General features: G+C 43.8%; 1 protein-coding gene across 2 annotated transcripts; it reads right to left on the bottom strand.

Annotated features, from left to right (window-relative positions):
* Positions 1-97,865: 97,865 nt before the first annotated feature.
* Positions 97,866-247,457, bottom strand: Fer1l6 (fer-1 like family member 6). Of its 2 annotated transcripts, XM_076911385.1 has the most exons (42): positions 247,322-247,457; positions 213,424-213,462; positions 210,427-210,512; positions 204,068-204,182; positions 202,514-202,568; positions 202,283-202,414; positions 199,058-199,120; positions 194,752-194,830; positions 194,278-194,434; positions 193,322-193,508; positions 192,176-192,368; positions 188,547-188,899; positions 183,264-183,372; positions 181,067-181,250; positions 177,139-177,259; positions 175,473-175,573; positions 173,078-173,168; positions 170,629-170,748; positions 169,064-169,216; positions 161,495-161,672; positions 156,878-157,002; positions 151,451-151,585; positions 149,659-149,808; positions 139,979-140,089; positions 139,553-139,714; positions 137,985-138,165; positions 136,029-136,255; positions 134,225-134,350; positions 132,451-132,487; positions 130,977-131,101; positions 129,245-129,376; positions 128,249-128,374; positions 125,218-125,345; positions 121,337-121,507; positions 119,439-119,599; positions 117,708-117,850; positions 116,196-116,284; positions 115,727-115,825; positions 112,606-112,847; positions 111,076-111,239; positions 101,089-101,189; positions 97,866-99,191 (listed from the first exon to the last, which is right to left on the bottom strand). In XM_076911385.1, exons 1-42 carry the CDS (start codon positions 247,342-247,344, stop codon positions 99,005-99,007), a joined length of 5,661 nt encoding a protein of 1,886 aa, XP_076767500.1. In that variant the 5' UTR covers positions 247,345-247,457; the 3' UTR covers positions 97,866-99,004. The 2 variants fall into 2 exon arrangements, with proteins under 2 accessions (XP_076767500.1, XP_076767501.1); XM_076911386.1 differs by lacking the exon at positions 213,424-213,462 and having other exon boundaries at positions 247,322-247,426.
* Between the last annotated feature and the right edge of the window lie 30,424 nt (positions 247,458-277,881).

Below are 277,881 nucleotides of genomic sequence, written 5' to 3'. Positions count from 1 at the left end.
GTCATGGGGGGGGGGGGGGGCTGTTTTGATTTGTTTTCCTTTCCCCTGTCACAGAGTGGACAGCCTGACCCAGGACAGAGACTTTGGAGGAAACTTTTAAACAAACATGCTTGGGTCTCCTGTGAGAAGGCCAAATCCCAGCTCTAGAGTCAACGTTTTTAATAAAGTAGAATGGCCTGTGACAAGTTTTAATATTATCCATACCCAAAAGATGTTTGGATCTCTGGAAAACCGAGTCTAGTGGTCAGAGGGAGAGACTAGAGTGAGCGGCAAGCGAAGAAGGATTAGAGATAAGAGACTGTTGAGTGTGGAAAGCTGATTTGGGACCCACATAGGCGGGGACTGACTCCTGCAGGTAGCAGACTTGACACAGACTAGAGAGGAGGGAACCTCAACTGAGAAAATGCCCCCATAAAACCCAGCTGTATGCGAGCCTGTAGGGCATTTTCTTATTTAGTATTTGATGACGGAGGGCCTGGCCCATTGTGGTTGGTGCCACCCCCTGGGCTGTGGTCCTGGATTCTATAAGAAAGGAGGCTGAGCAAGCCAGTAAGTAGCACCTCCCCATGGCCTCTGGATTTGCTCTTACCTCCAGGTTCCGTCTGAGTTCCTGTTAGACGTCCACGCACAGCTTACAACAGACCACTCCAGACCAAACCTTTGCGGGGTGGGGAGGGGAGTTTATTCAGGAGATAGAGCAAAGGTTGGGGGAAGAAGATGGATGAAGATGGAAGAAGATGAACAAAGACGAAAGAAGAGAGAGAGGTCAGGGGGTTCTGCCTGTTTTATATGGGCGATGACTAGTCTCTCCCAGGTAAAGGTGAGGTAGCCAGGTGGATTCTGGGAATGTATGGCAGTTGCCTTGGCAACAATATGGGGGTCGCCTAGATGTGATGTCACTGCGTTCGGAGCCTGATACCAACAGTTCCTGTGTTGACTTCCTCCAATGACGGATAAAGGTGTGGAAAAGTGTAAGCTGAAAACATTCTTTCCTTCTTGAGTTGTTTTTGGGCATGGTGCTTCATCACAGCAATAGAAATCCTTACATATATACACACACACACTGTTGCTGTCTTCAGACGCACCAGAAGAGGGCATCAGATCCCATTACAGATGGTTGTGAGCCACCATTTGGTTGCTGGGAATTGAACTCAGGGCCTCTGGAAGAGCAGTTGATGCTTTTAACTGCTGAGCCACCTCTCCAGCCCTTGTTTTCATTTTTGAGGTTTTTTTTTTTTTTTTTTTTTTTTTTTTTTTTTTTTTTTTTTTTTTTTTTGGTTTTTTGAGACAGGGTTTCTCTGTGTAGCTCTGGCTGTCCTGGAACTCACTCTGAAGACCAGGCTGGCCTCGAACTCAGAAATCTGCCTGCCTCTGCCTCCCAAGTGCTGGGACTAAAGGCGTGTGCCACCACTGCCCGGCTCCTTGTTTTCATTTTTAATGCTCATAGAAGGGCCAGATTATGACGCCATGGCTGGGCTTAGAACAGCCCACTCTCTGTCCTATTTCACCAACTCACATTCTCCTCACTTGGGGGAAATGCTGAAGACAATTGAAGACTCTTCTCAGTCTATTTTAAAGATTTGCAAAACCCCCACAAACCCTTAGAGACCCCTGTTACCACTGAAGACCCTTTCTCTAGAAAATGGGCAACAGACTGTAGCTGGGAAGCAGGACCATGTTTGAAAGCCCCGCTGAGTTTGTGAAATATCCAGCTTCCCACCAGTTTTTGTGATGTTGGAAGTAAAAACCCCAGACAGACAGGGGCAGAAGCAGTGAGGCCGGGAATGGGCAGTTAAGATGGCAGATTGCTGTGGCAGAGGGAGAGCCCTGGACACAGCAGGAACTGACTTCCTTCTTAGCTTTCCTGTGACTTACCGGACTGTAGGGCAAGCGCTCGACCTGCACAACTCTGAATTTCTGTATTAAATTACACTAGGAGTACTGACTCTGTGACCGTGGGAACGGGATGCAAATGGCCGTGGAGGCATGTACTGCGAATTAGTTACTTTTCTTGTCATTGTGACCATATACCCGTCAGGGCAACATGAAAGAGAAAGGGTTTTGGGGTCATGCTTTGAGGGAAGTCATAGCCACAGGAGCTGGGAGGAGTGGAGGGTCAGGGCTGGGATTCCTTATCTCTACAGAATGAAAAGTGGGCTGGGCTATAAACTGCAAGGCTTGCCTGTAGTGTTTAGAGTCCTCCAGCAAGGCTGGACTTCCTGAAGCTTCCATAACCTTCCGGAACAGTGATGCTAGCTGGGGACCAAACGGTCAAATGTGACTCTATGGGTGGGGGTTCATGAGTGGGCTGGTCCAAAGCTGAGACGCACCTTTCTTCCATCCAGCCCCTCTGTGGCATTTAAACAGAATTTTAAATCTGATATGGTAACAGACAGTGTCTTGTTCACTGTCCTTAGTGGAACTGTGCTACCGGTTACAGTCACTGAGGATGCCTGGGGTGAATCCAGATCTCACTGGTTTCACCCGTTACATTCCACAGTGATACGAAGGGTGGCTAGGCTGTCGCACAGACCAACATTTACTTATGGTTAGATATTTATTACACGATACCTTAATCAAACAAGTCACTTGAATGAAGCCTAAAAATTGACTAAAAAAAAAAATGTACAGGGCATACAGTAATGTCTAGGGGAAAGAATATGATAAAGATCTCACCAGTGGTGTCAAATGTAAGTGGCTTGGCATACACTCTGAGAAGATAAGCCCATGACATCTGAAGAAAAACTGGTGGGCTTGAGGTGTTGCAGAATAAACAATATTGCCTGTCACCCACCCCCGCAGGGTGAATGATCTGGCCACTCAAATACATCATTTCTTCAGCAAAGTGTGAATATCAATCTATAACTGGGGAGTCCTGTTAATAGACTCGTGTGAATTCAGGTCAGGTGTGCAACCAAATGAGTCATACACACACAAAAAAAAATTCTGCTTTTCAGTTGTTTGTACATTTTGGAACATAGAAACAGGCATTTATAACAGTGTAATAAACTAGGCCAAGAGGAAATAGAATATTCCAGAACCTTAGACCTGAGTCATACTTTATAGATTAAAAAAAAAAAAAAAACCAAAAACCAAAAAAAAAACCTAAAATTTTTTTTGCCACTGCCTTACTTTTGAGGTGGCTGTACCCCATCCTACAGATGAGAAATCTGAGGAACAGTGAGGCTCAGGGACTTTGCCAATGCCAACCACATGCTCGTACCAAAGCTGTGGTTAGATTCTAGGCTCTCTTGCTTCTGGGCTCTTGGTCTTCTCATCCATAACCCACACACCACACACTAAGCCCCTGAGAACCAAGGCGGGAGCAGAGGAATTCTCAAGCCATGTTCTCCAAGGTGGCCTCCAGGGAAGTGTCCGCCAGCTCTCTGATTTCCACTATGTTTAGAGGGGGAAGGTGAGAGTGGAGAACATGGCCATGACCTTGCAATGTTGGGCTAGAGGTGTAACCAAGGTACTAGAATTAGCCTCTCAGGCATTGCATAAAATTCACCTCAAATGTTTACTGGGTTCCAGTAATAGTTCAGAGGAGCTATTACCCCTTCTAACAGTAGGCATCACCGGGCACCTACTATGCTAGGAACCTTCATGATTCCTTAGGGAGTTCTTACCATTTTTCTCCCCTATGGAGGAATGTCACATTTCTGATGAGTGACAAGCTGGGAATGGGTCAGTTCTGATTGTGTCTTAGCGCCACATGTCAGCTAGCATCCTGATGGATGTGATGCCAGAGTCCTTGTGTTTCATACTGCCCTTGGGATGAACACCTTTCCTACCAACTCCATGCATAGACACACATAGTCTTTGCATATGATATGACTCATGTCCCAGAGTTCCAAGTGCAAGCTGTTTCAGCTGTAAGGCCCCCATGAAGGGAGGACCTCACCCAAGCCTCGGGAATTCGTGGCTACCCATTAACTCACAAGACACCAAACTTGATGCAATCAGCAAGAGGTATATTTTAATCAGTATACTGAGGTTAAGACCCATGACCCACGCAGGGGCAGTGGGGTCTGACCCCTGGGCTTTGGAGACAGACTTTAAAGCCAAAACCCACAACTCAGGGGGGGAAACCACAACCCAGGGGGAGTAAAGGAGGGCTATTGGAGAGCACCTGTAGAATAATGATTCAGTTTGTGACAGGGTACAAGGAATAGGCTATTCTCTAAGAGCCTATACATAATCAGCCATCTATCTTGTGGTCAGCCAAGTTCCTGAAACACAGAGCTCACGACCAAGCTGACCTGCACTCTTGGTTCTGCCCAGCCTGCTAGGAGATTTTGAAAATTTTTAACCCTTTCACAGCCACCTTCATTTTGGTGCTGCAGTCCCCAGAAGGAAGTCCATGAGGGAGCTCATAACATGAAGGAAAGCACAGTAGACGCATGAGTTGAAATGCAAAAGAAAGGTGGGCTTGGGAGACCGTTGGTGAAGACTCAGACATGAAGAGCCTCACTGTTCTCCCTGAGAAGATTAGATTTTGTTCCCTAGGCAACAGAGAATCAAACAATGCTTTTGCATAAGATCACATCATGGATGTATTTCCCTGTGTGTTGTCTCATTTGGCTTGGAAATCAGGAACTACTTCCTGAAGCAGGAAGTAGTTAACCCAGGACAGAAGATGGATAGGATGTCATCATTAGAGACTGCTGACTTTCAGGGCAGGACAACTGTGTCAGCCAGGGACCAGCATACATGTGTCCAGAATTCAGTTCTGTGAACCTTACAATGATCCCCTGCTGGATGCACTGTACTCAACCTTAGCTTGTTTCCTTCACTGCTGACAGAAGACCTTCAAAGAAAGCCATAAAGCCCCTAAAGCATGAAGGTGGGCTTCATGGTGCTGATTGGATTCCGAAGCCCGTGCTTCTATCCCACAAGTCAACTCTCCTTATGAGTTCAGTCTCGGTAGAGGCTGAAATAGAAAGTCAGAGTTAGAGGTGTGTGTGTGTGTGTGTGTGTGTGTGTGTAGGCCTGAGGTCAACCTTGGATGGTTTTAGATATCTATCTTGAGTTTCTTTTGAGACAGTCTCTCACTTGCCTGAAATTCACTGATTTGGGTAGGTTGACTGGCCTGTGAGCCAGGGAATACTTCTGTCTGCCTCCCAGTGCTGGATTACAAGACCATGCCACCATGCCCTGGTTTTACATGAGTCTCAGGGATTGAACTCATGCTGGCACAGCCAGCCTTTACCTCCTGTGTTAGCACCCTGGCCCCAGAATTGCATTTTCAAGAGCCTTGACAGCTCAGCAGTGGTTTTGAAGTTGCTTTCCAGAGCCATTGCTTCCAGTCAGGGCCCAGTGTAGCCCTAAGGAGAGCTGTAGCAATGGACAGGAGATGATTGGGGAGAGGCTGGGATCGGTCTCATGGGCTGGCACAAATCTCAGAATTTCTTTCTTGAGCCATTGCTCCTTTCTGTCTGTGCTTCTCTGGTTTGGTTTTTCTGAGTCAGTGGCCTCCAGGAGAGATCAGAAGTCATGAGAAAGAATTCAGGGAACAGATCCCACCTCAGCTAAGGCTGTTCACAGTGTATCTTTGAGGACTGGGAGAAACTATGGACAGTTGGATGAGATGTGGAGCTGAAGATGTGGACCCTGCTTGGCTGGCCCGTGGGATAACCATCCCCCACTTGCTCCCCATCATCTCTCTGCACTGCTCAGTGTGTCTTCCTGAAGTCCAGGGCCTGCCGTTGGTCTTCTCTGGGCCCAGAGGAAGGGCTGCAGGACAGGAGGATGTTACAGAGCTTGGAGCATCTTGCACAACCCTTACTGCAAAGGCCCCTTCCTGTAGGTACTGGCAGTGTGGTGAGTGGTTACTGAACCGTTTGAATCTTGTTAGCGACTGAGTAACCATGTGGCCTTCAGCCAACCATCACTCAACTCTGTTGGCTTCAGACTTCATGCTGGAAAACAGGGATACTAGGGGTTACCTTCCTGTGTGATTTTAAGAATCAAATGGTCTTACACAGACTGTGAGTGTCAAACAGCTTCTCTCAGTTGCCCCTAAAAAGTACATAAGGCAACTGTCCATAAGGAGTACAGTACAGTTCGAGGAGCAAGAGGCGTTAGCTACCTCACTTTTGATCTCTGAACACATGTGAGGCAAATATGCCTGAAAGTATATTCCTTTGAAGTGTTCTTTGTCTCTGAAAGTCAATGTCTGGGTTCTGCTTTAACACCCCCTCTTCTGTCTCCACACAGTGAACATAAGGCCTTTTCATTGTTCACAGGTAAAGGAGGAAAGGCTGTCCGGCCATGCTCGGCATCTCACAGCATACTTTATCTCAAAGTTGTCAGATCCTCCCCATTTTCACACCTCTGAGGTAGAGGTTTTGTTAGAAAGCAATCTGTGAAGGGCTTTGACATTAGACAGGAGAGCAAACTCTTGCCCCCATCAGAGGGTCACTGGGCAATCCAGCAGTATGGCAGTATTGCTGCCTCTGGGGATTTATCTCTGTGACTGGCCTGCCACTGTCTGTGTCCATATACATTTCCCTCTCTCGTGATTGCCATCCTAGATAGGAAGTGTAAGGTCAGGGTAAGGTTTGGATTCCAGCAGTCCTCACCAAATATTTCCTATGATGGTGTGGTAGCCTGCACAGGGCTGCTAGAGGTAGGGGTGGGGGGCGGGGAGAATGTTGTGAGCAATGTCTTGGGCTCTCAGCATCTCTTAGAAGCAGGAGAGTGAGCTTTATAGTTCTCTGGGACTCAAAAGAAAAAAGCTTTTTCTAGGAAGCTCAATCAGGAGAATCCATACTCCTGTTAGAAGTATGCCCATCCCATCTGTGGATGAGAATCCAGATGGCCACCATTGAGTTACTTTCCTCTGAAACATCCCCATGGAGGGAGGGAGGGAAGGAAGGAAGGAGGGAGAAAAAAGGACGCCCATAAGACTCTGGAAGTAAACAAAACTTATTAGCCTGGAGAAGCTCAGAAAGCTACCAGACTCACACGGCTCCTCCCCAAGGCTGTATGAGTCGTGAGTGGTTCTGGGAAGAGAAGACTTCTTTGCCTCTTCCTGCAAGCTGGGCAGAGAGCTTCAGGCATGTAGCATTGTGTATTTTTACCTGTGCTGGGGTGAGCTTTGGTAACACCAGTATCTTTGTGTAACCCACTTTTTTCCCCCTCAGTGACCCCAAGAAACTCATTGGTTCACCAAGCTTGACCTGGGTGGAATTGTCTCTGGGTATCCTGTCTGGGATATAGACACATTTTCCATGTCTTGTTCATGCCGTAAAAAGTCACATAAAGCTGGAGACTCTGAGAAATGATTCCAGGCAATCAGGCTATAATCCCTGAGGACAAGCAGGAAATGGTGGAATCATTGGAAACTTACTCACTGACAGTTTGTGGTGTTGCTATGGAAACCAAAGGCAAGAGGCGGGCTGCAGAAAAGTAAAAGAAAGCTCAGTGTCCCACTTCTGTTCCCACTGTTGTGATAAAATCCCCCGAGAGCACTGAAAGCTTGGGGGGGGGGAAGGTTGCAGTGTATTGTTGTGGAAACCTCAAGGGAGGAACTTCAAGCTTCTAGTCATGTCACATCCACAACCAAGAGCAGAGAAAAAGGAAGGCTTGTGTGTTCCAACTGCTTGCCTGTTTACACTCAGCTCTGTCTCTCCACTCTTAGTCCAGGGCCTCTGCCTAGGGAATGATGCCGACCATGGTTGGCTGGCTCTTCCCACATCAATTAATTAAGATAATCTTCCAAAGACATGTCTGCTGGACAACCCAATGTAGATAATTCCTCACGGAGACTCCCTAGGTGAATCTAGCTTGTGCTGACTTAATAATTAAAGCTAGCTATCATACCTGGAAGAGTGAGGAAGAGGTGGAGCCTTCTGTAACCATGGAAGCCTATCTGTTACACTAGGTATCACCACCCCTTCTACTGGCTTCAGATAGCCTCTCCTTTTATATAGCATTCTACAGACACTCAGCTGGGCAACCTACTTATCTAACCAGCTTTGGACTGCAGTACTGATGTCCAGGCACTTGGTGTTTAGGGAAAGACTAAAGTTCACTTCAGTAGGTGGCTAGCTCTTATTGGTTGTTGAACTTTTCATCTTAAGTTAATGATCAATCCTTCTTATAGGAATGGGTTAGAGTCCAGAGGCCATCACTGAGATTCTATATGCCTTGGAGCAAAGAAATGGACCAAAAACACATGGATAGTGGAAGAAGAAAACTTGTTAAGAAAGAGACAGGTACTCTTGAGCTTGGACATGAGGTAGAGAGCTGGACGAAGACGGAGGAAGGGAGGGAGAAAGGAAGTGGAAAACTTAAGATAATTAGGAGGTTAAAAAAAAATCAGATCTATAAAGACAAAAAGTCGAAACAACACACACACACACACACACACACACACACACACACACACACACACACACACACACAGAATCTGTTTTGTGTTGGCCAACTGCTCTTTGGCATGGGCTCACCCTGGAGAGTGGTTGATACACCCAGTGACACTTCATTGGAGAAAACCCATGTTAACTGTGAATAGCTTCTTAGTTAGGGGTGAGACGGTGTCCATTTCCCCAAGGAGGAGTTGGGAGAGGGAAAAAGAATATAATCAGAATATACTGTATACAGTTTTTTAAATCAAAAAGACAATCACAAGGGAACATTCAGACATTGGACTGAAAGAAGGATGATCAAATCTTGTGGAAAAAAGTTCTCTTTCCATCTCAGAGACAAATGTGTGTCGAGCAGGTCATTGTTATTTGACTTTGCAATCCCATGCACCCAAAGTGGCTCTGCTATCAGCGGAGGAGCTGCAATATTTATATATTATCCAGCAATGTCTTTTTCTCTTCTTGTTTAATTTTGCTTTCTTTTCCCCCGCTGTACAGAAAAAGACCCCATCTAGAAATGTCAAGGAATCGATCACACATCTAAGGGGCATTTTCCTTGCTTGGCACGAAGCCAAAGGAAGGAGCTGACTTGCACAAGACCTGGTTCCTGCGGGAGCCACTTGTTACAAATGTGCACTGTGCACTGTGCAACCCAGGAGTGCTCTATTCTTGTTGCAGCCTATGCAGTGGTCTCCCTCTCCCCAGGCTGTTCACGCAACACATGATGTATGGGAGCCCTTGGCACACAGAGAAAGCTAACAGCATTGTTTAGATAATGGAAGAAGAAAACTTGTTAAGAAAGAGACAGGTACTCCTGAGCTTGGACATGAGGTAGAGAGCTGGGCGAAGACGGAGGAAGGGAGGGAGAAAGGAAGTGGAAAACTTAAGATAATTAGGAGGTTAAAAAAAATCAGATCTATAAAGACAAAAAGTCGAAACAACACACACACACACACACACACACAGAATCTGTTTTGTGTTGGCCAACTGCTCTTTGGCATGGGCTCCCAGTGCTTCAGATGAGAAACATTTTACTGAGCAGAGGAGATCGTAGGCCCAGAGCTGAATTTCTTTTGTGGGTTTTCTGGTGCACATTCACAAGAGGAGAGGCCCAGGGAAGGGCCTGGACATGAACGTGTGGGATGGAAAGAAGCTGGGATGAAGCCTGCTCCTTCCTCATGTCAGGGGCCTGCGGTCTTTCTGGCAGAGGATGGGGATGATGGGAAGACGTGAGCTCTCACTGCTCTGCGTCTTCGCTTCCTACTATGTCTGATGTCACCCCGGATGGATGAGTGCGGCTACTGTGAGTCTCTGGGTCCCTAATCCCTGTTAATTATTTTTAGCACTCCCTTTCACTCAAAGAACCTCCAAGTTTTGATGATAAATTATATTTTGCCCTACAGACTAAAAATAGGAACAAAACAGATGGTGATATAGACAATCAATAAAACAACCCAAACATTATCTTCTAAAAATAACAGTGTATAAATGTGCACTTCTGACATCTCAGGCATCAAAGTACTGCCGTTGTCTTGGTTGAGTGGCACTTAGAAGGATGGGCTTTTGGGTGGCCATGATGGAAAATGGTGTACCAGTGATTCCGTTGTTATGGTAATCTAAAGTTGTCAGCTTGGATGTTGAATGACAAGGAGTTGCTAGCCATTCAGAGACCTGGGGTGGTGGTCCAGGTAATGGGAACAGTGTTAGCATTCTGTCTAAGCTCCGCCCCACCGTTACCTGGCAACAGCCAGGTAGACCTGACCTCACTATAAAAGAGGCTGCTTGACCCCCTCCTTGCTCTCTTGCTCCTCTCTTGCTCTTTCTCTGCTTCCCTTCCCCCCTCCCTCTCCACATGCTCATGGTTGGCCTCTACCCCTCTACTCTCCTTCTCCTCCTTCTCCTCCTCCTCCCTTCCTCCTCCTCCTCCTCCTCTTCCTCCTTCCCCTCCTCCTCCTCCTCCTCCTCCTCCTCCTCCTCCTCCTCCTCCTCCTCCTCCTCCTCCTCTTCTTCTTCTTCTTCTTCTTCTTCTTCTTCTTCTTCTTCTTCTTCTTCTTCTTCTTCTTCTCCTCTTCCTTCCCCTCCTCCTCCTCTTCTTTCTCTCTCTCTCTCTCTCTCTCTCTCTCTCTCTCTCTCTCTCTCTCCCTTTTTCTGTCTCTACTACCCTCTTAACTCTCCTCCCCATGCCCTATTAACTCTATTCTTTACTACACCATCTCATGTGGCTGGTCCATTAGGGGAAGGGATGCCTCAACATGGCCCCCCCCAGGCACCCCCTTCCCCCATACCTCACCACACCTCCAAAAAACACCTCCAATCTGTTGTATCTGAGTGAGGAATGATGGTCACTATGGCTAGTGAGTCCTTGGAGGATGGATGGAAATGAAATCTATGACACAGGCAGGTGGGTTGTACTAGTCAGGGTCTCAGCAGGAACAGAACTGATAGAATGTATGAATATGTAAGTCTGTGTGCCATGGCGCATAGCTGGAGGTCAGAGGGCAATTCTCAGGAGCTGGTTCTTTCCTGCTACTTTGTGGGACCCAGGAATCGAACTCAGGTTGTCAAGTCTGTGCAAATGCCTCTTCCAGGGCTATCTCACCAGCCCCGGTGATGGTTTGGATGCAGGAGGATAGGTCCAAGTTCACTCGGCTAGTAAGTAGCCAGACTGGGCCTTGACTCCACACCTCACATTCTCATTTCTTCTCCAAACATCAAGTGTCGCCATCATGGGTTGGAAACCTTACTGGGTCACAGTTGTTGCCGGTTTGATCCATCTCTCGTGACCAGGCAAATGGCAATGACTTGACACCATTGGCTTCTAAAAATGGCAGTAGTTCCCAAACCTTAATGTTTAAAACACTGGCTGGGCTAGTATTCCTGCCAGCAGCTTGGCTACACGTTTAACTGGTTTCTTGTGGTTTTCACTGTGCTGGGGACAAGGCTGTCACTTGCCTGTGGTTTTGTGAGTAGGATCACAAACCTTTTTTTTTTTTTTTTTCCATCACCTGACACTCTTCTAAGACATAGACACCCCTTTCAACACCTGGTTAGGGACAGCCAGCAGGAGTTGGCCTCTTGGAGCCGTTTGTGTGCATCCATGTTCTTTACTGTTTAGGTTGCTAGGAAACTAAACAGAGAGACAAGGCTTTCTGAGGTCACAGGAGGCCCTGTTTGTGGTACAGTGAAAACGTGCTTTAGCGCAGTGCGTCTTAATCTTCCTAATGCTGTGACCTTTTAATATATAAGTTCCTCACGCTGCACTGACCCCAACCATAAAATCATTCTGTGGCTACTTCATAACTGTAGTTTTGCTACTGTTATAAAATTGTATTGTAAACATCTGTTATGCAGCTCCTTGAGACCCACAGGTTGAAAACCGCTGCTTCCAAGTGGGATTGACTCTCTGCAGAGCAGAAGCCACATGACATCTCCAAGGAGCATATGTAAAGAGTATACCTGCTCAGTGAATGGCGGTGTTAGTAGCCGTGTGTGTGTGTGTGTGTGTGTGTGTGTGTGTATGTGTGTGTGTGTGTGTCTGTCTGTCTGTCTGTCTCTCTGTCTGCCTGTCTGCCTGTCTATGTGCCAGAGATGTTAGTGGGTAGGGATCCTAACAACTTCCTTGAATCTTGTCTCTGAGGACTTCCTCTTTCCACCGTGCCTGTGTTTTATGAAACTGAAGCTATGCTTTGAAGGTGTTTTCAGACTCTGTCTTGGACCAGCAGCCAGTTCATCATTGGTCAGCTTTGTGGAACTGCAGTATCTCAAACACCCATGCTTCAATATCTGGACAGGGAGCCTGGCAAGGTGTTTCAACAACACCCCAGGGTTTTCTGAGATGCAAGTTAATTTGAGACCTAAAGGGAAATTCTGGTCTCTCGAATCCTGTTTTGCTAATCAAGTGGCTTCCTGCAGCTCCTGTCTCCTTGGGCTTCAGCTTTATGTGATAAGCCGGTGTACCCCAAAAGCCCAGCCTATGTCAGGGAGGCTGAATTGATGATGTGCCTCTTCTAGTAAAACCCCCAGTTCTATGGCCTATGATTTGTTAGCAAGCCGTGACAACTAAGATGGGTGTTCAAGGAGAAGTGTCCCTAAGTTAGCGTAAGATGACGTGACCTTTCCATCCACTGTGACATCTGAATCACAGTGTTTTATTGTGATTCAGAGTCTTCTCAGAAAAGAGGAATCTGGAGCCTATCTTTCCTGTAGCTCAGGGCACTGACTGAACTGTGCCCATGGCTACTTTGCACATGTACAAGAAGGATAATAGAAGGATCCCTCCCTCCACAAAACGTTCTGAGATCAAAAGTGAGATGCCTACCCTGCTGGTTCCTACCCCAGGGACTAGCAAATATGGCTAATTGTCCAGGACCCAAGATGCTGCTTCCAGAGGCGGCGCCTTCCCTGCTACCCACAGGCACCGTCCTTTGCCCTTGGAGACATATTTAAAAGCCAGTTTATAAGTAAAATGGGTTTATATGATTTCTTGATGACACACCCTAATTCTTAATCCAAGCCAGAGGAAAAGAATTGACTCACCCTTCCCCAGCTGACCATCAGAGACTGTGTACCCTTGGAATGCTGGCATTCGAGAAATGACACTGGAGGAGTTGAGGTCGAGACCCAGTTGGTAGAATGCTTGTGTAGCATGCATGAAGCCCTGGGCTTGATTCCCAGCATGGCATAGATTGAACATAGTGTCACATGCCTATAATCCTGGTAGTTGGGAGATGGAGACAGGAGGATCAGAAGTTCAAGGTCATCATCAGATACAAAGCAAGTTGGAGGTGAGGCTGGTGTTCTAAGAGTTTTTAGAAAGGCAGAGGGAATGGGGAGAAGCCTGCAGAGCCTTGTTTGTCATGTTTGGGCTTGCTAGAGTCCCTTCAAGGAGGAGAAAGAGGAAGAGGAGGAGGAGGGAAGAGAAGATGAGAGAAGAGACCATCATAGGGTGACTCTGGCTGCAGTGTGAGCCAAGCATAGGTAAGATGGAGAGAGACTGGCCATTAGGCTGAGGCTGGAAGGGAAGCTCAGACCAACAGTCAGTTTCTGAGGGTTATTACTTAGCCTGTGCTTCAGTGTTGGCATCTGTGATGGGAATATCAGCTTCTCATGATAACTCCGGAATCAAAGTCTACAAACTACCCTGTACACGACAGAGATGCTGTTAAAAGACAGAGATGTTGTTAAAATGGCACAGACCCAAACCAAGTGAAAATCTTTGAACCCTAGTGTTTGGTACCTCCACCCCCTCCCCACTCCAATTCATTCAAAGAGCTAGCAAATGTCTTTACCATACAATGCTAAATTCTGCACCAAAGGTCTTGTTTCTTACAAGTGAATGTTCACAGTTACCAGCTTTTGTTGTGCAAACCTTGTTTCTTAATTTAAAACTATTGGTTAAATAAAAAATGGTTACAGCCAGTTACTGGAGGGATTAGAGCTATGTGGGTTTTGAGTTACCTGGTTGGGGGGTTTGCAGAGAGAGGAGGAGGGAGATGTAGAGAGAGGAGGAAGCCACCTGAGAGGAGATGGACCATGACGACATGGCCGGGAGAAGTAGCAAGTATTTAGGGGGGTACACTCCTGGGGAAGTAGTCAGGCCAGAAGTTAGAAAAATAAATTAGGGATTACCCCCCAGTTAGCCCCTAGTAGTTGTCAAAGCCAAATAAAATAACAATAGTCCGAGTCTCTTTTATTCGAAAGCTAGCTGAGGATAAGTTTAAATTGTATCAACTATGCTGTCGGGCCCTGGAAGGATGTCTTGGTTCTTGGGTGGGCATGGGCCTGGAACCCTGGGAGAAATGGCAGGCGTTCGGCCACGCCCCCAGAATCCAGGCTCTTAAGGTCCACATCCCATGTAGGACACAGGTAGAGGGCGTGACTAACAGGCTTCCGCCTCGAGATTTCCATATTCATGAGTTATCTAAAGTGTGTGTGTGTGTGTGGGGGGGGGATAGCTCAATTAAGTTATTCCTCCCCAGTCCCTCCTCCTTTCCCCTCCCTATTTAAGCCAGCTCCCCTGGCTTTTACAGGCCACACCATCCAGACCCATCCACATTCGTCATGAACAATAAAACTTTGAACTCTTGGACTCCATGTGTCTTCTGGGGCCTGCCACCAGCTTTCCAGCCTTTGGAACTGGACTTTCTCTTATCTATTGGGGCCCGCAGTCCTGTGGCCAGCGTGGAGGACTTCCCGACCCAGCCACTGGTCTGCCGCTGTGGCTGTGTGTACGTGGGACCCGCCGGTCGTGTGGAAGCCCGGCAGAGCGTGTTCCCACACTATGCCATTGAATATTAGCTCAGCTGTGGCCACCTTCTAGCTCCAAGTGTGAGGAGAGCAAGGGTGAGCGCAACCCTCTGCAGATACCCACACACTTGCACTGGAGTTGACAGAGGCAGGCAGGTGAGGTGGCTGCTGCAGGGTTAGACCTTTAGAGGGGCAAACGCCCTCTAGGGAGCAAATCTTCCTAAGTCATTCTCTGCCAATCAGCTTAGGTCTCCAAACTAGCAAGGAGGAAGAGGGAGGTGGCTGCCTGTAAACCCAGTGAGTGCATGGATGCCAGTCTCTCTTCTCAATTGATCTGACATTCACTGTAGTATCTACCTTTGCTGGAGGGCTGCGTGTGCTGGAGTCAGAAATATGAGCTAGCATCTCCTTTAAACTGTCACAAGACCTGACATTTCTGTTGACATCTGGCAGGTGTTTCCTCTCACCAGCCTGATGAATCATGCCCAGAAGCAATGGATCATGTAGAAAAACAAACATACAAACAGAGCAGAAGGAAAGAAAGGGCTCCTGTTTTATCTCCTGTATGTCCCCTAGGGTGCCTTGTCCTTAATTTGAACAAAGATCCCATGAGGTTGACAAGACTTTGTGAACTCGCTTCTCAAGAGGCAGAAACTGTGCACAGATGCTAGTTGGCTCTCTAGGACAGAACTGGAGGCAAGTTCTGGGAAGCCAGGAGCCTGGTTGGTGACCTTAGGGGTGGCCGGCGCGATGCTGTCTGTGTTTTCTGTGTCATCTGCTCACTGTTCAGATGTGTCCTGTGCTGAAGAGCTGGGACAGATTTTTAAGGAGGAACATGACTCTAGGTTGTTAAGGAAGAAGAGGAGAAAGGTGGATATTGAGAAGCCACTTTGTCCACAGAGAGCCTGCTGTGGCTTTACTTTGGAGGAAGGGCAGATTTTCTATTGCCTTTGCTAGAAGATTCTTTCTGTTCTCTCACAGACAAACCCTGAGCCCAGTCAGAAGAGAGTGGAGAACCAGCTCTTTGGTGTTCTGGATCCAGCACCATAACCTGAAGTAGGGATGGCTCTTGCCAAACTGTTCCTCTTCTATACTTCTCAGAGACCACTTTCCCTGAGCTTGTGGAAGGAGAGGAAAAAGGGAGATGGCTTCTACTTTGATCTCCCCTCTGGAGGCATAAAGGACACAGAAGTCACTCCAGTCAGAAGATTCCTAAAAAGTCTGTAGGCCTGGGTTTGAGGCCTTGCTCTGCCTGTTTTTCATCTTAAACTAACCTCCAGATGCCACACTTTGATGTCCCCATCACTCTTAACTGAACATTGTCAGCCTGACTGGTCCCTGATGTGAGACTTCAGGAGGGGAATGGAGACCAAGAGAGCACGATGCCAGTCAGGGATGCCTCACTCGGCCATCTTGGCTCTCGTCCCATGAACAGCCAGAGTGAAACTCAGCTGTGTATTCCCATAACGACAGGGCCAACATTGAAACTCTTTATTGGGGTTCAGGCTGTTGTATCTGAGAGTTCAAAGCTGGACAAGGCATCTTTCCGTGATTTAGACGACATTCATGGAGTGACAATCCTGATCTCCCCACGTCTCCCCCATGCTAACCTCTACCCTGCACCTGGTGCTAACCCTGCAGAATGGTCACCCAGGGCTTCCAGGTGACACATAGTGGTTGGGGAGTTTCCTTGATCCCTGTATTGTACATGATGAGATTCCTCAGAGACTCATCACTAAATCTCCCTGCATCTAACATGCAGTAGGAGAAGGCCTTAAGCTGTTTAAGCCATGACTTGATGGACTGTTCAGTGTGTGACTAATCCCAGGACTGACACGTGATTTTTCTTCCTCTTTCTTAAAATGACTCATCTGGACCAAGAGAACAAGACATTTTAAGTCTGAAAGAGTTGAAAGTTCTCATTTTACCCTGGAGAGGCAAAGTGGGGAGAGGTTTTCTACCCCAATGCGGGATTTGACAGGAATCTGTGCAGTCTGGCATGCCCTGGGATGTCCCTTAAATTATACTGTTGAGACCTGCCATGGTCATAGTAGGAGAAAGGAATTAGGGACTGTCACAAAACCTGTAGCTTGCAACACTGAATTCAAGCTACAGACTTTACAAAAAGATTTGTTTTACATTTGATTATTTTGACATGTGCATATTTATGTGTTGTATGTATACATGAGGGTAGGTACCTACAAAGGTCAGAAGTGCCTAATCCCTGTGGAGCTGGAGTTACAGGCAGTTGTGAGCTGCCAGATGTGGGTGCTTGGAATAGGACTCATCTTCTATGGGAGGGTATCAAGAGCTCTTCACCACCGAGCCAGCTTTCCAGCCCTCCACCTGTCTGTATGACAGGAGTACCGATATGGATGGTTCCTGAGGTGCTTTTGGTTCAAGTTAGTTTAGTTAAATTTAAATTCTTTATGAGGAGACATTTAAACTTTACCATAACGTTTCTGAACCACTTAGGTATCATATCTAATAAGATAAATATATGAATCTTAAGGAACTTTAAAAAAGCACCCCAATCTATCTTTCGTTTTATATCATAATCCAGTACAGCACCATTTTGACATAATTGTATAAATGTTACTGAGAAACGGTGTGCTAGCGCTATCTGCATGGTGTTCTGACCTTTTCATACTGGCAGTGAGTTGGAAGAAGAAATTCATATTCAAGAGAAAAACAGTGCCTGGGAAACTTATTAAGTGCCACGTCGTGGCAAGAATCAAGTGTCACGAGACCCCTAGGGGACTGAGCAGAAGCTTTTGACTTTTGAGGATGGGGAAGCTGACTCAGGACTGGGCTCTTGAGGACGGGGGCATTTCTATTCTATTAAGAGGAATTACATTGTGTTATGTGCTTGCACGAAAATGGCCTTATGTTACCCAGACTGGGGAGGGGGAAAAAAGAGGTGGGAGAGAAGGAGAGGGAAAAGGAGGGGAAGAGAGGACGTGAGGGGGTAATTCAGGCAGGGGGTCATATGAGGAAAGGTTAGAGGCCTGGAGACCCTGGCTTTTGTAAGCAACATATCCTAGTGAAGTTTAAGCAAAGCAAGGACCAAGGCTGATCAGAGTATTGACTGGTCAGAATGTTGTCCAGGAGGTAACCTTGCATTAGAATAAGAAGGGCCTTGCAGGTAAGTAGATACAGACTATGATAGGGGAGCTATTAATTTAATCTCTATTCAACATTGGTTAACTATTTCAAGAGGTATTGATTTGAATGAAAGCAGAGGCAGAAGGAACGGAGAGGAAGACAAGTTGGCCCAAGGAGTTACACAGCAGGACCAAGCGTAAAAAGTATTCATCATGGCCAAAGGCTTCAGCATCTACCTAGGCAGTCCATAGATATGTGACTGTCATACCTGACATAGCAAGTCCTGACAGTGGGAAAAGCAGTGTAAACAATTTTATCTACAGCCATGGAAAGCAAGGCTGACTATGGTTGGTTGGCTTATCCTAGGTCATCAAAGAATGAGTCCCTTGGCCGAGTGTTTTGTCTATCAGTGGAGAGCAGGCAAGGGCATCTGCACCACTGCTGGCCTTGTCCCACGCCATCTCCATCTGTGGCTGAATGATGGTGTCCCCAGGAGCCCTCACATGCTTTCTGCCATCTTCCCATCTCTACTCATCAGAGCTCATCAGAGCCTTGAATACTGCCAGGATGAGTTTTTCCAAAGTCACTCTGAGCTACTGTTCTTTAAACTCTGCCATGAGTTGCTGTTGTTCTTACAACAGAGGCAAATTTTCTCAGTGTCTCTCAAGACTCTGCTGGTAGCTGTGGTTCTGGATGCTGACCACGTGCTAGGCAACTGTGAGGCACTCCCAAGAACTGCTCTACTGACCATTTTCTTAAGAGCAAAGGTGGGAATGGAAAGTCCATCTGGATTTGACATCTCAGTCAATCATAGCAGTGATGATACAACACTCTGGGACATTGGGGACATCTATCTACACTCTTTGTATCCTCTTTGTTGTTAGTAAAATCCACTTTTATAATATTAATACCATGGATCATTGTATTAGTTAAATTACAGTGTAGGTATAAAATACCTAGAGAAGTGCTTGGTATACCAAAGTTGTTCTGTAAATGACAGCTCTGCATCCTCGATTCTTTTAATGGACAACTTGACACATCCTGGAACTATCTGAGAGGAAATTCTTGATTGAGGACTTGCCTAGATCAGATTGTTTTGTGGGCATGTCTATGGATAGTTATCATGTTTATTAATCAATGCAGTAAGACCAAGCCCACTGTGGGCAGTACCCTAGGCCTAGGCAGGTGGTCCTGAGTTATATAGGAAATCTGGCTAAGCATGAGCCTGTGACTGAATCAGCCAACAGTATTCCTCCATGGGTTCCTGCCTTAAGTTCCTATCCCAGTTTCCCTCAATGATAGATTCTGACCTGAAGTATAAGCCAAATAAACCCTTCCTTCCCTGTGGGGAGCCGACAGAAGGCGGTTATCATCCTTGCAGCCATCTTCAGCCATATACCGTCACCAGAGATTTGATTGCATTAGCCTACAACAGCTGAGCACACTCTGATAACATCTTGCTTTAGATACCCAGGATTTTCCCTCTGGTGTGTGAGACTTAAAGGTGTGTGACTTAAGGGCGTGACTTAGAGATCAGATTTAGAGACAAGACCTAAGGGCATGATTAAAGGTGTGACTTGAAGGCGTGGCTTAGAAGTGAGACATATAAAAGGTGAGAGGCAGACAGAAGAGTTCAGTACAACTCGGAAGAGAACAGAGAATCAGACACTTAGGAGAGTACAACTTGGAGTAGGAATTAGGCATTGAGGAAGAAGACACTTGGACTAGAGAACTTGGAAAAAGGATTATTAGATATTAGGCACTTGGAGGAAGAACTTAGATTTAGACATTAGGCACTTAGCACTTGGAAGAAGTAACATGGAACTTGGAGGCACTAGGGACTAGGAACTAGGGACTAGGAACTCAAGACTTGGGACTTGGAGAGGAGAAGAAGAGAGACTGAAGAATAAACAGGATTGAATCACACTCTGTCTGATCTCCATTCTTCGTGTCTGTCCTCACTCTCTCTTGCTGAACCCCGACCTGTGGACTGGAGCAGCTTGGGGCAGTGCAGGCTCTAACAATTTAGCCCCCAAGGCTTTTGGCAGTGCGGGTCCCAACATTGACAGAGCAGTCCAAGACATTTTGGTCCCCAAACGTGGGGTAGTCCAGTTCTCAACATTTCTGGCCCCCAAGTATGGGGCAGCTCAGGCCGAAACATTTTTGTCGCCCAACATGGGGCAGAGCAGCTCTCAACATTTGACGCCCAAGCGTAGGGCAGCTCGGGCTGCAACACTTCCCCTTGTTACTCTTGGTCAGAGTGCTTCATTACAGCAGCAGAAAGCCAACTACAGCACCATGGCTACTTATAATCCACTCTACCAAAGCTCCCAGATCTGGAGGTAGTATGTGAGACTCTGGTCCCCAACCAGCCTTCCTGGCTGATGCCTGGCATGCAGATGGGAGCAGATCAAGCAGATCTGAGGCTGGGAACCATTCAGAGTCCCACCTGGAGCTTGAACCTCACGCAGTGCACATACAGATGCCAATCAGCCTGGGCATTTCACCTCACTTGCTCTCTGGGTCCCATAGAACCAGTGTCCATGGGAACCAGAGATAGAGATGACAGAGGCAGCCAGAAACAGGTCCCCTGCTGCATGCTTGGGAAACCTAGAAAGGGCTGTTAAATCAGGGGACAAGGTAGGCATGCGTGTGAAGGCATGTCTGGGGAGTTACATGCCTTTATTAAGAAGCCCTTGATTTCACAGCATCCCAGTGGAAAAGGTACATGCAGCTGTGTGGGCTCAGGGCTGCCTTCTGTATCCGTTTCATTCTCTGGGAGGAGAGAGTTAAGTGAGGTCATGTAGGCACAAACCGGAGTCTGGCACTTTCTAATGATTTTCGTAAGTAGCAGACGCTGTTACTATTAGTCCTGGGTGATATTTTCATGGGAAGTGACTTCACTGGGTTCATAATAAGGATTCTGGAATGGGGAGATGAGGATTACATGCTGCCTCTGCCCTTCAATCTCTGCGTCCCTTTCTCCAAGAAGCTCTGGTGAGGCCTCAGTGAGTGACCAGATGCAAAGTGTGTGGAGCAGAGACAACTGCCATTGCTCCCCTGGGGCTGATTTACAGCCATGAGGTCACCCCTTGGACATTAGACACAGACAGCCTGGCAGTTACTAACACTTAATCTTAGGGTAATTACCCTTAAGTGTCTTAATCTCACAGCTATAAAATGGAAGTGATACTAACACCCAATTCACAAATTCTTGGAAGTGAATATGACAAATGTCATACAATATTGGGTAATAATTTTGTTATTGCTGTTATTTACTGTTGGTCGATAATTCCAGAGCAGATGTGTGGGCCTGCCTTGGGTATAATCCTGACCTCAGTCGAATGGGTTTCCCAACCTGTAGATCTGCTTTCCAAGGGCCATGGGGCCCCTTCCCATCTCAGACAGTGCTCACTGAGGGACATGTTTATCAGTGATAGCTTAGGAACCTGCAGGCCTTCACTGTGGGCCAAGCAGTTGGAGCTCTGAGCTAATGGATAGACATGCCTGAGAGTAAGTTCAGGAGCGCATCTCGTGTTGGAAACTTTCTCTTTCCTTCGTCAGTGCTTTTGCTTCAGAGTTCACTGTAGATGGAGCTGACAGGAGGTAGAGTGAAGGATCTCATCACAGGGCTCAAGCACTGGCCTGGGCTCTCAGCTGAGTGTTTCCTAGGATGAATCTCGGCCAGAGATCAGCCTGAAGCCCAGGCAAGTTCTTCCTAGAGTTCAGGCCCTCTGTGTTTTCCAGTTGCCGCTAGACATAAGGGACAGTGTCAAATTCACTATGGTGGTAGATCACTTGACCCATCTAGTATGTGTGACAGGCAGGTCTGATTCACCAGAGGTGAACACCATTTCCATCCCCATTGTGCCAGTAAGGCATAGTGAACATGACTTTGCTCCCAATCCATTTGCTTCTTTGCGTTGTTGTTGGATCTTCAGATGCAGCTCCCAAGACTGTCGTGCAGCAGTCTTCATTGTGACAGGTACACTCATGATAGAAGGCTTTTTAGCAACCCTTCTGTGGTCCTAAGGCTTCCTTTCATCAGCAATCATCACTCAATGATGAGAGAAAGTTCTTGGTCTCTTCCTCCTACCTGTCTCCTAAAGGAAGAAAGGATGCCATAAGAGCTGAGGTTTCTTTCCCCCAGGCTCAGTTATTCTGGGAATTACCCATAAGTCAACATGGGCAGCAAAAGTCTTAACAGCTCCCAAGGAGCCAGGGAGTCCAAAGGAGCTACCTTAGTTAGAAGTTAATGCTGTCTGGCCCATCATTTACTTGGAGCCAGCAGAGTCTCTAAATGTGTCTGCAATGAACCTACACACATTTGTTTAAAGTGTCCTCCAGGTTATTTCAATAACCAGATTTTGGATCTTTCATTTGGATTATAACGACATGACCCATGAAGAGGAAATGCATTTTGAGTCCATTAATCAATTTGAGTCCATTCTGCCAACACTATTAGTCACTGTCTCTTGTCAGTCAGGGTCCTGGAATCTCTTATTATTTTGATGAATGTTTAAGAAATTAGATGTTAGCAATGCAGGATAGAGATTTTTTTTTTTAAATCAGACAAAGGCTAGTGCCACCACTCAGAGTATAGTGCAAGCCAGCAGCTGCCACTATTTCTAGGCCCGACAAGCAACAGGAAAGAACACTCCCTTGAACTGTAGAATAAGGTGTTAGAAGAGGCTTTTATGCAGCCTCCATGGGGACTCCATCATCCCACCTCCACCCACGGGGGAGACCTGGGAGCACCACCTATGCCTCACTGCTGAAGCCCAACCGGAAGCTGGAGGACAAGGGGGTACTAGGAGTGGACAACAGAGGGCATCCTGGAAGGGCCCAGGGCAGGGTGGGATGTTGTGGGGGACAGGAGAAGATCACTAGGATATCTGTGGGGTGCTTCACTCTGGTGTTGGACATTGGACCTAATGGGTATCAAAAACTGTATCTACTCCAGGGAAAACTCTGCCTGCAGCAAACTTGCCAAAGGATCCCCTGCACAGCCTTCTTCCATGGCTCTTGGGATGCTGTTGGCAATAGCTTTGGAATGGCACCTTCTTCCTTGCAGTAAGTTCATGGTTACACAGCCTTCTTTCTGTGGATTGAGGCTTTTCACCAAAAAAATATTTGGGACAAGGCTGGATAGCTCTTTGTTTTTCAATTGCACACTTAGAATCTGGTGATCTTGTTCCAAGGTAGTTGTCCCATCTTCGGTTCCAGTGTTCATGACTCTCCCAGTGCCAATTTCAAGGATCCACAGCTAAGTTATCTATGTTAAACTTCAACATCATTTCATTTCCCATGCAAGAAAGTCCTGGAGATGTGTAGGCCATTGAATTCAATGAGAAAGTACATCAGAGATGGAATTGTATAAGAAAATCAGTTCTACCATTGTTCTCCAAAGGACTTTGTCATCATGTTGAGGCTGTATGGATGGTCTCCTGACTTTTTTCTAGTAGAGAATTGTGGGAACCAAGATGCCCCCTCTTCCTTTCTTGCAGAGTTTGCCTGTGGAATGGCTTTGAAGCAGTTGGGTTCTCCATTAATATAAAGACAGAACATTTACTTCAGGTCCTATCTTGTATCAAATGCTTCACTCACACAAAAGCCCGTCTGCTTTCCCACATTTTATTACTTCGGTATTTGTCACCTTTTCCATCCTCTAGGAGGATGGGTTTTTTAAAGTCTGTTCTGCTCATTGCCATGATGCCAACAGCTGGAACACTGCAGGCACATCATAGCCACCCAGAGAGCACTGAAGAACTTTGAGAGTCATCTCAGCCACTCCCCATAGGGACTCAGGAGATGGAGATGAGCTTTTGACTCACAAATCAGGGAACTAAGACTCAGAGTGTAGATACTTTTGAAGATAGTTTAATTTGTGGGCCACCATCTGAGGTTCAGAGGAAGTGGTTCTGAAGAGAATCATTTTGCTGGGAACATTTTTTTTATTATTATGCTTTTTGAAATTTCATTCAAGTATATTGCATGTTTCATATATTCCCTCATGTGCCCTAGCCTCTCTCCTCTTCCCCCAGTTCCCTTTGTCTCCTGTTCAGGGCCCCTCTCTGGAGAAGTCTCATTCCCCTTCCCTCAGCAGTTTGTTGCTTGAAGCGTTTCATCTATGTCAGAATGTCAACTGTCATTGAAATTGTTCAGGTCTTATTTAGGAAGACATTTTAGTCTACATTTCAGTCCATTCCTTTTTTGGACACCCAGATTGGTTCCACAGCAGCTAGTGTGAATGGTGCCACAGTAAACAATGATGTGCAAATATCTCTGTGGTGTGTTGGCTTGGAAAAATACCTAGCAGTAGTATGACTGGTACCATACAGCTGGTAGTAGGTTTGTTCTGCCTGGTTTTGTGTGTCAACTTGACACAAGCTAGAGTCATCAGAGAGGGAGGAGCCTCAGTTGAGGAAAGCCCCCCCACCCCCATCCCATGAGGTCCAGCTGTGAGGCATTTTCTCAATTCTAGAGGGCCCAGCCCATGGTGGGTGGTGCCATCCCTGGGCTGGTGGTCCTGGGTTCTATAAGAAAGCAAGCTAACCAAGCCATGTAAAGCAAGCCAGTAAGTAGCAACTACTCCCTGGCCTCTGTATCTCCTCTGGTCTCTAGGATTTTGCCCTCTTTGAGTTTCTGTCCTGATTTCCTTCTGTGATGAACAGCAATGTGGAAGTGTAAGGCAAATAAACCCTTTCCTCCCCAACTTGCTTTTTTTGGCTATGGTGTTTCTCGAAGCAATAGAACTTCTAAGACAATGGTACATCAATTTTGAGTGTCATGAGACACCAGGAACATTTCTTGAGCTTGGTTATGTTTACAGAAGACATTTCCATGACTTCCCACCATGAGCCTGATCCCTCTGACTATTTGTTCTTCCTATTCCACTAGCATTGTGTGAAGGAGAAGTTTTACCCATGAAGTGATTAAGGAGGAAGCACCAGTCAGCCGGGTGTGGTAGTTTGAATATGCTTGGTCCACGGGAAGTGGCACTATTAGGAGGTGTGACCTTGCTGGAGAGGGAGATGTGGTCTTGTTGGAAGAACTGCACCACGGTGGGGGTGGGCTTCAAGGTATGATGCTCAAGCTTCACCCAGTGCAGAGAGAGTCTCTTCCTGGCTGCCTTCAGATCAAGATGTAGAACTCTCAGGTCCTTTTCTAGCACCAAATCTGCCTGGATGCTACCATGCTTCCCACCATGATGATAATGGGCTGAACCTCTGAAACTGAAAGCCAGCCCCAATGAAATGTTGTCATCTATAAGAGTTGCTTTGGTCATAGTGTCTGTTCACAGCAATGAAACCCTAACAAAGACACTAGGTCTATGTAAATATTATCTAGCTCCCTCCTTATGCAATCATAATCTGCTTCTTATCATATGCAAGAGCTGAACACAGGCCAAGGACAGTGACATCTCATAAGGCTACAAGGCCAAGCTAAAGTTGTCCATTGGGTTTCTGTCAATCTCTTTCTGAGCCCATGCATATGTTCAGCTCTCTAACAAAGAACCTTTGCTCCCTCTGCATCTCTAGTACCTACCAGAGCATCCGCTCTATAGGAGATGCCTGATAGGTGTCAGTCAAATTGATGCATTCCATGAACTTCTCAGTACTTCAGGGTACATTGTGAGTCCTAAAGGCTCTCGGATTCAACTTTAGGCCTTTTTCTTGAGAGTTCATTATGCCTTGTGAGCAGGTAGGAGGTGGGATGAGGGTTATGTTGGGATCTATTGACAACTAGGCACAGATGATGATTAATTTGGCAATTACTTATTTTGGTCTTAGGAAGCATTTTTGTTGCTTTTTAGTCCTTGATTGATGGGGTGGCTTTCAACAGCATGTGGGTACATTTTATGCTTCACTGGTGAGTCCCACAAAGGCCCACTACATCAATTAAATTGAGAGGTGTGAGAAGAACCAGAGAGATAATCTGTCATTTGTGTGGTAGACAAAGCCATCTGAGTCACAGAGCTGCAGGGCAGACAGATTTCTATCCCACAGTTTCTTAGACTGAGTGCTGAGTGAAGACCTGGTACATGATATGTGGATCTTATGTAGATGCCTTTTATAGAAATCCTAGAGAAACAGGGACCTCTGTGTTCCTAACTTAAATCCCAAGGATGAAGTATAAAGTGTGGAGTGTAAAAGAATGTGGAGAAAATACTCTGTCAACCAAGAAGGAGACATGGTATAGGGGGTCACAAAATATTTTTCTGAAAGATAACATTTTGAGTCTGGACGGCTGGAGATACTGGATGTTTCAGAGGTGGTGATAAAAAACATCTGGTTGTCAAGCATCCCCTGAGCAGCTAAGAGGAGCAGAAATTGTGTCCAAGAACAATAGGCTTCTCCTGGCTAAGCATAAGAGAATCTGGGTCAGAAATCTGCAGTGGGCAGTGAGGTCTTTGGGATAGATCCTGGAAGCCCACTTTTTTTTGAGAGCCTGGGTATAGGAGCAGAGATTCTTAGCTTTGTAGTCTGACCTTAGGAATCTGACCTTAGACTCATTCGTTGACTGACCCTGGGTAGCCGTCATAGTGGGCGCCAGAACATGTCCAACTCACTCACTCTCTGACCCTGTTAGAGAGACTCAAATAGCTCACCTAAAGCACTTGTTACAGTCTGTGGAAAGCAGTCAGTACGTGAGAGTACATAACAGCTATGGTGTTACTCTTGCTATTGCTGGACAATGGAGTTTCTGGTAGATTATTTTGATGTGTAGGAAAGGAAGGCAGATGGCAGCAGAATCTGCTTTGGAAATACCTAGGTCATGACTTCTCTGAGCATATTTTGTTAGTGATGCGCCGTTGATATGGCCAGATACTTTTTTGGTGCTTACAGGCTACAACATCATTTATCTAGAGTTATAGCAAACAGTATTGTGTGTCTTGTGTATTAGAGTAGAGGTCAGTTGATTTGTTACAGTCAGAGGATTTAGGTAGGAAGAGATGCTCAACTCTAATCATACTTTACCTTTATTTTCTTGAGTCAGGCTCTCATGTCTCCCATGGCCTCAAACTCTCCATGAAGCTAAGGGTGACCTTGAACATCTGATCCTCCTGACTCCACCTCTAGAGTCATGGGACTACCGACATACACTACCATGCTTGGTTTATTTGGTGCTGAGGATTGTATCCAGGGCTTTGTGCATGCTAGGCAAATACTCTAGCAGCTGAGCTATCCTCCCAGTCCCTAAACATGTTTGCAAAAGATGTAATGGGGTTGTGGTTGTAGCTCAGAGGTATAATACTTGCTTGGCATGAGCAAGACCCTAAGTTTGATCATCAGGCCCTAAATCAGAAAGCTTTATCTAGCAATGCCTGTGTCTTAAATATCAAATTAGGAAGTGCAATCCACAGGTCAGTGGTTGGTGATCTCCTCTACCAGCCATCTCAGTTGGGGCCACTGACATGAAAGTAAACACAAATATGGCAACTTCAGCAAAGAAATTATAAACACACACACACACACACACACACACACACACACACACACACACACATATTTCTGAATGTAGGGAACTAACTAAACAGTTGTAGACCAACAGTTCTAGTACTGTTGTTGTTGTCATTGTCCTAGTGCTAGAACCAAATACTTCTAATACTGTTTCTTGTGACAGCACTCTTATCTATCTATCTATCTATCTATCTATCTATCTATCTGTCTATCTGTCTATTTATCTATTTTTAAAGTCACGAGTGACTTTTTCATGGTAAAATTGGTAAATTTAAAACTGGAATAATGCCACAGACAACAACAAGCATGCTTGTTTACAAAGCAAGACCTCCCCCCACCACCCCTGACGTTTTGTTATGTTTAAAGTCACTATGATCCAATTCTGTGAACTTTGAATTGAAGATACCTGGGATTGAATGGTGTAGACAGCTGACAAGCCGTGGATAACCAACTGGTGTGCTCCTTTCTGGAGAAGAATATTTTTTTCTAATTTCAGCATCCCTTAGTCTTTTATAGTTCGTCATGTAAGATTGACACCTCATGAGCTGCCCTCTACCTCTGACCATGTTAACATGTCTATTGTTGTTATCCTTGTTTAGCCTGTGTTAAGCCTGTCTTCTTGGTAAGGCTCGATGGATGTTTCCCCTTGGCATCCCCAGGAGACACAATCTCCCTGAGTTTGGCTCTTACATTCTTTCCACCCACTCTCCCTCAATGATGCTCAAACACGAATGTCAATGTATCCTTTGGGACTGGGCTCCCCAACTCTGCATTTTTCTTGCCTATGATTTTCTATAATGGTTTCTGTCTGTTGCAGAGGGAAGTTTCCTTACTGAGGGGTGAGAACTAGAATTATCTGTGGATAAGGAGAAATATTTAGAATATGGTTAGGGATTGTGCTGGTTTAGCAAAGAGTGGTATAGGTCATTGAAGGGAGAAGGGAAGGGAGAAATGTGTAATCAATATCCCCTCAAATTAAAAAACAAAACCAAAGAATAACAACAGCAGCAACAACAAAAAGCTGTGAACACCTAGATATACTAATTCACCAAGGGACAGACTTGTGGTCATTGTCCTGTGTGCTTCCTCTCAGTCTGACACAACGTGCACAGCAGTGCACATGGCAGCGTCTCATTTGACACTCAACAGTAGCTGGCAGAGTGAAAATCATTATTCTCCGTGGATAGACAAGGTCACAGAGCTAGAGAACCAAGCCAGCCACTTTCCCAAGGTCACAGAGGTGATGAAGTCGGGTGGTGAAGTCGGGGCTGGGAAGCAGGTGTCAGCTTCCGACTCCCCCTTTCATTCTGGCCCTCTGACACCACACTCATTAAGTTGACAAGGAATGTCTTTTATTTCCCTAATGCAGATGCATTGTGCCCTGGTATAGAAAGCCCACTTCCTCTGAGACAGTCATTGATCACTCTCTGTGTATGGGGAGGGAGGGTGAGGTGCAAATGCCTTCTCTCCTGCTATATGCAGTGCTGGAAGACTGTCTCAGAGCACTTGCCTCCCTGTATGTCCATTGTTTGCCCTAAAGTCAGGGTATGCTTTAACACAACTGTGTACAAGGCATTCCTCCTTCATACAGCCCTGAGAGCGGGCTTGATTCCTTCCTCCCCTAACGGAGTTGGAAGGACAGTCTGGCTCAGCACCGTGGAAAGGCTGACTCACCCAAAGCTGAACAACCTAGTTCTTCATCTCGAAGAGCAAGACAGGCAGGGGCTGGACTCACAAACCCCAAGTGCCAGTAAGAATACAATCGGCCACCATACCGTGCAGTGACAGTGTCTTGTGCTTTCTAGTGAGTGCTCTCACACAGGTGGTCTGGCACTGTCTTCATCCTCATGACAGTATTAGGCGACCTTTCCTGGAGAGACTATTTCTGTTTATCCCAGATAGAAAGGGCAACAGTGAACCAAAGGGGTTATTTCATGCCAGTCCAGTGGGTTTACTGGGGCTCCTTAGATGCATGGGTGACTTGAGCAGCTGTATCCCCAAACAGCCTACCACTGTATGGGGTGACCACTCACAAAAGCTGCATCCCTGGAATCCCTGCAACTTTTGAACAGCCAATCACTCTACCAGAGTCTTGTCTCCCCTAGCAATTGCTTCTGTACCTCAGTATAAAACATGATTCTTACATGTTTTACAACTTTCTGTTGAGCTTCTGCGAGTCCCCCTCTGTTCCGCGCCCCTTCCGAGTCCCCTTCGCCCATGAAAGAGACACGTGAGGCAGTGTTTGGGTAGTTACTACAACGAGGCTTTATTCTTATATTATCAGAAGCGGAAGACACCAAGCCCGGAAAAGGCACTGCTTATATGCACCCTAGAGTGGCGTGTTCACTTCTGATTGGCTGTTCACTCATCACCCCATATTATGCCCCGGGATGGGCAGTGGCTTGGCGTGCTTTTGCCTCTTGCACCTGCGCAGTTTAGTTGTTTACTTGTGGGAGCACCGGATGCCAGCGCCATCTTGTAATGGCGAATGTTGTCACCGCTCGCCGAGGCTCCTAACACCCCTCCTCCCCTTGGAGGGAATGTTTAAATTCTGAGGGAACCCACACACGACATGGCTCTATTATGCAAGTACTCAGCCTGGTTTTGTGGAAGATGGAATGGAGCAGAGTGTCTCTGTCATTTATCCAAAGTCACAAAGATGGCAAGTATCCAAGCTCTTAACTGAATGTGGTCAGTCTGGCTCTAGTGGTCAACAGAGTCACTAGGACCCAGAACATGAGCCTCGTGGTATTGGGTGGAACCACAGCGATACTTCAGGCACATGACTTTGGTAGCTAAACACATAAACACTAGTTTAGCTGTGTCTATGCAACTTGGGAACTGACTGGAGACTTCCAGGAAGGGAAAAGGCCTCGTGAGAGTGGCCATTCTTCCTTGGAATGTGGGCTTGAGATGAGCTGGTGTGGGGAAGAAGGAAAGCTGTCTCCTCTCTGGTGGAGAAATGAAGACGCCATGCTCCTGCTGCACTCAGATTTCCAGGTGTCAAAATGGCCAAGTGGCCACACTGACAGCTTTTCATCAAAGGCTGAGAACACTGAGACACGAGGCGGAGGAAATTTGATTTTTTTGTGTAGATCTGAAGCCTCATCTCTCAGGCTCACTGGTGTCTCTGACTTCATGGTCTGACTTAAAGGACATCACAGAGATAAGGGGAAACCACCAGCTCTAGTGTGAACTCTTCTCTTCACACGTAAATCAGGATCCTTGATATTAAATCCATTTGGTTTCCCGAGTTGGCACCCTTTGCTGGTCAGTGTAAGTATTCTGACGAGCAGGTGGAGGGGAGGGTTCTGCTAAATTAGCACCTTGTGGCTCTTTGGCTGAGGAGCCTCCAAATCTACCAGACTTGCTCAACACATCCTCAGCCAAACACGAAACTTGGAGCTTTTCTAGACTATTCCCAACCTTGTAATATATGGGCAACTAACGATAGGCTGAATGTAATGAATGGTTCTGGTTTTTAAAACAAGAGCGAACAAACTCACAGGCCGCACTTAAATATTATAATCTAATGGCTTCTCCTGTATTTTCAAATTATGCAAGGATCCTCTTTATCTGTTTCTAAAAGGACTGGTTTGGGAAAATCAAGGCATCAGTACAGGATGGAAACAGAGTGAGTGTGAAAGCACAGGGAGGGCAGGACCCAAGTGACCAGGCATCAACTGTTAGGTTGAACTTAAACCTCTGTGGCCCTTTCATCTTTTTTTTTTTTTTTTTTTTTTTCCTCCTGAGCTCACAGCATACAGTGCAGCAGGCATGCGCTGAGAGTTTGGAGAAGAAACAGGTTCCTGATGAGAGGAGCTGAGACTTGCCAGGTGTGTCCTGTATAAATGATTCCTGCAGCTCCCTCTGGGGTGGCTTCAGGCCAAGCATTGGCCACGCCCACTCTAGAGAAGCGATAGCAAAGGATGCCTCCTTAGGAGAGGCAGACACTTAAATTAGCAAGACCCATAGATGCTAAGGAGGCCATTTCCCTATAAAGCATTCCTCAAGCATAGGCCAAAGACCAGTCTTGGGCTTCGCTCCTTGAGTTTTAGTTCCACTACTTATCCGTCACGTGATGTCGGATGTCTCTGAGGCTTGACTTTTCCTCACCTGTAAAGCTGAAACAATAATACTTAGGAAGTCTGCGAGGAGCTGGTCATGTGACACATGCCTTGTGCTACGGGAAACCGTTAGGGTTTTTTTTTTTTTTCTTTATTGTTCAGATTGTAGTAGACTGTTCAGATGTAGTCACAGAGCTGCTCTTATACGTGGGCTGCCTTGAGCTGGGGGAACCTTCACTCTCTTATCTATTCGGTAAATATTTATCACATGCAAATGTCAGGAGGGATAGATAAGCTGGGAAAGGCCTTTGCTTCACAGGGTTCCTATTCATCTAGGGGAAGGCGAACTTTAAAACAATGAATAGACAATTTCAGAGCGTGAGGAGGATTATGAGAGAGTTAAACCTGGGAGGGCAAGAACCAGGCAGACAGTGGCTCTTTCAGTTGCGTGGCAGGCAGTAAAACCAGCTAAGACGCCAAGTTTTCTTAATCAGAATTTTTCCTGTGAGATTCTGGAGATCGTGTTTGTGAAGATTTAGTATCTCCCAGCAGAGGTTGGAATGACCATAGAAGCTGCTCTCCCAGGGGAGTTTTCTAACATAATACTGTCTTGATAGCTATAGGACTTAGGGGTAGTGGAGCTAATGGAGCGTACACACAAGGACCGATCCAGCTTAGGCCACATTGATTTCTTTCTCCATATTCACTGACATCATCTCTTTTTGAATTGCAGTGAGCACCGAACTTGACAAGCTGGGACCGGTTCTTGAGTCATTACTTTTGCCCCTTTGGGGTTTGTGAGTGCTCGGCTCTGAACCAAATTCCAGGCTATCCCTGAGTATGATAGGCGGAAGGGGCAAGCCGAGAGACTTTAGAGATCCTCCTTAATTCTGAAAAGATTAGGCATGTCAGATATTTGTAATGGGATTTGTTGGAGGCTTTGAACATGTTTGGCCCGTGGGAAGGGGGCACTGTTCGGAGGTGTGGCCTTGTTGGAGTAGGTGTGGCTTTGTTGAAGGAAGTGCATCACTTTGGGGGCTGGCTTTGAGGTCCTATGCTCAAGCTCCGCCCAGTACGGAAGAGACCCTTCTCCTCCTGGCTGCCTTCAGACCAAGATATAGAACTCTTGGCTCCTCTAGCACCATGTCTGCCTGCAGGCTTCCATGCTTCCCGCTATGATGATAATGGACAGAAACTCTACGACTGTAAGCCAGCACCAATTGAATGTTTTCTTTATAAAACGTTCCTTGCTCACGGTGTGCTTCTTCACACCAATGGACACCGTAACACAGAGGGGCTGTAACTCAGTAGCAGAACACTTGATTGACATATATAAGGATCTCCCAGTACCAGAAACAAAACAAAGCAATATATCAAATGAAAACAACCAAAACCCCTGAGATGGGAGCACAAACCTACTGCTCACTGCTTTCCTGGGTACGTACACACATCTGTCTAACAGTTCTCAGCTTGGCCAACGCTTAAGAGCCTTTCCATCTTCTATCTATGGGCGTCCTCAGGTCTGTCTGCTCATCTTTCCATCAGAACTCAGCTCAGGCAGTGTCACCCAGCCCTGTACGGACAGAGCAGGTTAAGTAGCCTTACCTACTATGCCTGTCCTCTGTGTGCTATGGGACTTCACGCCTGGCCACAGCCCAGACCCAAAGGGATCTTTAGATGTTTTATTTTTCTGTTTAGTTGATTTGTCTTCATTCAAGAGTGATCAAGTGCTGGGACCGTCTTAAACAGTAGGGAGGGGGAGGAAAGTTAAAGGCACAGTTGCTTCTCACCCGGATGAGGCCGTCACTGCCTGTCTTCCCTGCAGTATTTCTGCCATTGCTTCCTGAATGAAAGCTTATCAAAAGAGTAACCCCAGTACATAGGTAGGTGTCCTAAGTGTGTGACAGATGTTAACTCTTTGATTATAAAATAACAGGATGAGGAAGATACCTCTGTTCATTATCAGTAAGATTTTACAGGAGAGCCAGCTGATGTCCAGAAGCTAAACAATTTGCCCCAGATCACACAAGCAACAGCTGGCAAAGCTGGAATTTAAACCCAGGCTGTCCGGCCCTGAAGTCTGTGCTCTTAATTTTCAGCTTAGTGTTTCTCACTGTTCCGAAGTGGAAATAGGCAGTGAGGGTTATTATTGATTGAATCCCGACTGGGCTGCAAACACTGCTGGCTCATTACAATTAAGGGCGAGAATGGGACGTTCTCCTAGTTTTATAATTATTGCGAAACTATGACTCAGAGAGATTGTCTCAGTTTTCTAATTATCGCAAACCTACAAATCAGAGATAAAGTGTCTTGACTGCAGGCTTAGATAGTCAGGGGCAGAGGCGAGAGTTAGCTCAGATGTCTGGTTGTAAAGTCAATATATGTCCCCTCCTCTGCACCAAAAGATGGTTGATAAAACCACTCGAGAATTAGACTCTAAGTCACCCTTGGAGAGGCAGTAAGGGTGTTTTAAAAGACAAAATTGTGGTTCCAGTAGTTCTGTAGGGTTAGAGAAGCCACTTTCCCCCATGGCCAGTGGGTTCTTCCATTGCATTAGGCCATGTGACGAACAGACAGCTGCGCCTCCCCGACTCTCCCCCTCCCTGTCTGTAAAGCCAGGACACAAATCATGATTTTAGCCTTGTGAAGCTACTGTAAACACCTGGTGCTATCTTCCCGGGAAGGGTTTGAAGAATAAAATTCTGTGAAGGGAATCTGTTAAAGCATGGTTGCTGAAGATCAAACCCTGGGGGACCAAGGATAAAAATCTGGCAGAACCTCATGCTGCAGAAGCCGAGAGTGATTTCTCTGTGGGGGTGTCCTTGACACTCTGCTTCAAAGTCATGGCTTCCAGGTTTGTTTCTTCCCCTTCACTGGCTCTTCTTTTCTGGAGACCATCTGCCCATGTATCCATCCATCCGTCCATCCATCCGTCCATCCATCCATCCACCCATCCACCAATCTAGTTTTTCATTGTGTGTCAAACATGTACATTATCCTAGTTTCTGGGGCTAATATCCCCAAATAATAGTTCCTAATGGGAAAGACACACACACACACACACACACACACACACACACACACACACACACGTATTTAGTATATTATTAAGTGCTTAAAAACTACTAGAGAAAATACTTTATATACATCTTATTATTTAATTTTTACATAAACAAAGGAATACAGGGATTATCCTCCCATTTTATAGAGGACAAAACACATTTGGGAGAGTTAATAATGTGATTAAAACCAAGTGATTGGGAAGCAAGCAGGGCCCAAGATCTATTCCCAGTTAGGACTTGAAGCCCAAAATTTCTTGCTATAATTGTACTAAACCACACAGATATAATCACTTCAAACTTTTACCTTTTTTTCCCCCTGCTAAGTGGTGTGCCTGTAATAAGAAAGCTATGGGCATTAGGGGGGTTGTCAAATGACGCCTGAGATTGTTTAAGGATGGTGCTTAGGGACTTGATAAGAACTGAGATGAAACAATTGGCCTGAAACAAAAATCCATCCCACAGCAATGGACAAATGGGGTTTGGAAAGTAGCATTAGAAGCTGCTAACATATTGATGGCTTAAAAATCCGATCTTTTAAAAGAACCCAGAATCTTCCTTCTGCTTGACTCCGCTGATCTGTTCCCCACTGGATGATCCATTCTCTACAGAGCCTTGTGCAATGGCTGGGGGTGGAGTCTCTGCAGGCCTGTTCCTGTGCTGGTGCTGGTCCGAAGCTGCCTTAGGGAAGCAAGGCTAGTTGCTAAGAGGACAGGGTGGGTGTGCATAGATGAGCAAGGATGATTTAGAACCTGCAAGGATGGATTAGATCCATGTGGGGCAATTGGAGCTTTCATCTCCCTCTCTCATTACCTCCAGCTTTAATGATGTGAGTGACCTCAATATAAAGCTTTGCTATACGGCTGTGCATGTGTTTGTCCCAGGACTCAGACATATGGAAGGTGGGGCTTAGTGGGAAGTCTTTACATCATTGAAGGGATGACCTTGCTACTTAGAAATTTATTACTTCAATTCAGTGTGTGTGTGTGTGTGTGTGTGTGTGTGTGTGTGTGTGTATTCATTTCTTTGAACCTCAAAGGGGGGTACCAAAAATTCAAAGCACATTTAATCAATGGACAGGAGGCCAGAAGGTGTTCCAGACCTTGACTGTGGGGCATGCTAATGACACCATCTGTTCCTGAGATCCCTGGCCTTCCTTCTCAGGTTGCCTTCTTATTCCAACCAGGGGAGGCTCTGAAGAGCCTGGTCATCATCATCACTGTGATCCTTGCAGCAGGCAGCTGGCAACAAAACCAGCCCGTGGAGATGGAGGCCTGGAGTAGGAAGGAGTGGGTTGTGCTCCTCCCCCTGCTCCTCCTCCTCACTGGCTGCTTCCCGGTGGACTCCAGGAGAACAGCTAAGCCTGATGCATCCACCAGCACACATGGAGCCCTTCCTGTCACCCTGCCTTCCCTACCATGGTGGACTGGTATGAAACTATATGCCATATGAAACTATAAGCCAGAACAGACCCTATATTGTTTCAGGTATTTTGGCCATAGCAGCATAAGAGTAACTGATACTCCTGTTGTGTGTGTGTGTGTGTCTCCTTGTGTGTGTGTTGCTATTGTCACTGAAAATAGGTATCTTAGGGTTTCTGTGGCTGTGAAAAGACATCATGACCATGGCAACTCTTACAAAAGAAAGCATTTAAATGGGGTTGGCTTATAGTTCAGAGGTTTAGTCCGTTATTGTCATGAAGAGAAGCATGGTAGCAGACCGAGAGAGTTCTACATCTGGATTGGCAGGAAGAGAATGAGACAACGGGCCTGGCCTGTGCATCTGAAACTTCTGAAACCTCAAAGTCCCGCCCCAACTCCCTCACTTCCTCTAGCAAAGCCACACCCACTCCAGAAAGGTCACGCCTCCAATAATGCCGCTCCCTATATGAGTCGATGGGACCATTTTCATTCAAACCACCGCAGTAAGCCGTGATGTACACAGAGACAGGGACAGGGGCTGAAGTGAATGATAGTGATGTCTAGGAATGTCACATGCCTTCAGTCAGCCTGGTGACACGATGTGTCAGGCCAGTCTAGTGGGTCACGGAAGTAATTTAAGAATTTTGATGCCACAGTCTTACAGGTTTCCACACACGGCTTCCTCCACAGTGGCCACCGCTACTCAATTATGTAAGAAAGGGCTAAGTGCTGAATGGATTTCCTCAGATTCCTGGCCAGGGATGCCACACCTCCACCCCAGAGGATGTTTTCCTGCGTGTCAGTCCTACACACAATCCCTGTGGCTTGTTGGTGGACCCAGGCTCTAGAAAGGGAAATCTTTGTTCTCCTGCCCCTGCCTGTCATCAGCAGACCCCGAGTACCTCGCCCTTCGTCTGCATTTCTGCTGCTCCCTGCAATGATAGCCAACCTGTCTCACCCTTCTGAGCTTCAGGTTTCCTAAATTGAGACTCATGCACCCTGATCACAGTGAGGATGGAAAGCCATATTTTAGGAAACCCATAAAATAACAGTTACTATCATTGGTTTAGATACTCTGAGTGTAACGTACATACTTGGTATGGTCTCATTCTATATGCTGTCCAAAGCAAACCCGTGGGAGAGGTGCTAAGGCCACCACTACCATACAGGGAAGAAACTGAGGCTTAGAAACTTGAAACAACTTTTCTAATGCCACCAAAAAGCAAATGAGCCATATTCTTAGTTATCACATTTGTTGACTTCCTAACTGTTATTGTGTGATTTTCATCTTCCTTAAAAACAAAAACAAAACAAACAAAAAAAAACAGACGATTTTGGAAATAGCTTTATATTGATAATTGTTATTTTATTCCCAATTCTGTATAAAATAAGCCCAGCTTAAAGTTAAAGCAAGAAATCTCACTAAGGGATGAACTGAGGGGATATTAAAATTTGTGCAGAGACTGGCTACATGGCTTTCTTTGGGGGAACTTTCTGTACCTTTTGTACAGGCTTGATTCACTCCTCAAGGTCACAGGGAGACCATCTTGGTGGCTCTTGAGGCTCAGGCAGCTGACTCGGTTGGCTGTGTTTATCTACTTTCACTGTGGTGAAATTGTCTCAATTTCAACCTTATATCAAACCTGGATCAGCCTGTTCCCTAGATTCGTCTCAGACACTCTTTAGGTCTTTTCAAAACATCACTGAGTTCTCTGCCACAACTCTGCCAGCCCCATTGGAACACTTTAGATTAATACACTAGGAACTTTGAGTCCTGAAGCAAATCTCATCCCTTCCTTCCTCCCCCAGCTCTCTGAATCTCGATGATTCTTAAGAACCACTAATCAGCGTCGAGGATTGTAGGATAAAGGCTTCTACAGGCCCGAGGAGCTCAGTGCAAGAGAAAATGATTATTTATCAAGTCACTCTGTTCCCTAAACACCCTTTGAAATTTTGTTTTTTACAAACTTCCATAATTAGCTTTTCAAAGAAATCAGTCATCTTGAAATGAAAAAGTAATAGAGTTCTCTTCTTGAAGGGTTATAAATAGTCACCGAATGGCTGCCCCAGACTATCAATGCCTATGTGCCGAGTGGAAGGTGGCGGGAAGGATTAATTGAGGGCAGAGATGAACAACCCCACCGAAAGGATTCTGCCAAGAAATGACTTGTATGTGCCTGGGGGTGCTGTGGGACCCTGGGTGCGGGGGCTCTACTCCTCTGTTTTTCCAAGTCAAGGTTAGCATCAGATGTGGGGCGAGTGTCTGGAGAATGCATATTAATTCCCAAGTGTCATCTCCAATCCACATCAGTTCTTCAAGGGAATCATAGTAGGTACATGGTAACTGTGGTAACCAGAAGTTGAGGCTAGTCTTGCTTCTTTTGAGAGACTAGTTATGGTTGTTGGTTTAAAGTCATCCAGGTTTTTGTTTAATTTTGTTTCATAGCAGTAGGATTTATTTTCTTCCTACTTAATTTTATTTTTCCACATTAATGTCAGCACACTGATAAGAAGAAGCCAACATGAGTGGAAACAGGGTCACCTTAGCAAGTATCAAGGCAGTCTTGCTAACCTGCCTGGTAGCTGGTGTCCTCACCACAGAGATAATTCTTGTTTTGCTTCATAAAGTCCATAATAGTTGGGTATGGTGGTGCATGCCTTAGTTAATCCCAGAACCTGGGAGGCAGAGGCAGGTGGATCTCTGAGTCAAAGGCTAGCCTGGACTACAGAGTGAGTTCCAGGACAGCCAGGGCTATACAGAGAAACTGTCTTCAAAAACCAACTCCCATCCCCCAAACAAACAGATGAACAAAATATGAATTTCTCCTAATGAGGGAAGCATATTTTTTGCTTTCTTCCATGTTTCTCTGAAATATGCAGTAAGGATCTCCTCAAAAATACAATTTTTACCTTTAAAGGAAAAAAATATGGAAGTATGGATTTTGTTAAAACCTGACCTTTGACCTCTTTGTGGCCTATCAAAATAGGATGAAATGGAGAGAATCTGGCCATAAAATACTTCCTCTGCTGCACTGTAAACACAGCAGCTGTGGAGTGCAGCCACTGTGGTGTGGCTTCCGTCATGGCTGCACCGGCTAGCTGTGGTGTGGCTTCTGTCGTGGCTGCACCGGCTAGCTGTGGTGTGGCTTCTGTCGTGGCTGCACTGGCTAGCTGTGGTGTGGCTTCCGTCGTGGCTGCACTGGCTAGTGCTCTCAAGGCAGAGCATTTCTACTTTAAGAAAATGACTGACACACTGTGGTTACCCAGACTCCAGTATTTGTCAGACAGCCTCTCAGACATGAAGGGAAGCTGTTACTTCAAGGAAACTTACTGACAGTGTTTGTTGTAATGACAAAACCTTCAATTTCAAGTGAAAATTACAACTTGGAACTCTTATCTGTCACTGAGCCTAGACAGCCTCCAGACAGGAACATCTTCCTGAGATTAGGGGGAGTATTTACAAATGGGATATTTTTTGCCCTCTAAAAGAATTTTCTTTATCGTTCAATAATTGAACTTAATTCCTATATTAAATACTAGATGTTTCAAGCTAGTGTATATTAATCACATAAAGGAGTTTAATTGTTTTTTTAGTTAGGGTTTTACTGCTGTGAATAGGCACCGTGACCAAGGCAATTCTTAAAAGGACAGCATTTAATTGGGGCTGGCTTACAGGTTCAGAGGTTCAGTCCATTGTCATGAAGGCAGAGGCATGGCAGGCACAGTGCAGGAGGAGCTGAGAGTTCTACCTCTTGTTCCAAAGGCAAACAGGAAAAGACTGGCTTCTAGGGAGCTAGGAAGAGGGTTTTAAAGCCTATGCCCACAATGACACCCCTAATCCAACAAGGCCACACCCACTCCGACAAGGCCACACCCACTCCAACAAGGCCACACCCACTCCGACAAGGCCACACCTCCTCATAGTGCCGCTCCCTGGGCCAAGCATATTCAAACCATCACAGTTGTGACTCCCTATTCATTCCTATAACAGACTCTTCACACCCACCCTTCTAATTAAGCCTTCTTGCCTCGCTGCCCCATTCTCTTCCCTCTTCACATCCCTAATAGCCCCCTTTTAAAATTCATAGCCAGAATCCCCTCATCTCAACCTCCACACAGGAGGAAAGCATGAGATTGCTTCTCTTTCTGGGACTGCCTTATCTCACGATGTCCCCAGTTCCAGCCATTTTCCTTCAAAGGAAAAAAATTTCATTTTTCTTTATAGATGAGTAAAACTAAGTTTGCTTATTTTCTGTCAGTCTATTGGTCTGTCTACACATATATGTATGGCACACACACAAATTCTCTCTGCCACCTCTCTCTCTCTCTCTCTCTCTCTCTCTCTCTCTCTCTCTCACACACACACACACACAGCCACCTCTCTCTCTTCTCTCTCTCTCTCTCTCTCTCTCTCTCTCTCTCTCTCTCTCTCACACACACACACACACACACACACACACACACACACACACACACACACAGAGCACATCGTCTTTAACCATTTATCCATTGATGAGAACCCGGTCTGAATCTATAACTATCGTCATTAGGCTTGTATGCAGAGAGTGTGGACATGGAGCTATCTCTCCATTTAGCTGACTTTGATGATTTAGGGTATGTATCTGAAAGTGGCGTCTATGACTGGGTCATATAGAAGCTCTAAATCAGACGCGTCTCTGTTATTGTGTGGTGAACTGTTGCTAGCATAGGGAGGACCTGTAGAACTGAATGGATGAATATTTTCTGAATGATCACTAATATGATGGCACAAAAATCTGTGAGTAAAGGATTTGTCTGAAATGGGAGATGAATTAGTGGACCACAACGTAACAGAGATCAAAAAGTTTATTCTCTGCGTGTAAACAGTTTTAGATCCCATGCTAATGTTTAAGAACCTACTATGTGCCCAGTTAGATGCAGTATCAAAGAAGAGCTACACTTCACTGGAGAAGTCATTAATACCCACACTTTCTAAGCTGTGGATCTGAGCGAGAAAGGCTTTTCCTCATGAACCACCCAGATGAGCGTGCAAACCACCCTGTAAGTGCAGAAGCACACACTAGCAGCTGGCTATCTTCTGTTGACCCCAACATTTCAGAAACTTGCCAAAAGCATAAAGTAATGTTATTTTTCTCACCTAGATGTCTTGTACTGGGAAGTACATGTGTATTTTCAGAACAGGTTACTTACATGAATAGATAACAGTAGTTTCCATTGTTGCTTTAGATGAATTCGATTAATAATTTGAAGTTTTTGTTTTAATTTCTGATATGGGTAAATATCAATCAATACATATAACATGTTTTATATATATATATATTACAATATATATATTTAGTTTTTATTTCTGATATGGGTAAATATGTATATATAATATTATATATGCAACTTATATATATGATATACAGTATTGTATATATACAATATATTGTGTGTCTACAATACATATACATTGTCAAAAACATTGTAAGACCTTCACTAACTTTTAACAGTGTAAAGAAATCCTGAGGCCAAAATTTTGTGAACCACAGGTCAAGAAAATTAAACCATCCCTGGGTGGGCCTGCAAAAGCAATATTGTAGTGAGTCCTTGAGGGGACACAAGCTAGTGTCCTTTGCTATATTTTCAAAAAATTGGTACATTTTTAATGATTTTATTTTTAAATTATTGTTGTTGTTATTTTGGCATTTTTAGTCAGAGTCTATGTAGTCCTGGCTATCCTGGAGTTCACTATATAGCTCAGGCTGGCCTCTCACACACACAAAGATCTGCCTGCCTCTGCCTCCTGAGTGCTGGGATCAAAGGCATGCGCCACCACACCTGGAAATGCATTTACTTTTATTAAATATTATGGTTGGGTATTAGTTATCCACTAAATGAGTTGTGTATTTCTAAAATTGGGTCTTCATGAACTACAAGTAACTTAGACCCAATTGTTTGAGAAATGTGTTTGGATAGGTTTGTCTATAGGACTAGGAACTCAAAATGCTGAGCAAACAGGATTGCTTGAGCCCAGCGGAGGAGCTTAAGGGGATTTTTATATCTTGAAGCAAGAGAGGAAGCAAGTTAAAAAAATAAATAAAGACAGAAAACCAGAACTTAATATATCTGTTCATATTGAGCCTGTACCCTCTTAGATTTTGGGGAAACTGGGCCCAGGGTTAAATCTCAGATAGGCACTTGCTGTCTGTCTGATCACAGGAAAGTTAAGTAACCTCTCCAACTCCGTAGCATTTACCTCTCAAAGGTAGAGTTGGGATTAAGGAGTGAATGGATACAATGCCTGCTTCAGAACAGCAGGGGCCATTAATAAAATTGTCATTGCTGTATAAACACAGCCTAAGCCTTATATTAGCTTCCTACTGCTGCTAGAACATGGAAGCACAACGTGGGTAGCCCCAGAACATCAGAATTCTCCCTCCCTCCCTCCCTCCCTCCCTCCCTCCCTCCCTCCCTCCCTCCCTCCCTCCCTTTCTCCCTCCTTCCCTCCTTCCTTCCCTCCCTCCCTCCCTCCCTCCCTCTCTCACTTGTTTCTATAGTGTTGGAGGGCTTGAGATGTGTGTACTGTTATCATCGATGTGTTGTTAGGACTGGGTCCTTCTTTGGCTTCAGGGCGGATTCTGTCTCTTGCCTCTTCCTCCACAATTCACACTTGTGCTCCCTGCTGGCATTCCTTGGTTATTGCCACATCTTCTAATCCCTGTTTCAGCCATTGCACTGACTCCTCTGCTGGTCAATCTCTTTCCTCCCCCGCCCCTCCTCCCCTTCCCTCTCCTCCCCCTTCTTCCCCTCCACCTAATGAGAACACCATGATTATATTCTTCCAGTCATGTGGATAATTTGGAACAATCTGGTCATCTCAAGTCCTTGAATTTCTCACATCTGCAAAGTCTTTGTACGTCCTTTGGTTCCAGGGTATAGGGCATGGATGTCCTTGGGAGAGTTATTAAGTATACTCTCATTTAATCTTCCCATAAACAGAGAACAGAGACGGTGTCAAGGTTGGTCAAGTGTGGGGAAAGACAGGCTCTCCTCTCTACTCCCACCAGCTCATGGTTTGGAGCTGCTAGAGACCTCTGATCTGGACGGGGTCTTTTTTTCCAGCTTCCTGTGGAATTTTCACAAAGCAACCATTGTACACAAGTACAGTGTTCTCTGTTGACCTCATGCTCCATACAATATTCATAAATTATATAGTAGGGCTTCTTGGCCTCCTAGCGATCAGGAATTGAAAATAATGATTCTATTTCTACAGTTTTTGAAGTCATCAAAACCCTTAAAGGCAAGACTAGATATTAATAATGGTTTAGTTCACAAACAGTCCATAACATATGGCCAAATGGTCCAAGGTTAGCCTCTCTGTTGCGCTCCCGTAACTACATATGACAGCTCCAGATGAGCGAACATTTGATACTCTACTCTCCTGAGAGTTCCTTTGTTCCAAGTGCCTCCTTCTTGCCACTATGGTCTAGTCAGTTCCATCATGCCAACTCTCAGGCTCACTCTCAGTCTGGGTATGCAACATGATTCCCAAAAGATGGTGATCTTGGGGACTCTGCTGAGCTCTGGCAGGATGAACCATAAATGGCCCTTGGAAGAGAAAAGTCAAAGAGAGTTTTATAAGTATAGTGAAATGCTGTCAGGATTCAAGATTCATGAATAAGAATAAACAAAATCCCTGTGTTAGGTTAGGTAGGGTTGTCTAGCAGAATGGAAAAAACAGAATGTGTAGATACACTGTGGTGGTTTGAATATGCTTGGCCCAGGGAGTGACACTATTGGAAGGTATGGCCTTGTTGGAGTAGATGTGGCCCTGTTGGAGTAGGTGTGTCATTGTGGGTGTGGGCTTTAATACGCTTGTCCTAGCTGCCTGGAAGCCAGTCTTCTAGCAGCCTTCAGAAAAAGATGTAGAACTTTCAGCTCCACCTGCACCATGCCTGCCTAGATGCTGGCATGCTCCCACCTTGATGATAATGGACTGAACCTCTGAAATTGTAAGCCAGCACCAACTAAATGTTGTCCTTATAAGAATTCCCTTGTCAAGGTATCAGTTCATTGCAGTAAAACCCTAACACATATAAATGCATATACACATGACATATACATGTACATCTAAGGTAGATACATCATATTGAGATGGGGTCTTTCCCCTTACATAACAGGGGCTGGGCAGTCCAGTAATAGCTGCCTGGAAGCTGGAGAGGCTGAGCACTGAGTAGCTTGCTTAGTCCGTGAAGCTGGATGCTTCAGCAGTATCAATCTGGCACTGAAGGCCTGAAACATCCTTGGAGAATTGCTGGTATTTCTCTCATGCTAGAATGCCAGAGAAGCTGGTCCCTGATGTCCCTGAAGATGGCAACAGCAGCTAGAATGTATTCCCTAAAGAAGTAGAGGTGGGGAACAGGCAAACTGCTCCTTTCTTAGACTGCTTTATGTCTGGGCCACCATTGGAAAGTGCCACCCATCCTGGCTCTGAGGTAGTGTCTTAGGGTTTTACTTCTGTGAACAGACACCATGACAAAGACAACATTTAATTAGGGATGGCTTACAGGTTCAGAGTTTCAGTTCATTATCATCAAGGCAGGACTATGGCAGCATCCAGGCAGGCAGGTATCATTGAGGATGAGCTGAGGGTTCTACATCTTCATCTGAAGGCTGCTAGCAAAATACTGGCTCCCAGGCAGCTAGGACCAGGATATTAAAGCCCACACTCACAAGGCCACACCTCCCAACAGTGCCACTCCGTGGGCCAAGCATATACAAACCATCACAGGTAGGGTCCTTCCCTTTAGTTAAAGGCTTTCACAGACATGTCCAGAGGTGTGTTTCTGACTTGATTTTAGACCTTATCAAGGTGACAGTCAAGATTAACTATCACAGTCCCATTCTCCACACTAAACTTCTCAAGGAAGAGTGTCTTCTATAGTGGGTATAATGGTGGCATCTAAAATCATAGCCCATGGCCCCATCCTCAGAACCAGAAAATATTACCTTAATGGCAATGGAGCAGATATAACCTTATATAGTGATGTGATTGAATTAAGGATCTTGGGAGACTGGTGATTATACAGGTGCCTACAAAGTGCATTTAAATGAGACAGGGGGATTTAAGATAGAAGAAGAGAGGGCAGAGAGACACGGAAGATACAGAAGTGAAGTCAGGAGTAATAATGATACAATCTAAGAGATGCCGAGAAAGGCTAACAGTTAGCAAACAGAGTGATTCCTCTGGGAGCTTTTGGAAGGAGAGAGGCCATTCTGATATTTGACTTTAGAATTCTGGCCCCTAGGCTGTCCAAGAAAAAAATATCACAGTGAGAAGCCATCCAGTCTGTAATAATGTTACAGTATACTCAGGGAATAAATTTGCCTTTGATGGGCTGAGCCAGGCATAACAGCTCCTTGTTAGTAATAACATAATAACTGCCACAATAAAAGCTAGTACTTATCGAACAAGCATTCTTTGCCAAGCCAAGCACCACATGAGGGATGCTAATGCATTATCTTAATCAACTGCATGGAAACTTCATTAGACAGGCATCACTGTAGGGGACAGAGCTGAGACTCGAGCCTGGGCTATGTAGCTAGTGATGGGAGGAACTGAGATGAGAAATACCCAGGGTTCCGATCTTCCTCTTGTGAGTAATCTCCAACACGACTCCAGGGGCAGCCTATTCCACTGGGAGGAATAGCCAGGGAGAAGTGGGCCAGGGCAGCACCTGGCAGAGAGAGCCCAGCATCTTGGAGGGCACATTGGTAGCTCCATGAGAAGGTGCTGGCTTAGATGCAATTGCCATGTTCTTTCTGCAGGTTCAGTTTCCCTTGAATCGCATGCATCTGCTAAGGTCTACAAACCAAACGCTGGTAGCTAAGACGAGGCCAAAGGAGGAGGGGCCAAGTAGAAGTCGATTCCACACCAAGCTCACTTAGGGACAACTGGAAGCCTCATGAGATTTCAGAGCTCTGCTTTCATGACACCAGTTGCACCAGGCCTGGGCTTCAGGGGAGCCTATGCATTTGCAAGTAACTTCTAGGAATGAGGAACTTGCATTAGATGCAGAAAAAAACAGGTTAACAGACAACCTCTAATTCTTATTCTGAGTATTGAAAGACCAGTCAAAGATAGCCATTGTTTCCTCTAGACCACAGCTAAGGGTACTGACAAGGGACAAAATGGCAAAAGCGTAGGGCTAAACGTTTGCTGGGTATTTTATGCATGCTGGGTGTTTCACACAAGTCATTTAACTCAGACTTCAGAATAACTGAGATGAAATTTCGCTTTTCTGTCTTTTCTATGGAGATCATAAAAGTCATTCAGTCCTTTTTTTCCTACCAAATAGGGCTGGCAAAACGGCAGAACTGAGATGATTTTTCTAAACCATCCACAATAAACTAATATTGTAATTAAAAAATATATGACCCTCACTTGAATAAAAAGGATGTGTTGGAAATACCTGAGTGAAACACAACTTGTACAATTGGGCATAAAAACCTAAGACATATTTTTCTGTGCTCTTTTAAGTACATAACAGAGCTCCGAGCCTAAGTTAATACTTAGCTGGAGTTGATCCTCCAGCTATTGGAGGATCAACTGGCAGAGGCCGTGGAAAATGACAGACTTTTCTGTCTCCTTAGGGAGAAGGAAACCCTAGTCAAGCAGATGAGTTTTTTAGTGAGTTTGCTGGTAAAACTACACACTTGTGGCAGAAAAGTCATGGAGATTCAGAGGTCCACAGTGGATGTGAAGGCATTAGTGGAGGGAGTAACAGGGTGGCTATCTAGAGGCTTACAGATGCTCTTTTGCATAACCTCCCCAACTGTGGCTTTTAGCACAGTCAAGTTCCCAGTGGGGTTTTTTTTTTTTTTTTTTTTGAGATCTATTTTATTGAAAACCAATATTTGGTTTATTATGAAATTCCTAAAAGCCAACAGGCACAAGCATTTGTATTTTTTAATCTTATTAAGGCATGCAGTCTTTTTTTTTTTGAAGTTTTCTTTTTTTCTTTTCTTTTTTTTAATTGGGTATTATATTTACATTTCAGATTTTATCCCCTTACCCCACTTCCCTCCACCACCCAGAAACCTCCTATCCCATCCACTCTCCTCATGCTTCTATAAGACTGTGCTCCCACCTACCCCCCCACTCCCACCTCACCACCCTCACACCCCCCCCTCCATTCGTCCTTCATGGGACCAAGAATCTCCTCTCCCACCTATGCCTGACAAGGCCATCCTCCCCTATATATACAGCTGGAGTCATAGGTCCCTCCCTATGTGCTCCCAGGCTGGTGGTTTAGACCTTGGGGTGCTCTGGTTGGTTGGTATTGTTGCTCTCCTCATGGGGTCACAAACCCTTTCTGCTCCTTCAGTCTTCTCTCTAACCTCTCCATTGGGAAACCCATGATCAGATCAGTGGTTAGCTGTGAGTATCTGCCTCCGAATGTGCCAGTCTCTGACAGACCTCTAAAGAGACAGCTATATCAGGTTCTTGTCAGCATGCACTTCCAGCCATCCACATCAGTGTCTAGCTTATGTGACTGTACATGGGATGGATACCCAGGTGGAATGGTCTCCAGATGGCCCTTCCTTCAGTTTCTGTCCCACGTTTTGTTTCCATATTTGCTCCCTTGAGTATTTTTGTTACTCCTTCTAAGTTGGACTGAGGCATCCACACTTGGTCTTCCTTCTTTATGAGCTTCATGTGGTCTGTGAGTTGAGTCTTCACTATTCCAAGCTTTTGGGCTAACATCCGCTTATCAGTGAGTAAATACCATGTGTGTTCTTTTGTGGTTGGGTTAACTCACTCAGGATGATAATTTCTAGTTCCATCCATTTACCTAAGAATTTCTCAAATTCATTATTTTTAATAGCTGAGTAATACTCCATTCTGTAAATGTATCACATTTTTTGTATCCATTCCTCTGTTGAGGGATATCTGGGTTCTTTCCAGCTTCTGGCTATTATAAATAAGGCTGCTATGAACATAGTGGAGCATATGTCCTTGTTATATGTTGGAGCATCTTCTGGGTATATGCCCAGGAGTGGTATAGCCGGATCCTCAGGTAATGCTATGTCCAGTTTTCTGAGGAATCACCAGACTGATTTCCAGAGTGGTTGTACCAGCTTGCAACCCCACCAACAATGGAGGAGTGTTCCTCTTTCTCCACATCCTCACCAGCATCTACTATCACCTGAGTTTTTGATCTTAGCCATTCTGACTGGTGTGAAGTGGAATCTCAGTGTTGTTTTCATTTGCATTTCCCTGATGACTAGGGATGTTGAACACTTCTTTAGGTGCTTCTTGGCCATTCGAGTTTCCTCCATTGAGAATTCTTTGTTTAGCTCTGTACCCCATTCTTAATATTGTTATTTGGTTGCCTGGAATATAATTTCTTGAGTTCTTTGTATATCTTGGATATTACCTCTATCAGATGTAGGGTTGGTAAAGATCTTTTCCCAATCTGTTGGTTGCCATTTTGTCTTATTGACAATGTCCTTTGCCTTACAGAAGCTTTGCAATTTAATGAGGTCCCATTTGTCAATTCTTGATCTTAGAGAATAAGCCATTGGTGTTCTGTTCAGGAACTTTCCCCCCTGTGCCTAGGTATTCGAGGGTCTTCCCCACCTTCTCTTCTAATAGTTTCAGTGTATCTGGTTTTATGTGAAGGTCTTTTATTCACTTGGACTTGAGCTTTGTACAAGGAGATAAGAATGGATTGATTTGCATTCTTCTACATGTTGACCTCCAGTTGAACCAGCACCATTTGTTGAAAATGCCGTCCTTTTTCCACTGGATGGTTTTAGCTCCTTTGTTAAAGATCAAGTGATTATAGGTGTGTGGGTTCATTTCTGGATCTTCAATTCTATTCCATTGATCTTCCTGCCTGTCTCTGTACCAATACCATGCAGTTTTTTATTACTATTGCCCTGTAGTACAGTTTGAGGTCAGGGATGGTGATTCCCCCAGAAGTTCTTTTATTGTTGAGAATAGTTCTCAATATTCTGGGTTTTTTGTTATTCCAAATGAATTTGCAAATTGCTCTTTCTATCTCCATGAAGAATTGATTTGGAATTTTGATGGGTATTGCATTGAATCTGTATATTGCTTTTGGCAAGATGGCCATTTTTACTAAATTAATCCTGCCAATCCAGGAGCATGGGATCTTTCCATCTTCTGAGAGCTTCTTCAATTTCTTTCTTCAGAGACTTGAAGTTCTTGTCATACAGATCTTTTACTTGCTTGGTTAGATTCACTCCAAGGTATTTTATATTGTTTGTAACTGTTGTGAAGGGTGTCCTTTCCCTAATTTCTTTCTCAGCCTGTTTATCCTTTGAGTAGAGGAAGGCTACTGATTTATTTGAGTTGATTTTATATCCAGCCACTTTACTGAAGTTGTTTATCAGGTTTAGGAATTCTCTGGTGGAAATTTTAGGGTCACTTAAGTATACTATCATATCATCTGCAAATAGTGAAATTTTGACTTCTTCCTTTCCTATTTGTATCCCTTTAACTTCCTTTTGTTGTCTAATTGCTCTAGCTAGGATTTCTAGTACTATATTGAATAGGTAGGGTGAGAGTGGGTAGCCTTGTCTAGTCCCTGATCTTAGTGGGATTGCTTCAAGTTTCTCTCCATTTAGTTTGATGTTGGCTACTGGCTTGCTGTATATTGCTTTTACTATGTTTAGGTATGGGCCTTGAATTCCTGATCTTTCCAAGACTTTTAACATGAAGGGATGTTGAATTTTGTCAAATGCTTTCTCAGCATCTAGTGAGATGATCATGTGTTTTTTTTTCTTTGCATTTGTTTATAGAATGGATTACATTGATGGATTTCCGAATATTGAACCATCCCTGCATTCCTGGGATAAAGCCTACTTGATCATGATGGATGATTGTTTTGATATATTCTTGGATTCGGCTTTTGAGAGAATTTTATTGAGTATTTTTGCATCAATATTCATAAGAGAGATTGGTCTGTAGTTCTCTTTCTTTGTTGGGTCTCTGTGAGGTTTAGGTATGAGCATAATTGCAGCTTCATAGAACGAATTGGGTAGTGTTCCTTCTGTTTCTATTCTGTGGAATAGTTTGAAGAGAATTGGTATTAGGTCTTCCTGGAAGGTCTGATAGAATTCTGCACTAAAACCATCTGGTCCCAGACTTTTTTTGGTGGGGAGACTTTTAATGACTGCTTCTATTTCTTTAGGGGTTATGCATCTGTTTGGTTGGTTTATCTGCTCCTGTTTTAATTTTGATACTTGGTATCTGTCTAGAAAATTGTCCATTTCATTCAGATTTTCCAATTTTGTTGAGTATAGGCCTTTGTAGTAGGATCTGACGATTTTTTTTTTTTTTAATTTCCTCAGTTTCTGTTGTTATGTCTCCCTTTTCAGTTCTGATTTTATTAACTTGAGTACTGTCTCTGTGCCCTTTGGTTAGTCTGGCTAAGGGTTTGTCTATCTTGTTGATTTTCTCAAAGAACCAGCTCCTGGTTTTGTTGATATTTTATATAGTTCTTTCTGTTTCACCTTGGTTGATTTCAGCCCTGAGTTTGATTATTTCCTGCCATCTACTCCTCTTGGGTATATTAGCTTCTTTTTGTTCTAATGCTTTCAGGTGTGCTGTCAAGTTGTTAGTGTATGCTCTTTCCAGTTTCTTTTTGTGGGTACTAAGAGCTATGAGTTTTCCTCTTAGTACTGCTTTCATGGAGTCCCACAAGTTTTGATATGATATGTCCTGATTTTCATTAAATTCTAAAACATCTTTAATTTCTTTCTTGACCAAGTCATCATTGAGTAGAGCATTGTTCAGTTTCCACATGTATGTGGGCTTTCCGTTTTTTTTTTTTGTTTTTGTTTTTTTTTTTTTGTTTTTTGTTTTTTGTCCATATTAAAGACGAGTCTTAGTCCGTGGTGGTCTGATAGGGTACAAGGGATTATTTCAATCTTTTTGTATCTGTTGAGGCCTGTTTTGTGACCAATTATATGGTCTATTTTGGAAAAGGTACCATGAGGTACTGAGAAAAAGGTATATTCTTTTGTTTTAGGATGAAATGTTCTATAGATGTCAGCTAAGTCCATTTGGTTCATAACTTCTGTTAGTTTCATTGTGTCTCAGTTTAGTTTCTGTTTCCATGATCTGTCCATTGCTGAGAGTGGGGTGTTGAAATCCCCCACTATTATTGTGTGAGGTGCAATGTATGCTTTAAGCTTTAGTAAAGTTTCTTTTATGTATGTGGGTGCCCTTGCATTTGGGGCATAGATGTTCAGAATTGAGAGTTCCTCTTGGTACATTTTTCCTTTAATGAATATGAAGTGTCCTTCCTTATCTTTTTTGATTACTTTTGGTTGAAAATTGATTTTTATTTGATATTAGAATAGCTACTCCAGCTTTTTTCTTGGGACCATTTGCTTGGAATATTGTTTTCCATCCTTTTACTCTGAGGTAGTGTCTGTCTTTTTCACAGAGGTGCGTATGCTCCTGTATGCAGCAAAATGCTGGGTCATGTTTATGTATCCAGTCTGATAGTCTATATCTTTTTATTGGAGAATTGAGTACATTGATATTAAGAGATATTAAGGAAAAATGAATGTTGCTTCCTGTTATTTTTGTTATTGGCGGTGGAGTTATGTTTGTGTAGCTATCTTCTTTTAGGGTTGTTGGAAGATTACTTTCTTGCTTTTTCTAGGTTGTAGTTTCCCTCCTTGTGTTGGAGTTTTCCACCAATTATCCTTTGAAGTGCTGGATTTGTGGTACCCAGTGTGGTTTATAGCTTGAGGCCTATTCACTAGTAGATGTTTCTTTGAAGTCTAGAAAGAATTGAAGATGGAAATCAAAAATAAATATTTGTGACCAACTATAGCAAGACACAATGACTGTGACAACTTTCATAAATTCTATGAAATATCAGTTACCGCACACTGGAAATTAAAGTGTGCATGACAGTTTGAGAGGATCACATATTAGCATTAGAATAAGCTTTGTAATCTGAAAATCTGGTTATCCATACAGTCTAAATCCTTTAAACCTGTGCTCTGGATACGCATTGTAATTAGTGATGCGGGTTCCATTTAGATCTCAGGGCCCCTGGAGTCACCTTTCCTGCACATGTGAACTGTGTACTGTTGTGCTTTTGTTTATTTTCTACATTTCTGGGGGGAATAAATTGTCCTTTGTCGTCAAGTCAGGTAGGTCCCGGATGATCTAGTCCTGACATCTCTGTCCCTCCAGTGTTCTCTTCCCATTTTTCTTATACAACTCTGTCTTGCCTGGAATGTTTGCGATGCCAACGTGCCTCTTGTCTTTGCCCAGTGCACTCTTTGTCAGCCCTGAAGCCCCAGCTCGAGTGTCGCTTCGGTTGAAGGCTTCCTAGGGCCTTATTCTGTTCTCATGACACTTTACACACAGGGCTTTGGTGATAGCACCGTGTATACAGCCCCATCCCATTTACCCAACCTGAAAGTACCATGCTTTAAGACACAGATTGGCTTCAAGGCTTCTCCAAGCTGCCTGGCCCCATTTCCTTTGTGGCATTTTGTTGTTGTTATACATTTTTTTCTTACACATTGGCCATATACAGTGCATTTCTAACATGACATGAAGACCCCCATACTCGGGAGACCCTTCCTCAAGCCTTCGGAATCGCGACCACCCAAAAATCACAAGAAACCATACCTGGATGCAATCAGCAGAGGTTTATTAGGGGAGGAGCCGGCGGTCAAAAATGACAAGCTCTTTAGCTCCAAGAGCAGGGTTTTTGGCCACGTGTGGTAGGTTAAAGGGTCTTTTATAGCATGGGGTGGGGGGAGGAAGGCATTTTCGCGCGCTTACACATGATTGGTTGTTTTACAAATTTTGAACATTGCACTGGGAAGACCAAGGGAGGGGTAACCAAGAACAGTGGAACATTTCAGAGAATCTAGCCCAAATGATCTAGAGTTACTTTTTCCGGCTATAGGGCTATGGCCCCACCTAGGTGATAGCATCTTTATCTGTAGTCAGGAATGCCTTCCTGCCTTGGGTGAGGCTTGGGGAATGTAATCCAGCAAGTGTCCTTCACCTGGAATGTGAAGGCCTGAAATCTTATTTTCAGTTCCAAGTTCTGTAAGGCGGAAAAATCTACACATATTTCATAAAATGGCCTTTATAATTTTTCACTCTACAGACATTACTGAACTCCTACTAAGTCTGGGTGTGTAGCTCAGACGATAGAGTGCTTGCCTAGCTTGCATGAAGCCTTGGGTTTGATCCCCAGCACCATACTAAAACCAAGTAGTTTCATGCCTGTAACTACAGCACTTAGGAGGGGGAAGCAGAAAGATCAGAAGTGCATGGTCATCTTTGGCTACATATTAAGTTCAATACTAGCTCCTGTGCTAGGTTCTGGAGAAAAGGCCAAGATCCAAAAAGACAAATGAGTTTACGTTTTAAAGAAAGAGATAAAACCTAACCAACCAATAAAGGAACTCGACACAGGCAGTGGCGAGCACTGGGAAGGAACGAGATCACAGATGCAGGATGAAGCCTGCAAGGCATTGGAGGGAGGTGGTTAAGTGAAGGGATCAAGGATGCCACAGAGACAATGCTGTGCTCGACCGGTGAGAAGCCAGATGCCGTAACAACAGGGACACTTGTGTTCTAGGTAGAGGAAGGGCAAGAAAGCAGAGGCTCAGGCAGGAGCACAGAGCATGTTTCAGAGGTGGTAGCAAGGCTGATGAGTGGGGGAGCTGTGTAAGTAAGAGTAATTGGAGATGAAGCCAAAGAGGGAGACCTGAGGCCAGCAAGGATTTCACAGGCCATTGCAGCATGAGCTTGTTTCATTATTATTGTTGCTGTACTTACTCACTTTACATTCTGCTCACTGCCCCCATCCAGTCACTCCCTCCTATACCTTTCTCCCATTCTCCAGCCTGGGTATTCCCCCACTCTGGCACTTCAAGTCTCTGTGGGGCTAGGTGCATCCTCTCCCACTGAGGCCAGACAAGGCAACCCAGCTAGACAAACATACACGTACAGGCAACAGCTTTTGGGATACCTCCCTGACCCCAATTCCACTTGTTCAGGACCCTTGGAACCCACAGGAAGACCAAGCTGCACATCTGCTACATATGTGCAGGGAGGCCTGGAGGTCCAGGTTAGTTGGTTCTGTTGGTCTTCCTGTGGAGTTCTTTAATGAACAGGTGATGACTTAAAAGTCATATTGATCCTATAACATGCAATAACACATATAGCACATGTTGGGATGTCAGGGTTCTTCTCAACTCTGAATCTGAGTATCTTCTTTAGTGGGGACATTTCCACTAGGAAACAGAGTAGTCTGTTTCTTGGCCAGCAAGAATGGAGATTCAGCATTGGAAACTGTATCTCCAGGTGTATCTTCCAGGCAAATTGTGATTCAACACAGTAAATGTTGGACATTCTTGGTAGAAGCTGGTCCTGATTCTAAATGCAAGATAGATACCCCCATGTCCTGTTCCAGATTCTGTCTAGTTGTGTAGAATTTCCTTTCAGTAGAAACATCCCATCCTGAAGGGAAGGTTAAGACACAGTTTAGTTAAGTCTCAGGAAGCACCTGGAACTTAACAGCCCACAAGGCCCCTCCCTCCTCAAAGTTACATAAGCAGTAAGGACGTGAGGAGAAAGAGACCCTCTTATCTGCTGGTCTGCCTGCAAGTCATGCACAGAGCTCCAGGGTTGCACCTTTGGTGAGTCATCCCCCAGGCTGCGGTGGGATTTTTTCAGTAATGCGATTGAGTCATCCACGGTCCTGTAAGTAACCCTTTACCCACAGTCCTGTCGGCAACCTCAGTAAGTGCGTCTGTTTCGAATTGAAATCTGGTAGCATTGCTGTTTTGCCTTGTCTGCTGTGAGTAGATATTATTCATATCTCCTGAGGAAAAACGGACGCACTATATCCTTATATCCTGCTGGCTGCTGAGCCAGCACGCAGCCCTTTGCAGCTCTATGGACTCGGACCAAACGGAGCCCCACAGAAGACAAAGCAGCAGGTCTCTGCGTAGAGAGGCTGTGTACCTAGGGACTCACTTCTCTGCTCCTGTTTTCTTCCAGCATTCCAGAACTTCTTGGAGTTTGTAGAAGTCTAGATTTGAATGAGCAAGACTCCAGAGCCAACGGTGAACTTTCAGGGCCCACACTCTGCACATCTGTGCTGAATTCGTTCACTAATGGGCAGGCCCATAGCAGGAGAATCTGAGGGCCGCTCACCCTCTGTCTTCCTGGGCTTCATTTGCCCACAGCTTTAGGAGCTTCGAAAACTGTCAGCTGCTCCAGGATGTGTGGCTTGTGGGGGAGGGGGTTTGGGGGGAGAGGCTCAGCTGATGATACTCAGAACGGACAGCATGACAGCATCTCCCGAAATGATGTTTATAAGAGCTTCCCTCATCAGAATTCATTAGCATCGCATTCACTACGGAGGCCGTGTGGGATGCTGGTGCCTGCTGATCACCTCCCATATACTGCACACCTGTTAGTGGCTAGGTCTGGACGAGGGGGGGGACAGAGAGAAGTGAGATTCAGTAAGGGCCTGGGAAAGGGTCAATTATTCAACTGGCAACTCATTAGCTGAGACTGATCTAGAGAAAATCAGTGTAATACTGGCCGTAGAGAGTGGAACCTTGAATAATTAGCGTGAGTAAAAGACTGTCAGACTTTCTGTGTCATGTAGTACAATGTGACAGGTATCAGCTTTGGAGACAAGGAGAGTGGCTATATCATCAATTGATGTGTTTCTCTTAAAAAAGACGGCATAACTTCTCTATGCCTCAGTTTCCCTATCTGTGACATAATCATATGTTATCACCAGAACCTTCTAGTGAAAATAAATAAGATGAAACATCCAATAACCTGATATATAATGGGTGCCTAAAGTATGAGAAAATATTAATATAGATCTTAGTGTTTACATTTTTCCTATAATTTTTTTCCTCTTTTGATAAAAGTGTTGTTTTGTGGACTTAGATTCCCTAGGAAGCAAGAAATTCTGGTGTATCTGTGCTTAACTATGGTAGAGAAACACAGTGTGCACTATGTGGGAAATGTGTGCACTAGGTTGGAAGTGGCTAACTAGCTAAGTTACCTAGCTTAGGGAAGAACACGAAGATACCACCAAAGTAAGAGATAAAAGGAAAGCAGCTTATTTGGATGTGGAGAAGCAGGCTGCATGCAGGAGAAGCAGGCTGCATGCAGGAGAAGCAGGCTGCATGCAAGAAAATATCAGGCTGCATGCAGGAGAATCAGGCTGTAACAGAATCAGCCTACAACAGGAGAATCAGGCTGCATGCAGGAGAATCAGAATGCACACAGGAGATCCTGGCTTCATATCTGTTTTATCACAGTTGGAGGGATCTTTAGAAAGCAGCTAATTTAGTCTCTGGTTAGCATGGTTGAGGCTGCTGAAAGTGCTGTATGTTTAGTAACTATCCCAGGATTTCCCTACAGAAGCAGAGCAGAAGCTATGTTTGAGTCCAGGGATTCTGTGCCATTCCATTTTCTATTGCATGTTTCCTGGGACAGCGATGGCAAGTAAACGAGTCAGAAACGCCAGGTTTAGGAAACAAGTTAAATCTCTGAGCTTGTATATTTTGCTTAAGTTTGGGAAAGCACTGAATATACTCTTTAAGCACGATTGTGTAGCAACCAAATCCCACCTGCTAGGAACCAAAGCAGAAAGCAAGAAGTGTGGTCGATAGTCCTGATTCCCTGTGCCATGAACTGATCCTTGCTGGGAAGTAAGGTGGCTGGCTGAAACCTGTCTCAAAAATGGTCCATGGGAAACAAAGTTGAGACGGGAGAAATCTCATAGGCAACTGAGAGAAAGATTGAAATAACAGACATACAGATGTTGGAGTCATTAGTGCTTCAAAGGGAGATAGATGTTCCTAAACATTCTCCAGTCCATACAAAGAGAGCCCCCTTCACTAAGTCTTGGATAACATGGTAGAGAAGAATCAGGACCTTTGAAAACCACTTGAACAACATTTGTTATCTTCAAAGAGGTCTCCTCTTGAAGTCTTTGAGGACTTGGGTGGCCTGGATCCTGAGCTCTACTTAGCTGCTGGAGGGAATGGATATGGCAACCGTCGTATGCACTTTTGTAATCATGGTGGCCTCAAGAACTTGTCTTTGATGCTGACTCAATGGTCACAGTCAACAAATGGGAAGGTGACTAGGGCATGAGTCTGATGTTTGTTTGCTTGTTTGTTTTAGTTTTGAGTGAAGGTCTCTTTATGCAGTGTGGGCTGTCTTGGAACTGGCTATATAGACCAGGCTGGCCTCAATCTCACAGAGATCTGCCTGCTCTGCCTCCCAAGGGCTAGGGTTAGAGGCATGTGCCATCACACCTGGCTTCTAGGAAACGATTTGGTTTGTGAACCGAAAATAAAAGCCTCCTTTCCAAGGAGACAGCACATACCACATAAGAGAACAAACAGCTCTCAGAGCTTGACAACCTACAGCTCTTTGGATAAAGAGGAGGTTCGGAGTAGGAGGAAGAGCCTGTGAATACCTGAGTTTCCCTATCTGAAAAGGCCCTGCAGCCATTTACAGGGTTAAAAGGTATTCTGAGAGGAAAAATTTTATTCCAGGTGTTAGGGCTTTGACACTGGCTTTGAGGTTTCTAGCGATTCCCACTGACAGAACATGCTACTGTGGGTTAATCAATTCAATTTCTACTGACAGTTGGCTCACCGGGGCTCACACTAACCCTCTGTTATTTCCTTCGTACTGTAGCATATAATAGAATAAATGGGCTGAGCCCCCAGGAGAACCTTATTTGAGGACTTGTAACACAAGGATGTTATATTGAAGCTCCCAGACCTGCCCTTTCCCCTACCCCCCATATCTCTCCACCTCATGCTTCCGGAAGAGTCAATTGAAAACAAACACTTTTCTGAGATGACTGTAAGGATTTTTGGCATCATCAGAGCCTGTGAAATACACAAGGATGGTTATCCTTCTTCACCATCTTGGCTCAGACTATCACAAACTTAATCAGGAAGATATTCCTATTGCACCTGTTTGTGTTGGACTCAAAAGATTCAAAACCAGGGGACGTGCTCCCCCAAAGACACTCATGGATGGGATTTGCTGCAATAACATGAGGTTTATTGGTAAACTGATAAATTGATAAAAACCAGTGCACTGGGGTTCCCTTGCATGCAGGCAAGAAGAACCCCAAGTTATAGCTGAGGGCAGCTTATATACTATTTTTACAGAATTTATGAGGGCAGTTATACAATTACTTCTTAAACATTAACCATAAAGGCCAAACTCCAACAGCCGTTCCCAGGCTCGGTTTCCATTCCCAGGCCCGGTTGCTAAGTAACTCAAATTTGCACCTTATCTTTTTACAACAAAGAAGGTCAGCTTAATTAAGAAGCTTCTGTTTACCCAGGTTTTGCTGTGTTAAGGGGTCATAAACTCCCCTATCTTGGGTCTTTCTTCCTGGAATGTTTGCTTGAAGTCTTTGGAATGTGCTTCTCCCCAGATGTGTCCCTGGGGGAAGTTAGTGTTTGAGTTTAAAACCGAAATAGGAGCTTTTTTTTTTAAAATTAATTTTAAGTTTTTACATTTGAGGTGTTATTTACTTACTGAAATGGATCAATCAGCAGGAATTCTGGTCCCTGTTGGCAGCGGGGGAGGGGGGAGGCAGCTACTTATCAGGAAAATGTGTGTTTATCAACTCCATTGAAAAGACTAATCATGAAGCAGTTTGCTTTGACCTACGTGACAGAACAGACAGTCTACCTTCACTGCTTAATTCCAAGGGCATGCTCAGTGCTCTCCCTTGGTCATCTCATCTCACCATTGGAAAGGATTGTATTTTAGTTTGTCACATTGATGGCGTGTTGGATAGTCTGGAGAGCGGAGGAACCTATCTACTTACACCTTGATAAAAAGTCCTGACACCTAAGGCAAGTTCTTGAGTGTCAGTGAGATATTCCTCCCCAAATGATATCTTAGTGTACAATAAAGTGCTTAAGCAGCAAGGAACTGCATGATCCGATCTTAAGCCTCTGCTAAGGCCCAGGGACAAACCAAGGGCTATTGTTTGCCTTAGACACATGGCTTGAGCTGAGGTCTGTGTGTCCCTGGTATGGTGGTCCTATGAGGCTTCATATAATTTCCCAGGGCCTTCCAGCATTAGTTTAATACACAGTAATATGTGGCAACTGCTTAGAAGAGCTGACAACCAGAGCTGTTGAAGCTGTACTGGGCCACCCAGGGGACTTCTTTTCTATTTAAATACAATCTAATCTGGGTGGAGTTTCAAATCACCAGATCAGTAAATTTGGGAAACTCAAACACAATAATCCAAAGACATGTTCTCTATCAGTATTAATTTGCCTTCAGGGTTGATAAGTTATTTTCTACCAATGAAATAAGTCAATTCAAGCCAGATTATAGTATATAAAAGCAGGATTATTGAGAAGCAACTCTCAGGTGAGTTTGTGTTTCCTAGGAATGAGAACAGGGAAGTTGCCATGGGAAGGGAGACAGAGAGGAGGGGAAAGGGAAAAGAGAGAAAGAGCATTCACATAAAGGGAGTGAGAAAATGGGGAGAGAGAAAGAGACTCTAAAATGTCTGGATTATATGGGAAAGAGCCTCTGGGCCCAGTCCCTGGACTGGAGAGTTCAGGGTAGAGAGTAGGGTATGTCAGGTAAAGACTGAGGGATGTTGGGAGAACCTGGAGACCAGGTCCACTTTGGTATGTTAAATATGTACCTTTAGCTGTTTGTCCTGGGTCTGAATCCCAGCAAGTATGCCTGGCAAAGTCAAGTTAATCTGGTGCATTGATTAGGAGCTCATGTTTGCAGCCAGGGAGATTGGAGTTCAAATCAGAATAGCCCACTGTATTAGCTCCCTAGTGCCACCACAACAAGCTCTCAACAAACTTGGCTTAAGATGATACACATTAATTTTTGTACAGTTCTATAGCTCAACAGTGTATCATTGATCTTATTGGGCTAAAATCCAAGTGTTGGCAGGACAGTGTTCCTCATGGAGACTCCAGGGGAACTTCTTTTCTTGGCCTCACCAGCTTCTAGAGGCTGCTCCCTGCATAAACTGATGACATGACCGGTCTGTGGTGTGGTTAAGAGGAAGGTTTTATTGTAGCTATAAGGAAGAGAACAGCCAGGGGCATCTGGAAGAGTCCAGAGCACAGAGAGAGTAGTAGACTGACCATAGCCACCAGAGACCTGACCAGGAGAGAAGCAAGAGCAGGGTTGTATTGGGGGAGAGACAAAGACAGAGAGGACAAAGAGAGCGTAAGGAAAATGGCAGGGTTATAGGAAGACATGAGTTGCTGCAGGGAGGGAAGCCCATGTGTAACAGGTACCTGTGATACTGAGGGAGCCTGGAGCATGTGCTTGGAATGTTAATAGGGGCCAGGGAAAGCCCTTTCTCCCTTCAGCAAGTGATTAAGAAAGTAGATCCTTTGGTAGAGGAGAACCAGCTTCAGGAGTTCCTTAGGAAGGCTGGCTTTTGACTAATAGTCAGAATTTGGGGAAATGGAGTTTCCACTGGATTTGATACCCACTCCCTGTAATCACAGCCTCCCCCCGCCCCAACTGTCAAAGACAGCATTGTCACATCTATTTGAGGATTCTTTCACATCTACATCTCCTTCATCCATGTGTAAGAACACTGTTGCTTGCCCTGGAAGCACCATGATTATCTAGAACATTCTCCTGATTGCATGGTCAGATGATTGGCACATTTATTCCTATCTGCAATCTCCCCCTTGCCTTGGAATCAATTTTAGGGTTGTAGAGTCTAAGGTCATCAGAGGGAGGCATTATCTTCCTTACCACACACACACTAAATAGGTGTATTACTTTAAGGAAGCCACTAAACGCCTTAATCCTAAAACTTTTCTCTTGTAAAGTAGGAATAATAGAGGACGATTCATGAAGTGAGAGAAGAATTACTTGAACCAAATGCACCTCCCAAACGTAGCCCAGCACCTAACACATATTAAGCCATCCCTGTGTGTTCCTTCTTCACTCTCATAATAAGCAAGTACAGATGCAGGACTCTCACGCCCATGCCATAGACCGTGATGACCTTAGATGATGCTTCCAGGCATCTCAGCTAGCCACAGAGGCAGAAAAAGCCTCTGTTTCCCTTACCTCCTGCTTGCCTTGAGCCTGGCTGATGCATGCCCTCCCCGAGATGGATGCTGCACTCACCACTGTCAAGGATCTGGGTGTTTGGCAGTGATCGTCTTGGGAAAGAAGTGGACTTGGTGTCATCAGGACACATGACTCAGTGGATATGAGCCTGGCAAGTAGTTCCTGCATCTAGGAATGGCCACAAAGAAACCAGTCAGGGCCAGTTCTGGCTCGAGACACAAACACGCATACTGTGACCTATACTGCTTCAGGTACCCTCCTTTTTTGCAGTTACTTGCTGCTTCTGACTTTAGGAAGTAGCTAGTGGAGACATCCCACAGTCTCCTGGGGCAACCCAGAAACGGAAGGTAAATCCCTGTGTCATGAACTGACAGCTCCTCTTGGTCTGATATCCTGGCTTCTGTGCCCTGAAAGCTACCTTTAGGCCATACTTTTTCCATGGACTTCTCAGCTCGCAGAATGGCCTTATGGGAGGGCAATGGACCACTTTGGGTTTCACTTCCTCCTCTTGATGGCCAACTCCTTTGCTCTTATGTTCAGACTCAGCACAGAGCAGTCCCTGGCCACACTCGTAGGCAGGGTCTCCCTTTCTCCTAGGCTTCACTCCCTGTCACTCCCACTTACTTGGACCTTTGTTGTGTTTTTTTTATGCTGTGTCTATCTTTAGTTTCTGATTTCTCTTAATCCTTGGGCTGAAGTGAGTTGAAAAGAGCAGGAGAAAGAAGTTGATAGATACCTGTTTCAACAGAACTCCTGAGGGTGAGTCTTTCCACCCACCAAGAAAGCACTGCAAAGTCAGGTTGGCATCTTGGTATCTTACAGTGTCTTATGAGAGCCTCTGGCATTCTATGGATGGGGACAGTCATCCTGATATTGCCACCAGAGCTGCCCCATCCAAAATACCGATAGCATTCATTGAAGGACACTGTTCTAACTGGATTATCAGTCTTTGCAAAGTTAAAGGTACCTGTTTGATGATCCTTCGGTAACAAAAGAATATGTAGATCATCTTTTATGTGTTTTTGCTGTTTTTTGTATACACACACAGAGAGAGAGAGAGAGAGAGAGAGAGAGAGAGAGAGAGAGAGAGAGAGAGAGGCGTGTATATGAAGAGGTGATTACCTTTCATCAAAATGTCTACCTTTATTGAGCCTTATTTAATTCTGTAAAGTAGGCTTGATATCCCTACCCCTCTCCAAATTCATCAAGGGATGAATTTGTTGTTTCAGTTATCTGGTAAGTGCTGTGGCCTCTTGACATTCTGGGGTAACTTGACACTAGTCTCAAGTAGACACCTTGAAAAATAGATCTGTCTCCCATGTTGGCTACTGGCAGGACAAAGTGGCCTTTGCTTACTATGTGGAGCTCCAGGCACCACTGAGGTCGGGGCCACCAGCAGCTTGGCCATTGGCAGGTGCTTGGCTCCCTCTGGGTGACAGGCTCCCTCCAACAGCATCAGATTTCAGCCTTGTTCTGATTTCCCAGGCCTTTGTGACCTCTGGTCTCAGGTTGATCACAGGCTTGCTTGTCATTTCTGGGGAGACTGACTGTCTTGCTTGCACATCCCTCCCAATCCACCCACCCCTTTGGCCTGTGAGCTAATCTGCTTTCAAGGACTGTGGTGTTTTTCCACAAACCTCTTCTGTTCCTTATTGTCCATATTAATGTATTCAGGCAGCTGAAGGAGAGCTGTGGGAGGTGCCAGTCATGTCTGGGTGAGGAAGATTTCCATCAGTATGAAGCAGACAAGCGCTGTGGAAGTAAATACCCTCTACCCTGAGACTGGTCCCTTGGGGTCCTGGACATAGCCTGTGATCAATCAGGACATAGGGGCTGTACATCCAGCAGGATTCAGTTCTGTACAATCACAGATGAGCTGGAGATTAAGGCCAAAAACAAAAAACAACAAACAAACAAACAGACAAACAAACCAAACCAGAGCCAGAGTCCACAAGCAATAAATAGCACAGGACACAAACAAGTTTGAGTTCGTGTCGATTGCAATTGGTTAGGGCAGCTGCATGAAGTTCTGGGTTCAGAATGCACTGAAGCCAGAGAAAGTAGAGCAGGCCTGCTCTTGTAATTGTGCGTTATGCTGGCAGAGTGGCTTTTGGTGGTGTCACGGCTACTCACTTTTACTTACAATCTGAGAAATTAAGTCCTGGTAAAGCGAAAAGGCCTTCGCCAGGGTCGAATAACCGGTTGGTAGTAAATGTAAGACCAGAACTCAGATTACTCAACATCATGACTTGAATACATTTTTCATCCTCTTAGGAAGAGAAGCTACGGAAACCCGGTGAGCTCAGATCTTCAGTCCATTATCCAACTGTTCTGAGTCCTGGGGCATCACTTGGAATTTCTGTGATTCAGTTTCCTTAGGTGCAAAATGGAGTAGAAACATTCACGACATTGTTGGTAGGTTGCATGTGGTCACAGTACAGTACGAGGCTCAGGGCTGCCCACGCACATGCTCAGTGTCTTTCTTTTTTCCACAGTAAATGCTATGGATTATTCGAATGGCCATTTTTTGGAAGCACTTTGAACATCACAGTGATGATTTGACTATGCAGATCTAATTTCTTTCCCTGGGAGCTAAGATGAACTTCAAGGTTTCCCCAGCTCTAAAATTGTGTTTGTTTGCATGGCTAGGGATAAAGCCCAGGTCCTTTGAATGCTATTAAAAAATACTCAGTCCCAGACCAGAGCTCAAACACTTCTATAATTACAATTGACTTTCAGAATCTTTCTTTAGTTGCTTCCGTGAGCTGGTACTTTGGAAATTAGCCCTAGGACTTTTGGAGCCTGACCAAGGTCATTCCAGGTATAATACAGTCTGATCTCCACATAGTAACTCATAGCATAAGAAATTAGTGCACTGCTGTTGTGTGGTGGGATGGGTTCCTTTAACCTTTCAAGGACAGGGGCTGAACCTGAGTCACCATGGTGTCACAGCACCCTGCACAGAGTCTAACACTCGAAGATGGTGATTTCTATCTGCTTGAGGGAAGACAAAGGGTTTATCCACAGCTCAGAGAATTGAATTTTGTGGGGTTGGCTTGTGAGTCTGAGACTCTGGCCCGGTCTGTCACTTTTTCTTGTGACCACTTGCCTTCCAGGCATTAAATGGGGAAAGCAGTGAAATGACCTCTATCCTTGAGGCAGTAACTAAATGGACAAGCAGGAAAGGGCGCCATCTATCTGATGGGGGTGGACTGAGTTGTAACACACCAGCATAGTCATGTCTCCTCTGAGAGCCATACCAGGCACAGGTTAACTAGAACATTCTGCCCCTAGGAGGGAGGGAGGAAAGGAACGAGGGAGGGAGAGTACGAGGGAGGGAGGGAGGAAAGAGAGGGGTAGGCAGGACCCAGGAGCTTGACACAAGTGAGGTTTATAAATAGGAACATAGAAACTTGGGGGAGAGGCCAAGTATAGCAAAGGAGAATGGGCAAGTCTCAGAGAGACCATTCTGAGATGCAAATAGCTAAGCAGACAGAAGCCAGATTTCTTGGAGGGCCACTATGTAACAGTTCCCCTGATTAGGCTGGAAAACCAAATGGAAACTGCAGAGAGAAGCATCAACAGAGGGAAAACAAGCTTACACTGGTTCATTCTGTATCCAGCTAGCATGCTAACTCTGTGCTTCGTGGGCACCTGACTCTGGACTAAGTGTAGAGGACACGACCATAATTGAGACTCTGTCTCTATAACTAGGAAGGGACACACATGGCTTACAGTATTATGTGCCTCATCACAAGCTGTTTTGTATTGTCTCATGCTTTTTTCCATGAGTGGACACTATTTCTTTACCTTGACCACTTTCTCTCTTTTTTTTTGGATATTTTATTTATTTACAATACAGATATCATCCCCTTTCCCCATTTCCCCTCCCTAGAACCCCCTATCCTGTGCCCCCTCTTCCTTTATGCTTTTATGCCATTTGATTATGTGCATGTATTAAAGTCAGTTCTAGGTTGAGGGTCTAGCGATACAATAGATGCAAATAGTCGAGGAATAAGCAATACAATAAACACAAATAGTCAAAGAAAAAGCAAGGCATTAAACTCAGTTACGTGAACACTCCCATGATCACTGTTTCTAAGGGCTTATCAGGATGACCCAAGTATCTGAGCCTACTTCCCTATCCTAGTCCAAGGTCATTTTCATGTCTGAAGCCTACTTCCTTGTTCTAGCCTAAAATTTAGATTCCTGTCTGAAATTACTTCTTTGTTCTGACCTAATATTTAGATTCCTGCCTGAGATTACTTCTTTGTTCTAGTCTAACGGCAGATTCCTGCTTGAAGCCTACTTCCTTGTCCTTGGCCAATGTCATATTCCTGTATACCTTGACCACTTTCATTCTTCCTTGAGAACATATCCTTTTATCAGGTGTATTGGTTTCCATCCCAATACCACTCTGGAGGTGAAATGCCTGTCTCCATTTCCCCTACCCTGAGTCCAGTGACAGAAGGCCATCTGCAAAGTCATAGCCGTCAGAGTGCACCTCTGGTGTTCCTCCACAGGAGCTCATGAAAGAAAGGCCATTTCGGAATGTGAAGCTCTGCTGGACTGAGGTCAAGCATCGCCCAGATGAGTTTGTTGACTCAGAAATACAGGTTGTAGCGGGGCATAATAGTGGCAGCTAGGGAGAAGCAGAAAGCACACATACATATGCACAGGCACACACACACACACACACACACACACACACACACACACACAGAGGCAAACACATATGTGCACATACACAGGCACACACACATGTTGAGAGCTGAGTCCCCATTGTCCCCCTCTGTGCTCCTTTTCTTTTCTCTCCTCTCCTCTCCTCTCCTCTCCTCTCCTCTCCTCTCCTCTCCTCTCCTCTCCTCTCCTCTCTTCTTTTCTGTTTCTGGACTCCTATGCTCTCCTTTCTCAGAATATGAAAGAAATGAAATTTGCAATGAATTCCTTCTATCGGTATGGACCAACAGTGTTCTAGGTACCTTGCTTATAACTTAATTCTCAAAACAGCCCATGCAGTGGGGGCAGGAAGCAACACTTCTACATAGAAAGTGAGTGATGTCACATAAGCTGCTTAAGGTCACCGAGTTAATAAATGACAAGAATCAAGACAGAGGCCATCCCAGGCTTCAAGTTGAGCCTTGGATAGACACAAAGAAATATTTTTCCCTTAGAAATTCTAATTTATTCAGCTTAAAAGCTTAGTTGAATCAAAAAATGAGAGTAAGCTGTGAGATTGCTTTTCCTGAATTCTAAACATAACTTAAACATATTTATTTTTTAACAAAATAAAATATAGTAAGATAAAACAAAAACCATTATATTGAAGTTGGACAAGGCAAGCCAGCAGAAAAATAAAAGAACAAGAGAGCTCGGGCTTAGCTCATCCACTTCTCCACTTCTTACTCCGACCTGCCCTCCTTTCTTACCCATCAACTTGTACCTCAGGTCGTACCCTCCTCTCCCTCCTTTCTTATGGCTGTTGCCCTAGCTTGAAAATATTCCTTTGTGCTAAACCTTTGCTCTACAATCTGTCCTGCCTGCAAAGAGAAGAGAAGGCACAAGAGAAGGCACAAGAATCAGAGACCCACTGGCTTACGCCCTTAGGCATCTCGTAACCGTACTTAAGTGATGGCTACAGTATCTACGAAGAGGACCTGGTGCAGACCCATGTGCCTGTTGCTTCAGTGCCTGTGAGTCCATGTGAACGTTGCTCAGCTGTTTTAGAGGACCTTGTCTCCTGGTGTCCTTCCTCCCCTCAGTCTTCTCCATTCCTTCTGCCTTCATCTCTTTTCCAAGTGATTCCCTGAGCTCTGAGGGGAGGGATTTGATGGAGACGTCTTGTTTAGAGCCTTGTGTGCCAAGGTGTTTCTCTGTATAATACTTGGCTGTGGGTCTCAGTATTTGTCCCCATGTGCTGAGCAGGAAGCCTCTCTGATGCTGGCTGAATGAGACACCAGTTATGAGTATAGCAGAATGTCATCAGGAGTCATTGTTTTTGTCTTATGTTTTGTTTGTTTGCTGTGTTTTGTTTGGGTTTTAAGACCAGTGGTAGCTGGTTTTACCCTATGTTCTCTATTGTCTGGTTCATGGTCACCTAAGCAGTATCAAATTTAGGCTCCACCCCATGGAGTAGCCTTAAGTCAGATTAGACATCAGTTCTCTGCTCCCACAGCTTTGTGCTGCTGTTGTCCGAGCATGTTTTGCAGGCAGGACAGATTGTAGAGCAAAGGTTTAGCACATAAGGAAGGAGGGAGAGGAGGGTGCGACCTGAGGTGCAAGCTGACAGGTAAGAAAGGAGGGCAGGTCGGAGTAAGAAGTGGAGAAGTGGATGAGCTAAGCCCCGACCCCAGGCTTGTTATCACCCTCAACCCAAGGTCCCTGATTCCGTTCCTAACTCTTTGCAACCCAATGCTCAAGAGTTTGGGAACACCCAGTTACAGCTTCATCACGGGCCTGTGGACCCCCTACACTTTGTTCCCAACTTCTCTGTACAGTTTTCCGGTGGCGACTGTCCTTAGCTTGGTGGCTATTGTCTGGAAGTGCAGAGAGGCCTTCAGAGGGAGACTTAGGCTGTGGCTCTGTAGGCAAAGGCCTTCTCCATGCTCCCCATGGTGGTTCTTGATGAAAGACATAGTCCATGTTTATCCATACCATTTATTGACTGGAAATGCATGCAAACCAACTCCTCAGGGTGGACCAGAGGTTAAATACCTTTTGCAAGAAGGGATGTCTAGGAAGGGAAGCTTATTGGCTAAACCCTTGGGGCCTCTATATACTTCATGAGATGTAGAACTTTGTTCTAGGCTACGGGACCAACATGGGAAGCATGGACGTGTATTCCAGGCCAGCAATCTAGTAGAGAGCAGGAGGTACCTACCATCTCAGGTGGGTACCTGGGTACCAGAGTCTCAGAACCACTCTACCTTACCAAGTTTCCTGGCCTGGTCCACTGTCCCACAGCTACTCCTTCTCTTTTTATAAGAGATGTGTCATTGGAGTGACTGTCTCTAATGTTATTTGTAGTGAAAATTTTGAGTGGAGTGGGGTATAGGCATCATCAAATACAATATAAGCCAGAGAGGTAGTGAGCAGTAGGGGCTAGGAAGACAAGGGATTATTGAACCAATTAATTGAGACCTTCTTGGTTTTGCTAAAAATAGGGGGAAAGGTCAGGAGGATGCTGAGACTCAACGACTGGCAATGAAGTGAGGGAGAGGAGACCATAAATGACAGAGGGACTGGACAGACATGTCAGAGTTGTGCCTCACAGGACTCTAGGGACAGATGCTGTGGGGAAAAAGGATCAAAGGTGGCTTTTTGGCTGGGAACAGTGAGGACAGGAACCCCACAGCTGGGCTGACTTAGTGGGACAAAGAGCCACGCATGCCAGGTGCTGGGGCCTTTGGGCAGAGGAAGAAGAAAACAAAATGGACTCATATTTAGCTTTCTGTTTAGGAGATGGTCTTCCTTGGTGCAGTCTTTCTGATTTATTTAGAAATACAAACACATGCCCACACACACATACACACAGACATACACACACATCCACACAGACACATTCACAGACACACACACACACACACACACACACACATCCACATCCACATATACACAGGCACATACACACACACAGACACACACACACACACACACACACACACACACACACACAACATACCCACACATGCACAGACACACACAGATATACACACACAGAGACACAGACACACAGAGACACAGACACACACACACACACACACACAATACATACCCACACATGCACAGACACACACAGATATACACACACACAGACACACAGAGACACAGACACATACACACACACACACACACACACACACACACACACACACACACACACACGTACACAGGATCCTCAGCAAACAGCTCTAGCTAATTAGAACCTAAAAACATCACTCCATTTTTATAATAATTAGAGTTCTTTTCAGTGGCTGCAAGCTTCTGACACTGGCTTTCTATCTGAGGTAGGTAAAGCGCCTTTTGAACAGATCCAATTAGTATAGCCGTGCACAAATCTGACAGGCATCCTGAAGATCCAGTCAGAGTGACTGAAGAAAGGAGGGATGGGAGGATATGACAGAGAGCAAGGCACAAACCCTGTGAACGGAGTGGTTTCTGCTGAGAAATGTTGCTGTTTGCTGACCTTGGCTTCCCAAACCAGTTTATTGGGAAGATGATATTTTCTGGGGGCAACATTTCATTGCTTAGAAACAGAAAGAGACGCTTACCTGTCATTCTTAGGTACTCTAGAAATGGAGAGGAAAGTCCGATAAGGCAGTAGGGGAGAAAGCGGCCAGCAGAGGAGAGGAATCACCCATAGTGCATCTTCAGGAGACTCAAGCCCCTGCCTCACATGTCCAGACCTGCATGTTTATTTCTGATCTGGGAAGAGACACAATAAGGTCAGTGGTAGGTTCTGCTCTAAAGCTACCATGTGGGAAAATCACAAGTCCAAATGTTGAGGGATGAGACAGCTACTCAGGTATCCTCCAGAAAAGAGCCATGTATGTCAGGAATTTGTACTGAGTGACCGTCATAGTCACTCTGGGGTCTTCGCTGTTTGGGAAGAGAGGCTATCACCCTGTGGAACCTGAGTTTTGCTGGAAGAACCATGTGCACAGGCTCCCCTGTGAACATAGCCCGGGGGGGGGGGGTAGGAACGGAGCAGTCAGCCAAATTCTGAGGCCTTTTAGTTAGGCTATAAAAACTTGAAGTTAATAAAAACTCCTTTCTGGCCTGTTTTTCTGTGACATTAGCTCACGTTTGTAGAAAGTGCTTAGAATAGAACCGGAGGCATATGGAGCATTACGTAAATGTTACTTTCTCACTGTTCTTGTTTTATTATTATTCTTTTTGTCCTCGCCCTGGGAGGCAGATAAGGCAGGCAGTGGCCAAAGTTAGTCATTTTACGTATAATGGAAAGAAACTCAGAGCGATTAACGTGCTTAATTCATGCGGGAAAATAAACAGCAGAGGCAGGGTAGCCAGATTTTGTAACACCTGTTCTCATGGATGACTTCATTTGGCACCTGATAGCCCTCTTGGTCACACAGATACAGGACAGTGTTCATGAGCAAGGCTCTGTGTGTGACTGGAGGGATTGGTGAGCATGGTCTCAAGGTAATTTTAGCTGTTGTTGGTTTGCTTTCAAAACAGGGTTTCTCTGTGAAGCCCTGCCTGTCCTAGAACTTGCTCTGTAGACCAGGCTAGCCTTGAACTCACAGAGCTCCGTCTGCCTCTGCCTCCCGTGTGCTGGGATCAAAGGTGTGCACCACCACCACCAGGTTGCCTTGAAGCTTTGATCCTCTGCCCACACTGCCAGAGCTCTAGGATTCTCAGGTGTGCACCAGCATCCCTGGTCTATGCACTGCCCCAAGGCTTTGTGTATGTGTGTGCTAGGAAAGCACTCTAACAGACCCAGAAGTGGGTCTGAAACCACAACAAATATTTGCTCACCTTATAACTTGGAGCTGGTTTTGATAGAGACACTTTGTTATAGATTACAAGAACACATTTCATTCCATGGGAAGAAGTTTGCACATACACACTAGCAATGATTTGTTTGTCTTGAGCTATATTAAACTAAACGTTATCCAGAAAGCAAAACTTGGTGGCCTTGGAGTTCTCTTCCTGCTACAATTAATAATAATAATAATAATAATAATAATAATAATAATAATAATAATAATAATACAATAACAGCAATAATAAGGGAAAAGGAATCTCAGAGATAAAACCCACCAGGTTAGAGTATGAAATACACATCTTTTCTATTAAAGGTCATTAACCTCCAAAAGTCAATACTCAATAAGCCTCTTCTATCTCAAAACACATGTCTGTTTGCTCATCTCCTAGGCACTTCTGAGACTTGACTATTACACCCTGCCCTTTTATGCCAATTATGAGTTAGTATCAGATTGTAAAGTTGGGCTTCACACTGAGAGACAGTAACTACCTGGGTTAGAAAGTTAATGCTCAACTAACTGCATGTAGCTCAAGTTGGGTAGCAGCACACCCATTTTGCAAAAAAAAAAAAAAAAAAAAAAAAAAAAAGAAAGAAGAAATTGTCTTTCCAGGTTGATTTTGCTTTTTCTGTGCATTCCTTTGTATGGTACCAAGAACATTCTCTTCAACTAGAGGGGTTAAACTGATCATGGTATTGGTATATTGTGTTTGTGCCCAGGGGACAATTTTGTCCACTATCCATTCTTTTATCATAAGAATAGAATACACATTTTGTGTAACCAAAGGCTTGTTCTTGGGAATCATTTTGCTTTACAGTCTTTGCCCCTCCAAACTTTTGTAGCAAATGTTCTTTTAGTCAAAGAGACAGGAGATATAACTGTCTCCTGAGAGGCTCTGCCAGAGCCTGACAAATAACAGAGGTAGATGCTCGCAGCCAACCATTGGTCTGAGCACGGGGTCCCCAATGGAGGAGTTAGAGAAAGGACTGAAGGGGTTTGCAAACCCATAGGAGGAACAACAGTATCAATCAACCAGACCCCCAGAGCTCCCAGGGACTAAACCACTAACCAAAGAGTACACATGGAGGGACCCATGGTTCCAGCTGCATATGTAGCAGAGGATGGCCTTGTGAGGCATCAATGGGAGGAGAGGCTATTGGTCCTGGGAAGGCTTGATGCTCCAGTATAGAGGAATGTCAGGGCAGGAAGGCAGGAGTGGGTAGGTAGGTGGGGGAACGCCCTCATAGAAGCAGGGGGAGGGCAGATGGGATAGGGAGTTTCCAGAGGGGAAACCTGGAATGTAAATTAAGAAAATATCCAATAAAAGAAAAAAAAAGATAAAAAAATTTTTTTTGGTAGGATAGACTGAAAAATAGAATTGCTGGGTCAAAAATTATATAATTGTCCTCCCTCCCCCAAGCTAGATGGGATTTGTAGACAAACCATTCCTTTGTTTACCTCTTAGTGAACTCTTGTACAGATTTCTTGGCATCAAGGACTTTTTTTAAGGCTTATTTTATGTGTATGAAAGTGTTTGCCTGCAAGTCTGTATCTATGTCCCAATGCCTGTAAGTCTGTATCTATGTGTTGATGTCTGTAGGGGCCAGAAGATCCAAAAGGGCTTTGGATCTCATGGAACTAGAGCTGCAGAAGGTTTTAAATTGCCACATGGACGCCAGTAACTAAAGACAGGTCCTCAGTAGGTGTTCTTAATCTCCAGCCATCTCCCCTCCCCCATCATTTTCATCTATTCATACATAGTATGTTATTTCTAAAAGGTTTTAAGATTAAGTTGTAGCAATCATGCTCTCTTACTCCAAACATTTCAGCATATACTTCCTAAGACAGACATTGCTTTAACAGAATCACAGCATGTTATTAATCTCTGAAAGTTAAAATAAAATTACTTATATATTTTTATATTTATCTATCTTCTATTGATTAGCTATCTTTTTTATCATCTACCATATGTGTTATATCTACCATCTATCATAGATATTGTATCTATCATCTATCATATTTATTGTATGTATCATCTATCATTTATCATAACTGTCATCTACATATCTATCATTGATCCTAGCATACTTGTTATATCTATCATCTATCATAGATATCATATCTATCATCTATCATATTTATTGTTTCTATCATCTATTCTATCATATTTTCACTAATTATATCACCTCTTAAGAGACATTGTAAATCTTGACCCATGTGTTGAGCTCAGCTGTCTCATGCCTTTGGGTTCCCTGAGTTTTGGATAGCTCTGGTTCTTTGCTGTTTGTGACACCAATTTTTCTGAAGAGTATGGGTCATTTAGCATAATGTCTCATTGTGAAATGGCTTTGGCTGGCATTTCCCCATGATTAGATCCAGGTTATAGATTTCTGGCAGAAATACAACAGGAGTACATTGTGTTCTTTTTGGTGAATGATCTTATGAGGTACATTATGTCTCTTGTGTTTCTATGATGTTAACCTTGGTCAAGGTAGACCACTCTTCCCATTAGGAGGCATAGCTTCATAATTAATGGTTATGTTTAGTGGCAACTCTGAGACTATGAGACATTCTTACTCTTCATTTTTTATTTCTTAGTTTTTGCTCACCAGGTTAAACATTCAAATCAATAGATGCTTAGGCCAATTGTGAGAGTTGCTGATGGTAGTGTTATATTTCAATCATTCATTAATTGACTTTGTAATTTAAGAAAGATGTTTTTTTTCTGCCCAACTTATTTGTTTGTATCAGCATATTTGATCTGTGGCTGTCACTCTGTGTTGTGATGCTCAGATTGTCCCAGATTTGGCCTGCGGAAACAGGCTGGCTTCCATGTCCCTTATTCTCTGAAGACTTCCTTCTTTTCTGGATCATTGGGTTATTCTGACTTGACAGCACATCTGCATCATAACAGGGGTACCAGGGAAGCCACAGCTCTCCAAAGTCTCTTTCTGCCCTTTGTATTTTTTCCTGATTCCCTCAAATCTTTACCACAGGGCAGGGTGTTTTACAACATTTGAACGAAGTGTCCAAAATGAGACTTAAGCCTTCTAATTATCTGGCTAGTGGGCCTTCTTCACCCAGCCCTTTGGATCATCCATGCCCCTTGTGACACTTTGAATGTAATTGACCCTTATAGGCACACAGGAAGTGGCACTATTAGGAGATGTGGCCTTGTTGGAGTAGGTGTGCCTTTGCTAAAGGAAGTGTGTCACTGTGGGATGAGCTTTGAGGTCTCATATGTTTAAACTACGCACTGTGAGGGACACAGTCTCCTGCTGCTGCTTTCAGACCAAAATGTAGAACTCTCAACTTCTTCTCCAGAACCTTGTCTGCCTGCACACTGCCATGTTATCTGCCATGACCATAATGGACTAAACCTTTGAAAGCCAGCCCCAATGAAATGTTTTCCTTTATAAGAGTTGCCGTAGTTATAGTGTCTTTTCACACAGCAATAAAACCCCTTACTAAAATACCCCTCTGATCCACAGAGCAGGGAACTTCTCTATGTCTCACACCATCTGCTGGACTTTCAAAAGCCTACACCTTTACTCTGAATCTGTTTCCTGTGAGAGTATCACACTCCCCAGACAAATAGGTATGGGGACAGGGACTAAGACAGTTGACTAAGCAGCCAACCTACACAAAGATAGCCCCCACAACAAAGAACATTCGGCTCTAAAAGCCAATACTGTCAGTGTTGAGAGCTTCTTTCTACTGATTTTTGTTCCAAATCTATGTTTTCCCATTAAAATGTGTAGTGGGAGAAGTGAGGAGCTGGTGTGAATCACCTCTGCAGAAGTCTCTAGGCCCATACACTTGGGAGTAACTAGTCAAGGACATTTTTTTTTTTTTGGACTTGATAATCTCCCATGGCTGTCTCTCATTGGCTACCCTTAAGTAGGTGCTCAAGAGCAGACAGCTAGCTGATGCAGTCCTTAGGGGTCAGCTTCCTGGGACACAGAGTGAACAGTAGAAGCCGGGGCAGCAAACTGGGAGGAGGACATGCATTATTCTGTACTCTCTTCTGTCTTCAGCATCAAGGACGGTCCTGTTGATGAACTGACTGTCTCATTCATTTCTTCATTAGTTACTTGGCTTGACAGTTAGAAGCCTTCTCAGAAGCCGTCTCTCTATCCCCAGCCGGAGATTTCCTCTCTTTATTCCTCACCCCCTTTTAGTATCTCTGGGAGTTAGTGCTCATGCATCTGTCTTCTTCACGAAGGTCCTGAGCTCCTGCTGAGCAGGGCTGACCATTATTGAGCAGATATCCCTATGGTTTGGTACAGGAGGCTGACCAGCAGTCCACAGAATGTGCTCTGAAAGCAAATGTCTGTGGAGCTATGTCACTGGATCGAGCTGCTGAAGACCTTGCTTGAGAAGGTGCAGTTGTCAGTTAATGGCAAGAGATTGGGCCATGTATGTTCTTGGCTCAGAGAGCACAAGCATTCGGGTCTTCTGAGAGACTTCCTGGGGGTTATGAGATTGACTGTGGCTGACCTTGTTAAATCTTGACTGGGGGTCTGGGACTTCCTTTTGAGAGTCAGCAGGCTGCCATCACAGTTCCGGTATGTGTACATGAAAGATGTACCACCCTTTAACTGAGTCAATGGCCTTTGGAGCTAAGCCACCAGATCTCCAGTCCAGGCTCTGACACTGTTAGCCATGTGATCTGTGGCAAGGGAGGAATGATCCTCCTTTAACCAATCTACAAAATGAGACTACAAAGCAATCTGGTGGGACTGTTGTAAATGCTTTCTGAACTCTTCCTTCATAACCTGGACAGCATTCCCACCACCATTCCCCCCAACACACACACACACACACACACACACACACACACACACACACACACATACCATTAGGTTAGGAGTGGGATAAGAAAGAGAGAGAAAGGGAAGGGAAAGGAGAGGGGGAGGAGAAAGGAGAGTAGGAGAAAGAAAAGGGAGAAGAAGAGAAAAAGAAGAGGAATAATAATAATAATTTGGAAGTCTGTGTGTTCTATTCCATTCCCACTGCTATGACCTTGGTACAGCCTATCATTCTTGCATACCTTTTAAGAAACCATGACTGCTCTCCTTCTAATTCACCTCCCATGACACCCAGGGTGACCCTTTAAAAATGCAAATGGAATCATCTTTCTCCTTTAAGCAGGATATCTCTAGAGAGTAAAGCTTCAACTCTTGGTCTGCCTTGGTCTCTAGGTCCTGAGTGATCTGATCCTGAATGCTTGGTATCTGTGAGGGTCACCTCCTTTCCCTTCCATCTGCTGGGCTTCCCATACACCGCCACATGCAATTCCTCAAACCTATTCATTTTCCTTTTGTCCCCACTGCTGGACTACCTCCTTCTGATTTTTGCATAAGGCTAACTCCAGAACGTTTCTTGGGAGGATGCCATTTCCTCCAGGAAGTTCAGCAATCCTGTGAGAGGTTCCCACATCCTTGCTTTTTAAAAAATTTCCTTAAATTCTATTATGGAGCACCTTATATTTTATCTGCTTCCTCCTTCCTGTCCTCTGACCTCATAGTACCTGGTAGAATGAAGACTCTCAATGCTTAATGATTATCCAATGGATTTATATATTTGGAAATGCTCAAATAACAAGATGCCCACACAATTAGAATTGTTACACAATATCTAACCTTTGATAGAGGTTGCTACCCAGGACTGCTTTCCACCCATGTGTCTTCCTCCATGGTTGATAGCCTTCTCCTTCTTCTCCTCCCCTTCCTCTTTGTCTCCTCCCACCCCCTTCCTCTCTTCTTCTCCCAGCTCCACCTCCTCTTCTACTGCCTAATCACTGAGCTCCACTGTGAATACAATGTAGCAGAATAAATATCCTGCTACAATAACCCCTGTCCTTATCATAAACCCCTTGTGCCACATGAAGGGCTGTGTTCAGACTGAGATCAGTCCATCTTGTCTGGGTGGGGACATGGAGAATAGTGGACTGTCACTGTCATGTGACCTGGTGACTTGGCCTCAGAGACTCTTGCACTTTCCAACCTTAGGTAGTGAAGAGGAGAAACGATGGGTGAGAAGAGAAGAAACCAGAGGGAAATTACAGGAATGCTAACTACCAGTGCTTCTTGTATTCCATCCTCAGGAGTCCACTGCTGCATCTAGTGAAGTTGTCCTGGTCCAGTCAGCCTTAGGCCACCAGCTACTGTCCCGTAGCAGACAGAATTGGGTTTACCAAAGAGAGATAAGGTAGCAGGGAGTTGGGGGAGGGGTTCGGAGCTTAGTTGGTATTTAAATGAAGCAGAGTTTTGATGAACTTTAAGCAGACTGTGTACAGTGAGATCTGCATCGGCGCTGGACAGCAAATAGATGCAGACAGCAGTTTCCTTGGAAACCACAGATTGAGGGAGATGAGGAATGTTGTGTCTAGGAGTCCTTTGTTTGGAGCTCTCACCAGGCCGTCTATAAAGACTGTCTTTTTGAAATCAACGTGACTTAGTGCTCCAGGGTGTGAGAGAGAGATTTCGATCTTTCTGGTCTAATTTCAGACCATCTTTCTTGATAAGTCCCTCAGTAAGTGGGAAAGCAGCAGTCATAATGAAGGCTTGGGTGGCATCGTGACTCGGCCCAGTAGCCTGCTGTGGAAGTCACTACAGTACTCTGTGTCCGTTATCTGTCTTTTCTATTTGTCTGTCTGGCATGATGAAAGGCCAGGAAAAGTTTTACTTTCTCATTTAAGACTAAGTTTAATTTTCTTGGGGTTCACCAGTGTTCCCCCTTTCTTTGATTTCTATAATAAGCTCCCTCAAAATGGATGCCTCAAAAAGGGAAAATGTAGTTTCATAGTTCTAGAAGCCAGGGTCCAGAAGCCTGCGACAGGCCTAGGTCTGCTTCTCTTCTAGATTTTGCTTACTGCCTATTACCCATGGCTCTTGGTGTTTCTTGGCTTGTAGACACATAACTCAAGTTGGCCATTATCATCACTGCCACCACCACCACCACCACTACCACCATCATCATCATAATTTTCTTTTTTGACATAATGCCTCATACAGTTCAGGCTGGCCTGGAACTCACTGTGTAACCAGGACTGGCTTGACTTTCAGACCTTTCTGGTTCTACCTCCTGCTCAGTGTGATTCTAGGCATTTGTTTATCATGCTGGTTTACGATATGGCGGGGATTGAATGCAGAGCTTAGTGCATGCTAGGCTAGCACCCTACCACTGAGCTCCGTCTGCAGCCCCTTGGCCTCCATCTTGACCAGTTCCTTCTGTGCTTGTCCCTTTACATGAAGGTCTTCTGGTAAGGGCATGGTTCTATTGGATTAATGACGCACACTCTTCTAGCAGGGTCTCAGATCAGTTTAGCCAGTTATGCCTCTAACAATCGTGTTGCCAAGTAAGAGTAAGAAACTTAGGGGAGATTAGGACCTCAACCTGCCTCTCATGGGGGACATGGTTCAACTCCTAACAATAAAGAACAGAATAAATCTGTTCCTAAGCTCCAGCCTTACGAGGAGCAGATGTCCATGCTATCCAGATTTGGAGGGGCACTTGTTTGGGAGTGTCTCAGAAGAGCATTGGGATCTACGTTTCTGTTTCAACACTGTCCTCCCGTGACTTTGCACAGAACTCAGACTCACTACACACGGTAAATCCCGGATCTGCCACATCATGTTCAAACTTCCACATCTGGCTTTATTTGATGCTGCGATGATTAGAACCCCAAACAGCAGCTGCTCCCTAAAGAGTGCGTCCGAAGTAGCAGCAGCTCTTCCGATGGAAGGGGTCAGGTTGTGGGGATGGGTTTGCAGAGGCCAATGAATTGAAGGTTCAGCACTGGCTGATGTGGAAGCAAGAGGAAAGCACTGGATCTATCCAGACCAGCTGTGGTAGTAAGCCCCGTGCTCAGTGTGGGCCACACACAACCCCTGAGGGCTTTGCCTTCCTCACTCATGAAGTAGAGTTAATATTACCTATACCAGTGACTGGTGTGGGAATAAAGGGCAAAGCTGGGCCTAAGGCATTGAAGAAAGCAGCTGGCATGGATCAATGCAAAATGAACAGCAAAGACACGGGCCCAACCTCAGAGGAGGAAGTAACGAAGGGAAGACAGCTCCTCTGTCATTTCTTTTATTTCAACATGGAGTCTCCACTTCATGGGGGTATGCACAGAAGTAGGTCTCTAGTGGGTCTTGATCAAGTGGAGGAGACAGTGAGGCAGGTTTCAAGGTACTGCCAATCTCAACTAGATCAGGAGCCAGTCTCAGTGTAGACCCAGGTACTAAGTAAGGCAGTCCAGACCCTTGGCTTGCTTTAGGTGGGCTATGTCCAACACATGATGTCACACCCCCAGTCTCCTTCTTTATTAGCATTTGGTTGAAAAAAAAAAAGTGAACATGAGTCCATAGTGGCCAAGTTCTAAACGTTACCCCTCCCCCAGCCACCACTGAGAACAGGACACCTTCTGTTCTAGAGAACTTAGTAGTTTATCAGGTATTGGGTGAAATACCCTCCACCAACAATCCCATCTCGATTTCAAGGCAAACCCTTGGGGGTCAAGCAGACTTTGACACAAGCAAGCGCCAAATGCTAGGCTGCTTGGTGAAGTCACTTGTGTGCTTAACCCTCCCTCCCTTTGTAGACATGAGAATTGATGGTATCCAGCACAGTACCTCGCTCACCGATGACACTAGCTTTCTGTGAAACCAAGTATTTGCAGGGCCAGCAGCAAAGGGACCTTCAGCTGTTTCTCTTTTGGGGAGACAGTGTGACCCTAGCTTTGGGAAAGACATTCCCAGTACCATAGGACTGCACACACAGTCATTTCTTAACACTGTTCCTCCATCCTTTTACATGATGTAGTGACCTGGGATAATGAAGACAAAAGATGCCTCTTGAAAGCAACTCTGGGCACCAGCTTTTGGCTCATCCTGATCTCGGGCTTTGGGAACAATCTAATCCCTGAAAACATTTGCTTCCTTTTTCTTTCCAACTCCCACATGCTCTCCAGAGCAGGGCCTAGGAGCAGAATAAGAGGTGAGGGAGAAGGAGTCTCAAGCTGTGATAAATGCGATGGGAAGACTCGCCCTGATCTTACTTTTGCTTTCATTGCAGAATTTCTTTTTGGATAATTACAGTTTGTCTTCCGCCTTCCCTCCACCCCATGCCATAGTCTAAGCTCCAGAGTAGCAATTTGTTTGGCTTGCTGCTGAATCCCTGGCACCCAGCACAGTGTCTGGCACTCAAGAGCACATGTTGATTAAATAGAATCGATTGAATGACTATGATCGGCCACTGTGATTGTTTTAAATTCTGACAGTATGGAGGCTTAAAATCCAACCTTCTATATTGCCTCCTGGAAATTCTATTCAGTATGTCTGGCTTAGGGCCCAAGAAAAGACTTCTAAAAAAAATCTTCATATATCTGGAAGGATCCATAAAAAATAAATCACTTTGGTTGCATGTGGGGAGGGGCAGTGGGCAATTAGAGGCCACAGATGACTCGGAGATTTAACAGAGTACCACTCTACGTGGCTTTTACTGTGAGTGGGGCATTGCATGCTCATGAAGAAAGTACAACTTAAATTAAATATTAAAAAAAAAATTAAAGCCCAGTGATTTTTGACTGTGAGCCAGGATTGAAATTGCCTCTGGAGACCAGTTATTTCAAAAGAGTACAAGTCCCGGGCAACTTCCTGGTTTCACAGTGATCCTTCTGGATGGTTTCTTGTTTAGCCGATGAGGGAGGGAGGTCTTTGGGATTCTGAGACACACAAATATGGGGTTTTCTGCTCTCTTTAGCCAACAAGAACTTGGTTTGGCTGGGACACTGAAGAGCAGTGGATTCCTCCAACACCAGCATACTGGGATAGAATTGTTCCTGGTGGTGATTTTCCCTCCATGTTGTTATGCTCTGGACTGTGTGGACAGAAACAGCCACATGCTAGTTTATCTTTTACAAGTCCATATTCATTTACTTCATGTTAGAAGGCTGACCAAGGGGGCCTGGCACAGCTAAAGGTGTTCAGGCTAGCTCTTGATTCTGGTTTCAGACATTTCATCCTTGCTTCCACCACCACCACCCCCCCTTATTATATGGAAATTGAAAGCTACCAAGCCCCCTTTTGTCCTTTAAAGCCCTGGGAAAAGAGTCTGACTGCTTTTTAGAGCTCCGGCAAGGCTCAGAGATTCCACAGTCCTTGTGATGACCAGGGTGAGGGCAGAGTGGATTGCATGTTGGATTCGATGTGTATCTTAGTATTGGGGTCAGATCCTGGCATTACTACCTGCTGTGTGACTGGAACAAATCCTTCCTAAAGCCTCAGCTTCTTAAGCAGAAGAATGGTAATTGTAACAGTATATATAACTCAGAAATCTCAAGTTTGATAAGCATGTGCTCTGTTTTTAAGGCTGGCTTCAACTGGGTAATATTTATAACAACAATCCACGGTTTGAAGGTCCTCACCAAAACCTGAGGCTGGTGAGATGGCTTAATGGGAAAAGGTGCTTGCTGCTGAGCCTGACAATCTGAATTCAATCCCTGGGATTACGTGGTAGAAGGAAAGACTTACACAAGCTGTCCTTTGATTTCCACCCATGTGATGAGACAGATGCATGCTCTCTCTCTCTCTCTCTCTCTCTCTCTCTCTCTGACACATAAATAAATAAAAAACTATAATCCTCACTGTGGGTATAGAGAGTGCAAAAGCTTAATCCAACCACAGCATTTGGATGTAGGGACCTCTGAGGAGGGACCTAAGGTTAAGAAAAGAAGAGACTTGAACCAGGCCATTCTGTCTTGGCATGTGATGCCCTCTGCCACCTTGAGTCCCACAAAGAGTTTTCTCTAATATCTGATCTTGAATTTCTCATCCTTCAGAATCATGAGCCAAATAAACACCTATCCTTTATAAATTGATAAATATGTTACTCGATTATAGTAGTGGCAAACGCAGTAAGACACCATATCAGAACTCTTGGCAAAAGCTGTTAGATTTTCTGAAGCCCCTTGAAGAAGAGGGCAGATGGGTGATAGGATTGAACTAGACAGAACGAGGAAGTCTTTACACCCCCCTGTAAGTATACCTCCCTTCTAAAAATCCCTCTCATCCCGGGATATCTCCTCCAGCTTTCCTTCTGGGTACCTGCCTCTGGTCTCTTTTCACTTCTGTATCACTTCCTTTCATGGTTGGGTTCTAGCCACAAAAGTGCTGTCTGAGAACCAGACACTGACCTAAACCCCAAAGTTTAAAGCTCTCCCTGGAAACTTCTGGTTTGGAGAGCATGATGAAGATGATCTCTTCTGCAGAAACGACCATGCCAAGGTTGTGGTCATGTGATCACATCTTCCTGGGTGTCCCTGGAGGCATGTAATGGTAGAGCTCTAATCTCATTGATCTGGCACTCGTCTCTCAGAGCACAAAGGCTTGGTGGTGCTTTAGTGAAGCCCTCTGTGTGTGGCGACCTGTTAGGGGTCTCCTTTCCTCTACTGGACTTACAGTTAGAGGCAAGACAGAACTCCTCCAGAGGAGTCCCCTGATGAACATTGCTGGCAATCCGAGCTCCTGGACAAAACAGGAGGTCAACAGAGGATAGTCTCTGGGCGTCAGAACGAGGAGATACTCCTGGAGCTCACTGAGGGGATGGAAGGCTAAAACTAACAATACTATGGGCATCTCAGACAAATAACTCAAAGGAGCCACCCAGGCTCTTAAGTGTGGGTGTGCAGAAGTCATCAGCTCTGCAGGGCTCCGTGAAGTCCCAAAGCCACTGCTGGCTTAGAGAGGTGTTATTTTCCATGGGAGTCAGCCAAATTACAGTGGGGTTGACAGAAGTTGTTCCATGACGTTGCCAGGGACAAAACAAAACATTCAGCTCTCTGTGCAGGGAAACCTCACCACCCACAACGTCACTGAGGGGCAGGACACATGCACACCACATATACAAGGCATATATGCAAACACAGTCTGGGTAATTAGTAGTCTCGGCTTTCCTGGAAGGCACATGCTTTTCGATCTAGTGGGTTGACAGGAAATACTCTAAATCATTCTTTGCCAAGTTGAGGGGTGGCAGAACAGAATTAGCCAGCTAATTCTGTATTTTTACCAAAGAACTAGCATGAACTGATTCTTCAGTGGGGATTTCCAATCCAACTTTCGATTTGTGTTTTTTAGACTGTTCACACAGATCTGCAGAACAACTGTGTTCATTTTGGGGAAAGTAAAGTAAGCTTAAGCCCGCAATGGAATCTCTTGCTTTAATTTTAACACTGGAACATCACCAAAGCTGTTGGATGTACCAAGCCTGGGATATTTTTGAAGAGTATTTAGTCTTAGATAGAGCATGTGCTCTTACTTGTGGGCATCAGTAAAAATGTTGAATAATTAACCAGAATTTGGTTTTGAAAAATGTAGATGGGTTGACCACAGAGCAGCTGCAGGAAAGGATTCAGGGTCTTTTTTGAACAGGGTCTGCTGGGACTTCCCTTGCCAGGTGGAAAAAGAGAGGAGAGTCGGGTGTTCCTGAGGCACTGCTGTGTTGACTATGAGACTATTGGAAGGGACCTGCACAGGCATGACTCATGACCATAATGAAGAAGAACGTTCCCTGTGTGTTGATTTCCTTACCTGGTTTGAAATCTAGATACTGGAGACAAAACTAATTACAGAGAACTGGTATGGTCCCTTCTAGCCTCTTTCCCAGTGTGGAGGGTGGTGAGGAAGTCCCGCCATGCTTGGAGTGTCTTTTATGCAGCCCTACTCACTGACCAGGTCCACGGAATGCAGGCAATGGCTAAGCAAGCCTTGGCCTTCTCTTTACCTCCACCCAACTCTTCTGCTGCCACTTGGGTCCAGCTGACCTAACGCAGAAGTTGCAGATCAGAAGGAAGTGTACAGTGAAGACCCAAAGGCAGGAAGACCAGCATCTCTAGTGTCCCTTCACCGAACCACAAGAACTCAGAGGGAATGACTTGAAATTAAGTCAAGTTCTGAGTCTCATTTTTGGCTTGGTTTAGGTTTCAGTGTATGTTAGATTTGACACATAACAGGTATATATATTTATGGGATGCGGCATGATTTTTGAATATAATGTGCACTGTGATGCTCAAAGCAAGGCAATTAGCACGTTGATCAGCTTTGATGTGTTATGATTTGGATGTAAAACTCTCCCACAGGCTAACCTGTTTGAACATTTGGTCCTCAGTTGGTGGAGCTAATTTGAGAGGCTGTAGAACTTTTGGGGTGTAGGGCTTATCCACAGAAGAGGAAGAAGTGGAAAGGTGAACATAAGAAGTCGGAAGAGATCTCATTTCTCTGAGCCCCAGAAACGCCTCAGACAAGAACAGCAGGAGACGCAGCGACGTGTAATCCAGACAGCTTCCCTTTCCTCCACACTCCAAACTGAAAATGTTATTGTACTAAAAATGCAAATGGAGCTAAAATTAGCGTAATTTCGCTCCCCCAAGGGCACCTACCCCATTTCCTGAAGCAAACACATTTACATGATTTTATGCTAAGAAGAAATAATTACTCAACTTCAAAAAAAGAGAGCCTCTGAAGCACGTGGTTCTGCCGCTTTCCATTGCTGATGTGAGCTCAGTAGCAGTCCAGCGGGTCTGCTTTGTGAATTTTGCTCCGGTTTCACTGTGCTAGGCATGGAAATAATGTTAGCAAAGGAAAAGGCAGATGCAGTGGTGTGGGCCAGGCCAGCGGAGCTGGAGAAAGGCAGAGGGGTTCCTCTTACAGATGAACACACCTTGCTGCTTCCTTATCCAGTTGATATCCGAGTTAGACCACCTCAAGACAGTACAAAATAATATTTCAAAATATTAAAACTGTACAGGCAGAACTCACACATTCTAAGGCATCGTGACCTACAGGAAGATGGCTCCGGCCTCTACCCTTTCACTACATGGAAGTGGGTGGAGTATCATGGTGTGCTTTGCAACGTCGTCACTGTCATTATTCTGTTCTTTCATTCTGTGTGCAGCTGGCCTGTGTTGGGACTGTGTGACCTTGGGGACATAGTTATGGCAATGTTGTGGTGGTTCTAGCCAAACTGACCAAGGACTGGCTTCCTCATTTTAAGTTGAGATCTCTGGGTTTGATGTCTGTTTGACCTCCGTATGTTACTAGGTCACCATGTCACCATGACCTGTCTTGTTCCTTAAACTTCATGGAGACTGGGGCTGGTTGTCCCTGTGACTGTCTATGTGTGAGTAATGTGCTTTCTAGTTTTTCCTTCCTGGAAAAGGTATGTCCAGTTTTGCAAGAGCCGAGTGCTTCCCTGTTGCATTTTCTGGAGCTAAAGCAAGTTCTCTTGGGGAACTGGATGGGGATGATCCTCTAGGAATTATGACTATATCCACGTCCCCTCTCCAGCTCAGTAGTACAGTTTTTCCAGACCTGAGTCAGGCTGAGATCACTGGCCTAACCTTTGGTGCTTTGGATTTGAAAAAGTAGAGCAAGGCTCACATGCAAGTGTGTTGACTATGAAGGACGATGAAATGGTACTGAGTCTCCTTCAGCCTCAGACACAAGATGAATGTTCTGTAAAATATCCCCCTGCTCTCCCTGTCCTCCTCCATCTCTCTCCTCCTCTCGTCTGTCTTCTTCCCCTCCTTTCTCCCCTCATCTTCTTCCTCTTCTCCTCCCCTTCTTCTTCTCCAGCTTTCTCTTCCTTGTCTTTATTCTCCCTCTCCTCTTCTTCCTTCCTGTCTCCCATCTGCTTCATCCTGCTCTTCTTAGTCTCATGTAGTCCAGGTTAGCCTGGAGCTTGCTTGGTAGACAAGGATAACCTTGAACTCCTTGACCTTCCTGCTTCTACCTTCCAAATTCTATCATTACATCAGGCCAAACAAACACAGGTTTCTTGTTGTTGACATTATTTATACGATTTCAATACTGAGGTCAGAGACATTCAAAATCTATCCCAAGACCAAGAGAGCTAGGACTCAGACCTTGATTAATCAGTGTGCAATGTCCCTGATCTTTACACACACACTCCCATCCCCAGGCTTGTTTGATGATGACGTAATGACAACGTTCATGATAGGAAACTGAAACCAAGAGTCAAGCTCACTGGCATGGTGTTCAGTGAAAAGCACAGAAGAGAAAGTGGTGCACCCATCAAGTTTTAAAGTCAATATAGAATTTAACTATGGTGGTAGACGTTAGATTAGTCATCCTTGACACAGGGTACAGGGAGATGGGAAGGGGCATAAAGGCAAGTTTGTGGGGGGTGCTGGTAATATTCAGAACCTTGTCTTTATCGTTAGTTACATGGGCATATTTGGATGATAAAAATCCAGCAAGCTGTGCTTGAGAATTGTGCACATTGGCCAGGTCCAGTGAGACAGGAACGTAATCACAACTCCTGAGTGGTTGAAGCAGGAAGTGTGTAAGCTCAATGCACAAACAGCTCAGCAAGACTGTCTCAAAACAAAAAGTGAAAGGAGGCTACGGATACAGTTTAGTGTGGCACTTGCCTAATGTATGTGATGCCCTGGGTTCAGTCCCTACTTAAACAGCAGCAAAAAAAGATGTGTGCACATGATTGCTGTTGTATTATACATCAATTTAATCAGTCAAGTAAGAAACAAAAATAAATCACGGAACTGAATTTAGAGAAAATGCCAACACATCCTCTCCCTTCATAGTTAAGTTACTGTTTTAATATGTGAAAACTGTTATATAGTTGCAGGATACATGCCGATTTTCATCTCACTGTCTTCATTCAATGGCAATCAGTTTTTTAGTATTAATATAATCATCAACTAGATGACTCTATATCCCATCTCATATTTTCCATGACTCGGTTTGTTTTCTTAGCTCATAGATCAGGCAAAAGCCCCTCTAAGAACTCTGAGTACTGTGGGAATCATCACTAATGTTACTGTTAATCTTTGATGCTTTGTACACATTAATTTTATTGGTGTATAAGACACATGGAGAGAGATGTGGTTTGAATGAGAAATGTTTCCCATGGGTTCATACATTTTATTTAAGACTTGTTCCCTGGTGGAACTATTTGGGAAGGTTTTGGCATCTTTAGATAGTGGAGCCTTGCTGGAGGAACTGTGTCATGGGGGGCAAGGGGATAGGGTAAGGTTTTATAGCCTGGCCCCACTCCCCCATTTCTTATTTTTTTCTGTCTGTCTGTCTGTCTGTCTGTCTGTCTCTCTCTCTTTTTCTATGTCTGTCTCTGTGTATCTCTCTGTCTCTGTCTTTCTCTGTCTCTCTATCTCTCTGTGTCTCTCTATGTCCATCTCTCTGTCTCACTCTGTTTCTGTCTCTCTCTGTGTTTATGTCTCTCTCTGTGCCTTTGTCTGTCTGTCTTTCTATCTGTCTGTTTGTGTATGTATGTCTCTGTGTGTTTTTGTCTTTCTGTGTGTTTCTGTGTCTCTGTCTCTGTGTGTATTTCTTTGTCTCTGTCTTTCTGTGTGTCTCTGTGTCTGTTCTCTCTCTCTCTCTCTCTCTCTCTCTCTCTCTCTCTCTCTCTCTCTCTCTCTTTCCTTCCTGACAAGCCTCATGCTCCTGCTGACATGCCTTCCCATCATGTTAGACCGTATGTTCTCTAGAGCTGTAAGCCAAAATAAACCCTTTTCTCCTCTGACTTGCCTTTTTTTCAGGGAATTCTATCATGGCCACAGAAATGTACCCAATCCACAAGCCATGAAACACACATCATGTGTGAGGGTTTGATAAACTTTCAGCAATCATACTGTGTAGCCATCTCCAGGTCAAGGAGGAGGCTATGAACTATCCCCAATAACTGCTCTTCATACCCCTTATCATGCATCACCCCCTCTCCCCACAGTCAACCATCAGAGATGTGTTCAACGCAGAAGAAGTCCCCTGGAGCCACGTGTTCCATCTGAGATCATGTGGTTTTATCATTGGGGCAATTCTTCCCTGGGGGATACAGTTATGAGCAATGTTAGTGTTTCTCTCGAATTCTTGAGGGACACAACTGAAAGGCCACTTTTCTTGAAGTCACAATCCTTTCTTAGGACAAACCCAGGCCCATCCAGCTGTGTACGGACCATGGCAGCTCTTTCCTTAGAGATCAGATATACGGTGACAGTGAAACTACCAGTTCACAGTGGGCTGGTGATGATGAATTTAATTTGTTTGGCAGACAGACCATATTTGAGTCCTCTGTTTTTCTTCTTGATGTCTTTGATCAGTTGTGTTTTCAAAAAAGCTGTGTAGTTAGTGGATAATTAATTTGTATTTATATTATCATTTAATTTTCCTTAAGATATCTGTAGATTATGTACTTATGGACCCTCTTTGTCCCTAATATTAGAGATGTTATTTTCTATGTATTTTTAATTTTTTGCCCTGTAAGCTTTTCTAGTTTTTCTTTTTCAGTACTAAGAGTTGAATCTCTGTCCTTGTGCATGCCAGTCAAGTACCCAGTCACTGGGTTATGTCTAGGCACTTTTTTTTGAGATGTGGTCTTGCTTAGTTGTCCACTCCAGGTAGGTCTTGACTTACAATCTTAAGAAACTTTATCACCAGGCCCAGTAAGAACCTTGCTTTACTTCTTCCCCTTGGACACTGGCTTTAATTATTTTCTTCTTGCGACATTTCAAGTTTTAAGCACACCCGTTATTTTCTGTCTTTTTAGTCACTTAACTAAAATAGTTTCTAATCCACCTATTAACAAATGAGTTTAAAAGAATGTTATTTCTTTGTGGGGGTCTTTCCAAAACTAAGCTAAAGGCAGACAAACTGGATCAAACTGGGACATATCTTTTCCATTTTGTTGAGGTTTTTCTTTTGATCTCCAGCAGCATGGTTGGTCCAGCACAGTCCAGTCAACAACTGCTGAAAATAAAACTCACCAGTGTCATAGATAAAGACATATCCACATGTGGCATGTCCCCAGGTCCATCTTGAAGTCCAGCCTGTGTAACTCAACTGCTACACATCATGGCTGAGGTTCTGGCTTGCCCAAAGACTCAACCTCTTTTGTTGGCCTGAAACTCAGAACTCTTTTCTCCTTTATGTGTTTGGGGAACATTACAAGAATGAACCCTGAAAACATGGAAGCGGGATTGTTGAGACAGTCTCATGTCACCCAGATTGCCCTTAAAATCCTGATCTCTCTGCCTCTTATGCCCACATGCTGGGATGACAGATCAGTGCCAGCATGTCCAGCTCAGGTTTAAAAAATTGTTTTCTGATGATTTTCCAACTCTACAAGATAAATCTGCACCATCAGTCATTATGTAATTAAACTTCTGAGTCCATCAACAGTTTTTATGATCAAGGAATTCACCTTGTTTGGTTTAATCACAGCATGTAATCAACACCAAACTTAATTTTGCTCTGCCCCTCTCTCTCTTTAGTATCATTTGTTTGTACTTTAATTTAGCCTAGCACAATATAGATTTATGCAAGCCTCTAGTGACATTTTGAGGATACGACTTGAATCATCACCTGTTACCCAGGCTCCTCAGCCTGTCTGATTTATGTTGTTGTTTTCTCAGGGCCAAAAGGGAGATGTATGAATGAGTTATGAATGAGTTATTCATTTATCTTTAATCTAGTTGGCTTTGGAAACATGTGGAAATATACAAGCAAATTTAGTTTTATGAATCTGCATCCAACTGTGTATCACTTTGTGGACTGAAATCCGAGTTCATTTTTAGTCGAAAGAAGAGAGAATGTAATTCAAGAAGTATCCAAATGGAAACTAAACCTAGAAAGAAGGGGGATAGAAAGCAAGATGCCAGTGGAGGTGGGGGGTTAGAGACTCTGGGAAACCAAATTTGTAAGGAAAAGGGTTAGGGTTTAGCAGACTTGAGCTGAACCTCGGGATTTTGCTCAGCTAGGAGCTTATGGGCAGGTTTGCTCTGTCAGTCAGAGGTGCAACAAGAAGATAACAGGAAAGAGAATGGGTATGAGCAAGGCCATGCCTGAAGGAAGTAAGAGATCTCTTTTCCTGATGAGTCAAGACGTGGCTAAGTGGCAGCTGTCCCATGCCCCCTTTACAGGGACTCTCAGGCCACTGCACACCTCCAGTCTTCTGTTTCTGTATTTCTAAAACAAAGAAATGAAAACCAACCATCTAAGCCCACAAAATTTCAAGATTTAGGAAGGGATTTTTAAGGTTTAACCCAGTGTTTAGACTTTTAAAACCATTTGATGTTGGTGCAGGCTGGTTCGCTGTATGGGTGTATGTACGTTTGTTTAGGGAAAAGGGTCTTTCCTGCTGATACATTCTACAATATTCCAAGGTTGAAGAAATTTATCAGGAGATAAAAGTGAATAATTTAGTCATAGTAACAAGTGTGTTTATGTTAATTTGACAGCATCTTATTGGGTCCTTCTGTTTCACAAATGTATAGGAGAATAAGTAGTAGTTTTTGCCTGGGCAAGTCAATCAGTTGTCAGCTTGAGCAGAGGTGAGTCTCTTGGAATGGGTTGAATTGATTCAACATGGGATTCTGGTTGTAGTTCTGGCAGTACCTGATACAACACTAACCCTCAGCTTTCTCAACCCCCAAATGGTATTAGAAAACATGCCTTCTTACTACCTGAAATTCTTCCTTCAAGTGAAACATGGCTAAGTTGGATCTGAGAGAGCAACCCATGAATGAATCTTAGTCTGCTCCTATGGAACATAAAGATTAGTTGGAAGTTGTGACTGTTAATGTTATAGGCCAATGTGACTGAACTGAGAAACACCCGGGAGATTAGTAAAACCCATCCTTGGATGTATATGTGAGGGCAGTTTCAGAGACAATTCGATCATGAGGCTCTGACACAATGAATGGTTCATCCACTGAGGAGTCAATGTTTGAGAGACTGTTGATGGACCTGTTAAGGTGAGACCAATGGAGAAAGCATGTCACTAGTGGTATGTCCTTGGTGGGTGTAATTGCTTGTTCTCCTCATGCTTCTGCTTCACTGGCCACTCTGAGGCAAGCTTCTCTACTTGGGAAGGCCCTCCATTCCACGATGAGTGGAAATCTCTGAAACCTTCTTTCTTCTCTTAATTCATTTCAGTCTAGATTTGACAATAACAGGGAGAAAACATGATCATCTATGGAGGTTGATTTTCCTATAGTAAATATACAACAGTGGAATTTAAAAGTAATCAACACTCTCTTAGTGTTTCTATTGCTATGATTAAACACCATGACCAAAATTAAGTTGAGGAGGAAAGGGTTTATTTTGTTTACACTTCCATATCACGGTTCATCTTTGAAAGGCATTGAGGCAGGAACCTGGATACAAGTACTGGTTCATAAGCCATGGACAAGTGCTATTTATTGGCTTGTTTCTCAAGGCTTGCTCAGCCTGCTTCTTATAACACCCAGGAGCAAAAGTCCAAGGGTGGTATGGCCCACCGTGAGGTGTGTTCTCTCATATCAATCCTCAATAAAGAAAATATAACACAGGTTTGCTCACAGGCCAAACTAGTGGGGCTCTTTCCCAAAGACTCTAGCTTGGACAAATTGATGTTAAAATAGTCAGCACAGATATGTACCATTATTCAGCTTAGATGGGAGTCTGAATCCATGGCTTTACTTTCTCCTCATCTTCTTTACAGATGCATGAACCCAGGGTATAAGGAAGCATCTAGACAGCCCAGGTGTACACAGCACTTCATGAATATTGAACAACTGTGGAAAATGTAACTGTGGGATTTCTGTAAAGGAGAGCTTTGTGCATTCTGTGAATTGCCCTCCGGGAGATGCTTATGCAGACATCCTGGAGGCAGCTGCTTAGAAATGAAAAGAACTCAGCACATCCACTCTGACTTCTGATTCAAGATAATGGGTTGAGTGTGGGATAAATGACCCAATTTCAAAATGCATGAGATGATAGATGAGTTGCTCATATATATCAGCATTCTGAAATAAGACAGGGCATTTCTATAGCCCAAATTGAAAAAATAAAACTCAAAATGAATGATGATCCTTTAGCATTATGAAGGAGTTGGAGACATATGGATGGGTTCTCTTAATACCCTATTCGAGACAAAAGGATGAGAAAAATGCATTGATTGTGGAGCAAAAACAGGGATGACAAAGAAGGGATGAACAGTGAGGTCATTCTCCCAGTGAGCAAAGCACTTGCAAGGCTGAATGCTAGCAGAGGGGTGTCCTCCATGGTTAAAAATGAGGAGCTGAAGAGGTAGGGAAGATGAAAGATGAAGGACACGCATCAGAGAGCAAGGACCAGAGGATACAATGCACTGCTAAGACTTCAGTGGGGTAAAGTTGGGGGACAGAAAGGGGGCATTTGAAGATTTGTTTCCTGAAAAATTCCTGGGACTTTAATAGTACATAAACATTCAGAATCCCTCCACCCCTCAAATATACCAGAATTAAAACCATACCAGATTAAATGAAACCTAGACATTCCTGACACTGCTACAGAGGAGTTAGTCAATGAATATCGTGGTGGTTAATCTTCATTGATCACTCATTGCACTTAAAATCACCTAGGAGATACACCTCTGCACATGTCTGTGAGGGAATTTAAACTAATATGGGGGAATGTAACCTGTATGTGGGCAGCACCATTCTGTGAGTTGAGGGCCTGGATTGAATACAAATGGAGAAAGTGACTGTTGCATCAGCATTTGTCTCAGCTTTCTGACTGTGGTTGCAGTGTGAGCAACTGCCTCATGTTCCTGCCACTATGACTTCCCAGTATGATGGATTACACACTTGAATCATGAGCCAAACAAAACAAAACAAACAAAAACCTTTAAGTTTTATTTATCTCCTAGTCCATGTTCTGTTGTTGTGAAGAGACACCGTGACCATGGCAACTCTTATTAAAGAAAACATTTATCAGGGCTGATTTACAGGTTCAGAGGTTTAGTCCATTAATGTAAAGGGAAACATGGTGACATGCAGGCAGAGATGGTGCTGGAGAGGTAGCTGAGAGTTCTACATCTGGATCCACAGGCAGCAGGAAGAGAGAGTGATACTGGGGCTGGCTTGAGCTTCTAAAAACTCCAAGCCCACCCCTAGTGACACACTTCCTCCAATAAGCCACAGCTACTCCAACAAGGCCACACCTCCAATAATGTCACTTTCTCTGAGTCTATGCGGGCCATTTTCATTCAAATCACTATACTTTTAAAGGTACTTTGTCAACACAATGAGAAAAAAACTAATATAGATAGTGAAACCTAGCAAAATCCACAGAGAACGATCAGACTGCCTCTGGTAGGTAGCGTCGGTGGCATCAACTTTTTAAGAAAAGAATTTGATGTGTAGCACCTGGGGATGATGGAGGGCTGCCTCAAGGTGCCGTGGACATGTACTTTTGACCCTGGAATTTCAGATCTAGCTAAGTCTCATGAAGCCTTTTAGGTGAACCTGGGCCACTGAGTTTGGAGAACCCTGTGCTACATCATTCCTTGGCTGGGAATCTCAGAGACACATCTCTATTCTGAAGCATACATTCTCTCTCTCACCCATACAGGCCCACAAGAAAATGCCTTTTGGATGAATGCTTGCTTTATAGTTGAATTGGTCTTTCTGTAGGCAACAAAGAGAAAACGATCAGCCCTTCAGTAATTACTGTTGAGTCTTTAGCTGGTAACCCATGGTGTGTAGAGCACCACTACGCTTACTGTGTTTTGTTTTGTGGTATGGAGAGTGAGCCTGTGGTCACACACACCAGGCAAATGCTCCATAGCTGCTTGCTCACTGTGTTTGACTGCGTTCTATGAATGCATATGGGAAGTCAGAGGGAAAATACCACTGGCTTTAGCCTGAACCTGAGTCTTTGAAACATTTAGAACTGTACATCCAGGAAATGGCCACATAGTGAGGGGGCTGTCATAATTGTCTACTTAGTAAGAGCATATGTTTCAGAGCTGTCTAGTTAGCTGCTGAAGGCCAAACTGCTTATGAGTGTCTGTGCCCAAGTTCCCACATTATTCTCTCAGTTTGAAAAGTCCATTTTCTTTCCACTCAAAGATTTATGCTTGGTGGTGCTTCAGAAAAATAGAGTGTTTTTCTCAATTGCCCGTCACAACACAGTGATGCAGCAATTCTTGTTCTTGATTGTAAAGGGCCCACTGCTGTGATGGAAGGGCGTTGACAGCACCTGGAGTGGCTGATGCTGGAGCTGGGAGGCAGAGAGGCAGGAGGAAGGGCAGAGTCCCATCTGTTCAGCTTTGGAGAATTCAAATCGGGCAGGGAGGTGAAGACAGTTCCCTTCCTGGTTTTTTGTTTGTTTGTTTGTTTGTTTTTGTTGTTGTTGTTTTGTTTTTGAGCTAATCATCACTTGAGTCTCAACCAAGAGGTAACATCTTGTTCCAGAAAGAAAAATGTGGCAGCAGCAAGCTCCACGTCCTGCTTAATTTTTTTCAGCAACTTGACACAAGCAAGAGTCATTTGGGAAAATGTTACCATCAGACTGGGCTGTGGGCAACCCTGTGGGGCATTGTTTTTTAAATTAATGACTGATGTAGGAGGGCCCAGACCACTGTAGTTGGTGTCACCCCAGGAAGATGTTCTTGAGTATTTAAGAAAGCAAGCTGAACTTTATGAGTTTCTCTGTTAGAACATAGGTCTAGCCTTTCCTTGGTCACAGTGTCCAAGGAGATTCCACACCTAAATCCATCCTCCAATGTCATATTTGTGATACTAGCGGTTTCCCTCCAAGGCCTGGCTTCATGACAGGACCTAGTGGACATATGTAACCTTCCTTACCTCTTCACAGTATTTCTTACCCAATAGGTATTGGTTCCCTATGGTTAGAGGGAGAGACCAGGGCATAGAGAGCAGAAGGGACCAGTAGAAATAGGAGTTAGTGTTCCAAGCCTTCTTTGCCATGGGCTCTGGGAAGAATGGACCAACCCTTCTGGAATCAGGCTTGTTATTCAACCCTGAAGTCCTGGCCCAACATAACTTCTTATGTGCAGGTTGCTGCCTTGGGTTACATAGGAGTCAACAAGATAACACTAGATTGGGCATTCTCCCTCAGAGCACTTGAGCCTTAGAGATATACTCACCTCCAGTTAATTGCCCACCTCTGCTGCTGCTACCAGTGATGATGCCAGGTTCCTAAGGGAAGGACCTCAGTAGCTCCAATCTGTTTTCCACATGGGCTGCAAAGCTCATCATGCTTCTCTGTCTACTGCCCTTCCAATACAGACTAACGCCCTTAAAGATGTGGCTCCAGCTTAATGCTGCAGCCCCACCTTAGACCCTCTGTCCCTCACTGTCATCTCCATCTCCTTTAGACATCTCCATGGCCTCGATCACTCATTCCACAGGACCTTTGCATGTGCCATCTTCTGTCTGGAGTCTTCTATTTTTTTTCTCTCACATCCTCCCTTGGCCCACCCATTGCTTCTCTGAGTGTCTACCTGGTATCTGAGCTGGGTGGATGTCCCCCCCGTGAGGCTCTCTGCCTTTGTTCCCAACACTTTGCCTTTGTTTACTACATCCACCTGTAGCTGGGGGTGTGTGATTGTTTGCTTTATGTCTTTCTTCCATGCTCCATGTGTTTGCCCAGGGACTCTGTGTGTTTTAGTGTTCTCCATACAGCAGACATGAGGTCTAGATTTAATAATTGTCTGGTGCGACTGAAGGAATAGGGTCAAATGGCCCTCAGTGTGAGGTGGAGCTTATTATGTCTATTTGTGTGTCCTGTATTACTGGAGTTGTTGGGGTCAAAGCCTGGGCCCTGGCAGCTCTAACCAGCTAGAGTTGGTCACCCATTCTCAATACATCAATTAAGGAGACAAGTAATAGGGGAAAGCAGGGAAAGGAGCATCATGCAACATGACCATATTAAGCCAAGGAACAAATAAAAATGCCTAGTACCTCCCAGGTCCATCTTCACTGGTTAAACTTTAAACACAGAGCAAGAGGCATACATCATGACTAAGCTGTCCTAGGCAAGTGTGGTCCTGCCTTCTATCACTGCCCAGCATCTCTCCTTCAAGGTGATCTGACAAGCTGTCAGACCTGTGATAGCTCTTGCTGATTGATAAGCAAGCTCTCACTCTGCCTGGCACCAGGCTTCAGTTTTCCCCTTGCCCCGGGTGGAGAATCCTGGAGAAATTCCAGCTCTTCGGGGATCATTGTTTTGATAATCTGAGAGCACAGGTATCTCTCTTTAAAATATCCTTTCTCTGGGCTGGGGAATTGGATCCTCAGCGCCAATGTAAAAGCAAGGTATGGTAGTGCATATATTTAGTCTTTGGGGGAACGGAGACAGGGAGATCTCCACAGCTCATTCACTGGTTAGCCATCCTAACCAAATTGGTGAACCTTTGGGTTCAGAAAGAGATGGTGTGTCAAAAGATAAAGATGGAAATTGATAAAGTAAGGCATCTCATCTGTGTGTGGGTGCATACACATGTGTGCACACATGCAATTATGTGCACCTATATGTACATGACCACACACACACAAACACGTACAGACTCATACACACACTTTACATACCAATTTTAAAAGGTAAACAAAATGTTTTCTCTTTAGCCAGGGTGTCTACAACAGGAGGGAAGAACAGGCTACCAAATGATTTCAGGGTGTGATGTCACATTAAATATCCAGTCTTGTATCGAGTTTGTGTTTTTCTCTGGGACTGAGTTTTCCAGCACTGTTTGGGGCCAGGGAGAATTTAAATGTTGTTTAAAGAGATAAAATACATTCTTTTTTTGTTTTGTTTTTTTGTTTTTTCAAGACAGGGTTTCTCTGTATAACCCTGGCTGTCCTGAAATTCACCTGCCTCTGCCTCCCAAGTGCTGGGATTAAAGGTGTGCACCACCACTGCCCAGTGATAAAATAGATTCTGAAATGGATTTAAGCTATAAGAAAAAAAAAAAAAGTTGGGGGCTCATGACAACTTGGGAAATGGGTATTCTTTTTTTAAAAAAAAAAAAAACTGTGATTATCTTTAGGATCAGGGCTGCATAATTAGACAGAGTATTATTTTGTTTAATTTTTCTTTGTAGGACAGGCCATATGTGATATCCTATGTATAGAACACCAGCCATGGCTGATGCCAAAATTATCCTTGCTTACCAACTCCACTTCACACATTTCTAATCTGTTCCTAAGGTTTCTGCTGCCAGGCTTTTTGGCATCTGGACATCTTTTGATACAGAGGAGAAGTTGGTGGACTCTATTTGACTTGGAAGTATTTCCAGATAATCTCCTTGCTTGCTTTTATTAGGTGTTTCAACAATTTGTATTGTTCTGTCAAGAGTTTACCTTTCAGAATTCACTAGAAAGCACCTGCCCTTACATCCCCATTTATTTAAAAACAGCACTCCTCTTTCCAACAACACCAGAAATATATGCATTTGTGAAGCACATTCACTGTTCAGTGCCTTTCTTGGAAGAACCATTATTTGAAGATAGAAAAATAATTTAAGGTGAGCTTTTAGAATATAAGTCCTGTGCTAGTCTGGCCATGCAGATGTTAGCCCTGCTGCATCTCCACTTGTCCAGATTACAAGAGACAAATATTTTTAAATGAACAGAGGTAAGTTTATGTTTATTAATTTTTTACATTAAAATACACCATGCTTATTAAGGAGGTTTTGGGAGAAATAGAAAAATAAGAAGGCAAAGGAAAATTATACTGCTTGGATAATCACTGTTCATGTTGGTATATTTCTCTAGACATTTTCCCCATCATTGTGTATATATTTTTACAGTATGCTGTACATAGTTTTCTAATCCATATACAAATACCTATAATAGATTTAGTACATATGCCTTGTGATATCAAACATTCTGACCTCCTCATTAAAGATGGGTGATGCACATTACCGCACAGTGCGGATGATGTCACTTATGTAGCTGTTCTCACTAGGAAACAGTGCCCAGGTAGCAAGCTTCTATTTCTCAGCACTTTAGAAAAAGGTGATGGTCTAGTTGCCAGAGATGGAGCATCCAGAGCCAGAACTGACTCAACAGTGCTTAAGTCTAAAATCACAGGGTCTGTAAATCTATGGTGGAATGCTTACTCAGTGGGTACTAGGCTCTGGGTTCAGATACGAGAACTACAAGATTGTGTTTGAGTTTTTGATGGACCAGGAACATTCTGGAATGATTTTCTATGTAGACGCCAGCACTTTTGCCTCTAGAAAGGTTACAGCTATGCAATGGTATTAAAATATATATAGGAAGCCAAGCATGGTAGAGTATGGCTATAATCCTAATACTTAGGAAACAGAGGCAGAGAGGATCAGGAATCACAGTTATTCTTGACTATATAGGAAGTTTAAGATTCATGTAGACTACACCAGACCCCATCTTAAAAAAAAAAAAAAACAGGAAAAATAGAAGTCATAGTCTTGATGCTTCTAGTATCAGGAAAGGAACCCAACTTAGTAGTTTTCCCAGTACCACCCTAAATGACCCTTTATGACAGAAGAAGAAAGGTTTATGAGGCCAAACATCCTGCAAGGGGATTGAAGACAATCATCCCAATTCTTTGGTTTCCTTACTGTGTCTGAGAAAAGAGCCCCCCCCCCCCCCCCCCCCAGTTCAACCCCTACCATAGATAGGACAGAATATAGGGACTGTGCTGCAGAGCCCAGAAGTTCCCCTTCAAGGCACCAATGCCATCTTTCAGGTGAATACGCTATTGTTTCTCAGACTGGGTTTTACATTCTGTACTTGAGACTCACCTGCTGGTCCGGTAAGGGATGAGCAGAGGCAGCGCTGGCCATTCATATCACAGTCATGTGACTAGCGGGGACATGACACTTGGTGGGAGGCTGTGGACCTAGCAAATGAGAATTCCCACTGGGTGGCAGGGAGCCTGCTCTGACTTCCCCCCCACACATAATTATAGTTCATATGTCTTATGACAAATCGCAAACCTCCATTTGGAAACTTCCGCAGAGCAAATGAAAGTGGACTTCTCATAGCTCACTGCTGCTACGACACACGTGCGCTTGACTTTGAGGGTAACCTGGCGGCATTCTGTCTCTATAAGGCAGTGGTTCTCAACCTTCCTAATGCTGCAATCATCAACCATAAAATTATTTTTGTTGCTACTTCCTAACTGTAATTTTGCTATTGTTATGGAATTAGAACCACTGCTATAGGGGAATTCCAACAACAAAGTATTTTAGATAACTTATACACATCTTTGTTAAGCCAGTTTGATAGACTGAATGCCACTGTGTCCTATAACCCTGAAGACTAAACCAAGTGATTTTGGGGACATGTTAAATAGCTAGTAATTCACCAGATGCTTTCAGTCCATTTACTTAAGTACATTTTGTTTGAAATGCAGTACTTCTAATAAAATCTCAGACCCAGAGTTTAATCTTTTTAAAAATAGAATCTATTACATGAAGAAAAGGCTCACGGAGGTCAATTTGAGGTCACTGTTCATTAGCCTGGACGGAAAGGGTCATTCAGGTTACTTGTGGGCAAAAATAAGACTTGGGATTTAGGGGTTTGAAAGATGGTAGCAGGCACTGGGGCAGCGAAAGACTGCCAGAGTCCAGTCTTCCTAGAGAAGACCTGATTTGTCCAAAGGCACAGGGAAGGCTATTAGGTCCCATGAGTCTATCCCTTTAGCGTTCAGCACAGTACCTCCCATAGCACATGGTCTTAGAGGTTCTTGTACAGAACAGAGGAGAGTACTCATGAAAAGGGGTCTGTGTCCTTCACTGCCCCTACGAGCCGCCCACGACGATCCTCCGGCTGATGGCGCCTGGCAGGGTATAGATGAAGAGGACCAGGAAGATGATGAGGATGACCAGGATGAAGGCGATGATGATGTACTTCTTGTAGTTCTTCCAGATGAGGTGGTACAGGCACTTGAAGGGGCTCACGAACCACGAGAAGGAGGTGTCTGGGCGGCTAGAGAGGGAATCAGGGAAGAGTGTCATGTTTAACACCCGGGAGTCTCAAACTCCCAGGAAACACTTCTGACGCTGTCTTTCTGGGGACCCACAGGAGGAGTCTGAGAGTAGTGGGTGGTGGGGGAAAGACCATTCTGCTGAAAGCAACAGAAATAGGACCTTTACCAAGTGGTCTGTAATGATTCTTGCATGGTGTTAGATGTTGGTCTGATTAGAGCCCTGTTAGACCCCACCTTGAAGCCCACACCCATACCCCCCCATCTGTCCTGTGAGCAGATCAAGCCCACTTTCTGAATAAAATTTACCTGACCACTTCAGTCCATCAGGAGTGCTTGCCCTAAATTCCTGCCTCACCCTGATTGACCCTCTTTCTGAGCACAGCGTATTTGTCTTTTTCTTCCTCTAAATTTTATGAGTCTCTGTGCTACTTCTCCTGAGTAAGTGCAACGCTGCTGGGGGCAGAGCTCAGCCCCCGCGTTTCTTTTGTGCCCTCCAAAGTATTTATTTTTTAATTGAAAATGTTTTTCTGTACAATATATGGTGATCACAGTTTCCCCTCCCCCAACTCCTCCCACATCCTCTCCATCTCCCCACCCACCCAACTCCACGTCCTGTCTTTCTCTATTTAGAAAACAAACAGGAAAAAAAAAGAGAGAGAGAACTAAACAACCCAGAATCAAAACCAACCAACCAACAAAGAAGTAAGGCACAGAAAGACAGACACACAAAAATCTATAAAAACACTAAATTAGAAGCTGTAATATACAAGCAAAAGTCCAGTAAGACAAAAAAAAAAAAAAAAAAAAAAAAAAAAAAAAAGCCCAAGTACAGCAATATGAGACAAAAAGTCTACACAAATCCCACTGAGCTCATTTTGTGGTGCTTGTCTGTAGCTGGGCACGCGCCTGCCCTCAAGTGTGGTTTATCTACCCAGTGAGACGCCATTGGAGAAAATGACTTTTTCTTTTGCAAGCAGCTGTCAATTGTTGACAGTTTCTGGGTCAGGCTTGGGAGCCTGTGTCTGCTTTCTTCTGTCAGCATTGGAACCTGAGCAGATCCTCTGTGTGTGTGTCTCTGTGAGCAAAGTGTTTTTAGATGGATGTTTTAATAAACAACTTTGAGTTACCGGGTAAGAGCTGTTATCTTCCTAACATCATGAGAGGTGGCAGATGGGTCTAGAGACAACATCTCACACTCTGAGTCTGGAGAGATAGGCCAAACGTGACTCCGAAAGGCATTTTATACACGTATTTCATGAACATTCAGTTTTTAATGGCTATGTAACCAAGAATCAGGTGCAATAAAGTACCATTATTTTTCTAATAATTCTGATTCTGGCCATTTTTTTAAAAGAGTAATGACACATGAAAAAAATGTTCTCATTGTATCAAAGAAAAAAAACCCTCCAAATCAAAGCAAAACAGAAAATGGCAAAATTGATTATCTGATTATGAGTGCTGACCAAGTTGATGATGGGCATCAAGCCCATGGAATACTGTGCTCTCCTCAAAAATCTTAATTAGAACAACTAAAAAACATTGAAGCAAAACTTTTCAATAAAGCATGAAAATGTGAAGTCAATCAATTATACATACATACATACATATGCAATTCACATGCACATAACATGAGTGTAAGACAGGTGAAGTGCCCTAACAATACTGGTGAAGCATGGTACAGACAGGACCTGCTCCATCTGCAAATAGTCTGTGATCTGTGAGGCCCTTTTCAATGATAGAAACAACACTCTATACAGGTTGGACGGCATTATCGCCTGACTCCGGAGTCTTGCGTTCTCTGTGCAGGAACAGGAAAGCCAGGGCCTCAGGGATTCCTGGGGCTGCTGAGACCCTGCCCATGCCCCATGTTTCTAACTACAGCCCAGCCATACTCACTTGGGCTTGGCCAAGGGCTCGGGCTCCTTCCGGGCCTTCCCAACAGGGTTTTTCTCCGCTTCTTCTGCTGTGACCAGATGGAATTCAGCTTCAACCTTGCCCTGCATAAGACAGAAACTGCAGTTTCTGGGGCAAAACCAGCATTCTCAAAGTGTCATCATATTACCAGGAAGTATTTTGACTAGTCTGCTGCTTGATTTTGAGAGCTGTTTTCTGGTCCTGGAAGAAACCATCTTGTGAGGAATCATAAAAGCCCCGGGGTGGGTCTGGAGAGAGAACTCAGTGGGAAGAGTGCTTGTTAAGAAAGCATGAAGACTCAAGTTCAGACCCTCATCACCCACATAAATGACAGAGGTGTTGGCGTATGACTGTAACCCTAGAAGTCAGGAGGCAGAGACGAGCAGATGCCAGGGGCCCTCTGGCGAGCCCATCTAGATGAAATGGTGAGTTTCTGGCTGAGTGAAGAAACCTTGTCTCGATGATGATGATGATGATGGTAATAATGTGGCAAGGGCTTAGTGAAGATATCACAACATCACCTTGTTCTCTACACAGTTATGCTGGGCGCATGCACTTATGTATACCTGTGCACACACTGGCATTAACCATCCATCACCACCACAGAGGCCCATAACGATGCTACTGATGAGTTTTATGTATGGAAAGTGTTCCACGTGTACAGATACACATAGATATACAGACACAGATATCCCACACGGACCACTGCCATCATTAATATAAGAGTAAATAAGACTAATGATAGAAACTGAGTACTCACTGGAAAGGGAGCTAACGAGTCATGTGGCAGGCTTCTTTCTATCAGCTACTTTCTTTTCCTTCAATCTTTGGGAAGGAATTAGTGGATGTGACCTTAAATCTTCAGAGTAGCTTCTCAGCCACCTCTCTCTCTCTCTCTCTCTCTCTCTCTCTCTCTCTCTCTCTCTCTCTCTCTCTGTGTGTGTGTGTGTATGTGTGTGTGTGTTCACCAATCATATCAGAACTAGCCTTTCTTTTGAGAACTACCTTCCACTCCTCTATGGCAAACAGCCCTTCTGATTCGGAAGTTGTTTCAAGTGATTCTTTCAAGCATTGTGCCAAAGTTATTGGAAATGCTATAAATCCTGAACTGGAAACTACAGTGCAGAAATCAAGCCATTCTTCCTTGTTTAATTATTCATTTACCGCATGACAGGCCCTCTGTAAGCTACTGCCAATCCAGGCTCTGGGGACTTGAATCAGCTGGAACACCTGTTCTTTAAGGAATAGATTTTCTCTTCTCCTGCCTCCTTGAATTTTGTGCACTGAGATCCAAGGTGATGTGACAGGGAGAGGACAGTATAGATCACAGGAGATGAAAGCATCATAGAAGCATTTTAACAAATGCAATCAATGTCGTAGTGGCTCTCTTTGAGTCACATTATTACAGATAATATGAGTAGTTGGTTTATCTTATTTCACTCAACCATGTCCCATGATTTAAAATTGACCCTTGAATACATGAATATGTGTGCAGTCTCTCATTCCCAATAATAAATTATGGCAGTCAACATGCTCAGAGAATATTAAAAAACTGGGAAATTAGTAATATATAGTTTCTGTAGTTTACAGTCATGCTTCCATATAATTATCAGAATATAATAATAATAATAATAATGAAATTCAAATTGCAGTTGTACATCTTGTCTCTGGCTCTATTCCTATTATCTCTTGGTCTATCTCAAAAACAAGCAACATAGCTAATTTTTTTGTAGGTAGAGATCTGAAGCTAAAGTTTAAATCATACTTCTAAGGATAAACAGATTTAATAAGTCATCCAACTAGAATCTGACTCCTGGTCTATAAGGCACAAATTTTCCTGATATTTCCTAATAACAAACTGCCTGACAACTTATTCATTAATTTATTGAACACTAGATTAGAAGGTTTAAATGCCATTCTCAGATGATCCCATGACATCTTCATTACCACCTCCTAAAGACACTTGTCTCCCTGGTTCCTCATCAGTCGGATGTTCTAGAATGATCTGGCCATAAATCTAGGATGTGGTAAAGGTAGAGTTAAGACTCCAGGGAGCTCCTTAAGACTTGACAGCAGAAGGAATCTAAGAAACCGGCTTAAAATCCATGGTCAGGACAGCATTCTCATTACACAAGCAAATCTTTCTTCTAGGGCCCTTTCAGGGCTGGCTCAACCTCTGCTGAGCAGTGTTTTGTATACTCAGAACTTCATCCAGTTGCTCCAATTTGATAGAGAGTCAGTTTGAGAGGTGCTAACAAATTACCAAGTTCTGTAATTCTTGGAACAGGGTACGAATCAACTCAGGGAGAGAGTAAAAGAGCATAGCAGCCTCTTTATAGTCTACTGCTCAACAACAACAACAACAACAACAACAACAACAACAACAACAACAGCTCAGCTACAGAGCTCTGCGGCCTGAATCGTGTTTCATACACCTATGATCCATCCAAAGTACCCAGGAAAGTAGATAGCATTTCAGTGTCCCCGTTGCAGCCAAAGAAACCTAAGCACGGAGATATTTGCTAACCTTTGTTACAAAAGTATGCTGTGAGTCCTGAGGTTCTTATATCAAGTCTCATTATTTTGCCACTTTTTGTGTTCGAGTGAGCCCTTGCTGAGGAGGACAGAGCACTTGGGCTGACTTTGACATGGCTCTCTGAATGGGTAGAGATGTGAGGTCGGCTTATATCCAAGTTATTAATTCAGATCTCGGGGCTGTCAATCATGCTCTGGTTCAAAAACCTGGTCCAACCCAAAGCATCATTATATGTCCCAGGATTCAGAAATGTTATTTACATTTGTTCCCTTCTCTACTTATCGAAAGATAGTATGTGTGGCAGGTGCACACTCGTGTGTGTCAGGCAGAGGACAACTTGCAGTAGTCTGTTCTCTTCTCTAACCCATAGGGCAACTGTACCCAGTTCCTCAGGCTTGGCAGAAAGCACCCTTACCCACCGAGCTGCCTTTAAAAACAAGGAATGACTGTGATTTTTTTCCTGAAAGGTTTTAAAGGGATTTCACGGTCGTTGCTATAATTCTGGCATTAGTATTTGCATTTGACCCCAATTTATAGGCTGGAAATGGATAGCTTGAGGAACACATAGAATAGCAGAGCTCACCATGGACAATAGCTGAATGAATATAATCTGGTGACCTGGGTTGAAACAGTGTGACTTTGAGTGAGTTGCCTGTCCTGTTTAAGACTCAAAGAAGGCTGAGCACATAAATTCTGACCTTGGCATAGAAGGAATTAGTTATTATTATGAAGAGCCTGGCTTATTCTGGTCTCAGAAAGGCAACGGGAGGAGGTGTGACTGTCACATTCTGATAAACACCGCCCCTCGCCACCTATCTCTGCATCTAGAGGGCTTCATTTCTTACTCTATCATCAATATTCAGCCTCACGCGAAGCAGAGGTCTTAAGCTAATAATATCCTGCAAATGTAATTTAAAATCAGGCCTAGAAGAAAAAAAAATGGGCAGTTTGAGAGACAACCCATTAACCTCATGACATCTGTGGATGGGGAAAAAAGACAAGGAAGGGCCTCTGAAGAGACTGCATGTGCGCTGTACCACGGTTACATCTTATGAGCTTCAAATTTCAACACACCGGGAGTGAGTGGCTAGCAGGTAAACAGAGAAGAGACCGCGTTCAGAATGGACACAGAGGTTCGTTTTTGTGTTTTACCAGTAATTATTATTGCTCATTAAAATGCAACCCCACCGCTACTAAAAGTGATTTGCAAACATTCATGGTAGACTGTGCATTGAGAAAACACTTTAAGGGAAAAATATATGTTGAGAGTTATGGTTTGGATTTGAAATGTCCCTACAGGCTCATGTTTTGAGTACTTGGTCCCTAACTGGTTATGTCATTTTATGAGGACCGTGGAGCCCTCAGGAGGTGAGATCTGGATGAGTGAAAATCGGTCCCTGGAGAAGGTGATCTGGTTCCGTCGGCCTCAGTCTCTGTTTTCTGGTCCACCATAAGAGGAAAGACCTTTGCCACCATACCTTCCGGGCTATGAACACAGAGATACCGAGACCTCACTGAGCCTGTAGCTCTTAGCCACGAGGATGGGGAGAGCTTCTCACGCAACCTTAATTACAGCTGCCTCCTTTTAAATTTAGGGCACGGCGGCCCTAGGACCTAACCTTGGAGAGATGTTAATTTGTGGGATTTGCCTGTAGAAGTAACTCTCTGACCTCCACATCTTACACGAGTGACTTATTTAAAGATGGCTTTTAAGATGACTAGCTGGTAAAGAAGCATAAAATGCAGGGTGCAGTGTGTGCACATGCCCTTCAGCTCTGTCAAGGGCACCCACCCTGAGTGATCCCTGCTTCCAGCTTGCAGTGACTCCAAGGACAGCAATACAGCACACCAGGAGCTGTGTGAATCCAAGTGTCTAAATTATACAGTTTGGCCTACTGGTGAGCAGCTTTAAAAATAAGTCTGGCAGGTGGTGGAGACTGGAAACAAATCCTCTCTCCCCTGCCAGTGACTGGGGCACAAAAACAATGAACATTTCCAACACTTCGTGGATTGTATATATACATTCTTGAGAAGACGTGCCTTTGGGGAGCCCCCACTCTGTGGCTCAGGCTAGCCTGCAACTTATAATGTAGCCTATGTTAGTTTCTGATGTGAAGCAGTCCTCCTGCCTCAGCTTCTCAAGTGCTAGGAGAACAGGTTGAGCCATCATCCCCAACACTGAATTTCAAAGCATGAGAGGACCTGTGCAGAGTTAGACTTTGAACCTGTGCTACAAAAACACTTCCGGGGCACATAGGTCAGCCCTTGTACCTTAGAGACTCAAGAGACAGAAGGTGACCCTACAGTGGCCCAAGCTTTTCTTTACTCTTGGATGATTCACCTTCCTGTCACATTAGGAGAAAAGTGCTGGTGGCTTGGTTTCCTGGGTATGGATGTTGGTCTGTTACAGAGCAGAGAGGACAAGGGGAAGCTGGGTTCAACTTCCTTCTCCAACCACAGCAGGACTTTCAGGATCTGACGAGGATACAGTGTGAGTTGAGAATAAAGTCAGTTCACATCTTTCCTTTAAAATGCATAAGGGAAAATAGAGGTTTAAAAAGACTTACTTATTTCTCTTGATAACATGGGAAGAAGACTAGGCACAGTACACAATATGCCTGGAGGGTCACAAGTTCAAGGCCAGCCTGGTCCACATAGAAAGACCCTGTCTACAACAAACAAAGCATGTAATCTTGTAAATAGAATTCTCCCTCTCTTTCTTTCTCTTAGAGCCTTTCCTTCAGAAGAACTATAAGTACTTTCTCTTCTCTTTGAAACACCTATATAAACGCCTTTGAAAACTAAGTAGGCTTTATTCTTTAAAATGTTCAGGCCTGTCTTTGTCAAGGGCTTAGGAGCCACTTTTCTGCAAAGCAAACAACAGGAAAGTTAGCAACCTAGCCTGGGTTTGTAATGCAATGTGCAAGTCCAGCTATCCAGGAGGCTGAGGCTGTGGAGGACAAGGAGGCCAGCATGGAACAATGTGGGCAGACTGAAGACCTTGCGTATGTATAAATACGTGAGAGAAAGAGGCCAGGGGTGGGAGGGAATCTAAATAAATCTACTGCTACTTCTGAGGGGGAGGGGCCTAACACTGGCATTCACCTCATTCCAAGTCACAAAATATCTCTTGTCATAAAGATTGAATAAGTATCCCCTAAGCCCCAACCTCGCCCTTTACAGTAAACTCATTCTCTAACTCAATTGGTCACTACAATAACTTCGACTAGTTATCTTTTACCTGGAAATGAGTAATGGAGTGGGTTGTAACTGTTTTGTCTCGGTAATGACAGGGTGGGAGAAGGAGTTGTTTCTGTCTTTGTGACCTCTTACTGTATGTTACATCCTGGGTTAACTATTGCTTAGCAACCGTGTTGACTAGTTTTATGACACAACCTAGAGGCATTTTGGAAGAGGGAACATGAAGAGAAAATACCCCCACCAGATTGGCCAGTAGGCAAGCCAAAGATTTATTTTCTTGGTTATTGATCTGGGAAGGTCCAGGTCTCTGTGGGCGGTGATGCTCCATGGGCTGGTGGTCCTTGGTGCTATAAGAAAGCAGGCTGAGCCAGCCAGTAAACAGCAGTCCATCATGTCTTCTGTTCCAGTTCCTGCCTTCAGGTTCCTGCACTGAGTTCCTGCCTTGGCTTCCCTCAGTGAGGGATTTATACTCTGTAAGGTGAAATGAATCTTTTCCACCCAAAATCGCTTTGGGTCATGATGTTTTGGCTTTTTGTTTTGTTTTTTACAGCAATAGAAACCCTAAGACAGCAATCAATCTCTATTTCCTTTGTGGATAGGTTTTCTGGTTGAGGAATAGATTTTGTTTTATAGGTATCAGCTTAGCCCTCAATGGAGAAGATGGCTAACAAGCTCAGGACCAGGCTGAGTAGAACCAGGCTGAATGTCCCTCTATTTGCATGGGCTTCTCCCAGAAAGAGAAAGAGTGTACAGTGGCTAAGACCAAGGAACTTAGAGTGGACTGTCTGGGTTTAAACCATGTCCTTTCTTGATCAGCCATGTTAGAGCTATGTGATGACCTGTGATATGTATGTGTGTGTGTGTATATATATATATATGTGTGTGTGTGTGTGTGTGTGTGTGTGTGTGTGTGTCTGTGTGTGTGTGGTCATATGTATGTATGTGTATATATGTATATATGGTCATATGTATGTATGTGTATATATGTATATATGGTCGTATGGATGTATGTATGTATAATAGTGCTTTAGAAAATGAGTGAATTCATAACCACTAAGTCTTTTGAGCTTTGGGAACCACTGGGGCCCACACACACAAGTGACACTACACAGAGAGTAAAGATTCAGTGCTCCATCACTTGTCAGTCCCATCTCTTGGGCACAACAGAGAGTCAAAGCCAGGCAGAGTATGAGAAAGTGAACCTGGCCAAAGAGAAGCTTGGGTTCTTTGTGGGTAAAGCATGCTGGCATGGGAAAAGAAGAAGCAGGCGAGCTGTGTGGTTACTTGGAGAGCTGGTACCGTCGACCAAACATGACTGTTTGAGGCTGCCCTTTGCAGAGGCTGAGTGCTGCAGAGGTCAGAGAGAGAAATGGGGACCCAGGCTCCCACAGTCACATGGGATCCTCCAGTGTTGATTTGCATCCTCAGCTCTTCACAACCTGTGCCTAGCACAGTCAGCTGTGACTCCCAACACTTGTCCTCACCACATGCCTGTGGCAGATCACACTCCACGGTGGCAGCTGGCAGCTGCTTTTCTAGTTTTCCTTCCCAGGAGACAGGAAGCTCCTTAGGACTCAGTCTGCTTTCTCCTCAGCAGTTAAAGATACCTCCAGGAAAGCCTTGTCCCGATGACAATGACAATCCCTATAACAGTCACAATAACATGAATGTCTGATAGCACCCCTAGATGACCTATACTCAAAAGAAGAAACCTCACAGTAAACAGAAACCAGCAGCATTTAATTAACAGCTCCTAAACTTAATAAATAGCATTGATGACAGATTGCCAAAGTCCATTATCTTTGGTCAGTTCATCAGAAGTATCATTTATAGACGGTTTAAAGCATGATGAGAAAGGCTGTATTCTTCTTCTTGATCTCTGTCTTCCTGACCCATTAGGGGTAGACATCATTGTTTACAGACTCAGATTTTCAGCTCTTTGGGGTGGCAGAAGGAGGCGGAAGTGGGGGACGATGAGACACTCATTACCATGCCACGTCACACCAATGTTGACATTTGTTGAATACTTACAATGTTCCAGACACAGATCCTGTGCCCTTTTGATGTCACGACAGCCACAGGAGGTATTCACGTTCACTTCCTCTGTTTTTGCAGTTAAGGCCTCAGAGACTGGGTCATGAAGCTGCCTGCGATTGCATAGTGGGTTAATAAAGCCAGGCTCTGCACAAGAGTTGGCTTTGAACCCACTCTTTGAACTTCCTTGTAGCCAACTAGCAGCTGAGTCTCTTCCCTCCAGTCTCCGTCAACCACCAAGCTATTTTCCTGGATTGCTTCTCTCTATGTTTTGTGTAAGTAGAGTCAGATATCAGGTGGTCTCTGTTCCTGGCTTCTTTCCCTTGGCATAACGTTTTCAAGGTCTGTCTGTTCTCAGAACTCCACTCCTTTCCATTGCTGGATAATAATCTTCACTTGTGCATGTGTGTTGTTATTTATTTATTTGCTCATCAGCTGATGGAGTGGAGGGTGTTTCCACTTTTAGGCCATTATGAGAACACTGTCGTGATCTTTCACAATTCCATTTCTCAGAGTTTTCTGGGACCCTCCATGCTGCTAAATCTAATAGACATGCCCACATAATGTATCAGGCACAGGTTCCATGGGTCAGGCCCCGCTGCCATTCTTCTAAAGCATGGTGTGTCCTGATGTAAGAATGACCTCACCTGGGATCTTATTGTTTGAACTGTAGGCTCCTGGGTTTCCCCATAAACTGAATACAGATCTTCCATTTAGCAGCTTCCGAGGGAATTCTTACATACATTGTACATTGAACCTCATTGATGGGGATTAGAGACACTCAATGGTGTATCCCAAGTTCCCTGTGCAAGGTCCTGACTTGAGAGCATGTATTTAGATTCAGAAAGCAATTTTCTTGTTATGGGATTGTGCTGGTTTGAATGAGAAATGTTCCTCATAGGCTCTGGCATTTGAGAACTTTGGGTCTGCTGGTGATCACTGTTTAGGGAGGTGGTTCAGCCTTGCTGGAGGAAGTAGGTCCGTGGGGATGAGCATTGAGAGTATATAGCCTTGCCTTACTTCGAGTTCACTCTTACATGTTTTTGGTTGAAGATGTGATCTCTCAGCTTCACTGCTCCAGCTGCCATGCCTACCCCACCACGGTGGACACCTCTCCCTCTGGAACCATAAACCAAAAGACACTCTTTCTTCCACAAGTTGCTTTTGGTCATGGAATTTTAACACAGCAGCAGAACAGTAACTGATACAATGGGAATCCCACTGGCCCTTTAAGCATTCCCTCTCTTGGTTTCTGTGTTAGCCTGTTTCCTTTCACGTTCTCCATCTTTGCCTGCTCCTTCCTAACTTCTTTGTCTGGGACTGAGTCTCTCCAGCCATAGTCTTACCTCCTATGTCCCAGCCCAGAACCAGCATAGAATTAGAGTGCAGTTAGCCCTCAGTAAGACCTCTGGGGACCTGGAAGAATATGAATGGCTGGTACCTCAGGTTTCTCACCAATATTATCAGGTCATAGGGAACTAAACTAAGAATGAAAGAAAGAAGAAAACTTTCCAGCTTCCATGGGTTTCCTTCCCTCACACCCACTGAATCCAGAGCAGAGAAAGGGAAAGAGTCCTGCTGTCTGCCACAGTACCTTTGTACAACCTACTCGGCCACTTATACAATCCCTCCATCCGCACAGAAGTGCAATGGGGTGGGGAGTTCAAAGAATGTTTAAAAGAAACATCCTGCCCAGTATCTTTGAATGATCAGGAACTCCAGCAATACATGGACCAAATATAAACCAAACTTGCAATGCAGAAGAAAGAGAAAATGTCTCTACCAGCTACTACCCTCTTCAGGAAGTTGCAAAAGGATAGGCTGACTTTAAAATTGGGTCCTGTGTTTGGAGGTTAAAGAAGGAGGGTATTATACTCAGACTGTGCATTAGCCACGATTTTATGCATAATTTTAAGAGATGTTTAAAACATTAATGCCAGGGGCATGAGTTCAGATGAAATGAGGGAAAATCACCTCATCAGAGAGAGCTTATAAATCAAGTAGGCTGAAATATGAAAGGATTATTAATGCATTCTTAAAGCTTTCGGACGTCTAGCTTCTTGGCAGGAACTTTGCTTTGAGGGCTCTAAGAAGTCACCTTAAAGCACTGAACCTGAAGCTTACAAAATGACTCACTTAGAGAGTGCAATGTCCCCGATGGTCCCCCAGCTCACCACCTACAGCTGTCACCCACCTACCGTGAGCTCTTTGCTCTTCGCAAAAGGCCACCAGCCACGCACACGCTTTTGCTGGAATATGGAAATCTTGTTCTCCTCGCTTGCATTTTCAAACTTAGACAGATCGCAGGCTTTCGCGGACTTGGCTGCCCGAGGGAAACTGTTCAGGTTCATTTCCAGGGAGCCTGTGAAGAGACGCCCCATGAGACAGTTATGGAGGGCTTTCTGGTCTCCGTGGATCGGCACAGACTCATACATGCACGTGCCAGCCCCTCGCTGAGAGTCACATCGTGTGTGTGATGTGCCTGCTACATGAGTGGATGTAAATGGGATGGGGCCGTGCATTGCCATAAAGGGTCAGTAACACGGTGGCGGGTGGAAGGTGGGCAGAGTGCTCTTTGAAGCCTCAGGCTTCAGTTTGGGATACTATTACTACCCGGCATCGTGTCAGCTCTCTGTACCGTTCCCTGCGTCTGGATGATGGGCCTCAGGTTTGTTGTCCTTCAGTACTGATCTCCCCATGGGAGTGCCCCATTCATCATCCTGCATCCAGGGTCAACGTCCCGGTCGCATCTATTCTTAGAACAGAAGTGAGCCTCCCAGTTCATTTGCAATGTCGCTTCAGGTTAAGATACTGTCATAAAGGCATCGTGTACCTCACATCGACAACTTTCCTATTATAAAGTAACATTTGCTAAAGGTAATAATGGCCATCATATATATATATATATTCATATATATATATATATGATATATTCTTATATATATATATTCTTACCAAACTGATGATGGCTTTGTGTAGTAGCACATAACCCTAGCCTGCCTGCTCCTCCTGACTTTAAGATATACAGTTATGTAAGATATAAATATATTTATGTCTTTTTATTTATGTATATATTTATATAAATTTACATACAATATAAATATATATCTTAAAGAAACGATATTTTCATCCCACATTCCTTTGTACTTCGTGTGTCCTCCCCGACTTTCCAAACCACTGACCTTTCAGTATTTTCATGGCTGTGGGGCTGCTGTTTACTGAGTGTTCTCTCTCTGTGAGGAGCTGTGGTCTGTTCTTTTCCCTATCATTTTACTCTCCACATCTGTATATGGGCCTGCATGTATGTATGTGTACCAAGTCATGCAGGTGCTCGGGGGCGGGGGGGGGGGCATCAGATCCCCTGGAACTGGAGTCTCAGGTGGTTGTGAGCCTCCTGGATGTGGGTGCTGGGAACCAATCCCAGAGTCCTCTTCAAGTGCAGCCTGTGACCATAAGTGCTGAGCGGCCTCTTCAGCCCCTCTGGTTGGCATAACACATTAGTAATGAACTCAAAGATTAGCTGGTTTTATTTATTTTAGATAGAAGGAAGATCAACTTGCCTGAATGTATTGGGGGCCCGCTGTGTGCACAGACTACAATTTATTTCATCAGTTCCCTAGTAATAGCACTAAAATTATTGTCCTCATAACAAAATCACATTCGGCTCTCTCAAAGCTAGGGCGACATCCTTAACATTAGTGTGTGCTCGAGAAGGCCACCAGGCTTACCCAGGAAGTCGTCTGAGGACAGTCTTTCAAAATCCCAGACCTGCAGCACTAGCACGGCCGGAGTCTTACATTCCATCTTCTCCAGAGAAAAGATGTTCTCCCGTTTGGTGATGACCATTTGCTTTTCAGCCGGCAGATACTGGAACGGAAACAGGAAGCGCCAGTTGAAGTTGCCTTCTCCAGTCAGGGAGTTGTAATGCACGTCTGTCTCCTGCCTGTCATCCTCCAAGCCCTTGATCCACCTGCATAAAAATTAAGGAGATCCAAACACTCAGAGCGTGTCATTCAGTCATCCACAGAATCCAGAGTGACTCAACCAGCTTCAGTGTGTCTGAGCCACAGCTTCAGGTTATGTGTAGCTTGGGTTCAGGTGGAAATTTCCATTTTAATATGAAGGAGAAAAGCTGGCATCCAAAAGAAGACTCATCCTAGAGCAGGGTGCATAAATGTCAAGTGTCATTGGCTGTTCATAGATGAGAAGCTCTGTGCAATTAAGATAGAAAATAGGAAACAAACATGTAGTTTGATGTGGGAAGTGGCTCCACTCTCACCATTACAAAGTGGCACTTGGCATAGGCATTGCTTGAGAGAAAAGACAACTCCATATATGGAGTTGTATGTGCTGAGAGGTGTGATTACCCGATCACCCCACCTCGCATCATTGAGAGTGGCCAATTAGCAGTGACTTCGTGGCACCTGGTGATAGAATCAAGGCAATGCTTATAAGGGGCTGCGGGAGCTGGGGAGGAGAGACAAGAAAAGGAGACAAGAAAAGGAGATAAGAGAAGGAGGAGAGAGAGAAGAAGAAGTGTGCTGTACAGGGATAGCTGAATAAACCGCTTGAAGAAGAACACGGTTGCCGTTGCCTTATTCCGCTGGTCGGACGTGGGTAGCGACAGTTCGAGCCTCTGTCATGCTGGGATCCCTCTTTGTAATAAGGAAGATGTCATCTCCACACCAGATGTTAGAAGAAAATTACATCGAAGCCTCTAAAATTGGGTGTCTGACCTGCTGTTGGGTCTGGGGATGACTTCTCTGATTCTGGGTCCTGACAGTGTAGCAGATTTGGGTCATTTGGGGAACAGGGGGCAGAGGCAGCAAGGGTGTAGGTGGGCTGCCCATAGCCACTGAGCTTCTAAGTTCTGGCTCCACCTACTCACCGTATAACTGCAGATTAGTTGTCTAACCTCTTTGTGCCTAACATCTATCTGTAAAAATTGAAACTGGTTTTGGCCCCTGGTTCATAGGACTGTTCTAAGGATCGACATGCCACATCTGTTAAAAACCTTGGGAACTCCAGATGATCTATGACATCCTTTCTTCTCAGTATTTTCCACCGTTTTTCCTCCATGCTAAGAATAATGTATATTTTCAAGTTATATTTCCCCTAGTAGTTGATTTAGAAAACAAAGACTTTTTATTCCAACTAATGGAGAATTCAATCAACTTTCTTTAAAAAAAAGATTTAATTTTATTATCTTGTATGTGTGTGTGTGTGTGTGTGTGTGTGTGTGTGTGTGTGAGAGAGAGAGAGAGAGAGAGAGAGAGAGAGAGAGAGAGAAAGAGAGAGAGAGAGAGAGAGAGAGAGAGAGAGAGAGAGAGAGAAAGAGTATGCACAAATGTGTGACAGTGTGCAAGGAGGCCAGAGGTGTTGAATTCTCTGGAGCTGAAGTTTAACAGGCATCTCTGGGCTGCCAGTTTGAGGGCACAGGGTACTGAACTCAGGTCCTCTGGAAGAGCAGTATGTGCTCTTAACTGCTGAGCCATTTCTTCAGACCCCAAACCACCTGTTTTCTGAAAGCGTCCATTTCTCATTGGTAGGGAAGACAAAAACCCTTCCCTTCAGAGAGGAGTGCCACATGTATTTCATGGCACATTTTGCAGAACACAGTGACAGAGAGGAGTTGACACTCTTATTTCGTTAACAAAAAAAAAAAAAAAGAAAGAAAGAAAGAAAAAAGAAAATGCCCTGGACTGTTAACAGCCAGATGGAAGAACCATGAACTTCCAGACCCATGAGAAGTGAGAGAAGTGAGCAGCCAGGGTAGAGGGTAGGAGGAAAACAGGAAGAACACGCTGCTGCCAAGGTTAAGAGAGACTGGCTGCAAAAGGAGAGAGCGGCTTTGCTGAGTGGTCCTTAGAACAAGAGAAGAGAAAGATTAATTAGAAGAACGAATCCAAGCTGAGCCATTGGGATTAGCAACAGTAGACCTGTGTTTGTGCCGGTCCTGGGGAGCAAGGGAGTCCCAGGCAAAGGGTGAGAGGTGCAAATATGGGTGTCTCTGTATATACACATCTTAATGGCCAGGACTGGGAAGTTTCTGAACTCTTCCAGAAGCCTTCCATATTGTGAGCTATGATAAAATACCATTTTGCAGAACACCTTAATCTTTCCTGAACGTGACTGGAAAGCAGTTTCAGATGATTTTAATTCTGTTCTCCAAGTATTATCCTGCTACTTCGATTAATCCTGCTTTGTCATAATTCATTCCTCTATTCTCATTCTGGAGTGGGGAAAAATGAGAATTTTGAACCACTGAGCATGCTTTGACGGCTGAGTTGCTTTATGTTCAGGAAAGAGCAAAGGGTTATCACTAAAGGTTGTGATAAGTTTATATCTGATTTTCTATGTCCTCACTGACTCCTTGGCTGGGGGCTAAGTGAAAGCAGGATGAGATTTAAGAGATATAGTGAATGCTTCAACTCCAGGGTCCTCGGCTGAAATCTCAGTAGCAAACGGGGAGGCCTAAATTCTAGCCTTTGCCTTAGCCTTATAAACTGCTAAACACATGCTTCTTCCCTCTATAACACGCATGTTGCTCTGCTTGCTTCCCATAGAGGGGCAGATACACTCTGAGGGACACTTAAAAGCTTAGTTATCCTACATTCAACCGAAAGATGCTTACGTAAGATTTACACACTGGAAACGTTTTTGAAAAATAATTCTTAGTGAAATAAATGAACAAGACAAATATTTTACACAGAAAGTGCCCTGATCTAACAAAGCAGGACACTTCCTTCCGTGGAATGTGGGTGGCAGCTTCCACGGAGCATAGATTGGCTAGAATCTAAAAGAGAAGGCGATGGATAAAGGAAGAACGGAACTTGTGGGGAACCTTACCCTTTGACATAAATATCGCTGGATTTTTGACCCGTGAAGATATTTTCATCTTCTAAAATAACGTCTTCAGTGTTCCAGATGGTCACCCTCAGCTCATATCTGGAGTGAAGGAGCACAATGTTAGTCGGATGACCTTGAAATGGGGTCAAAAGCATTGCATTTTGTCTGTAAGCCTGACTCTGTCAACTTCAATAGCATCAGCACGCAAGGTTGGTCTGTCAGAACTAAATGGCCCAACAGGAGGTCTCAGACTCACCAGGGTATGAGTGAGTCAGAACAGATCCTTCTTCGACGGCCCAGCATTCTCCATACGAGGAGTTTGAAACTCAGAAGCCACCATGCAACCACCTTTGTCACCACACCTTATGCATCACTGCCACTGGCCAGAGGACCATCTCCCATCACAATGCTGTAATCCTTTACTCTGCTATCATGGTCTCTTCCCCTCAGCACTGGCAAATTTACTTACCCTTTGGGTTTCCTTGGTGAAATGTCAACAGGAGGTCCAAGCTGAGGAGTGTCTTTGGGAAACATATCTACCCACATCTGTAGACGACCCTGGTTGACAAAAGAAAGTTTCCCTTAACATTGAGAGATGGCAGGACATGGTAATGAACCATTCATTATTTTAAAATATCCCCTTATTAAAAATGGATGTTTGATATGATTTGGTGTCTTTATACACATGTAGCCCATTTGTTAACAAAGGCAGCGTCTTCTCTGACTCCTCTTCCTTTCCTTCCTCCCTCAAGCTAGACTCTAGCAGCCTAGACTGGCCTTGTACACATTATGTACATGTAGCTAGTCTTGAACTCCTGATACAGCTGCTTCTACCTCCCAAATTCTGGAATTACAGAAATGTATCACCATGCCTTAGATAACACATTTTATTAGGAGTTTATGGCTGCATAAATTAAGAGCTGGGAAAGGGCACGGAAACCTTTATTGGGCCTCTCCTATGTAGTAGACATGTCACTATGCAGTCAATACATACAGTCTCGAGAATTTTTACCTCTCAGTTAAGCTTCAAAGTTTTTCAAATGTCAAGGTTCTTACAAAGGATTTTGTTAATTCAAATTGTTAAAATGGAAATACAAAATCAACAGTGGCTTCAGAGCATATTTTTTCGACTCTGACATTACTGACATTATTGCTAGGCAACTAACTCTTTCTTTGGAGTGGAGGCTATCCTGTGTACTGTAGAATGTTTACTTCAGCAGCATCTGCACACTGGATACTTATAGCACCTCACCTACTTCTAAGAACTGAAACTATTTCCAGACAGTGCTGTGCGTTCCCTGGGAAGAAGCTCAAAACCATCCTTGGATAGAATCACTACTGTAAGGCACATAGCATCAGCTTTTAGGGACAAGGATACTTTTCTTGTGGATGAACACTCCACTTTAGGCCAGACCTGTCCTGCCCATTTCTGCATCCACCTTGGCAGGCATGAAGGTGTTTTAAAGAGTCACTTGTGTCTCTATCTTTAGCTATAAAACTAGTGGCCCAATGGTTCCTAAGAAAGTGGAATTTACTCTGGAATTTCATGTGCGAGGTGGAAAAGGATGAGATCTGGCACTAGCAAGATGGGTAGCTCATCTTGCAGAAAGAGACACCATATAGTCTGACAATTTGCCAGATCGCCTTGAAGGAGAGACTGGAGCAAGGGGATTGATGGACCAGTGATGGGTGGGAACATCTCTTGAACAGTACTGTCTAGTTAAGTATGTAGACCTCTTGAACTCTATTAAACTTAAATGTCATGCCAGGGTCTTTAAAATAGACTTGGGGGTTCAATAGACCTCTTAGGGTTTAATGGGACTCTTTATCATCTTCTCAGTATGGACAGTTAATAACTCTTCCTTTGCTTTTCACTGTGACTTTATCCATTTGATTTGCCCCCTGAGGATGAGTCACCAACCCTAACTCTTTAAGGCTGGCAAGGTCCAGGCTCTGACCTTAACAATGCTGGTCACACTACCTGCTCCATTCCTGGCTTATCCTTGTGGTACAGTGGCCTTGTTTCTATGTGCTCAGGAACCAGCTTACACCCGACCTCAGGGATGTCCTCCCAGGAGTGTAACACCTTGAGGGCCAAGTGTTCATAAGACTCTACCATCTCCTCTGCAGAGTAAAGACAAGGGAAGAGGTTTGTTAGAAGCACAGAGTGGGGGCTGTTGATGCTGTCTTAAGTACTTCCCTTAAGCATGCATCCTAAAGACACTAGGACATAAAAGAAATTAAAAAAAAAAAAAAAAAAAAAAAAAAAAAACAGAAAGAACCAGAGGTGGCATCATATGAAAGAGAAAGAGGCTGAATGTGGAGACAGAGACCTGAAAGAAGTCAATTGATAAGAAGACAGAGATGTCTATCATGTCCTGGAGTGGGGTTTTACACACACACACACACACACACACACACACACACACACACACACGAGCACTCAACCAGATTCCTGGAGATCCCACAGCAGATGATGCTGTCACTAAAGAGGGTATGTTTGTTTACACCATGGTGTGAGGACCTAGAAATCAGGGTGGCCTTCAGTAAAATGGTGGCATGAGATGTGTTTATAGATGTCTTCTCTTTGCCTGGGAATCTCCCAGCTGTAAACACCTGTACTTCATTCCACCAAAGGTGGTGACTCATGGTTTAAAAGATAAAAACAACAATAAAAAAACAAGAATAAAAAATACAGGTGGAAGGAATATCACAAAGCAAGTCAAAACTATTGAAAGAATAAAATTGTCTTGACAAAGCTTATAGTGATGATAGGTATAAGATATAAGATAATCAAACCTGACTTTATAGAAAGAGATCACAGAAGCAACCACCTGGTGGCAATAATTATATCAGTAAATGCTAATAGAGTTAAACAATCAATGAATAAACATTTGTTTATTCAGGAACTGACATTATGAACATAACTTCAGATCTTTAGAGTGCAAAATTGCTAACTTTTTAATCATTAGTCAAATGTATAGTTTTGACCAAATACTTATATCACCATAAGAGTATATTGTAGAAGAGGAAACTTTTTTAAAGGAAGTCCGTATCAATATATCACCAAAAGGCTGTCTAAACAGCAATGACTACATATAGGAACCCTCGGTATGTTCTTGGGTCCGAAATCAAGAAGTAAAAAGAAATAAAAATGGCGGAAGTCAATAGTGTTGAAACAGCCTTGATAACACCTCCGTTTGACTGTAGCAAAAGCACAGAAGCGTTAGTGAGAAGCAGTAACTGCGCATGCTCAGATATGGTGGTGCCAGAATTGCTCTGCGTCATTAAACATGCCTTTTGTCCCCAACTCCCAAATTCGTGGAACTGTCTTTGGGATCTACAGGGTGTGTCCTGTGATACTCATGAAAAAATATCCCTCTTTTGGTGCCACAATAAGACAGTTTGGTCCAGCACTTGCGGGGTAGTGGGTTGTACTTCCTGTTTAACACTAAATGACATTCACTGAGAGCTCTTGCTTGCTTTGAACGTTTGCAAGTCCTTAACAACACACACAAAGACGGAAAGAAAATAGGCCAGGATACAGCGTAGTTCCCTGCCCCTTGTGACTGTGAGTGCTTGTCATTAGCCTACTTGATTTTCTGTCTTTCCCTTTTGTAATTAGATGACCCACTGTCCCCAAGCCTTGATCACTGGAACCATCCGTTTTAAAAGAACAGCGATATTGGCAGAGCCATGTGCTGGGACTTACCAGAGTCTTCTTCGGTGAAGACTGTTTTCCCAGAAAAGACCTTATTTCCGATCTGTATATTCCCAGGGCGAAAGTGTGGTCCATCCAGCTTGTTGTCTTTGCAGAGCTTGGTTAGGATTTCTGTGGGTTTGGATGTGTCCCTCCAGGCATTGTACCCTTCTCTGAGAAGAGGAGGAAGGACAGAGGAAGTGAGCCTAGTTGCACTTGAGGTCCCCAATAAAAGCTCTTATCAAGTGTGGTTTGTGTAGTTTCCCTGGTTCTACACCTGGGCTACTGTGTTTGGCTTTGCTTCCTTTTCTCCTCTTTCTAGTCAAACACCTTTGCATAAGCACAGCTTGTGTGTAAGACAGGGCTTGCAGGCAGCTTGACATAAAGATAGTTTGCTGAAATTTTTGATTCTTTTGAAAGTGACTCACTCTTCTTAAAAAAAGAACATTGTAGTGAAATTTATAAATAAAATTTATCATTTTTGAAGTTGACTGGTTTGGTGGTATTGTATATGGTCCTAATAACATGCGGTCACCCTTTCTGCCTAGTTATAAAAAGTTGCTGTCCCCCTGAAAGAAGACCCTGTATCCAAACTGCACTTACTCTCTGTTCCCACTGCAGCACCATGAGCAAGCTCCAGTCTGCTGCTAGGGGTCTGGGCAAGTTTAGCCAGTGTTTGGTCATTCCTGTGCTACTTATGAGGAAAGCTTGACTTAGCATCTCAACGTCTCTCTTCCCTTCCCCTACCTTTCACCCACACAATCATGTCTTAGGCAGATGGTTCTGACATGTTTTTCTAATAAGTGACTTTCCTGCATCTCCCCAACCCTTTCATCCCCTAAGAAATAGCTATTCTGGAGGAAGCCCATCAGTGGACACAGAGCCAGGCCCTGGTTCCCTCCCACAACCTGCTTCCTTGTCTCCCACAATAGGAATTGTACCATCACATGCCCGACACTTCAGGAAGGCAATTGGCTCTACCACTTTATAGCACATTCATGTGATCAAATACTATGTAGACCCAGTACATTAAAGACTGCAAGCAATATTCAATGACAACTATAAAATACTTCAGCTGCAGAGTAAGAACAATAAATAAATTGCAAAGCATGTAATCCAAGTTCAGAAGAAAATAGTATAGAGAAAAAAAAACACCAAAAGGAAAACTAAAAGCAAAAATGTACATAAATATTTAATTTTTATCAATAACATGCAAAATAGTGAATTGTGAAAATTGTTTACTTTATAGTGATAAATTAGGTAAATTATTTTCCATTTAGGAAAAATAGTTTTTGAATTACACAATGGAGTTCCAATGAATGTCTACAATTCCCTGGTTGTAATTTTTAAGATTTTGTTAAAAAAATATAATCAGATACAGCATACTTAAAAAGAAAATCAAGCTGATAGCCTGCACTTTAAAATAAAGTTGATTTGCAAATCTTTGTGAAGAATGAGACTTAAATCCACTCTTCCTTCACTTATAAAGCTAGTTAGTTCTAGAGGAACTGATAAGATATTGCAGGCAAAGCTCTTAAAACAGCCGGTCCTAGGCACCTACAGCTGGGTGTTTACACAATTCTGAGACACCCACGATGTTTGCAATGTTTGCATTGTGTTAACCATTCCTCAGCTACCACCATCCCCCTGGGAATCCTGACCACCAGACACAGGTAAATGCACACACACACCACAGCCTGACTTTTAACCCCTGAAGAACTGGCCCTGAGTTTCAAATCAAAGCTGCTTCCCCAGCCTCATTGGCTCTCAGGAGCATGGAATAGTCAGTCTCCCCAGACCAGCTCTGCTGATACCGTTGGCCAGCCTAGAGATAAACGCATGCGCAGTACAGATCCCCACAAGGCTGTGATCCTGAGACACTAGCAGTGTCTCCACAGGAGAAAACTTACATCTCATACTGGCTCTGCAAGCCGCAGATGGCTCTGTGTTTGCTGTAGAAACGGTTCTCCAGGTCAATCTTGGTTTCCCCAATGAGGTCATCTGACCCAATCATGTCATGGTCATAAATCAGGACGGAAAGCAGGGACTCCTTTGGGAAAGTGGCCTGGATCTCAAATGACCTGCATCCAAGCAGAGGGCTGGGATTTAGCAAGGTCTGGCAGCACGGAACTTCACCAGCTTCCTTTTGGTTAGCGCTTCGTGGTCCACTTTGTAGATGTACTGACTGGATCGACAATTCAGTTAGCGCTGACAGGTATCTGTATAGTTTATTATCCAAGTATAATCATTGACTTCTATTTATCAGCTTTCAATAGACAATGATTCACCCTTTCATGTCATGTCTTAGAGTTGTTGGTCTCATTTCCAGTCTGATTTCCGACCTGAATTTCATTTGTTAACATTACGGATCTTACGTCATCTCTTCCACCCTCCATGTATGAAAATGAGAACAAACAGGACTTTATTTTTATAACATGGTGGGGCAGTTGATCACATAAAACACACATCTCTCTTCCAGGTTTTCAGCTCAAACACAGTGAAAATACTACCATTCATTTCTGTTACTGCTTTGTCAAGGAACACCACTGGAGTTTTCAAAGAGAACACCTCACTGATGGAACCAAAGTATTGCAGGGCTGAAATGCTGTCTCCACAAGGCAGAGGCCCTTGAGAACAGAATCATTCTTATTTCCACACCGCTGGAGCTTGCACTTTGCTGTCAGAGAATATATATATAATTTCTTTGAACTACAAAGCATATCAGAAATCTATATCCAATACCTCTATTTTATGGATAAGGGAACCAAAATCCTGAGAATGTAAGTGAAGGATCATGAATCAAGCCTTTCTGGAGCACTTGATGGTATTCTAAGACTAGTATGGCCATAATTAACCCTCCCCAGTGAGAAAAAAGGTCAGTTTATAGCACCAGTGATTATAGTTAATAGAGCAGGCTCTAAAAGGTCCCATGTGGAGCTGCACAGGGGAAAAATCCATGTGCCCTTCATCTGTTAAGCATGGTGATGCCTTTCTTAGCTTCATTATTTGGAGTCTAGGTTTTAATGGGGTTCTGGGGGTTCATTGGAAGGAAGCACCCAACATGCATCACTGGACTTTGCTATCACCATGTTAGCCACCCAGGACAGACTTGATAATGGCTTCATTGTCTCTGGTAACAATGACAGAGGACATGATGGCTCTGGCCCTTCTCATCAAACTGTCCTCAAATTAATGCTGTCTGAATTTTAACTGGAGCTGTCAAAGAGTTTGCAAAAGCCTGGTACCAAGATTGGATTCTTGGTTGCTCTGGAAACTCCTAGACTTACATCAGGTCATATGTCAGTAACAATACCATTAGAATGCTACTGTCATCCATTGCTTGAGGAAAGATCATTAAATGAGCAAAACTTAAAATAGTAGAGGTGTTTGGAGGCTCAGAGGTTCAAAGCCAAGATGCCTCCTTTGTTCATCCATTCATTTCCTAACTTATTCTTCTGACATGTGTCGCACAGCAACTTTGTGACAGGTAGAATCATTTCCAGTGGGTAAGGATACAAGAAATTGGCAGAAGATGGCAGGAGCCAAGATCAAGTCATGGGCAGAGTGTTGTGAGCTGGGGAAAGGAGCATAATGAAAAGTCTCATCACCCCAGGGAATAGATTGCAGATAGCTCTCCTGGCTCTAGACCTGTGGAGCTCAGACTTGCCCTTCTCCTGTCTTCATAGAACTTGCCACAGTGTCATAATCCCTGATTCATTTTTTTTCTCAGTAGTCATAAGATCCCTAAAAAGCACTGGCTAGTGGAGCACCTGACATAAGACAGATTCTCAGTAACCAAAGTGGGCAAATGCCATGATGAGGGCCCAGCCAGGACCCACATCTGCAGAGGTGAGCAAGCCAGAGTCAGTGAGCTGTTTTAGTCACCTAAGATCAGCCTTTCAGGATTCCATTGTTTGAGAGCTGTAAAGAACTGCCAAAGACTATGGCCATACTCAACGCTATAACGGTGCACAGTGGTAGAGCCCCATCAGATCTCATCATCAAATGGAGAAAGTATTGTCTGTGCACCTATTCATTTACTCACTCATTCTGTCCGCAATAAAATACTTATTCAGCACTTATTAAGTGCCAGGCTCTGTCCGCGGTGCTGAGGAAGTGGTGTTGGCTACATGAGTTCATGTACAGACAGATGTTACCTTCTAGCAGAGGGAAGAGGATAGCCAGTGAACACACAAACAAGCGAACCCATGCCAGAGTTGATGAAGGAGGACAAGAGACAGCACACGGAGCCAGAGTATTAGTGGAAGTGGCTGTTACATCTAAAAGCTTTGCAAAGCTGTAGGCGATTCCATCCCACTAGCCTCCCACTTTTCAGGGCCATAGAATAAGGCTGAGAAAACAAGTCTACTTCACAGCTGGGAAACTGTAACAACAAAATGGAAGCAGTGGCTCCTTAAGTGGCAGAGAGCAGTAAATGTCACCTCTGGATCAGAGAAACAGGTACGCTTCTCTGGAACTGCCACTTTAACTGGTCTCATTAATCTAGGCTAGTTTATGACCTCATTTCCTCAGCAGCAATAAAAATCTAAGAAACTGATGTTCATCAAAGGCCATAGGATCCAAAGCCAATACAAATGGATAAATGAATTTATGTGAATCTGGTGTCGATCTCTCTCCAAGCTCTTAGTTTCTCAAGAAGAAGAAAATTACCAGTACTTAAGATGTTGCTAAGGTAACCAAGGAGGAGGAAAGGTAGCACATGGGTGTTGGACACTGTGCTATAGATATTTCACACGTTTTTTCAATGGAGTCTAGAGTCAGGTGTCACTACTGCTTTATAGATGATGAAGCTCCAAGCAGAGAGGCGAAGTCAACTGCGTAAAGATACAGAGTCTGTACATGACAACAAAACCCAGGCTCCTTCAGTCCCAACATAGCCAGAGCACAAACTCAAGCAGGAGTCATGTCTGGTATGCCATGAGAAGGTCAACGTGGTGTGGCTAGAACGATGGTTCTGGCTAAGAGCACTGGAGTTTGGTTCCCAGCACCCAGATAGTAGTTCATGACCACACATAACTCCAGTTCCAAGAGATTCGATGTCATGCACACTGTACACATGTGGTACACATGTACAGGCAGGCAAAACATATACACACATGAATAAAATGAATAAATCTTTTTTTAGAGATGCTGCTATCTGCCAGAAAATTCATGAGCCTAATTCTACTGCATACACACACACACGCACACGCACACGCACAAAGACACACACACACACACACACACACACACACACACACACACACACACACACACAGTGTATTTTAACATTTTGCAGGAAAACAAAACACCACTGGAGGCTCACAGTTCAACATTTGGACCTCAGAACCACTCCAATTAGGTGACAAAATGATAGTGTGGTAAAAACTTTCTCTAGTAGACGACCAAAAATCAAACATCTGGCCCAGTGCCCGCTACTTCTGAGTTGTGCAAATTCAAATATACTTCTTAACTTTTTTGGATCTTAGATGTCTTGATTGGAAGAAGAAAGCTTTCATACAGTAGTAGAAGGTGGTATCCCTGACCCTTCAAGGTACTTTTAAGTTTAAAACTTATGTGTTACAAAACTACATGTCTGAAGATCACAATGTCAAATCCTAGATGGGAAAACCATCTACATTTTTGCATGGATAAATATTTGGTTGAGTGTTATCAAGGATATAATTCAGTGTTTAATCTTCAGCTACTGTTTTATCTAAGACACCCCTCCACACACGCAGCAGCAGACAATGCAGAAAGGACAATACAACCCAACCGGGATGGCACTGACCTTCCAAACACTGGATTCAGTTGTTTGGGGATGTACTTGTCCCGGTCTTTGATTTCTGTTTTGCCAAGCCTGAGCACAATGTAGGGGTCTGATTTGCCATCTGGATCAGCTGGGCTAAGATTAAATGCCTGGGGAAGAAAAAGAAAATGGTGCTGATGCAGCAGGCTCAATCCTGGCTGCACATGGGGACACTTGGGTTCTATCTTGAGAGGTTCTGGTGTTCTAGCTCCTGAGCTTTGGGATGTTTAAAGGCTCCCTAGATTTTACAGTGCCACTAAAGTTGAGAACCACTGTTTTAGCATCCTAATTTTGCTCTTAAGAAGAACAATTATTGATATCCACCTTTCTCTTCTGTCATCTACCCAGAGGCAACCACTTCTTGGCACATGGCAGCAAGGAACATGCTGGAGGAGATACAGCTCACGTTCTAATTTTTAGTTGAAGCATCTTGGCCAAGTCTTGTTGTTACTGGATCTGTCCGTATAACCATGGAGTGGACCTAAAGACGCAGTCCAGCACCAGTGTGTTTCTGAAGCCATTTCCCCATGAATCTTGCCTTTAACCTTAGCTCCCTGAGTGATGATGTGTTTCTGATCATGAAGCTTGATTCCAGACTGGCTGGACCGTAGACTGTCCAAAGTGAACCTGGTATACTGAAAGACCATGGTAGGAGGCCAATAAAGACATGGCATCAAACAGACCGAGAAACTTGGTAGTGAAGAAAGCTGAGAAGCAGCCCAATTCTTAATACTGTCTCCCTCAGACCAAACAGAATAAGTAGATCCATAAGAATAAGAATGTTCTCTAGAAATTGCTTAATAGACAACTTGTAGACAGACTACATGCCAAAGCACAGTCCAAATAAGTGGATCCTTGTTTTTCCTTGTCAAATCACCCACATCTAAATCTCTATACCTCAGTAAACTCTAATACAACCTGTGTACTTTGCTGCTCTTTTGTTTACTTTTTTATATTTCCTAGTTCTTATACCATTTGGATCTAGCACATGAAAATGTTCTGCTCATTACTTTCTTTGAAGGCTATTGTAATGAACAGTGTCTTCTTAATATTTCTTGTGTGAACAAGTGATGTTACAGCCACTCAAGAAAGCGTCATATGGCCACTAAAAGAAATAAAGCAATGTGCTGATCTGGAAAACTGTCTATACTACCTTCTTAAGGAAGAGGAACACAGTAAAGAACTGACTTCTTTCTGTATACATTTTTTTTTACAATCTTTTAGTGCTTATTACATTATTTTTAAAATCAGTGTATTATATAACTAATTGTGTGTTAATAAATGATAGACAAGCACACACAGTCACCACTACTAACAAGGTCTATGCCAAACACCAGCTCTCCATCCTGCAGCGACTTCCTTGCCAATGAAACACGAGACTGTCACCCTCTCACTCTGTTCATTCAAGGACGCTGTGCCCTCAAACTGCAGCCCAAAGCAGCCCTCTCCCATGCTGCCTAGCCCTGCTCCAGGCAGGAACCTTGCCCACGGTTGCCCTGACCTTTGTGTACAGAGCTCTAGACAGCAACACTGCAGTAGGGGTTGTGGTTCAGAGCCCTGTAATTCAGTGAGAGAAAACCATGGAGGGTGGGACGCAGAGATGGTGCTGAGGACTTAACAGTTCAATACATCTGTTTGTTTCTAGAATTCTCTGAGCTCTTAGTGTGCATTTGAGCTTTGAGAACCTCCAGAGTTGGAGAAAAATCAATTATTAGACATAATATTTCTCGATTTACATGAACATGCACTCTGGTTTTTTTTTTTTTTTTTGAAGAATGCATATTAATTATCTCTCAGGACACCAGGATCTTCCTGAATAACGGTTTTGAAAAGGCTATTGTGGAGCACCCTGGAGGTGAGCATTTATCATAGGCTACCCAGCATTCTCTGAACTGCCACCCTTCCCAGCTTTTTTTGAGGACAAAGACTCCATCACAACACCCCTGCCACATGGCGTTGTGACGGCACTGAGGAGAGAAAGGACACCCAAGAAGTGTACGATGAAAGGACAATTTGTTTTCTCTTCTCATTAATTTTTTAATTCTCGGGACAGGGTCTTACTGTATGCTTGGCTGGCCTGGAATTCCTCCTGAGTGTGGGGACAAAAGGCCTATGTCACCACACCTGGCAATTAGTTCTTCTTTTGTGCTTTGTTAATGCTCCTTACAAGGGACATAAGCAGCTCGCAGCAAGGTAGCATAAGACAAAGATAGTCACAAAACCCAAATCCAAGCGATGAGTTAAAGACAAATTCATGACCCATAAGGATTTGGACAATTGACTGTCATGTTTGGTTTTCTACTTTCACAATGAGTCAAAAAAATGTAATTAAAGTTTTGTGGGTTTTTTCTTGTTGACTTATTATCAAAAAGAGAAGCCTAGAGAAGATAATGTTTGAGTTGTTTTTCTTTTCTTTTCTTTTCGTTTTGTTTTTGTTTTGTTTTTTTAATGGACTCGACATGAAACTTCTGACTACAGCAGTGCAGCAGTAAAGCCATTGGGGGAATTTCACTGAGAAGCTGCCCTGTTGGGTCCTGGGTGCCTTTCTTGACTCCTCCAACTGTCTTCCCTGTGAGCATTCCACTTCTTCCTTTGCTTCCCTTTCCCACTAGCAGGTAACCTAACTGAGCCAGTAAGGCTTAGCGGACTGATCTGGGTGCCTCCTAAATACATGTGTTGAAATTTAATGGTATTGGACCTATGGCTGGCTATAGGCAAGTGACTAAAACTAATAATGTCACAAGAGTGGAGCTGTAGAGTTCAGAAGTTGCTCTTTCTCCCTCCACATTTACCAACCCCCCCCGCCCCCCGCCAGAGGAACAGCCATGTGAGGGCAGACAAACAAGCCAACAGGATAGGTTCCACCAGATACCAACACTGCCAGAACCTCAACCATGGACTTACAGCCCCTACACTGTGATAAAGACATTTCAGTTATTTAAATCCACTTATGGTATTTTGTTTCAGTACCATGGATAGGCTAATACACCTACGTAGACCAAAGATGGCTTACCGCAACAATATACACACGGATCAGTACTTGAATGGGGTGATTGGGTGGAATTCCTTGCTGGATTCTCAGCTGGCCACTGTCCTCTGAGGTAGAATCCTCTGGGCTTTTGTAGATGCAGAAGGAGCCCTGGTACCATAGAACACAAGCCAGAAAACAGAATTGTCATCTGACCTATAAGAAACCATAGTGAGCCCAGTGGTAGAAAAATGAACACAGCCCATGTGTCTGAAGGACATGGACTAGTGTTACCCTTTGTCAGGGTTGCGTCTTTGGGTAATATATATAAGCTGCTTGCCTGAGCACTTATTCACGGCACACTAGTGGATGGGGCCATCACATGAGGAGTATGGCAATGGGATCTGACTGTTGTTTACACATGGGATGCTGTGCCCAGGCTTCCCTGCTTTCCCAGTCTGCCCTGAGTACAGTTTCCTCTTTCCAGGTACAGTAACTGAAGCATTGGGAGGTGAAGTATGTTGTTTGAGGTCATTCAACTGGCTACTGTAATAAACAAGATTTCAATCCAGGTTGGCAAACTTGGTTACTTAGTATATTTCAGCACACTGAACAGCACCTTCAATACCCAGCATGCAGTAGTGAACACAGATATCAGTGACTGCTTTGTTTTACTGAAACCCCAAGTCTGCCCCCCCAAAAAAGGGTTTGGGTTGATTTATCTTAGTTTGTCACTGGCAAGTCTGCATGGATTACATATTTAATGTGTTATGAATGGGACAGCAAGGCAGAGGACAGTGGTCCTTGTGGGAAGTGACAATGTCTTCATATATTACACAGAGTGAGTTTAACCCATTGGCCACAAATCAAAAGTATGTTCAAAGACTGTGGCTGGGCCTTGTAGATTTTCAGAGAAGGTTCAGGGTAGGCATTGAGGGTCGTCTCCACCACACACACAACCCACATCACAATCGTGTTATTAGAATTGAGTCATGGCTGACATTTATGGACACAGAGAATGGAATTCACGTGGGAACTTGCCTTGAACTTTCCTATGACACGGTCTCCATCCAGACCGTGGTCATCTTCTGTAGACTTGCCTCTGAAGAGTTCAAAGGTCTTCACCCAGTCTTCAAAATTGTTGAATTCACTCTCAAGATCACCATCATATATCTTTAGAGAAAAGAAAGATTATATGAAGGTGAGGGAGAGTTAATTACTCCCATCACCTTTGAATTCATTCTCACTCAAAGTTTGAAAACAGACACAAATATAGACAAATTCTTCACCAGAATATAATAGGAATAACATGGGGTTCGATTCCCAGTAGGATCCCTGTTCTCAACAGAAAACTCACAAGGACAGCCTTTATTGTCTACATTTTTATCAGCAATCTGTTCTTCTGAGGTTTGCCAGAATCATCCATTTCTCTCTGTTTCCTGTTAGCATGAAGTGAATAACTCTTCTCTACCACATGCTCCTGACACCATGATGCTTTATCCAAGCACATGGGCTGGGCAATCATGGTCTGAACCCCCTGAAACCATGAGCCAAAAGAAGCCCTTCACACAAGATGTTCTCTTAGGAATCAGATCAGAGGTATGCACAAAAAACCAGTATGGAGAGTTAGTGTTAGTTTAATGAGAAAGACCCAGGATGCTCAAATCTGGCATTCAAATATGCCTCAGGGAAACGGTAAGAGGCTGCCATTGATTTATCCTTAATAAGATAGGGGGACTGTTGGGCTAAACACTCCTAAAGCTAACTATTATAATTTTATAAAGTCTTCTGCATAAAAATTGAATTCCAAGAAGTATAGCCATCTGAAAACATTTTAAAGAGTTATTTATTTTGACATGTGTGAATGTTCTGTGCACTGTATGTATGTATGTATGTATGTGCACTATATGTATACCTAATTCATGTGGAGGCCAGAAGAAGGTGTCAGAACCCTAGAATTGAAATGACAGATGGTTGTGAGCTGCCAAGTAGGTTTTGGAAATCCAACCCAGATCCCATACATGAGCAGCAAGTGCTCTTCACCACCAAACTAGCTTTCCAGACCACAAAACATTTTCAAATATATAAGCATAAACACAACAACCATTTTTATGCTTAATTGATGTTATTAGCCATTAAATATAGACAGTAGTACTTTGGGGAAATTGAATTCACTAATATTCATTAATTCATAACACATTTAAAATGACAGTGTTTACTTTTATTATAATGCATGCAGATATAAGTTTTCCAAGTGGGAAATGATATATAGACTTTAGAAATGCAAAGTAGAATTAAATTTGAGATTTAGAAATATAATTAAAATACTTATTCAAATATCCTCTCAAAATTATTCACCTTGATCATCTACATATGTAATCACATCCATACATATGCCTCAAGCTAATACCCTCTCACTGTGAAGATTGGTCTGCTGGAGCTGACTTCAGTTAAAGCTCCTGCTATTTTGAGTGTGTACACACCACGTGATGATATCAAGCTCCTAGAGGAGTTGAACACTCTAAATTGCCTCCCAGGTTGAAGCTAAGCAATGGATGTTATACCCTTTCTGAATGTATGGGGTTTTGGAGAAGGAAAATGGATAAGCTTTATTGTCTTGGCACTTGTTAAACTTTATTTTCCCTATGAGTGACTATAATGAAGACAGAATGAATAAGTTCAAAGAAAGGACTTGTGACAGTTGATCCCAGCACTAAGAGAAGCCTGCTGCTGGGTGCTACACCCCATCCCTGGATGCCTTGCACCCACAGACCTTCAAGACAGCCAGGTTTGGGATGGCATCATTTCCATCATCTTTTGGTTTCTTCTTGAGCACTTTGTCTCTCTTCTTTTTGGGGCCATCACCCATATCCAGCACTACCTCGTCTGGCTTTGCCTCTGCGGATATTCAACAGAAATTGTTCTGGAGTTGTTAGCTGCAGGGTTACTACATACAGTCCTGGAGTTTGTATCATATGTAAACACAACGTTTATGGCTGCCCCAGGGCCAGGCAAAGTGTTAGCTGGGCCAGGCCTGTACATGAATACATTAAGCCTGGCACTGAGAGGTACCTTATTTGTTCTTCAACCCAGCTAGCAGAAGACCCAGAATTTGAATGATTCTAAGCTTTTTGTAAATGTCCCCAGGGTTTCAAGAGTCATCTAGTTCCAATATGAGGCTCAAATATGTAAAGGGTCTCATACAAGGTCACGCTAATAACATTATTGAGTACATTTTTTTAGTAGCAATCCGTGAAGGAAAATTACTAGAGACAAGATTTTGAGCTCCACTAACTTCTAGCTGCACGACCTTAAATGGGTAACTAGACGTCATTGTATCTCTGTCTTATCATGGGTATGATGAAGATGCTATGGGGCTGGCTGGTCATAGGAGGAATGTGAAAGGAAACATGTAAATCAGGTTCTCATGAGTGTATGCATGTATGTGTTCATGTGTGTGTGTGTTGTGATGTGTAGCTACATGGTTTGTGTGTGTGTGCGTTGTGTGCAGCTGCATTGCTTGTGTGTGATGTGTGTGTGTGATGTGTGTGTACGTGTGTGTATGTGTGTGTGGTGTGTGTGTGTATGTGTGTGTGGTGTGATGTGCAGCTGCATTGTCTCTGTGTGTGTTATGTGCACTGCATTGCCTCTCTCTCTGTGTGTGTGTGTGTGTGTGTGTGTGTGTGTGATGTGATGCAGCCACATTGCCTCTGTGTGTGTGTTGGTATGGTGTGTGTGTGCATGTGCGTGTCCATGTGGCTGCTTGGTTTGACTGCTGTAGTTAGGCCATGACTTGAACTGAGCTTTCAGACACTTTCTACACTTATTTTGTTGAGCTTCTGCCAAATCAGATCTAATCAATCCTTGTAAAGTGAGTTTTGGATCCTGGGTCCAGATCTATACAGTCAGCACCGTTAACATTTCTCTTGTTGGTTTGGCCTTCCAGCTTGACTCTATTTTTTTACCCCTGCTGCTTCCTCTTGAAAGCTCTGGACAGGACATGAGCCAGTCAATTCCAGAAACTAATTTGAATTACAGACCAGTTCAGCTCTAATACCTATAAGACTCTCTTTTCTGGTATCATGGGATGTCAGGTAGGTTCTATCCTCCAGCCCTCTGCAAGACTTTTGGAATGTGTTACCATCTTCTTTATGTGGATGATGGAGCTGAGATGTAATATAACTCCCATAGCTTCTTACAATGATGGCCCTATTCTACATCCAAGAACCCCCCAAATAGCCACTTACCTGCGGCCCTTTTCTCCTTATGGTTGTTCTCCTTTTCCTTAAAAAGAGAGGAAATAAGATTACGGACACTGCTATGTCTGCTTTACTAAGTCAGAGTGCTAACCGCTCTAGTTTGGTTACCCCAGCTCTCTGCAACCTCAGGAATGCCATTTTGAGAATAATAAAATAGTCTCCAAGGAGTCTCTAGAATGAAGTCTCACTGTGAAGACATGGCTCCTAGCTGCAGTGGGGATGCCCTAACCCTAGAGAATAGGCACCTGTACGGCCAACAAAAGTGTCACCAATATGAAGATTATTGATTGTTCTCTGTGGACAGGTTCTTCATAGCCATAGGGAAGACAATTTTTTTTATACTTCTCTGCAGCACCCCACAGCCTTCCCATGAGCTTTATCTGCCGACATGTTGGGCCCTTGGGTGGGTACCACGGGTTGGGCAGGGTGGTAGAGAAACAGCAAAAGGTTAACTATTCATAGGAAGTGTAAACATCCATCCCAACAAAGGAAGAGCAGTAGAAGAGAGACTAGTGTTTGTTTAGTTAGCTCAGTGTATACCGGTGCTTTTGAGAAGTCCTGGATGAAAACATAGTCTTTCTAATCTACAGAGTCCTCACAGTCTCAGCTATTATAGCATGTGCCTAATTCTTCCTTTCTTTTTAACTTGGGGTTGATAAATTGCAATCAAATTGATCATTGAACAGTTACCAAAATTTACAGGCCCACTCCCCATGGCTCTCTGGTGCTATGACCTCATCCTTGTATTAGCCCATGTACATAGGCCCCGTGGTTGCTCTCTTAACCCACCAATTGTTATTATTTGCTACGCCAAGCTCTTTTTATGCAAATCATTTCCCCTACACATGTAGAACTCTGCTGAAGCCCCGAGGCCCTGTGGTATCTCCTGTTCCTGCTGCCCACGGTTGAACTCCACGTCTTCTCCTTGCTGACCTCCCTCGGGCTCCCAGGGGTCAAATCCTGTATATACTGATTATACTGAATAGCCTTCCAGGGTTTCCAAGAGAGCTTATGTTCTACACCAGTTCCAGCTAGAGAGTCGGGAGCTTGTAATCAGGATCCTTGGTCTTCTAGGCTTTTCTTTACTGCATTAACAGAACCATGTTGTTTAATCATTAATCTTTAAAAAATAAACAGTTCTTTGATAATTTCATACAGTGAGTTTCGATTCACCCCTCACCCAACTCTGTCCACACCTACTCCTTCTTTTCTTCCCACCCAGCTCTGTGTCTTTTTCCCATCAAGGTCAATGGGGTGATGCTCATATGTTCTTGGATGCTCAGCTGTAAAGGGAACAGTTAGTTATATGGCTCTCCTCTATCTAAAGCTAAGGGATCGCTGTGGAAGAGAGGGTAGGAAGAATGTAAAAGCCAGAGGTGGTAGATGAGGAACACAAGGGAAATACATCATCTGGACACAACAGGACAGCTGGACATATGGACTCACAGAAGCTGTGACGGGATGCATAAGACCCAAGCAAGCCCAAGCTAGACCACATCCCAGCATGGAGAGAGGAGTTGGGCCTGAAGTTCTGCTTCTAACTCAGGAGCAATCATTAAGCTGTTAAGAGGGGAAGGATCAGGTTTCTCTACAACTTCAGTCCCTGGAAAGTAGACCACGTAACTATGAACTGCCAGACAGGATTGAGTTTAAGCCCCAGGCTTTTCATGTTGGACTTTAAATGGAGGTGTGTGGCCTTGAGAAAGGGAGATGCCCTGTTCTCTTTGAGTTCTTTGACTATCACAAGCAGGGTAGACTCTACCTTCTGTGCTTTCTTTACAGAGGCGTAATACTTAGACCACCAGTCGATGACATTTTCAGCAGATTCATCTGCTATAGTCCTCTTTCTTCTTTTGGTGGATCTCCGGGAAGGCTTCCTGGGATCTTGCTAAGGAACGAGAGATAGGTTACTAGTTGGGCCTCGTGGTCATGCAGAAGCCATCTGGTTAACCAAAGAAGAATCTAGGTAGGTGCCCAGTGAGAGGTGGACAGAGGTTGGTTTTGTAATAGCAGTTCTCCATGTTGCTTCAATAAACGAGCATTTAATTATGTTTTCAACCATTCATTGATTGACTCAACAGTTATAAAGATGTGGTACACTGTGCTTGACTTTAGGGATGAAGTGAGGCTTCACCACAAAACCAGAAACCTCCGAGTTCAGTGGAGGAGAGAGACATGCAACAAATGGGTACCAGAACCTGTGCTACAATGCCATATAATGGGGCATTGGCTGTCTTGGGTTAATAATCCCTGAGCAATTAATATAAAATATGTGATTCTCAGTTTTCTCAACTAAGGTTGATGATGCTAGACTTCCTCACTGTGGGAAGCTCTAGTGACATGAAGTAGGAACTCCCCAGTTGGCTTTATTTCTGATCTAAGAAGTCCAAGTTACATCTAAAACATAAGCGGTGGGTGGTAGGAGTGGTTTAATTATATGTAATAACTATAAATACATATTTCAGAAAGGAGGCATTTGGAGAAGACAGTTGTCATATTGGCAGTTGTTTATGGAAGACCCACCATGCACCCATCATCCCTCCTCTGCCCAGAATCTCTAGTGGACCTACTGTGTGCCAAATACTCTATCAAGGACAGGACAAGGACAGGACATACAAAGACACAATGTCAACAAATCATATCCAACCTGGATTAACAGGTTTATAAAACTAGCAAACTCTGAGACTGAGGATGTACGTAAGGGTCTGGTGCCAAGCTGGGGCAATGAGAACCTGTTGAGGGGATGCAGAGGAAGGATGTGACGGGTACAGCCTGAGAAAATGTTCATCATCACATCACACTCACTTTTGCATTTCAATTTTTACTGTCTTCTGGGCAAGACACTTCTTAGGATTTTTTTCAGAGACAGGCTCACTCTATGTAGCCCAGGATGGCTTTGAACTTGTGGTCCTCTTGCCTCAGCCTTCTGGGTGTTGGGATTACAAGTCTGTCCCATTACAGTCCACAAGGGAAAATTTAAAACGATCTTGTGGTTCGCAACTAAATTTGTGACTTGAGAAGGCTGACACCATTTTTGTTCTGTGGCCTTTGGTCCTCTCCGTCCTCAGAGACTCCCACATTCTAACCAGGACCAACCCTGCTCAGTTTTGAGGTCATCAGGGGTGTCACGTGCTATGACAGCAGACACCTTCCAGAGGCCCCCTTAACTGAGGATGAAGAATCTTTCTCCTCTTTAGAATTCAAACGACACATCTTGATCATGTCTGACCTTGTACAAAGGAGGCTCTAAATGTTTGAGCAGTAGTCCTGGATGAAGAAACTCTTGCCTTTCCAAACTAATGAATTTGAGAGAGTTTCTGTTCCATTAAATATTACTGTCACATCTGACTAACACTTTAATTTCATACACAGTGACTTTCCAATCCTCCAACAGTACTTTGAGGTGGGCATCAATATCTTCATTGTAAATGAGGAACCTGATACCCAGAAATATGAAATTGCGGACTCAAGGTCACAAAGCTAGTAGCTGCAGGATTATTGTCTACATTTTCCAATGCAGACTCCACTGAGCCTGGTAAATAAGACTCAGGATTGCCCTGACTGACCTTGACATGTCCATCTTTTGGTGGTCCCTGTGCTGCAGGTTTCTGTTCAGGTTCCAGCATCGGAGAGGAGTCAGGAATGTCAACCACGGTGGCTGTCTGGGCCTGAGCAGAGTCAGGTACCATGGTGGGAGGCGGTTCAACATCCACATAGACATGATCTGTTGGGAGATCCTGGGAGGAGTGGAGGAGTTCTGAAGACTCAGTTGCTGCTAGTGAATCTGAAATGGCTGAATGAAAACTCATTTGGTCAGACAGGGAACACCGCCATCATAACTGGATTCAAATATGGCAAGTTCTTGACACTTCTGAACCTCATTTCCCTTATTTCTAGGATGACAGTAAAACTACCCATTTTCCTAGGGGGGACAAAATTAGACTATGATGTATGTCATCTGATGTACAATAGGCAATCAATGAGTGGTGTGATTTATCCCTTAGAGAAATTCTGGACATTGGGATCATGAAAGTCAAGGTTTAGGGTATAGGTCCTCTACATTTGTTGTCTCTGTCAATGTATAAATATGCAGAGATTTTGAGGTTTCAGAGGTCAATAAACCCCCAAGTGGAGGAAGAACACTGGACACATGATCACACATGCTTAGTGGAGAGCAGAGTTTTATCATTGGACTTTGCGAGATTCTAACTGGGTCACTGATGTCATTAAGGGTCATAACACTTGTCAAGAGTTGTCAAATGTCCTCTGCATTTCATGTCATACAAGTCAGCAATGATGGCCATTTCTTAGTCTGGAGTCTCCATGGCTGCCAAGGCCTCATTCCCCTGGATATGCCTTTCAACAGCCAAGTTAATCCAACAAACTCTTATAGGGATCTACTCAGTGCTAAACACAGAAACCCAAGCTAAAGTAGACACCCATAGATTAGCAAGACTCCAATAGCCAAACAAGCAAAACTCAACCCTCCAAAATTGAATAGTAGGAGGTGAAGAGGAGGGGGCTAGAGAGCATGCTGCAAAAGGAGATGTAGGGGGCTCAGATGCAGTAATGGAGACCTTAGAGTAAATCAGTACAGTCTTTCAGAGCAACCTCTGTCTGTATTCAAAACAATTGTCTGTATACATTCCGTGAGACCGGTGCTTTCACTCCTGGGTAACTAGGCTGGAGAAATTCCCTCAGAGCATCTTCCCTTGGGAAACATACACAGGCACTTTTATCACAAAGCTTTTGGTGAAAGTAGAGATTTCTAAGCAAACCAGGAGTCCAGTCCAACTGGGGAAAAAAAGGAAATACAGTAGATGCAATGGATAGTCATAATAAACTAAGGAACACATGTCAATATGGATGAATACTAGAATGTAGCACTGAATGAAGAGAACCAAAAACATTGCAACACTCTATCATGTGTGCAGACCAAATGTGCTTAAATTCACAAGAGGGGCTGGAAAGATGGCAATGAGTGCATACTGCTTTTGCAGAAGACCTAAGTGAGGTCCCCAACACCCACATCAAGTGACTCACAATCACCTGTAACTTCAGCTCTGGGGTGTCTGCTGTCTTTTTCTGACCTCCCTGGAGGGTGTGTGTGTGTGTGTGTGTGTGTGTGTGTGTGTGTGTGTGTATGAGTGTGTATGAGTGTGTGTGCATGCAGCATGATGCTGCAGCGTTGAGATGAGAAGTGGGATTAACTATGAACCCTTGAGAACCAAAAATGGAACAAATTAAAATTACACCTAGCATTAAGCCAAGAAAAATGGCTGAGACTGGAGGCTGAGGAGAAGAGTTTAAGGAATATTCAAAGATGTTTCAACAGAGGACTTAACTCTGATATGAATCTTAAGTAATTTGGCAACTATGGCAGAGAGAGCAGAGATGTAAATTCATCAGAGAGGCCCAGCCAGCCTCTTGGACAGTCTTTGAGGCAGATGCCACCATCCACACTCACAGGCACTATGACTCCACAGTCATTTTTGCTCTTCAATTAAGGATGTACTTCCTACCTGGCCTGGCCCCAGCTCCGTCCGTCTGTGAAGTCAAGGCAAGGGGCTCTCTGGATTTACACAGAAACTGCTTCAAACAGTTGATGGTGTAGGTGCCCACGAGGGTGCTCCTCCCAAAAGCCCTCCAGTCCACCACACAGATGCTCAGGGGCGGGTGCAGGAGCTCATTCTCAGGCAACTCCTGCAGGGGAGGTGGAAGAAAAATGGCTCTACCTAAGGTGGCTCTGCTCTGGCCCTGCAGACCACAGGCAGGTACGGCTGGGTGTCTGCCTCCCTTTTCCTGGCCTTGACATTCTAGTCTTCAGAGTCGCTCTGCAGCTTGCCCACACACTGGGGATAGTCTCCCTAAGCCAGAAAAATAAGCACTGAAACTGTGGGGACTATTTTCTAATACTAATTCACTCCAGGTACAAACTTCAAAATTATTTAAATTGCAAAATCTCCCCCACTCCTGTATTTCTGTAGCTGTTTCCAATCCTCTTATTGTGTCATTACTGACCACAAGAACCCTCATTCCAAATGGCAGCTTAACACAGTCCCCATATGTGAAACAGATGAAGCTCAAGCCACGAGACGTGGAGCTAATGGGACAGTGCTATACACATTTGTCTCCCTCAGTGCCCCACGAGGATCCAGGAAGTCCTCCGTGGAAGGTTGCAGATACTGCATGGGCTTTAGTGTCCTGTCTGATCATTTAGAACACATATCTGTGGAGTTAACTGGGTTGTCAGAGAAAACCTCATCTCCATAGTTAGTTCCAAACCACACTAAAACTGTGTGAGTTGCAATATTGTTGAAATCTTGAAATAAATAAGAGCAGAGCTGTTGAGAGATCTAACTTTTACGCATGAGAGCAACTGACGTTAGAAACACAAAGAACCTTATTTAAATGTGGCCACCAAAGTATGTCTCTACAGAGAATCGTGTAGCCGGCAGTCCTCAGAAGCAACTAGGGGGCTTGTGAAGCGGGGATGGCTGAGCCCCATTCTAAACATTTCTATATTTGGTAGACAGGCTAGACCTGATGTTTGATATCTTCTTCTTTTGGTGTGTGTGGGGATGGGTACTGGGCATTGAGTCCAGTTAGGTAAGCACTCTGTCACTGGGCTACACTCCTAGCCCTATCTTTAGTTTTTATTTTTAAGATAAGGCCTCACTAAGTGGCCCAGGTTAGTCTGGAACTCTCACTGTGGCCTGGTGAGGCCTTGAACTTGTGATCCTCCTGCCTCAGTTTTCTGAGTAGCTAGGATAACAGGCCCTACCCATGATGCCTAGCTGAGAATGTGCTGCAGGCGAGGCTGGTGTGGATCAATCCCTCAAAGAACCCTGTCTAGGATAAAGTTTTCTAGCTTTCTTTGATTTATTATAAGATCTAGACCTAGACATTTGAACAACCGATAACTACTTTTTTTCTCATTTTGAAATCCTAGCTTTCCATAATTAGGCTACCCATAAAGACAGTATACACTTGAAATCTTGAGGCATCCCCTCTCCAGGCCAAGTGGGTGAAGGAAAGGAGCCCAGCTGTGGAAAGGGAGATGGGCAGCTGAGGGAGGGGAAACCCATACCACTTCAAAGGCCTCTGCCTGCACGCTGAAGTTGGGGTTGTTCTTGTAACTCTGGATCACGCAAGACTTCACGCCTCGGCCTCCACACTCAATGAGGACCTGTGGCCGGTCCACAGAGAGGAGCTGTACCTTCTTCATTTCTCGGACGCCCCAGAAAAGGACCTGAGGAGAGGGTGGACAGAGCCAGAGAGGAGCCTGGTGTATGACCAATGGAAAAGCCAAATGTGACTCCTGGGAGTGACTGTATGGTCTTCCAGTTGCAACTGTCCAGCTGGTGTTAGGCCCTGCCCTGTCCAGTTCAGCTGGTGGGGTCTTTCTGGGGCCAACTGCTCATCCTGCCACACCCATTCAATAATGTAGGTGGGACCACCCCTTCCCCATGAGTCCTATGGGGCAAGCCTCCCTCCACCACTTTCTGAACCATACCTCAACTCGGTATTTACTCAGCACTGGCCGGATGTTGGGGGGAACAGGATAGATCTGTGTGATGTCCGGTGGGCCAGTAGGAGGGAGGCCCTGCAGCCCAGAAGAAGGGACCTGTCACACAAAACAGCCCTTAGTGAGCAGACTTGAGAGAAGTGAGAAAGAGTAGCCAGGCTCTGCAGCACTTCCTCGGCAAGACATCTTTATTTCATCAGCCTCGAGTACAGGAAGGACCTTGCAGCATATCACCTTCTGTAATTCATTAATGATTGACAAGCAGGTAGTGAGCACTTGGGGTGGGCCACGAGGATGCTAAGACATAGCTTTCGGTGAACGTACAGCAGATAGTGGGGAGTGAACCCTCCCACAAGTGTATAGATGTTCACAGTCTCATAAAAATAACATAAAAAATATGTATCAGTGGATGGAAAGGGGCCGTGATCACATCCTAAGCTTTTGATGGCTTTGCCACCCACTGCCCTGAGAGAGTCCAGAGCTCCTGAACGACCATAGTGCACAGCTACGGAACAAGGTTGTATTTGATGAAATAGAGACTTACTGTGGATTGGTGAAGCAGAAAATAAAATCCTTGAGCGTGGAACTTAGGAGGAAAGTGGGTCGCTTTTCTGCCCTTGGGCACAGTGAAACTACAGGGCAACCACTATGCTTTGCAGAAACACCCCAGAAGCTAGAGAAGTCTAATAAGGGCAGGGACTTTCCCACATGTAGGCCATGATGCCTTCTCTTTGAGACCTACCTTGCTGCCCCCATCTGTCAAGAGCCTTTCTAGATTGGGTTCTGGTTATTGTGGCCGTTTCCTGTTCTCTGTCCTTTGTGCTGTATATTCTGTATAGGCACAAGTATAGGAATCGGGGGAACAAGTGCAGAAACCAGGCTTTTGTGAGGGACCCTTCAACCACTCCATCTCTACCATAGTGTGGGATCCCTTAAGAGCTGGGGATAAATACTTAAGGTCATAAATGTTTGCCTTTTGGGGTGCATTGCCCAGGCTGACTTCTCAGAACTCTCAGGATAAGGAAACACATGTTGCCTTTTTACAAGAATTTTAAAAATATGCCTTTTAAGATGATTTCAGTTCAGTTTAGTGTATGTTTGTCTGCATCTGTGTGTGTGTATGTATGTGTGTGTGAGTGTGTGTGTGTGTGTGTGTGTGTGTGTGTGTTTAACTAGTGATGCATAGTTGTAAGTCACCATGTGAGTGCTGGGAACCAAAGCTGGGTCATCTACAAGAGAAGTGAATACTTTTAACTGCTGAACCATCTCTGCAGCCCCATACATGTCGCCTTTTAAAAAGCATGTCTATGGGCTGGAGAGATGGCTCAGTGGTTAAGAGCACTGACTGCTCTTCCATAGGTCTTGAGTTCAATTCCCAGAAACCACATGGTGGCTCACAACCATCTGTAATGGGATCTGATGCACTCTGCTGAGTGTCTGAAGACAGCTACAGTGTACTCACATACATAAAATAAATAAATAAATCTTTAAAAAGCATGTCTATTAATGATTCTTAGAACATGGGAAGAGTAAGAGTTGGGATGGGCTGGACAAAATATGTTTAACACTTTCAGTTGAATTTGCGGGATAATTTCTAATGTCCAGTAGCAGCAGGCCAAAATGATTAGCAGAAATTGAGGGTTCTGAAGTGATAAATATCTGAAGTACTAGGGACTGCAAGTGCCTTGATCTGCCCATTCCACAACAGTTAAAAAGCTTTATAATAGAGTGAGCACAGATTATAAATATGCACAGTTGTTACATAGCAGATTAAAATAGAGTCAAAAGAATGCCCACAGTCAGCTCTTTCCCAGTCACTGTCTCAGCTGGTTGTTTCCTATTTGTGACACATGGTACTGGGTTATGTAAGGACACTTTCATACAAATGCACAGTATTCTCTCGATTCCCCTACCCCCTCTTATTAGTCCTGTTAGTTCACCTAAAGAGAGTTTCACTTCTACTTCTCTGGCTTATATACACACAAGTCTCTAAGAGATACAAATAAGAGAAAATGTGCCGTTCTGTCCGTGTGACCTTTAGCTCTTCCATGGCTTTATGACTGAAGCTGGAGGAGCAGTTAACCTTCCAGGTGCAGTGATGTTAGCAGGCAGTGCCAGCCAGCTGGTATCCATCCTCGTTGTACCAGCTTCCTGTTCCAGCTTGTTCTGCAGCTTAGTTATCTCTGACCTATTTGGTATTTGTAGCATCTGCATGTCTTTTTCTAGGCTTTCAAGTAATTGGCTTAACAACATCTGCCATGGCCAACAGAATATGTCTGTAATAATGAAATGGGGGGTGTTCAGCTTTGCCAGTTTTGATGATCAATCAGTCATTTTCTAGCATATGGAGCTAATGTGTCAGTCAGCTAGTAAACATTTATCAAGAAGCCACTGTATGTGCAGTACTGCTTAAGGGTTTGGAGAATGAGATGAAAGTAAAGAAGGACTTCCTCTTGACCAAGCTCCGAGCCTCACAGAGGTGAGTCATAGACCCCCAAAACAGTATTTAACAGAGCATCAGCTCCTGAAGGACACAAGTGTTTCCCAGCTTGGTATCTGAGGCTCAGAGAAGAAAAACACAGAATCACTCACAAAAGCCTGGTTTCTGTACTTGGTTGCCTGATTCCCATTTCTTCACAATGAAATGGGTCAGTGTGGCCTGTATAAATAATATGTAGTTGCTCGGTATGTGGGATCCTGGGAAAGGAGGGACTATTATGAAGGTGATGTAATTCAACTTGGGACAAGTGGAGTGATTTGTTGTGAACAACAATTTGCTCAGTATCCCAGGGAAGATGAAATATGAGAAACTCACAATGGTCTAGCTACACAACTAGAACAAAGATGAGGCAGATGGGTACCTAGTGTACCCAGTGCAAACATTAAAGAGCTGTTTAGTCCCAGGGCTATGCATGACCTTAATCTGAGCCCTGCACATCTGGATAGCTACAGATGTTCAGGAGCCTTTCTTCTCTCTCTGTCTTCCTCCTCTCATCATCCAGCCTTCTCTTACTCAGTGCAGGGATGAAGGACCAGGCTTGGGCTCTCTCACTTTCTAGCAGGATGAACTTGGGAAAATTACTATGGATCTCTGCATCTCAGTCCTGTCACTGGTGAAATGGAGACAGTGATGTCCAAGTCGCAGAGTTGTGTGAAGAGTTGTTGAGGGGCATGTCCAGTACACAGGGGCATGTGCTTTCTGCCACAGAGAATTGCTGAGGAGGGGAGGCAAGCTGCATGGGCCTGGCAAAGAGCAAGACCCATCTAAGTTGTCTCTAGTTGGATGGAGTTGACTCTGGATTGCTGCTCTGTATGGTGGATGAAGTCCTGAGAGATCGTATATTGTTGGCATGACCACCACCATATTAAGGGCTCCAAGCCTCAGAACCATGAGAATGGCAAGACTTCCCTCTGGTCTGAGAATAGATATTGACAGTGTATAGACAGAGAACCAACCACAGCTTCCTCCTCCCAAGTGTCTACAGCCTGAGACTGCTCCCCTACAGAGAACCCTACTGAGATTAGTTAACCCACAACCTCATTCAGCAGAATATAACACACACTGGCTTTCCAGGATGCTGTTGTGTCTCCATCAGAGTGCATGGTCCACCTGATCAGTTCCAATGCTGTGCAAGGCAGGGCACTAGTGGTTTCAAATAATTCATAAGTAAAAAAAAAAGTTAAGTTCTCTAGAGGGAAATTATATCAGTTTGGGCTCCATTTCACTACACTGTCCATTGTGCAATAAAACATGGTATAAAAGAAGGGGACAATGTAGTCACATACCAAGAGAAACAACAAACCAAAGAAATAGATCCCAAGGGACTGGGTAATGTCATCCTCACCACACATAAACTCTACAACAACAGTGCTTAATGTGTTCAATAAAAGATATGATGAAGGAATGCAGTAAAGAATTGAAACCTAAAGTAAAAGGGAAGGAATGGAAATTCTATGACCATACACAGAGCCACCAGGGAAAAAAAAACCACTTGGTGAAAGTTTACTTTTCAAAGGAGTAATAATAAGAATAATATACAACTTCTCACCAGAGAAGGGAAGTTCAAAGACAGAGTAGTATTTTCAAAATACTGAAAGAAATTGTCACCAACCCTGGCAAATAAAAAATCTCAGAGGAAATATATATATCCTAGTTCAAATAGCAAATGTGTGTGTGTGTGTGTGTGTGTGTGTGTGTGTGAATGCCAGATAGACACAGACCTTAGTCACCAAGGTGACATTGAAGCAGATAATGCTTCCCCGGAAGGAAATGTGAGGGCAAGAATGTACATGTACTGACATGTTAGCCAGCAGCGGAGGCAAGTGCCATCTCTATGATTAGCTGATGACTCAAGAAGACTCTCCTGGGCCTGAGCAGAGTCTTCTAGAAGGTCTTAACACTATGCCAGAATCTTCCTTCTTGTTCTGCTGACCTATCCCTAGCTTATGTCAGGTGAATGTCACAATCCGGATTAGTAGATCATTAATTGATAACTTTAAATCAGGGAGAACACACAGAGATGCTGTGTAAATGTGGTCCATTCACTTAAGTTAGACCACCAATGAGATGGTTTAACGAGCAACAAACGTGAAGGAGGAGAATATTACTTTGCTCAAGTCAGTGAGGTTCAAGTGAAAGGCAAGAGCAATATAGCTTTTCCTTGATCTGTATCAAAGGGACAAAGATTAAAAATAAATAAAGAGTGGGCGAAGCTCACATGATGGTAAGTGAAAGCTTTGTTCCTGGGGCGGGGCATGGGAGCTAAGAAGGCAGATACGCCACATAGGTTAATAAACGCTGTGCATTAAACAACTCCAATGGGCTCTCCTTGTGAACTAGATAGAAGTGGTTCCTTCTTGGGCTGTGTGGTGAACCTGCTCTGTAGTAAGATAAGAGAGCATTTTTGGAATTTGGAAAGTGTGGTATGGTAGACAGATAATGGTAGCAAGATCTGTGTTTTGTCTGCTTAGGAACATTCGTTGGGAACACACCCACACACAGTAGACACTGCATAAATACACGTTTGAATGTAAGAATCAATGAATAAAGCAATCCTTGCCTTCCACAAACTGACACAGCGACAGAGGAGGATAAGACTGTTTCAGTTGCCTACAAACAATGGCAGTAACTGAATAGAGAAAGAGGCAAAGAACAGGGTGGAAAAGGGAAGAACATTTAGACTGAGGTGGAGTGGGCAAGCTGGAACAGAAAACTATTGCTCTGAATAATTTTGGTAATTCTTATCAGTGGGTAAATGGCTCTATAGGAACTGAGATGGGCAAAGTGGGGAGACACTTCAGAATGAGTTAATAGAATGCCCAAGAGCAGAAGAGTACATCTGTGAGGCCCAGGAACCCGGAGAGGCTGGGGATAAGAAGGTCATCGTATCTGTAGGGTAACTTGAATATTAATAAGTGACCCTGAGAAAGTAGTTTGCGGACAACTTTGAAGACAGCTTAAAAGCCAGACTGAGAATTTGATATTCATGTGCAGTGCAGATTTTTCTCTTCATGGAATATTAGCCATTATAATAAAGCAAATAAAATAAAAACAAAATGGTATTGTAGTTACACTTGAAAATACTAGGTTTTGAAAATGTTCTTCAGAGAGCCTTTTTAACCATAGTAGCAGGTATTTCAAATCCCAAAGAGAATCACTTCTCAAACACTGTTCTCTGCATTTGGAGGAACTGGCTTTTTTTTTTTTTTTTTTAAAGCAAAATCTGGTAAATAGTCTTGTAGGTAAGGAGTGGGAAGCAGCTATAAGAGAGGCATGATCGACTAACGTTCTGGAAGAAATGTGGCGAATAATGAGGAGAATGATTCACAGAAGACTAGAAGATTCCAGGAACAGAAGACAAAAAAACAGGCATGGAAGCAGCTACGGGCTGGTCCAGGCCATGAATATAGACACCATAACAGAATTCTGATGGCTTTGGGTCCTCAGCCAGAGGGGCTGATCTAACAGCCAGGGATGGACTAAGATCAGGAAGAGAGAGCGCAGCTGTGGATGGCTGATGGCAGCAGTGGATCTGGTGGGTGCATAGAAAAGCCACGCCATCAACTCCTGAGTCAGGGAAGTGTCTTAGCATGGGAAGCAGGGAAGTAAAAGCAAGCCATGCACAGACACAAAGAGGTAACAGCTGTGACAAATAAAGGCTGGTCTAGTCTCAGTGTGCTCAGCACGTCTGACCTCCACCTGCTAAGACAGTCACTCTGATGTTCAAATCACTTTTGAACAAGTAATCAAATGAAAAGGCATCATTAAAGCCTGACTGATTGCATCTCCTGAGCTTTCTACCTCTGACAACGCTCCTCCATAGGTCACCCATTGGGAAGCAGCAGGTACCTCAACAGTGGGCCTGGTTCTGAGAGAGGAGGTGGGTAGGACCGTGAGTCCCAGATGGCAGAGCCCTCAGATCATCTTTAGGGGTCACCTTGCTCAGCCCCTCATTGAAAGACTTACTGAGAGACTTGTAGACTTGGGCTAAGAGCGCTTACAAAGACGGCTGTGAGTTTGGAAGAGTAGCTACCTAGATCCAGCTCAACCAACCTGGAACCTGAGCCTTCTCATGCACAGTGTGCCAGACCTCAAGACACCCACCATCTCTCTCGATGGGTCATGCTCTAGTCACCTTAAAAAGAAAGTGAACACAGTTATGTTCGTTAAAAGGAAACTTCATATGACTTGGTAAAATAAGGAAAGTAAAACAAACTAGTTAACACAGAGCTGGGTGAGATGTGTAGTCAGAAAAGTGTCTGCTATGCAAGCCCTGAAGACCTGTGTTTGATTTCTAGCATCCACCCAAGAAATTTGGGCATGTCTGTAATCCCAGAGCTGGGGAATGGAGACCAAGGGGTATCCCTGGAGTTTGCTGCACAGCTGGTTTAGCTGAATCAGCTACAGGTCCAGTGAGAGACTCTGTCTCAAAAAAAGTAGAGAATGATTGAGGAGAGCATCTGACACCCACCTCAAGGGCCCCACATGCACACATACATGTGCACACTCCCACATATAAATATGGATGCACACAAATACATACACATACATGCACCAACATATACACACAAAAACTCTAGTGGGAACAAGTGTTATTGGAATATGTAATATGAAGCAATTACATTTCCCCACTCATTAGATTTGGAGGAACTAATGTTCCAAGAAGACACAGAAAATAACTTTTCTGCAGCCATTGAGTCTGAAGCTTCTCTCTCTCTCTCTCTCTCTCTCTCTCTCTCTCTCTCTCTCTCAGGAATGGAAGTTGTAAGTTGATGTGATGTTACAGGGGAACAGAAAACAAAGCCTTCCTCTAGAAGTGAGGATGGCAATAAAAGCTACTTATGTCTGGATTCAGTGTTGTTTGGTATCTGCCTGGGTTTGAACCAGAACAGCTTGCTGACAGCTCTCATTTGAGGGAAGACTGGACCAGCTGGTCTGGAAGGTTGCCTTCCATTCTGACACCCACACATTTGGGCAGCACACACCTATCTGGCGACAGATGGTTTTGTTGAAGACTTGATTTATCATATCCTAGAATCCTAGCATCCTAGAACCTAGTGCTTGTAAGACAGCTCTTTCTAATTCTACTCTCCTACCCTGCTAGACTGCATCCTCTTGGAGCTGAATGAAGCCAGTCCTTGAATCCCCATGACCTCACTCCTCCTTATGCAGACTCAGTTTCCTTGGCAGAGTTTACTCTTCCTCCAAAGTTGTCATTTTCTCCATTAAAAGTTCTCCCTTACGTGACTTAAGACACAGATAGGAGTCTGATAGGATGGACTTAGGAACGCATCAGTGTTGGCAATTGCAACCTCCAGTCTGCAGATGCGAAGAGAATTTGGGTTCGGATACAAGTGCATCTAACCTAAATGTCTCCTTAATAATGAACACAATTGAGCCCTCCATTTTGGTTAGAAATCTGTCTACCCAGAGTCTAAATTTGGACCCATCGTGCTGACCACATCACCGCCTTGCTATCCACTTCAGTTTCTAAAATCAATAGCTGGAACCACAGATTTTGCTTTAATATCCTATAACATAGAAATATTAATAATAATAAAATATTATGCATAGACTACTCTATACAAGATACTTTGGGTAGGCTTATTAATGTCCTACATTTCCAAACAGAGAAAACCACATTCAACCAAGTGATAAGTCTGGGATTTGTAGCCATGGGATCCAGTTCCCCCCACTTTCATGTGCATTCATGCTGTGTGTGCCTTTCAATTTCATTATCGAGTGAGTTGAGTTTTGTTTTATTTTCAATTGGGATTTCTGAAAATCGGGTTTTCCTATAAAAGGTTTTATTAATCCAGTATCAAACTTGGGTGTTCGAATCATAACCCCACCACAATGGCATTTGGAGGTTCAGCCTTAGAGAAGAATCCAGAGCCCTCATGAATGTGGTCGGTCCCTTATCATAAGACACCTAAGGAAGAATGTTACTCTCCTTCCCACATGAGGGTGCAATGAGAAGGCAGCCACTACACACCAGGAGGGCAGATCTCAGTGCCTCCTTGGACATCCAGGCTCAACTGTGAGAACATGTTTGTCATTTAAACTGCTCAGTCAGTGCATTGTGATGGCATCTTGCATGGACTAAGATGAAAGACTGGCCTGATCCCAAAGCAAAGAGCCACCAAGACCTGGTGCCTCAAAAAGCGTAGTGTCTGTGAGAGGAATCTCTGGTGAGCCCAGATGCTCCCTTCTTATTCATCCTCTTTAGGTTCTACTGGTTCTCTACTGGCCAGCTACAGTTCAGAAACTCAGTTTCCCTTCCTCTGAGAGGGTTTTTGTATACACACACACACACACACACGCACGCACATAGAAACATATACACACACATACACAGACAGAAATACATACACACAAGAACACATACATACACACAGACATACACACACATACACACAGAAACACATACACACACAGACAGAAACCCATACAAGAACACATACATACACACAAGACATACACACACATACACACACACACACAAAGAAACACATACACACACGTACAGAGACAGGAATACATATACACAGCCATACACACACACACACACACACACTCCCTCTAGGACTTCAAGGAAAGGCTAGGAGTTCTTTGACTTTGGGAAGCAATGTGATATGGTGAAAGAAGTAGAAGCTGTCAAGGCCCCACTTCAGAGCTCAGCTTAACTGTCTATCTACAAAAGGAAATGAAGTTGGCCAAGTCCTTGGTTTCCTGATTCTCTAATGGGAATGTAAGTCTCCAGAGGCTTGAGGGGATCTATGAAAGATATGAGATGCCATGGTTGTAACTTCATCCAGGCACGAGGCAACTACCCTGCAAATGTCCTATGGCTTCTTTTTCCATATCCGCCTATGGTCTCTTAGAGCTGAGGGACTCTGCTGTAGCTCAAACACTGATCACCCAACCCTGAAGGATCTTTTCCAGATCCTTCTTGATTCTGATTTGTAGTGCAATAGTTCTGGGAATAACTCGTGTTATCAAAGTTTTTAAATATCAGTTTCCAGAAGCCCTGAAGGAGACACCCACAGACACGGGATAGCAAGGGATGGATCAGGTGTTGCTTCACTAAATAGCACATCCAGGGAAGCTGCTCCTTGGGCCAAGTGGAGCAGAAAGACATCTGGTACACATGCTCTGGACCTCTTACCTGCAGCAGCTCAAACACAGCCAGGAGGTCCCCTCCAGAGAGGTTCCCACAGAAGATGGGGTGATAGGATAGCTTAGGGGGTTCATAGTCCTGGTCAGCCAGTGTCACAACTGGAGCAGCCACCGTGGCACCCAAATATTCTGGCTTTCCCTAGAGAAGAAATGAGGTTTTGATTGACATCCAACCAGCATCAAGGCAACTTTGCAAATCATTTTTACAAAGTTAGCAGCTAGCAGCATCAGCTCACTCCACAATCCCACCCGTGGCTTGGGGGAGAGAGGGCACTCTCAGGTTCCCAGTGACACACTGAGAGGATAACCTTGGGGGTTCCCTAGTCCAAGACTCCTTCTCTAGAGAGACTAATTAAAGTAACCAATCAGAGTAGACTGGGGTGGGGAGGAAAAGATAAGAAAATAACAAACATTCTAAAGGGTTTCTGTGGTTCACAGGATCGTGAGCTTCAGAGATAAGTAAACTCAAGTCCATGGTCTCAAATCTGCTTTTTTCCCTGTGTGTGTGTGTGTGTGTGTGTGTGTGTGTGTGTGTCCTAAGTCAGGTACCCAACCTTTATGAGGCTCACAAACAGGACTAAAGCTTTTTATCTGTTCATAACATCCCAAGAAATGGTGTAATCTTATGTATCATCTGTATTATGTACACAATGCCTGGTAATGGATTGCCGATGGCAATGGACTCCTTTTCAGGAGAAAACCAACTCTTGGAATGGGAAGCTTGTTCATAGGAAGGAGAATGAAGGGTATTTACTTTATGGGTCTTCCGTCTGAAAATCTGTACTTCATGTGGAACAGGGGAAGCTACATTTCATAAATACATAATTCAGCCCCGACTTATAGCAGAGGGAGGGGATAATGCACTCACAGCCATCAAGTATGCATGAAAGAGTAGACCTAGAAGTTGTGTGTTTAAGTCCTGACTCTGCCTCTCACTAGCCATGACCTTAAGGCATCCAAACTTTCCAGATCTGTCCTCCTTTCTACAGAGCAAGAAGGGCAGGACAAGCCTTCATGCTCTCCATGGTCCTTACAACTCTTGTTGAGTCTCCTGATTCTCCTCTGACCTTGGCCCAACCCAGAGCCCACTGAGAGTGAGAAGGCTTTGGAAAATCTTCTCAAAACAACTGTTGTATGTTATAGATTCTACCTGAGGAGGTAGGGATGTGAAATAAAAGATATACATCTTTGTCATCCATTGTAGACTTCTTAGCTTAGAGAAAAATGCTTGTCTTAGTCACTTACACCCACCAGTCAGTCAGCTTTGGGGGTTACCTGAAGTTTCAGCACACGAACGTCATTGAAGGGGAAGAGATTTGGTTTATAACCAAAGAGGGCCAGGATGGACGTGGGCTTGCAGGGCCAAGCAGCAGCCAAGTCAGAGAGTTAGTTACAAGGCTGAATCAGTGAGTTGGCCATGCATTTCCCTCCAGCCGGGCAAGTGCAGCACAAGCCTCTTTCTCTTGGAGGAGTTTTATAGTAGAGGTCGTATGGGACCAGCTGGGGTTTTTTCTGTAGTTGTGGGTGGGCTTAGGTGAGCATCACATCATTATGAAAGAGGGCGTTGACAAAACTCTGCTAATGTGATTTTGATTGTGATGTAAAAGAACTCTAAATAAAGGAGGACTAGTGCATCACGGTGTGCTGAGGTCAAAACCACCTCTGGGTGTGTTCAGGGTTCTGAGCACTCAGCATCAGGACCCTATTGATGTGCAGATAAAGGCAGTCCATGCAGTAGAGATTTGGAAGGTGTAGTCAGTGTTGCCTGGAGACACACGTACCACCGCATCACTGTCGTAGAGTTCCACCACCACAAGGGGTGGGGACTCCATTAGCTCCCTCTCTTCACCATGCAGAACCAGGTCATTGAATAGAAGCATCTGGTTCCAGGTAGGAGAGAGAGTCTGGGAAATGACCTGGCAGAAAACAACAAAGGAACCGTTTAACAGTTGTTCAACAGAAACGTGAAGGGTAAGGAAAGCTCAAGGCTACTGCCTATTAAATGCAAATTCCCGGTCTCTAGAATTCATTCATAATGTTTTATTAATAGAGTACAGCTCAATGACTATTTGCATAAATAATTTGCATAAGTAATTTTAATTCACCCTGGGGCTATGATGGCATCAGTTGCTCTTTATTGAGTGATTATTGTCCACTACCTTTATAGCACTGTGCATGCACTGTCTCATCGAAACCATGAAATCTTTCTGAGTACTGTTACTTTGTGCACGTTAAAAAAAAAAAAAAAAAAAAAAAACAGGTTCACATGTCCAGTCTACAGACTATAAACAGAAATTCCATCTGGATCATCCACTTTCACCAGACAATACCACAAAATCTCTGTTTTAAAGATCTCCTCCACTGAGAATGGGGGAGGGGATCAAATACAACCAAAGTCCCTAATGTTGACTTTCAAATCTCATCTATTTTATATCGAAGTCTACAGCTTTGTGGCCATTCATTGACTACTTTGTATAGTCCAGAGTCTTTAGAACAACCCCCACCATTTGGCATGACATATTTCTTTCCGAGGAGTTGCTACGGCAGCAAGTAGTGATATTGGTAGTTGGCTGTACCCATTATACAGATGGAGAAAATAAAAATCTAGGAAGAACGATAACTTGAGACCATCAGGGTCTCACCAGAATTGGCCAATAGCTTTCTTCCCTGAACTGCTCAAGAGAAACTTTGGGAATGGGGAATGTTATTTAAATTTGAATTTCTTTTCTCTGTTTATTTAGACATTTGGAAAGAGGCCAGTTTCACAGAGCAAAAGGCTGAGTTGTTTGCAAGGTGGTTGTTTCCTGCCCCTGGGCAGACACTGCCCATCAGTGTGTGGAGCTTGTCCTGGAAAGAGCCCGTGGTCATAGCTCTCTTCCAAGCTGTGCAATCAAATGGGTTTCAGAACTGAAAGTGTTCCACAGCTGCTGGATCCTGGGGAAACTTCTGCAGCACCTCTGAACTGTCCCTTATTCACTATTGTCCACTCCAGGAGAGCGGAAGAAAAAAACTGGCCTGCGCTAACCCTCAGACTCACATAAAACTGCCAGCCTAATTCTACACCCAGTCAGCTCCAGTTACAGCATTAAACTGTTCACACTGTGGTCACGGAAGGATATCTTTATAGCTCTTCATGAAAGCCGTAAAAGTATCGTGTGGCTGCAGTTCAACTCCCTTCTTGAGTTTTTATTTTAGAATATTTCATGTCTCAGATACAATGAAGTTTTAAAATGCCTCTGGAGAAATCTACATTTTCTGACATAAAAAGAACCAAAGTTCAACCAACCGATAAACAGAAGTGACACGGTTGCAATGCAAAGTTGTGTGCTTTGAGGACACAGGCGAGCTCTCTGCAGCATGCTTGACTGACAGAGTATTGTCACAGCAGTCTGTGATCTTCACGGCATCTCCACTATAGGGGCATTTGAATCACTTCCTTCCCACATGACTGGCAGTGCCATTGAATAAGACTCCAGAGGCCAGCATTCATCCAGTCTTTATTCATTCATTCATCATGTACCTACTGTGGGCTAGACCTCTGCATAGTGGGTGCTTGACTGCCATTTGCATGAACAGATGAGAGGGAACTAACCTGTCCTCCAAGTTACCATCATATGTAAAATGTCACCTAGTCCCTTTAGAGCAGTACGTAATGACTCACTCAAACAAGCATTTGCTCGGGTACCCATGATTAGTCTTGTTTCTTAAGGGCTTCTTTAAGGAACCTCACACTGAGCCGAGTTTAAAGAATCTCAACCTGTGGGTTGCAACCACTGGAGAACACATATTTTCAATGGGCTTAGGAAACGAGACACTCCTAAGTAGCAAAATTTCAGCCATGAAGTAGTAACAAAAATACTATTATGGTTGGGAGGGGGGGTCACCACGACATGAGAAACTGTATTAAAGGGTCACAGCATTAGGAAGGTTAAGAAGCACTGGTTTAAAGCATCATTTGGAAGTTCAGGGTAAGGCTTAGCTGATACTGAACAATTAGTCAGATGTCCTGGACAAAATACAGCAGTGGGAGCAAAAAACCCTAGATTGAAACAGGTTTAATTAACTATTCTATGCACAGGTGACTTAATGTCTCCAAAGTTTAGTTTCCCTTCTTTAAATGGGCCAACACCCATTTGTCTAAGGTAAAGAATATTTATTGCCTGGCAGAAATATTGCTTGCAATTGCTTGCTGAGTAAGCCTCCCTAATTGTACTCCATCTCAGTCCATAGCATAAGTGAGCAAACATTGAGGGCTAGGGGTGTGGCTCGGGAATAGAGTACCTGTCTAGTATTTGACAAGTCTGGGGTCCAATTCCAGACACACACAATTGCGTCACACACACACACACACACACACACACACACACAAATGCCTACCCTATGACAGCCCTGGTAGACTGGGTGATCCTGTCTAGTTGCCTATGTCTTCAGGATTAAGCATCAGTCTCATTGTTGGGAACACCAGGTTTCACAATCTCTACTGTCTAAGACGCCCCCACCCTCCTTCCTCCTCCTCCTCTCCTCCCTTATCTACATCTGACTCCTCTCTTCATCAGTTCTCAAATCCTTCCTGTGTAGGAGCCTTTCCTCCTTTCCCTTTATCCTTCAAGTCCTAGTTCTCCATAGCATCTTCAATAACTGGACTCCCTCTGAAAGTAGCCCAGTACCTGAACAGGAGAGGGAAACGTGGAAGCTTTCTAACTGAAATCAAGACAGAGTGGCTAGGCAAAGGTGATCTCAGAAGTGGTGAGACCCGGGTTTCCATCTTGGACCACCGTCTCCAAGCTGTACAGTCTCTGATTCCCATTTCTTTATCTCCAGAATGAGAACACAAGAGTATGTGTCACTGAGTTACATGAAGGCTGGTAAATAATGTACAGAAAATGCTTATTGTTGTGTCTGGTGTGCGAGAGCTTTGAATAGGTGGCAGCTGTTGTTGTTATTAGCAAAACTGGGGTACTTGATTCAAAATAAGAGGCAGATCCAGGGTTCAACAGAACCTATTTCCCTTTCAGACGATTATTTGATAAACCAAGTCCATCTGTTCCTTTGAGATATGAATCTAAATTAAACCAAGATGTTGTATGGAGATGAAAACCAGCAGGATAGTTAAGTGGCTGTCCCCTGAGCTCACTCAGACTTCCCCAGGGTCACTCCAGAGGGTCTGGAATCGCATGGTTGAGGCACACAGATGGTCCTTGGGTTGACCTACTGAGTCTACTATTGTCTGGGGATGGCAGCTGCAGTAGCAGCCATTACAAGCCGTTAGGTAGAAGCTGTTTTAAGCCATTGGCATTTCATGCTTCGTGAGGGAGACGTATATGTTGCTACCATGCCTATCACAGGTGAGGAAAGGAGACCTAAAGGTAGAAGATCTTGGATTTGGATCAGGAAAACAGAATTCCACAGTTATGTATTGATTTGGTGTGTGTGTGTGTGTGTGTGTGTGTGTGTGTGTGTGTGTGTGTCAGGGGTACATGAATATGTATCTGTGTACATGTTCAAAGGTGTGTGTTTGTGTACATGTTTGTAGGGATGCATGTATGCATGTTTGTAGGAGTGCATGTGTGTGCATGTTTGTAGGGCATACAGGTGTGTGCAGACACACATGCATGTGAAGGCTAGAAGGCAACCTCTGGTATCATTCCTATGAAGCCATCTATCTTGCTGTTTGAAACAAGCTCTTTCACTGAGACAGAAGTGATCTGGCTAATGAACTCCAGCTACCTGCTCATCTCCATCCAGATCCCCGGTGCACACCGCCAGGCCTGGCTTTTTACCTGGGGCCCTATCAATTATCTCAGATCCTCATGCTTGTGTGGCAACCTCTTTACAGACAGTGCTATCTCCTGGACCCTCTCCAGGGCCCATGTGCACAGTCACCACTGTTTGTATCCTCTCAAAAACCAGCAAAGAGGAAGGCCTTCTGCCTTCCTGCTCCCATTAGATAATGGATGAGGATGGACACACCTTTACTCCAAGGTCTCTCTGAGACAGATGAACCCATCTCTCCATGTGGCTCCTGGAGGCCTTTGCTCAGCCCTGCACATAGGCCTCAGCACAGTATAACCAGCCCATCTGCCTGAAGGACTACGTGCGTGCGTGTCTGCCTCATGCATTATGCAGGAGCAGGATCTCTCCCAACCCCCACCCTAGAGCCCACGCAGAACCAGTATTCAACAGGAACTAACTATATGGATGTGATGTTGGTTCCCTTCACACTCTCAGTCTATGTGTGGTAAATTAAAATATAATTGAATCCATCAACTGGGTCATAGAGGACTTGCTGAAAAGTGTGCCCTCTTGACATCAGCCAGTGTAATGGCAGCCACTCTTCTGTCATTTATGCACATAACTTTTCACTTCTTCACAACAGTTCCGATTTAGGAAGACAGAACTGGGGCCTAGTGAGCCATTTGTCTGGAGACATGCAGCTGTAGGGTAGCCAAACCACAGGGTGACTTGCATCTCTTTGTTTCCCACTTCTCTGCGAGGATGGATTCTATATGTTCTCACCCTTCCCCAGGCAACAATTCGAAAACAGGTAAGGCTTTGGTGACTCACTGGGAAGATCTCCTGCAGGACTTGTGCTGACTGAGAACCCCTTTCCGAGGTAGAGCTTGGTGTGTGAGACAGGGAGGAAGCAAAGGAAACAACCACCTGCCCATCTCCTGTGACACAGCACTTGTCATCAAAGGGGTGTTCTCCAGGGAAGAGGTCTCCAGCACAACATCTGGAAAAAGCACCCTAGCTGCTAAGTGCTGAGGTAGAACTTCCTGATCAGAAAACTAGACCCTTCCTCCCCAGCAGGTCCCCTAGATGTGATGATAGACTCAAGTCTCAGGAATGCTGTCTATGCTGGTTTCTCATTTCTCATTCCTTCTGTACTCTCCATGTCTGGTATCCCTGCAGGTGCCCAGGGTGCACCAGGCTCCTCAGTCTTTTCAGCCCTTGTCTTAGCTTTAAGTCCTATCCATCTGCTTTAGCACAGTGGCTCAAAGAAACCAATAGACTCCCCTGCCTGTCCTTCTTGACCCAGATTGGCTTCTGAGTCTGCAAGACTGGGAGCTGCAGAGGGAAGGGGCAGGGTGGGGTGGGGAGGGGCAGAGTGGGGAGGGGTGACCCTTATCTTTCTTTCCCAGGCTCTGCTAAGCATCAGCTATAGTAGCAGCAGCAGTGGCAGCAGGGGAAGGCTGCTCTCTGGTTACCTTTGTGGTCTGGCACTGGGACAGGAATGTGACTTTGGCAAAGGGATCTGAAAGTCCATTGCTGTCAGCTGCGATGAGGCCTCGAGCTTGGTACATGTGTGCTCTCAGCTGAAAGACATGCTGGGCTGCAGAGGAATTATAGGAAGGGCAAATGTTAATAGGCTTTTAGGAGTGGTATGTGTTTCTGTGTTTGCCAGTGACAGGTGGCTGTGTACCCCCAGACAGACAACAGTGATACCAGCCCTGCCACCTCTGTGGCCAGGTGACAGTGTGGAGACAGGATAGGTTCTAGTGTCAAGTATGTTAGAAACACCCCCCCCCCCATGAGGTTTTGCAACATTGTGTTTCTTAATTGTCACCATAGCAACCATGTGAAATATGTAATTATCTCCCCATTCATAGATGAGGAAAATGACCCCAAAAATGGATGATATAATTTCTCAAGTGTGTAGAGCCCAGATTCTTCTTCTGCATAATTCCAAAATTTGCCTTTCCCCTACTAACATGTCATAGTTTAGCAAGCAGCATGATTCCCTAGGAATGTCTTGTTTAGGAGTGTGTGTGTGTGTGTGTGTGTGTGTGTGTGTGTGTGTAGAGGTGCACATGTGTGTGAGCACACATGCATATACAGGCTCATACACCAGTGTATAAGGCTGCTTTTCAAATAGCTTTTACTTCAATAAACTCACTAGACATCGTGAATTGTCCATTCATCTCTTCTTCTAATTTGCTAGCCAATGACATTTGTTTGCCTACTATGTAGAGCTCTTCCATCTTGGTCTCTAAGTCACTATAGATAGTAAGGGAACTAAGAGAGTCCCCTATCCTTGGAAGCTCCCAGAGAAAAGGCAGGAGATGAGAGGAGAAAGCCATTAATCACAGGGATGGGAGGGTGTGAATGAATGGTTGTGAGCGGTCTAGCCAAAGGGCCTGAGAGACAAAGAGCAGGAGTGAGCCCATGCTGGATAAGATGGAACACAAAGAGAGTGAGGTCTGAAGAGGTCGGTGTTCACTGGAGAATGACAGTTCAGCTGATCACAATCATGGGACCTCAACCACCCCTGACTCTTCAAGCTCACCTCTTGTTTTCATATCCCCCCCATTCCCTTTTGCCTGTTTATCCACCCATTCCCACATCTCTGAAAGGGATGGTGTTAGTATAATCCATGTCTTTGTGTTGGCATGAAGACTTCTGTGAAGAAACCCTTGTGTACCTACTGAAATAGCTCTGCTTACTTAAACGAAGAACACAAATACTCTATGAGCGTTCCCTCACCCAACCTTCACCAATCCCCTTCAGCAACTTCTAGTCATATGCCACACACGTCCACACAGGGACTTGAACATAGACATCTGTAAAAGGCTAACTCCCCATAAGGCTGTTATAGGAGGCTAAGGGCTGAGGGCAGTGCCTGGCACTGGGAAGTTGCATAAAGATGCTAGTATGCTGTTCCTGTTGATTGTTGCAGTGTTGCCCATGGAGAAACTGGAAGTAACCTGGGAATCATCACAGCAGGATAGGAGACAAGTCAGGCAGCTCGCTTAAGCAATTAGAAAGAACATGTTGGAAGTATACATAGCAAAACAGCAGGATCTCAAGGATCTAATATATAGTGGGCAAGAGAAACGCAAAATAACATGAAATCATAACAATTTGTCCCTGTGAAGTAAGATTATACACACACAAGAGAATAGTTCATAGTCACCAAAGCACATTCAAGTACAAGGGAGCTAATTCTAGGGCAGTGGCATTGTCCTTTGAGCAGAGACCTTCAAGGTGGTAACATTTGATAGGCAAGGATACAAGCCTTAAGTGACTGTTAGCAAGGATATAAGATTAGTCAATTAAAAAATCAGTAAAGTCAGGTCATTTGGAAGAAAAACTGTTGGCTACTTTGAGTGGAAGTAAGGGTCAGAGACAGTGGAAGTCACATGACCTCAGACCTTGGAGGTGTACATGAAGATTGGAAAGTACAGTCACATGGTACTCTTGAAGAGGCGTGTGTGTGTATGTGTGTGTGTGTGTGTGTGTGTGTGTGTGTGTGTGTGTGTGTGTTTAGGAACAGATGTTCTGAGTAAGGTGTCAGGAGGATAAAATTGTAGGTCAAGCCCTCAATGGACAGAAGAGATGTTTAAGGGCTCGATCCAAGCAGATGACGGTGCCCCCTGTAGGTAAAAGTTTGAAGGGCCAGATCACCACACACCAGAGAGGGTTTAAAGTGGGGGATGGGAAAACTTTGCTGCCTTATATAGATGGTGGCAAACAATTCTGACAGACAAGGTGTGGAGGGACAGGGAAGGCAAGATATCAAAGGTAATTCCTTAGTTGACTGTTGCAAGACCTGAACATTTCTCTCTCTCTCTCTCTCTCTCTCTCTCTCTCTCTCTCTCTCTCTCTCTCTCTCTCTCTCTCTCTCTCTCTCCCCTATGCCACTGCCTGGCTTACATGAGGACCAGCATGGAGCCTAAGAATATAACAACCTTTTCAATCCCCAACCTAATTCTGCAGACAATCAGGAAGCCCAAGCTGCATACATTGCCCAATTAAGTCCATGCCAGTTCTTCCTGTGCAAGGCTCTGCAAACTCCAAGCAAGTCAGTGGAAGGAGAGAAGTGATTCTTGGGGGCTCAGTTCTAAAGCCCTCCGTGTCTCCAGAGACACCAATTAGCTCTGATGTTGACAGGCTGGGCTCTGCTGACAGGATAGTCCCTTAAAATGGCAGCAGTGAACAAAGCGGCACTCAGCAGATGTTACAGGAACACGTTGACAGGAGTCAGTGGGCAGATAGCCATGCGTTACTTCACATACTACCGAGTTCAGCAGATCTTTCAGCCCAACTTGGGATGGTCTCGTCCCTTGAGAGAGTGCCCACCGGCTGCCCTTGAAATGACTAAATCCTGAGTGAGATTTTAGAAGCTCTTCCAACTGAAGCTACGTAACAGCACATTGCACAACTCTAGGGGGTGCCATTTTCTTAGCCTACATTTTGGGTTTCTTTAGAAACCTTGAATCTTACCAAGTTCTATTCCTCAGAGTAGTCTAACCTAATTTCTCATGCAGTGGGGCCCCATCTCCTGCCCCTGTGGTTTTTAAAGCCACACCTGGATGCCCCACTTAACGCTAAGATTCCCCCTTGCTCCTCTCCACACCCCCTGCCAGGTTTTCCACCAGGCCTTCCGTATATAGATGCAAGGTAATTATTTGCTGAATGGCTCTCCTCTGGAGCATAAAATTCACCAGTCGGTGTGGAAGACAGCCAACGCCACCAATGTCAGTGCTCAGCAGAAGGTCATTAGGTACCCATGAAAACCACATGCTGCAATAGCATTCCCACACCCCGGAAAGGCCTCTTCTCTGGGTTGTTAGTAGCTGAAACAGTGAACACGTCCGGGGCTTTGCGTCTGTGTAGATGTTTCTATCTAGAGAAACAGGAGCTAACTTGATGTGGGTGTTATTTGCTCAAAGATAAAAAGCTCTCAGTGGTTTAATGGAAGGCAGATAAGAAAGAAGTGTTTGGAATTTTTTTTTCTTTTTCTTTCTTTTTTTTTTTTTTTTTTTTTTTTTTTTTTTTTTTTTTTTTTTTTTTTTTTTTTTTTACCAACCCTTCAGCAGATGAGTGATCTCATGCAATTTCTGGGTATCTCAGAAAATGTCTTCTCCCACTCTGTGAATTGAAGAATTCCCAGGGTTGAACAAGATTGTATGTGTAACATATACAGCACCATGCTTGGCACTTTGTGCTAAGTATTTCCTCCTAAAACAACTCAGAGAGTCTGCAGTCAGACTCTGTGAGCTGAGCCACTGTATACACATCTCCAGGACCCTGTCTTTTCTCATTATGAATCTGCTTAGAATACCCTGGCAGCCAATCAACTGATACCAAAGGTTGTCATGCAACAGAGGAGATGTTGAGTGTGTCCCCAGCTTTGGCTCAACTCAAAACTCAGCTTCAGTAGAAGTGAAGGTAAAATGGCAATCTGCTTTGCCTGGATTTAGCAGCTAAGAAAAGCACAAAAGTTAAAGTGATTTGAAAACAGAGCAGAATGCAAATGTGAGGCATTAATATTCATAACGCAATTAAAATGTTACTGAAACATAACATAATGATACTGATGAAAGTAACCTTAGGAATTTAAATAATTCCATAAAACAAGCTGCCTTTCTAGAAAGAAGCAGCCACACCAGAAACCAGGCTAGAGAAACAAAAGCAACTTCCCAATACCAGTTGCACTGGATCACTGAAGGGGTATGTACAAGGTTCAAATCTCAATGCTATATATAAAGGAAAAAATAATCACCTTAATTTTATGAGACATACCACACAAGAACTTTCTGATTAAAATGCAAACTCACTCTTGAAGAAATCCACATTGGTTTTTTTTTTTTTTTTTCTCTCTCTCTTCACAGAAATGCAGATAAAAGTCCAGTTGTTATACTTCTAAATGGGACATCACTTCCCATTTGGAAGAGAGTACACTTGGCAATTGTACCAAAGAAGGTAAAGGAGTTGGTCCCAACCAAAACACGAATGCATGAATACTGTCCCCACCTCTGTTTACACAGAAGCCCATCAGAGAGAGATGTCTCCTGCCTGCCTTTGCTCTGTGGGCACCATACCTTGGTATAGCAGGGCTGATGGTGGCTGGTGACTGCCCGATGATTTGGAGGGCATTTCTGCTTCATAGCCCACTGGCAAGTTGTCCAAGATGGCATTAGAGTATTTAGTGGAGCCCAGCCACAGATATACGTCAACTTTTGCCTGTACAGTCCAGCCGGCTGGCCGTTTCCCAGGAAGCTGGGAGAGAGGACAAGGAAAGTTCTTTTATCACCAAAAGGTAAGCATGGACCCTGGTCTGAGAAAATCCATCCTTCCTGGATATATATCTCGAGGTTTGTACAGAGGGCCATCTCCCCAGGGCTCTGTCTACATCACAAAATTGAAAGAAATGATCCCAGTTGTCACATTGCATAACTCCTGAGGACAACCTCAGTCTGGAGGCTTAAACATGAACTCTGATAACCACTGCCAGGTCCTGGATCACGTAGGCCTAACAGATGCATGCGCTCATTGTCTTTTCACAGATGAGGATGGTGTCTGTGCTTCCTTAGTCTTTAGCTCTCACACCCATGACTGGAGCCAAGGATTGCTGATTCCAACTGTGGACCATTGGCTCTGAGCCTACGGCTTGCCTCTTCTTCAAGTTCTTCGGTTTGCCTTGCCTTCCTAGAATCTTAGACACTGGGGTTGCAGCCTGAACTTGTGACCCTTCACTTTATTCAGGATTGATTGCCCTGCTCTCCTAACCTGAGCTCTGTGTGAGGGAAAGTCCTGCTGTTCTCCCAGGCCCTTTTGTCTGGCAGACATTGTCAGATCCTTCATCCTCCTCAGGCAGTGTGGCTTTAAGCTTCCTAAGCTCTCTGCTTCCTCTCCATATGGTGGCCTCACATGTAATATGGTATGTGTGTGTGTGTGTGCAAATGTATTTGTGGGAGTTATATACAGGATATCCAATATGTGACCACAAAAGGGGTCTTGGCCCACAGGTTGAGAACCTCTGCCTGGGATTTTCTCCTTTATCACTGGTATTAGCTACCGGTTTTTGTGTCTATAACCAAATACCTGACCAGAAACAACTTGAGAGGGAGAGTTCATTCAGCTTCACAATTTGAAGCCACACAGTCTGCCACAGCTAGCTGGGATGGCATGGTGGAGCCTGTCCACAGTCGGGAAGAAGAGAGATGGATGTTTCTGCTTAACCCACACTTCACCCCTTTTCCCTCTGTGGGATTCCAGCTCATGGAATGGTGAAGCACATATTCAGAGTCTTACCCTCTCTCCCTCAACTTAATCCTGTGTAAACATTCTCACAGTCAGCCCAAAGGTGTATCCCACTAATCCGTTAGATGTTTACTAACCTAATCAAGTCGATAATAAAAATTACCCATCCATCACTTGAGTGAGTGCACAAGGATAAAAATTGATGTATTGAACATGCTTTTTTTTTTTGTTTCCTAGTCACTGGGTTTTGGGATCTTTCTGTCCCCACCTAGGCCTAGTACCAGCCCTGCCTGTATTCAGGGCTTCTGACAAGAGCCGATGACACTTAAGACATGGCTACTTCTCTAGATTCTATTGACTCTTCCAAGTGTCTCTTCTGGCAGGTTTTAGAATTGCCTCTTAATAACTCTTTCTCTACACTGAGCTCTTTCTGTGAAAGATCAGAAAGCCCTATCACCACAAGCTAGAACTGTTCAGACAGCTTCCCAAGTACCCACGGAGAGGCTCTGACTTCAAATTGAGCACAGCTGTTTGCCTTTGTAGCTTGCTCTGATGGCTCCAAAAGCAGATTCGGAGCAATTCAGTCAGACGACCACTGCATGTGCCGCTGGGCTTTGGCCAGTGGACTAAAGCTTCAGATGCGGAGGCTCAGTCAGGTCCTCCAAGTGCTCAGCTCTGGACACTGGCACTCACTCAAGTGATGAATAGGTAATTTTTATTATCAACTTGATTGGGTTAGTAAACATCTAATGGATTAGTGGGATACACCTTTGGGCTGACTGTGAGAATGTTTACACAGTATTAAGTGGAGGGAGAGAGGGTAAGACACACTCTGAATGTGTGCTTCACCATCTCATGAGCTGGAATCCCACAGAGGGAAAAGGGGTGAAGTGTGGGTTAAGCAGAAACATCCATCTTTCTTCTTCCCGACTGTGGACAGGCTCCACCATGCCATCCCAGCTAGCTGTGGCAGACTGTGTGGCTTCAAATTGTGAAGCTGAATGAACTCTCTCTCTCAAGTTGTTTCTGGTCAGGTATTTGGTTATAGACACAAAAACCTGTAGCTAATACCAGTGATAAAGGAGAAAATCCCAGGCAGAGGTTCTCAACCTGTGGGCCAAGACCCCTTTTGTGGTCACAAGACCCTTTTTTGTGGTTTATATACAGGTTGGATATCCTGTATATAAGATATTGACATTACAATTCATAACAGCAGCAAAATTACAATAATGAAGTAGCAAAATAATCTTACTGTTGGGGGTCAGCACAACATGTGGAACTATATCAAAGGGTCACAGCCTTAGGCAGGTTGAGAATCACTGGTCAAGGGAAGGGAAGGAACATCCCTTGTTCAAATGCACAGCTTGCTGTATTCAGCTTCTGTTTCTCCTTCTGCACATATGGTATCAAGTATTAAGTGGGAAATTTTAGAAATAAGTCATTGATGGGGTTTATTATAGGATAGCTATTGTCATAAACCTCTAATTTGTCAATTAAACTTTATTATAGGTATGTGTTTACAGGGAAAATACCATGTATACTGCAATTGCAATTGAACGCTAGGCCCCAGCAGGGTGTCTTGGAACACACCCCCAGTGGGTAGAAGGGCACTACTACACTTAGCTGAGTACCTTACTCAGTACACTAAGAGTAAGACCAACCAAGAGCACCCCAGAAGGAGGAAGGAACACAACAGAGATGTAGTAGTGGAAGCTCGTATTTAGTGAGTATTTATGCTGTGCTAACAATGGTGCAGAGAACTTTCTGACCAGAAGAGCTCACATCAGTGACATGGGGCCCCTGAGGCTCAAGGATTACGCACTTGATTGGTATGCAGAGGAGTCGGGATTTAATCTTTAGAAAGAAGGGTGCAGTTATGTATTAAGCTAAAATAAATAAATAATAAATAAAACAAAACCATTTATTTTGAATCAGGGCTTTGCAACCTGTAATTAAAAAAATTATAATAAGAGAAATAATCTCCCTTCATCATTTCCCTGATGATTCAAAAACTTGTTCAAGCAAATAAACATTTATCGAGAAGGCCGAGGATCTAATCTGGTGCTTGTTTGTATATTGTTTGATTCATACCTGGAAGGCCATGGGTTTGATTGACAGCATGGAATAAAAGATAGGGTGGGAGGAAGACAGGGAGGAGGAGAGGAATTGGAGGAAAGAGAGCAGGGATGAGTCTGGGTCAGCCTAGGGTTATTTTGTTGTGGTGACAGCATGTCTTCTGCTATTTGTAGCCATCCCGGGACGTCAGTTCACAAAGGCAAGAGTTTTTGTCTAGTGCATCACAGTGATGTTTCCAAGGCTTTAAAAAAGCACTTGGTGCCAGAAGAATGCTGCAAATATTTGTTTAATAAATATTGGTGAGTCCCCAAAATAAAGATGTTTGGCACTCGTTGAGAACTGACACTGGTCTAGGCCCTGGCCTAGTCCTTCTTCCTGTATGATGCACTGAGCCACTCTTTTGTTCAGTCTCATAATAGTTCTGCAAGCCTTCCAATAAGTATATTTCAGAAATAAAGAAGAGTTTCAGGGAAATAAATGTGTCGTTATCTAATGTCCCAGAGAAAGAAAGGATCAGAGCCAGTGCATACTCAGCTCTGAGCAGAGGCCCACTCTGCTCCTCACAATCGCTGTGTGTGTGTGTGTGTGTGTGTGTGTGTGCACCTACATAGAGCAAGGATTCTAGTTCCATGTGGATTTTTACTCTGCAGTTCCAGGGTGGAATGTGAGCGTCTACATCTTTCAGTTGGTGCTAAGCCTACAGACCTTAATTTTAGGTATTTAAATTGTATGGCTCAGAACATATCATGTTATATCCCACCCTTAAACTTTGAAAAACAACAGAAAACATCATTTCTTCTACTGATAGTAAAGAAACTATGAGTATGTACGTGTGTGTGTAAATGTGTGTTTGTGAGTCTTCATGTTTGCATATGTGTACATGTGTGTATGTGTGTGAGTGTGTTTGTGAATGAGTGTGCGTGCATGTGTGTGTGTGAACTTATAGTGAAAACCAAAACTCAACTCAAATCCTGCAAAAGTATTCCACAAGATCGCTGCTACATTCTTTTTTTTATATTTTATTTACATTTCAGATGCCATTCCCTTTCCCCATTTCCCCTCCCTAGAAAACCCCTATCCCATGCCCCCTTTTCCTTTTTGCTTTTATACATTTTTAAAAAAATGTTAATCAAAGGCTTTATAAGTTTGGTAATGCTCAATCAGAAGTGTAACCCACTACCCAACCTAGATATATAAACTATCTTTGACTAGTGCTACATTCTTAAAGTACATAACATAGGAATTTTCCTAATAAGCATTCCAAATCAAAATTGCTCTCACACATCCAGGTTTGATTTATTCAACCCTTTAAGACTAGAATGGAGAACAGATAAAAAAACAAAACAAAACAAAAAAATAAACAGCCAAGAATGGAGAGGTATATAAACAGTCTGACAGCCAATATCAAATCCTGCAGGAGATGCAATGCTCAAGTCTTAGACTTCCCTATGCCTCATCTACCTCCTTCTCCTAAAATGGACCCAACAGATAGAAGGTCCATTAGAGTCCCTGTTAGACTTTGGAAATCAAATGTCCTTCTTGGACTTTTAAGCACCTGTTTCTCAGCCAGTGGCACTGTTTGGGGGAGGCTGAGGAGCCTTCAGGTCTGTAGCCTAACTAACAGAAGGGTCTTTAAAGATGAACTCTCTTGTTTTGGCCCGTCATCTCTGCTTCCTGGTCTGTACACACGAGAAGCCTCTTGGACAAGCTCTTGTCACAGACACAGGCTAGTCATTATTTCTTCCCCTACCTCACCATGAAGATCCGTGTCCCCTCACTTGTGAGTCAAAATAAATCCTTCCTGCCCTGAGATGCTTTGGCAAGGTGTTCTCACACAGCGACAGGGAGAGTGACTAATTCAATTGTACAATAAACTAACAAATCTGACTTTCAAAAATGTGGATGCTTCTTGACTGTGGATCTTCTAGCTGTCATCTTCTGACCCGTGGGCCCTGTGAAAGTTGATGACTTTCCAGTGTGACAACCACAACCTCCTACAGGTCTTTGAATGTTTAGGAGATGCTTACCCAGCAGACAGTTGTGCCATGGAATTTCTGGCTTAGAGATTCTAGAGATTTACAGTCTGCGATTTTTATTTTCACTTCTGAATGCTCCACTAGGAACGAGTCACGAAACTGGGCCTTCTCCTACAGTCTTGGCTTTTTTTTTTTTTTTTTTTCTTCCAGACTTACTATTTCAGGAAGGAGCAGGGAAGCGGGGCGAGAATAAAAGGAAGTGGTGGGTGAGAGGGAGTTGAAATGGGAGTTGACAATCAAAACAAGAACGGAAATGGTTTTGCTGAATCATTCTTTCTAGGTGCTTGCTCCCCGCATGGTGACTGAATTCAAGGAGATTTAGCGGTCATCCATAGCAATCATAGTGGCAACAGGAAAATGCACATAAAGAAAGCCATAAACACACTGATAGAGAAAACACACAGGCTGGAAACCTGTGGGAAAGCATTTCTCCTATCTAGCGGTACCTATCCCCTGGCTTGATTTGACAGCTCCTCTTTGTTCTAATGTTGTACGGTGCCAGGATACACCACAGTATTTAGCAGAGAGTAACTTCGTACCACTTTCTAGTATTCTTAGCTCAGGCCCTTTGGAAATGATTGCTATTTTTAAGACAAACCTTTCTTGCTCCTGTAGCACTCTTTGAATGGGGAAGGTGAGAGAAAGTCTCTGATATTCGGGATGGATGACTTGGGTACAAATATATATATAATATATATAATATATAATATATTATATATATTGACTTTTTTCACTTGTGGTTTCATAGGAGCAGATTTTAAAAATTCTTTTACGGACAGGACAGAAAGAAATAAGCAAAGCCACTGTGTTAGTTCCTTCTCTCGCCGATGTGCCAAATTCTCAACAAAGGCAACTTCAAGAAAGGAGTTATTTTGGCTCCTTGTTTAAGGGAGGCTACAGTCAGCCATGGGTGGGGTGTGTGGAGGAGGGAGGGTGAAGTGGCTGTCCATCAGGTCCACAAGAAGACGTCAGAGACAGATGAATGCAGGTGCTCACCTCTTTCCCTGTCCTTCCTCCTTTTTACTCTGAGACCCCAGCCCATGGGATGATGTCACTCACTCTCAGGGTGGGGCTTCCCACATTGGTTAAGCACATTTCTAGAAGCACCTCATGGATAGACCCCGACTGTGCCTCAAGGTCAATTCTAAATCCAGTCAGATTAAGCACCACAGCTACAAACAACTGATGAACTCTGAAAGGGATAACTAAGTCCTCTGAGGTGCTGGACGCCCAGTGTCTTAAACACTGGTGTTTACTGACCGATGACTCTGCATGAGGCACAAGCATGCGTTCTTTGCTTGAGGTTACTCACTTAATCCTCTCAGGCATGTCCATGTTGTGGGTGAAAAATAGAATAAACATTCTTCAAATGCATGAAAAATGTTAAGCAGTCTCTCCAATAGATCACACAGCGGTAAATATTTGCCTGGAACTCTGGTATGGATTGAATTATGTTCCTCCCAGATTCATCTGTTCTAGATCTTAATCTTCGGTCATCAGAGTGCTACCTTATTTGGAAGTGGGGTCACTGCAGATGTGGTTAGTCAAATGACTGTACTGAAATAGGATGGTCCCTAAGTTTCGTATGACTGATGCCTTTATCAAAAGGATGCTTTCTTCTCCCTCCCCTCTTCCTCCCTTTCTGCCTTCCATTCTTTCCTTTCTTCCTTTTCCTTCATTTGTTCTTTTTCTTTTCAGCATCGTGGGTTGACCCTAGGGCCTTGCATGTGTTAGGTAAACTCACTACCACTGATCTACATTCTTTGTTTTTGTTTTCTTTTGGGGGGGGGAGGGATTCATTATCTCACTAAGTTGTTCAAACTTCCTTTGTGGCCCAGGCTGGTCTTGAGATGTTTCAGATTCCCAAGTATTTGTGATTGAAGGTCTTTACAAGTAGAGCAGGCTTAAATTTTTCAAACAAACATACTAACTGTAAGGATGAATGGAGTTTCTCTAACAATATATTAACTCCTGTGAAAGATGCCTCGGGAAAATTGTACAAGAGAAAATGACAGGAGGAACCAATAGGGACAATTTCCAGTCTCACTAATAATCAAAGGAGCAAAAATCTGAGCTAGCGGGTCAGTCATTAAATTGAAAGAGAAATCTACATGTGTCTGAAGACATCATAATTAGAAAGCTAGAAACTACTCAATTGGAATTTAGATCAAGAAGCCTGGGGTCCTCTGTTTTTGAAAACACTGGAAAAAATTCCAGACATGGACACATTGCTAGACATTCTAAGCCACTCGGGATAAAAAGAAATTGGTCTTCTTTGGTCTCAGGCAGACTTACCTTGAGAAAGTGGGTTTTGATCTTCCCACAGTGCTTGCCCATCTGCTCTTCGATGGGGGAGTAAAGCAGGTCTTTGGCAGAAATTCGGGCATATGCCACTCTCTTGTTGTTACTGAGCAACCAAATGAAGACGTCTGGGATGGTGTGCTGCGGCTGGGTGTGGAAGGATATGATCGCATAGGTTGGAATCTAATGGATGTACTTCTCGAGCTTACCTATCCCAAAAGAACCCTTCTTCTGCATCAAACCACGTAGGTGGTCAATCATCTGTACAAATAAGCCAGTGAGGTGCCACTTCCTTAAGAAGACAGTATCTCAGTCGTGAGGTCGGAATACATGGGTTTGCTTGAGCCTGCTGGACTTGTGTTGGGGAATCTTTGGTGGCCTGCTTTTCATGACCTACCAAATGAATGCTTTTCTATAGATTTCTGTTGGTTCTTTTCTAATGTAGATATTGACTTAGATTTAAAGCTTTAGATTGCTTCAGAACCATGTAACATTCCAGAAAGTTCAGATGAAAGATTAAAAAAAAAAGTGCACTAAGGTCTTTGAATTATTTCCCAGCCACTTTTAGGAAAGAGAAAACACGTCTAGAGGAGCCTGTACCTAAAATCTAGTTGCCAAACAGCTGACTTCCATTTCAGCCACTTTGGAACAACTCTACTAAACTTTATAGAAATTAAAAAATTGAACTATTCAATATGGAAATGCAGGTTTCCATATCAAGTGTTTCATTATTTTGTGTTTGACATGTACACTTCTGAACCAATATAACTACCACAATAGGAGACATAGCACTTTTATCAGGAAGTAGATGTTCTGTCTTGCTCTCTCTCCTCTCACATATGTATTACGTATTTGATTCTGAAAAGGAGCATCCATCCCTTCTATCTGGTGTGAAATCACAGGCAAAGGATAGTCTTCCAGACACGGGGCTTATTAGTTACAGACAGGAAGCCCCAATGCCTGCCTCAAACCTTCCATATTCATAATGAAATCCTCATGTCTACTGCTTAACATTACCTGTCTCACTACTTAACATACTGCCAGGGAACAAATACTATGCAAAAGAATCACCACGTTCAAGAGCCAATGGCGCAGGAAAGCCACGTGCCTTTCTCCAACACCATCCCCCACAAGCCCCATGTAGAAAGTCTGTCCACGTCTGTAGGATTCAAGAAAGAATCAGTATTTGACAGAAGTGGATATGATGCCTTTTAAAGATCATACTAGAAGACACCGTAAAACCTTTCTTACAACTATCCTTAAAATAGATACTGTTTGATCTTTACTGAACGTGAGTTTAAATTCTCTTATGCTTGAAAACCCCTTGAGGGTCCCAGCATCAACATGCTTGCTTGGACTTTTCTTGTGTTAGGGGACATGCTTTTCATTCTGCTGAACAGTCTGACTTTATGAGAAATCAACACAGCAATCTATATTGGGCTTAATTTTAAAATTTTCTCCCTCCATCACCAAGCAAAGGCTCACTTTGCTCATCTCGCCCTCTCTGGGAAGCTTTCTCCCTTATCTTCCCAATGAGCTTTGCCTGCAGCACTGATTACCTCATCCACAAGAAAGCGGATTTTCTCCACAAAGTTCTGAGCTTCACGGATCATCTCATCAAGAGATAATTTTTTCTTCTGTGGTTGAATAATCCCTTCAGCCTCGTTGGCCATTGACTTCTAAAAAAAGGACAAGAGTTATGGTGTAGATCTTTCCAGAAGTCTGGGCAACAGACACTGCCCTGTGCTGGAGTGTCCTGAAGGTGTTTGCAAGCCTAACACCAAGCACTACACTCTGAACTGGCTTTGGCTTTGACATCGTGCACATTGACCATTGAATAGAAATGACATAAGAGTTCAATCCACTCATCTCACTCTCTCTGGGTAGCTTTCTTCCTCATATTCCCAATGAACTTTGTAGAGTTGATTACAAAGTTCCTCATCTGTAAGAAATCTACCACAGTGAAGACAGTAGACATCATCTCTGCTTTGATAGATAGAAGAAGATGTAGAGACCTAGATAAGTGTAGAACTGTGTCCAGGCCACATGATTATGAGACAGTAGCTGAACTAAGCTCCCCGGTGCTTAATAAGAACTCTAATGATGACAGCTAAGCTGTGTTGAGTTATTACTCTATGCTATTCAATATTCTTTTATCACTCCTCTTAGTGACCTTCTGAGGTGGGTACCAAGATTTCCATTTTCAGGTGAAAAATAAAAAGCCACACAGCTCCTGGGCCTCATCTCCAGATCAGTCCAGAATACATGACCCTTCCTCATCCTAGAACTATGAAGGATGCTTCCAGCCCAAAGTATCATCTGAGAAACATCTGAGTTAAATGCCAAACACAATTATTTTATAGCCCGGGCACGGTGGTACAGCTCTGTAACTCCAGCTCCCGAGAGGGAAGTGAAAATGAGGAAACAGTAGTTCAAGGTCATCCTCAATTACATAAAGCAAGTTTGAGCTCAGCCTGGGCTACATGAGAGCATGTCAAAAAAGGAAGAGAGAAGGGCTGGGGAGGAGGGACAAGGAGGAGGAGAGCATGGGGAGGGACAGAGGAAGGGAGGAAAAAAGCAAATACTTATTTTTATTCATTCATTCCACCTATACTTATGGGATTTGTTTTTTTTTTTTTTTCTTTAACAAAATCAGTCTTTACAATGCCTTCTAAGGCCCTGAGAGCTCACTGTGCTTCTCTCTCTGTCTCATGGCCTTCTCTCCTCTCCCACTGTGCCCCAGACTCATGGCTCCTCAAGAGATCCTGGGGCATGCCAAGGTTGGTCTACCCTAAAGCTGTAACTAACGGACCTTCTTATTGTTCAAATGTTCTTCTTATCCTCCATGGGGCTTCAGTTTAAACATTGCCATGGTATTATATGTTATCAAATATTTTTTTTCTGTTTTCTGTGGCTTTGGCAAGTTCCTCTTCATAGCCATAACCTAAGATTATTTTTATGTCTGTGTTGTTTGCCTGCCTGCATTCTGTCTTCTCCACTACAAGGGGGCTCCTGTCTTGTCTTTATCTTGAACAATCAATGTTGTCAGAGATTCTGTCGCACAACAGTGACATACAGGTCCTCCTAGACACACAAAGGGAATGAAGAAGCCAAGCCACTTATGGGTTCCTGAGGGACAAACACTAAGAACCTCCAGCTTTATGTTTCTAGCACGTTGTCCATGCCTAGCACACAAGAAGCCTTCTGGTAATGCTGACTGAAAGAGTAAATACCTGCTGTCTGCCGGATACTGAGACTACAGCTGCACATGACGCTTCCTTTGACAGTTTCATGAAATGAAAGTAATATATACAAATAAATGTATAAAGCATCATGAGATCGGAAAGGGGTGAAGCCGGGCTTCCTGGAGTGTCTCCATCTGACCTGACCTACATATATGGAATACATCAGTCAGTAAGAAAACAACTGACAGGCTAGAGGAGAGGAGAAATGTTAGTTCTTTTAGCTTCTCGTTTGTGGGACAGATGTCAAGGTGAAAGAATCTAGCAGCCTAGCCTTAAAAAGAAAATGTGTACGTGTGTGTTTTGCCTGCATGTTATCTATGTGCCATGTGAAATGTGGGCTGAGGCCAGAAGAGGGCAGCAGATCTTCTGGATCTGGAGTTAGAGACAGTTGTGAGCTTCCCTGTGCTAAGAATTAAACCCAGGTCCTCTGGAAGAGCATCGATTTTTCCCAAATGCACAGCAATTTCTCTAGCCCATGTTTCAGCAAAATACAAATTTCAGAAGAGATAAACAAGGGTGGGAGACTCCATGTGAATAAGACATTGAACCCCTGGGCTTGCAGACCACCCTTGTGAATCTCCAATAGATGGGTTCCCTTCCTACACAACATACATCCTTTCCCACTGCTGTTTCTACCTCACAGAAAAATATGTTCTTTAAACCTTGTCCTTGTCTGCCCTACGACCTATGTGTCATTCGTAAGGTTTATTTTTAAAGCACATGCTTTAGCTGTGTTCAAAATATAAATAGGTTTTTCACATACCAGCTCTTGCCAACAGAGCGTGAGTCGTTTCTTATCTAATGCAGTTTGGTTCATCGACTTCGGCTTCTTTTCTGCTTCAGAGATAAAGGCTCTGAAATAGAATATTCATTTTGTAGCTTACTTAGTGAAAATCCATTTGTGTGATTCCAGAGATTTGGGGGGAAAAATCTACTCTCCATGGAAAGCTGATAGATCCACAGAACCCAGGTTTTTAAATTTAGGTTTAAACATGGTGTGCTAACATTTCTAATAGGAAAAAAGGAAAAGATTGGAAGTGATACCCAAACACTGTGTTAGTTTGAGATTTATGAATTTTACTTCATATATACCCATTGCAACTGCTATCAAAATTCATGACAAATTTGCATGAAATAATACAGTCTAACATATTTAAGCCACACCAAGACTTTTCTGAAATGTTACATGTAAAGCAGATATTTTAGAATTGAGACTGAGATGTGTCCCTACCTTCTTGGAGAATGACGTTTCTGGAGGTAAAATTCCAAATGTGTTTTAAAAGGAAAATAATAACGACTATGAATACAATTCAAGAAGAAATGTAAATGAACATATTGTCTTTACTGATGATTTAAATGATATTAAAATCAGTGCAACTTCACTTATAAAAGTAGCATTACCCAAAATTAGTGGTGGTAAGGAGAGTATAGAATAATATGTGTTGCTATAAGTAGCTGCTTATTTTTTTATGAACTACTTGATAGAACCTGTGAACATTTTAACATGTGCATAATTTGATTTACAAAATACACTAGAATTCTTGTCCTTTGGAAATAGTGGAATGATTTTTTTTTAAGAATATATTTATAAAGTATTCGCCATGGTGATAGAATAAGTGGAACAATGAACTGTTGTTAAAGATAAATTAAATGTATTATGATATATCTACGTGTGAAATTGCCTGTGATATATTACTGAGTGTAGGGACAGCCGGCTGAACAAATATCTGCTGTCGCTGGGATGAAGCAGTGTGTTTTATGAGTGTGTGTATGTGATGATGTGTGTCTTCAAAGGCAGAGAAAAAAACAGTCCAGGAGGAAAAATTAACCTCTTTTCTCTGAAAGTAGGAATGTACAGAAAGTTGAAATTATGTCTTTTAATGTCATATCCATAATGGAACTGTGGAATCTGAAATACAGATATACATATTATACAATAATCATGTGGTCCTTCTGTGGTAAAACAATCACAAAGGAAACTTACAAAGGGGAATCTAGGATGAGAGAGACCCCAAACCCAGGCTCTGCCTGGGGCCTATTGGAAACCCTGCTACACTCTCTCTGGGGATCCTATTAAAACTACATTTCCTGTTCCTTTTTATAAAGAATAAGATGGTCGTATTTTGAGTTGGGAATACTCTTGTGGCTTCCCTATGTTTACGAAAAGTACAGGAAATCCCATCCCACTCTCTGGGATGGATCGGCCCAAGTAGACATGTTAGCTGCTTAGAGTCTCTCTTATCACACAGAGGCTAATGAAAATATATTTTTTTTCTGCATCAGAATTGGGGTGAGTGATACGGTGTTTGCCTTCATTCATCCCTATCTCACAGACCCAGCCTAACCTCTGGCTGTGGGCAGCTTGGTCACCTCTAAATGATGAATGGCTTGTCCTTGCTGTGGAGGCGGTCTCAGAAGACCAACTGCTTAACAAAGGAAGGCTCAGGAGGCAAGAATTCCAGTCTGACCTGGAATTCTCCAGCCTGCTTTCTCAGACCCACAGATCCCGACTATAAAACTACCATTGACTGAAAACTTGAAGAAAACGAGGGACAGTTAATTATCACCCTCAAGTCCTCCCAGGATATGGAAGAGTGATTGAGCTATTACTTGCTTGCCAATACTTTCCAACATGAGCTATGAGGTTATGAAGCTTTTAAAAGGTGTTTCAAGGGAATTAAACTGGCGCTCTGCTCACAGCAGGACTCATGCTTAATATCGCTTTTTACTGAAAAAAATGTAAGTGGATAAAGATAGCAGAAGCGACACATTTATTTCTTTGCTTACATGTATGTGTATATAAATATATAAAGATAGATATATATACATGAATATACATACATGTAGCAGAATACTGGGTACTTCTACTGTCCCATCTACCATTTGTCCTGTTACAGAATCCCCTTGCTGTTAATGTGGGTGGCACTAGTGACTTGGTGTTAACGCTATGATGATCTTTTTCCTGTTCCATGTGATTCTGAGCAGTGGGCCTGTCTTGTTTTGGCTTTTCCCCCTTGGCTTCTGTTTCAGTTGTCTGAGAGTGTCAGGAGCTGATACAGCACTGTGAAGTGCCCATCCAATGCGCATGAGCGAAGCTGGTTTCCCAAAGCCGATACAAGCTGAGTTCATCCGAGCGCATCTCCGATGACGTCACCCACCTGCTTTGACTGATGAAGTCACGGAGCACAGTCTTCATCTTCTCTTCCGGTGCCTCCTCAGAAACCTTGACCAGCTCTCTCACTTCTTCTATGCCTTCTTCCTGAAGACAAACCACAGAGCCATGGGACTTGCATAGACATCATTAGTTGTCACATCCCAGAAACAACAGCTGGCTATCTTTGTCTCTGTGGTTTTGTAGACAGGAAGTGCCCCCTTTACCTTCGTGAACTTGGCCTAGAAACATAGGTGCCACGCTCCCACTTTGAGCCCGCCTTTCCTTAAGAGATACGCATTCTTGCCCAGATTACTCAGAGATCCATTTCTGCCTACCTAAGCATCATTCAGTGGCACTCACCTTGTGGAAAACCTAATATCATGGGAAATATTTCATAATTTAAAATTTTATATGTAATTATTAAACAACTTCAAAATCAGTATTTAAGTCAATTTTACAGAGTAATGGAATCCTCCTGACATTAAAAAGCTACTTGCTCTTCTGAGTATATCAGGTTTGGGGACAGGGAATGGGGGAGGTTGGCTGTGGGCGGTGACTATATCCTGAGATACATAATAATTTTACATTTCTCTTTGGGCCTAATTTCTAGGATTCTACTCAGTAGAAGTCTTGGATTCTACTCAGAGAAAAATGGGGTCTAAAGGGAATTGCTCCTCTTCCCACTGTTCTGATAGAATTTACAAAAGCTGCATTTCCTATCACCTGCCAAAGCCTGGTGCCTGATGACACTAGCTCCCTTTGCATCTCAGTATCTGAGGAACAGGCGTCACAGTGGAGTAAGGATTCAGGCTCTGGCTTGGGCTACCTGGGTTCCAATCTAGGATACCATTTTCTAGTGAACTAACCTCATTATGCACCGTTTCCTCATTTATAAAATAGGAAACTAATAGGAACCCTCTATACTGCCACCATAAGGGGAATAAACTTAGTCATGGAGGCCATGAAGGCCTATTGACACTGACCACTCTTTTCTAATTCCTTGCTTTCTCAGTGATGAACTAAAACTATTCTGTCTGAAGAAAAACAAGACTAGACTTACAAAGCCCGTGACCTCCACATTGTGTGACCAGGCCTCTCAAGTTATCGTCAGAGTCTAGTTATGCAATTCCTAGAATCCCACGATGGGAGACACTGTTTTCCTTACAGAAGCCAGGTTGTGGAACAAAGAGGAGGGAGATACAATTCTATCCTTAGTGTAGGCTCTAGAGGACTAGGACAAGAGTCATCTGGTGGGACCTGTGGACTGTGTGGACTGTGTGGACAGTAGAGAATTAGAGAATGTTTCTCCCAATGGGACATATGGGATAGGACAGAGTAGAAGAGAGGACTAGTTGAAGCCAGACGTCAACCTCCTGAGATACCTTCCAACCCCTGCCTTTGGAAGATGCGGAATCAGCCTCGTGATAGGTATTATAAGACTAAAAGGCAGATTTGGTTAGTTTGGATTCTGGTTTGCATAGTTTGCTTTGAATCCAAGGGGTTTTACAAAACATTCTCATTCCTCTGGGTCCACATGGTAGAAGCTATGAAATGCAGTCCCCACCCCACCCCCACAATTCAGTAGTATTTAACTGAAGATCAAGACCCTGGTTGAATAAAAAGGTTTATCTGTGTCCTCAGTTTCCCATTCTGTCTATGAAGCCACCTACCAAGAGATCAGCCATTTTTTCCAACATGTTGGACCAGTGCAGTCTGAATGTCTGGTCTCCCCAGGAACTGATGAAGGAGACACACGGCTTCTTGGCACCAAAGGGCAAATAGTTGTAATTTCTGTAAAAGACACATTGGGTGCGAAAGTCAGTAGGCAATCAGTGGTTTTCAATCAATTCCAATTTGTTCATGTTTCATGTGTTCTGTAGGGCTGCAGAAGAGTAGGGATAAAACTACTATCCTTAGTCTATAATTGGAGACCTGTGAACAGTGAATGCCAGTTATATGGCCACCATGGAAAGGATTAAGAGTTACCGACAAATCAAGATGGCGACACACATCTGATTCTCGCACTTGGAATGTAGATGCAGGAGGAGGATTCTAAGCCATCCTTAGCAACAAAGTAAATTCAAGGATAGCCTGGTCTGCATTTGAGACTCTCAAAATAAAACCAACCAAACAACAGAATTTACCCTCAGACACAGGGAAAAGCTTTGAAATTATCGTCACTGTGTAGAATATGTTGGGCAAACCTTCCTCAATGAAGACTTAAGTCGATAAAGAGAAAAGAGCAAGATTACTTTTTAAATATGTATATTCTGAGAACATTATATTGACCTGCTGGTATAACAGATGAGAGTGAAATTTTTGGAGAAAAGTAAATCACATTACCAATGGGGATAAAGGCATATATACCAATCTAAATCAGTAGTTGGTGGCTTGGCATCATTCTTTCGTCCACTTATCCATCCATCCACCCATCCACCTATCCATCCATCCATCCATCCATCCATCCATCCATCCAATACTTATTCTTGCCAGGCACTGATGCCAATAATATATGTGGCTTGTTTGACTAGGAAGAGATAAGAGGTATAGCCAAGATGTGAAGCCCCAGGGAATGTGGTGACAGTGGAATGAATATACTTTAAATGCTGATAGAAAAAAAAATCCTTAACAGAATGAAATGGAAGACAGAAAGGACAGGACCAGTGTGCATATCTGGTTCCCAAGGAGTGGGGTTAGGTGCATGTGAAGGTGGGGCAGGCAGAAGAGGTACAGCCTTACAACAGCTGTTTTAATGACCAGGTTTTCACAGACCCTGAGAATTTCCTCACAAGCATAGGAGACTGTAAAGAGGGGAATAGAAGGAAGGCAGAAGGAAAGTGCTGAGGATGGGAGTAGTGCTGACTCTTGAGAAGTGGACAATGTTTAGAGAAATGTACTTATGGTCCTTTGGAGGGAAAGAGATGGAGACAGGGGTAGACAGAGGCAGAGTGAGTAGGAGGAAAAGGGGGTGGTAAAAAGAGAAAAAGGAAAAGGGAGGGAAGAGGGGAGGGGAGGGAGGGGAAGGGAAGACAGGAGAGGAGAGGAAAAAGGGAAGAGGAGGAGAGGAGAGGGGAGGGGAGTAGAAACAAGGTTTATTTTCCTTTCAAACAAAAGCTACAAAGATCTTCAGCCTGAAAGATTGGATGTTCTGTTTTAGCTCTCCAACATAAATTTCTTGTTAAGTAAACAACAAAATTAGCAAAGGGTGCCTGGTCTGCTCTGTTAAAAAAAAAATTAAATAAACCAGCAGGTGTCCATTCAGTAAAGGAAGCCAAAGAGGCTCTTGGCAGGAACTGAAATTGTCATTACAGCAAGCCGACAACAAAGACAAAAGGTCAGAAATCAAGCTACCCTGTTTTATCTCTGAAATCATTTCCCTGAGAACCCTGCATCTAAACAAGTGCCCACACTGTTGTATTTGTCTCAAGGTTTCTTTGCATTGGGTTACCATGCGCTAATGGTAGTCTAGGTATTGGTATCTGTGATTTTCAGAGTTTTGTTGCTGGGTCTTTGAGGACACACACAGACATGAGGCAGTTGAGGTTCATTGGGTAAGCCGTTGTGCAAATGGAAAAGCAACAAATGAGGAGGTACCTGGTTGCCCACACAGAGTGAAGACTGCCAGCATCGCTCACCTGTGACTTTAGGCACGAATAAACCTATCCTGAGGATGTGATGACGAGCCTCCACTGATGTCACCTATTCTGATTTATTCCTCATCTCCACCAGGCACAGGTTGTGTGCAAATGCACATTCTTTGCAAAACCAGAAAACCAAGAGCACATACTCAGTGAAATTTTATTAGGAGTAATAGACATATATTGCATATATTCATGTCTGTATGTGCCCATGTATGCATATCTCTGTGTGTGTGTGTGTGTGTGTGTGTGTGTGTGGTATATGTCTGTGTATGCATGTGTGTATGTAGTGTGGTGTGTGTCTGTGTATGTCCATGTGTGTATATGTGTGTGGTGTCTGTGTGTCTGTGTATGTGTGTCTGTGTGTGTGGTATGTGTCTGTGTGTGCATGTGTCTGTGTGTATCTGTATATGTGCATGTGTGTCTATGTGTGTGTATCTGTGCATATGGTATATGTCTGTGGTATGTGTCCATTTGTGCATGTGTATGTCTGTGTATGTGCATATGTATATGTGGTATGTGTGTGTGTCTGTGTATGTGCATGTGTGTATGGTGTGTATCTCTGTGTGTGTGTGTGTGTGTGTGTGTGGTATATGTCTGTGTATGCATGTGTGTATGTAGTGTGGTGTGTGTCTGTGTATTTCCATGTGTGTATATGTGTGTGGTGTCTGTGTGTCTGTGTATGTGTGTCTATGTGTGTGGTATGTGTCTGTGTGTGCATGTGTCTGTGTGTATCTGTATATGTGCATGTGTGTCTATGTGTGTGTATCTGTGCATATGGTATATGTCTGTGGTATGTGGCCATTTGTTAATGTGTGTGTCTGTGTATGTGCATATGTATATGTGCATGTGTGTATGTGTGTGTGGTGTATATCTGTGTGTGTGTATGTGTGTATGTGTGTTTGAACACATGGTCACCAGATGCTGGTGTTGTTTTGGAAGGCTGGAGACCTTTTGGGAGGCAGAACGTCACTGGAGGAAGTGATCGCTAGATTTATTGCTTGGCCCCCTTCCTGTCCACTCTCTACTTCCTGATAGTAAACATGATGTGACCAGCTGCCAATCCTGCTTCATCATGGTGGACTGTATCTCCACGAAATATAAGGGGAAATAACCTTGTGCCTCTAGTTGTGTCTGTCAGGTATTTTTGTCTTAGTAATGAGAAATACATGGCTAGAATTAAGGACACACAAAAAATACCTAAGATACACTGGCCAGACCTTGTCACTTTCTGGCTTTGGGCAGAAATGAAAAGTAGACCAGGGGCTGGAGAGATGGCTCAGCAGTTAAGAGCATGTGCCGCTATTACAAAGAACCCAAGCTCCATTCTAAGCATCCCTGTTGTGTGACTCACAACCAACACTCTGCTCCAGGAGATCTGACACACTATCCTGGATTCAGCAGGCATACTCAACACATGCACATAGCTTCCTCCTCCCCCCCCCCACACACACATATAATTTAAAATAAAAGAAATCTTTAATATATGGAAGAGAACAACTGATAATCTCCAACTGTGGGTTGAAAGACTAAGAGTGGAGGAATCTGTCTAAAGATGGCAGGCTAGGAAGAGAAACCAGTCTGGTGAGTGATTAACAAGCTGCCCATGGGAGCATCTGATCTGCCCGATCTGGAAAGAGGACCAGTGCCTGGGAAGACTGACTGGGAAGTCAGTTCCTAAGGAAATGTCTGGACTACTTTAACCAGACACTCGTGGAGATGGTTTTCTCTCAGGTCTAACATTAACCATCATGGCTGCTCTGTTGTTAGATGAATTCCCCGGACCTGTTGTTGTGGGACTAAGTGATAGTTATGCTTTCCCTGTTTGCATCTGGTTCCCAGCACTGAGATCAGATTTGTGTTTCTCATCTTACTGAAAACTGAAAGACACAGTCCCAGGAACTGGCAAAAATTATCACCCAGCAGAAACTTTGCTCTCACCTGCCCTGTCTCCTCCTACCTGTTCCCTTCTGTTACCAGAGGCTTCTCTGGGTGGGTGGTAGAGGCCGTGGAAATGACAGTGTCATGGTCCACATCTTTTTCTCCTCCGTGCAGCAGAGGAAGGACATCTTCTTCAGTCAGCTCAGCTGATTTCTTCTTACTCCCATGATGAGACCCTCCGTCAATCAGGTTCCCAAAGTTTCCTTCAGAGACAAGAGCAACGGGCTGGGTATCAGTGAGTAGGATCAGTCAGCTTGGCAAACCCCACACCCTCACAGCAAGGAGCTAAGATCTGAGGATAAAGGCAGAAAGAACAACCGATGGAGACCAGGAAAATCAGATTGACAAAGTTAACAATTCTTATTTTCTTGTTCTTAAAATCTACACAAGTTGCCAATCAAGAAAGACTTTAAGGAAAAAGAAAATTCACTGGAGATTTTATAGTTATGTTATTTTTTTAACCTATTTTAATTTTATTACATTATTTTGTGTGCGTACATATATTTATGAGTAAGGATGGCGGTCGGAGGACAACATGCAGGAGCTGGGTTCCCTCCTCCCACCTGTGCATCCCAGAGACCGAAGTCAGGTGATCGTGCTTAACAGCAAAATGCCTCAGCCCTCTGTTAAAAGTTATCCTTAGTGAATACTAATACTTAGTGAATACTTCCTACCGAAATTCACCATGGAGACTTGATAAACTACCATTCTGGATGTGTCATTTGGTAATCAGGTTTTATTTCAGCTCAATAAAATATTAGGAAACTTCTCAAAACTGCTTCTTCTCTAAGACAAGTGTGAGTACCCAAAGATGCCATCATGTTTTTAAAGAGAGTGAGCGGGTGTTGGAGAGAGAGGGGGAGTAGAGGAGGGGAAAGGTCTTCGTGTAAGAGGTCTCTCCAGCATGCACAGGGACCACACACTCTGCTCCAGCTGGGGTCCTAGAGCTGAAATGAGAAATAGTCATCGGGTCCATCCTTAACCCAGAAACAATTTCCATTGATAACTACTTTCAAGTGGAAATTTGGAGTCTCACTGGGAAGACAAACAACCCCTAAGGGTAGTCTGCATGCCCACCATGATGACCAACAGGAAATGAACTCAGCAGCAGCTTTGGAGCTTCCTGGTGTCCTAAGGTCACATCGGAGCTTTCTTTTTTTTTTTTTTTTTTTTTTAATTTTTATTATTTTAAAATTTTTTATTTATATATTATTTATGATTTTTATATTTTTATTCATATATTTCTCTATTTTATCTTATATTTCTATATTTATATCTTATATTTCTATATTTCTTTTATTTATAATTTTTTCTCTATTTCTACTACTGGTCCTTTGTGCATATAGAATGGCTCCCAGCTTAGTGTTTTTATGGGTTTCCTCGCTATTCAAATGAGTGGACGTATGTTTCTTGAGCCTTCTCTTGACCAATTCTGATGTGTTAATTTTTGTCATATCATATCATATATTCCTTAGAAGCCTGTTTGCTTTCTGAAGAGAGACAGAGAGGAACAGAGGGCCCAGAAATCATTATCAGGATATACCATGTGAGAAGAAGCATTTATTTTCAGTAAATCAATAAAAGGAGAAAAAAAAAGACAAGGTGTCTCCTGTCAGAATTCTGTCCTTCACAGTTCTAACAGACATCTTCGTTCTATGAGCATGCAGACATGAAGCCCTCTGCCAGGCCTCCAGCTGTGGAGCTCAGGACAGAGGCTCATCTCTGCTTCCCTCTGCCCTGTTTTACAACAGAACTGCCTGGACGTGAATCTGTTCTTCTCTGGTGGAGTTAGTGCTCTCAGCTGGGCCGCACATTAGCCAAGGAAGATGGCTGGGGATTATGGCTGTAGCCTCTATTGTGTGACATGTGGCATTAGTTCTTCAAATCTTGCAATTCTGGGAGGAGTCATTATAATTCCCACTGTGTAGAGGAAACCAAGACCCAGAGAACTTAAATCATCCCAAAGTTATGGAGCCAAGATCAGTAACCCAAGTCCCTGAATGCAAACCTACACCGATTACTGTTTTGGTTTTGTATGTATGTATGCTTGTTTATTTTTTAAAAATCTATAGAAATAAATCTACTCTTTATGTGTTGACACTGGGTAGCCAGGGAAGAAAAATTCCTTTTTGAGGTGCTGACTATAATCTCCACCACATTAGTTCACTTATTCAGGAGACAAACACTCCCCAAACCCTGCATGTGTCTGCACTCACCAATAGAAACTTCGAAGCTGATAGGTTTGTCTCCAATCTTCCTGTCAATCATGGTAGCTTCAAAAAAGGCTCCAAAGAGTAAAAAGTCCTCATATTTTTCTGGTATAATCTACAGAGAGAAAAAAAAATTGTTAGACAGAGCTGGATTCCTTTCCTCTCTAGAAAGCCAAGTTAGTGGAACACATTTGGTCTAGTGTACTCCATAGACGTCTGAGTCTGGAAATGCCATGCCTTGCCACTAAGCAGACAGGCAGCAATCATGGCCAACAAACTCACGTCCCAACTGAGCTAGCCGCTGGTCTAAAAATGACACAGAATCACCCTCTGAACTGCTAGCTTAACATACATCTTTTATGGCAAAAGATGAGCTTGGTATGTGTCTTCCCAAGATGCTGTTTGGGGTGGGAGGCAGCACTGAACAGGAGTTTTTAGACCCAGGAAATCAAAGATGAGATGCTGAGAGTCACAGCACTGGACTCTTACACATGCGCATAACTGTATAGCCCAGATGCAGTGCTCACACGTATTTATTATTGCTCCTAATAACAACTTTGAGAGCCTGGAATCTAAGCCAGTCCCATGTGTTCTTTGAGATTAACATATGCTAACCTGTGGCCCTGAGGCTGATCCATAGTCAACGTTTACTTCCTTAAGTAGTTAGTGTGGTGGTTTCAATAGGTTTGGCCCCCACAGACTCATGTGTTTGACTGTTTTGCCCATGGGGACTGGCACAGTTAGGAGGTGTGGCCTTGTTGGAGTAGGTGTGGCTTTGTTGGAGGAAGTGTGTCACTGTGGGAGTAGGCTTTTAGGTCTCCTAGTGCTCAAGCTTCTGCAGAAGACAGTCTATCTTCAGATCAAGATGTAGAAATCTGGGCTCCTCCAGCACCGTGTCCGTCTGCACACTGCCATGCTTCCTGCTACGATGATAATGCTGTAAGCCAGCCCCAATTACAATTAAATGTTGGCTCTTATAAGAATTGCCTTGCTCGTGGTGTCTCTTCACAGCAATAAAACTCTAAGGCAATTAGGAGACTCAGATAAGAAAGAGGGAAGTGTTAGGCATAGCAAAAGCATCAACCAATCCTGTGTATCTGGGGTGCCGTCCACACTGACAGCTGTCGGAAGGGATCCAACCTCTACCGTTTACCTTTGTAAAATTAACTGCAGAAAGATTAAGGGGCTTCCAAGGTCACACAGCAAGATTAAGTCAGCTATGGCTTAAGATCTATTCTTCACCAAAGCTGTGTGGTCCAGTAACCTATAGTCTGGAAGACTGGACTATGGCAGGCCATAAGGCAGTGGTTCTCAACCTGTGGGCTACGACCCCTTTAGCAAACTTCTATCTCCCAAATATATTTACATTACAATTCTTAACTGTAGCAAAGCTCCAGTTATGAACTAGCAATGAAGATAATGTTATGGTTGGGGTTCACCACAACATGAGGAAGTGTATTAAAGGGTCACAGCATTAGAGAGGCTGAGAACCAACCGCTACACCATAGGGCAATACTCAGTTCTTTGCAAATAGCTCTTCCTAAATGTGGAACCATTTCTGAGTGAAGATTCTGAGTGAGGTGAAGACATATAAAAAGGGCTCTCTTGTTTTGCAGCAGGATTTACTAAAGTCCACGGAAAGAACAGTAAGGCTTAAATTCCTTAGCAGTAAGCTAAGAGAACAAAATGACTGTGGCCCAACAGGCATGGAGTGAACTGAACAAGAGTCCTGAACTAGGCCCCTCAGAGAATCAAAGGATTCAGATAACTGGCTGAGAGGCATCCTTTCCTGTGGCATTGGACAACCCAGGAAATGTTTCTTTCTGACCAGAAACATAGGGCAGGGCAGAGCCTAGTATAAAGCTTAGTCACTGTCTGTCTACCAGCCTCTTGCAGCCTGGGGGGCTGAGTTTACTCTCTGGGAGGAGGGTGGAAACCACAAAGAGACTAGAGGGAAAGCAGGCCTCAGGGATGACAGATGTGGCAGAAAACTAGCTGTGACCTGCCAGCGATTGGACTTTGAGCAAGTGGCATCCATAGTCCGGATGTTGCTTTTCTTATCTGTGACAAAAGTCTCACATGGCCTGGAACACTTGTGAAGAGCAGACACATAATAAGCCCTACAAAACTGTAATTACAGTAAATAACTCAATAGTTTGAATTCTCTTTTAATCTTTCACATCCTTCAAGCTCCAATTTCTAGCCCCTCCCCCCAGTTCTGGAAGCATGCCTTAAACTGGAGAAATGTGTACATAATGTGTACTGAACTCACAAAGAGAGCGGAGCAACGCATTTATGTCTCTCTGCTTCCTGACTATGGGATACAATGTAACCAGCCGCCGCAGGCTCCTGGGGCTATGCTTTCCCCATCATGATGAACTGTGTATCTTCAAACTGTGAGCCACCAAAACCCTCTCTTCAAGTTGTTTTTAGTCAGTTTTGTCTCAGCAAAGAGAAAAGCAATTAGTACCGAGGGGAAGGGGTCAAGTTGTTTGCCCAAAGAGCCAAATAGAGGTGAGCAAGTCTTGCAGCACACTAACCCCTGCACCAAACTGATGCAATGTAAATCCAGCTGTCCTGCACAAAAGGCCCCAAATTTTAAACACCAAACTTTCTCACCCCATAAATAACAGCAATGTGTAGTTCCTAACATATCCATCACTTCCAACCTCCTGTCGGATATATTTTTGTATGTATTCTCTCCCCTTCTGCCGCACAAGCTCCTTGGAGTTGGGCTCTAGATTTACTCTTGCCCATGGTGAGTAAGATGTTTAATCTTAAGCTGTTCAATCAGTATTCCCAGACTTTCAGACTGCTCACATTCTTTCTGCTATGTTCTTTGGGAGTTTGGCAGAGGCGAAAGAAGCTTTGGTAAGTAATGAGGCAGAATTGGAAACGGCAGTATCGTAGGGTCTCCCAGTGTCCAGATGTGCATGAAGTTGCTGCTAGCAGTGACACTGAGGCTCTGTGACCCTGGGAAGCAGAAAAAGAAAAAAAAAGACACAGCAAAAAAGGGTTGATGGGGACAGGTTGATCCGCTCTGGCTGCTGGAAACAGAGGATCTGTTTATAACAAGAAGAAGGAACACAGCAGAAATGTGTATGTCATGACTTAGTTTTAGGTTACCACCTTCAGGGAAGGCAACCAACTACCAAGTCATAACAATATTCATAATTTATGGGAAGTCTCCATAGTAAAGAACTACATTCTCATACCAATAGCCAACAAGGTACTAAGGCCTCCTGAGTGTCCGGCAGCCATCTTGGGATGGGTCCTTCAGTCCCATGGTACCTTCAAAAGATCATAGCCTCTGCCAAGATCTTGAGAGCTTGTTAGGAGGTTCTAGCAGGTGAACACAGCTACTCCTGTACCCTCGACTGAAGACTCTTCCTCCTCTATGCAGCTTCGGGAGGGAGGGATGCACAGGGAGTGGTAAGGGAGGATGGAGACACTTGCCTACCCGACTAGATCAGCCAGTTCAACCCTGGTGATCAATGGAGTGGCAAATGTCACAACTAAATCACCCTCCTACCTGCTTTACCAAGATGTTTCCTCCGAGGAATGTCTGAACCAGAACCATTTGTATTAAGGTATCTCCAAACTCCTCATTCACAGGAAAATAAGATTTGATGTTTTAAGCCGCTAAGCTTTGGGGTGACTCATACAACAACAGGTAAGTAATGAATCTGGCAAGAAACAGCCACCAATAAGACACCAAGATGAGGAGGGGGTGGAGCCATAAAAGCTCAATTGTCCTGTATCTACCACCTTCTCCACAGTAGGCCAGTAGCCTTCTCTATACCTTGACTTACAGAAAAGTCCACTCCCTACTCAACCTTCCTTGTTTTCTACTAGGCATTTTTTGTAGGAACCCTCACCAAACTATCTTAAGGATGTTGACTTAGATTCTGAATATTTTCCTAGCTTCTTTCTCCTTGGATATCCCTATACAACCTGGCCCACAGCAGGAACTGTCACAGGATGTAGGAGACAAATTCAAGGTCAAGTTTCTAATGTTGGCTTATAGTCTGAACACATACGCACACAATCACAGCCCCAAACAGACAATGCCAGTTCCTTCCCAAACAAACTGATAACACACATTTCCAGAAAAGTTTTCCCAGATGAGAGTCCAAAGGCAGGGGTGGGGGGAACCGAAAGAGCCAAGAGATAAACAACAGGTGGCAAGCTCTAAATAGCTGCACCTTGGTGGAGGGAGCCAGCCATGGATAATAGCCAGAAAGATGTTGGAAGCTTAACCATGTACGTGCTAAAAGATCTGATGGCCATTTATATACACTTTCTCATCAGCCTCTAGATGCTGTCTATGACAGAGTGACCTATGTGACCTCATTTAGCTGAAGAAGAAATGACAACCTAAGGCAGGGTTGGCATGAGAGCCACAAGTAGAATTAATGCCAAGGTTTCCAACCCTGAGCTCTGAGTTCTCTGTAGTGGGTTCTTGAGACCCCAGAAAGAAAAATAAATAGCTCTTGCAAAGTCAGTATGAGTTTCCTACTGCACTTCTGAGGTCTGCCCAGTCTCCCTAGGAATAGACAGCTCTGGGTAAGTGGCCATCGTCTCCCTACCTGTTGACCTGAGAAACATTCCCATAGACAGAATTAACCAGTATCAACTGGAGTCAACCTTCCCCTGCTGCTGACACACAGAACTCATCTGCTCGCTTGACTCCAAACCGTATCACTAGAACAAACACTGAGAGGATAGTCACAGCTGATGTCATCCTGACACCCCAAACTCTTGCCATCAGCACAGAGTTGGGCTGAGGAAATGCTGATGTGTGTCTGGTAGGAACTAATCAAAGATAAGCATTCTGTGGGCTTGCAATTTCCTCCCGGGTTTGTGGGGCTTCTTGAGTTCTTATCACACAGCTTGTTGCCTCCTATTCTCTCCGGTCCTCCCTCTTCCTACATGGTCATACAGCCAAAAAACTACTCCAGGATAATGCAGCTGCAGCTAAACCAGACAGGCAGAGCATCCTCGTTCAGTCTACCACACTCCTACTAATACCTCCAGCGACTTTTCTGTCTTCCTTTTTGAGTTCCCATGGGATCCATGCTTGAGAGATTCGGAAGAAATTCATCATGAGTGTAGGGCCATACTACTTGCATGAACAGAAATACATGCAAAGATTTAGCACTAGGCCAACACAGTTTTGCCAGGAAGAAGAGACCTGTACAGGAGAAGCTCTTCTGAAACCTGTGACAAGCACTGTCTCCCTTTGTCCTGGGCTCCACTAACCATCAGACACACAGCGCTTGGACCTACCTCTGGGGGGACAGCAAAAGATTCCACCTCCACTTCTGTGGAGTTGGTTTTGTCAGTAGCCTGCTGGGCTTTGCCATCGTCGGCTTTGTCAGTCTTGTCCTTGCTGGAGCCTTTAGACGACTTTGAGTCTTTGTCTTTGGAAGACAGCTTCAGCTCCTTCAGAGCCTTGGAGAACTTAGACTCCTGGGCCCCACCTGAGAGGATCTCCACAGCAATTTCCACCAAGATTCGACCCCTGAAGGACACACCTTCCCCAAAGCCTTCATTCAACTCCTGGTAGTCATCCATGAGACTGTGGTTCCTGGGGGAGCCATACAGGTTAATCCAGGCGGGTCCGAAAGTGGGAAGAAAACCTAGGGAAAACCTGAGTGTTAGTAACCAGCTGTACGTTCACATTTAACCATGTGCTTGTTTTATACAAGTTACATGTAAAAAGATATGATATACAGACAAAAGAAAATATTTAAAAGGCATCCTCTCTTGCTCTCCATCTAGTCTCTCTTTTGCACATTTACACTCTTTCACATCTGTAATAGTGTAGAGGCCTCCCCGCACACGTAGCAGATACGCAGCTTGGTCCACGTGTGAGTCCTAAAGAACGGGAATGGTAGCTATCCTAAAAGCTGCTGCCTGTGAGTGGGACATGTTCTTCTAGCTGGGCTGCCTTGTCTGGCCTCAGTGGGAGAGGAAACACCTAGCCTCACAGAGACTTGAAATGCCAGGGTTGGGGGATACCCTGGGTGGGGGATGGGGAATGGGGGAAGGGTTGTGGAAGGGGGAGACTGGAAGGGGAGGCAGTGAGTTGTTATATAAATACATAAAAAGAAATTAAATTAAAAAGTATTTAGAGGCCACCTTACACCATTCTGTCACCATTTAGCCATCCAATGTTTATTTATTATTAGCAGGAGCCAGGGAGCATGCTTGTTGCCAACCATGGAGTTCAACAGAGGACAAGCTGATACAAAGATTGAACAAAGAAACATTTACATTAATATCTATAATATCAACATTTTGAAGGGGATACATCTTCTATTACAAGAACAAATAATAGACTGATGGAGCATGGAAGAATGGGAGTGGGCTCTACACCAGTGATTGATGGATCATGAAGGAAGGGGCGGGTTGTAAACCAGTGATGGAGCATGGGAGAAGGGGCGGGGCTGTAACCAGTGATGGAGCATGAAGGAGGGGCAGGGCTGTAACCAGTGATGGATCATGAAGGAAGGGACAGGTTGTAAACCAGTGATAGAGCATGGAGGAGGGGCAGGGCTGTAACCAGTGATGGAGCATGGAAGAAGGGGTGGGGCTGTAATCAGTGATGGATCATGAAGGAAGGGACAGGTTGTAAACCATAGTGATAGAGCATGGAGGAGGGGCAGGGCTGTAACCAATGATGGAGCATGGAAGAAGGGGTGGAGCTGTAAACCAGTGATGGAGCATGGAGGAACAGGGGTGGGGCTGTAAACCAGCTGGAAAGAGTATAGAGCCAGAGATACATGAGAAGAGTTTGGGCAGGTGAGAGGCCTTAGACCTTGTACTGAGTTTTGCTCACGATCTTAGTATCATTAAGAATATTTTAAAGGAATTTTATCAAATCTATAATGTAAAATGTCTCCTAAGACCAGTGGTTCTCAGCCTGTGGGTCACAGCTCCTTTGGGGGGGTCATATATCAGATATGCAGCATATCAGATATATCAGATATCCAGCATATCAGATATCTCACAATAGTAGCAAAATTACAGTTATGAAGTAATAATAATAATAATAATATTATGGTTGGGGGTCACCACAACACAAGGAGCTGTATTAAAGGGTTGCAGCATTAGGAAGGTTGAGAACCAGTTAAGACCATTGCAGCTACCATGTGAAGGGTTGCAAGAATGGACACAGGAAAACTGCCTTGGGAATGATTTCATCATGAAGCTAAGGACACTGTAGTTTGGACTAGGGTAAGGTGGTAGAGATGGTGAGAAATGAATATTCAAAAATATTTCCTACAGATAGACCTGAAAAGACTGGGTGGTTTTAACTTATTCCTGCCATAAGGGTTTCTCTCAATATAGAACATCTGAAAAAATGTACGGCGTCCATGAGAACATCGGTCAACACAATGCTCCTTTATTTTTCAGTACTGGGAATCAAACCCAAGGCCTCTCACACTGTAGGCAAGAGCTATGACCACTGACCCACACCTTCTCCTGCCACGCTCATGAAAAGCAGATCAGCATGGTGTTTCAGAAGACTCAACCGGGTGGGTTCAAATTCCAGCCTTGGGACTTTTCTGCTGCATGAGACTGGACAAGATTCTTAACTTCCTGTGCCTCAGTTTCCTCGTGTGGAGGAAAAGCTAACAGTGCCCAACTCACCTGACAAGATTTACAGGATAATCTCTACTACGTGTGTCACGTGTGTCACGTGGGCCCTTAGGGCACGTCCCCACTGGTGCAAAGAAATAGGGAGTCATAATTTGCTTATCAATTCCTCCATAGTTGCCAATAAATTGTTTTTCTTTCTGTCTGAATGTCTCCTTCCCACCACCATGACTTCTGCAGACTAGATTCTATCCCTCAAATTCAGTTCTCCTTTGGGCAAACTTAAAGAAGCAGAACAATTATTGTTAAAAAGAATAGAAAAGATTTTATGGTCCCCGACGTCTACTTCTAAAACACAAGCATCCGTCTTTCTGAGCACCATCAAGAGGTTTCTAAGATGCTGTGAATAAAACAACTTAACATCTAGTTGAGAAAGTGTAGATGGATGAGTGTGTTTTTTATATAAAGTGGTAAGTGTTGCTGTAATTTAAAGAAGCAGAGAACATACTGAGGGCTCCCTGTAATGTCAGTCTGTGACAGAGATAAAAATATACAAGTCTTCAATCTTGGAAAATATTCATCTAGTTAAGAAAAAAAGAAAATAGTTATACTGATGTCATCTTCATGTGACATTTAACATACATATGTATATATGTATGCTTGTACTTGACCATGTAATTATATATGTATGTGATATGCAGATCTTTATATTTGTTAGTCAACATACATATCAATACAGAGAAAGGTGGTCATGAATTTAAATGGGGGTTAATTCAGAACTTCTTACACACTAATGGGATTTTAGAAATTGAGTCATATACTGAGTAGGAGTTCTTTCCCTCCCTGCTACCTTCAAAGCTTTGTGGATTGCCCGACGTTCTCCCTGCTCCCTGAGTGCACAATGACCCACAACCCCTGTGACCCTCAAGCTCACATGTTCCCATCAAGTGACTGGGGACATAATTTTTATGTATGCCAAAACATGTTTTCATTGAACACATGCAAAAAACTGTTCATACAGTACCATATAAAAACCCATATCAGGACAGACTGGCCTACAGATTTTAGTTTACTGACCTTTGGTTTTATCTGACTTCCATTTTCTTAGTAGAAGAGAGACATACCACAGCTAGGTAGCAATGGTCATGGGAGACCTAGGACCAGAGCCTGGTTCTATCATGAGCTTAACCAAGCCAGGCCACAGACCACAGAATCATGGTCGGTGTTGGTACGCACCTACATGGTCCTCTCTCTTTAAAGGTGACTATAGGTTTTGAGACCTACTTCTGAGTCAGACACACAAAGCTCTCTACCTTTATCCCCGTCCTGCTCATTGGAGATTCTCTTCAGGTCGATGAAGTGGGTTGCCAGAGCTACGTCGTTCATGCTGCCTTCATCCCACACCTGAATTTTCACCCTCCGGCACAAGGGAGGGAACATTTCCTTGAAGACTACCTGCTCATGCCACACGGGATCAGCACAATTCTTTTGCACAGAGGTTCGCCCCTGAAAGTACAGGAGCCAGGAGGATGTCAGCCATGGAGATAAATGGCTAAAGAAAACACTTCAAAGCACCTAGAGGTGTAAAGGGAATTAATCAAAGATCGTAGTAGGCTTGCCTCCCTGACGCCTGAGAAACCAACTACACTCTGTTAACATTACTGCTGGCCTAGATGTTATCCAGGGCACTGGGGCAAAGGTGAATCATTGTCCTTGGAAGTTTCTACTCAGGTAAGTATTGGGGTGTATCTCTCTGTTATAAATAGGAGCTGTTCCACATGTCTCCAGGAAAGCAGCAGACATAGCTAGACCCTGAGGTCATGCCTCCATAAAGACCAGGGTGAAGGTCACGTACGACCTTGAGTGAATCAAACCTGCAGCCCGGGCCTCAATTTCCTTATCATAAAACAGAATGATGTCCTATGTGCCCTCCAAATTCAACCCAAGTTAGATACGCTCCAGCACTTACTCCTGCTGATGGGAAGGGACAGGGACTTGCTTTGAAAGCACATGCTGTTCAAAGTTTCAAAGGCCAGTAAGGCACACTGCGGCTTTGACCATAAACCTAGGCCTTGAATCTTCCAATAGCCATTGAGAAAGAAACAGAGCTGTCTAGGGTTGTGTAGGAGGATTATTGCCTGGGAAATTGAGGAATGGGTTAGGAGAGAGTGGTAACTCTACAGGCCCCAGTACTTGCTTACAGAAGTAGTAAGCTGTGGGGAAGGATGTTTTCCTACCTGGCCCTAAGTTGCAACACGTCCAACCATAGCTCTTCCCCACAATCCCCAGTGAGGCATGAGTGAGCAAGCAGCTGACCTCTGTGCCTCTGATACCTAACGCCTCCCCTTCTTATAACAAGGTTTTCTTTGAGGCACTTTTAACTTAACTTCATTTGGTTAAAACTGTTCTGGATTCAAAGCAAGATGTAACTGCTATGATAGGTGACGAAGTTTCCTCACCGTCTGCCCAGCAAAGGACACCTCCACAAAGGGATCCACGAGGTCCTTACTGTCACCCACAAATGCTTTGGTGACATTTGCCATAATGCTGGAGTTTATCTTGGGCAATCCTTCTGCTCGGTAGAGTCTTACATAGAACCTGGCCCAAGGTCTCTCTGATGGAAATCCCTGAGGGATCAAAAGGTTCCTAAAGGGAGACAAGAAATTATTTTTAAATGAAAAGGTCTGCCAGTCAAGAGGAGGAAGAAAGGGCAGGTACAGGCTGAAGGCAGAAAGAAAGAAAAATCTGGATATAGAAAAACACTGGGATCCATCACTAAACCAAGTTTTCTTTTTAGAATTTAAATCCTTTTTTTTTTTTTTTTTTTGGTGTCATAAACCAGTGGCTGAAAATATGATTCTTTCAAAGAAAAAAAAAACAGCTACATGTGGATAAATTAAATAATTTCAAGAATGGCTTATCTACACAGTGCATAAATGTAAAGGTCAGAGAACATAGACGGTGTGGTAGAAAGTATAAGAGTCAGAGGACTGGACACGTGCTACAGAGTAGTCTGTTCTTTTAAACTGCAAAAAGGATAGGAAGTAGAGGTGCATAAGAAAGAGAGGGTTGATCTGGGAATGGCAAAATGAAAAAGTGTGGGTAAATATGAACAAGGTACATAATATAAAATTCTCAAAGAAATAATAATAATAACAATAACAATAACAATAATAATAGAAAGGCTTATCTAAAATAAGCTGTTACAGGGAAACAGTGTTCTTGTCTGAAAATCCAAGCTCCCAAAAGGCTTTGAGAAGATGCATTCAGGCATCTGACAGAGCCATGTCTCTGATGAACAACCCATGAGCTTGGCAGCAGTCACACGCCCATACAGAAAAGAGTTGAGAGGGGAAAAAGATATAAAGGAAGACGTAGAATTTCTCTTTTGTGGCTCTGGTTGGCTCTATCTCACTTCTCTATTTGCTCCTCAGCATCAGAGGTTTTGGGGTTGGTCTTTAAGATGTCTCCTTTCCCAGTCACACTGATGTCACACTTCAGGTAGCCCTTGGTGCCAGTCCTGATGTCCCCAGGGTCTGTAAGCAGTGCCCACTTGTCGCAGAACTGATGACCTATGAACAGATCTTGTAAGTAGTATCCTTTGCACATGGGACAGTTGCTCTCTCATTCCCTCCTACACCTCCAGGGTCCTGGTCTCTCTCTGATGCTCACAATAGTAACCATTTGTAGATATCCCCAGTCCTCTGGTTATCCCACTCTCTCCCTTCCCCTCATCCTCTCTCCCACCCTCTGACTTTTCCTCCAACTGACCATAGGCATTGGGAAGACTTTCAGTCTAGTGAACCATATAGGAAAATCCTGGGTTTGCAGAGCAGAGAGTCAACCAAAGAAGAGTAAGAGGCAAGATGGATAGGTGGAACTTGCTTACCAGGTTGGTTGTACACCGTCCCCACATCCACTCTAAAAGAGCCAATCAGGATGCTTCCTATCAGCTTGTGATGTAAGACCTACAAAAGATAGAGCACCAACCTGAATCATTTGTGTTTGCAGATACATCTGTAAAATGAATTCAGGATTCACCAAAAGATATCTAGGAATTTGATCCTTGTCTGGAGCAGAGTCTCTCTCTCTCTCTCTCTCTCTCTCTCTCTCTCTCTCTCTCTCTCTCTCACACACACACACACACACACACACACACACACACACACACACACTCACTCACTCACTCATATAAACACACACATTCTCACATACACAAAAACATGCCCTCACACGCTCATCAACCCACAGGGTCCTAAGTGGCCTCCAGAAGTGTCTCACCTGTGCCTCCTTCTCCAGTGACCTTTCATCTCCTCTGCTGAAGGATGCCTGACACTCTCACTACCCAGGAGATTTCTTTAATCAAATGCATCCTGGAAAGCTATCCCTCAATACCTGTTTTTTCCTCCTCAAACTTGACCTATCCTTCACTGTCTGGAGCAAAAGACACCTCCTCCAAGCATCTGTCCTTGATCTCCAGAGCTGCCACTGTTGTTTCTCTCCTCAGCATCCAAAACATCTTTCGAAACTTTCTTTAGAACTCATCACATGTTGCCGGGAGACGTGGCAGTACTGCACAACAGAGTGAATTCCATACAGCATAGCATTTGTCCTGATTAGAAGTGAGCAGAGCACCTGCCTATCTTGGTTACAGCAGCATGCTGAAAGCCTGGTATCACCACGAGGAAGTCATGAAGGAAGGTGTCACACTTGGTGCCATGTCTAAAAGTCACAGGCTGATGGAAAACCTGGAATAGTTTAATCTTAATCCAGAAGAGGGGAGCTCTCAGAAAGAAGACAGTGTGACTGAAGTGCCCTCAGATCTTGAGAATGTTGCATCCAGAAAGGGGGGTCAAGGCTCCCTGCATAATTCTTAAGTAACAGGTTGAGATTTCAGCTCAATTAAGAATGCTATTTCTTAGATTAGTCAGAATCTCTCAGCAATAAAGGGGTCATTCTCCATGGCATCATGGAGATGCTTCTGAGATTCCTACTAACTATAAATCCTATGATTCCCTTGATCAAGGACAGTGTCTCTTTGTATTTCATCTACCATGCACCTCCTTCAAAACAGATACTCAATGAACGTTTGATGAGGAGTTAGTGGATGATTTAAAGAAGGATGAGTGGTAGAGCCTAGTGGCTTCTGAATAGTTCATGTTGCCAGGGGCAGTGGGAAGAAGTGAATCAGCTGACCTCAGGAAATGGCAGCCATTCCTATTTCTCTTCCTACTCTGTCTCTCTGTCTCACTCCCTTGCTCTCTCTCTCTCTCTCTCTCTCTCTCTCTCTCTCTCTCTCTCTCTCTCTCTCTGTGTGTGTGTGTGTGTCTGTCTGTCTGTCTGTCTCACTCCCTTGTGCTCTCTCTCTCTTTCTCTCTCTGTGTCTGTCTGTGTGTCTGTCGGTGTGTCTCGCTCTCTCACTGTCTCACTCTCATTCTCTTGCTTCCTCACTCTCTCATTCTCTGGCTGTGATTTTCCACTATCAGAGAACAGAGGGGAACTGAGGACAGCTTGGCTTCATCGGAGGAGCTGTTTAAAAACGACACACACAAAAAAAGCTGCCTCTGTTACCAGCCTTGTTTTCTGTGGCTAACATGACTCCCCAAGGCCTGTCTCAAGTTCCTTTCACAAGATAAAGGTCCCTGTGGAAGATGGAATGAAAGACTCTCAAACGATTCTTCCAACCACACAGGAAATCTCTTTAAGGTATCTGTCTATGGGCTGAATGCCAGCCAAGCCTACGACGACATTACTAGGCTCCTAGGGATGTGCCACACACAGCGTCCTGAGGTTCTGTGTTGCTTGGGCTACTGTTAAAAAAAAATAGTCTATGGCATCACTGGGGCACATTATACTGTGGCTGTCCCCAAAGCATCTAATTACAGTCACCACACGCCATGCCTTTTTAATAATGCGCTTAATTTATTATTTGAGAATTTCTTACAAATACACAATATATTTTGATCACATCCACTCTCAATCTTGTTGCCTGCCCCCCCCCCCAAAACTCTTCTTGGGATCCTCTAACATGTATGCCTTCCAAATTCATGTCCCTGCCCCCCTTTTTAGATTCCCATTGAGTCCAATTAATGCTTGCCCATATGTGCTTGGGTTTGGGGCTATCCACTTGAACATAGGCAACCTAGCAGTAGCCATATTCCCTTAGAGTAATGCCGCTCTCCCCTCCAGAAACCTGCCAATAGTTCTTCAGCTAAGGGTGGAGCCTCACGAGTCCTTCTCTCATCCACACTGGAATTTTGACTAGCTTGCTCTTACATACGTAACAGTCTCATGATGCTGAGTAGCCAAAGATTTTCTGATTGAGTTTGATGACTGCTCTCCATGGGAGAATTTATGCCTAGTAATATAAACCCAGTTTAAAAAAAAAAAAAACATGGACAGGGAAGTGACAGGACCTAGAAGGGAACCTACTATTGTTATTTTGCTAAATGGCCACGCTGTCACATGGCCTCCTAAATACCTACATTTATACATATACATCTGTGCTGCTCTCTGCCTTGCTCAGATTTTTGCGGTGGGCAATGGTTAATACAAGGACTCATAACTGTCTAAGTACTGAGACTACATGACTATGAGTGGAGTATTTAGCTATTTAACACTGAATTCATTCGTTCACACTGACCTTCAGTTTATGAACTAGCAGGCAAGCTGTATTAAGCACAAGAGGGAGGGGTTTCCTTTAAAATCTTGGGTCTCTTTCCCTAGGAGTCATTTAAGAACAGCAAAACAGTGTCTTCTCCCCAAAAAGGAATGCAACATGCAAGTAAGTTTTGACCCTATGTCTAAAATTCCAGGTCTCCTGCATACAGTCATGACTCTTGTCCTTGATGCGACTTAACCTGGTAATGAACTTAGCTGCTCTAGAGCCAGTCTCATCAGGTGGCTGCTGGAGTGACCACACAAAGTCCCAAGAGCCATCACAGCTCCCAAAATATCTTCTGCATCCTTGTCATCACGCCCGCCACTCAGATGCTAAGAATGTTTGGCTCTTGGTGGCTTTTCATTCCTCAAGAGTCACACTCTTCTAATGCTCCTGGGAAGGACCGTATCATGATACCACTGGGACTCAGGCCTTGAGGCAGGAGTGTATTGACATTCAGCTGAGGTTAGAGGTCATATTACATACATATGTGTGAGGGTGATAAAACAGGACAGGAAAGGGAATCAACATTGCTGTGACTGTTGAGCGAACCCTTCCCTTATTCTCTGTGCACTTTTACCAATATAAAATAGTGGTGCTGTTCTTTGAGAAGTCTTTAGAACAAAGCACTCAATCACTCTCAACCCCCCACCCTACACCCTCCAGCACACCCAGCCTTGAACCCCGTCTTCGTGGAAGAAATGGCTGTTTTCTGAGATTAAAGTAATAGATGTTACCATCTGCCACCCACTGTTCTCTCACCCTCTGCTGAACAGTGTATAGCTGGCAATGGGCCCAGCTGGCCACTTCTGCTCTCACTTGGGACAATGTGACTTCAGCATTTATACTTTCCCTTTCCATTCCTGCCACTCGTGGAACTAGGTGCATGACCATGTCTCAGCAAGCCCAGGGAGCTCTCACTGTTTCTACTCTTCAGTCTGGATCTGTGGATAAACTTCCCCTCCCTGGATGGGCTGAGAAAGATCTGTCTAGCAGATCTAATTCCCGCTGGAAAGGTCCCAAGGTCCACCCTCAGAGGCATCTCTCAAGGACCCAGAAATGCTCCAGATCGTTTTCTCTGCCCACTGGGTGTCATTAGAGATGAGACTGACATATGTGAACTGTCCCCAGTTTCTATTCCTGTGTCTCTATTTGTCACTGACTAGAAGAAAAGATGGTTGTGATTAATTAGGGTAGATATCACCCCAAGAGAAGAACACCGCATCAGCTTGATTTAAAAAAAAAAATGGCAGCCAATTAAGATGTCATCTACAGCATATGTTCTGTTAGTCCCATATCCACTTAGTAAAAGTTTACTGTAGTTTACCTCGTGCCTCCAAGAATCACAGATCCCCTTGAGATGGCTCTGCCTCCTAAATTCCTCCATATTGAGGATTTTCATCTTTAGCTTGATGCTTCCATGGTACATATCCCCTTGAACCCAGGCATCCCTAACCATGCTGCGCTGTCCACCCCCCAAGTGTCTAGAGTCTCTGCTTTCCCCCAGTACCACCACCGGCCACGCTATACTTACTGAGATTTTGATGATCTTGTCGAAAAGATGCACTTGGGGTCCGATGAAATCAAAGACAAAGTACTGTAAAACATGAAGTTCATCTTGGTCATCAACCCCCAGTTTACATCTAAGAAGCTTGCTGCTGGAATAGTTGCACCCCTTAAGGTTTTTTTTTCCAGTTGTTTTCTATTATTTTGTATATTATATTTAAAATGCCAACAACCACATTCTTGCACAGGATAAGTATACATATTCCTCTAAAATAGACATAAGTAGTACTTCTGGATCATGGATTATGTGCATGTAAAATTTTAGTAGTATTATGTTTTCTCTCCTGAGGGACTGATAAGCTGTATTAGTTATTTTTCTGTTATTATGATAAAATGCCAGGATCAAGTTCTTCTAGAAAATCTAGAAAATCAAGTTTATTTGGGCTTATAGATTGAGGGGGACAAGAATCTGTCATTGTGGGGAGGCTTGGCTCTGGAGCAGAAAGCTGAAGGCTCCTATGTCAACAACAAACCCAAAGCAGAAGGAACAAACTGGAGGTGCACTGGGCTTTGTCTCTCACTGCCTCCTGTGACGTATTTCCTTTCTGCAAGGCTGCACTTCCTAACCCTCTCCCAGACAATGACATTGAGTTTACAAATCCAAGCTTATCGGGGACATTCTCATGAAAACTACTACAGGAGGTATTTTACATTCTGGCTTTTGCTGTGTCTTTTCCAACCCTGGATATCGTTAGTTCTTTATTTTATTTTATTTTCATCTTGTGATAGGTAAAAAAGGTATATCGGAATAGTTTTTGAGCAAACTCATTAAAAATATTTCTCAGGATTTTTTTCTGTTTCAAACATTCTTGAAAAATTACCAAGACTAGCCATGGAAGGAATGAAAAAAAAAAGATGAATGATAGAAATTGTTAATATTGAAAAAGATATTAAATTTCAGAGTTAAAGAATTACCTTGGGGCTGGCACTATGTCTCTGTGGGTGGGTAAAGGGACTTCTTCAGAATCTACATGGTGGGAGGAGAGAAGTGATCCCTGCAAGCTGTCCTCTAACCTCCGTATGAGTGCCATGGCACGTGTGCACAAGTGTCCACATGCTCGCAGACGGATAACTAAAATGTAAGAATTGTGTAGTTGCAAAATAGGAAGGCTAATGGTTAAAGAACTAAAAAGGTGATGACCAGCTTCATGGTTTTAGTTATTTCTGGCTCCAGAGCCATGCTTTGGGTCTCCTGAAGAAGGGACTAGATACATAGTACACATTTCACAGAGGTGGAGTCAGGTGCCTCTCAAGCGAGGTTGTAGAAGTTAAAGGCACATAGGATGGGGAGCTGTGTGGAGGAAGAACAGTGGGGCAGGCTAGGAAGGACTGGGACACTGTTGTATCCTGGGCTCTTCCCATTGCTTTGAGCTGTAGATATAAAAGAATTATCAATTGTGGATGGACATATCAGTGGGAAGACTAAAACACTGACATTTCTTCCCTAGAGGGAAATAGAAAAACAAAAATAAACTGCCATGTGCTGAACTAGGAGATCTTCAAAATGGTGGCAGTCCTCCAGGCTGAGGACTAGAAGTCCTAGCTTATGGGTCTCATCCCCAGCACTAGAATAAATGAATACATTTAAAGCTGATAATGATTTCATTTTAGTCAGAAAATAGGTATGACCTTTAAAGATTTTTTTCATATGTAATACACATACACATCTTTTTTTATATAATTTTACTATGTTTTTTTACATGTTTAGAACTAAAGATTTACATGCAAGTTTCACTTTGCTGAAATTCTTCACTCTGATTCATGTGACTGTACCTGGGGTCTGTTGGGCTGATGAAGCTCCTATGTTTGCCGCCTTCAGCTGACTTTCAGTGTTGCACTCTCCAATGTCTCATAGACTCTGGGCCTGCACCCATTATTCTAGCCAGCAAATATTCACCGACCCCTACTTCCTCCTCCAACACCTGATTGCCTCTGCCTTGCATGTGAAAGGCTTTGAGCTGTTCCTTTTCTTGGTTTCCTACTTGTTATGGTTGGGCTCAGCTTGGCGTCATTTACAACCAAGATCGCGGACATAATTATAACATTTAACAAGTAAATGGGACCTCGCAGTTTTAGTGAATTTTCAGTCACATTCTTTAATATCACATCTGTGCCAAAAGGATAGAGGGAGAAGTGGAACACAAAGAGGGAAAGTAACATCTGGAAAGCTCACAGCTCAAACATGATTTGGGGATTTTCTGTTAAAGTCATTATCCATGCTGTCCCCGGCTTCCTTGTAGATTACCGTTAGCATAGTAATGAAGACTCTGCAGCATTTTTTTATAGAAATTCATATTGTCAGGCAATTGGTGGTATTCAAGCTTAAATGCCTATGCCCTGTTCCTCATAAGTTAGGCCACATAAATACATTGTGAGTGGAAGCCAAAGGCTAAACGCTTTAGTATCTACGGATGAGAGGCTAAGCAGTTAGTATATTATGCCATATGGAAGCAATGGAAAATTCTCCAGCTGTGAAGCAGAAGTGAGTGTGGCCAGTGTGAGCAGCTGGGCCCTGTCCTAGAAACCCTTGTTTTGTAAAAGCAACAAGGCCCAGGACAGCTGAATAGTGCTAGTGGGCATTATTTGTATCTCTGTGTGTGCTTGGGCTCTCTCCGAAGATTCTCCAGAAGCATGAGAATGGATCTATCTGGGGGTAAAGTCTAAGGTATCAGGGTCTGAACAATAAAGGGAAGTGAGATTTTCTACTTATAATTAATATATATATATATATATATATATATATATATATATATATATACCAAATAACATCTTATTTACAAAGAGAGACTAGAAACCTTCCTCTTTGGAGTCTTCTTTTAAAATTTCTATGCATCTTAGAAAAACACAACTGTTTTGCTTTCCAACAAAGTATGCTTATTTCAAATTCAGTGATTAAAATTTCCACATTGCTCCTGTGGAAAAGAATGTCTACTGTCTCTCTAAATAACATCCAAGGTTCATTGAATGCAACCCCAGTGCTTATTAAGAATGGCGATGAGTTTTGAGAGACGAGGAAGTGGGCCTCTTCCTCTCCTGTCTACTGTCTTGTTATCAATGCCTGGGGACCGTGAGGAAAGAGTTCAACCTGGGCTATATATAAACTTGGGTGGGAACAGGGAGAAGCACCGAGTGGCTCCACTCTCCTCCTCGCCAGTGAAGAGGATGCGGGCCCAGAGGATGCTCTGTGACTTACTTCATTATAAAATGGGCTGTTGGTCCCTTCCTTCACTGTGCTTTGCTTCTTCTCATCCCCAATCTCAATGGTCACAACTGGGTCGATGTTCTCGCCCACCAGCTGTCGGGCCTCCGTGATGGTGATGGTGATCTACAACACAAAGCAGTGCTCACACCACTCGCTCACTCTCTTCATTGCTCTTCAGTCTCCTGACTGGGGGATGCTGGGTAGGAGGAGCCCATTACTTACCTGATAGTTTTGAGATTTGATCTCCCCGTCATGGATCTTAGTCAGCAGTTTTGCTCTATTAAAGTAAAGTCAAATATATGTATATGAATATATGTATATATATATACATAAATACATTGTGTGCAAGTATAAAATAACAAATAAATAACATAACAGCAAATTAATATATCTCAAGTAAGAACAAACTTCAGACATGTAAACCATGGTAAGATTTTTCCCAGGAGTTTCTAAGTACCTTCATTTAAACACTATCACAGATTCTCTCTACATCTCTGGGGAAATAAATATAAGTAGACAAGTGACTTAAGATTTCTATGACCCAATTTCCCTATCCTAATGACAAAGCTAATAATACCATGTATGCCACAAGGCGATTGCTAGAATTGCAAGACTGAGCACTAACGGTTTTTATATGCAAGGTTTTTCATGCTTTTTCTATCTCGGCCTTATAGAAATGACGATTCCTCAGAAAGGCAGAGGCAAAGATGGGTTGAGGGAAAGACCTGCCCTTGGCTGGGCTGGTTTTAGACCCAGGAACACTCTGTCATTTCTAAAAGATGTAATTTTGAGTGTTATGATTGCTTCTGAAAGGATTGGTAAAGAAGAAAATTGGAAGGCATGACCAAAAGGTCATCTCATCGAGTTTCGCAGTCACAAGGAATTCGTTTATCTCGACTGTCTCGGGTGATTCAAAATAGATGGGAAACACCTGGGAACTTAGATATCGGCTAATCATGTGCAGAGAAGCAGGATCCTTGTTACCACAGAAGCAGCAGTGGGTGGGAAGCGAACTGAGATGAGTTTGATTGAATGTTGTTCTTTTGGCTTCTAACAGTGACATCGTGTACCTGTCTCCATCCCATGTCTACGAACTGCCAATCAGCCCAGTAGAAACCACTGTAGGCTGCAAAACCTCAAAGAAAACCTCAAAGCTTTTGAATCAGACTGATCTGAAGTAGATTTATTCTTCTCAATTTTAGACTTTAGCTACTACCAAGCTCTAGCTAAAATCACTAAGCTGCCCGATGACTACAGACGTGTGAATGACTGATTGGACAACTCTCTGTGACCACTAAAACCATCTAACTGACCCACAGACTCGAGGATAATAACGGCTTATATGAAGACACTGATTTGGGTGACTTAGTTTTGTTCTGTTTTTACAGTCACAGCCAACTGACACTGCATGTGGAAGCCAGCTTCTTCTGAACCTTCTCTGGTAGTTTAGGAAACACCTCTTTTGGGAGAAACAGGAAACTAAGGTAATTAGGACCATGATGAATTAAAGAGCAGGCTAAGAAGCAGCTCCCAAGCCTGCCTTCTGGGCTTATGCTCACTCCTGAGCTCCCAGCAGCACATCTAGGCCTGAAGCACATAGTGGGACCAGGATTCTGTCAAAGGCTGGCCAGCATCTGGAGGCTGCCACTCAGAAGTTGAATAGACACAGAATTCTCTTCCCTTCTTAGCCCTTTGGCTCCTGGTGGGCAGAAAACTAGGTCTCCAGTTTTCTGAATGGCTGCCAAACCCAGGGTGCTACTTATGCAAACACCATACCTTCTCTTTGAAGGAGCCGAGGGGCCAGGTGTGATGGAAGCATCCTCCTTAGTCAAATCTTCTAGTCCTTCCTGGTGAGAAGGCCCTTCCTGTGGTACTTCAGACTCACTACCATCTAGAGAGACAAATAAGAAAGAGAATTTTGTTAAATTAATATAAGATGGTAAACAAGCCTCCACTTCGTGCCCACCACAGTGGAAGGCACCATAGCCCCTGCCCCTATTGAATTTGATATGGTATTGTCAGAAAACCAGGCAGACAGATGCATAATTTAATGTGTGTGTATCCACTCATGTGTAAGAAGGGATAAAAGGTTCAAACAGATGCACAAATTAACAAAACCTAGCCAAGACCTTGACAAAAACAGTCTCCCAAAACAAATGAAATGGTTGGGAAACTGGAGGCAAGATCCCAGTGAGTGGTCATTCTTGAATGTGCTGGCCAGCTTCTTCTGATGGCAAAATCTCATGCTGTAAAAAGCCAGGTCTCATCCCTGGATCCCACAAGTGGTGCCCCATAAAGAGAAAGCTGAGCAGGGCCAGTAGGGTCCACTGCTGACACAGGAGTGGCTAAGGGTTTTGAGATGAGGAGATTATGCTGGGTTATCACTTGGAACCTCATTGCAATCACATGCATCCTCACAAGAAGGGGCAGGGGGAGGTTTTAAACAGGACCAAAGACAGCTGTGAGACTCTAGGGACAAAGATGAGACTGACCCCTACCTATCACAAAGCAAGGAACAGCACAGCCTCATCCCAGCTTGTTCTGGTTTAGATCTTAAATATCCCAAAGGCCACCTGTTGAAGGTCTGATGGTAGAATCATGCCACACCTAGAAGTGGGAAACCTGTAAGATGTGGGGCTTAGTGGAAGAGAGTTAAGTAACCAGGGACATGTGTATGCAGTAGAGGTTGGGACCCTGGCCTGGCTGCCGTCGCTCTACCATGAACTCCTACAATGTTTGGTTCTTCTACTTCCCAAGAACAACATAACCAAGCAGCCATGGACTGAAACCATGAGCCAAAATACATCTTTCCTCCTTATCCAATGGTTGCCTCAGGGATTGTGTCATAGTGATGGAATGCTGAATAATGCAGACGTTGGAGAGGGGAAGAAAGGTTCTTCCAGTTTTTGTCCCATGGATCGGGCATCTGGGCATCATAACTATGAAAGAATACATGTGTTAAGCTACCAAGTTACCTACCATATGGAGGACAGGTCACTGGGAAGCCCTAAGGAAACAGATGTATAAGAACTTAGCAAAGCCAACTTCCCATCCTAATGGGAGGATGCTGGTGTCATTCATGGGAACATTGCCTGATGACTGAAGTTTGCCACACATGTGATGTCACTTACCTTGTCTTGGGTCTATGTTTTAATTGTTTATAGTTAAGGCAGGGCTGATTCCTGATATACCATAAAGTCATTAGAAAGATAAACACAACAGTGTCCCAGCTATGTGCCTGTCAGAGCCTAAGGTTTCTGTGAGTCATAAAAAAATTCCTGATTTTTTCCCTTCTATAAAACATGATTAAGGAAAAGGTCTTCAAAACTTTTTAAAGCAACCAGGTTCTTTTTATAGATACAAGTGTATACTGAAACTCTCTCTCCCTCTCTTCTCCCTCTCTCCCTCCCTCTCTCCCTCTCTCTCTCTCTCCCTCCCTCTCTCTCTCCCTCCCTCTCTCTCTCTCTCTCTCTCTCTCTCTCTCTCTCTCTCTCTCTCTGTGTGTGTGTGTGTGTGTGTGTTTGTATGTGTATGTGCTTATGTGTGCATGCTTACATGTGTGCATGTGTGCAAATATGTGCACATGTGTATGTTTATGTGTGTGTGTGCGTGTAAGAATGTATGTATGTATGTATATTTCTAAAAATCTCATCATCTAGAAATTTCTCCCCATGAATCAAAGCAGAACTAGAGATTGGGAAGGGCAAAGTCTCAAAATGACACACTATGCGCCGAAAGCTCATTTGTTCTGAGCTTTCCGGGTGTCACTCTGAGCGATGAAGATGAAGCTTTCCCCAAGGCATCCCAGTAGCTGTTCCCAGGGCTTCTGACACTCAACTAGAAATACATCAACTGAATTATTTCTAATGTGCTCTCCAGCTTTGACATGTTTGGGTTCTGGTCTTAACCAGACAACTTTGCCAAACACACACACGCGCGCGCGCGCACACACACACACACACACACACACACACACACACACACACCTTGAATCAGAAGACAGATGGGCTCCCTCAGCCCACTCCCCAGGCACGGCCATATTAGATTCTCTGTAGCAAGTGAGAGGAAAGCTGGCTGAAAGGGACCTTGTTTACTGCAGTCTCAGACAAGAAACTCAGGCCAAAGCCAGACAAAAGGGTCAGCAGAGGAAGCAGTAGTGCCTGGCTGAGTGCCTTATAGCCTTGCTGCAACAAGACAAAATACATGCCCGTTCTCTGCAGATGCCTGAGCCTCATGTGTACAGAGCTATTTGCATAGATGCAGATGTGCAGTAAGCATCCTTAGGTATCTCAAAAAGCTAGACAGCGTGCAAGGTTAGATGCAGGAGAGGCATCTAACAGACCATGGGCCCCTCCCTCCAGGGCTTACACTGAATGTGAGAGAGACCTCAGGAAATCTCTAGGGAGGAAAGTCACCAGCTTCCTTATGGCCTGCACTCCTTTGTTCATTGATTTATGATGCTCTCTCACTCACCATGTGTGCAGGGTGATCTTCACAAAACCAAAATGAATGATAGCACATGGTCTCCCTTAAAGCACCCCAGAGGCTTCCCACCTTACTTAGAGGACAATGTGAAGTGCACACGTGACTCAGTGTGGATGTCCTGTTCCAGCTAGCTTCCACCTGCTCCTCCTGACCACCTGGCCTTGCCACCCTTCTCTGTTCTCTGTCGACCCAGGCCTTGCTCAGCTCCTTCTGGCCTAATTCTGACTAACCTGGGTTTCCATTCACAACACACACACACACACACACACACACACACACACACACACACACACCTACCTGAACTCCCATCTCTATTGCTTGTTCCTTTGTGGCCTCCTTCCCACTTCTCTCTTTGACCGTGATTTCCAAGAGAGCCCCTCTCTGGATGTACTGACAGTCTCTGCGTCAGTAAGCCAGGGATCTAGAGACTCCTGAAAAGGCTCCCACTTGGTCCAGTGTCTAACCTTCCTTGTATTTTCTTCACTTGCAATGCATTTGCTGCAGGGAGGGTCCTGAGTGAACAGATGTTGTGAAAGGATGGGATGACTGGAGGGGCTTTAGGATGATGTGGGTGCGGGGAGACCACAGAAGTTCATGCAGTTATCTGGGCTCAAAGCAACTATTCTGTTACTATCCCATTCTCCCAAATGAGGGGAGAGAGAGAGAGAGAGAGAGAGAGAGAGAGAGAGAGAGAGAGAGAGAGAGAGAGAGAGAGGAGGGAGGAAGAGGAGAAAGGGAGAAGAAGGGGAAAGAGAGGAGAGAACTTTTACCCAAACCTAGAAAGAAGGGGAGTCAGGTTGAGTTAGCCTTCCTAAAAAGAGGAACTTGAATCTTCCAGCTGAAGGAGGCAGCAGTTAGACCTCAAACTCAATCAAACCTTCTTTGAACTTCCTGATGAAGTCCCATTATATAGATCCAACCTAGGAACAGAGGCTTAGGGATCTGGGTCATACATCCTGAGGCAGAGGACAAGTTGAGAAAGGTGGGAACTGATCTGGGAGGCAGAGGAGCTCTGCCCAAGGTTGTCTTCCCTCCATATTGGCCCTACATTAATTGCTAGACCTAGCCTAGGGCCAGACACTTAACACGTATTCCACTAACATTCATTGACTATGGGAATAAATGAATGGCCATAAGAATTACCATTTACTGAGCAACTAATGAAGACTCTAACAGTTAAAGTAACAATAATTTTGGCATAATCACAATCCCTCAAAATCCACATGAAATGGTCTTTAAGGGTATTCAAACATCACACATGCACACCAAAAGCCCTAGCTTCCTAAGCTAAACCAAGAAGGAAGGGCCAATGATTTTTCTCTGACACCCATGTTTGTCCCTTCCCTAAAGGACCAGCCCCTCCCAGCTTGATGGATACCATTTACTTTCTAGGAGGGGCTGATGGCCCTCTGCCCTGTTTGTTTTATGGGCTGAAGACTCTTAACAAAAAGTAGCCACAGAGCTGGCTCCCCTGGCATACCTGGTATTAACTGCTCTTATCTCCTCTCTGCTGGCCAGTGAGAGAGGACTTCTGATCAGAGGCCACCTCACCAGCCAGGGAAGCCCAGGCTTCATGTCAGCTTTCCTACTTACAAGCTGTGGGACTCTTTTGGGGCAAGCCACTCACCCATTAGAAGCTCTGTTCTGAAATACAGGTAACAGAATCTACTGCTCAGGGTCATGCTTGATGCATGTCAAGTAACAAGTAGAAGCAGCTTATTAAAGCTTATGTCATATGTGTAGATTATCTCATAAGGCCCTATAGTAAAGGGAGCATCTCTTAGTCGACCTGGTGGCCTCAGGACCTAATTTCAAGGACCACAAAAAGATCCAGAGCCTTTTAAATCTCTCATCCATATTATCAGTTTGATTGAATAAATGAATATTTCTATTAAGGTCTCATGTGTGGGGAGGGAAGCAGGTTGTGCATGTGCATGTAGAGGCCAGAGGTCAACTTGCTCAGTCATCCTTCGTCTTGACCTTTGAGCCTGACCTAGACCTTACTGATTGAGCAAGACTGGCTAGTCAGTCTGCCCCAGGGATATGTCTGTGTCTGCCTCCCTAGTACTAAACTTGCACACCACCATACAGTCAATTCTTAGGAGCAAACTCAGGCCTTCATGCTTGTATAGGGAGCAGTTTACTGATTGAGTCACCATCCCAGCCTTCCTATTAAGTCTTAAGCCTTGTAGCCACTAAAAATGTACTGTACTTGCTCTCCATCTGTGGTGGTTTGAATACGCTTGGCCCAGGGAATGGCACTATTTGGAGATGTGGCCTTTTTGGAGAAAGTGTGTCACTGTGGGCGTGGGCTTTAAGACCTTCACCCTAGCTGCCTGCAAGTCAGTCTTCTCCTGTTTGCCTTTAGAACAAGACGTTGACCTTTCAGCTCCTCCTGCAGCATGCCTGCCTGGAAGCTGCCATGCTCCAAAGTGATGACAGTGGACTGAACCTCTGAACCTATAAACTAGCCCCAATTAAATGTTGTTTTTTTATAAGAGTTGCCTTGGTCATGGTGTCCGTTCACAGCAGTAAAACTCTAACTAAGACACGATCTAAGGGTAATTAGTCATTACCACCAGCATCTCAGTATAAATGAGTGTCTATTTTTTTTTTCTAAGACTGAGTTTTATGTAGAGCAGGAAACGTGGCTTTAGGTGGGGCTTATGGATACAGGAAAGCTGTGGTGGATGACAATGAAGCACCTGAAGATGAAATATTCCCATTGCACTGTTTGGGTCTAGGAATGCCAGCCTTTAACTGGGTATCAAAGCCATTAGGAAGAAGTCTCTAGAAAGCCATCCAAGACCTGTCCACTTGGAAACCATAGATGCAATTTGATTTTATCAATGCCAAGTGTCTACCCATTGTGAGGCTTGGTCCTCTCTCGGCAGAAGGAATAATCTGTTCAAAGCACCGGAAGTCAGGCAGCCTGGACTGACCTCCCAGTGCAGCTGCTTCCCAGCAAGCTGCCCCATGCTCAAGGCAAGCGGACTGATGGGCATTCTCTGCAGACAGACAGACCTTCTACAGAAGGACCTTCTCTTACTTGGTTTAGCCACAATTATTACCATCTTGAAATCCCTCATAATTTCTTAACAATGGCTTTACATTTTCACCCCACACCTTGCCTTAATAATTCTGCAGCCAGCCTTTGCCATGCATAATTTGCATTCTCTCCTTGTCTCTGTAACCTTGTTTGGAAAGCTAGAGTAACAATCCCTGCTGGTAAGAGGGGGTTAAATCAGACAAATATAGAAAGCCCCCTCCCATCTTACTTTGCAAATCCTTTTACTTTGAAAAATGCCCTTGATCCTCCCTGGAGTGATGTGAGTTCATCTTGGTACCCACCCAGCTGATAGTGGGAGACTTGGAACTCCTGAGTCACTTATCCAACAAACACAAAGGCAGAAACGGAGCTTGAACCCATCACCCCTTCCCCATGTGGACCATTCCATGGCCCAGCATGTGTCTTCCATGCCACTATTTCTCAATGATATTGGGCTTCGGGGTGATTTCCCTGAGGCCTGCACCAGCATTCAGGAGAAGCGGGGAGACAGCCAGATATGCTCTGTACCCCATAGAGAGCCACATTCTCAGACAAGGAGACTCCTATCCGGTGAGGACCTCTGGCCATCCTCGCTTCTCACCTTGCGCTCCCTTGTTGGTGAGGACCAATCCCTTCTCTGCTTTATCTTTCTTCTTCTTTTTCAGCTTCAGCCCAAACATTCCCTTTCTGAAAAGAAAAACAAACAAACAAACCTTCATCAATACAGACACGGAAATGAGTCATTGCCCCTGCTGGGAGAAACAAGCACACAGAGGTGGTGAGTCCTCTTATATTTTTGTTTGTGAGCCTAGCCTTTAACGGCTGAGCCATCTCTCCAGCCCAGTGAGTCCTATATGCTGGCCTGCCACTTCATCTACACAGGATGGAGGTCAAAAGACACCTGTTAAGGGAGCATCCCTAGTCCCCTTGGTTATCCCTCTTTTCCACAAACTACCTCACGTGAGAGGGGGCAGACTGGGGGGTCCTAATCGTGGTAGTCCAGCATTCCTCATGTCTCCTGGCTTGCCTGTGCCGGGCATGATGAGCAACTCATAAGGGGAATGGCATCATTTGCTAATGACAGCAGTTGTCCCCTACCCAACTTACAGAGAAAAAGCTAGAGAGAGTTATGACAGTTTCTCAGGCCACATAGCTCCTGGAAATCGACTTAGTTTACAGTCTACTATAACCACAGAGGAACCTGTATCTCCCAGTCCTCTTGGCAGAGCCATCAATTCACCGGAGCCAGGCTCTCACACTGGTTCTGTGGTCAAGAGGCTCTGGTACCTGCTGAGACCATACCACGAGCACTCCAATCAACTGCTATATAGTATATGCTCAAAATGTGAGCACAATGGAGGCTTCGGTTGCTGTCATACTCCACGCGTGTTGCTTTGGGCTACAGAGTGTCCACTGAGGGGGTAGCAGCCCTGCTGCTCTCTCCTCCAAATGCACACTTCCTAGACCTATGCTTTTAAATGTGGGACTGAAGAGCTGGTGGAGTTCCATGGGCAAGGTCAGACCGCCTATCTCTCATCCCAGCAATGTCTTCACAAACCAGAACAGGAGGCCCCTGAACTCTCCTAACTTCAAGATTCCCATAGGGATAACAGTATAATAAGTGGAAAGAAATTATCAAAGTACATGGAATATCAGTTGCTCAATGAGTCTTTACTATTATTGTTGTTGTTATTATTACTATTGTTGTTATTATTGATATTGTTGTTGTTGTTATTGCTATTGTTGTTGTTATTGTTGTTCTGCTGTGAGTTCCTGGCCAGCCTGGGATACCTGGTGAGACTCTGTCTCAGTCTTATCTAAGGGATATGATTAAAGCCAACAAGCAGAAGAAACAAATCTCCATTTGATTGATTTGCTCATTTATTTATTAAGCTTTTGTCATTCTTTGACCTAGGTTAAGGCACCTGCTCACCAGTGCTGAGCAATGGAGTGGACTTAATTATGAGAGAGAGAGGGGGAGCCCCTGTCCCTGCAGGTCTGCAAACTAAGGACACTGATAAAGATAGCATACTGAGGACAAGCATCACGATGGGACTCTGACCTGGGGGAACTAGGTGTTGTGGAGAGTGGGCTGCAGCCAGCCTGAAATGCAGAGAATGGACTATGTTAGCACCCAGACACAGACTGAACTTCTCCCTCCTCAGGGAAGTCACATGGTTTCTCTGAGCCCCAGCTTCTTCATTTTGTGTGATGGAGAGAAACCAGGGTACCTGCTTCGTGGCCCACGTGGGAATAAAATGAAGCAAAATAAACAGAGGGCTTAGTCAGTGTGTGGTATACAGGTGGGACAGGTGGCAGCAAATGAATGTGCTCTGGGAAGGAATGTCATCATCCTAAATCCCCCAGGAACTTCCAGAGAACAAATACCAGGGGCCTCCCCTTTCTGAATTGTCCAGGAGAACATTCCTTGTGTTAGCTGTTGCTGGTTTCTTTTCAAAGAGTATCTGCCAAGTGGGAGCCACATCTGGCCCTTTCCAAGCCCTGAAAACCATACATATGCTCCTCAAGAGTTCACTGCCATGGGTGGTCCATGGAAACAGAACCTTATCAGGAACTTGGCCAGTATCTGCTTGGCTACTTGTCAAGGCTGAGTTACTTCCATCTGCAAAGGGGACACTGTTCCCAGTCAATGAAAATGGTACCAAAAGGAGACCCAGCAAACACAACATTAATGGCCTGACATTCTGGGGTCTACCAGATGCACCTCTGACTAGATCATTGGGGCATAGCTGAGAATGTTACCAAGGCAGAGGGGGATGGGGATTCCCATTCTTTGACACAGGTACCCTTTCCCCTTTGAAACAAAGAGAGCTTGACATTGCTGTTCATTGGGGTCTCTGAAGGTTTCAGTCTTTAAAAGAACAAAAACTGATGTCTTGAAGTCCCTTTGGAAAGTTTGACTTAATCAAGGACAGGGCTGGAGTTCAAAAGCCTTTGTCTAGAATGCATATGTCTGCAGAATAACAAAAGGAATCTTTCAGTAATGCCCTGGGCATTTCTATCAGTAAGCTAACATCAGTTTGGTGAACACAGAGTCAGCCGGAGACTGAGAGTCAGCTATTGAGTGTTCCTGGAAGATGCAGCTTGGGGAAACTGTGACCAGGTACTTAGATGCACTTTTATTCCCCCATGTGACACAAAGACATTTATTACTCAATTCAAAATGACACTAAAATCAAAATATGTTTATAAAGTATAAGGCTTGCTATACATGACTACAGTATCGATGACGAGATAATAGGAATCTTAATAATCTTATAACAAGCCATGTGACAGAGATCACATTTTCCATCTGATCTCTTAGGATCACCACAAACATACTATGGAGTAAATACCACTCCTATCATTTCTTATAGAGTTGGGGCTTCTAGCCAATACGTGGAAACCAACTACCAAACCAGGAAGACTTGTCCAATGAGTCTCCAACTTATCTTCCACCACACCTGCCCTCTCCTGTGTGCTGACTACTCTAGCATAAAACTCCAAAAGGACAAGGCTTTCCAGTTCAGAATCTATGACACCTCCTCTCAGGCTACCTAGGAGAAGTTAAGAGACACACAGACACAACCATACCAACCTGGTCTCCTCAGGGTGAAAGCTACCGTGACTCCGATATCTGTGTCCAAACAAGAAGAATGTTAAACAAGGCCTGGATTAGACTAGATTCTGCCCATCTGCTTGTGGCATTGGTGCAAAGCACCTGGAATGCCAGGCACAGCTAGTGTGGCATCGAGGAGAAGGGGCCGGACTAGCATTAGGCTTTTAAAGCCACTTCCCAATTGTTTCATTGACGGAACTCAATCAATGAACTCCTCCAAGCATCAGGCTCTTCTTTAGAGGGCAGTCCTAAGTTAAGTCTATTTCCCCCCATACTGGGTCATTAGGCAGACACCCTCACTGAGTTTCCTGGTGAACTATTTATAGAGAGCTAGACCCATTTTTTAGATAGCTAATTTCACATCTTTTCTATGGCCCCATGGAACCAGAATTAAAAAGTTGGTGAAGCCAGAGTTCTGTCATTTCTTACTTGGGTTGCCAGATTCCTTTCCAGCACCAGCCAGTTTTTTCCAGATTCACTGAAGAACAGAAACAGCTTGGGCCAAATGGCCAAGCACTGGGCTAACTGTGCCAATGGTGTGACCAGTACAGGTCTGTGCTGGCTCCTCCCATCTAAGATACAAGTTGCTGCAGCATTTCACCTTTTAAACCCTCAATCTCAACATCCAGTATAGAAAAGGAACAAAAAACAAACCTAGAGCGAAATACTGGATTTATTTCTATGAAAACGTCAACACCTTTAAAGGTGTTTAACTTTAAAGGTTAAACTATATGCAATTATACATTTAATAGAATGTTGTTCCAAAAGAATGAATTTGCATAAAAGTCTATCTTAAAAAGGAGTGTTGGCATGATGGTACAGCTGTGTAAGCCCAGTGCTGAGGCAGGAGGATGCCAAGTTCTGAGTCAGCCGGGGCTACAGAATGAGACCCAGTTCCGGAAACAAAACAAACAACAGCAATGAAAATCAAAGTGTTCCGCCATTCTAAGATTATCCAAAGCCTTAGATAAGTTCCCAGTTGCTGGGAATGATCATATCAAAATAAATTAATCAGGCTCAGAATGAGGCCTGCATGTTTTCTTTCATTTCTGAATCCTAGACTTTATATAGATATGTGTGTGTGTGTGTGTGTGTGTGTGTGTGTGTGTGTGTGTGTGTGTGTGTGGTAGCCAGAGGCTAACCTTGGGTATCCCTCTTCAAGAGCTATTTAATTATTTTTCACTTTGTTTTTTGAGACGAGTTCTCTCACTGGGTGCTGGGGCTCTGGGATTAGAGTAGGCTAGCTGGCCAGTGAACCCCAGAGATCCATCTGTCTTCACCTTCTCAACCCTAGGATTTATCAACACACATCACCACTCCCATCTTTTTACTTGGGTGCTAGGATTCGAACTCGTCCTCATGCCTGCATAGCAGGAGCTTTATTGATTCAGTTTTCTTTTCCGTTAAGGAAAATTGAAAAGAATGTTCTCAACCAATGGGGGATACAATACACACTGCATTCAGAATACTTTGTGGACACACCTCTTAAGGGTGCATTTTTAGCTCAGTGTCTCACCCCTTTCCCTTCACCACTATAACACCACACTATTCCCACCACTATAACAGCCACAGCACTGACTATCTTTGCTTCTTTTTTAATCATGGGCTCAGTATAGCCACAAAGGACATAAGCCTCAGGTTTAAGAGAAAAACAGGCTGTCTGCTATGGGGTTGGAAAAAGTCCTTGGACAGATGATGCCCTGAATGGATTGAATACCAACATTTTGTCCAGTGGGAATTCATCAAGGCAAATGGATATGCTTTTTTTTTTTTTTTTTGACTTTAGACTTTATTTTTTTATTCATTATTTTTATTGGATATTATATTTACATTTCAGATTTTATCCCCTTACTCCATTCCCCCCACCACTCAAGAACGCCCTATCCCATCCCCCCTCATCCTGCCTCTATGAGGATGTACCCCCACCTACCTCCCACTCCTGCCTCCCCACCCTTGAATCCCCCCACCACCACTCAGTGTTCAGCCTTGATGGGACCAAAGATCTCCTCTCCCACCTATGCCCAACAAGGCCATTTTCCCCTACATATACAGCTGGAGCCATGGGTCCCTCCCTATGTGCTCCCAGGCTGGTGGTTTAGACCCTGGGGACCTCTGTTGGTTGGTATTGTTGCTTTCCTCATGGGGCCACAAACCCTTTCAGCTCCTTCAGTCTTCAAACTTCTCCACTGGGAGACCCTGATCAGATCAGTGGTTAGCTGTGAGCATCTGCCTCTGAATATGTCAGACTCTGGCAGACCTCTAAGGAGACAGCTATATCAGGCTCTTGCAGAGGGGCCGTCTGGAGGCCATTCTACCTGGGTATCCATCCCATGTGCAGTCACCAAAGGTAGACGCTGGTGTGGATGTCAGGAAGTGCATGGATATGCTCTTAACAGAGCCTGAATGGCCCTTGTATTATACATTCCAGCTCTGATACCCGTCATGATGAGACTCCGATGTTACAACTTGACTGACAGTCATTAAGAACCTGAATATTCTGAACTACAAGAAGTCAGCTGAGTTTGTACCTCCAAGGACTCTAATTAGCTCCCCCTCTCCCTGTGAGTTCTCGGAACCCAGGGCAGAGTGAGAATGCTCTGGAGCTGCAGTGCAGGAAATGAGGCCAGGTGAAACCAGCCTCCCAGAATTCATCAGAAGTTATTTGCCAAATGTTCAAGAGCAAAGTGGCAGAAGGGTATAACTGGAGGAGAGCCCCAGGAAACGGGGGGCATCTTGTATGCTTCTCCCTTGCTCCTCTGCATAATGGCAATGGTTACTATGAATGCCGTCTTCCTAGGGCTTGGAACTCCTTTCAGTTCCTGGGCTGGGTGCCTCCCTCCTCCCAGGCCTCTCCTCTAATGAACATCCTTCTCCTCAAAGGCATCAGCATGTCACACAAGGATGATCTGGCTAGAACACAGGGGAAATAGAGAAACAGATTCTAACTGTGTAGTTAGGACTTTGTTCTTTCCATCCTGACGCCTTCTCTTGCCTTGAGAAACGGTGCCTCTTTCCCATCCTGGCTTCTTTACGAGGCAGCTTATCAGAGATCTAGTCTCTGCTCTCCTGGGTACCAAGGAAGCAATCATCTTTCAGCCACCTGCACTACAAACAGCTTCTCAACATTAGGAACAAGCAGCATCCTCCCTTTGTCCCAGAACAAATACCTTCAGATGTCTAACCACTTCAGCTTTTTCTCCATTTGAAAGGTGAATTTAGGAAGTGATGTCTAGCTCATGAAAGTAGATCACTGGCTGGATGCAGAGTAGAAGCACTGGTTAGTTTTGTCAACTGCATGCCAACTGGAGCCACTGGAGAAGAGGAACCCTCACCTGAGGGTTGTCTCCATCTGAGTGGCCTGTGAGCATATCTATGGGGTATTTCCTTCACTGACAATTGATATAGGAGTCCTGGATACTATAAAAGATACCATCCCTGGACGGATAGCTTTGGTGTCCATGCTCTGCTGACTGTAAAGGGCAAGGAAGCTACTATTGTGTAGAATTGATGGCTGCAGACTCAGAGTTGAGAAAAGGGAAAATGGAAGGCTTCTGTGGCAACCAGTCCCCACAAAAGTAACAGCCTAAACAGAAAACCATCGAAAAGAACTCTTAAAAATTGTGACAAGGATGCTGAAGTGTAGCTTTCCACAGCTGATGGCTTCTGGTGGGAGTCGGGATGTGAAAGAACTCAGTTTTCTTTAAGGAACTGGCCAATGGGAATTTGACCATGCTCCCATGAGTATATAGATTACACAGATTAGACTTGTGTTTTCTTGTTCTCCTTCCTCCTCCTCCTCCTCCTCCTCCTCCTCCTCCTCCTCCTCCTCCTCCTCCTCCTCCTTCTCTTCCTCTTCCTCCTCCTCTTCTTCTTCTTTCTCCTCCTCCTCCTTCTGGGGAGAGGGTTAAAAGGGTAGAAGGACAGAACTGGGAGGACCTGGAATTGAGTGTGATCTGGGTACATGATGTGAAATTCTCAAAGAATCAATGAAACAATCTTATGTCTGAGAAAAAAAGGCAGCTGAGCAAGCCAGGAGAAACAAGCCAGCAAGCAGCTTTCCTCTATGGTTCCTGCATGTTTTCTCCCAGTGATGGACTGGGATTGAGCTGTATTAGCCTTTTCCTGCCATGTTACTTTTGGTCGTGATATTTTTATCACTGCAATAGAAACCAAACTAGAACAAGAGGATTTCAGGATTATAGATCTATTCTGTTTTCTCTTCTCTCTCTACCTCCTATCTGCCCCATGATTAGACCAGTGGTCTCACGTGCCACAGTCAAGAGCTGGTACTGCCAACACAATGAACTGTGTGCTCTGAACTTTGAGTCAAAATAAACCTTCCACAGTTGCTTCCACCACATCGACAGGAAAACTAAGTAATAGAAACGAGACCTATGGAATCCTTTTGAACAACAGTATTTGTTCCTGTGGGCATCAGGTACTGGATGCCTTTAAATAACTCTCTCTGCTGGGAGATACTGAAAGCCTTTAAGTGCCAGTGTGGATTGTGACCCTCCAAGTAGATGAGTAGTATTCGGCCTTTCCAAATGGATATGATCCAATGATTACTGACCTAAAGAACTCTAGAGAAGAAGAATCCTGGTGATGTTAGTGTTCCCGCCACACCCATGTGTCCCCTCCACCTCTAGGGATCTCCTGGCCTCAGTCAGGACACAGACAAATTCCTCCTTCATTCTCTACCCTTCCTGCAGCCTAGGCCACTCAGAAGCCATCTTCAAAAACTAGAAAGGCAAAGAACTTTGTTCATTGTCCAATAAATTTTAGCTGCAAACCCCCTTAAAGGTAACATTACACCAAGGGAACAGATTAAGCCTCCCTCCCCTGAGATCCTGGAATAAAATGAGATGGTATGCTGGTTTTCATGTCTTTGGTGCTTCATTCAGCTCCCCAGAGCCATGAAAATCTGACAAATTGAATTATCAACTGAATTTAGCAGGATATCTATAAGCAAGGACAATAAAAAAAAATCAATATACCTCTTTGTACCAGAGACAGAAATTAAAATCATAAATAAAATACTGACTATGAGAATAAAAACATTTAAATTTGAGAATAAATCTGAGGAACATGTGTGATACTAATTTTTAAACTTGAGAATAAATCTAAGGAATACGTGTGATACTGCTTACACGGGAAAATATAAAAACAAGATGATAAATGGAGAAATAGTACATGCTTTCAGATTGAAAAATACAATAATAGATAATCGATTTCTTTAGCTCAATTTGGAAATTATTATTTGCTGGGTTTATTTTACAAAAATAATTTACTTTGCAAAATTTTTCAAGGATGTACTAATGATTGGGGGAATTGTGTGTGTGTGTGTGTGTGTGTGTGTGTGTGTGTGTGTGTGTGTGTATGTGTGTGTGTATGTATGATACTTTCTGAAAACATTTAGTTTTTCAAGAGATATACATTCTAGAGTTAAAATTCCCAGCTCTCGGCATTTGTTCAGCTACCTGCTAATCTGAGCAAATCTTCAATATATTTGTACCTCAGTTTCTTCATTTGTAAAATAGAACATGAAATATGCCCCTCTTGTAGGGCTGTTGGGAAGACCCAAGAGATTGTACATGCAGGATACAGTTTGCAAACATTAACAAGCCATCTCCCACAGACATTAAATTAGAAAACGGTACCAATGTCCTGAGCTTCCTTATAGGCTCTTTGCAGAGTGTCTCAGAGCACCGACCCTCAAATCCTGTCCAACATCCCCATGGACACATCCTGATCTTGTCACAGTCTTTTGCCATGGCCATTCCTCACTCTGGGACTCCTATTAAGGTGACTTTCTCCATCTTTACCCATCAAGATTCAAATGTTCTTCTAGGCTTAAGTCACCACTTCCTTTGATGTGACGTGTTCTTGGTTTTGCAGGAGGAGCAGGTCACTCATCCCTCTGGCCTCTGTCAGAACTCTGTCATTTTCTTCCTTAAGGCATTTGTCACATTGACGTAACTATTTTTGAAAAGACATCGCTTGCCTTCATTAGAGGCTGAGTGTTAAGGCAGCAGCCATGCCTGGTTTTGTCTGAGCCTCAGATAGCAATCACAGTACTTGGTATGAATGAAGAGTCCCGGAATGTTGGGTTAGGGACAGATGAATGATTCAGTAGAACATACAGTTATATGAGTCGGGATGTAGAGTTAAAGTCAGTGTGAGAGTGGGAGCAGAAGAAAACAACCTAAAATGTCAGGCTAGCTGAGCTTTGGCCTGGTGCTCACCCTGGAACCGTGGAGACAGAGTAAGTTATCCACTTTGGGGTCCAAGAAGCCATTAGCACTCTGTTAAATGGGACATCCATTCTGGCTGTCATCAGCCCCTTCACTAATGCATCTTTCTTTCTCTTTCTCTTCATTGTGGATAAATATCTCCTGTTGCCTGGTAATTTTTTCCCCATGTGGTCATCCAGTAAGAGTATATGAGGTTGTTGTTTGTTTGTTGTTTTGAGTTCTTTGCCATTTACAGAGATAAATGCAGCACAGTTCCTTTGATAGGGGTTCCACAATGTGGGTGGAGACCTAGACACCCAGAAACTGTAAGAGCAATGCAGGAAGTGCCCTCTTGAATGTAGACAAAACTCAGAGAATGAAGAGCAGCTTACATGGACCTGGGAGGGTCAAGGACAGCGTGAGAAGGAGGTCCTTTTCTAATTGGACTCTAATTGGGTCTTAGAAGGGGAACAAGATATGGAGGGACATGACTGGGAAGAATAAACAGGAACTGAAGCCCTACTATGTGTCAAATTCCTTTGCATACCACACTATTGTTCATATAATGACCACAGCACTGGAAGGAGACAATAGCACTCTCAGTTCAAAACACAGATATTAACTTAAAGAGGCTAAGCCACTTGACCAAAGCCACTTGTCTTCTGGGTGCAGACCAGGTTCAGACCCCAAAGCCAAACATAGGTGCCATCAAGATCTTCCTCTGACTCCTATAGGAGGATGGAGTGGTCAGAGAGTCCCTTCTTAACTAGCTGGGAATCAAGACGTTCCTTTTAGCTGGTCTTTAGAAAAAGGTCTACACCACTCAGTAATACAACTTGTGCCTACCTCTGATACCATCCAGGCCATAAGCAGGAGTAAAATTAAAGCTTTCCTCAAGCCCCCACCTCTCCATTGAGAATATAAGGCCTTCCTTTAGGACTTTTTTCCAGAATTGAAACCTCCCTTCCCATCTCCTACTGAAATATTAGAGCTGATGAAACAACTCCAGTTGTGATAGACACCAGAGTTCTGGTTTCCCCATATATTCTCAGACAAGATACCATTTAAATGGCCTGGAATTTCACAGTCAGGCCCTGGTAATTCATGGTGTTACATTGTATTACTCAACATTCTTAAATATTCCTCTGGGTGTTTGTTCCGTTAGTTACAATCTACCATATTTCTTACATTCTCTGTACATGATGAATCCACTGCCTTCCAACTACCTGATTACCTGGATCACTGCTGCCTTCAAGGTTTAAATGATGGTTAGTACCAACTCTCAAGTTGACAGGATTCAAAGCCACCTAGGAGACAAACCTCTGGGCATGTCTGTAAAGAAGTTTCTAGATAGGTTAATTAACGAGAGAAGGCCTATATGAGACTTATATAAAAAGAGAAGTCACTATAACTGTAGACAGCTCCATCCAATAGACTGAGTCCCTGAGAAAGCAAGCAAAGCACTAGCATCCGTCTGTCTGCTTCCTGACTGCAGATGCAATGGGAGCAGCTGCTTTGCACTTGTGTCTCCATCCCTCCCTATGATGGACGGTGCCCTGTAACTCAGAGATGGTGCCCATAACTCTGAGACAGTGCCCCGCAACAAGCCCTTCCCTCCTTATGTTGGATCTGTCAAATATTTTGTCACAAAACAAGTAACTAACACAGTAGAGAAAGGATCAAGTGCAGCCATACCTGGACCCCTGTCAACCTCTGCCATTCAGCAGCTGCCTAAGATGTAGGAGAAGACAACAACAGGGTGTTCCTTTTGCAAAGGTTGATGGTGGGAGGTCAAGGGATGGGCAGCTTTGGAACACCAGTAGCTGGTAGGCCTAAAAGTGGCTCAGTGACCTTCTGGATTGGCATCATTCTAAGTGATACAAGTCAATCCTGTTCTGGAAGGTCTCAAACTCAATCCAGTACCATGTTCACACAGAAGATGCACACCAGCCTGGAGCCATTTTGTTCTGCTTTCCATAATCCTCAGACAATGCCACTCCCTGGTCCAAGCCCAAGATAACATTTAAAGAAATTCCTCTCTATGGTGCCAGAGTTCTTCTTCATATGTCTGGTGTGTGCAGTGGAGGAAATCCATGTCACCTTCTTCAGAAAGTCCATTACAACAAAGAAAATTAAGAATGGGCTGGGCATGCCGATACATAGTCATGAATTCTAGCACTTAGGAACATGGGGCAATAAGATGAAGAATTCAAGGCCAACCAAGACTACCCACTGAGACACTGCTCTAGAACAACTGAAAATGGGAAAAATAACCTCCCCAAATGCCAGCAATGATATTAGAAAAAGGAACGCTTGTAGAACAGTGCAGTAATAGTGCAGCAATTACTTAAAAACAAAATTCCTTCCATATGCTCCCACTATACCAGTACTAGGTATGTGCCTGAAGGATTCTATGAGTCAGCATAGGCAGAGGTACAGATCCATGTCTATTGCAACACTCTCTCCAATCGGCAAGTCATGGAACCCCCCTGGGTGCCCACACACTGATGCATGGATAAAGAGAATGGTGCAGGAATAGAATAGAATATTATTTGGGACATAAAGAGGATCAAAAATTCACATCATTTTCAGGAAAGTAATCAGAAGCCAAACAGGGAGCCTACTGAATGAAGCAAGCCAAGTTCAGAAAGTTAATGAGCACATGTTTTATATGTGGAAACTCCAATCTTGAAAAGACACCATTAGAGGGACTATCAGGGAACAGGACTGTGTGGACAGAGGCTATGGAGACGAGATAAGAAAGTGTGGCTAGATCCAAAGCATATTATCTATGTGTTTACAGAAATGTTTCGGTGAACCCGATTAGCATGTGCAATCAATGTGAATTAATAATGAGGGTAAAGAGAAAACTTTAAAAAACAAACTGATTCTTCTGGTCTAGGCCTGAGCACTGAGCAGATCCCGGGCAGCAGCTCTGCCCTGCAATCTCTAAGAACTCAGAGGAAGCAAGGCTCCCAGTTGCTCTAACCCAGGCAGTATCTTAGGTAAGCAGACAGCAACGCCTACCCCAAACAGGGAGTAACTGGGACCCACAAGGACCCAGGAAATGACTCCTGGCCCGGAGCACTGAGCAGATCTTGGGCCCTAGCTCTTACCCCAGTAGTAACACACACCCCACACAGTTCTGATACAACCAAGATGATAGGAAAGACAGGCTCCAGTCAGAGACAGGGCAGGTACCACTAAGGAGATCCAGATGGTGAAAGGCAAATGCAAGAACATAAGCCTCAGCAACCCAGGGTATTTGGCATCAGTAGAACCTAGTTCTCCCACACAAGAAAGTCCTGAGTTCCCCATATTACTAGGAAAGCAAGATTCAGATTTAAAATCACTTCTAATGATGATGATAGAGGACTTTAAGAAGGACATAAATAACACTCTCAAAGAATTTGAGAAGACAGGTAAACAGGTAGAAGCCCTTAACGTGGAAACACAAAAATCCCTTAAAGAATTACAAGACAACACAACCAAACAGGTGAAGGAATTGAACAAAACCATCCAGGACATAAAAATGGAAGTAGAGACAATAAAAAAATCACAAAGGGAGACTACCCTGGAGATAGAAAACCTAGGAAAGAAATCAGGAGTCACAGATGCAAGCATCACCAACAGAATACAAGAGATAAAAGAGAGAATCTCAGGTGCAGAAGATACCATAGAAAATATCAACACAACTGTCAAAAAAGACACAAAATGCAAAAGGTTCTTAACACAAAGTAGCCAGGAAATCCAGGACACAATGAGGAGACCAAACCTAAGGATAATAGGTATAGATGAGATTGAAGATTCCCAACTTAAAGGGTCAAAAAATATCTTCAACAAAATTATAGAAGAAAACTTCCCTAATCTAAAAAACGAGATGCCCATAAACATACAAGAAGCCTATAGAACGCCAAATAGACTAGACCAGAAAAGAAATACCTCCTGTCACATAATAATCAAAACACCAAGTGCAAAAAACAAAGAAAGAATATTAAATGCAGTAAGGGAAAAAGGTCAAGTAACATAAAAGGCAAACCTATCAGAATTACACCAGACTTCTCACCAGATACTATAAAAGCTAGAAGATGCTGGACAGATGTCATACAGACCCTAAGAAAACACAAATGCCAGCCCAGGCTACTATACCCAGCAAAACTCTCAATTACCATAGATGGAGAAACCAAGATATTCTACGACAAAACCAAATTTACACAATATCTTTCCACAAACCCAGCATTACAAAGGATAATAGCAGGAAAGCTCCGATACAAGGAAGGAAATTATACCCTAGAAAGAGCAAGAAAGTAATCCAAAAGAAGATAGCCACACAAAGATAATTTCACCTCTAATAACAAAAATAACAGGAAGCAACAATCACTGTTCCTTAATATCTCTTAACATCAATGGACTCAACCCCCCCCCCCAATTAAAATATATAGGCTAATGGACTGGATATATAAATAGGACCCAGCATTTTGCTGCATACAGGAAACCTGCCTCAATGACAAAGACAGACTCTACCTTAGAGTAAAAGGCTGGAAAACAATTTTTCAAGCAAATGGCCCTAAGAAACAAGCTGGAGTAGCCATTCTAAAATCTCCAGCCCAAGAACACAAAGGGAGAGACTAATGGCTCCACCTGTATAGGTAGTTGAGGGTGGCCTTGCCAGGCATCAGTGGAAGTGGCCACCATCAGTCGACTGGTACCTGAAAGTTTGGATTCCCTAGTGTTGGGGAATTTCAAGAGCAGGGAGGTGGGAATGAGAGGATGGTGGGAGCACACCCTTATAGAAACTCCCAGAATTGTATGGATTAGACATGACAGAGGCAGGCCACCAGAAGACTAGATTCCAGAATTCAAACAAAAAAAATTATCTTGATACTAAAGTTTGTTTTGAGAATTGTATATTGCAGAATACACAGCCTTGGTGTATCTACTCATCAAGCAAGCTGAGCAGACCTGTTTCAACCTCTGATGTCCTGGAATTTCAGCTGGATGCAGTGAAGACACAACATTGGAGGCTTATCAATTTACTCTTCCCTCTGCCCCTCTTCTAATATCTCAACGCCCGTAATCAGCTTGAAGAAGTTAATGAAGAGTCAGCGCCCCTATTCCCTGGGCTTGGAGACTGACGTGGTTAATATTGGGCTGTCTTTCTAGGGAAAAATAGTGGTTTTGTTGGAACAGGGAGGATTAGCTAGGATTTATTGCATAGCCATAACCTATTCGTAGAAATATGTATAATTGTTATTAAGATGAAGTTATAATTTCTTAAGTGGTACAAAATTTACTTTGATTTCAAATTTAAGGTTTCCATTGGTATGAGCTTCTTATTGATATAAAAGTGAGATTAATATTGTTACTCTCATAGGCATTGTGCCTCTATAACACATTTAAGAATACAAGGCTTAGACCCAGTCCTTCTTTAACTTTTTAAACTGATTTGAGATGGTTAGCCTGTGAGTTAAGGGCCTATAGCAAATTCATGGCTCTGAGTTTATTGTTAGGGTGTTTTCTATATTTTATTTAGAAATAGCTGAGAGGAGTTAACAGACAACAGTCCAGATTGCCTTACATGGATAGTTGGTTTTCCAAATGTCAGAAGTCCACAGAATTGATGTTACAAACATTTCTGTATTAATGTCCATTTTGATTAGAGACCTGTCTCCTCCTGACAGCTTCCTGTCTTGGATTCTAAGAAGAAATTGAGCATCTTTGGAGTTACTCCAGTTGTGGTGAGACAGCCACTAGACAAGAATTGCCTCTTTTCATCTACAGACAAATCACTGTCCAGAAAAGGACACACTTGCAGAATAGTCGACTGATTATATCTGCCAAGACATAGCCCTTAATAATTCTGCATCACTCGGTCTGTCAGATGATCCTGGGCCAGAAGGCTGAAGATCAGATGCTTCAACGTTTTGTGGTATAGGGACTCTCCAGGTGTTCAGCAGTCTCTATAAATTGCCTAAGTTTTAGAAGCTATGCTTTGTGCTTCCCATAATTTCAGTTAACTCAGTCATTCTGCATTTCTGATGGGGTTGAAGACTTATAGTCTCATAGCCAATCCTGGCTATTTACTTTGAGAGAAAAGGTTTGAGAGGATGGTTTTCAGCTGACATTCATTCTAAAGCCAAGAAAAAAGCCAAGTTCAGAACTAAGTCTTTTAGTTAGGAGAGATGACAGAGGTTCTGGTTAGTCAACAAAATGATGGACTGGTTATTAGATCTATCTTGTACCTTACTGACCCAAATTGGTATAGTTATGCTCTAATTGTATTTTAAGAGAAAAGTTTTATTTTAACAGGAAGGGTGATGTGTAGGAGGAGCTAAGGTGGGAGGAGTAAGGAGAGGAAGAAGAGGAATAAGGAGAGGAGGAGGAGAAGGAGAGGAGGAAGAGGAGAGGAGGAGCTAGGTGATGAGGGGCAGGGAACATGAAGGCAGATGTTCGAGTGTCTCCACCAGTCAAAGATAGTTGATATATCTAGGTTGGGCATTGGGTTACACTTCTGATTGTATGGGCATCTTGTTATTGAGCATTACCAAACTTATAAAGCCTTTGATTAACATTTAAAAACTAGTATAAAAGCAAAAAGGAGAAGGAGGAATGGGATAGGGGTTTTCTAGGGAGGGGAAATGGGGAAAGGGGATGGCATCTGAAATGTAAATAAAATATCCAATAAAGAGTTTCACATTTAAAAAACTGATTGTAAAAGATGAGAAGATGTGAGCCCGAGAGGTGGGCAAAGAACAGGACAGCAAGGGAGGAGGGAACTTAGATTTTCAGGACAGAGAGGAGCTACAGCAGAGACACACTTTTCTCACCTGCCTTCCTCCTTCCTTCAATCTCAGATCCATCACACCTTCCAACACTCAGCACTAACGAAGACCTGGCCAGGTGAGAGCTGCTCAGGTTCTGGTTACAGCTTGTCAGGGTCTTTCTTGCCTACCTGGAGGTACTGAGATGTTCCCAGAATCTTTGAAGAAAAGGTCTTGTGCAGGCCAGAGGGAACTTATGCTTGACAGAGCTCATGAGCAGGCTTCTCTCTGGCAGGACATTTAGAATTGAACCTAATTCTCCTTGGTCGGGATTGCTTTCTCATATATTTGGGAGTTGGATTCTCTTATAAAATGTTTGAGTTTGTGTGGTAGTGTGGATAAGAATGGCCCCCACAGGCTCATAGATTTGAGTACTTGCTCACCAGAGAGTGGTGCTATTTGAAAGGATTGGAAGACATGCCAATTGGGGTTAAGGGGAAGAGGTCTTTTTGTCTTAACCAAAATCCTACTTCTTCATGTCTGGGGTACACAAATCTCAGAGGCTGGCTGAGAAAGGAAGGAAGAGGAAGAGGAGGAGGAGGAAGAAGATGAGGAAGAAAAGGAAGAAGAGGGAGAAGAGGAGGAAGTGGAGGAGGTAGAGGAGGCAAATTTGCATATGGGCCTCAGGTTACCCTCAGGAAAAGTCTAGGCATCCACACACCTGTGTTCATCTGCCAGGATGCTAAGACCCCAGCAAATATGGCTGCCATGGGCTTCTTCTGTAATCCAGGCCGGCTCTGCTTCTTACATCGCCACCCCACCCACTGAAAGACCAACTTCTTCCTTCAGCAGGGCTTGCCTTTAGGATCCTGTGCCTTACATAAAATGCTCCAATGGGTTAAAGTTAGAGTCCAGTCACCTTCCTCTGTATACTGAGGGAAACAAAGAGAAACTGTCATCCTTCCAAAGTTCAATGTTGTTCAAGTTGAGTGTTGAAAACGGTCAAGGTGTTCCACCGGTGGCCTTATTTGCTCACATAGCTCATGTCCTTAATCATTCCTGCGACCGAGAGGAGCTGATTAGACCCCAGAGTAAAACTTTAATTAGTGCAGTCAAGTGAGTCTCTCTAAATCCCTCACACAGAGCCTGCTCAACACAATTACTCACGAGCAGTGCCCAGTCATCCATACCCTAGACATGACTCAGAAGGAGAAAATAAAAAGCCAACTGGAAATTGGGGGCCCCAGCTTTCACAGATGGTCTGCCAGGATGGAAACAACCTGAAGCTTGTCTGTCCCGTCACACAGCCCTCTGCCGGCTTGCAGAAGAAGACATGTTGGACACCTCCTGAACAAGACTTCCATGGGATTCACAGAGTCCCAGAAACAGGGCTCTGCCACCCTCCTCACCCCGGTGCAGCCTAGTTCTCCAGAGTTCTGCTTCCTGTTAACTTACTTAAGTAGAAGCTGCAGTTTGAGCCTTGTGGATGGGAGGAGGCCCTCTCATGCCTGTCCACTTCAAGAATTCCAGCCTCAGTTCAGGGACCAGACATAACACATCTTAGAGCCTCAAGGCTGCCCTTCACAGACTCAGCCTCAAAACACCAGAGAGAAAGGTCTAAAGCCATGCACACTCCCAAGCCTTGAGCCCAGGAGGCTCGGAAAATTCTTACAGTTGATATTGACCCTAAACTCCAGTACTGTGCCAGGAAATCTTCATTGGTTCCCAGTGCATGGTGGGAAGAAAATCATAAAGAAGGGCTCCACCATGCATCCATACATAAATACAATGCATATGCCATATGTAAACCAAGGAGAAGGGTGGAGCCAAGACCCTGAGCATGTAAGGAGTAATTGCATGTCCTATTCTTAGGCTGCTCTCTCTACCCTCCTCCGAGCACACAACCATGTACAGAGTCCTAGGAAGAAGGAAGGCTGGTAGGATTCTATAGCATACTGGGTTAGATGCAGGCTCTGGTCTTTCTTTGGCCTCATTCACTGTGTGACCTGGAACAAACTGCATAACTTCTCTGTGCCTTCATTTTTGCCGTGGGTAACAAGTACCGATGGGCACCTACCTTTCAGAGTGCAGAGCACTGAGTTTCTATGTGAAGAGCACCAGGCTGGTCCTAGCACAGCCAGTGTCATTCTTATAGTGCTTCAGCTCAGAGAAGCTGACAGATGTGCTGGCTGCTGGAGACAGAACTGACCCTCTCACAGCTGGCTGACTGAGCCGGTCTGCTAAGTTCTATTATCATACAGTATACACTTCAACACGGACTATCTATTCATTCTGTTACATTGCTCAGAGCACGCCAAGACAGTCATCTCGATGCTGGTAGACTGGGCAGGTCACTCAACCTTCCCCACAGCGTTGAGGGAGGTGGTTGAGCTCTCTTTCGCATAGGGAAATTGACTTGTCAAATCTGGCTATGGATCAAAAGGCGTGGGGTGGTGACACAGGCTATAATCCTAGCACTTGAAGGGCTGAGGCAGGAGGATCAGAAATTTGAGGTCAGCCTAGGCTACATAATGAAACCCTGTCACAAAAAAGTAAACAAACAAATATTTAAAAAAAAAAAAAACATCTACCTAGCAGCCCACCATCATAAACAGCAGAAATAATTTAACCCCACTCATCCTGTGTGACCTCCACTGCTACCTACCTCTCAAATGTCACTCCATCTTCCAAATGTCAGTGAGAGCCACCATTTTATCGAGCCCTGAGAGTTACTATGCAAGCCTAACCAAATTCAGAGCGCTTTGGCTCAGAGAGGTTAAGGAACCTGCCTGCAGCCACACAGCAATCTCAAGATCTGCCCCTATCCAGTTCTCACCCTCGCTCCTGATGGCCCAGGTCACTGAGGACAACCAGAGGAACAGCATATCCAACAACAGGCAGCAGCACAGCCCGAACTGAGCAAAGCTCTGTGAGGAGAAGCAGAGCGTTGGGTCTCACCTCACCTTCCAAGCTCTTGAGCTACAACGACGCCGCATTCACTGACTCCCTGAACCAGGAGAGACAATACCCAGCACTTGTCCTGGAAGGAAGAAAGCTCACCTTGAGAACTGGGAGGCTCAGCAGCTGCGGAGTGTGGTACCAGCCGCCCCTCCCACTGGGTAGGTCTCGTCCCAGGAAGCGCCCTTCCGAGTGTACCTGCCTGGCGGTGCCCTATCTCTGTTTAGAACTGCTGTACCCAGGCTGGCCAAGCCCAAGGGTTCCGATCAGCAAATACAGAAACCCAGTGCAGGTCCAGAGCGGAGAGGCTGCCTGCGTGCTTTATCCTGAGTCAGGAAACCACAAGTAGTTCAAGACTCAGAGAGCTGGACATGGAACTCACTGGTAGAACGCTGGTCTAGTGAGTGCAAGCCCTAGGTCCTACCCCAGGCTCAAACAAAGCAAATTCAAAACAGCCGAACTCCAGACAGTGGCAGAGCCTTGAGTCCAGCCTCCACCCAGCCATCATGCTGGGTCCCTTAACCAAGCTTGTCATTCCCTGTTCAGATGTAAGTTTTTATTGTTAATAATAATATGCTTATATTAATTATTGTGAATATATAATTAATCATCATCCTTCAGTGAGTACTCTTCTTTTGGCCTGCTAACTGCCATTAAGTATTATTTTACTCCCAGCAGCAGCTGATACTGCCGCTGTGCCCAGTGTACAGATGACAAAACTGAGCCACTGAGAGGCTGACTTTGATCTGGGGTCATGTGACTCAGAAGCTGGGCACCCAGCCTCCCTTTGTGGTGTTTCACAGGGATGTGCAATCTGATGATGCCAGTTCAACAGGGTGGGTTCCCTCAGGGAGAACAGTGGCAAAATCAAGAGGAAGCATGGCATCTCTTGTGAGAGCCCCTCGGACCCAGGGGCCCCAAACTATTTGCATCTGAAACTGAAGTCGGGCTTGCTGCAGTTTAAGTTCTTTTTTCTTTTTGCAGAATGAGCCCTCTGTGTCTGGTATGGATACCAGTCCACGACAAATCAGCAGAAAACATCTAGAGAGGACATCAGCACAACGGACCACCCGCAACTAATGCTGTGCAATGGCACCTCGGAGGAAACAGACTAACTGGTCAACCTCTGCTCTGGCCACGCCCCTTCCTTCAGTGATGACCAGGAAGTATCTTCCAACCAGGTCTCTGTAAACTCGTCTCCATGCCTGGTGACATCACCATACTTCCTGGCCCACTTATCACTGTGTTCTCTGACAGGCTTTCCGTAACAACCTCCCCACGCAAGCCCAGGCTCGGCAGACACTCTTGAAAGGCTTCCAAAGCGTGTCTAACTTTTTGTCATTACAGTACAACATTGTCATCTCTGACATTCACACTTGATCACTGCACAATCAGGTTACAAAAAAAAATCACAAGAATACACTCATAACATTTTTAAGTATGCTTATGATTTTACTAGGCCACATTCAGAGTTACCCTGATGGGACAAACATGTGGAACATATGTCTGCAATCATCTGAAGGTCCGGAGACTTTTCCTCTGTCATAGTAACTACATATTTGTTAATTTTATGTATTTATTGACACAGCATCTCACTATGCAACCAAAGCTGGCCTGGAGCTCATGATCCTGCTGCCTCACCCTTTCCAGTATTGGGATTACAAATGAACACTGATATGCCTGGCTTTGTAATTATATCTTATGTGGTGTTTTTCACTAGTGTATGCTTTCACTGTTAAATAAAAGGCTTGCTTCCCCTCTGTTTCCCCAGGATCCACCATAGAGTGAGTTCATGTAACTCGTTCCTTAGTTCAATCCACAGACTTTTATTGTGGGAAATGCTGAGATGGGACAAAGAAAAGCACAAATCAAAACAGAGAAGCCCACCGCCCTTCAGGAGCCAGACAGAGGGCCTCCTTCAACTCTGATGTCGCCCAGCTACAAACTGCCTCTCTCTCTGCCTTCTCTCCTTCCCAGTGTTTAGCCCTGGCGGGAGCTCCCCAGAGAAGAGTGTGGCAGCACTCAGTCACAAAAACAGCTCAGGGAAAGGATGCCGTACAGTCATTGGTGTGTGACCTGCTGATACAATTAGCTTCAGATCCATTTTCAAAACACAACAGAGGATGCGCTGCAAAGCAGCATTTTGAGACTCTCCCCTGGGCTCCCCACTCTGGGAAGAAGGATGCCTTCACAACAGAGGCTTGGCACCTAGATGTAAGTGAGATCATACAGACAGAAGCAACACATGACTCCCTTCCGTGTTCTGCCACCCACCAGAGCAGAGGCAGCTCGGTGTCCACATCATGACTGCACTTTCAGCTTTGGTTACAACCTGTTTCTTAGAGACCTCACAAAGCTGTTATCACAATTCAACAAACATTCCCAAGTATATATTAGATGCACTGCCTAATTCCAAGATGCCTGGCCCTGCACTAAGATGCTTAGAACTACACTATACAGATAGGAGATTGGAACGGTAAGAATGAAGATAGAGCATTGGAGTCATTCCAGCAGCTGATGTCCCTGCCACCCCATAATAAGAGTGCCCTACAGATAGAGTTAGGGTTACAGCTAGGGTTAGTGCTAGAGTTAGTGTTACAGCTAGGGTTAGTGTTTGGAGATTACAAAGAGCTTTCACGTATGCATGTGTGTTGCAGCAGTTAAGTGAACTAGAAAAGACAGATTGTCCAGGTTACAAAGTAACTGTATCGTTTCCAAAGCCTTGACTAAATTACTCTACACTAAGGACACTACTTGAAATGGAGGTGGTGAAACTGTGCCAGAGCCCCAGCTGCAGGGAGGCCTGTGACTGACAGCCCAGCTACGGTGCCTCTGGACCTAAATCAGGCTGATGGGTTCTACCCCACTAATGACTATAGCAGAGAAAAATGAATTCATTCAGGCTTCTCCCTGCAAGATATGGGGTTCTTCTAATGGGTAACTTGGATATAAAGTTATATACCACCCCCTAAACCATCAATCAACCTAGAAGAAACTACCTTTTTTCCCTGTCTCCTCTTCCTACCTCCTTGGGCCATAGATGTCAGACCTGAGGCTTGGTCTCAATGTTCTCCTTGCCATGTCCTCTTTCCATTCTGCCCATCCCAGGCATTACCCAAACTGATCTTCCCTTCCCAAGACACTGACACTGTCTTGGTATCTTCTTTTTGGAAGGCCTAAACTACCATTATCTGATCCAGACTTTGAGAGTCACAAGTTCCCCACTCCCCTCCAAAAAAGGTTCTATTTTTATAATACATATAGAGAGAATCAGGGAAAACTCAGTATCATCGGCTCCATGGTTTCCATTTCATCAGCTAATACATAATAAGATTCTCCAAAAATACCCAATGCAGTGATCCCCTGTCATATTTAACAACAAAACACATTCATTCAGACTGTTCATTCAGTCGGAGCATCAAAACCACCAGGTATCAGCTCTGCACAGACCACATTTGCAGACCACTTGGCAACATGAGCATGCACCCATCCTATTCTTGGCTAAGGGGCCTCAAAGCAGATGGATGAGTGTGCTCTTTTCTCAGCAATACAATTGTTGAAATCCAAGCTACCATCTGTCAATATAATCTTCTGTCAAAGAAGAGGAAATTAATTACTCTTTACATTAAAGCGCCTTTCCTCGTTTTAGGAAATGAAAGACTTTGGATTATGTAAAGCTTATTCGATTTATCTACTTCCCAAAAAAATAAATATGACACAAGCAATATATTTAAATTGTCTTCAGATTTTAATCCTGAGCTTATTATGATGGGCATCACTCAGAGAATTAACCTTAGAGGCAGTTGCATTGAGTGTCAAGAGTCAGCTTGACTGGACTTCAACTCCTGGTTATGACTCAACAGTTGAAGGAAGGGAAACTAAACGCCCCAAGGCAAGGCATTCTGTAGATTTTCTGCACACAACCCAGTGGTGCAAAAGCCCAGCCTGTGTGGAGCCTGAGGAAAAATTGCACCTCCACAAGGCAGTGTCCCTGGGTAAAACTTAGCTAGATAAGAGTCTCCTAACAGAATAAATATCTGGCTATCTCTGGGAAGCAGAGACCAAAAGTGCACCTGGGATCTGGGTGTTTTGCATCTGACAGGTTTTGCGTCTTTCTTCTTGAGGGGCACAGGCATAAACAAGGGTTCCCTTCCTCTGGTGGAGTAAGGAGATCCATTGTATCTGCCTTTTAGAGTAGCGTCACAGTAGAGCAGACACCTTTCACAGATATCACTCACCCTCCATGATCTTCAGAGTAACAAAAACTGTTATACACAGACAGACAGACAGACAGACAGACAGACAGACAGGCACATACAGAGAGAGAGAGAGAGAGAGAGAGAGAGAGAGAGAGAGAGAGAGAGAGAGAGAGAAGAAATAGAAGCCTCATGTAATAAAATTACTGATATAAGATTATGGAATTTGCCACTGACATTTCTTTCTCATGTCTTAACAACTTTTCAGTGAAGCCCGTAAATTGGTAAGCATGAAAAACATCTTAAATAGAAAAAGATTAAGCTTATTAGTAATAAAGAGTAAAAAAGAATTATGACTCTTCTACAGTTGCTGACATTACAGATGGAAAAATAAAGGAGTTAATAAAGCCGTGTGATACAGAAAAGTGGATCCTATCCAACAGGCTTAACTGCCTCCTCCTTCTGGATCTGGAGTTAAAGTGACTTTGTGAGGGGCTTCTGTACATCCCTGTACCCACAGGACTTAAATGCCTGGTTAAGGTTGCCTTGGCCCTCAAAGTCTTCTTTTCAGGATCAGGAAACTCCAAAAACATATAATTTCATCCATGGACTATAGTATGGACTAACATCCTGGGGAAAACAATGACAGCATCTAGCCAGATGGCTGAAACAATTCAAGTTCAAATGGGAGAGACCCTAGAACAGTGATTCTCAAGCTTCTGAATGCTATGACCCTTTAATATATTTCTTTGTGTTATGGTGACCTCCAACCATAGAATTATCTCATTGCCACTTCATAATTTAGCTACTGTTATGAATCACAATGTAAGTAGCTGCTATGTGACCCCAGGGTTTGGAAGCTGGTAATGAGGTAGAATCTTAAGATTCACCTGGAGAAAGGCAGTCTACTGAGACTGCAGTGAGGAGATGAAATGAGGAATATTCCCTGTCCTGAGATACGTATCAACAGAAGAGAGCAGTGGAGCGGGAGCAGACGGTGGCTCAGTGGAGGCAGCAGCAGGCAAATCAGAGAGAAGCTGAATCTTCATAAGCATCATGCAATGAAGTGTCTGGGGAGCAGACACCCCAGGGGACCCCAGGATAGTCATAGTCCCTGATGTGACACCCCCAAATCATAGTAGCTCCTGAGAGATGTTCTCACCCCTAAGACGCACACTATGATGAGGTTCTGCCCTCCAAAAAGCATTAGTGTACGTGAGTAATGAGAATAATTATAACAACGGCGATTATTCATTTGAGCTCTTATGCCTGGGAAGTGCAGCACTTTTATACGCTTTTGTCTCCACACCTATTCTATGAAACGAGAATGGCCATCTCTATTTTCCAGAAGAGGAAATGGATGGATAGATAGATAAATAGATGATTGATAAATATATAGATGATAGACAGAATACAGATGAGAGATAGAAGATGGATGATAGATAGATAGATAGATAGATAGATAGGTGATTGATAGATATATAGATGATAGACAGAATATAGATGAGAGATAGAAGATAGATGAGAGATGATAGAGAGATGATAGACAGACAGATGATAGATAGATAGATAGATAGATAGATAGATAGATGATACATAGATAGATGATACATAGATAGATGATACATAGATAGATAGATAGATAGATACATAGATACATAGATAGATAGATAGATAGATAGATAGATAGATAGATAGATAAAGACAGACAGAGGTTGAAGGTACTTGTCCAGACTTAATCAACCTTAGGTGATAAAGCCAAGACACTACTCCAAATCCTTAGCTCTTAAATATTATACTTTAGTGTTAGTATTTAACATATCCATTGAACAAAATTTCACCATGGAGAGTGACTCGTGCATTGTTTTTCTGTGCAACTTAAACCCAAAGCATCCTTATGCTACCCAACCCAGGGAAACTGTCACTGAAATTGGCAAGAAGGTATGTCTCTTTCTATAAAATAATAAATCTCATGCTGCAATCCTCATTCAGCTATTGGTATTAAGTGAGTGGTGGGTGTTGAAATTGCATGTGCTGGAGCATGCTGATCAACTGAGAAGGTGTTCAAACCCATCACTGTCACGGTCACTCTCTGAGTCTCCCCAAGCATACCGAAAGCTCCTGGAGGAGAGAAACATCATGTATTCCATTCTCTTTGCCTCCGGCATCATAGCATTTAATAAATATTGGACAGCAGATGCTAAGATCTTTAATAATGAAGACTATTATTAATAATGGTCATTCGATTCAGCTATTTCCCTTAGTAGACAGACTATGAACCAAGTTAGTCTGGAGGCATCCAGGTCAAACTCAGAGTGAAGCCCAAGAGTCCTGCCTGCCATCCTACTGCATTTTTATGCCAGTATGTGTCTTTTCTTGTAAATGGAACAGTGTTGGGGAGGTTTTCAAGTGAAAAGAATTCTCATGTTTTCCTGCCCACCCCCCCCCCCACCCCCTGCAAGAAGTATGGGCTGTCTCCTGGGGAGAGTCTAGTGCAATTGTAAAGCCTGTGGACAGTGTGTGTGGCACATCCTGTCCACATTCATTCCTGTGAAATATCAGCTCCCTGGGCACATGGTCAATGGCCATCTTCATTGTTATTTGTCTCCCATCCTAATAGGCTCCTTTAGTCATTTTCCCCCATAGACTCAGCTGCACAGCTGATTGAAGGACTCTTGACAAGTGACTGTAAACCATCTAGATGTCCCTGGTCCTAGGAATTTCACTTGGAAAAGAACATTTTCCAGTTTGGGTGCATGTGCGTGTGTGCGTGCGTATCTGTGTGTTCTACTTTGAAAGTTTTTTAAACCTCATCATCTCTCTTTTCCTTTTATGAGGTTCCTTTTTTCTATAAATCCTCATCTCTACAGACCTGAAGACAGAGGAAATTAAAATTAACATGGACAGATAATTTTATTATTGGCTTGCTACTCCTGTCATATGATTCACAAAGCAGAGCAGAGATTCCAGAATCAAATCACTTACCTTCTTGTAGTAATTACTGTGTGCTTTCTGTCTCCCATCACCATGGATACATGCCAAGACTGTGTTGCTCAGATGTTCTCATGAGCCTGACATAGACTGTGTCCATGCATTTTTCCTTCATTAACAGGGTTTGTACCCTAGAAGCCTCTCACAGAGACAGCAATGGCTAACCCAACCAACAACCATTTCTAGAAGTCTTAATAGTTAGTAAGTAGAATCTGGAACTTACTGTTTTTGCAAAGATTAAATTTGGGCATTGATTTCCATGTCATTGGAGTGGTGTGGTGTGTGTGTGTGTGTGTGTGTGTGTGTGTGTTATTTTAATCAGCAGGGTTTCCACATATCAGTTCAATGTGTCTTATAATCAACTTGAACATCTTTTGCCAGGAAGTAAAGAATTACTCAGAAAATGATGGAGAAATGGAGAGAGAACACTATTCTTAAATCGTGTGTGTGTGTATGTGTGTATCTAAGTCTAAAAGAAAGTGTCAGAATTGTGAACTACCCAATGTGGGTGCAGAGACTACCTCAGGGCAGGAGCCATCCCCATTCTTCACACTGAGCCACTCTTCCAGCCTCTTCCCATTTCTATATTAAAGGTGAGGAAAAAAGGAGGTCCCTTGTGAAGGTAAACCACTTGCTTGGGGCCACTCTGACCCAGAGAAATGGGAAAAGACTTCAATCCAGGCAGGGTCTTTCTGAGCTTATGAATTAAAAAGACAAGCCTCTGACTAAATAAGGGGCAATTTGAATATCAAAATAAGTAAGATACTATATAAATAAGCCACAACCCCATATGAATATTAAGAAAGGATGAGGTGGCTAGGAAAGAAAAGGGGATGAGAAATCTTTTTAAAAATAGAGGCAATAATTATAGAAATGGAGGTGGTGATGTAAGAAATTAAATCACCTTTTTAACAGTCTTTTTGGTGATGACTGATTAGCTCAGAATCATCCATGAAGGCTCTGCTCAGCCTCCTCCTTGAGAAAGAACAAAGTTGTCCCTGTAAGTCACTGGATAGTCATGCCCATGGTCTGTGGCTGCAGGCTGGACTGGATAACCACATCTGTGGGGTCTCCCTGCTCCTACCCAGCTCGACTCACCACCTTTTCTTTGGAACCTAAGATTTCTTTTCTCACAGCAGGTGTATACACCATATGGAATAGTGTATACACCATATGGGAGTCAGGAGGTCCCCGAAGCCCCACAGTGACCACCTTCTTCCATCTCACAAAGAGAAAGCAGAGGAGAAAGAACAGAGTTGGTTTCTGAGAAGCACACTGGCCACACTGGGGTGAAAGTCAAACCTTAGCTCTGCATCTTCAGGGATTTTGATCCTGACCAGTAGAGAGGAAAAGCTTCCTGATATCTTATTAATTCCCAGATACGCAAACACCTACAAGCATGTTTTCCCTATAAGATATCATGCTATCTTACAAGGAGCTTTAGACAGGTCTCTTGTTCTACATCCCTGGAAGCCCTTCCCACACAATCAAAATCAAGCCAATTAAGAGCAACACCTGTCAATATTGAGCTATGCCTTCCTGGGAGCCAGGCACAGTGCCAGTGTCTTGAAAACACCATAGTATTCTACCCCATAGAAACCCCTAGGTACACACCAATTCACTCTTATTTTTAAAATGAGGAATTTGAGGAAACCTATAAACGACTTGAGTCTTAGTCAGGGTTTCTATGGCTGTGAAGAAACACCAGGACCAAAAAGCAAGTTGGGAGGAAAGGGTTTGTTTGACTTACACTTCTGGATCACAGTTCATCATTGGAAGAAGTCAGGACAGGAACCCAAACAGGCCTGAAACCTGGAGGCAGGAGCTGACGAAGAGGCCATTGGAGGGTGCTGTATACTGGCTTGTTTCCCCTGGCTTGCTCAGCTTGCTTTCTTATAGAACCCAGGATCACCAGCCCAGGGATGGTACCACCCACAATAAGCTGGGCCCTCCCCCCTTGATCACTAACTGAGAAAATGTCTTACAGCTGGACCTCATGGAGGCATTTTCTCAACTGAGGCTCCTTCCTCTCTGATGACTCCAACTTGTGTCAAGTTAACACACAAAACCATCCAGTACAACTCAGTTAGGACCACTCTGAAAGATAGTGGTGGAACATGCAAACTCAACCTAGGCAGGTCCTCTCTGAGGCCATGACTAACCCCCAGCTCAAGTGTCTCTAGCTCCACCACCGTTAACTCTCCCTCATCTCCCCATCTTTAAGGCAGAGCTCACTTGAGTAGTCCTTCTGTCTTCCCTCTGTGTGTGTCCTGATGGTGGTTATAAAGACATGAAAATGCAGTTTGAGAGGCCTGGGCCCCCTATAGGGATCATAGCATCGGGAAGGGTGGGAACCGGATTGTTTCTAATTCCATTGCCCCAAGAAATCAGCAGCTGAGTCAACATCCCTTCCACATGTTCTCTGTCTCCTTCTAGTTCTCACACTTGACCATATTCCTTGATATCTGCCCTTCATGCCAAAGACGACAATACCCAAATAGTAAGTTAGAGCCAACTTAAATGGTAGAGTGGTAGAGTGTAGAAAGGCCACTAGACCTGGATAAAGGACATGTGCCTCCATATTAACTCATCTAATTTGTGCTTGAATCAGAATTCCTTCCTAGAAAAGGAAAGCTCCAGTAATCTTTTATTAATTACTTTTATTTTATATGCACATGTGTGTATGAACATATGCACGTATACCATAGGTGTGCAGGAGCCCTCAGAGGCCAGAAAACATTAGATCCCTGGATCTGGAGTTACAGAAGCAGAACTAAGCTCACGTCTCAGTTTTACTAACAATGATGTTGTAGCTAAACCATATAACGTTTCCAATTGTCACTGACTAGGAACAGTGAAAAGCTGTTATCCTGACTGATATAATACAGCTCTGGTTGGATTCTCTCTCTCTCTCTCTCTCTCTCTCTCTCTCTCTCTCTCTCTCTCTGTGTGTGTGTGTGTGTGTGTGTGTGTGTGTGTGTCTGTCTGTCTGTCTGTCTGTCTGTCATCTATCACTTATCTCTATCTCTTTCCCTCCTTGGTCCTTGGCAAGAGCAGCAGGCCCTCCTTCCCTTCCTCCTTTCCCCCATCCCTCCCCTTCCTTCTCTCCCTCTCTCCCTCCATTTCTCCCTCCTTCCCCACCTCTTCCATGTGGCACACCACAGGTACACAGTAAATAGGAGGTCCATGAGAGACTAAGAGATTTGAATCCTGGGTGGCTAGAGAGGCCGTTTTCTTTGCTTCAGCAGGCTTTTTAGTATTGTTCAAGCCAAGAACCTAGAGAATTCCAGAGAGAATTCCTGTAACCAGGTCCTCTTTCTAACTCATCTTTTAACTGCTAGGAGATCCTGTCCCTGGGGTTATAGGTGAATTCTGAACTCATCCCTTTATTGCAAGGGTGTTAACTCCCTAGGAAGCTTCCTGCCTGGCTGTGCATCACTCTCTCCGGGAGGCTTTATCAACAATGAGTCATTCTGGGTAAACAGTGAATCCTTCAGGATGATCCAGCAAACAGACTTACTGATGGCTTTCAACAGCTGACAGGAGATGCACATAAAACAATCCCTTCTCAGTACCCTCCCACTCCAGTTATGGAACTGGTTTTCCTGATGCTAACATACAGAAACCCTCTCTGGCTAGCTTAAGTAGGAAAAGGGGTGAATTCCAGATTCCCAAGGAGTCCCAGAAAACCAGGACCCAATTCTACAAATCTGGGAGGATCTGTATTCATTTAATCGCAGACAGCCCCTGGGTAGACCCTGCCATTGGACACACCAACTTCTCTACTGAGTTAGGGCCCTGTGATGGTTTGTATATGCTTGGCACTATTAGGAGGTGTGGCCCTGTTGGAGTAGGTGTGGCCTTGTTGGAGTAGGTTTGTCACTGTGGGTATGGGTTTAGGACCCTCATCCTAGCTGCCTGGAAGTACTCTCCTAGCAGCCTTCAGATAAAGATGTAGAACTCTCAGCTCCTCCTGCACCATGCCTGCCTAGATGCCATGCTTCCACCTTGAAGATAATGGACTGAACCTCTGAACCTGTAAGCCATCCTCAATTAAACATTGTCCTTATAAGAGTTGCCTTGGTCATGGTATCTGCTCACAGCAGTAAGACCTTAACTAAGCCAGACCCAGAAGGTGCTGTCCCAAATGCTGTCACTGATCTCTCTAATTAACAGATCTGTCTGTTAGGCTGCACCTGCTTCTTTATGGCATAGGCTTCTAATTCCAAATCTCAAATGTGAGCACCTGATTAACGGAGCCTGGATCATACACCTGCATCCCGGGTGCCAATGCTTTGGACCTTGAGCAAATTTACAACTCATATAGGGAAGTCCAAAGGTGTAGAACGGACAAAAGGGGGAAACAAAGGTCTATCTACCACCACCAAGCTACAACAATATTAGTTAACCCAATGTATAAAATAAGGACATGGCCTGCTCCAAGATATGGTTGAGGGGAAAGTTTTTATTGTAGATATGAGGAAGGGTAGAGTCAGAGACATCTGGAAGAATCCGGAGCAGGGGGAGAAACATGGCTCACAGAATGGACGGGACCATGGTGCAACAGTGGGGGGAAGGGGGCAACAAAAGAGATGGGACAAGAGTTCGTGGTTGAAATTTGTTTATAGGAATCAGAAGTTGGGGGAAGGAGCTGAAGAAGCTTAGGGTAGTGGCCAGGATAAGAAAAGCCAGAATGTCAGTGTGGACTCTGTAGCAGGTATTTGGGATGCTGAGAGAGCCTGTAGGCCAACATGTGCTTTGGTTACACATTTGTCCAGAGTTTCTTTTGGACTTGACACCCCAAAAATAAGCATATTAAAACCTTCATTTGGATTTTATAGAAAAAATATGAGAAAACTTTTCTCTGCACTCCATTAAAAAGATAATTTACACATCAATGCAATCTTTGACTTATATTCAAGTATTGGAAGAAAATTAATATTCCTGTCTAATTCCTATAGTCATTTGTAACAATTATATAAATAAATCTTATCATTATTCATGATATACACAAGAAAGCCATTTCCAAAAAGAAAAAAGCTGAGACAAGCAGCCATGTGACAAGAAACCTTGTGATGGATAGATTCAGGAAGGCAGCTGATAAAGCTTCAGAGACACCCATCCTGTCAAATGAGTCTAACGCAGCTCTCTAACCAAGACAAGTGAAGAACTCTGAGAAGCAGCGATACATATTTTCATTTTGTCGGGGGGTTTGGGATTCTTCACTCCCATGATGTGGCCATCAATAAAGTAAGACAATAGCAGCCATCCCACCCAGGCATTAACCAGAAGCACAACTCTGAGGGAAAACACCATTACCGGAAGATTGCTACTGTGACAAATGATGCTGCCACCAAAGCCGCTGTGAAGATTTTTAAAAGTTAGTATATTTCTTATAAAGTACAGGAAAACAAAATTGCAGTTTAGCACAGAAAATGTGAGCTATCTCTTGGACATTTAGTCAAGAAAGTGCAATCTTTGTCAAAAAATCTTTCCCCACTCCACAGTCACGGGGTTTCCCTAACAGGTCAGCAAAGGCTCCATTGCTGATTGATGTTTTCCTTAGAGTCCCAGAAAGTAGAAAATAAAGCCCCTCCCAGAAGCCCCAACCTCACCAACAACTGGATACACTGTAACTGCTCACCTGCCTATGGCTTTAGGCAAACCAAATGTTTTTGTCCCCAAAGGCGATTGAGCATTGAGTTCTCTTGAGCCATTTCTATCCCTCCAAACATTTGCCTTTTTCACTGCCTGCTGTGTCTACAACCCTCGACAAACTACAAAACCCCTCTGGGTTCTCGGTTTATTTCCAGTCAAATGGGGGCTAATGAGAGCATCTATGTTAGAAGGTATCACAAATACCAAAGATATTCATGTAAAGTAGTGAGACTAGTGACTGCCACATAATAATGAGCTATAGCACAGACCAACATCTCTTTTCATTCTTTAGTTATTATTTGCACTTTCCCTGTGTGTGCATGCATACATGTCTGTCTGTCTGTCTGTCTGTCTGTCTGTCTATTTATAGAGGCCAGAAAAGGGCATTGGACCTCCTGGAGCTGGAGTTATAGGTGGTTGTAAACTGCCCAATGTGGGCAGTCAAACTCTGGTCCTCAGGAAGAGCATAAAAGGTACTCTTAACCTCTGAGCCATCTCTGCAGCCCCAAACCCACATTTCTTACAGTCTTCAGAGCCAGTGTATTAGGAAGTTCAAAACTGTCCCTATATTAGAAACAGATAAAGTACCAAACTACCCCCCACTAGAGTTCAAGACAGCTTTTTATAACCAAATGTGTTAGTGTTTATAGTCTATATCATATAGTAAAAATTTTTTAAAAAGTCACATTATCTGGTCACAAAACAATAACCATGTACCAGTTTCAGAAACAAGATTTTGTGCCAGGCTTAAAGCAAACTCTTTTCTGAGAGATTTATGGATTTAGAAATTGTGAGTAGGGATCGTGAGCCCAGGTGGTGGCTAAGTCACAACTTCTAATCTGCAGCACTCGCCTTGCCTCAAGGATAGCCTGATCCCAGAGTCTTGTCTAGACCTCGAGTTTCTTTTTTTTATTATTTATTTTCCCATTTTCATAAATGTTTGTAGAGTCCCTACATATGTATATTCATGCTTCTTATGTGTGTGGATACATGGGTGTGTAAGTACATGTGAAGGCACATGGGTGTGTAGGTACATGTGAAGGCACATGGGTGTGTAGGTACATGTGAAGGCACATGGGTGTGTAGGTACATGTGAAGGCACATGGGTGTGGAGGTTCATGTGAAGGCCCTGGGTTGTCGCTGGGTATCTTCCTCCACTGCTCTTCCACTTTCTGTCTTATTCACTGAGGCAGAGTCTCACAGTCGAACCCATTGCTCATGGGCGTGGTTAGTCTTGTTTTAGCCAGCTTACTTGGCATCCTAAGGCTGAAATTATAAGTGGGTGGCCACACTCGCCTGGCATTTATGTGTGTTTCTGGGTATCTGAACTCTGCTCCTAATGTTTACATGGCAAATGCTTTAGCCCCTGAACCATTTTCTCAGCATGCCCACTGGCTCTCTGACTCATTCCTGTATTGTCGGTTGACAGCCATGACCTCTCGTGCTGCATACATTTTCCCTCCTTAACCAGAATACAAGTTATCCTGCTCCATCTATCCTGTTCCTAACCTCTGTAGTGACCTCCCCAAGATTCCTTGTTCCTCTTGTGCAGACTTCTATGCCCAGCTGAGCCTCTGAGCAAGCTTAGGCAGAACGCTGATGCACCAGCAGTGTTCACTGCAACCATAGGATCTCCTTTGAGGGGTTTTCCTCTTTCCTGCTCCCTTCAAGTCATCCTCCCTCCCATGACTCCAACAGAAACCCTGATTATCTCCATAGCCACAGATGTCACCTTCTGTCATGCAAAATAAATGCCCTGCCCTCAAATGTCCATCAGTCTGAGAACCAGAAACTCAAGACTTCCTATACTTGTAAGGGATGTCTCATGAGTCATTGTACCCAGGTGCAATTGCTGAATGCAAGGGCCAAGGATGTGTGACAAGTGGGAGGGAGGAACTGGCTTATTTCAGGACGGCCATAAGAAAGGCTGTATGCAAATGATGTGTAACCCCAGTCTTTATGAGTTTGCACAGGAAACAATCCCTGACCTCACCCATCTCCAGAAGTGGTTCCTCCCAGTGCTATGACAGGTCCCCTGGCAGACAAGTCTACACCTTAGCTTTGCAGGTAGAGATCTACCACTCCACCGTCAACTCTCCACTACAAATTACAACTCCAGTTGATCCCGTGTAGACCCACTGAACTAAGGACGCCTCAACATGTGGGGGCTAGTGTGTTGGCAATATTCTACTTCCACATCAAAAGAAAGATTGTGAAACCCTTGTCTAATTGATCAGAATCTGATCCTATTCTGCCCTGTACAGATCCCACAGATGCCTCTTTGATGAGCTTAAAGCTATTTTTAAGGACTCCAAAGCAAGATTATGTGTCTGCTGTGAAGCTGCATCGAGTGGCTTATGTCCTTTTCCATTTAAAGCAGTGACTCTCAAAGAAGTCATGGCCTCCTTGGGGGATCAAACGACCCTCATTGTGGTCGCCTAAGGTCATCAAAAAACACAATGTTTATGTTACAATTAATAGCAGTAGCAAAATTATAGTCATGAAGTAGCAATGAAAATAATTTTACGGTTGGGTGTCACCATGATATGAGGAATTGTATTAAAGGGTCATAGCACTAGGAAGGTTGAGAACCACTGGTCTAAAGACATCCACTCTTAACCCTCTTGTAAACATGGTCCACACTGCACAACTCAGCACATTAGCAAGATGGAGTACACACAGATATTCCTTATATAAGTATTGCATAAGAGGTAACTCAAACATCTGGAGACAAAGATCTAAATAATGTTATGTTTCTAATGCAAAAGTAAACAGGAGGGACTGGTGGATACTGTCCAAGTGTGTGATTGTAGGACTGAAAAGGTGCCCAGCACTCAAGACTTCATTGGTTCAAGAAGAAGATGTAAGAAGATTTAACACTCGCAGTGTCCTAGAATGCTGAGATGAAAGTGGTGAGATCACAGACTCTTTTAATCTTAAACACTTTTCATTCATCCACCCAGTAATAGAACAATCGGTATGTGTTGAAGAAAAGTGGGTTACAGAACAGCATGAGGAGCATAAAGCAGTTTCTGTAAAAATAATGAATATATGCATATAAGGGTGCCTGGAGGGATGTTTCATCAAAATATTTCTCTCTAAGATGTACAACTGGATTTATTTTTATTTTTGTCTTTATGACTTCTCCTGTATTCTTTTACATATTTATAAAGATTGTGCATTACTTTTGCTTTCTGAAAATACTGTGGAAGTTCTTTGTTTGGGCAGAGGGGGGCCAATACCTGAAGCAAAGAAATTCTCACCAAATACTAGTTCCCTAAAAACGTCCCAGAGTCTTTTTGTTGCTGTGCATGATTTACAGTCATGAATGAATGAAGATCTGAGGGCTATACCAAATGTCATAGCACATAAAACATGTCCTCGCCTGTTTTCTAAGTAAATGCTGAAGACCACCTCAGCATCAATTCAGTTCTTGGCAGTTCCAAAAGGCTTTTACTCTCAATGTCTTATGTGTACTTCAAACAAGCTAGTTATCCACACAGAATCATGTTTCCTTGGTAACCACTAGTCAACATTTCCAGGTTAGCACCATTGTTTGCTGGATGGATGGATGGATGGATGGATGGATGGATGGATGGATGGATACATGGATGGATGGATGGATGGATAGATAGATGGGTAAATGGATGGATTGATGGATGGATAAATAAATGAGTGAGTGAGTAAACAGACAAAAGAATGAATTAGCACACCTATATTAATGTCAAGAAGACTGAGAAGCAGGGGTGAAGCAACATGCCTAAAGGGATATACTCAGCATAAAACCACAAGATGGGACTCACTAACCTTACTTTCCTTTATACAAAAATACCACCCCCAACTCCACTATTTTTTAGAAGTAAATACCTCAATGTTATAAATACAATTTATAAACAGGAATCATAGTCAAAACACCCATGGCGCAGATATTGACCTATCCAGCTACGGTATAAGCTCTTATGGCTTCCAGCTAGGCCAGGCCTTAACTCATGACTGTTGTATACAAGTGGGTCCTAGATGTCAGAAGTGCCCTTTATGGGCTTAATGAAGGAGCCACTTGCTTCCTGGTATGGAAATATTTTGTTATTTTAACAACAAAGAGCCATCCATATGCATGTACCATGCTAAAATCTCTCCACATATTGGAAAGATCACTACTCATAGGAGAAATCCCTCACCTCCTTCAAAGCAAAGCATTTACAAGGGCACTAAAAACACTTTCATCCTGGTGAATCCAATGTGCTCAAAGAAATAGAATCAAATACCTTTACCTTCTTCTAAACATCATCATGAGATGTGGCAGGGGCACGTGGAAGGAAATGAAACAAAATACAACCAATCCTCAAGAAATATGCAGCATGCTGCAAGAACAACCCTCATTAATTCATTATTTCAATTTCATATCAAAACTCAGATCTTGTCCCTGAACTAAGCTTTCAGATACTTATAGATTTCTTCAAAGTCCCTTTGAAGATGAAAATGCACAAATCAACTCCTTCCATCCAGCCCAACAAAGATGAAGATCCAAGACCTTCTTGAACTACAGGACTAATATCCAATGAATGTCCTGTGAGGCTGTTGTCATCACCAGCCCAAGGTTTTAACCCCCGCTCAGCTCTGTAAGCAAGTCTGTGATGGAAGCCAGTGAACAATACACATGAGCAAAGGTTGGAAAGTTCTCAGCTCCCATTGACAGATTAGATTGTCCAGAAACTTGACAGCAGAGTATGATAGCCATGGGGAGAAAGGATTAGAGGGGCTGAGTGGGATGAGAGTTTAGTCCAATAACAACAGAAACAATCTCTAGTTTCTAATCAAAGGTCTTTAGTAACTGTTAAAGTCCAGTTGACGGGATGAAAATAACTTTTTAAAATGTTAACGATTATCTCCAGTGATGATTATTAAAATAATATTCATTTCCTCATCACATCAGAACCAGGCCCAATTGTTCCTCTGGTCCATGGCCTTTGCCTGCTAAGCCTTAACTCTTAGCTACTTAGAGAGGAAGCCCCTTACTCCCTACTCCCCTGGTTACAAGAACACCCAGAAACCTTCCATTAAAGAGAAAGCAGTATTTTACTTGGCTTTAGATGGCTTCTCCATTCTTCCTCTTCTTAGTGGCTTCTCTGGTCCAGGAACTAGCAAAATCCTAGTGTCTGGTTTTACCAAGGTCCTGGACACAGACTTTTAAGTTTCAGAGTAATCTGGTGGGTGAGGCTATTTGGGGGTGTGGCTGAATCAACAAGGCTGGCTGTGCATGACTGTTTGCAAGCATCATGTTACCCAGTGCAATCAAAGGTACAAAGATAAATGGTCCCCTAAGACAGAACCAATCTATCAGTCTTTTCAGCCACTCTTGATGTCTGAGGTGCTCCTCAGCTCCCTTCAGAGATAGAAGCAAAATATAAATGTCTTCAATCCTCAAATATTCATCTTAGAGTTATGTGATGAGACCATCTTATCTCAATGAGAGTAACAAGATCATCCAGTTCTCCCAGGATAAAGCTGGTGGCATAAACCTTTTGTGGTAATATGATGCCCTGCCACTTTCCCTGTTCAGAATAGTAGCCACTAACTCATATCACTGCTGGATGTTTGAAACATGGCTCCACAATAGGTAAATGTATGCAATTTAGTGTCAATATAATCAGCCATATGAGGCTACTGTTTAAACACCACAGTTGAAAAAAATTCTCAAAAAGTTATTCCTAGAAAAAAAACTAATAAATTGTTGGGATCTGATTCTCAACCTTTGCAGTTGTGAGATCTTTATTTTTTTTTTGCCCCCAGGGTTGTGGTCAAACTGAGTACATAGTAAGTAAACAGTCTTCCACTGAACGCTGTGAAACTCATTCTTGACATTGAAGGAGTACTCAACCTCTGCTCATTGTAATAGGACATTTAGCATTAAGAACATTAAAATGCCTGAAATTAACAAAAGTTCTATTACCTTTTAATTAAGAAAATTTTAAAAAGATCAAAACTAAAACTTCCATAACACTTCTAATTGTAAAAGTACAATGAGAAAGACAGTAAAAATCCCTTACTTTTAACCATATTAACTACCACAGCGTCATGAAGCACACACACACACACACACACACACACACATAGTAGATGCAAATACTGTGTGATTTTGCTCTGCCTTCATATATCTTGAATACATAGGTTCCCAGAGCCTCCAGAATAACTGCACGGCCATCAGTATCTGTTCCCAGAGTGAAGAGCTCATGGGGAAGTCGGGGTTTGTCCAAACTCTGGTTTTAGGAAAAGAGTAAAGGAGAGAGGGAGAGAAGGAAAGAGGGAGAGAGACAAAGATGCATGCGGGTGCGCGAGTGCACACACACACACACACACAATCACGGGGGGGGGGGGGGAACAAAGGAGGAACCCCCTCAAATTACACAGCAAGTAAATCAACCGTGCTATCAGTCTGATACCCAAACTCCAAGAGCCAAAGAAAAGAACGAGCTACAAACCTACATGGGACAGTCATATGATTTTACTAAAAATTATTTCCTTTTCTTTCCTTCTATTGCAAATAGTGAGAAATAAGAGGAACAGAGTTTATACACATAAAACTGTGAAATGATCCATTAGAATAAATATGCCTGTCCAGGGAGGCCTATGAGAAACTGAGCCAGGACCGTTGGTGCTTTAGTGAAATACAATAACTTTTGAGATTTTATTTTAAAACTATCATAATTTCCCAGTTCTTTGCGGGTTTTATCCGTATCCATGGATATGGTCCCAGAAACAAGCAATGAAGCAAAGATCACCTCTTTACAATAAGCCAGCTTAAATTATTTTGTTTGTTTATCAATTCTTTGAGCGCTTTGTTGTGTGTTTCCCATTCACTCAGAGACCTTTGGGGTGCAAAACTCTTTGTTCATTCCATGTCAAATAGCTTCTCCACTGCCAGCAGAAGCCAGAGGCAACCTCACCATAAACCCAGGGCGTGTGGTAACAGCGGAGTTCACAGTGCGTATGCCAGCTGTTCTCTCTCCCAGGGTAAATTTGCCCTGTGATTCTCTGGAACGAAACCAACAGTCTATTTGCAAGGGAGCATGGGAATTCAAAACAACTGTATTAGAGGAGCAGTCTGGTATAACCAACAGCTACTGTTCTCAGCACCGGGAGCCAGAAACCCTGAGTTTGGAGGGTTTGTTCTCAGCGTTCATGGCTATATGTGCCTGGGCAGGCTATTGCCCTGCCCTGAGCTCCTAGGTTCCCTTTCTCTTAAAACAAACAAACAAAGTAGATTAGGCAATGTCCAGTGATCACTGGAGTCGTTTGTGTGACAGCATCCCAGGATGAGCTGAGTAAGACCAGCAGGGAAACGGGCAAGGAAGACAGAGCCAGAGAGACCGGGCTTAAACTGGAGCTGTGTGACTTCGGCCCGTCTCTTAGTCTTTAGCCTGGGTTCTCACCTTGAGGAAAAGGAGGTGCTGAGCACAACTGTTGGAGGATTTGCGATAACTAACATCAGGTACAGCACCGTGCCTGGGCCACTGGAGCTGCAGTAAGAGATGGCTGCAGCTGCCGTTATTATCATCGCTGTCATTATCCTTACCTTCGTCTTCAAAGGTTAAGTCCCAAAGACATTTGATCGCATAGGAAACCACTAACAATAGTAGCTCTTTCTTAATTTTTTTTCTGGAACTAATTAACCTTTCCTCCGGTGTATTAATTGCTATTGCTTTTCAAATTTCCACCTGACACCATTTGTTTCTACCATTTTAACTATTTAACAACAAACAAACAATATCGGTTCTGAGGAATGTCATATTGGCTTCTTCACAACCACCAGCATCATCAGAAATATCATCAGCATCATCAGCATCACCAGCATCATCAGAAACATCATCAGCATCATCAGCATCACCAGCATCATCAGAAACATCATCAGCATCATCAGCATCACCAGCATCATCAGAAACATCATCAGCATCATCAGCATCACCAGCATCATCAGCATCATCAGCATCATCAACATCATCAACATCAGCATCAGCATCACCAGGATCATCAATATCATCACCACTATCACAGTCATTGCTGTCCCCATTTCCCATTTCCCATTTCCCGGCACCTGAGTCACTTACCGGAGCCCTCCACACCCATCCAACCAGGAGGTCAAGTTAGAGCTCAGACTCTGAAGTTCATGATTCTTACATCTTGTCATCAACGTCCCTCACTGCTGCTGCCCGCGCCAGTCTTAAAAGAATTCCTTCTTAAAGCACCTCACTTCATCCACACACTGAACTCGAAGTACAGTGTTTTCTAGCAGTCTCTATCCAAATGTACGTCATGACTTGACCACCCTTTTCTCCACTAGAAGACGTTAAGAACTTTTAGATGAACTCTGTTTTTAGTTGCTATTTATTTGTTTTCTTATTTATATATACAACCTCAGAAAATATTTGTCTTATTTTAAGCTAATGGGGCAATGTTTTACTCAGGGACTTTTGGTTTTAAGAAAGAGCTAATTTAATTGGTGGTGAGGTGAATATGATATTAAGGTTCCCACTGAACTGAATTAGGTTGAATAATAAAAATGACAAAAAAAATATAAACCTAGAGCTGTTTTGTCATTTTTGTATTGTTTAATGTTTTCATGTGCCCATAAAGTCTTAACTGATGTAGAATCTGAGTTTACTAAAATAACACCATTTAAAAGCTCTTTCACTTTCAAACTTCCCAGTGACATGGACAAGTAATCCCAGCTACTAAGGCAGGAGGATGGCAGGTTCAAGACCACCCTGGAAAACATAGTAAGAGCCTGTTTCAAAACAGAAGAAATCATAGCTCAGTAGTAAAATGCCTACCAGTCATGAATAGTGGCCTAAATTCAATCCCAAGCACATAAGGAACATATGGCTTCCATAAATATAGTCCCCAATAGCTGCAAATGCCTGTCCATAGCACCTGTGTCTTTTATTGCTACAGCATCCTTAAGTTAGTAAGCATAGTTGTCACCATCACCATTCAATAAAGGAAAGTCACAGCTTAAGAAAAGGTAGTTTTTGAGTCTTCCACCAGCAGCCTTCAGATGTAGAACTCTTAGCTCCTCCTGTACCATGCCTGCCTGGATACTTCCACATTCCTGCCTTGATGATAATGGACTGAATCTCTGAACCTATAAGCCAGCCCCAATTAAATGTTGTCCTTATAAGAGTTGCCTTGGTCAAGGTGTCTGTTCACAGCAGTAAAACCCTAACTAAGACAGAAGTTGGTACCAGGGACTAGAGTGTTGCTGTGATAGGCCTGACCATGCTTTTGTTTGGAAGAATGTGGATTTGGGGAGTTGAGGGCTTACCCTAGAAGGAATATGGAAGACTTTGTTACTGAGAGTGATTTGAATTGTACAGACAGTGGAGAATTTCAATATGTGGCCTAGAGACTGTTTCTGTGATAGTTTGGTAAAGAATATGGTACTTTTTGCCTTTGTCTGAAGAGTCTGCCTGAGTCTAAGGTAGAGAGACTCAGATTAATCGCATTGACAAAGGAAGTCTCAGAAACACCCATCATAGACTTTGTTCTCTTGTTTAGTCTCATGAAGAGCATTTTAAACAAGCATAGCAAGCAGAGAAAAGAAAGATATAAAATATATGGTTCAAGTATTAAAGGGGCACTAGGAAGTGAAATGGAGTCAAATCTTATCTTCAAGGAGATAGTAAAATAAGGAAGTGGGACTTTGGGGTGAGATCCTACCCAGGATCCAGGCATAGTATGCACACCTTTAATCCCAGGCAATAAAGCCAAGCAGGTCTCCGAGTTCAAGGCCAGCCTAAGACAGAGCAAGTTCTAGGTAAATAGAAGTTTTAATTCTAGGCATGGTGGTACACACCTTTAATCCCAGGAGACAGGCATGCAGATCTCTGAGTTCAAGGTCAATCTACAGAGTAAGATCAAGGACAGCCAAGCTTAGGCAGTGGAGTTGGAAAAGAGGAAGCTACTGATAGTTTAATAGAACAAGGGGCCATGTTCCAGCTCCTGCAAGCAGCAGAACTCAGCAGCTTTGGCCATGTGTCTCTGGCTTTATAGTCAAGAGGAGAAGGGGACTACTGGGACAATTGATGCTGGTTAGCTGGAGCTAAGAAATTAGGGGTGATTAAGAAGAGACCAACATCACTGAGGTGAAATCTTCTAGAAAGTGTTTTCTGGGAGCACAAAGAAGCTGTGTTCCAGAGATAGGCGAGGTTGTACCTCCTGCAACAGCTATATTTGATAATGTTTAAGAGTCACCCAGGTGGCCGGGCAGTGGTGGTGCATGCCTTTAATCCCAGCACTTGGGAGGCAGAGGCAGGTGGATTTCTGAGTCCGAGGCCAGCCTGGTCTACAGAGTGAATTCTAGGACAGCCAAGGCTATACAGAAAAACCCTGTCTTGAAAAACCAAAAAAAAAAAAAAAAAAAAAAAAAAAAAAAAAAAAAAAAAGTCAAGAGTCACCCAGGTGGTACTGGTTGTGAAGGCATGAAGGGGTCATGAAGAGCAGCTTGGCACTGTGAGAGGCCATGGAAGGCCATTGGTGAAGGCCTTCAGTTGAAGTTGATGGCCCAGGACTGAAGGCCTCATGCAAAGGATATGAGTCTTGGCATCATGAAGAGAGCCTATGAGAGGCTATTGGTGAAGCCTAGTTGCAGCAAAAGACCCCAGCATATTAGAGATGACAGGACCATGGGATAATCACCAAGAACAGCAGCAACAGTGGAGTGGATCAACCTGAGCTTAGAGTGCTACAAAGGGCAGAGCTGAAGAAGTGACACCAGCCCTTTGAAGGAGCCCAGAAGATCATGTGTGGATCCCAGACACTGAAACAAGAAGCTGTAACACTGAAGTTGCCTTAGAGACCCCAAGATGTTTGAGATGCCAGAGTCATGGGCTATCTGCTGAGGAAAGCTGCTAACAGGGAGTGGAACCAGCCAAGGAAAAAGAAGTTTGTTGCAGTCAACAAAGATGAAAAAAGAGTTGGACATCTGAAGATCACTTTGATATCAGAAATGGAGATGCAGAGTTTGGGGTTTGCCCAGCTGGTTTCCTGTGTTGCTTTGGGGGTTACAGTTAAATGATTGGATGAATTTCAGAGGAGACCTTGAACTTGGGACTTTGAACATTGTTGAAACTGCTATAGACTTTGGGAACTCTGGAGGTTGGACTAAATGTATTTTGCATTATGCTATGTTTAGGTATGGCTCCTATAGACTCACATGCTTGAACAAACATATGGGGGCCAGGGAATGGAATGTGGTGGTTTGTATATGCTTGGCCCAGGGAGTGGCAGGATTAGAAGATGTGGCCTTGTTGGAGAAGGTGTGTCACTGTGGGCGTGGGCTTAAGACCCTCACCCTAGCTACCTGGAAGTCAGTCTTCCACCAGCAGCCTTCAGATGAAGATGTAGAACTCTCAGCTCCTCCTGCACCATGCCTGCCTGGATGCTCCCACGTTCTGCCTTGATGATAATGGACTGAACCTCTGAACCTATAAGCCAGCCCCAATTAAATTTTGTCCTTATATCAAGAGTAAAAAAGAAGAAAGAAATAAAAGGTAGTTTTCCCAGGTCATAAAACTAGGTAGGTTCAGACCTCAGACCCTATTTCCTGTATCAACCTCTGAAGAAATATAATCAGCCTTTATTTCTCTTAGCCTCTTGCTTTTACCCAGTCGTGACTATTTGAAGCTAAATATCCCTCACCAGTCTCCTTCAGTCTGGCCTGATGTTCATCCCTCCTCTCCCTGCAACCCCACCCCCAACCCAGCACACTCCTGACTCATTGCTCTGCTTCACAGAGCAATTTTTGTTGATCCTCCCCATCGGAGGCAGAGACATATTTCTAGTACCATTTTCCACAAGTCCACAATCACAGCCCTCATTGTCTGCAAAATAAGAGTTTCCTTGGTAACCTGGAAAATCCAGCTCTATCTACTTCCTGTGTGACCACTCAGGCCCAGCTCTCCAAGAACTCCAGTAAGGCTAGTCCCCAAGCATGGCTGGCATCTTTCTCCCTCTGGGTCTTTATCTGACCCAGATAACGGCTGCCCACAGACTCGAGTTATCTGGAGGTGTATTTGGACCGAATTGTTATCACAGTTTTGTTTCTTCTAACCTACTGAAAATGTTTTTAAAAGCTCTCTAGCCAGGTGTATTGGTGCTCACCTACTGGACGGGACCAGCCTAGGTTACATAATATAACTCTCTAGCCTCTCCTGAAGAATTAGCAAATGATGCAGTCAACTGAGCTGAGAACTGGATCATCCCTCTATACCCACAATCCCTTATCGTCTGACATCTAAGTAGACTCATTCGTAATTGTGATAAACACGGTTCCTTAGACATTGGAGCTTGTGATGCTTGTCTTGCTTTCTCATCCCCAGAAATGTTCTAAAACACAAGCTTCTTTTAAATCCACAGATGGCCTTCAAATCATGTCTTCTCCATGAAGTGTTAATTGGTTCCAAGTTAGAATCTCTTCTTTCTCTGCCCTCCTTTAAACTTACTAGTTGGTGCCACTGATTCTCTCAACTTAAAGAATTTACCAATTCTATCCCTCTCGCTAGATCATAAACTGATACTGATTCTAGTTCAACTTTGTGTCTCCCATATTGCCTAAAACCACACTTTACTCCTAATAAATGTCAAAAAAAAAAAAATCTTGACTTGGATTTGGTTTTCTTCAATCAGTTCAATCAGTTGTTAAATTCACCAGTTAATACCAACTCATCTCTGATAGTACTTTCCAGTTCTACCTCTAGGCTGAGCTGTATTAGTGTTTTCAGCATCTGCTTCTCATGAAGGGCAGTACCTAGTTAGGAAACAAATGAGTTTTCTAAGTTCTATTGATGTAAGATTTTTTTAAGCTCTTAAATAAATCATCATCCAAAGAGAAGCAAGAGTGGTGTATTGTCTTTGGCTGTGAATCAACACCAAGCCCAGCCTCAGAGTGTCCCACAGAGACTTCCCAAGAAAAGAGGAGGAGGAGTGGGGGAGCAGGAAGATGAAGAGGGGAGGGGAAAGGAAGGGAGGGAGGAAGAGAGAGAAAGAGAGAGAGGCCGATTCTCCACCCCCATGGGTCTATCACAAACTCCACTTTGCTCAAATAGTAGCTGGCCCCCAATACAGTATTTGCTCACAGGAACCCATTGTGTTCCCATCACATCCGGGTTACATTTTTGTGAGTCACTTCCTCATTGTTTTACTTTTTCCTCTTCTCTTATACAGCCTGGAACTGATTGAAGCACGCAGCATTTTATCAGGATCTTTGATAAGTCTAGGATAGAAAAAAAATGCATTGTGTTCTCAACATATGGGATCATCCTACCCTAATGTGGAAACAAATAAAGCATTTGGATAATAGGTGTCAAATCCTGCACACAAACAGAAGAAAACCTCACCATTGCACTTTCTGTACAGGCTTATGTGCACTGTGGAACCTTCTATGAACTCTTGTACCCAGTTTAAGGGGATGGTCATTTGTGACACCATGCTGTCACCTGAGCTTCCTTTCAATGTGTTAAGTGTACACGACAACTCTGAGTTAGCCCTCCCCTGAGTAAGAACATGATTAACATGTGAGGGAAGTTACCTTGGTGGTTCTGAGAACCCAAAGTACTAAAAATCTGCTATATATCATTGTGTTTATGGACAGCTGTTGGGAGCCGACTTTTAGCAGAAAGCGGCTAGATTATCTTTGCAGCCATCTGGAACCATATACCCTGATAAGAGATTTGGTTTTCAATAGCCTACAACAGCTGAAGCACACTCTGATATCCCAAATATTTTGTGTTGCTGTTTACTGCCCCCAGCTGCAAGGCACACGGGGTAGCCACGCCTGCAAGGCATGAGGCATGCAGTTCACGTGCTGTCCACGTGCTATCCAGGCCATATATGCCTGTAAGGCGCACGTGGTATCCAAGCCTGCAAGGTGCACAGTGCACGTGCTATCCACGCTAGCCATGCCTGTAAGGCTTATGTCATATCCACACCTGCAAGTCACGTGGTATCCACACACCTACAAGGCACGTGGCAAAAGCGTATAAATACCTCAGAATTCCCTTCAATAAAAGAGACTTGAGACTTGAGACCTGACCACACACCCTGTCTTGTCTCCATTCTTCACGTTGATTGCTCCTCTAGCCCCACTCTCTCTCTCTCTTGACCAGAACACTTAGCCCCAAAGCGTTGAGGCAGAGACGGAGGGCCTCAACAGACAGCAATGCCATATTATACTCTTAAAATCCATCAAGAGGAAATTTTTTACATTACATGTTCTTTCCATAATAAAGAAATAAAAAGAAAAAAAAACAAAAGATGTTTAAGAGAAGCCTCTGGAGACATAATTTTGCCCGGTAAGATGGTTATTAAGTGATCATTCCAACCCATATTGAAGAATTACTAAAAGTTGGGTTGCCTAATCAAATATTGAGCCATAGCAAGTTGAAGTGCTGACTGATGAGGGGTCATGGCACAAGCCATGAGAGAGGACAATGGTGGAACCAGCTATGACCTTGTAAAGCAAAGCCCAGAGCCTGTGTCTCCTCCTTTCCTGTATTCTGTAGTATTTGTATTGTCTACAATAACTTCCCTTCTTCCCACCTGTGTCACCTGATTATGTTGCAGGGGTAATGTTGAGAGCAGCAACATTATAATCTAATCTAAGAGTTGACAAGCTGTAGGCTACAGTCCTAACATAGCTTCCTATGGGCTTTTGTAGATAAAGCTTTATTGAAATACAGACATACACATTCATTTACACACCATCTTTGAGTGCTTGCATGCTACAATGGAAGAACCAACGAGTCTAGACAAACACTATACGGACTTCAAAGCCTAAAATATTCATTTCATGGCCCTTTGTGGAGAAGTTTGCCAATTCCTCATCCAATCCAAGGGATTCACAAAAGCAACTGGTGTCACTAAATACTAAAAGAAAAATGTGCATCAGTCTGAGCCCCAAGACTTGGAACTGACATAATCAGTGGAAGACATTGGTCTCTCTTTGGGGGAAGGGTTAAGATGTATAAAGAATAGTTTCATCATATTGAATGAGAGCATGTTTGTCTTCAGTTGAAGTTGTCATTGAACACTAAACATGAGAGAAAGATGCAGAGTTTCTGAATGAATAAGGCAGACTGGACCTGTCACTCAGATGAATTCACCCTGTATTAGGAAATTATTTGCAGTGTGGGTTTTTGTGGTGGAAGGTACAGTCCACCTTCTAGAACAGATCCTAAAAATATTAGATGCTTGTTTTTAATGAACCCATCAAGGGTTGGTTAACAGGGCATATTTGCTCAAGACATTGAATCTGAAGCCTGTGATATGCAGAGACAGGACTGTGATATACAGCCTGTGATTGGGTCTGGGGGCTGCAGAGATATTCAGTATTGGTAACTTGGGCCAGCAGCAAGGGCAGTGTCACCAAGCACAACAACAGGAGTTCTCCCCTCACAGTCCCTGTGACATGATCCTGCCTGAGTTCTGGTCTCTTTGTTTTTCTTGGTTTCTGCCTCTTTTCTGGTTTAAATTTTTCCACAGTCCCACGGACTTTATCAACCATGCAAAACTCTTAATTTTCAGTGTACTATTTTATTGAATTCTAATATGTGTAGGAAAGTAAGCATAATAAATGAAGAAAACTATGATTGTGGAACTTTATGAGTTTTCCCAGAGTCGATACAACCACATACTTCAGTCACTGATTATAAAATGGAGATTCATTTATTTAATTACTTTGGGTGCTGGGAATTGAACTTAGGACCTTACATTTGAGGCCAACTCTGGACCATTGGCAGCATCCTCTTAGGAAGCTCTTAATCATTTCCTGTAATAGGAGTTGTTTTCTTTTTTTTTTTAAAATATATTTTTTTATTTATTTTATGGATATGAGTACACTGTCATGGTTTTCAGACACATCAGAAGAAGGCATCGGATCCCATTACAGATGGTTGTAAGCCACCATGTGGTTGCTGGGAATTGAACTCAGGACCTCTGAAAGAGCAGTCAGTACTCTTAAACCATTGAGCCATCTCTCCAGCCCCAGGAGTTGTTTTCATTGTTTAAGCCTAAGGCTCTTCTCTCTGAGAAGAAAATTACCACAACTGTGTTATGTATTAAAAGATTACTGGAGAGCCATGCTAATCTTCGTATCAGTGTCATCACAAGTAGCACTCACACATGACTATTAACCAGCTGTTTCTACAGTGTAGTTATCACGCAGCAAAACTACTATTAAATCTCTCATTTGATGGCCTTAGAAAGGCCCAGTGCTTAGCTGAAGGCCACACAGGTCAGAAATGCCAGGTCTGTCTACATACCTAACTGGGAGCCTAATTCTACCAAACTTCTTCCAGAATCTGTATACTCCTGCTGTAAGAGAAATTGAATATGTTCATGAATCCTAGCTAAGATGAAATTCAGCAGTTAAACCAAATATGTCTTTCAAGAGGTTCCAGTAGCCAGCTATGGAGAAAAACAAACCAAACCAAGAAAAAAAAAATTAAGAGGATGTTTGCCAATTTCCATTGTGTAAATATTCTCAGTGTATCAGATTTTAAGTTACCAGTGGTTTAATCATAAGTTCACAAGCTTCCTTAAATGCATAACATTGGTTCTTGCAAACCACATGAACTGGCTCAAGCATGCTCTCTGCCTGAGCCCTAGTCTGCTTTCTTTCTTACTGTGTTGTTTGCTGCTTTATTTTATTTTATACTGTAGAAATCTGAATTGAATGAGATCTTAGAGGCCATTTAGACTCTACATGGGCCAATGGAAGACTCCTTTCCTGGCCATCTTGAACTTTATGTCTGCCTTCTGCTCAGTGTTTAGAGTAAGTAGAAGCTCACCACCTCTGGACTCCTCGTTTGTGTGCAACAGTCACCAGGGTTCCAAGGATCTGGGATGATTTGGGAATGGGTTGCTCCACTCCATGTTTCTCCTCTTGCTACAGGAAACCCCTCCCCATGTCTCTCCGTGGTGCAAGGATCTCATAAGCAGCTGCTTAACCAGGACCCACCTTCCTATACCACGATCAGGGATGATTGCTCAAGGCTGTGGGGTATGGCTGGCTTTGCTGTGTGTGGAGCCGGAGCTAAATAGGCCACTGCTTTGGAGTGTGCGGCGGATCTGAGTGGCAGAGATGCTTAGGGAGGAAAAAAGTGAAGTTCATTAAGTTGTCAGATCTCTCCTCTCGGAGAACATCGGATTCTTGCATAACTAAGCATCCTTTCCCAGCAGTGCCCGGAATCACTGTCTTGATTCATTTTGTTCTGCAATTTGCCATCCCAGGAGTATCAAGAATTAGCTCAGCATTACCAACAGAGGCAATGCCTCGTAGAGAACAACACTCTACAACATCGAAGCACCCCATAGCACCCTTCGCCTGGTACATAGGTCAATAGGCACTTCACACACACCTGGTGGACCTAATCTGCTTACTTTTGTTGGCAGTTAGTAGGACAGCAGGTTCTAAGCTTCCTGACAACACAGGAAATAGCAAGTTTCACTGTGACATCTCCATAGTACACATCACCGTGTTTGCTCCTTACCCGCCCACAGCCTCGCTCTTTAACAGAGCCCCACGAATAAACTCTCCCTTTTATTTGAATGTTTGGTTTGACCAAATCATATATTTAAAAACTAAATTTAAACTTTGTAGCTTTCAGTGCATTTTTACTTAAAATCTGAATGGCTGTGTTCTTATAGCTGCATTCTAACTAAACCGCTTTGAATAATTTTTTTAAGAAAGCCTACTAGATGTGTAAGAAAATAGATTCGACACTTCTAGATTGGCTTTAGATTGTGTTTCTATTGAGATACATTTAAATATTAGTATCTGAATATATCATATTCTACTTTTTAATCCTACATCTACATCTATCTAAATATCTATCTATCTATATGTGTGTGTGTGTGTGTGTGTGTGTATGTGTGTGTACAATGTACAGAACAATGCAGCTTCTTGCTTGCTTGCTTTTGTAAATAAGATTATACAGGAATTGATTCAAATGATTATCTCACATTTTGTCTGGAGCTCCCTTGTGTTTCTGCAGCTGAGTTGAATACTTACAGCAGAGATGAAAAGGTCCATAAAGCTTAAAATATTTATTGCCTGGCCCTTCACAATTCCGCCACCCCATACTTTCCTGACAATGTAATATAGATTATGTGGGGAAAAAAAAAAATCTGCTTCTTTCAATTGCATTAGTAATTCTGCTGCAGAGAAATCAAGAAATACAAACGCCACTGAGTAAATAAATATCTGCTAGGAATATATAGTCTCACCATTGCCAGTTACTCATGGAAATGGTGATGGGCTGGCAACAGAACACCCGGGCAGGCAAAATTGACATTAATTCAACCACGCTCGACACTGCACCCTGTCTATAAAAATGATCGTTTTCCTTATTTGCTATTGTCATTATGAAGACGAATTTGTCAAGACATGTTTTGCCAAGCAATAGCTCGGCTTGTGACTTTCAAGCCTCCTTTGGTGCATTTTGATTTATTTATTTATTTTGGGGTCCATGTGTCCGTGTGTGTGAGTGTACAACTTATGGGTGTCCGTTCTTCCGTCCTGTGGCATCTGGGGATCGAACTCAGCCTCACTCAGCCTCTTCAGGCTCGGCAGTAGGAACCACAGTGAGGAGGCACCAGCTTGATGCTTTTCATCTCAAAGAACTGGAATTTCTGCTGAGCAGGAACAGTAGTGAAGATGAGTGCACACTCCTCCACGGCCCGTGGCCCTCCAACTATCCCTTTTTTCCGGATTGGAGTCCTCCTTGTGCGATCTTCTGGGACCACGTGATGTCTACTCCCTCCCAAGCTGTTGCCCGCAGCCTTCCTGGCTGTTGCGTTTGCCCAGCTCCTCATTTCTCCTTGTCAACACAGTCGTGTTCCTCTGTGGCTCTGGAGGGCCAGCAGGAGCACATCCTGCCGTTCCCTGAAGAGTGATTCATGAATGAGAGGAATGGTCTCAAGGCCCTTCCTCCAGCCCCTTCCAACCTAGTCCTCACACGATGCTTCATAGGGCACTACTATAGTTTAATTTCAAATGTTTACTAATCTCGCTTTTCAGAGAGGGGTCCCCGGGGTTGGAGCATCACACTGAATACTCCTGTAATTCAGTAGCATTGCTTTGTTCTCAGAGTTTTTATTTGTGATCATCTCTTACAGTAAGAAAGACTAGCGACGCATTTTCAGAATGGGTTTTCCTTCAGTCCCAGCTTCATTTTGAAATTCGTGTTTACTGTGTTTATTGTGTTGCTTGTGTTTGCAAAATTCAAAGTTTGGGTATAATGTTTTGGAGAAAGTACTGATATCTATAGCACAGAAAGTTGAATATAGCTAATAATAAATGCAACATGTATCTTAAAATAATTAGCAGAGAGGAAACTGAGTACAGCCATCATAAAATTGATAAAAGTCTAAGGTGATGGATAAGCCAATTGCCCTGAGCTGAGTTCTACCCAGTATGAAATTAAAACATATTTAATGTGTCGATCAAAAATTTTTTAGATCTATAGAGAATAAAAGGTGGTAATAATAATAATAATAATAATAGCACCTACCTCTAACCCAAGAGGCAGAGGACTGTTGTAAATTTAATGTCTATAAAACAAGTTCCAGGCCAGCAGGGCTCCATAGGGAGATCTTGTTTCAAAAAAACCCAAAAACTAAATACTAAAAAGTAAAATAAAATAGTACTTAGATGATTCCTCCTAAAATTATTGTATTTAAACATGCACACAGCTCTTACTCTGTGCCAGGTACTATTCCAAGTAACTCACTAACTCATTTATTCTGAGAATTTAAGTTCTGTTGATGAAGACTACTCTGCAAGGGTGGACATGGCTCCTGAGGCATGGCTCTTACCCATGCCTGGCACAGGAGCTCAGTCCCAGTGACAGAAGCATTGCCATAGAGAATGGAGGCTGACTGAGAGATGGTGGGTAGGTCAGAGGCTTGGGCTGCAACGAACAATTGAATTTCAATCTGTTGCCCAATATTTTAACTTAGCTCCCGCCAGAGCGTGCTCCAGGGCCTGCTTCAGCTTTCCCTTGGACTCTGACTTTTAGTGTTGCTTTATCCTTGGCTATGAAAGAGTTAACACTTGGGAGCAAACTGTCTCAGATGAGTCCCTTGAGATTCTCCTGCCCCCAGTTCTCAGTAGAGCAGGCTTCTTGCCTGCCATCTTCCCGGTGTTCATTTTGGAAGGTTCTATAGTTGGGACACTCAGTCTGCTGTACTCCCCCAGCTCCCAGCTGTCTGTAGCTCTTTCTAAGACTTGCTATCCTGGAGATAGACACAGTGTGACTCAACTATTTCAAGCTGTATTTCTTAAATGAAACTCTCTGTTTATCTAAAAAAATATATTTAAAAACATGTTAAGGCAGTTAGAATGACAGATGATACTATGAAGATTCCCATACAGCTGTCTTTCTTGTATTCATGGCCTCTTTTGTATCCTACTTACAATTATAAATCTGCTTTAAAAAAAAAGAAAGAAGGAAGGAAGGAAGGAAGGAAGGAAGGAAAGAAAGAAAGAAAGAAAGAAAGAAAGAAAGAAAGAAAGACAGACAAAACTGATTAGCTACCTCAAACTTAGCAGGGTTTGTTTGTTTCATAATGACTGGAGCTTTTTTAGGCAAGGAAAAAAAAACTGAACTCATTGAGATGCAAATTTTGTTTTCTTTATGAGGTCAGGTAGAGAAATCAAAATCAAAGGACGTTTGTTTCTTTACATACATGTTCCAGAAATTGTTCTTTAGAAAGGCATTGCTATAGACTTTCTGGGTGATGGAGATTCAGAGGGAAGAGGCCAGGTCCCAGGACTGCCCATCACACCAACAGTCACAATGACCCTTGACACACATGGTTGGTAGAGGCCTTTGCCTCCAACGCCTCTCCACTGCATCTCATTTGAATGCCATTCCACCAGAGGCTGGCGACTGAGAAGCCCTTCTGAGCCCACCTGAGCCCAGAGAATGCAGTGAATGAACCCACGACCTCCGCTGTTTTGTGCTGACAAACAGCATCAACCAGAAAAGGATCACGTTGCTATATTGGGAGTGCAGAGGAAATAGGACATGTTAAACATGTATGTTTAACAGATAAGGGTTGGCGAGTGACAATGTCATGAGTGAAAGGAAGCCTAGTAGTTCCAGGCAAGGGCAAAGCACTGGCTACAATTAAAAAGGAAGAGGAAATATGGCGCCCGGGTAGATCCCCTTGCTAAATGCTCATGCACGCGGTGGCACTTTTGTCTGTCAGTGAGCATCTCTATGTGTGAAGTGCTGTGACAGCCACCAGGAATACAGGGTAGCCCATGCCTAGAAAGGTCTCAGAACAGTGTGGGGATAAAGGAGAGGGAGAGAACTAGACAGAGACCAGCATGTAATCACAAAGCTCTGAGTGCACGCTGCTGGGGAGCAGAGAGAAGTGCCAGCTCCCTGTGCAGAACACTGTGAGTCAATACATACAGAAGACAGTAGCGTCTTGGGCTACAAAGCGGGAAGGGGGGGTGCTTAGACTGGGCATAATCTGAAGACAGAGACGGCAGGGTTGGCTCATAGACAGATAGGGTAGGAGGTGCAAGAACAAGAAGCATCGGGATAACTTCCAGACTTTGACTTGAGAAATTTGAGAAATGGAAGTGTAACTTATTAATATGGAAACCACACTTACCAGAGCAGATGCAGGGCTGAACGAAAGCTGGAGTTAAGTTCCATATCCCTGTTAGATAGCTGTGAGGCTAGTGTAGGCACATATGGCTGCAGATATGAAATTAGAGGACAATATTTAAAATCATGAAGCTGAGTAAAGCCCCTTAAGAGAAATTTTGATTTAGAAGAACCAAAGAGAAGAAAGAAGAGAAAAAGAAAGATACAGAGAAGAGAAGCAAGAGAAGGGGAGGAACAACAGAAAGGGATGGGCAAAGGAAGAAGATGGGCAAAGGAAGGAGAGAGGCAAGGGAGGGGGAGTGGCAAAGGAAGGGGAGGAGCAAGGGTATGGGCGTGGCAAAGGAAAGGGAGGAGCAAGATAATGGGTATGGCAAAGGAAGGGGAGGGGCAAGAGAAGGAGATGAGATGAAGATGAGGAAGGGCAAGGAAGAGGAGGATGGGGAAGGGAAAAGACGGAAGAAGGAGAAAGAGGGGAAGCTGAGGATGAGGGATTAGAAGAAAAGGGATAAGGAAAAAAAGAACAAGTCTTAGTCCTGGATGGGGCAGACAAGATCCAGAGACTCCCAGCAAACATGTGAAGAGAAAAGTAAGAACTGTTAGGGTTCAGCATCGTGGAAACCACTAGCTTTTTTCTCTCTCAGAAGAACAGGATGGAGAGAGTTGGAAAATATAAGGTAACGATCACAAGTCCTGAAAAGATTCGCTTTAAGGGAAAGCAAGAGAAATGCAACAACAATAGATGAAGACGCAAAGAGGGGCAAACAGAGGTTGTTTATGGTGGGACACGGTACTAAGTGTTTGCGTGGTCGTGGAAAGAATCCATTACAGACTGGGCATTTCATGATGCATGGAAGGAAGGGAAAACAGCCAAAACTGGTGAAGGAACATAGCAACCACTGCACAGCAGAGGTGCCGGCTGATAATAACAGGTGTGTGCCATCCATCCAATTAGCACAAAGATACAGAGAGAGATATAAGCAATACTACCACAAATGTATTGATAGTTGAAGCAGCAGACAGAAGTGACATTCTTTGTTGATTCTAATCTTATTATACTATACTATACTTACTGTACTAAAGAGCTGGTGCCCATGTGTTCAATGCTTACTGTGATCAGTGACTTTTTTAAGTAGGAAAGATGCATGCTTTTCTCAATCATAAATATACAAAGCTGTTGTTATTACTTCCTTTTCATAAGGAGTAAATCAAGGCATAAAAAGTTAGATGTCCCAACGCAGCTAGCACAGCCTGGATATAATTCCAGGAAATGTGACTCTCAGTCGAGGATCTGAAGGGGAAGAGTGTTCGATAGTTATCTAAGAGAGTAATCAAGGACGCACTGGGAAACCAGCAAGGGCTCAGTTGCTTTTCATAGGTATGGAGATAGAGGAAAATCAAGCCATATAGTTGCATGGCACTTACTAGCGTCGGTTAGCTCTCTGAGGCAGGCAGAGTGCACAGGGAAAGATGGAGTCTGGTGTGATTTGGCTAGATAAATACAAAAGAAAAGAGACTGAGGGTCTGGGCAGGGGAGTGATTATTAAGATGGCCTGCAGAATCTAGCTGGATCAAAAGTGACACTATGAAGGCATGGGCGCTATGGAGGATGATCAGACCCAGGGTTTGCACGGCCACTGTGGGTTGGATAATTTCAGAGCATTAGAGGAGAGCAATGCGAAGGCCTGAGATTACAGCCCGAATGGAATGAGATGGCAAAGGCATGTAATCACCTGCAAAGACAAGATGGGGTGTGAGTGTGGGCAGAGCAGAGGGCAGGACAAGATCACAGCAGAGAGAAAGGTAAGAGGGCAAGTGTTGAGATGCTGTAGGAGACAGGTGTGGTGTCCAGCACACAGACCTTCAAAGAGGAGTATGACTCCCGAGGTCGGAGGGAGAAGTCTCTGGGTGACTGTAATGTGGAGAACTGGCAAGTGCTTTAATCTTATGATAATCCAAAGATGGAAGTTCTCAAGACAAAGGGAGCCAGTAGTTTAGAGCCATCAGTAGAATACAGGGAAGCGGTGTTGTAGTTTGAAAGAGAAACGGCCATACACTCGCGCATTTGAACACTTGGCCCTGCTGCTGGCACTTTTTTTTTTTTTAAGATTATGAAACACTCAAGAAACAGAGCTCTGCTGAAGAAAGCAGGTCCTTACGGGTGGACCTTGAGGTTTCATAGCCCGGCCCCACATCCTGTTCACTCTGTTTCGTGACCGCTAATCCATGTGACAGTTGCCTTATGCTCATTCAGCTATCCCTTCTCCAAGATGCTGAACGGTATCCCTTTTAAACTGTGAGCCAGAATAAATGTTTCCTTCCTCAAGCTGTTTCTTGTTCAGTTTCTAATATGCTCAGCTGTCAGGTCCAAGGTCCTATATTCCCAAATTTCAAAGGGCAGAAGGGATGAGTGGCTATGTATGGTGCCTATGACCATACCAAAGTACAAAGTGGCCTCCAGACTCCCTTGGTACCACAAGTACTTGTTACACATTTCATAGTCCGTAATGGCATCCTAGCTTTTCTCATCCCTTCCACTACCTTAAACTTACCCATCTCAGTGGCTTCCTCTCCTGTGCTCTCCTCTCCTCTCCTCTCCTCTCCTCTCCTCTCCTCTCCTCTCCTCTCCTCTCCTCTCCTCCTCCTCCTCCTCTTCTTCTTTTCTCTCTCTCTTTTTCTCTCTCTCTCTCTCTCTCTCTCTCTCTCTCTCTCTCTCTCTCTCAGTTTTTCCTCCCCCATCTATTGATAGGTAGGAAGGTAGATAGATAGACAGAGGGTGTGTGTGGGTGTGTGTGGGTGTGTGTCTGTATCCCCCATCTCTTCCCTCCTGCTTCCCTATGGTCAGGTCCAGTCTGCTGGCCATGTTCAGTCTATTAATTTCTCCCTTTGCTTTGGACTCTTTCAGATCTGGCTAGCTATACTCTCCCACATATCTACAACAGAAACCTTCCCCTTAACTATAGCATGGAGTGGTATTGTCATGTCATCAGTTTATATACCAAGAAGAGAAGAGTTGTTATGGGAGAAGGTAAAAAGCTACTACCTTGTCTTAGTTACTTTTCTTATTGCTGTGATAAAATACCCTGAGAAAAACAACCTCAGGAAGAAAGGGTTTATTTTGCCTCACAATTAGATTACAGTGCAACATGGTGGGAAAATCACAGCAACAAGAGCTTGAGGTAGCTGGTCACATCATGTTCACAGTCAGGAAGCAGAGAGCAATGGATGCTTGTATTCAGCTTACTTTCTCTTTTTGATACAGTCTAGGATTCCAGCCTAGGGAATGGTGCTGCCCACAGTAGGCAGTTCTTCTCACCTCAAATAACATAGCAAGGTAATTCTGACAGGCATGCCCACAAGGCCGTCTCCCAGGTAATGCTAGTTTTCCTCAAGTTGACAGTTAAGATTAACTGTCACAGATAGATAGGCAGCAGGAGAAGCAGTGGCCTCAACAGGTTTTCATTAGAATAAAGAGGTAAAGGCAGTTGTTGGGGAAGAAGGAATGAAGGAATGGGGGACAGATGAACCCAAAGAATGCAGTGATAGGGGGGAATAAGAGATTGTGTTCAAATGAAGAAAATGTAGGCCCTTGAGGAGCTCAGTGTCCAGGTGAGGAAGCAATGAGAAGACAACCATCTAATCTAAGAAACAAGTGCTCACCAGGAACTGAATCTGTTCATACCACAATCATGGGCTTTCCTCTAAAACCATGAAGACTTAGTGCTTATTGTTAAAGCCACCTGGTCAATGACACATTTGATACAACATCCTGAACTGGCTGAGACATTCCACAACAAGGACTTCTAGCAGAAAACTGAATGGAAGTGGTAGGTGGATATTTTTGTCTTGCAGCAATTATAGGGGAGAGCGTACAGTCTCTTATGCACACACTGTCAGCCATAGAGATTTGGGTAGCTATTCTAAATCAAGTTCACAGTGTACCCCTTGATTTCTAGTTTTCTTGGGTTTTGGGGGGTTTTTTGTTGTTGTTGTTGTTTTAGTTTTGGTTGGGGGTTTTGTTTGTTTATTTGTCTGGTTGGTTGATTGGTTGAGCATAGGCGACTCCAAGCCCCCCTCTACAGTGACACACTTCCTCCAACAAGGCCACACCTCCTAAAAGTACCACTTTCTATTGGCCAAGCATTTAAACACATGAGTCTATGGGGGCCAAACCCATCTAAACCAGCCATGATTCGAAGTGTAAGTGCAGATCATGCAAGGAGGATTTGGATGGAAGATTACCCGGAGAGTGTGATGGTTGGAGCTGTGTGTGTTAACAAAAAAATAAAGGAGATCGTATCTGGGCAGTAATGAGAATACTGAAAGTGTCTCATTCTGCATTAAAATAGGGTAGTAAAAAAATTACCTTTTATGAAGGTGAAAAAGAAACCAAGTTCATAATTTGCTTTTCGACCTTCGCTCCTGACCCAGAGCTTCTTTCATCACGTCTTTAAGGCAAGTGTCCCTTCTTATTGGTTTGCTGAGTAACCCTGAGCAATCCCAGTGTCACTCAACGTCAGTCCTAAATCCATACATCGGATTCTGACACCTCAGTCTAACCAATGGGTCACAGCTCACAGTGTTTCCTCCCTCTCTGAGCTGTTGTTAAAATCATGTATGAAGAACTCAGAACATGTAGAGGGGTCTGTGCCCTTTATTTTCTTTAAGTCAGGCCTCCCTTAAAATGTCTGGAAACTCTCATGAATTCCTGCCTGGCTGGACCATTAACTCGGAATATATTTTTGCTTCTCTGGTAGAAGTGAAAGAAAAATTATTACCACTATGTCCCGAAATTAAGCTGACAATGACTCCCCCTGGAACGTAAGACTAAAGACAAAAATCAATTCAAGTCACCAGATTTTTGTTTATGTTTTGTCACAGACATACCAATGGGTCTACAGGGAGGCATGTTTGTGGGTAGGGACTGCTGGGGTCATCTGGGGGCACCTCCTGGTGTGTGGGCAGCAGAGAATCATTTGCTGGGAGTGGAAAACAACTTGTTCCTTAGAGTGTATTTCCATTACATAAAGAAGTGAGGCACGGTGGTGATAAATAAAGTGACCGTGGAGAAGTGTGCAGCGTGAGATGAAAAGCTGTACTGAACTCAGACGCTGCTCCAGCCACGAGGCTGCTCTGAGTCACTGGCCCAGAAAAGAGGCTGTGTTCCTATAGCTTTATTTATCATTGTCCCCCATCTTTGATCTGTTCTGGAAAGACCAAATCACTCATTTAAAATTCCTTGCCACACTAGATATTGATTTTAAAATATCAAGATTTAATAAGGTGGCATCAAAAGTTTAAAAAGTGTCTTACTAGGTCACCCACCCGGGGTATTTGCCTTCTGTCTCATTGATTATGATAAACAGGGGGAGGGAAGAAAGAGGATCGGAGTAAGGAGAGAGTTCCCAAAAGGACATTGGAACCAGAAAAGCATGTGTTATATAATTCCACATATATTAAACAAAAATGGGCAGGAGGGCCCTGTAGGGTTGGAGTTTATTTTCTGGGGTAGAGTGACTTGTAGTGGATGGGAGTGGGCCTCCTGTGTGCTAGTGACATTCTGTCCTGTGCCTTCAGTGACGATAGCAAGTATAGGTGCCTCAGTAGAGAGCTATGAAGCAGCACACTTAAGGTGTGTGACTGTGTGTGTGTGTGTGTGTGTGTGTGTGTGATGTATATAATGTATGTGTATGTGTGTATATACATATATATACATGTATATATATGTGTGTACATGTATATGTCATACCTCAGTAAGACCTTTAAAATAAGGGAAAATGCCATCCCATGTGCAAATAGCTATATGCAAATATTGAGAGGAATGACATCATTTAATGAGTACTCCCCATGTGACAGGTGCTATCCTGAGTGCTGATGAGATAAATTAGCTCGCTTTTTATTCTCAAAACAACTCTACAAGACAAATGCTAACAGGCTTTTGAAGACAAAGATACAGAAACCAAAGAATACATCTGAGTCAGGATTTGAATGCAGGTTCTCTGTCTCCTAAACCTGTGTTCTTACCAGCTACATCGTGAGTCGCTAAAGAGAGAGGAGGGAATCAGAGCTGGGAATTTCCCATCTTGCCCAGGGTCTCACTGTGTGTCTGCAAAATGTCCTTCCCAATTCGACTTCCTCTTTATGGCAGGCCTTACTTAACATGACCAGCTAGCACTATTTACCCTTGTATGGAACTGAACCACATGTCTTGGGGTATTTAACATTCCTTGCCCTGACCATTCATGCCACCAAGATAATTTAGCGATTGTCACAATTTACTAAAATACCACAGACTGAAAAAATAATTCAGCAGTTGAACATAGGCCTAGCATAACAAGGTTTGGGGTTTGGTCCTCAGGGTCACAAAAAGGAAGTTACAAAATATTTTCAGTCCATCTATAAACAGCAACATGCTGCTCCAAATGGATGGTCCCTACCCAGGGCATTAAAGTCCCCGAACTAAATAATCTGCCATCCTCACCCTCTAAAGCCAGCACTTTTCTCTCTCCTGCTCTGATTCTTCAGTCTTCTCCTGGAAGCTCCAGAGGCAAATACTGTGAAGAGCGGGTGCAGCCAGCTAAAATGGCGCCTGCAGAGTTTTGATCACCATTTCTTGGCGGTTTGCGCACCACCCTCCTTTCCCTGACAGAGCCACATCCGTAGAACTACTGTGCAGACTCACTGCCATGCAGAATTGGGCCATTTGACATGCACCAATGAGGCATGCCCACGTGGCAGGTTCTAAATGGGACAGGCATGGGGATAAAAGGACTGCCGTTAAGGGGATCAGGGGCTTCCAGAGAGAAGATTGTAAAAGGTTCCTGAATAAACTGCATTGAGAAGAACTCTGAGTTGCGTCGTTCCTGTCTGCTGGTCGGATACAGAAGCGACAAAATACCAATTAGCTGTTTGTTGAACCATTTCCTCTTCCTGGTTGTGTTCTATACTGTATTTTCCTGTCTCCCTCAGCTGTCATCCTGTGGCTGAACTGTGGCCAAAATGTCTGAGAGAAGGGTTACCTGTGCCTGCCTATGAGCCCCCAGGCCTTCTCCCCACTTTCTCCTCTAGTGATACCGAAATGGTCTGCTCTTCATCAAAGCAGGACCCATCCTCACTCCACTGATGACTGAACTCTTAACAAGAAATAGCAACAAGCACATCAAGTCACTACAAATCCAGGGGTATCTGTGACAGCAACTAGCTTAGCCCTGATACATCTTAGAAACTGCTGTTGACCTATGAAGATGTTGAGACTTACTGTCTCTCAAATTTCTAGCTAAAGCTCCAAAGCTTAAAGCAATAAGTAATATGTCTCTGTGTTCCAAAACGGAACATCAAGCATCAACTTTTAGAATGTTCTAGACAGCACCAAATTGGCCTTGAGAAACCTAACCCACCATCCCTATCAGCCATGTAATCTTTAAAGGTAATTTAAAGAGAATGAGGCAGGAGAGGCCCACCTGGGATACAGACCAGTGTATTCACAGACACATCGAGGTACCAGAAGATGTTTCCATTAAAGGAAATGAGTGAGGGGTACATCAGAAGCCTGTGGTTTTGTAACTTTTATATAAAATAAAATGTTACTTTTAAAATGTTTTTTATGGGAAGTTCATACTTTCTGTAAGTTCCTGAGACAACTTTCTTGTTCTGCTTTTTGCCCATAATCTCCTGTCCTTTTACCAGTCTCTCCCTCCCTCCCTAGCCTTATGTGCATGTGCGTTTGTGTGTGTGTGTGTGTGTGGTGTGTGTGTTTGTGTGTGTGTGTGTTCGTGCGCGCACACACACACACACACACACACACGGTGCTAGGATGGAAACAGAGAGACAGAGACAGGCTAATAAAAGTGAAGTAATGAATTTAAGATGGAAGGGACACAGGAGGAACTGGTGGATGAAGAGGAACGGGTAGGGAAAATATAAACACTGTGTGCTTGTGTATGAAATTCTTAAAAAGTTAAAAGATTAAAAACAAAACATGTTTTATCTTAATGTTAAGAAAATATCAAGTTGTTTCTTTTTTTTTTTTTTCTGAGCCTTCCAAATGGATCAGGTGATAATGGTCATATGAGCTCATTAGACAGCTATATTGGGAGGAATGAAATTGTCAGCTCAGTGGTTGGGCTGGAGAGGGTGGGTAGATGGGGAAATACCCTCATAAAGGGAAAGGGGAGGAGGGAGAGGGCGGATGTGGGGTGGGAGGCTTTGTGGAGGGGTAACCGGGAAGTGGGATATCATTTGAGATGTAAAAGAATGGAATAATTAAAGAAAAAGAAGTTGTCTGCTCAAGGCTTAAGTCCTTCCAGCTCCAACAGAGGTCTTCCAGAGAGTCCCACGGCTGTGCTCAAACATAATCAGATGGGGATGCTGGCAGGATCTTACCGGACTATGATCACTTCAAGCCCTCTGCAGGATTCACTGGGTCTGGAATTTTGGTTACCACTGTCTCTGAAGAGATAAGAAGCTCTGAAACCCTTATGCCTGGTTCTGGGTTCATTTGCTTTTGACAGAAGGAAGCATTTTGACAGATGGCTGTGCACTGCAGAGTGACATTAACAAATTCAGCAGGACTGAGAATGGAGCTGTGGCTTTACCTCCTGTGTCTGGGTGTGCTCCCTTACCTGCCTTAGTCCTTGCACAGCGGGATGTGTTACATCTCTTTCTTTCTTCCTGATAAAGAACGTACAGCTCAAACATAAGGCAACTTTCTCAAAATCTCGTGGCCAGGACCCTCCCTGCCTCATCTCTCGAGAGCATGGTCCGGAGACCTGAACACTGTGCCGCTGGCAGGGACTTTCTCCCGGTGTGATTGCTTTTCACAATGTGAAGACTCAACATGCATGACGAGCTAACTCAAAGATCTGTAGTAAGCCAAGGAGAAGAACACTGGTGCTGGGATGTGATCGTGATGGATCCTGAGAACATGACGAGCCACTGGATCCACTTGAGCTGCGTTAATTCGTATGAATAATACAACACGTCAGGGTAGAAGAAACATCAAACAATGTCGTTCATCCGTTCTAACGCAATAAGCCTGAAGAGACCTAACTCTACAGTCTTACTTTATGCAATAATAATACATTCCTTATTGTATAAGCATGAGCACACAAAGCTGAAGAAGATTTGCCTTTACTAACATTTCTGTAGTAGAGCTATCTCCTCCCATGACCATCATCAGAGTTGTGGTGACCTGCAGAATACCCTGGTCCATAGTCATGGCCACAGTGGACAATAGTGATAGCTCCATTTGTGGTAACAGAGTTGGTAAAGGTGGAGGCAGGTTTCAGAACCTCACCTGAGATACAGGAAACAATCTCTCATCACCACGAGGCTGCACATTCCAGCTGATTTGAAAGGAAGAGACAGAATATTGACTAGGGTTGGGACTCTTTTTGTGACTTGTCACCCATGCTACAGTGGGACTTTTCAAGGACGCTGCTGCCCATAAGTCACTCATGCTCCTATAAGTAACCCCTCCCACAGGCTTCTGTAAGTAATTAACCCCTTCCATAGGCCCCCTGTAAGTAACCTCAGTACACTCATTGGTTCACCAAGCCAGACATAGGTAGAATCCTTTCTTTGGTCTATAGGTACTCCGTGGGGTGAATGAGATTTCTTTGTGCATCCTCAGGTAAAGTCACTGAACAACAACAACAACAACAAAAATACATACAGTGTGCTGAGCTTTCATGAAATGGGAGGGCTGTTCATTACCTCCTACAACTAGGAAGTAAAGATGCACAATTAGGAAGTGAAGATTCCTAAGGACAAAAACTCAAAGAGGGTGAGAAAGAGGAAACTTGGGGTCGTTTCAGGTTCCTCTGGATCCTTAGCACATCCTGGTGACAGGCAGATAAGGAAACCGGAGCTCAGACTGGTGACAGAACAGCTCCAGGCTGCACTGTGTGCAAACAGTTGGCTGAGTATACTAGAGAGACAGGGAAGTTGCAGTTCCCTGTTTGTTGACACTGGGGAATTTATTTTACCATGTGAGCTTCAGTTCAACCTAATACATACTTTATATTAGTGTGATTTTATCTACATCTGCAGATGATGCAATAAAAATTGCTTAAACAATAAGGACACATTATTATTTCATAAAGTAAGACTGTCAGGTGTCTTCAGGCTTATTGAGTTAAAAGATCAATAACATCACCAGAGATCAGGTTGTTTCCAGTTTTCTGCTGTCCTATCCTCAGAACACCAGCTTAGTCCTACAGTCCACCGGCCCTAATAGTCCCAAGAGAGATGTGACAGGAAGATGCCTATGGAACAAAGAGAGAAGGAAGGAAGACGCCAGGTCCAAAGGAAATTCCATTCCCCCAAGTTCTGCCAGTTAGACAATTCTCAGGAGCATGTAAAGCTGGTTTCCCTCTACCAAAACTGCCATGTTCCCTTATCACTGGCATGCTGAAGAAACAGATGGCTATCAGTGCTGGCTACTAGTGTACCAAGGCACATGCTGACCTCTAGTGTCCCTCAGCATCACAAATGCCTGTCATACACCTCAGAGTCCATGCTGACTTCCTGGCACCCTAAACTTTTCCAGCTCAGGAGTTTCCTCCCTGCAGCTACTCATTTCTCCTTATAACCCTATTTCTGTGCTCTCTCTCTCTCTCTCTCGCTCTCTCTCTCGCTCTCTCTCTCTCTCTCTCTCTCTCTCTCTCTCTCTCTCTCCCCACTCTGCCTTTCTCTCATCTCTCATGGCCAAGTCCATTCTGCTGGCCATGCTCAGTCTACTTTCTCTGCTCTGGACTCTTCCAGACCCCTCTGTCTGCTCTCCCCCTCATATCTACAACAAAAACCTTCTTTCTGTTCAGCCATACTCTAGAGTGGTCATTTCATCAATTTATATATCTGTTGCCAAAACCCTCAGTTTATACAGAACAAAGCGGGGAGGGAGGGAAGAAGAAAGGAAGGAAAGGAGGAAGAGAAAAAGGGAAGGAGGGAGGAGGATAGAGTCGAGAAAGTACATTTAGATAGGACTGTTCATGCCTGTCCCGCCTGTAAGAGTTATTGTCAAGAGCATCATAACTCATGGCTAACCTGGGCTATGTGGCAAGACACAATCAAGTTATACAAATCCTAGGTGAGAGTCCAGAGGAATCACATCAGCATACATTAGAGACACCTGCACATAAATGTTTATTGTAGAAGCCTTCATAAAAGCCACGTTATGAAATCAGCCCTTGTGTCCACCAACAGACACACAGATAAAATAAACTTGGCTATAAATACAATGGGGTGACTTTCAGCTGTAGAATGAAGAAAAACATGTTATTTACCATAAACTAAATGGGACTGTAAATTGTGTTAAGCTAGGAACAGAAGACACATATCAAACATTTTAGACCTTAATTTCCAGGGACTATTGATTCTGTGAAGGGAAAGCCATTAATAAGAACTGGAAAATGGAGTCTATCCCTAACTGCCAGCAGCAGGACGCTGTAACCTGACACTGGAGAACCACAGTGACACTGGGTGACTCAAGATTCGCAGTGTTTCTCAAAACAGGTTCTTAAAGGTAATGACACAAGTTTTTCATTTGAGATTTTAATTCTCCTTTTGCCTCTAATTTTAATCAATGATGTAACTGTCAAAAAGAAACAGTCTTTCTCTTTAATACAGAAAGCATCAGAGTGCTTCTGTTTGCGACCAAGTTAGCAAGCACACAGTAAGCCGAGCTCAGATGCGCTCATGACTCAAACCCTTCCTCAGCTGAACACCACTAGCTAATCACCATACAGTGTTGATCATAATCGTTTTAAGTTGTTTTTCTTCTTAGTCATAGATTGTGGCATTTGTGCCCCCATGCTGGTGGTGACAAACACAAAGAATGAGGACGGCTCATTGTAGAACACTAGAGGGTTAATGAGGAGCACAAAGTAATCAGCGTTCCAAGTGGTGGCCTCAGAATGACCCACATGCATGGTGGGTATGCAGCAGAGTCACCAGAATGTTTATTTTTAAATGTAACTGTCTCTGGCACTACAAGAAGTGGCTATTTAAAAAAAAAAAAAAAAGCTAACTGCTCTAGCTAGGCTCTGGTAGAGTGCTCCCCATACGTAAGACCCTGGGTTCTATCTGAAGGGTGGATAGACAACAGAGCAACAGATAGATAAGAAAAAGAAAGAAAGAAAGAAAGAAAGAAAGAAAGAAAGAAAGAAAGAAAGAGAGAGATGATTGATTGATAGATAGATAGATAGATGATAGATAGATAATAGATAGATGATAGACAGATAGAAGATAGATAGATAGATAGATAGATGATAGATGAATAGATGATCAACTTGGCTTTTTTGTTCATTGGTCTATCTATACTTCACACACACACTGTGCAGAGAGCTGTAATGGTTTTAAAATTCAGAAGATAGTTCTTGATTTTATATGTGATTGTGAAAGTAGTTTAAGCCAGAAAGGAAACAGCACACTGAGCAGAAAATGTCACTATGTTAAAATTTCATTCTCCCTTTTGTGTGAATAAAGGAACTCAAACCTTTGAATAGTCTTAACCAAGAACCCAGTTTATAGCTTTCAACCCTAGATGTTCAAAGACTCTCCTGGGAGCCTAGTCCTTCCTGAAAACCCTAATTCAGTTCCTCTAGGGTGAGGTCTGGGAAGAACATTTATGTCTCATCCAAGGTGATTGTAGTGTACCCACTCTACCTAAGCAACTGCCCCTTCCTTTGACAGTATGATTATATAAGAGAGAGAGAGAGAGAGAGAGAGAGAGAGAGAGAGAGAGAGAGAGAGGAAAAACAAAGACTTATTTAAATCCAAGTTTATCCTGAGAGTATTTAGGAGAAAAGACCATGGGGATCCATCAAGAGTTGCATTTGAACTCCAGCCCCTCCTGTCTGTAACATCAACACAGAGGTCTCTCCTGTAACGCCAGAGCATTGAGCCCCTCCACCTCTCCTGCCCTGTTCATTACTAGATAATATCATGAATCTTTCATCCATATCTCATGATAGTGCAACAGTCAGAAAAACAGCATGGCATTGTGATCAAAGCAAATCAGCAGGGAAGGGTGGCTGGCGGGCAGATGGTGGTCTTGGCTATGAGTATAAAGAACAGGTATAAGGTCCAGGGATAGAGAAGACCCAGGCCACACACAGTAGGGAAAGGTTCTGTGAGCTACCTTTTCCCAGGCTCTCGTCTTGAAGGATCAGTAACAGTTGGTGCGCCATTTTCTGCAGGAGGTCCCCCCAAGCACAAACACAGCCTTATTCAAGGCCAAGGAGCAAAGTACTCCATTGGGTACAGGTTGATCCTTTCTTTAAACAGAAAGGGTGGAGTGGGTTGGGGTGGGTTGGGTTTCATTTGCTTTGGTTTCGTTTGGGGCCATCTCAAAATAATCTTTGCTCTAGACAGACTATTGAAGATTTGTTGAATCCCTTGCCTGTCCATTGACACATGGCTGCTCTGAAAGTCCCTCAAGGTGGAGAGAACAGTTCCAGCTTCTTAAGCTCAAGTCAGAAATGTCTGTCCTTCACTGACTTGGTCACAGGTTTCAGGAGACAATAACAACATGTATGTATGGGCTGGTTCCGTGATTTTGTTTTCTTCTGTAAATTGGCTGAACACTCTCTTAAGTGCTTTGCGTATAATTCGTCTCCCACACCCGAAGGCTGCCTGACAGTCATAGATGATCTGTGAGGTTTCTGACTCGCTGCAGAGGCCCTGCCTGATACAGTTGCAGACCCCAGGGCTGTGTTTCTTCCTACTCATTCTCAAAACTGGTCAAGTGGGGGGGGGGGGGAACCTTGGGAGCCCAGTCTGCTTGTAAAGTCTCTGTGTTAAGTAGAAGCTGGGCCCAGTATTGCATCTTGTAATCCTAGCGCTAGGGAGGTGAAGACGGGGGATCCCCTGAGCTCACTGGCCAGCTGGTCATTCAAGTAAGTGAGCTCCAGGTTCAGGGAGAGACCCCGCAAATAAAGTGGAGGCCAATAGAAGAAGACACCTG

This window comes from Arvicanthis niloticus, chromosome 13, assembly GCF_011762505.2.
Source record: "Arvicanthis niloticus isolate mArvNil1 chromosome 13, mArvNil1.pat.X, whole genome shotgun sequence".
Classification (NCBI taxonomy): domain Eukaryota; kingdom Metazoa; phylum Chordata; class Mammalia; order Rodentia; family Muridae; genus Arvicanthis; species Arvicanthis niloticus.
Note: the sequence above shows the minus strand (reverse complement) of the source record. Positions and strands in the feature narration are given on the sequence as shown.

Bases quoted from the DNA above. Each gene is read 5' to 3' on its own strand.
- Fer1l6 (XM_076911385.1), bottom strand. From the start codon at position 247,344: ATGGAGAAGCCATCTAAAGCCAA. The intron at 193,509-194,277 runs GTGAGATAGAGC...GTCTCCCTTTAG, and splicing joins GCTGAGGAGCAAATAGAGAA to GAACCTTTTGATCCCTCAGG. The intron at 138,166-139,552 runs GTATGGGTTTCC...CCTCCCCTGCAG, and splicing joins AGGCAGAGGCCTTTGAAGTG to GAGTTGCCTGAGAATGAGCT.